The sequence below is a fragment of the Hemiscyllium ocellatum genome, chromosome 16 (genome assembly GCF_020745735.1).
Source record: "Hemiscyllium ocellatum isolate sHemOce1 chromosome 16, sHemOce1.pat.X.cur, whole genome shotgun sequence".
Classification (NCBI taxonomy): Eukaryota; Metazoa; Chordata; class Chondrichthyes; order Orectolobiformes; family Hemiscylliidae; genus Hemiscyllium; species Hemiscyllium ocellatum.
In genome coordinates this window covers 2,722,159-3,010,516 of record NC_083416.1, presented here as the reverse complement: position 1 = coordinate 3,010,516, position 288,358 = coordinate 2,722,159, and the positions used below count along the sequence as shown (strand labels likewise).

The 288,358-nt window shown below is 43.8% G+C and overlaps 3 protein-coding genes across 7 annotated transcripts; 2 read left to right on the top strand and 1 right to left on the bottom strand.

Moving 5' to 3' along the window:
- The first annotated feature begins 64,020 nt into the window (after positions 1-64,020).
- On the top strand, positions 64,021-196,031 carry LOC132823316 (lysine-specific demethylase 3B-like). The gene is made up of 27 exons (XM_060836998.1): positions 64,021-64,366; positions 104,612-104,779; positions 109,376-109,489; positions 115,391-115,493; positions 121,579-121,703; positions 122,550-122,681; positions 123,319-123,418; positions 128,782-129,539; positions 134,752-134,885; positions 136,493-137,844; positions 142,869-143,070; positions 145,011-145,225; positions 156,859-157,011; positions 158,841-158,948; positions 161,060-161,187; positions 162,544-162,871; positions 165,884-166,143; positions 172,687-172,956; positions 173,970-174,141; positions 177,803-177,893; positions 177,979-178,109; positions 179,227-179,346; positions 183,342-183,365; positions 186,464-186,603; positions 191,311-191,487; positions 191,945-192,079; positions 192,778-196,031. Exons 1-27 carry the CDS (start codon positions 64,184-64,186, stop codon positions 192,856-192,858), a joined length of 5,904 nt encoding a protein of 1,967 aa, XP_060692981.1. The 5' UTR covers positions 64,021-64,183; the 3' UTR covers positions 192,859-196,031.
- rmnd5b (required for meiotic nuclear division 5 homolog B) lies at positions 191,802-281,422 on the bottom strand. Of its 4 annotated transcripts, none has more exons than XR_009645529.1 (10): positions 280,716-281,422; positions 275,034-275,179; positions 269,668-269,805; positions 267,369-267,469; positions 260,166-260,332; positions 254,820-254,985; positions 247,435-247,537; positions 244,633-244,787; positions 243,393-243,524; positions 191,802-192,247 (listed from the first exon to the last, which is right to left on the bottom strand). XR_009645529.1 is itself a non-coding variant. In XM_060836999.1 (9 exons), the coding sequence occupies exons 1-9, from the start codon at positions 280,852-280,854 to the stop codon at positions 243,461-243,463; spliced, it is 1,179 nt and encodes a 392-aa protein (XP_060692982.1). In that variant the 5' UTR covers positions 280,855-281,422; the 3' UTR covers positions 240,265-243,460. The 4 variants fall into 4 exon arrangements, 2 of the variants coding, with proteins under 2 accessions (XP_060692982.1, XP_060692983.1); XR_009645528.1 differs by lacking the exon at positions 191,802-192,247 and adding an exon at positions 240,265-240,868; XM_060836999.1 differs by lacking the exon at positions 191,802-192,247 and having other exon boundaries at positions 240,265-243,524.
- LOC132823123 (E3 ubiquitin-protein ligase NEURL3-like) lies at positions 208,743-229,235 on the top strand. 2 transcript variants are annotated; one of them, XM_060836667.1, is made up of 5 exons: positions 208,764-208,860; positions 216,775-216,924; positions 221,682-222,227; positions 224,163-224,285; positions 227,656-229,235. In XM_060836667.1, exons 2-5 carry the CDS (start codon positions 216,840-216,842, stop codon positions 227,892-227,894), a joined length of 993 nt encoding a protein of 330 aa, XP_060692650.1. In that variant the 5' UTR covers positions 208,764-208,860; positions 216,775-216,839; the 3' UTR covers positions 227,895-229,235. The 2 variants fall into 2 exon arrangements, with proteins under 2 accessions (XP_060692651.1, XP_060692650.1); XM_060836668.1 differs by lacking the exon at positions 216,775-216,924 and having other exon boundaries at positions 208,743-208,860.
- Positions 281,423-288,358: the final 6,936 nt, after the last annotated feature.

The window sequence follows — 288,358 nt, the reverse complement described above, 5'->3', positions numbered from 1 at the left end:
TCAAGTCCTTGGACCTGGTGGACGTCTGGCGGAATCTCCATCCTGACTCCATCGCCTTCACCTTCGTGAGGCCTGGGGTCGGAGCGTCCAGAATCGACCGCCTGTACGTTTCGCGGGCGTACGCCTCCTGCTTTCCGAAGGCCTCCACGCGGCAGGTGTCGTGCACGGACCATCACCTGGTGTGGGCGGAACTCCTTCCGTTCGGCGCCAGGTTGGGCTCCGCGTACTGGCACTTTAACAACCTGCTGCTGGAGGACGAGCGGTTCCGGGACTCGTTTCGTCGTTTCTGGGCCGGCTGGAGAAGGAAGCGGGGAAGCTTCCCCTCCCTGAGGCTATGGTGGGACGTGGGCAAGGCTCACGTCCGCGTCTTCTGTCAGGAGTATGCGAGGGGGTCGACAAAGAGGCGGAAATCCAGGATCGGGGAGTTGGAGAGGGAGATGCTCGACCTGGAGTCACGCCTCGGTCAGCCCGACGCGGACCCGGCCCTGCAGCTCGTCGGGGCTCGGGGCGCGTACGTGAGGTCGCGGCTCCAGCTCCTCCAGGACCTGGACCGCGGCTCCCCCTTCTTCTACTCGCTGGAAAAAAGGCGCGGCACCCGTCAGCAGCTCCTTGTGCTGCTGGCCGACGACGGGTCCCTCGTCTCGGATCCGGAGGGTATCAGGGCCCACGTCCGATCCTATTACACGGCCCTGTTCTCTCCGGATCCGTCCAGCGAGGACGCTCGCAGAGTTCTGTGGGAGGACCTGCTGCAGCTCAGCCCGGAGGACGCCGGAAGGCTCGACGCTCCTGTCACCTTAGAGGAGCTGACCGGCGCCCTCGACCGGCTCTCGAGGGGCAAATCCCCGGGGCTGGACGGGCTGACTGTGGAGTTCTTCAGGGCGTTCTGGGACGTCCTGGGGAGCGACTACGCACAGGTCCTGGGGGAGTGTCTAAATGCCGGAGAGCTGCCCCTTTCTTGGTGCAGGGCGGTCATCGTCCTGCTGCCAAAGAAGGGGGACCTTCGTTCTTTGAAGAACTGGCGTCCGGTCTCCCTCCTCAGCACGGACTACAAAATCTTCGCCAGGGTGTTGTCTTCTCGCCTGGCTTCCGTGCTGGCCCACATGATTCACCCGGGCCAGTCCTACACGGTCCCGGGCCGGAGGATACAAGACAACGTCCATCTGGTCCGGGACCTGATCCATTTCTGTCGACGGGCTGGTCTGCCGAGCGCCTTCCTGTCTCTCGACCAGGAGAAGGCGTTCGACAGGGTCGATCACGAGTACCTGCTCGGGACTCTGCGGGCGTTCGGGTTCGGGACGCAGTTCGTCGCCCGGATCCGACTTTTGTACGCCGCCGCAGAGTGTCTGGTTAAAGTTAACGGGTCCCTGACGGCGCCCCTTCGCTTCGGGAGAGGAGTGCGTCAAGGCTGCCCCCTGTCCGGCCAGCTGTATTCCCTGTGCGTGGAGCCTTTCCTGCGCCTCTTGCGGAGGAGGTTGTCGGGGCTGGTTCTGCGCGGCGCGGGCGCGGGGGTGGTCCTCTCGGCCTACGCCGACGACGTGCTCCTCACTTTCACCGACCCGGCTGACCTGGGGAGGATGCGCGAGTGCCAGGCCGTGTACTCGGCGGCGTCTTCCGCCAGGATCAACTGGGCCAAATGTTCCGGGCTACTGGTGGGTCCGTGGCGGGTGGACTCCCTGCCGGAGGAGTTTCGGGGGTTCAGCTGGAGTACCACCCATCTCCTCTACCTGGGGGTCTACCTCAGCCCCACCGAGGAATCCTGGCCGGCCAACTGGCAGGAGCTGGAGGCCAAAGTCTCGGCTCGCCTAGGCCGCTGGACAGGGCTGCTCCGAGTGCTATCTTACAGGAGCCGAGTGCTGGTCATAAACCAGCTGGTGGCCGCCATGCTGTGGTACCGGCTGGTCACTTTGGTCCCTCCTCCTGGCTTTGTCGCTGACACCCAGAGAACGTTGGTCGACTTCTTCTGGGACAAAAAGATGCACTGGGTCGCTGCGCAGGTTCTGAGTCTCCCCATTGAGGAGGGCGGTCAGTCGCTGGTGTGCGTCCGCACCCAGGTCGCGACCTTCCGCCTTCAGACCTTGCAGCGATACCTTTACGTCGAGCCTCCTCCTAGGTGGTGCGCCCTGGCGACGTATTTTTTCCGCCAGGTGCGTAACCTCAACTACGACACGCAGCTCCTGTTCGTCGACCGTGACGGTTTGGAGGTCGCCCTCAAGGTGCTGCCTGTCTTTTACCAGGACCTGATCACTGTCTGGAACATGGTCGAATCGCGTCGCGCCTACCCTCCGGCAGGAGTAGCGGCTGTCGTCAGGGAGCCGTTGCTCAGGAATCCGCACCTCCGTGCTCGCGGGTTCGAGTGGCTGTCGGAGGGGAGGGCCGTGGCGGCGAGGGTGACCAGGGTCGGGGACGTGCTGGGTGCCGGGGGCCTGGGCTGGACGTTGCCGCAAGACATAGCGAGCAGGGCAGCGGTAGACGTCCGGTACGTGGCCACCGGCATCCGACGCCTTAAAGTGGCGGTGCTCGGACCCGACGTAGTGCACCAGTTGGAGGACGCTCAGGTGTGCGGTGGGATCCCGTCCGCGCTCACCCCTGCCCGGACGGAATTTCACATTGGCCCCAGGGTCCCGTACTTCCCGCGGGAGCCTGTGCCCCACAACCTGAGCCGCCTCCGAAATTTTAACTTTGTCCCGTTCAAGGACGTTAAAAGGTGTGTCCTATATCGACTGCTGCTGCACACCGTCCACCTCTTCTCCCTCATCCACCGCCCGGACACGCCCTGGCGTGCCCATTTGCCACCGGGCGGTGGGGATCCCCAGTGGAGGGCTCTCTACGCAGGAGTCCTCCCCCTTTTCTCTCGGGGATCTGGGGTGGAGGGTGCTGCACGCAGCAGTCCCCTGCAACCGCAGATTGCGGTGGTTCACGGACTCCCAGCCCAACTGCTTGTTCTGTGGCGCTGTGGAGTCCGTGGACCATGTGTATGTTGGGTGTGGGCGTTTGCACCCCCTTTTTGATTTTCTGAAAAACCTTCTCCTCTGTTTTCGGTTGCACTTCAGTCCCACGCTCCTGATCTTCGGGCACCCAGTGCGGAGGGGGGAGGGCAGGTCTGAAGACCTCCTCGTGGGTCTGCTCCTGGGCCTGGCCAAACTGGCCATAAACAGGTCCAGGCAGCGGGCCGTGGAGGGGGTCGTTAGGGCCGACTGCCTGCCCCTCTTCCGCGGTTACGTTAGGGCCCGGGTGTCCTTGGAGAAGGAGCACGCGGTGTCCACCAACACCCTGGAGTTGTTCAGGGAGAGGTGGGCGCCGCAGGGAGTGGAGTGCATCATTTCCCCCTCCAACTCTATTTTGATTTAGTCCCTGCCCTCCCCTTCACTGTTTGTTCACACAGCATTGCCCTTTGATGTGAAGGGCACTGCTTGTCACTGGACCACTCAGGTGTTTATCTATCACTTGGGCTGGACCAGTGGCAGTGTGTAGCTGTGCAAGAAGAGGAAGACAGAGAAAAGAAGAGAGAAGAAGGAGGTGGAAGGAGGCGAGAGCTTGGAGTCCTGGGCCTAGTTTTGGAGCTGCAGCCTGGGCCTTGCCCAGGTCAAGTCAGTGTTGCAGCTGACCTGGGGCCCACACCCACTGCTGGTCTCTGAGACCCCACACGGGCCTGCCTCCACCACCGCTGCCTGGGACTTGCCTGAGGCCCCTTCCCACAACCTCCACCACTGGTACGACCTGAGGCCCACCTCCACCGCTGCTGCCTGGGACTTGCCTGGGAATCCCTCCCCAACAGGTCTGCCTCCACTGCTGGGACCGAGGGCCAGCCTGGGACTTGCCAGAGCCTGCCTCAACTGCTGCTGTCGCCTGAGGCCTGCCTCCACCACCACTGCCTGAGGCCACTCCCCAACCAAGGGCCTGCCTGGGACTCGACAGAGGCCTGCCTCAACTGCTGTCGCCTGAGGCCTGCCTCCACCACTGCAGCCTGGGACTCGCCTGAGGCCACTCCCCACAACCTCCACCACTGCTGCGACCCGAGGCCCACCTCCACCGCTGCTGCCCAGGACTCAATTTTGGGGCTGCCTGGGACTTGTCTTGGGGCCCCCCCAACAGGCCTGCCCCCAACACTGCAATTGAGGGCCTGCCGAGGACTTGCCTGAGGCCTGCCTCCACCACCGCTGCCTAGGACTCGCCTCGGGTGACTGGCCTCGGGCACCTCCCCAAGGACTTCATCGCTAATACTGCCAGAGGCCCACCTCCACCGCTGCTGCCGGGGGCCGACGGAGTATGGCGAGCCCGAAGGTCGCAGGGCCCAGCCGGACCTACGCCGGGGTAGCCGCTGCCTTGGGCTCGGCTGGCCCAACCCCGGCCGCAACCACATCCCCCTTCAGGCACCTGACCAAACGCCTGGGGGTCAAGGCCTATCCCCATCCCAACATGACCATCGAGGCCTGCAGTAAGGCCATGGCTGGTGTGGTCGGCCCACTGGCCATCGTCGCTGCGGCCCACATGTACGGGAAGGCCGTCTTCTTCCTTAAGACCGAGCAGGCGGTCCACCTGGCTGTGGAGAGGGGGCTCACTGTGGGCGGGACATATTTGCCAGTCGACCCCTTGGAGGTCACGGCCCAGAGAGTCGTGATCTCCAACGTCCCGCCCTTCATTGCCAGCGAGCTCCTTCTTCCCCACCTCAACACCTTGGGGGAGATCCGGTCAGGTGTTCAACTGCTCCTGCTCGGTCTTAAGGACCCCACCCTCCGCCATGTATACTCCTTCCGACGCCAGGTGTTTATTTGCCTGGCCCGGGAGGAGGTCACGGAGGGATCCTTCACCGTCCTCCACGAGGGCGCGGCCTACCGCGCCTTCTGGACGGCGGACGGCGTGCGGTGCCACCTGTGGGGCGAGGTGGGGCATATTAGAAAAAACTGCCCCACCCAGAAGGCTGCCCAGCCCACACCAACGGCTGCGGGTGGTGCCGCCGCACCCACTCCCCCTCCCCCAAAGTCAACACCACAAGCCCCGGCACCGGGGGCTAAGCCAGAGGCTCCCAATGCCTCAGCCTCTGGCAGGGAGGGGGGTGAGCGTCCGACCGAACGGAAGGCGCTCAGGAAGACGCAACGCGTCAAGCCCGCCCACGGGGAGACCACCCTATCCCCGTCCCCTTCCCCTTCCCCTCCACGTAACCCACGACCTGCCCCGCCCCGGCACGACAATGCCCCTGCGGCCGTGCCAGCGTCGCCCCGGCGCGGGAACCCTGACCCCCGAACCCCCAAACCCGTACCTGATCCCGGTCCCACTGACCCCGACCCCAACACCGACCCCCACCTCGTTAAGGAAACTCCTGGGGCTTCAATCCCCCCTCCAGAAACTGAGCCCCTCCCCACCCAGCCACCCCCTGACACCAACCTGGGGGGAACCATCGCTGCTCCACTTCCTGCAGCGACCGTGTCTCTGGGCCCCGGAGAGGGAACTGGGCCCCTGCCCCGCCCGCCATCACCTGATATACCAGGGGCGGGGCAGGAAGTGACACGGCTGACCCTCCCCACCCTGGCCACGCCCCCTGCCTTCCCCCAGCCAATCGTATTCTGGGAAAGGTGGGGGGGAGGGACCTCGGGCCCCATGACCACCAAGGCGGGCGGGGAGGAGAAGGCTCATAAACTCCCCCCTGTCTCTCTGGGGAAGAGGCACTGGCCCTTGGAGGGGGGAGATATCCCATCAGCGCGCCGGCGGCGCTGCCCCTCTCCAGGGGATGAGCTGACGGTGTCTCCCCACTGTCCTGCACCATGGCCCGACCTGCCCAAACCCCCAGGGGCGACAGCCGGGCCTTCCACCGCCATAACTCCTCCAGCCCCTGGGGAGGATTTTAATAACAACACGGGCCATGGTGCAGGCGACAGATTTTTATTCACTGCTGGGTCGTCGAGCGGTGGAGGCGAGGAAGGTGTTATCCTCGCTCCTCCCTCCCAGACTGTTTTTCCGGGGGCCTTGGCCCTGGGGGAGGACCTTTTCCCCGAGGAGCCGGGCTTCCCGGTGTCGGGAGAGGAGCGGGGCCCCGAGCCTCTGCCGCCCGGCGACCCGAACACGGGGCGTTCCGGGAAGGGGTGCGCCGAGGAAGGGACTGAAGGTGACCCTGGGGGTGGGGTCACTGGAGGTTTGAGGCCAGTTGGCGGTGCCGGACCAGCCCCCATCCTCTCGGTGGGGGAGGGGTCGGTGACCGAAGGCGACCTCCCGGAGGAGGGTTCTGGATCGGTGGCGGACACCGGGGACGACGCGGAGTCCGTCTCCAGCGACATTTTCGAGTCCCAGGTGCCCCCCACCGATCTCCCCCTCATCCCCCTCGAGGAACTCCGGGAATTTGTCGAGGAAACTCGGAGTCGCCGGGATAGAGCCCAACTGGCGCTCGACCGCTGGAGCTCCTTCGAAAGAGTCTACTGGTCGGCCCACGCTGCGCGCCAGGCGCCCGGGCTTGACGTCAATGAGCGAAAGCGAGTCAGGAACTTCCTGGGAGCACTCCTGGTGAGGGCGAGGGACTTCTGTGCCCCTCTCTCGTCCTCCCAGTAAATATGTACATAGTTTAACTGTGTGTACTGGTGGTGGTTGCACTATACTTCCGACATGGAGACAACTATAGCCAGCCTCAACATCAACGGCAGCAGGGAGTCACAGCGCAGATTCCAGACCCTCTCGGCCCTTCGGGACGGGAGGTATGCGGTGTGCTTCCTGCAAGAAACCCACACTACCCCGGGAGACGAAGCCACCTGGCTCCTGGAGTGGCGAGGGGGGGTCTACATGAGTCACCTCACCCGCAGATCTGGCGGGGTGGCTATCTTGTTGGCCCCGCATTTTCAGCCGGAGATCTTGGGGGTCAGGGAGCCAGTGCCAGGCCGTTTGCTTCACCTGACGGTTCGGCTGGGGGGCGCGGTGCTTCACTTGGTGAACGTCTACACTCCCCTGGCCGGGCCGAGGCAAGCGAGCTTCTTTGAAGAAGTGTCCGCTCATTTGCTTCCATCGACAAGAACCAGTGCGTCGTCCTCGGGGGAGATTTTAACTGCGTCCTCGAGGACAGGGACCACGGCGGTGCCCGCACGAGTTCGACGTCGGGGAGGAGGTTTGGGGACTTGGTCAAGTCCTTGGACCTGGTGGACGTCTGGCGGAATCTCCATCCTGACTCCATCGCCTTCACCTTCGTGAGGCCTGGGGTCGGAGCGTCCAGAATCGACCGCCTGTACGTTTCGCGGGCGTACGCCTCCTGCTTTCCGAAGGCCTCCACGCGGCAGGTGTCGTGCACGGACCATCACCTGGTGTGGGCGGAACTCCTTCCGTTCGGCGCCAGGTTGGGCTCCGCGTACTGGCACTTTAACAACCTGCTGCTGGAGGACGAGCGGTTCCGGGACTCGTTTCGTCGTTTCTGGGCCGGCTGGAGAAGGAAGCGGGGAAGCTTCCCCTCCCTGAGGCTATGGTGGGACGTGGGCAAGGCTCACGTCCGCGTCTTCTGTCAGGAGTATGCGAGGGGGTCGACAAAGAGGCGGAAATCCAGGATCGGGGAGTTGGAGAGGGAGATGCTCGACCTGGAGTCACGCCTCGGTCAGCCCGACGCGGACCCGGCCCTGCAGCTCGTCGGGGCTCGGGGCGCGTACGTGAGGTCGCGGCTCCAGCTCCTCCAGGACCTGGACCGCGGCTCCCCCTTCTTCTACTCGCTGGAAAAAAGGCGCGGCACCCGTCAGCAGCTCCTTGTGCTGCTGGCCGACGACGGGTCCCTCGTCTCGGATCCGGAGGGTATCAGGGCCCACGTCCGATCCTATTACACGGCCCTGTTCTCTCCGGATCCGTCCAGCGAGGACGCTCGCAGAGTTCTGTGGGAGGACCTGCTGCAGCTCAGCCCGGAGGACGCCGGAAGGCTCGACGCTCCTGTCACCTTAGAGGAGCTGACCGGCGCCCTCGACCGGCTCTCGAGGGGCAAATCCCCGGGGCTGGACGGGCTGACTGTGGAGTTCTTCAGGGCGTTCTGGGACGTCCTGGGGAGCGACTACGCACAGGTCCTGGGGGAGTGTCTAAATGCCGGAGAGCTGCCCCTTTCTTGGTGCAGGGCGGTCATCGTCCTGCTGCCAAAGAAGGGGGACCTTCGTTCTTTGAAGAACTGGCGTCCGGTCTCCCTCCTCAGCACGGACTACAAAATCTTCGCCAGGGTGTTGTCTTCTCGCCTGGCTTCCGTGCTGGCCCACATGATTCACCCGGGCCAGTCCTACACGGTCCCGGGCCGGAGGATACAAGACAACGTCCATCTGGTCCGGGACCTGATCCATTTCTGTCGACGGGCTGGTCTGCCGAGCGCCTTCCTGTCTCTCGACCAGGAGAAGGCGTTCGACAGGGTCGATCACGAGTACCTGCTCGGGACTCTGCGGGCGTTCGGGTTCGGGACGCAGTTCGTCGCCCGGATCCGACTTTTGTACGCCGCCGCAGAGTGTCTGGTTAAAGTTAACGGGTCCCTGACGGCGCCCCTTCGCTTCGGGAGAGGAGTGCGTCAAGGCTGCCCCCTGTCCGGCCAGCTGTATTCCCTGTGCGTGGAGCCTTTCCTGCGCCTCTTGCGGAGGAGGTTGTCGGGGCTGGTTCTGCGCGGCGCGGGCGCGGGGGTGGTCCTCTCGGCCTACGCCGACGACGTGCTCCTCACTTTCACCGACCCGGCTGACCTGGGGAGGATGCGCGAGTGCCAGGCCGTGTACTCGGCGGCGTCTTCCGCCAGGATCAACTGGGCCAAATGTTCCGGGCTACTGGTGGGTCCGTGGCGGGTGGACTCCCTGCCGGAGGAGTTTCGGGGGTTCAGCTGGAGTACCACCCATCTCCTCTACCTGGGGGTCTACCTCAGCCCCACCGAGGAATCCTGGCCGGCCAACTGGCAGGAGCTGGAGGCCAAAGTCTCGGCTCGCCTAGGCCGCTGGACAGGGCTGCTCCGAGTGCTATCTTACAGGAGCCGAGTGCTGGTCATAAACCAGCTGGTGGCCGCCATGCTGTGGTACCGGCTGGTCACTTTGGTCCCTCCTCCTGGCTTTGTCGCTGACACCCAGAGAACGTTGGTCGACTTCTTCTGGGACAAAAAGATGCACTGGGTCGCTGCGCAGGTTCTGAGTCTCCCCATTGAGGAGGGCGGTCAGTCGCTGGTGTGCGTCCGCACCCAGGTCGCGACCTTCCGCCTTCAGACCTTGCAGCGATACCTTTACGTCGAGCCTCCTCCTAGGTGGTGCGCCCTGGCGACGTATTTTTTCCGCCAGGTGCGTAACCTCAACTACGACACGCAGCTCCTGTTCGTCGACCGTGACGGTTTGGAGGTCGCCCTCAAGGTGCTGCCTGTCTTTTACCAGGACCTGATCACTGTCTGGAACATGGTCGAATCGCGTCGCGCCTACCCTCCGGCAGGAGTAGCGGCTGTCGTCAGGGAGCCGTTGCTCAGGAATCCGCACCTCCGTGCTCGCGGGTTCGAGTGGCTGTCGGAGGGGAGGGCCGTGGCGGCGAGGGTGACCAGGGTCGGGGACGTGCTGGGTGCCGGGGGCCTGGGCTGGACGTTGCCGCAAGACATAGCGAGCAGGGCAGCGGTAGACGTCCGGTACGTGGCCACCGGCATCCGACGCCTTAAAGTGGCGGTGCTCGGACCCGACGTAGTGCACCAGTTGGAGGACGCTCAGGTGTGCGGTGGGATCCCGTCCGCGCTCACCCCTGCCCGGACGGAATTTCACATTGGCCCCAGGGTCCCGTACTTCCCGCGGGAGCCTGTGCCCCACAACCTGAGCCGCCTCCGAAATTTTAACTTTGTCCCGTTCAAGGACGTTAAAAGGTGTGTCCTATATCGACTGCTGCTGCACACCGTCCACCTCTTCTCCCTCATCCACCGCCCGGACACGCCCTGGCGTGCCCATTTGCCACCGGGCGGTGGGGATCCCCAGTGGAGGGCTCTCTACGCAGGAGTCCTCCCCCTTTTCTCTCGGGGATCTGGGGTGGAGGGTGCTGCACGCAGCAGTCCCCTGCAACCGCAGATTGCGGTGGTTCACGGACTCCCAGCCCAACTGCTTGTTCTGTGGCGCTGTGGAGTCCGTGGACCATGTGTATGTTGGGTGTGGGCGTTTGCACCCCCTTTTTGATTTTCTGAAAAACCTTCTCCTCTGTTTTCGGTTGCACTTCAGTCCCACGCTCCTGATCTTCGGGCACCCAGTGCGGAGGGGGGAGGGCAGGTCTGAAGACCTCCTCGTGGGTCTGCTCCTGGGCCTGGCCAAACTGGCCATAAACAGGTCCAGGCAGCGGGCCGTGGAGGGGGTCGTTAGGGCCGACTGCCTGCCCCTCTTCCGCGGTTACGTTAGGGCCCGGGTGTCCTTGGAGAAGGAGCACGCGGTGTCCACCAACACCCTGGAGTTGTTCAGGGAGAGGTGGGCGCCGCAGGGAGTGGAGTGCATCATTTCCCCCTCCAACTCTATTTTGATTTAGTCCCTGCCCTCCCCTTCACTGTTTGTTCACACAGCATTGCCCTTTGATGTGAAGGGCACTGCTTGTCACTGGACCACTCAGGTGTTTATCTATCACTTGGGCTGGACCAGTGGCAGTGTGTAGCTGTGCAAGAAGAGGAAGACAGAGAAAAGAAGAGAGAAGAAGGAGGTGGAAGGAGGCGAGAGCTTGGAGTCCTGGGCCTAGTTTTGGAGCTGCAGCCTGGGCCTTGCCCAGGTCAAGTCAGTGTTGCAGCTGACCTGGGGCCCACACCCACTGCTGGTCTCTGAGACCCCACACGGGCCTGCCTCCACCACCGCTGCCTGGGACTTGCCTGAGGCCCCTTCCCACAACCTCCACCACTGGTACGACCTGAGGCCCACCTCCACCGCTGCTGCCTGGGACTTGCCTGGGAATCCCTCCCCAACAGGTCTGCCTCCACTGCTGGGACCGAGGGCCAGCCTGGGACTTGCCAGAGCCTGCCTCAACTGCTGCTGTCGCCTGAGGCCTGCCTCCACCACCACTGCCTGAGGCCACTCCCCAACCAAGGGCCTGCCTGGGACTCGACAGAGGCCTGCCTCAACTGCTGTCGCCTGAGGCCTGCCTCCACCACTGCAGCCTGGGACTCGCCTGAGGCCACTCCCCACAACCTCCACCACTGCTGCGACCCGAGGCCCACCTCCACCGCTGCTGCCCAGGACTCAATTTTGGGGCTGCCTGGGACTTGTCTTGGGGCCCCCCCAACAGGCCTGCCCCCAACACTGCAATTGAGGGCCTGCCGAGGACTTGCCTGAGGCCTGCCTCCACCACCGCTGCCTAGGACTCGCCTCGGGTGACTGGCCTCGGGCACCTCCCCAAGGACTTCATCGCTAATACTGCCAGAGGCCCACCTCCACCGCTGCTGCCGGGGGCCGACGGAGTATGGCGAGCCCGAAGGTCGCAGGGCCCAGCCGGACCTACGCCGGGGTAGCCGCTGCCTTGGGCTCGGCTGGCCCAACCCCGGCCGCAACCACATCCCCCTTCAGGCACCTGACCAAACGCCTGGGGGTCAAGGCCTATCCCCATCCCAACATGACCATCGAGGCCTGCAGTAAGGCCATGGCTGGTGTGGTCGGCCCACTGGCCATCGTCGCTGCGGCCCACATGTACGGGAAGGCCGTCTTCTTCCTTAAGACCGAGCAGGCGGTCCACCTGGCTGTGGAGAGGGGGCTCACTGTGGGCGGGACATATTTGCCAGTCGACCCCTTGGAGGTCACGGCCCAGAGAGTCGTGATCTCCAACGTCCCGCCCTTCATTGCCAGCGAGCTCCTTCTTCCCCACCTCAACACCTTGGGGGAGATCCGGTCAGGTGTTCAACTGCTCCTGCTCGGTCTTAAGGACCCCACCCTCCGCCATGTATACTCCTTCCGACGCCAGGTGTTTATTTGCCTGGCCCGGGAGGAGGTCACGGAGGGATCCTTCACCGTCCTCCACGAGGGCGCGGCCTACCGCGCCTTCTGGACGGCGGACGGCGTGCGGTGCCACCTGTGGGGCGAGGTGGGGCATATTAGAAAAAACTGCCCCACCCAGAAGGCTGCCCAGCCCACACCAACGGCTGCGGGTGGTGCCGCCGCACCCACTCCCCCTCCCCCAAAGTCAACACCACAAGCCCCGGCACCGGGGGCTAAGCCAGAGGCTCCCAATGCCTCAGCCTCTGGCAGGGAGGGGGGTGAGCGTCCGACCGAACGGAAGGCGCTCAGGAAGACGCAACGCGTCAAGCCCGCCCACGGGGAGACCACCCTATCCCCGTCCCCTTCCCCTTCCCCTCCACGTAACCCACGACCTGCCCCGCCCCGGCACGACAATGCCCCTGCGGCCGTGCCAGCGTCGCCCCGGCGCGGGAACCCTGACCCCCGAACCCCCAAACCCGTACCTGATTCCGGTCCCACTGACCCCGACCCCAACACCGACCCCCACCTCGTTAAGGAAACTCCTGGGGCTTCAATCCCCCCTCCAGAAACTGAGCCCCGCCCCACCCAGCCACCCCCTGGCACTAACCTGGGGGGAACCATCGCTGCTCCACTTCCTGCAGCGACCGTGTCTCTGGGCCCCGGAGAGGGAACTGGGCCCCTGCCCCGCCCGCCATCACCTGATATACCAGGGGCGGGGCAGGAAGTGACACGGCTGACCCTCCCCACCCTGGCCACGCCCCCTGCCTTCCCCCAGCCAATCGTATTCTGGGAAAGGTGGGGGGGGAGGGACCTCGGGCCCCATGACCACCAAGGCGGGCGGGGAGGAGAAGGCTCATAAACTCCCCCCTGTCTCTCTGGGGAAGAGGCACTGGCCCTTGGAGGGGGGAGATATCCCATCAGCGCGCCGGCGGCGCTGCCCCTCTCCAGGGGATGAGCTGACGGTGTCTCCCCACTGTCCTGCACCATGGCCCGACCTGCCCAAACCCCCAGGGGCGACAGCCGGGCCTTCCACCGCCATAACTCCTCCAGCCCCTGGGGAGGATTTTAATAACAACACGGGCCATGGTGCAGGCGACAGATTTTTATTCACTGCTGGGTCGTCGAGCGGTGGAGGGGAGGAAGGTGTTATCCTCGCTCCTCCCTCCCAGACTGTTTTTCCGGGGGCCTTGGCCCTGGGGGAGGACCTTTTCCCCGAGGAGCCGGGCTTCCCGGTGTCGGGAGAGGAGCGGGGCCCCGAGCCTCTGCCGCCCGGCGACCCGAACACGGGGCGTTCCGGGAAGGGGTGCGCCGAGGAAGATACGGAAGGTGACCCTGGGGGTGGGGTCACTGGAGGTTTGAGGCCAGTTGGCGGTGCCGGACCAGCCCCCATCCTCTCGGTGGGGGAGGGGTCGGTGACCGAAGGCGACCTCCCGGAGGAGGGTTCTGGATCGGTGGCGGACACCGGGGACGACGCGGAGTCCGTCTCCAGCGACATTTTCGAGTCCCAGGTGCCCCCCACCGATCTCCCCCTCATCCCCCTCGAGGAACTCCGGGAATTTGTCGAGGAAACTCGGAGTCGCCGGGATAGAGCCCAACTGGCGCTCGACCGCTGGAGCTCCTTCGAAAGAGTCTACTGGTCGGCCCACGCTGCGCGCCAGGCGCCCGGGCTTGACGTCAATGAGCGAAAGCGAGTCAGGAACTTCCTGGGAGCACTCCTGGTGAGGGCGAGGGACTTCTGTGCCCCTCTCTCGTCCTCCCAGTAAATATGTACATAGTTTAACTGTGTGTACTGGTGGTGGTTGCACTATACTTCCGACATGGAGACAACTATAGCCAGCCTCAACATCAACGGCAGCAGGGAGTCACAGCGCAGATTCCAGACCCTCTCGGCCCTTCGGGACGGGAGGTATGCGGTGTGCTTCCTGCAAGAAACCCACACTACCCCGGGAGACGAAGCCACCTGGCTCCTGGAGTGGCGAGGGGGGGTCTACATGAGTCACCTCACCCGCAGATCTGGCGGGGTGGCTATCTTGTTGGCCCCGCATTTTCAGCCGGAGATCTTGGGGGTCAGGGAGCCAGTGCCAGGCCGTTTGCTTCACCTGACGGTTCGGCTGGGGGGCGCGGTGCTTCACTTGGTGAACGTCTACACTCCCCTGGCCGGGCCGAGGCAAGCGAGCTTCTTTGAAGAAGTGTCCGCTCATTTGCTTCCATCGACAAGAACCAGTGCGTCGTCCTCGGGGGAGATTTTAACTGCGTCCTCGAGGACAGGGACCACGGCGGTGCCCGCACGAGTTCGACGTCGGGGAGGAGGTTTGGGGACTTGGTCAAGTCCTTGGACCTGGTGGACGTCTGGCGGAATCTCCATCCTGACTCCATCGCCTTCACCTTCGTGAGGCCTGGGGTCGGAGCGTCCAGAATCGACCGCCTGTACGTTTCGCGGGCGTACGCCTCCTGCTTTCCGAAGGCCTCCACGCGGCAGGTGTCGTGCACGGACCATCACCTGGTGTGGGCGGAACTCCTTCCGTTCGGCGCCAGGTTGGGCTCCGCGTACTGGCACTTTAACAACCTGCTGCTGGAGGACGAGCGGTTCCGGGACTCGTTTCGTCGTTTCTGGGCCGGCTGGAGAAGGAAGCGGGAAGCTTCCCCTCCCTGAGGCTATGGTGGGACGTGGGCAAGGCTCACGTCCGCGTCTTCTGTCAGGAGTATGCGAGGGGGTCGACAAAGAGGCGGAAATCCAGGATCGGGGAGTTGGAGAGGGAGATGCTCGACCTGGAGTCACGCCTCGGTCAGCCCGACGCGGACCCGGCCCTGCAGCTCGTCGGGGCTCGGGGCGCGTACGTGAGGTCGCGGCTCCAGCTCCTCCAGGACCTGGACCGCGGCTCCCCCTTCTTCTACTCGCTGGAAAAAAGGCGCGGCACCCGTCAGCAGCTCCTTGTGCTGCTGGCCGACGACGGGTCCCTCGTCTCGGATCCGGAGGGTATCAGGGCCCACGTCCGATCCTATTACACGGCCCTGTTCTCTCCGGATCCGTCCAGCGAGGACGCTCGCAGAGTTCTGTGGGAGGACCTGCCGCAGCTCAGCCCGGAGGACGCCGGAAGGCTCGACGCTCCCGTCAACTTAGAGGAGCTGACCGGCGCCCTCGACCGGCTCTCGAGGGGCAAATCCCCGGGGCTGGACGGGCTGACTGTGGAGTTCTTCAGGGCGTTCTGGGACGTCCTGGGGAGCGACTACGCACAGGTCCTGGGGGAGTGTCTAAATGCCGGAGAGCTGCCCCTTTCTTGGCGCAGGGCGGTCATCGTCCTGCTGCCAAAGAAGGGGGACCTTCGTTCTTTGAAGAACTGGCGTCCGGTCTCCCTCCTCAGCACGGACTACAAAATCTTCGCCAGGGTGTTGTCTTCTCGCCTGGCTTCCGTGCTGGCCCACATGATTCACCCGGGCCAGTCCTACACGGTCCCGGGCCGGAGGATACAAGACAACGTCCATCTGGTCCGGGACCTGATCCATTTCTGTCGACGGCCTGGTCTGCCGAGCGCCTTCCTGTCTCTCGACCAGGAGAAGGCGTTCGACAGGGTCGATCACGAGTACCTGCTCGGGACTCTGCGGGCGTTCGGGTTCGGGACGCAGTTCGTCGCCCGGATCCGACTTTTGTACGCCGCCGCAGAGTGTCTGGTTAAAGTTAACGGGTCCCTGACGGCGCCCCTTCGCTTCGGGGAGAGGAGTGCGTCAAGGCTGCCCCCTGTCCGGCCAGCTGTATTCCCTGTGCGTGGAGCCTTTCCTGCGCCTCTTGCGGAGGAGGTTGTCGGGGCTGGTTCTGCGCGGCGCGGGCGCGGGGGTGGTCCTCTCGGCCTACGCCGACGACGTGCTCCTCACTTTCACCGACCCGGCTGACCGGGGGAGGATGCGCGAGTGCCAGGCCGTGTACTCGGCGGCGTCTTCCGCCAGGATCAACTGGGCCAAATGTTCCGGGCTACTGGTGGGTCCGTGGGGGGTGGACTCCCTGCCGGAGGAGTTCCGGGGGTTCAGCTGGAGTACCACCCATCTCCTCTACCTGGGGGTCTACCTCAGCCCCACCGAGGAATCCTGGCCGGCCAACTGGCAGGAGCTGGAGGCCAAAGTCTCGGCTCGCCTAGGCCGCTGGACAGGGCTGCTCCGAGTGCTATCTTACAGGAGCCGAGTGCTGGTCATAAACCAGCTGGTGGCCGCCATGCTGTGGTACCGGCTGGTCACTTTGGTCCCTCCTCCTGGCTTTGTCGCTGACACCCAGAGAACGTTGGTCGACTTCTTCTGGGACAAAAAGATGCACTGGGTCGCTGCGCAGGTTCTGAGTCTCCCCATTGAGGAGGGCGGTCAGTCGCTGGTGTGCGTCCGCACCCAGGTCGCGACCTTCCGCCTTCAGACCTTGCAGCGATACCTTTACGTCGAGCCTCCTCCTAGGTGGTGCGCCCTGGCGACGTATTTTTTCCGCCAGGTGCGTAACCTCAACTACGACACGCAGCTCCTGTTCGTCGACCGTGACGGTTTGGAGGTCGCCCTCAAGGTGCTGCCTGTCTTTTACCAGGACCTGATCACTGTCTGGAACATGGTCGAATCGCGTCGCGCCTACCCTCCGGCAGGAGTAGCGGCTGTCGTCAGGGAGCCGTTGCTCAGGAATCCGCACCTCCGTGCTCGCGGGTTCGAGTGGCTGTCGGAGGGGAGGGCCGTGGCGGCGAGGGTGACCAGGGTCGGGGACGTGCTGGGTGCCGGGGGGGCTGGGCTGGACGTTGCCGCAAGACATAGCGAGCAGGGCAGCGGTAGACGTCCGGTACGTGGCCACCGGCATCCGACGCCTTAAAGTGGCGGTGCTCGGACCCGACGTAGTGCACCAGTTGGAGGACGCTCAGGTGTGCGGTGGGATCCCGTCCGCGCTCACCCTGCCCGGACGGAATTTCACATGGCCCCAGGGTCCCGTACTTCCCGCGGGAGCCTGTGCCCCACAACCTGAGCCGCCTCCGTAATTTTAGTTTGTCCCGTTCAAGGACGTTAAAAGGTGGGTCCTGTACAGACTGCTGCTGCACACCGTCCACCTCTTCTCCCTCATCCACCGCCCGGACACGCCCTGGCATGCCCATTTGCCACCGGGCGGTGGGGATCCCCAGTGGAGGGCTCTCTACGCAGGAGTCCTCCCCCTTTCCTCTCGGGGATCTGGGGTGGAGGTGCTGCACGCAGCAGTCCCCTGCAACCGCAGATTGCGGTGGGTTCACGGACTCCCAGCCCAACTGCTTGTTCTGTGGCGCTGTGGAGTCCGTGGACCATGTGTATGTTGGGTGTGGGCGTTTGCACCCCTTTTTGATTTTCTGAAAAACCTTCTCCTCTGTTTTCGGTTGCACTTCAGTCCCACGCTCCTGATCTTCGGGCACCCAGTGCGGAGGGGGGAGGGCAGGTCTGAAGACCTCCTCGTGGGTCTGCTCTGGGCCTGGCCAAACTGGCCATAAACAGGTCCAGGCAGCGGGCCGTGGAGGGGGTCGTTAGGGCCGACTGCCTGCCCCTCTTCCGCGGTTACGTTAGGGCCCGGGTGTCCTTGGAGAAGGAGCACGCGGTGTCCACCAACACCCTGGAGTTGTTCAGGGAGAGGTGGGCGCCGCAGGGAGTGGAGTGCATCATTTCCCCCTCCAACTCTATTTTGATTTAGTCCCTGCCCTCCCCTTCACTGTTTTGTTCACACAGCATTGCCCTTTGACGTGAAGGGCACTGCTTGTCACTGGACCACTCAGGTGTTTATCTATCACTTGGGCTGGACCAGTGGCAGTGTGTAGCTGTGCAAGAAGAGGAAGACAGAGAAAAGAAGAGAGAAGAAGGAGGTGGAAGGAGGCGAGAGCTTGGAGTCCTGGGCCTAGTTTTGGAGCTGCAGCCTGGGCCTTGCCCAGGTCAAGTCAGTGTTGCAGCTGACCTGGGGCCCACACCCACTGCTGGTCTCTGAGACCCCACACGGGCCTGCCTCCACCACCGCTGCCTGGGACTTGCCTGAGGCCCCTTCCCACAACCTCCACCACTGGTACGACCTGAGGCCCACCTCCACCGCTGCTGCCTGGGACTTGCCTGGGAATCCCTCCCCAACAGGTCTGCCTCCACTGCTGGGACCGAGGGCCAGCCTGGGACTTGCCAGAGCCTGCCTCAACTGCTGCTGTCGCCTGAGGCCTGCCTCCTCCACCACTGCCTGAGGCCACTCCCCAACCAAGGGCCTGCCTGGGACTCGACAGAGGCCTGCCTCAACTGCTGTCGCCTGAGGCCTGCCTCCACCACTGCAGCCTGGGACTCGCCTGAGGCCACTCCCCACAACCTCCACCACTGCTGCGACCCGAGGCCCACCTCCACCGCTGCTGCCCAGGACTCAATTTTGGGGCTGCCTGGGACTTGTCTTGGGGCCCCCCCAACAGGCCTGCCCCCAACACTGCAATTGAGGGCCTGCCGAGGACTTGCCTGAGGCCTGCCTCCACCACCGCTGCCTAGGACTCGCCTCGGGTGACTGGCCTCGGGCACCTCCCCAAGGACTTCATCGCTAATACTGCCAGAGGCCCACCTCCACCGCTGCTGCCGGGGCCGACGGAGTATGGCGAGCCCGAAGGTCGCAGGGCCCAGCCGGACCTACGCCGGGGTAGCCGCGCCTTGGGCTCGGCTGGCCCAACCCCCGGCCGCAACCACATCCCCCTTCAGGCACCTGACCAAACGCCTGGGGGTCAAGGCCTATCCCCATCCCAACATGACCATCGAGGCCTGCAGTAAGGCCATGGCTGGTGTGGTCGGCCACTGGCCATCGTCGCTGCGGCCCACATGTACGGGAAGGCCGTCTTCTTCCTTAAGACCGAGCAGGCGGTCCACCTGGCTGTGGAGAGGGGGCTCACTGTGGGCGGGACATATTTGCCAGTCGACCCCTTGGAGGTCACGGCCCAGAGAGTCGTGATCTCCAACGTCCCGCCCTTCATTGCCAGCGAGCTCCTTCTTCCCCACCTCAACACCTTGGGGGAGATCCGGTCAGGTGTTCAACTGCTCCTGCTCGGTCTTAAGGACCCCACCCTCCGCCATGTATACTCCTTCCGACGCCAGGTGTTTATTTGCCTGGCCCGGGAGGAGGTCACGGAGGGATCCTTCACCATCCTCCACGAGGGCGCGGCCTACCGCGCCTTCTGGACGGCGGACGGCGTGCGGTGCCACCTGTGGGGCGAGGTGGGGCATATTAGAAAAAACTGCCCCACCCAGAAGGCTGCCCAGCCCACACCAACGGCTGCGGGTGGTGCCGCCGCACCCACTCCCCCTCCCCCAAAGTCAACACCACAAGCCCCGGCACCGGGGGGCTAAGCCGGAGGCTCCCAATACCTCAGCCTCTGGCAGGGAGGGGGGTGAGCGTCCGACCGAACGGAAGGCGCTCAGGAAGACGCAACGCGTCAAGCCCGCCCACGGGGAGACCACCCTATCCCCATCCCCTTCCCCTTCCCCTCCACGTAGCCCACGACCTGCCCCGCCCCGGCACGACAATGCCCCTGCGGCCGTGCCAGCGTCGCCCCCGGCGCGGGAACCCTGACCCCCGAACCCCCAAACCCGTACCTGACCCGGTCCCACTGACCCCGACCCCAACACCGACCCCCACCTCGTTAAGGAAACTCCTGGGGCTTCAATCCCCCCTCCAGAAACTGAGCCCCGCCCCCACCCAGCCACCCCCTGGCACTAACCTGGGGGAACCATCGCTGCTCCACTTCCTGCAGCGACCGTGTCTCTGGGCCCCGGAGGGGGAACTGGGCCCCTGCCCCGCCCGCCATCACCTGATATACCAGGGGCGGGGCAGGAAGTGACACGGCTGACCCTCCCCACCCTGGCCACGCCCCCTGCCTTCCCCCAGCCAATCGTATTCTGGGAAAGGTGGGGGGAGGGACCTCGGGCCCCATGACCACCAAGGCGGGCGGGGAGGAGAAGGCTCATAAACTCCCCCCTGTCTCTCTGGGGAAGAGGCACTGGCCCTTGGAGGGGGGAGATATCCCATCAGCGCGCCGGCGGCGCTGCCCCTCTCCAGGGGATGAGCTGACGGTGTCTCCCCACTGTCCTGCACCAAGGCCCGACCTGCCCAAACCCCCAGGGGCGACAGCCGGGCCTTCCACCGCCATAACTCCTCCAGCCCCGGGGGAGGATTTTAATAACAACACGGGCCATGGTGCAGGCGACAGACTTTTATTCACTGCTGGGTCGTCGAGCGGTGGAGGGGAGGAGGTGTTATCCTCGCTCCTCCCTCCCAGACAGTTTTTCCGGGGGCCTTGGCCCTGGGGGAGGACCTTTTCCCCCGAGGAGCCGGGCGTCCCGGTGTCGGGAGAGGAGCGGGGCCCCGAGCCTCTGCCGCCCGGCGACCCGAACACGGGGCGTTCCGGGAAGGGGGTGCGCCGAGGAAGATACGGAAGGTGACCCTGGGGGTGGGGTCACTGGAGGTTTGAGGCCAGTTGGCGGTGCCGGACCAGCCCCCATCCTCTCGGTGGGGAGGGGTCGGTGACCGAAGGCGACCTCCCGGAGGAGGGTTCTGGATCGGTGGCGGACACCGGGGACGACGCGGAGTCCGTCTCCAGCGACATTTCGAGTCCCAGGTGCCCCCCACCGATCTCCCCCTCATCCCCCTCGAGGAACTCCGGGAATTTGTCGAGGAAACTCGGAGTCGCCGGGATAGAGCCAAACTGGCGCTCGACCGCTGGAGCTCCTTCGAAAGAGTCTACTGGTCGGCCCACGCTGCGCGCCAGGCGCCCGGGCTTGACGTCAATGAGCGAAAGCGAGTCAGGAACTTCCTGGGAGCACTCCTGGTGAGGGCGAGGGACTTCTGTGCCCCTCTCTCATCCTCCCAGTAAATATGTACATAGTTTAACTGTGTGTACTGGTGGTGGTTGCACTATACTTCCGACATGGAGACAACTATAGCCAGCCTCAACATCAACGGCAGCAGGGGGTCACAGCGCAGATTCCAGACCCTCTCGGCCCTTCGGGACGGGAGGTATGCGGTGTGCTTCCTGCAAGAAACCCACACTACCCCGGGAGACGAAGCCACCTGGCCCCTATGGCGGGGGGTCTACCCCTTTCACCTCACCCGCAGATCTGGCCCCACTGGCAATCCTGTTGCCCCGCATTTTCACCGGAGATCCCTGGGGGTCAGCACCTGCCCCGTTTGCCGCACTGACGGGGCTGGGGACCCGGTGCTTACAGGAAACCCCTACACTCCACCTGGCCGGGCCGAGGCAAGCGAGCCTTGGAAGAACCACCGCTCCTTACCTCCTGACAGAACCAGTGTCTCCTAGGGGGAGATTTTAACTGCTCCTCCAGGACTGGGACAGGCGGTGCCACACGACCCTCGACGTCGGGGGAGAGTTTGGGACTTGGCAAGCCTTCGACCTGGGGACGTCTGGCGGAATGGGACCTTGGGCCCCATGACCACCAAGGTGGGCAGGGAGGGGAAGACCCATAAATTCCCCCCTGTCTCTCTGGGGGAAGAGGCACTGGCCCTTGGAGGGGAGAGATACTCTAGCAGCGTGTTGATGGTGCTGTCCCTCTTCAGGGGATGAGCTGATGGTGCCCCCTCACTGTCCTGCATCATGGCCTGACCTGCCCAAACCCCTAAGGGCAACAGCTGGGCCTTCCACCACCATAACTCCTCCAGCCCCTGGGGAGGATTTTAATAACTACATAGGCTGTGGTGCGGATGACAATGTTGCATTCTCTGTTGGGTCGTCAAGCGGTGGAGGCGAGGAAGGTGTTATCCTCGCTCCTCCCTCCCAGACTGTTTTTCTGGGGGCCTTGGCCCTGGGGGAGGACCTTTTCCCTGCGGAGCTGGGCGTCCCGGTGTCGGGAGAGGAGTGGGGCCCCGAGCCTCTGCCACCCGGCGACCCGAACTCGGGGTGTTCCGGGAAGGGGTGCGCTGAGGAAGGTACTGCCGGTGACCCTGGGGGTGGGGTCACTGGAGGTTTGAGGCCAGTTGGTGGTGCTGGACCAGCCCCCATCCTCTCGGTGGGGGGAGGGGTCGGTGACCGAAGGTGACCTCTGGGAGGAGGGTACTGGATCGGTGGCGGACACCGGGGACAATGCGGAGTCCGTCTCCAGCGACATTCGAGTCCCACTGTCTGGAATATGCTCGAATCGCGCCGTGCCTACCCTCCGGCAGGAGTAGCGGCTGTCAGCAGGGAGCCGTTGCTCAGGAATCAGCAACTCCGTGCTCGCGGGTTCGAGTGGCTGTCGGAGGGGAGGGCCGTGGCGGCGAGGGCGACCAGGGTCGGGGACATGCTGGGTGCCGGGGGCCTGGGCTGGATGTTGCCGCAAGACATAGCGAGCAGGGCAGCGGTAGACGTCCGGTACGTGGCCACCGCCATCCGACGCCTTAAAACGGCAGTGCTTGGAGTCGATGTACTGCTCCAGTTGGAGGACGCTCAGGTGTGCGGTGGGATCCCGTCCGCGCTCACCCCTGCCCGGACGGAATTTCACATTGGCCCCAAGGTCCCGTACTTCCCGCGGGAGCCTGTGCCCCACAACCTGAGCCGCCTCCGAAATTTTAATTTTGTTTCCTTTTTTTTTTAAGGATGTAAAAAGGCGGGTCCTGTACAGACTGCTGCTGCATACCGTCCACCTCTTCTCCCTCATCCACTGCCCGGACACGCCCTGGTGTGCCCATTTGCCACCGGGCGGTGGGGATCCCCAGTGGAGGGCCCTCTACGCAGGAGTCCTCTCCCTTTCTCTTGGGGATCTGGGGTGGAGGGTGCTGCATGCAGCAGTCCCCTGCAACCGCAGATTGCGGTGGTTCACGGACTCCCAGCCCAACTGCTTGTTCTGTGTCGCTGTGGAGTCCGTGGACCATGTGTATGTTGGGTGTGGGCGTTTGCACTCCCTTTTTGGTTTTCTCAAAAACCTCCTCCTTTGCTTTTGGTTGCACTTCAGTCCCACGCTCCTGATCTTCGGGCACCCGGTACGGAGGAGGGAGGGCAGGTCTGAAGAGCTCCTCGTGGGTCTGCTCCTGGGCCTGGCCAAACTGGCCATAAACAGGTCCAGGTAGCGGGCCGTGGAGGGGGTCGTTAGGGCTGACTGCCTGCCCGTCTTCTGCAGTTACGTTAAAGCCTGGGTGTCCTTGGAGAAGGGGCACGCGGTGTCCACCAACACCACCCTGGAGTTGTTCAGGGAGAGGTGGGTGCCGCAGGGAGTGGAGTGCATCATTTCCCCCTCCAACTCTATTTTGATTTAGTCCCTGTCCTCCCCTTCACTGTTTGATCACACAGCATTGCCCTTTGATGTGAAGGGCACTGCTTGTCACTGGCCACTCGGGTGTTTCCTATCTTCCTGGTGGTGGAAATTTTGAATAAAGATTCATGCACCTTGTGTCTCTCGCTGTGTCCCACACCTGTGTGCACACACACACACACACACCATGGTGGCTGGGGGGAATAAATAAATAGGGGAATGCTCCTCCCCCTTGTAAAATTGCTGTCTCTTGTATACAGCTGTAAATGGATCAGTGGTGCTGGAAGAGCACAGCAGTTCAGGCAGCATCCAAAGTGCAGCGAAATTGATGTTTTGGGCAAAAGCCCTTCATCAGGAATAAAGGCAGTGAGTCTGCAGCGTGGAGAGATAAGCTAGAGGAGGGTGGGGATGGGGAGAAAGTGGCCTCCCCACATGGTTATAGATGCCCTCCAACCGTAACAAGGACAGAACGCCCCTGGTGCCCACCTTCCACCCTACCAACCTTCGCATAAACCAAATCATCTGCCGACATTTCTGCCACCTCCAAAAAGACCCCACCCCCAGGGATATATTTCTCTCCCCACCCCTTTCCGCCTTCCGCAAAGACTGTTCCCTCCATGACTACCTGGTCAGGTCCACCCCCCCCCCAACAACCCACCCTCCCATCCTGGCACTTTCCCCTGCCACCGCAGGAATTGTAAAACCTGCGCCCACACCTCCTCCCTCACCTCTATCCAAGGCCCTAAAGGAGACTTCCACATCCATCAATGTTTTACCTGCACATCCACCAATATCATTTATTGTATCCGTTGCTCCCGATGCGGTCTCTTCTACATTGGGGAGACTGGGCGCCTCCTAGCAGAGCGCTTTAGGGAACATCTCCGGGACACCCGCACCAATCAACCACACTGCCTCGTGGTCCAATATTTCAACTCCCCCTCCCACTCTGCCGAGGACATGGAGGTCCTGGGCCTCCTTCACCGCCGCTCCCTCACCATCAGACGCCTGGAGGAAGAACACCTCATTCTCCGCCTCGGAACACTTCAACCCCATGACATCAATGTGGACTTCAACAGTTTCCTCATTTCCCCTTCCCCCACCTCACCCCAGTTCCAAACTTCCAGCTCAGCACTGTCCCCACAACTTGTCCGGACTTGCCCTACCTGCCTGTCTCCTTTTCCACCTATCCACTCCACCCTCTCCTCCCTGACCTATCACCTCCATCCCCTCCCCCACTTACCCACTGTACTCTATGCTACTTTCTCCCCACTCCCACCCTCCTCTAGCTTATCTCTCCACGCTTCAGGCTCACTGCCTTTATTCCTGATGAAGGGCTTTTGCCCGAAACGTCGATTTCGCTGCACTTTGGATGCTGCCTGAACTGCTGTGCTCTTCCAGCACCACTGATCCAGAATCTGGTTTCTAGCATCTGCACTCATTGTTTTTACCTACAGCTGTAAATGTTAACTGTTTTTTGTAAACTGTTTTGAAAACTGTTTTGTAACTGTTTAACAAAGTTTTAAAAAATAAACATGAGATTCAGAGTCTCCTCAGTTCAGGGGACTGAAAAAATGAAATAATAAACAAGTGATTCAGCGTCTCCTCACTCCAGGAGACTGACTCCGAGCTGGCTGGTCACTGCCAATGTACTGTGCACCTGGAAGTAAAGGGTGACTTGGTGATGGGATACTGGCCTCTGTGCAGTTATTACAGGTTCCCAATCTCTTGCTGTTTTGTTATGGTTTATGTCCCCACATCCAGAAGTTAGTGTTCAAGACAGACTGATCAAAGAGAAGGCAAGGACAAGAACTCTCACCAGGGTGGAGCTTCTGTCCAACAATATTTATTTCATGTTATCATGTGTGTCATTCAGAGACATACTGTTTACATTATAGAGACATTATACCATAAACTCTAGTCTAGAGGCTAAGTAATCTCCTCCACATCCCTCTCTGCACATTTACAACATTCACATGCCTAGATGTTGTGCTTCTGTCTAGCTCTCTCCCTATTTCTCATTTCTTCCTACACGGTGTTATTTATACCCAATGAGGAGCGAATCTGCAGCATCTTCACAAGGTTGTACCAGGATCCAGATTGCACCAGCACTTGCCTCACGGTTTCATCGGAATGTCCATTCCATGAAGGAAGAACATCAGCACTGAACTTAAACTTTTCTAGCTTGAAACTGTGTTCCTCTGAAATACCGTTATAATTTGTTTTAAAATAAATGTCCTGCATTTATCCTTTATATTACATGATATATCTCATTTTCCTCTGGATGACCACATCTGGAAAGTCTGACTTTTGCCAATGTTTCTTTATCACTCGGTCCTATGACACTGGCTTTGAATCTTATGGTTTTTCTCTGAACTGCCTTCAATGCTCACGTACCCCTTTGGTTTTTTCAGCGACCGGAACTGAACTCAGCACATAAACAGCAGTCTCACTAGACCACGACACACATTGGCTCTGCCTGACTTATATTCAACTCATTTGACTCTCTGGTTCAGTGAGTGTGAGCCTTCCTTCTTGTAAGTGGATCAATAGCTCACTCCCTTGGGTATGAAGCAATCTTGTCGAGTGAATTACTTCCCATCTGACTGGAAACCAAGTCAGTCAATCATTTCGAATTGCTGAACCAGCAGCCACTCTGTCTCATTATACAAAATGCTGTGCAATCAAAACACCACAAAATAGGAGGAACAGAATGTCTGGATTGCTGCACCTTATTGATACCCTCCTGCTCCTTACCACAACACTACCACCCCCTCCCACCATGCCCCATTCCCCCGCCCCCAACCTGGGCCCCAACCCACTCAACCCACTCCGTCAGCCAGTCAGATGAATTCAAATTCATCTCCTACAGGACTGTGCAGGTGACACGGTGGCTCAGTGGTTAGCACTGCTGCCTGACAGAGCCAGGGGACCAGGGTTTGATTCCAGCCTCAGGTGACTGTGTGGAGTTTGCACATTCTCCCCGTGTCTGCATGGGTTTCCTTTGGGTGCTCCAGTTTCGTTCCACACTCCAAGGACGTGTAGGTTAGGTGAATTGGCCAAGCTAAATTGCCCGTAGTACTCAGGGATGTGTAGGTTAGGTGGATTAGTCAGGGTAAATGGAGTGTAATAGGTTCGGGGAATGGGTCTGAGTGGGTTACTCCTCGGAGGGTCGGTGGAGACTTGTTGGGCCTGTTTCCACATTGTAGGGGTTCTATGAAACGTACCCCTCCCTCGTTTGCTATCCACATATATCTGTTCTCCAGTTTAGGTATATTTACGTATAGGAGTACAGTATAGCTACCACCGAAAGGGACAAAGCAGTAAACTAGTACTGGAACTAAGTTCAGATGGAATTTCTTAAAAAGCCGTTACAATCTTTCTTTCCAAATATTTACAATGGCAAAGATTGGACTTTGAGGTGGAATCTTTGAGTCCTGAAGGAGATAAGTAAAATGAAGGGCATGGGATTTAATTGGATAAGAGTCAGAAAATCGAATCCCGTCAGTGGGATGAACTTCACCAATTACATTCTCCAATCTGAAAAATTAGCTCAACCTTCCTGACTTCAGGTGTTCAGAAGCCTGTCTCTCCTTAAAAAGCACAACTCTCTAGAGTTAAGTGCTGGCTGCTAACTAAGTGACACATGCTGTAGATAAAGGAGAACCAGTGGGTGCATTATATTTAGATTTCCAAAAGGCATTTGATAAGGAGTCACATCAAATTGCAGAAAGTAAAAGATCCTTGGTGCAGTAGTTAACTACTGGCTTGGATCAAAGATTAGTTGGTGAGCAGGAAGCAGACAATTGGAATAAGTTAGTCTTTTTCAGGCCCAGGATAGAGTTCATAGAAACCTTACATGTGGAAGCAGGCCATTTGACCCATCAAGTCCACACTGGTTTGCTGAAGAGCATCCCACCCAGACCTAATCCTATCACTCTGCATTTCTCCATGGCTATTCTACCTAACCTGCACAAGTTTGTACTGTGGAAGGAAACTGAAGCACCCAGAGGAGACCTACACAGATACAGTAAGAATGTGCAAACTCCACACAGACAGTCACCCAAGGGTGGAATCGAACCCAGGTCCCTGGCGCTGTGAGGCAGCAGTGCTAACCACTGAGCCACTGTGATCACACGTTGTGTGCCACAGGGGTCAGTGCTAGGGATTCAATTCTTTACAGTTTATGGAAATAATTTAGATGAATGGCTCCAAGATTTGAGAGTTACAGTTGCTGGTGACATAATGATAGTTAGAAGGTGAGTTGTGAGAGGACATAAGAGCACGTAAAGGGATATAGATCAGTTAGGTGAGTGGGGAAAGATCTGGCATATGAAATACATTGTGGGAAAGTGGTAAATTTTCAACTTTGCTGGAAAAAAATTAACAAACACATTTTCTAAATGATGAGAGATTGCAATACTCTGATATGCAGAGAGATCTGGGTGTCCTAGTGCATGAACCACAGTGGGTTAGTATCTAGGTACAGCAAGTATTCTAGAAAGCTAAAATAATGTTATGCTTTATAGTGAGGGGAATTGAATGCAAAAGGTGGGGTGGTGATGCTTGAATTATGCAGGGCATTGGTGAGACCACATCTGGTGAACTGGTCACATACCTAAGGATGTTAATGTGTTGGAAGTGGTTCAGAGAAGGTTGACTAGACTAATACCTGGGATGAGCAGATGTCCTTAGGAAAGGCCAGACAGGCTGGGCCTGTGTCCTCTGGAGTTCAGAAAAGTCAGAGGTAATTGAATTGAAAAATATAAGATGCTGAGGGGATGTAACTGGATGGATGTTGGAAAGATATTTCCTCTTGTGGAAGAAACCCGAATTAGGGGTCATAGTTTAAAAATAAGAGATCACCCATTTAAAAGAGAGATGAGGAAACCTTTTTTCCCTTATAGAATTGTGAGTCTTTGGAATTCCTTTACAAAGGCAGGGCATTCAGATATTTAAATATTTTTAAGGCAAGGATTCGAGATTACCAAGGGGATTAAAGATTATCGGGGATATGCAGGAATGTATTAAAATGAGATCAGCCGTAATCTTATTGAATGTCAGAGCAGGCTCGAAGCGATTAGCCGTTTTGTCTTGCCCCTTTGTTTGATTTGTGTGTTTGTACACAATCAAGAAGTCTGTGCCTCCAGGTATCTAACGACACAAACGAGGATTGTACCTGGTGACTTTGACTTCTTCCATGACCTTGGAGTAAGTTCTTGCTGCTTTGTCCTTAGAGCTTGAGGTTTACATTGGGTCACATTGAGCTACAGTGTGGTGTCTTCAAGTGGAGTGAAATCAGCAAATGGAAGGAGGGTGGCTGTGCCTATGGAAGACAATTTGGGCAGAGCCACATCAATGGTTAAGATACAAAAACCGCTATCATGATGAAGGGGGAGTACATTAGTATGGACCAATGGTGTTTGGCTAATGGATGCACAGGTGGGCATAATTAATTACTTTTGGGTCCGCAAAATATGACAAGTGGTCTACAACAGGGACCGTATTGGCACCTCAGTTAATTACAATTTCTATCAAGAGCACAGATGAAGGAACCAAATTTACAGGAGATCAATTTGATGACAATACAAATAAAGGTAGGACAGTGAGATGTGAAGAGATTGTAAGGAGCCTGTGTTGGGATACAACTAGGGAGTGAGCAAAACTTTGGCAGATGGAGGATAATTCGGGAAAATGTAAACTTGTCCATTTTAGCAGGGAGATCACAAAAACAAAATACTAATTCAACGGAGTGGGACAACAGAACGCATGGACAGAGGGACCTGGGTGTCTCTGTAGCCGAATCACAAAAGGTTAGTCTGCAGGTAGCAACGCAAATGGAATATCTTTTTTTAGTGTAAAGAGAATGGAATGTAAAAATAGAATATAAAATATACTGAAAGATAAAAGTAAAAGTAACATTGGCAATGATACTTCTGGAGTACTGTGTACAGTGTTGGTCCCCTTATTTAAGAAAGGTGTAAGTGCATTTGATACACTTCAGAGAAGGTTGATATGACTGATTGCCTGGAATGGGGCAATGTGTTTTACGTTGAAAGGTTGGACAGACTAAATCTGTAATTTTTTATTCATTCAAGGAATATGGGAATCTCTGGCTAGACCAGCATTTATTGCCCATCCCTAAATGCCCAGAAGACAGTTAAGAGTCAACCACATTGCTATAGAACTGGAGTTACAAATAGCCAGACCATGTAAGGACACTAGATTTCCTTCCCAAAAAGACATTGCGAACCAGGTGGGTTTTTCGACAATTGACAATGGTTTCAGGGTCATCTTTAGAATCTTTATTCCAACTTCTTTATTGAATTCAAATTCCACAATCTGCTGGGGTGGGATTTGAACCCAGGTCCCCAGAACATTAGCTGATTCTCTGGATTATTATTCTAGAGGTGATACTTAGCAATAACACCACTAGCAATAACTCCATTTCCTTCAGGCTGGCGTTTAGAAGCACGAGTGGTGGTCTGATCAAAACACATAAGATCCTCAAGGAACTTGACCAAGTGGATGCTGAAAGGGCTGGAGAGACTAGGGTTGGGATTACTGTTTAACACATTGAATTTGGAGATGAGGAATTTTTTTTACTCAAATTGATTCTGAGCTTTTAAAACTCACTTCTCAAAGAGTGGTGGAGATGAGGTCAATGAATACTTTGAAAGCAGAGGTGGATCGATTCTTGACTAACAAGGGAGTCAATGGTTGTTGGGAATGTGTGAGAATTTAGATTTTTTTTAAAGATTATTTACAGTGTGGAAACAGGCCCTTCGGCCCAGCAAATCCACACCGACCCGCCGTAACGCAACTGACCCAGCCCCATTCCTCTACGTTTACCCCTGCCCCAACACTATGGGCAATTCACCTGACCTGCACATTTTTGGACTGTGGGAGGAAACCGAAGCACCCGGAGGAAACCCACGCAGACACGGGGAGAATGTGCAAACTCCACACAGTCAGTCGCCTGAGGCGGGAATTGAACGCGGGTCTCTGGCGCTGTGAGGCAGCAGTGCTAACCACTGTGCCCTTGTGTCGCCCATTAAACGTGGAATTGAAGCCACTATCTAATCAGCAATAGCATTATTGAGTGACAGAGCATTCTGTAAGGACTGGGTGACCTACAGCTGCCCCAATTCATACCTTCGCATGTTCACAACATTGACAGCATGGGCAGACTGTCACCTTTTCAGTGTACATCATCTGTGTGATGCTGAGGTGCCTATACAGTGTCACTGTTAGACTGAAAGATGCCCCTGGGAGTTTCCAGTTTGCAGTGAGAGTGCAGAGTACAGTGATCTTTCATGCTCGTCATGCAATGGATTGGAGTTCCTTTGTGAGGCGCATAGATGGTGACCTGTGCTGTGACCTTGGCTGAAACTCCTGATGGGAGGTTCCATCCCTAAAGAACAGAAACTTTCTTCTTTCTGGAATCATCTGGAACTAAACCTCTCGCGAGGCATTGCTGAAGGACAGAGCAGGTTCCAAGATATCTCCCGGGGATACCCGTGACCAACATTGACCCCAGTGATGCTGCAAGCTTGAAGTGGCTGAAGGGCTGTCTGGGAGGCTTGCAATATGGCACTCAGGCCCTTGGTCTGGCCAAGGTGAGAACTCCCTGTCCACCTCTAACCCATAAGCTTGACCAATCAACTCCTGCAATAGTTTGCATGCCTGCATAATAAGCTGAGAAGCAGTGTAAGCACACGAGGAAACCTGAGGAGCCCCTGAGCAGAAGGAAGGCCCAGCGACATGCCTGATGCTGGGTTTAGAATGCACAATGAAGGTCCTGCTTATCGTTCATCTAATCTCCTCAAGTTGCTGAATGATCACAGATGAATCTTTAAGAAATTTATTTTTGATTGAAAGTGCAATTGAGTCAAGATTGTAGCTGGTCAAAACTTCCAAATTATTGAATCTATAATGGTACATCGATAAAAGGGGCCATTTCACTCTACCAACTCTCCACCAGGATTAACCTCTTCAATCAGTTACACAGGAGTTAAGATATTACTTTACTTAGATAATCAAATACATCTTCAGATTTGTTTGTTTTAACTGGTTTACAAGTTGTTGGTGTTGCTAGCTTGGTCAACATGTGTAGCCCATCCCTAATTGCCCTGGAGAAGGTGATGGGGAGTTGTCATCTTGGACCATTGCAGTCCTTGGGATGTAGGTACCCCCGCAGTGCCTTGGCAAGGGAGCTCAAGGATTCTTGTTCAGCAATAGTGACAAAATGGTCATGCAGTTCCAGGACAGACAACTCAGTTGCATAGTGCAAAGACAATAATCTCTCCCTCAATGCCAGCAAAATGAAAGAGCTGGTCATTGACTTCAGGAGGTGGAGCAGAGGACACCCCCCTGTCTGTATCAATGGTGCTGAGATGGAGGTGGTTGACAGTTTCATGTTCCTGGGAGTAAATATCACCAACAATCCATCCTGTGGTCAAGAAAGCACCTCAATGCCTCTACTTCCTCAGGAGGCTCAGGAAATTTGGCATGCCCACAACGAGTCTTGCCAAATTTTTATGGATGCACCATAGAAAGCATCTTACCCAGATGTATCACAGGTTGGTATGGCAACTGCACTGTCCAAGATCACAAGAAATTACAGAGAGTTGCAAACGTAGCCCAGTCCATCGCACAAACCAGCTTTCCATCCATTGACTCCATCTACACTTGGGAAAGCAGCCAACATCATCAAAGAACACTTGGATTTGCAACAAGATGATCAGTTCAGCGTCAAGGATATCTGGAAGAAAGTGTGAATTTTTCCTTTGTCCACTGGTCTTAATTATCTCACACTGTGACCTAGGATTCCCTCAGGAAGTGCTTCGAAACGTGAACAATACAGTGACCTGTGATGATGTGAGCTGCCTACTTCAGGCATCAGAGTGAATGTGGTAAATGCAGGCTGTCAGCGACTGCTAACGCACAGCACTCATGCTGCGTAGAAACTGACCGGCAATCTTCCCAGCTTCACCTCTGTCTAATGATTGCCTGCTGTTGGGAAGCTCATTGGCAGAGAAGTTGAGACAGAGTCCCTGCTTTCCTGTTTGTGAGATAACTCCAGGCTGTGGCAGCATTGTTCTTTCTGTCTGAGACAGGTAGGTAATTGATGGCATACCTTTCTCAACTTTGTAGGTAATGAAATGTTCCTTTTAAATAAAACAACACCTCTTCTGAGATACTGGAAGCAACGTTGGCCAACTGAATGGCATGCTGGGAAAAGCAAGTAAATCAGGCACACATGAAAATGACATATACACCTTGCTTTCTCAGCTTAGAGCACTTTAGCTGGATTTTTCGGTACACATACATAAATCCACTGCCAGCCACAAATTTTGACAACACATCGTTTAACATTGCATGGCTTGACTTTTCAGTCAGAGAGTCAGAGAGTCATTGAGACTACAGCACGGAATCAGACCCTTCGGTCCAACTTGTCCATGCCGATCAGATATCCCAACCCAATCTAATCCCATCTACCAGCACTCAGTCTTCAGCCTCTCCCTATAGCTCAAATCCTCCAACCCTGGCAACATCCTTGTGAATCTTTTCTGAACCCTTTCAAGTTTCACAACATCTTTCCGATAGGAAGGAAACCAGAATTGCACACAATATTCCAACAGTGGCCTAACCGATGTCCTGTACAGCCACAACATGACCTCCCAACTCCTGTACTCAATACTCTGACCAATAAAGGAAAGCATACCAAACGCCTTCTTCACTATCCTATCTACCTGCGACTCCACTTTCAAGGAGCTGTGAACCTGCACTCCAAGGTCTCTTTGTTCAGCAACACTCCCTAGGACTTTGCCATTAAGTGTATAAATTCTGCTAAGATTTGCTTTCCCAAAATGCAGCACCTTGCATTCATCTAAATTAATCTCCATCTGCCAGTTCTCAGTCCATTGGCCCATCTGATCAAGATCCTGTTGTAATCTGAGGTAACCTTCGCTCTCCATTAAACCTCCAAGTTTGGTGTCATCTGCAAACTTACTGACGATACCTCTTAAGCTCGCATCCAAATCATTTATATAAATGATGAAAAGTAATGGATGCAGCACTGATCCTTGTGGCACTCCACTGGTCACAGGCCTCCAGTCTGTCAAAGACTGTGTTTTACTTTCAAAATGACTTGAGCACCACTGAATGCTATTTTGATGATGATCTTAGGCAGTGCAAGTGGACTGCCAGTATAGGGGTGGCAAGTCACCATTGTCTCAGAGGATCATGGGGCTTCTCTCTCATTAGAGGGCAATGATGGGGGGTGAGTTTAATCTGAGGGTCACCATGCTTCAGGCAATGGGAGAGGTTCAGGTTCATGCTAACCCCAGATGGTGCGGGACACTATGCAGAGTTGGTAGATCAGCCCCTAAAACAGTGACAGCTCTGATTGAGCAGGTCCATATTGAGGTTTGATATTTTTAGTGAATGTCGCTCCTCAAACACACTCAGCTGAATGTGTGTTCAACACCAGGAACACACTCCTCACCATCACCGCCCCCACCCCCCAATGGCAATTTAATGGTGTGAGCTACTATTGTCTGGTCTGTTGTTGTTTGATTTCTAACAGCTCCCTCAGCACTGCTGGTCATTTCCAGAGCTGCTGCAAGTTGCTGAGATCGACAGGGAGTGGACTGCACGGGCTGAAGGACTTTGGTCTGACTCTGGAGATTCTGTAAAGACCAGCTGCTCCCCCAGAGAAGCAAAACGCATCTCCCTCTCCCTTGATCGGGATCACAACCAGGAGAATGGCCAGAGGCAGCTCAGACTCAGGGAAACTGCTGGAAGAGGAAGGAAGGAGTCTCTCAGTAGGAGGCTATAATGCAGTAGGCGGAGATGGTGTCATATCGCTGGACCAGAAATCCCAACTAGCAGAACTAAAGCTCTGCGAATATAAGTTCAATGGTCAATGGATGAGAGTCAATTCATCAAATCTGGAGTTAGGAGCGAGTCTCAGTGATTGTTGCAAAGGTCCAGCAGGTTTGTGACTGCCCTTTTGGGAAGGAGACCCTGCTTTCATTGTGCTACTGCTGAGGATAATGACAAACAAGATAACAGATTGTCCTGAGGTAAGATGGTGTTCGGTGTGATGCATTAAAAAGGAGTTGATACTTGTCAACAATAAGAGCAAAAACAGTTCTCTCAGCTGGTTGGAGAAAGAAATCATAATCAGGAATTGGGAATAAAGTAATGGAGCTAATTAGTACAATTGGTATTAACTGAAAGTGCCTAATGGAAGTAGGATTTTGGAAATGGAGTTGTTTGTGTTACTGCCTTGTTCCAGTTATCATCAAACACATTATCGCAATAGTCACTCACAGCAGGTGACACAGCGGCTCAGTGGTTAGCATTGCTGCCTCACAGCACCAGGGACACAGGTTTGGTCCCAGCTTCGGGCAACTGTCTGTGTGGAGTTTGGGCAGCATCCAAGGAGCAGGAAAATTGATTTTTTTTCAGGCAAAAGCCCTTCATCAGGAATAGAGGCAGAGTGCCTGCAGGGTGGAGAGAGAAATGAGAGGAGGGTGGGGAGAAAGTAGCATAGAGTACAATAGGTGAATGGGGGTGGGGATGAAGGTGATAGGTCAGAGAGGAGGGTAGAGTGGATAGGTGGAAAGGAAGATAGGCAGGTAGGACAAGTCATGGGGACAGTGCTGAGCTGGAAGTTTAGAGCTGGGGTGAGGTGGGGGAAGGGGGAATGAGAAAACTGGTGAAGTCCACATTGATGCCCTCACCACTCAACACCTGAAGGAAGAACGCCTCATCTTCCGCCTCAGAACACTTCAACCCCAGGGCATCAATGTGAACTTCACCAGTTTCTCAATTCCCCTTCCCCCACCTCACCCCAGTTCCAAACTTCCAGCTCAGCACTGTCCCCATGACTTGTCCTACCTGCCTATCTTCCTTTCCACCTATCCACTCCACCCTCCTCTCTGATCTATCACCTTCATCCCACCCCCATCCACCCAGTGTACTCTTTGCTACTTTCCCCCACCCTCCTCCCTGACCTATCACCGACATCCCCTCCCCCACCCACCTATTGTACTCTATGCTACTTTCTCCCAACCCCCACCCTCCTCTCACTTATCTCTCCACCCTTCAGGCACTCTGCCTGTATTCCTGATGAAGGGCTTTTGCCTGAAACGTTGATTTTCCTGCTCCTTGGATGCTGCCTGACCTGCTGTGCTTTTCCAGCAACACTCTAATCTAGACTCTGTGTTTCCAGCATCTGCAGTCCTTGTGTTTACCTGTGTGGAGTTTGCACATTCTTTGTGTGTGTGTGTGTGTGTGTGTGTGTGTGTGTGTGTTTGTGTGTGTGGGCTTTCTCCCACACACGGTGTGTAGGTTAACTGGACTGGCCATGCTAAAACTATCCCATAGTGTCCAGGGTTCTATGGGCTAGCTATGGTAAATATGCAGTTACAGAGATGGGATAGTGGGGTGAGTAGAACCCTTTGGACTCTGCCTCTATTCCTGATGAAGGGCTTTTGCCCAAAAAATCAATTTTCCTGCTCCTTGGATGCTGCCCAAACTCCACACAGACAGTTCCCCGAAGCTGGGATCAAACCTGTGTCCCTGGTGCTGTGAGGCAGCAATGCTAACCACTGAGCCACTGTGTCACCTGCTGTGAGTGACTATTGCGATAATGTGTTTGATGATAACTGGACAATGGGCCAAATGGTCTCTTTTAGCACAATTCCATCATCTCCAGGACTAACAATTGCACTCAGCACTATGGTTTAAGTAGGTCTCCAAATCAAGTCTTTGCAAGTTAGAAATACCAACCAGTTGCCAATTCGGTAAGTAAATCCCCCTGAGACTGGGTCCAGGTATCGACAGACTCCCCAGAGTCAGTGTGTCAGGCAATCATGGGTTCTGCCTCACCCTGAGCGTAGTGCATTGTTAATGGAGATTTGGGTCTGCAGGCTGGTTGTTTCTATCTTATGTTGCCTTCCTCATGTGATGACCTCTTACAGCTCATTATAGCTGCTGGATTCTCCTTATTGCAATGGATGATGGAGCAGTTAGAGTGAGAGTTGAAGCACAGTAAGTAACAACCTCCTCAACAACCAGATCGAGTAACTTATCAGACACAATGCCTAGTTGTTAGGATAACGTTTGTTGCCGGTTGTCAAAATGATCGAACCCTGGGCTTGCAGCAGGAGCTGGTTTGCTCCTGTCCAGGGAGCGAGACTGTGACTGTGCAGCCAATTACACACCAGACAATGAGTCAGCAGCTTTCTACAAGGGAAATGCTATAATTCAATAAATGACCCAATTGATGTATTATTATAACAGATACCTTTGCTGGTTTACATTCATGCATCATATTATTAACAATAATTAATTGTTAGAATTACATAAAATATACATAATAGTCCATTTCTCTGCTGCAAATGCTCCAGAATACAGAATTGAAACAATTCATTTAGCCAGTGAGCTGATACTGCTACTTATAATTCACTCTTCAGTTAACCCTCTCAATCTATCATTTTTGTCCTTTCTCCTGCATGTGCTTACCAAGTTTTCTCTTAAGATTATCTCTGTTATTAGGTTGAAGTTTTCCTATGGTAGTGGGTGCTGTACTCTCACCACTTGCTGCTTAAGGAACTTACTCGTGAAATTGCTTTTGGATGTGTTTATGACTCTCTTAGATTGGTGAACTCCAGCTTCTCCAGAATTGCAGACATTTTCTACCCGAAAGCAAACTTATTTCACTCATGAAGGGGAAAAGGTTTGACCTGTTTTCTCTTTGTTTTGTGTTGAGAAGCCCAACAATGAATGGTTTGTATTTTACAGACAATGTTATTGCGTTGGAACTTGGAACTTCCAAAACCATTCTTTCCTGGGATATGGATATCACTGTGTCTCTGGCAGGACCAATATTTGTTGTGCATTCTGGATTACCTTTGAGGAGATGGTGATGAAAACACTTTCCTGAAATGTTCCAGCCCATGGACTGTAACTTCACCAATGGTGTTGGAGGCAAGGACTTCCAGGCTTTAACCTCATGACAGTGAGACAGCAACGACATACTGTAGTTCCAAGTCAGGGCGGCCTGTGGCTTGGAGAGGAACTTGAGTGTGGTTGTGTTCCCTTGTGTCTGCTTTACTTATATCTTCGGTGATAGAAACTGTGACGTGGAGGTGCCGGTGTTGGACTGGGGTGGGCAAAGTCAGAAGTCACACGACGCCAGGTTGCAGTCCAACAGGTTTATTTGAAATCACAAGCTTCCTGAGCACTGCCCCTTCATCAGATTCACCTGTTAGACCATAACCTGGTGTCATGTGACTTCTGACCTGATAGAAATCATAGTATCAGAATGTGCCATCGAAGGAGATTGACAAGATATTGCATCGAAAAGATGGTACGCATTTCCCCAGTGGGTTACCCTGATTTTTAACTGGGGCAGGGTGAGATGGTGGAGGTGGGGACAGGAATCTGACCCCTTATATAATCCAGTTCTGTGTTCACATCGTTACACAGGAACATTATTGGAGGGCTTAAAGTTTATGACTGAGTGATTTCTGAACCACGTAAACTGCATTCAACTGTATGTAGTCAACGAAAACATGACATTTTGCTGGGATGCATGGCAATTGATAATGGCTTTGGCCAAGTTATTCACGAAGGTTCGCTGATGATCAGGTTATCCTGATGAGATTGAAAGGTTACTATCAGTTCTTTACTTAGATATTGGATTGAATTCTTTGTGGAATCTCTCTCTCAGGAAAGAAAACAGTACATGGAGCAGTTGCTTTTGAAGTCCAAAGATTGTTGGATTAACTAAAGCAGCAATGACAGGAGGCAGAAAGAATTATCTGGCCCATAATCTCCTGACCTATTAAAAAAGATTGACATTCATACCGTCTTGTTGAAAGCATAGGATGTCCCCACACACTTTATGACTAATCAAATACATTTTTTCAGTGTACTTCTTCTTGTAATGCAGAAGACGCAGCAGTCAATTTGTACACAGCATGATCCCATACAGCATAATTTAATAGGAACAAACTGATCTGTTTCAACCTCTTCTGGGATGACACGTTGCTCAGTGATTAGCACTGCTGCCTCACAGCGCCACAGTTTTATTCCAGCCTCGGGTGACTGTCCGTGTGGAGTTTGCACATTCTCTCCGTGTCTGTGAGGGTTTTTTTTCACAGTCCAAAGATGCGTAGGTTAGGGTGGATTGGCCATGCTTAATTACCCATAGTGTGGAGATTAGGTGGGCTAGCTCAGGGAAGTAGATGAAAGTGGATACTGCAGATTCGAATCAAGATTAGAGTGGTACTGGAAAAGCACAACAGGTCTGGCAGTATCCAAGGAGCAGGAAAATTGATGTTTCAGGCAAAAGGCCTTCATCAGGAAGCAATGGGAAGTGCAGGGTGAGGCTCTGGGTGCGATGCTCTTCAGAGGGTTGGTGTGGACTCAATGGGCTGAATGGCCTGCTTCCACGCTGTCCGGGATCCTATGCAAGACTGTGACATAATGTCATAATCCCTCAGAAACAGTGTTGGAAATGCCAGCTGGAACCTTGCTTTGTCAATCTTATCCCACATTTATTACAAGCCAAACAGGAAGCTGTAAAAGTAGATTGTGCCAGAAAGCAGGAATGTTGTCCTGTTTGCAAAGCTCAAGGCACTGTCTTTAACATTACCAGCCCTCCTGATGCTGTTTGTAAAGAATGGGCTGTGATAGGGATGTGCTAAAACATCAAGTCATTTTTATGTCACACGATGATACCAATATTCACTGTTGTATACTTTCAGTCTCAGGTGGGATTCCAGTGGATTTATTAAGGCAATTGCTTAATCCCATAATTTTAAAAGATAAACACATAAAAAAGAAATTGAAAATGCAGTAAAGCCCTGCTTGTGGTAAACAGTGCTACCTATATATGGAAAATAAATCAAACAATTTCGAAGCGACATAAATCTTGCCTTCATTTTGAAGGAGTGTGCATTTTACATTTCCTTCATGAATATTCTGGTCAGTCACCTTGCTTCCATTATTGAATCTCATTTGACACAGTAGCTACAGATATCATTTTAAGCCCTGGATTTCTTGACGCACTTGAGACATCATAAAGCTCAGCTAGACTCCCTTGAGAGACTCAGAATGTAATTTAAAAGCAATAAATATAGTCTCGAGGTCTGAATCTGATTGGAAGTGCAATGACGATTTGTTTGAGAAAACCTAAATTTGTCTCTTACTTCATCCTGGTTTTACATGACCTTCAACTTACAAATTCATTCTCGAAATCACAAAGGGGAAAGCATAATCCTTTGAAGGAATACGAGTGCAGTTCCAGTAGTTACACGACAACGAGGATAAAGAGGTGAGGGAATGATGCAGAGAAGATTGACAAGGATGATACCAGAAATGCAAGGGTAGGTATTTAAAGGAAAGAAAAACAGAAATTGCTGGAAAAGCTCAGCAGGTCTGGCAGCATTTGTGGAGAGAAAACAGAGTTAACGCTTCGGGTCCGTTGACCCTTCCTCTAGCCCCGAAACGTTAACTCTGATTTCTCTTCACAGATACTTACAGACCTGCTGAGCTTTTCCAGCAATTTCTGTTCTTGTTTCTGATTTACAGCAACCCCAGTTCTTTCTGTTTTCAAATCCAGAATGGATTAACCAGCTCGAACGTTTCTCTTTTGAAAAGTGAAGGTTGAGATGGTGACCTCATGGAGGGTTTTTTAAAAATCTGAAATGTTTTGATTGTGTGGACACAGAGGGAATGTTTTCTCTTGCGGGGGAAGACTATATTTACAGGCCATCAGTATAAGATTCTCACCAAGAATTCCAAAAGGGAATTGAAAAGAAATTCCTTTACTCAAAGAGAGGTGCAAATGGTGGACTCGCTAACTCAAGGAGAGGTTGGAGAAATGTATTCAAGAGCAAGTTCTATGAGAGAGAAGAGATTCTCAATTTAAGTGAGGATGAATGGGAGATTGCTTGGGGAGTGGGATCAGGTATTGAGGGAGATGATATAGATGTAATGTCGCAGGAATAGAAACGCTGAGAACTAAGTTCATTCACAAGGGGCCCAGGTTTAAATTCCATCAGGCTTGTTGGTGCAATTAAAATTCAGTTATAAATCTGGAAGATAATGCTGAAAGATGTGGTCAGTATTATAACTATCGTCAATTGTTATTTAAAAAAACCCATTTGGTTCACAAATGCACTTTTGGGTCAGAAACCTGCTTTCCATACCCTGGTCTGGTGTATGTGTCATTCCAGCTCATCTGCTGTGTGATTTACCTCTAACTGTCCTCAGGTTAAGGTCAGTTAGAGATGGCTGCGCAGTAATGACCACATCCTGTGAAAGAATAAAGATGAGAAAGTGCACAGAGTTGTTTCTGTGCCATCATTCTACCCAACATGAGCCTTCTCCCTCACTTCAGTACCAGACTGCTTCAAGAGCTGCTGTCCTTATGTGTGCAGCAATGCTACTCGTTGACAAAGAGTTGGCTAATTGGATGAAAACCGATCAGTTAGTCACTGTTCCCGCACTGTGTGAGCTCCTGACCCCTTTCTGAGTCTGGCAGTAGCATCCTGAAGATTGCAGGGGAAGGTCCCGCCCTCAATGTTGACCTGTCACACATACAACCGCATTAAATGGAAACCTGACCTTACTCCAAAGTGGAAACAAAGCTTAATCTCCATTCAAGTTTTGGCTTGTGTTAAAAGTAATGTTGAAATTTTGGTATTTCGTTCTAGCCTTCTCTGTTCTGAGAATGATTGAAAAACACAAACTCATTTTGGGATCAGGAAGAATTCAATGTAACAGATGTGCTGTGCATCAGAGCTTTTCTACTGTTTCTGTCTTGATGTAGCAACAGCCCTGACTCACATAGATTTAGGGGATTTGGTGTTTCACTGTTTTGACCTTTGATCCCTCTCGGTTGATAAGCATGTGATTTCTCATTTCTAAACAAGTGAAGCAACAATAGCTGATCACAGCATTTCCAACAAGAGGTCTTGGTGTGGGGAGTATTGTTCACTTTTCTATCAGTGCCCAATGTAAACAGGCTTCAGGGCAAGTGGCATTTTGGAGTCAGCTTTCCAAGGAGCTCTTAACCTCCTTTTTGTTTCTCAGTCAAGAGTTCAAACGTATCAATTTAAATAGTGTCTCTCTCGTTAGGGAGACTGGGAGTCATGTACTGGCTGGGATTCCAGTTTAAGGATGCAGGATCATTTTCTGTGATCACATTCGCCATCACAGAGAATAGATTCTACACCTGAATAACTTAAAAGCAGTAATAGAGAACACTGCCTCCACTGGCTCCAAATGATTAATTTAAGTGCAAAGTAGACAGAGAATCTTACTGTACTTGGCTACATCTGAGTAGTGTTGGGTTTTCTCTGGTTTTTTTTGCCCTGTAGCTGAACAGATTCCCTTGCTATATTTTACCAAATTCACCTTCTGAGTGACCTACCTTGTCCCTCACATCTTATTCCAGCACCATCTGACCACACACCACCCCACCACTGACATCCCAGAATTGACTGCCATCACCATTTCTAAAAGCCTGTGGTGTGGCTTGATTGATTTGAACAGGTGCACCAATTACAGCATTCAATCTGAACGTATCACAGCTTGGTACAGCAACTGGTCTGCCCAGGACCATAAGAAACTGCAGAAGTTGTGAACATAGCCCAGTCCATCACACAAATCAACCTCCCATCCACTGACTCCATCTACACTTCCCACTATCTCGGGAAGGCAGCCAACATCATCAAAGACCCCTCCCACCCCGGTTATAATCTCTCCCACCCTCTTTCATCAGACAGAAAGATACAGAAGCTTAAACACACATAGCAACAGGTTCAAGAACAGCTTCTTCCCCGCTGTTATTAGACATCTGGATGGACCTCTCAAATTTCGAAACTCAGGTTGATTTTGTTTTCTGTACTCTTGTGCAGCCGTAAACTTGTTTGCCTCTCTCTGTTCTATCACCCCATGATCTGCATGTCCTTGTAAGTTAATCTGCCTGTACTGCATGCAAAACAAAGCTTTTCACTGTACTGAGGTACACATGACAACAATAAATCAAATCAAATCAATTATTGTCACATGTACCAAGGTAAAGTGAAAAGTATTGTTTTGCATGCTTACCAGTCAAATAATACCTTACTTAAGTACATCAGGGTAATAGAACAGAATTCCTGATGAAGGGCTTATGCCCAAAATGTCGAATTTCCTATTCCTTGGATGCTGCCTGACCTGCTGTGCTTTAACCAGCAACACATTTTCAGCTGTGATCTCCAGCATCTGCAGACCTCATTTTTTACCCTAATAGAATAGAATGCAGAATATAGTGTTACAGCTACAAAGAAGGTGTAGAAAAAGATCACCTCTTATATTTGAGAAATCCGTTCATAAATCTGAAAACAGTGGGGAAGAAGCTGTTCTTAAATCTGTCAGTACATGTTTTAAAACTTTTGTATCTTCTGTCTGATGGAAGAGAGCAGAAAAGTGTATAACTGGGGTGTGAGGGGTCTTTGATGATGTTGGCTGCTTTCTTGAGGCAGTGAGAAGTGTATTTGGAGTCAGTGGATGGAAGGTTAGGTTTGTGTGATGGACTGGACTGCGTTCACAACTCTCTGTAATTTTTTCTGATACTGGGCAGAGCAGTCACCATACTAAACTGTCATACATCCAGACAGGATGCTTTCTACGGTGCGCCTATAAAAATTTGGTAAGAGTCTTTGTGGACATGCTGAATTTCCTTAGCTTCCTGAGGAAGTAGAGGCGTTGGGGTGCTTGCTTCAAGGTAAGGTTGACTTGGACAGGCCAAAGCTCTCAACCATCTCCACCTCAGCCTCATTGATACAGATGGGGGAGGAGGGGATTGTCCTCCACTCTGCTTCCTGACGTCCATGACCAGCTCCTTCGTTTTCCTGTCATTGAGGGAGGGACTGTTGTCTTTACACCATATCACTAAGCTGTCTATCTCCTTCCTGTACCTTGTTTGAGATCTGACCCAATGCGGTGGTATCATCAGCAAATTTGTCAATGGAGTTGGAGCTGAATTTGGCCACACAGTTGTGACTGTATGAGGAGTGCAGTAAGGGGCTGTGTAGATCACCTTGCAGGGCACCGGTGTTGAAGATTACTGTCCTGGATAAGCACAGTCAGTCCAGAGCAGCCCTGAACAGTTCTTGAGATTGCCAAACCAAACGAGGGGACGATGGATGACCTGATTTTCAGGCGGGGTCCTGGACGTCCTGCTGGGCAATATGGGGTAGACATGGGACTTCCTCTTCCCTCAGACCATGACACTAGACCATGCCAGTCTGGCCTAATGTACTCCCTGGGTCAGTGCGGTCTCAGGTTTCTGAAGAAATGCCCGGTGCTGCAGGAAGAAGGTAAATGACCTGACGAAGGAGCAGTGTTCCAAAAGCTTGTACTTCCAAATAAACCTAAAACCAGGTGTGTGATTTTTAACTTTGTTTCATCAGTGTCGTAGAGCAAGGAAACAGTCCCTTCAGTCCAACTAGTCCATGCTGATCAATTTTCCCAAACTAAACTAGTGCCACCTGCCTGTGTTTGGCCTATGTCCTTCTAAACCTTTCCTTTTCATGCACTTATCCAAATGTCTTTTCAATGTTGTAACTGTACCTGCATCTATTACTTCCTCTGGCAGTTCATTCCACATATGAACCACCCTCATGCTAAATGGATATCCCATCTTCCCTCAGCAATGGAGGTAAAAGATCTGACAACCACAATTGAAAGAAGAACAATGGATTAGTGTATCACAGGGAGTTCGTACTGGGTGGCCTGGGTGATGCTAACTCTCAGTTGTCAGGACTCACTTAAAGTGCATTAATATTCAAGTCCAATAATTCCTGACATCAGCACAGAAGTTTTAAGATTTGATTAATATCCCAATTCACGTGATGGGTGCAGGTATCACTGGGTCAAAATTTGCATCTCCCTCTCTTACAGCAAATGAACTTCATCCTTTAAAGAGGACAACTCATCTTTGTGCAACTAGGTTTGGGCAATAAACACTGACCCAGTCAATGATGCCCACATCCTGTAAATACATTAAAAATGCCTCTCGTCTACTGTATTCCTATGGTTCTGAGGAAGGGGCACTGGACCCAAAATGGTAACTCGGATTTCTCTCCACAGATGCTGCCAGACCTGCTGAGCTTTTCCAGCAATTTCTGTTTTAATTTTTTTAAAATTCTGCCGATACAAATATCAATCAACTGTTAATTATTCATACAGAAACTAAAGGCACATGGCAGATTATTCCCTTGTGCAACCAGGCATTGACAAAAGAAGTAACAGAAACAAAGGTTCCTTATAATATTACAAATGTGTCAATAAGGCAGAGTCTTCTTCTCATTTAGGTCACAGAAGTAATCCTATTATGAGAGTCTGGTCTCTCAGCCTCGTCTCATTCATCCACATTGAGCTGCCTCAGGCAGCACTAATACATTATAATACGTACAACATATTGCTGTCTCCCCTGTAGGGAGTGCAGTCCCAGCATGGCTAAGAAAGACTGTGATGTTTGAACTTTTGCCTTTACTTTATTCTTCTACTTAATGCTAAGAAGGTCAGCAATGTTTAGTTTTAAATTTATATTTCTTATTTTTTACATTATAGTAAGAAAATGGCTATAACGTTTAACTTCTAACATTATTCTTTCTTACTACCTTGTCTTAAGAATTTATTCTTGTACCTAAGATAGAGCTGTATGTGGCGACGTTATACCACTTATCACTGCACTCCAGTATTTTTGTACTTAAGCACACGTGACAATGAAATCGAAAATCTAAATCTAAATAATAAGCCAGTGGGTCCCACCTTGATTATATTTCTTACCACCCTCCTGTCTGTAAGAGCTCCGTTTCATTCTTCCCATCTCTGATATATCTGTTCAGATGATGCACACTTCCTGAACAATGTTTATCCTCAGCTGGGGATCCTCCTTCGGTGTGACCGACAAGGTCCTGGATCAGGTGAAAGAGAGGATTGCAGGTGCTAGAGATCAGAGTCAAGATTAAAGTGGTGCTGGAAAAACACAGCAGGTCAGGCAGCATCCGAGGAGCAGGAAAATTGACACTTCAGGCTAAAGCCCTTCATTGAAAAATACCTTGACACCAGTTGTTACAGTTAATCTGAGAATGTAACTTTTAAAAAAAGTTTTGTGATTTACATATGAAAGAAGCGAAACTATCATGGCCATTCTAACAGATGAGAGACTCAACAATCAAGGTATGTTTCAATGTATAATTTCAGTTACATCACACTGTAAACGTTTGATATAAATTCTGTGTCTTACAATTGTGTCCTCCACAACCACCTGATGAAGGAGCAGCGCTCTGAAAGCTAATGCTTCCAATTAAACCTGTTGGACTATAACCTGGTGTTGGGTGATTTTTAAGTAAAAAATGAGGTCTGCAGATGCTGGAGATCACAGCTGCAAATGTGTTGCTGGTCAAAGCACAGCAGGCCAGGCAGCATCTCAGGAATAGAGAATTCGACGTTTCGAGCATAAGCCCTTCATCAGGAATAAGAGAGAGAGAGCCAAGCAGGCTAAGATAAAAGGTAGGGAGGAGGGACTAGGGGGAGGGGCGATGGAGGTGGGATAGGTGGAAGGAGGTCAAGGTGAGGGTGATAGGCTGGAGTGGGGTGGGGGCGGAGAGGTCAGGAAGAGGATTGCAGGTTAGGAGGGCGGTGCTGAGTTGAGGGACCCGACTGAGACAAGGTGGGGGGAGGGGAAATGAGGAAACTGGAGAAATCTGAATTCATACCTTGTGGTTGGAGGGTTCCCAGGCGGAAGATGAGGCGCTCCTCCTCCAGCCGTCGTGTAGTTGTGTTCTGCCGGTGGAGGAGTCCAAGGACCTGCATGTCCTCGGTGGAGTGGGAGGGAGAGTTAAAGTGTTGAGCCACGGGGTGATTGGGTTGGTTGGTTCGGGCGGCCCGGAGGTGTTCTCTGAAGCGTTCCGCAAGTAAGCGGCCTGTCTCACCAATATAGAGGAGGCCACATCGGGTGCAGCGGATGCAATAGATGATGTGTGTGGAGGTACAGGTGAACTTGTGGCGGATATGGAAGGATCCCTTGGGGCCTTGGAGGGAAGTGAGTGTGGAGGTGTGGGCGCAAGTTTTACATTTCCTGCGGTTGCAGGGGAAGGTGCCGGGGGTGGAGGTTGGGTTGGTGGGGGGTGTGGATCTGACGAGGGAGTCACGAAGGGAGTGGTCCTTGCGGAACGCTGATAGGGGAGGGGAGGGAAATATATCCTTGGTGGTGGGGTCCGTTTGGAGGTGGCGGAAATGGCGGCGGATGATACGTTGTATGCGGAGGTTGGTGGGGTGGTAGGTGAGAACCAGTGGGGTTCTGTCTTGGTGGTGGTTGGAGGAGCGGGGCTCAAGGGCGGAGGAGCGGGAAGTGGAGGAGATGCGGTGGAGGGCATCGTCGATCACGTCTGGGGGGAATCTGCGGTCCTTGAAGAAGGAGGCCATCTGGGCTGTGCGGTGTTGGAATTGGTCCTCCTGGGAGCAGATGCGGCGGAGACGAAGGAATTGGGAATATGGGATGGCGTTTTTACAGGGGTCAGGGTGGGAGGAGGTGTAGTCCAGGTAGCTGTGGGAGTCAGTCGGTTTATAATAGATGTTTGCAGCAGTTGGGTGATTTTTAACTTTATCCAAATGTTGTAACTGTACCTGCACCTATCACTTCCTCTGGCAGATCATTTCACACACCAACCATCTTCTGTGTGAAAACGTTGCACGCTCGGGTCACTTTTAAATCTTCCCCCTCTCACCTCAAATCTATTCCCTCTAGTTCTTGCATTTTGTGGAAATACACCTCCAATATCTGGCTCTTTCTGAGCCTTTTGTAAACTCCTGTCTGATTTAAGGGCTGCAGCGCATGTCTATGAAGAGAATTTTAAAACCATTCAATTCATTTTGAATGGAAAAACAACTGAATTACAAACTGTTATTGCAGCAGAACCATTAAAAAAACATTCCAAAATGGGGTAACTTATCTAAACATGAATCAGGGTGATTCAAATTCCTAATCTTATCCAGGAACTGGACCTCAGCACTGTTGATTTTGAGGTGTTTTTGAACTCCTGATTACTTTAGTAAAAAGATCATTTGCGAGATTATGTTAACGTGATTGAGTCAAAATAAGTTGGTTAAGTTCTCAGATAAGCTTTTGCAATAAGCTCAGGAATTTATAATCTTGCCTGGGATGGACAATTCCTGTATTATGTCTGCAATGAGAAAGCTCCATCACTTCTCCTTTTGAAATTTTTGGACTTTGGGAGCCTGTTCATTTAAAAACAATGGTGACAGTAAATGGTTACCACAAGCTGATGTACAGACTCAGTATAACTGCACAGTCCATACACTAGATAGCAATTTGGATTTGCTTTGACTGCACAGGCAACAGTGTGCAGAAGGACCCCTGCAGCTCTCAGGCTATTGTAATGAAATCCCCATAACCGATGACCAAGCACTGTGACCTTCAGAGCAGCTTTTGTCAAAAAGGCAAGCTGTCGTTTTCACTGAAGGTTTACCCCAGCAGCAAATCTTTGTTCAGGCCCAATAGCTAAAAATGATCCAAAACTTCAACCATCTCACTGGGAGGCTAAAGAACAGCTTCTGAAAATTTGCAATTTGCTGCTTTTATTGTGAGTCATTCTTTTTCCCAAAAGACGAACATTTGCAGCTGTTTTTTAAAAGATTGTGATGTCAGAAATTTAGGGGACTGGAGACATTGTAGTTGGCTAGCTAACACAATGTTGATTGTGATGTATTTATCACTGCATCTGAATACTTCTCCATTCCATAGTTTCTTATTTTCTTAAGACAAACATTAAGGTTCCATTCTCACCCAAACAGTTTCTTACACTCAACCTTTAAATCTCTGCTTCTGGTCACAAATGCACTCTTTTCGTTCTTCACCTTAATTTCCTGTTTTTCCACCAGCTTGAAATGTTTATGTAAACTATACACTGTCCCTATACAAAGAAAAGTTTTGAACAGTCACGTCAGAGACTAAACGATAGTAAATTGTAAAAATTAGATGTTAGTTTCTGAAAATAAAGTTAGACTTTAACAAACATAGTTTTCTGGTTGATGATAGCCTGCTAATCTTACACAGGCTGTAAATTTCAGAATGGTCCATTCACCGATACAGTGCTGACTTCACCAATACGATCTGAAAATGTGTTGCTGGTTAAAGCACAGCAGGTCAGGCAGCATCCAAGGAACAGGAAATTCGACGTTTCGGGCCAGAGCCCTTCATCAGGAATGAGGAGAGGGTGCCAGGCAGGCTAAGATAAAAGATAGGGAGGAGGGACTTGGGGGAGGGGTGATGGAGATGTGATAGGTGGAAGGAGGTCAAGGTGATGGTGATAGGCCGGAGTGGGGTGGGGGCGGAGAGGTCGGGAAGAGGATTGCAGGTTAGGAGGGCGGTGCTGAGTTCGAGGGAATCGACTGAGACAAGGTGGGGGGAGGGGAAATGAGGAAACTGGAGAAATCTGAGTTCATCCCTTGTGGTTGGAGGGTTCCCAGGCGGAAGATGAGGCGCTCTTCCTCCAACCATCGTGTTGTTATGTTCTGGCGATGGAGGAGTCCAAGGACCTGCATGTCTTCGGTGGAGTGGGAGGGAGAGTTAAAGTGTTGAGCCACGGGGTGGTTGGGTTGGTTGGTCCGGGCGTCCCAGAGGTGTTCCCTGAAGCGTTCCGCAAGTAGGCGGCCCGTCTCCCCAATATAGAGGAGGCCACATCGGGTGCAGCGGATGCAATAGATGATGTGTGTGGAGGTACAGGTGAATTTGTGGCGGATATGGAACGATCCCTTGGGGCCTTGGAGAGAAGTAAGGGAGGAGGTGTGGGCGCAAGTTTTGCATTTCCTGCGGTTGCAGGGGAAGGTGCCAGGAGTGGAGGTTGGGTTGGTGGGGGCGGTGAACCTGATGAGGGAGTCACGAAGGGAGTGGTCAGCATCTGCAGACCTCACTTTTTACTTCACCAATACGATAACTATTAAAGGTAAAAAAAAACAGTCATCGAGAACAGCCAGTCACCTACAAAATATCATCCATTACCATGTAGCATGGCCTCAGTGTGGACTTGAACTCTGGGCCTCAGTGTGGACCTGGACTCTCAGCCTCAGCATGGTCCCAGACTCCCAGTCGTGAAGTGAAGCTCAGTACAATCTGGGTTGAAAGGGGGCTGTGATCCTGAACTCTTACTTTTCTGGACTTTTTATTTCTTTACTTTTCTCATTTTTTCCCCTGAGAATTTGTACTTTAGATTCTGTAGGAGAAAGTGAGGACCGCAGATGCTGGAGGTCAGAGTCGAGAGTGTGGTGCTGGAAAAGCACAGCAGGTCAGGCAGCATCTGAGGAGCAGGAAAATCGACGTTTCGGGCAGGAGTATGTTTGTATCTAGGATGGCGCTGTGTGTGGTGACTTGTAAACTTTTCACTGTACTCATGTGAGTACGTGTGACAATGAAGCTAATTTTAAATTCACATTAACTGTATTAGTTAGTGTGTGAATTTGGATTCACTCTATCTGTACATTAGGGTAACTGCCTCCTTCATGGAATTCAAAAAGCTATGTGAACCACATTAAAATGCAATCACCTGAATTACTTTATTCTCTATCTCTATCTAAATGTTTGAAGCAATATGTTTGCGAAGAGCATTACAACTTAGACTGATAACTCTTCACCTGTTATGTAAGGGCTGAAGAGCTGCAGGGTGGTTAGCTTCTTTGCTGTGTCATGAACATATAAAAGGCTGACTGAGTAATGGGATCACTCATGTCAGGGTTCACCTTTTATTTATCAGCGAGGCAATCAGTCACGGGAGCAGAGGGAATCTGTTAAGGTGCTGGAGGAAATTAGCTGAGTGTTGAAGCTGCTCAATGTGATTTGCTTTCTTCAAGACAATGAGCAGCTAGGCTCAACATTGGAGCAGTTTGAGCTCTGCAATGGGGTTGAACATGGTTTCAGCTTAGTGTTGACCCTGTAGCGTTTTTCTCTCTATGCTGCTGTTATATTCCTTCTCCAGAGGGTGTCTATTGACAAAGAGATGGAAGGCTGTTCAGCCTTGTTCACCGAAGATCAAAGACCAGATGGTAAACCAAGTTCAAATCAGAGGGTTACTCTCCGCTGAGAGTGTCACACTGGTATTCCGTACTGAAAACCACATGAGGAAGTGGACCTGGACCTGAAATGTTATCCCTGACGTCTCTCCACAGATGTTTGATTGATTGGTGATTGATCTATTGTCACGCGTACTGAAGTACAGTGAAAAGCTTTATTTACAAGCAGTGCAGGCAGATCGTAGTAAGCAAGGATGGACAGATCCAGAAGACTTAGACAGAGGAATACAGGTTACATTGCTTATTGAGGTTGGGTGTTTCCATACCTGCTGGGCTTGTCCAGCAACTTCTGATTTTGTTTCTGAAGAACACCTTCATTGGAAAATGGACAGACTCTTTATGGTGTTGAAAGAGCTTTCCTTGACCACCAGCATGATGATGATGATGATGATGATGATGACTTTGCCTTAATGCCACTGACATTGTGACACAGGAGGCTGGAGATCCTCAAAGGTCAAGACTCTAGAATCACTAGCAAACGTGATAGCGCCTCCCCAGAGCATTGTACCTGATGCTGCGGTATTGAGATTACCTCCAGTAACACAGGACGCTGGGCCTGGATAACATGAGATTTAAGAGTGCAGCAGTTCAGGCAGCATCCAACGAGCAGCGAAATCGATGTTTCGGGCAAAAGCCCTTGAAGGGCTTTTGCCCGAAACGTCAATTTTGCTGCTTGTTGGATGCTGCCTGAACTGCTGTGCTCTTCCAGCACCACTGATCCAGAATCTGGTTTCCAGCATCTGCAGTCATTGTTTTTACCTTGGGATTTAAGAGTCCGACAAACACCTCTCACAACAAACAATTATGTACAGACAGAGCATTCCCCAGGCAGAGTGTCTGGGCTAGTATTAAGCAATGAAGTTCCACAGAGCAGCATGCTTCCAGGAGTGTGTGATCCTTCATGGGCCCAGTGTAAGATCAAGGATGAGATCTTTAAACCCTCAGATTATAACCTATCAGATGGTGGTGATACCATAAACCTGTCTCTCAAGGTAAAGTGGTGTGCAGCATAACACAACACTGTTCAATTGGTTGCTGAATGTTGGAGTGCACACGTAAAGTGCAAAAACGGAATCTGTTACATCCAAGAAGCTGTTACAGTGAGAAAGATTCAAACAACAGCAATCTGACAGAGAACACCAAACCATTGTTTGACTGTGGATAGGGTGAAGAAACAATTTCTTTTCCCTGGGTTGGGGGAGTCCAGAACTAGAGGACACAGGTTTAGGGTGAGAGGGGAAAGATTTAAATGGGACCTAAGGGGCAACTTTTTCACGCAGTGGGTGGTGTGTGTATGGAATGAGCTGCCAGAGGAAGTGGTGGAGGCTGGTACAATTACAAATTTAAAAGACATCAAGATGGGTACATGAATAGGAAAGGTTTAGAGGGATATGGGCCGAGTCCTGGCAAAAGGGACTAGATTAATTTAGGATATCTAGCTGTCATTGACGAGATAGACTGAAGGGTCTGGTTCTGTGCTGTATATCCCAATGTTTTGAGGTATTTTAGATGCTGGAGGTGATTTCCTCCGAATTCCAGGAGCAGCAATTACTGTTGTATATGCTGTTGCAATGTTTTGGAACTTTGGAGAAAAAAAAAGTCAAAACAACAGCAGTTTTAAAAGGGAGAAGAGCAGACAAAGGAAGCACATGGTGAGGACAGTGCAGGAGAGAGAGAGAGAACCTGCACAGTTACCGCCTTTGCTGTTTTAATTCGTGTATCGCTGACATCGGAGTGCGTCTGGGAAAATTAACAAACAGTGAAATTCACAACTAATCTTGGAGGAACTGTTGGGCAAAGTTCACAGCACAGAATCAGAGAAGTTAATTGTTGTTTTAAGTCTGTCCAAGAGAAAGGCTGCAGTAGTGAGTATAGTGGATTCTTTCTTGATTATATGTTTTTGGAGATAAGTCTCTTGATTAAAGAGACGGGCGGCACGGTGGCACAGTGGTTAGCACTGCTGCCTCACAGCACCTGTAGACCTGGGTTCAATTCCCGACTCAGGCGACTGACTGTGTGGAGTTTGCACGTTCTCCCCGTGTCTGCGTGGGTTTCCTCCGGGTGCTCCGGTTTCCTCCCACAGTCACAAAGATGTGCGGGTCAGGTGAATTGGCCATGCTAAATTGCCCGTAGTGTTAGGTAAGGGGTAAATGTAGGGGTATGGGTGGGTTGCGCTTCGGCGGGTCGGTGTGGACTTGTTGGGCTGAAGGGCCTGTTTCCACACTGTAAGTCTAATCTAATCTAATCTAAACTTAAAATATAAGCCACAGCTATTAACTTAACCCGGGGCAGTGTTTTGTAGAGGAATAAGACGGTGTTATTTTCTGGGTCTGTAGATTGTGAAGGAGCAAAAGTGGCCTTTGCAGTGAGATGTACTTCTTGTCAGATGTGGGAATTTAAAGAGAGTTTAAGGGTTACTGCGGATTATATCTGCCATAAATGCTGTTGGATGTGAATCTTATCAGATCGAGTTGATCGGTTGGAGAGACAGATAGAAGTGATGAGGAATTTGCAACAGCAACAGTATGTGATGGATGGCAGTTATAGGAACGGGGGAAAGTCTCAGATACAGTCACATAGATGGGTTAACTCCAGGAAGGGTAAGAGAGGTCGGCACCTAGTGCAGGAGTCTTTTGTGGATATACCCATTTCAAACAGGTATGCTGTTTTGGAAAATGTAGGTGGTGATGGATTCTCAGGGGAACGTAGCACAAACAGCCAAGATTCTGGTATTGGGACTGGCTCTATTGCAAAGAGGGGTATGTCGGCTTCCAAGAGATCAATTGTGTTAGGGGATTCTGTAGTCAGAGGTACAGATAGACGCTTCTGTGGCCAGCAGCGAAAAAGCAGAATGGTGTGCTGTTTCCCTGGTGCCAGGATCAAGGATGTCTCAGAGAGGGTGCAGAATGTTCTCACAGGGGAGAGGGCCCAGCAAGAGGTCAGTGTCCATACTGGAACCAACGACATAGGAAGGGAAGAGGTTGACACTCTGAAGGAAGATTATAGAGAGTTAGACAGGAATTTAAAAAGGAGATCTTCAAGGGTAGTAATATTGGGATTACTCCCAGTGCTATGAGCTAGTGAGGGCAGGAATAGGAGGATAGAGCAGATGAATGCATGGCTGAGGAGCTGGTGTATGGGAGAAGGATTCACATTTTTGGATCATTGGAATCACTTTTGGGGTAGAAGTGACCTGTACAAGAAGGACAGATTACACCTAAATTGGAAGGGGACTAATATACTGGCAGGGAAATTTGCTAGAACTGCTTGGGAGGATTTAAACTAGTAAGGTGGGGGAGGGGGAGGGGGGTGGGACCCAGGGAGATAGTGAGAAAGAGATCAATCTGAGACGGGTACAGTTGAGAACAGAAGTGAGTCAAACAGTCAGGGCAGGCAGGGACAAGGTAGGACTAATAAATTAAACTGCATTTATTTCAATGCAAGGGGCCTAACAGGGAAGGCAGATGAACTCAGGGCATGGTGAGGAAGCATGGGATATTATAGTAATTACAGAAACATGGCTCAGGGATGGGCAGGACTGGCAGCTTAATGTTCCAGGATACAAATGCTACAGGAAGGATAGAAAGGGAGGCAAGAGAGGAGGGGGAGTGGAATTTTTAATATAGGATAGCATTACAGCTGTGCTGAGGGAGGATATTCCCGGAAATGCATCCAGGGAAGTTATTTGGGTGGAACTGAGAAATAAGAAAGGGATGATCACCTAATTGGGATTGTATTATAGACCCCCTAATAGTCAGAGGGAAATTGAGAAACAAACTTGTAAGGAGATCTCAGCTATCTGTAAGAATAATGGGATAGTTATGGTAGGGGATTTTAACTTTCCAAACATAGACTGGGACGGTCATAGTGTTAAAGGTTTAGATGGAGAGGAATTTGTTAAGTGTGTACAAGACAATTTTCTGATTCAGTATGTGGATGTACCTACTAGAGAAGGTGAAAAACTTGACCTACTCTTGGATAATAAGGCAAGGCAGGTGACTGAGGTGTCAGTGGGGGAGCAGTTTGGGGCTAGTGACCATAATTCTACTAAATTTAAAATAGTGATGGAAAAGGATAGACTAGATCTAAAAGTTGAAGTTCTAAATTGGAGAAAGGCCAATTTTGATGATATTGGGCAAGAACTTTCGAAAGCTGATTGGAGGCAGATGTTCGCAGGTTAAAAAGACAGCTGGAAAATGGGAAGCCTTCAGAAATGAGATCACAAGAATCCAGAGAAAGTATATTCCTGATAGGGTGAAAGGGAAGGCTGGTAGGTATAGGGAATGTTGGATGACTAAAGAAATTGAGGGTTTGATTAAGAAAAATAAGGAAGCATATGTCAGGTATAGACAGGATAGATCGAGTGAATCCTTAGAAGAGTGGAAGGCATGGTGGCACAGTGGTTAGCACTGCTGTCTCACAGTGCCAGAGACCGGGTTCAATTCCTGCCTCAGGCGACTGACTGTGTGAGTTTACAGTCTCCCCGTGTCTGTGTGGGTTTCCTTCCATAGTCCAAAAAAAATGTGCAGGTTAGGTGAATTGTCCATAGTGTTAGGTGAACAGGTAAATGTAGGGGAATGGGTCTAGGTGGATTGCGCTTCGGCGGGTCGGTGTGGATTTGCTGGGCCGAAGGGCCTGTTTCCACACTGTAAGTAATCTAATCTAATATAAAGAAAGTAGGAGTATACTTAAGAGGGAAATCAGGAGGGCAAAACGGGGACATGAGATAGCTTTGGCAAATAGAATTGAGGAGAATCCAAAGGGTTTTTACAAATATATTAAAGACAAAAGGGTAACTAGGGAGAGAATAGGGCCCCTCAAAGATCAGCAAGGCAGCCTTTGTGTGGAGCCACAGAAAATGGGGGAGATACTAAATGAATATTTACTATGGAAAAGGATATGGGAGATATAGACTGTAGGGAAACAGATGGTGATATCTTGCAAAATGTGCAGATTACAGAGGAGGAAGTGCTGGATGTCTTGAAACGGTTAAAGGTGGAAAAATCCCCAGGACCTGATCAGGTGTACCCGAGAGCTCTGTGGGAAGCTAGAGAAGTGATTGCTGGGCCTCTTGCTGAGGTATTTGCATTATCGATAGTCACAGGTGAGGTGCCGGAAGACTGGAGGTTGGCTAACGTGGTGCCACTGTTTAAGAAGGGTGGTAAGGACAAGCCAGGGAACTATAGACCAGTGAGGCTGACCTCAATGGTGGGCAAGTTGTTGGAGGGAATCCTGAGGGACAGGATGTACATGTATTTGGAAAGGCAAGGACTGATTAGGGATAGTCAACATGGCTTTGTGCATGGGAAATCATGTCTCACAAACTTGATTGAGTTTTTTGAAGTAACAAAGAGGATTGATGAGGGCAGAACGGTAGATGTGATCTATATGGACTTCAGTAAGGTATTCGACAAGGTTCCCCATGGGAGACCGATTAGCAAGGCTAAATCTCATGGAATACAGGGAGAACTAGCCATTTGGATACAGAACTGGCTCAAAGGTAGAAGACAGAGGGTGGTGGTGGAGGGTTGTTTTTCAGACTGAAGGCCTGTGACCAGTGGAGTGCCACAAGGATTGGTGCTGGGCCCTCTACTTTTTGTCATTTACATAAATGATTAGGATGCAAGCATAAGAGGTACAGTTAGTAAGTTTGCAGATGACACCAAAATTGGAGGTGTAATGGACAGTGAAGAGAATGACCTCAGATTACAACAGGATCTGGACCAGATGGGCCAATGGGCTGAGAAGTGGCAGATGGAGTTTAATTCAGATAAATGCGAGGTGCTGCATTTTGGGAAAGCAAATCTTTGCAGGACTTATACACTTAATGGTAAGGTCCTAGGGTGTGTTACTGAACAAAGAGATTTTGGAGTGCAGGTTCATAGCTCCTTGAAAGTGGAGTCGCAGGTAGATAGGATAGTGAAGAAGGCGTTTGGTATGCTTTCCTTTATTGGTCAGAGTATTGAGTACAGGAGTTGGGAGGTCATGTTACAGCTGGACAGGACATTGGTTAGGCCACTGTTGGAATATTGCACGCAATTCTGGTCTCCTTCCCATCAGAAAGATGTTGTGAAACTTGAAAAGGTTCAGAAAAGATTTACGAGGATATTGCCAGGGTTGGAGGATCTGAGCTACAGGGAGAGGCTGAACAGGCTGGGGCAGTTTTCTCTGGAGCGTTGGAGGCTGAGGGGTGACCTTATCGAGGTTTGCAAAACTATGAGGGGCATGGATAGGATAAATAGACAAAGTCCTTTCCCCGGGATTGGGGAGTCCAGAACTAGAGGGCATATGTTTAGGGTAAGAGGGGAAAGATATAAAAGAGACCTAAGGGGCAACTTTTTCAAGCAGAGGGTGGTAAGTGTATGGAATGAGCTGCCAGAGGATGTGATGGAGGCTGGTACAATGGCGACATTTAAGAGGCATTTGGATGGGTATATGAATAGGAAGGGTTTGGCGGAATATGGGCTGGGTGCTGGAAGGTGGGACTAGATTGGGTTGGGATATCTGGTCGACATGGACGGGATGGACCGAAGGGTCTGTTTCCATGCTGTACATCTCTATGACTCTATGCATGGTTCACCCGTTCAGTTTACTGTCTTCACTGGCAATGTACTTGCTGCAGAAGTAACCACACCAACAGGGGGCAGGAGTGGTCCTCTGAGCTCACACCGAGCTAGCAACGATGAAGCAAACCATCACTGCAACAGACAAAAGACTGCCACAGAATGCACTGTAAAAGTTCAAATTTTATTGATTCACCATTTTAGGGGATTTGCAACTTTCAGTTGAGCAACGCAGATCTGGAGGGAAGCTGCAACACTACACAATTTTGGCCCCAGTGTTTCTATTGAGTCATAGAGATGTATAGCATGGAAACAGACCCTTCGGTCCAACCCGTCTATGCCGACCATACTTTCGGGGAGGAGGTTCAGCCTGGTCCATTCCAGTCCTCCACAGTAATCTCAGCGGGTGTGGGAACTGAACACACGTTGTTGGCATCACATGACAAACCAACTGTTCAGTTTGATTATTCAGATTGATTGAGTTTAATTTGTACAAAGAACCAATTATTAACAAAATAAGAATCTACTGACAATCTGTGACATGGCACATTTATACCAACAGAGACTGGATGATTTACCACCTCAATGAAGTGAGAGTGTTTTTTAATGTATTGAATAACTCTAATGTGAAAAACACTGCCAGAGTAGATAGTGCAATCATTGTCTGCAGACATTTTTCACTGAGTCCAGTGAAATGTTTTAATTTTTCATGATGTATTGGAGCAGCAACTGTCTTCGAATGACTAATGTCCATTTTCATGGTTATCTCTCCGCCCGGGAGGTTCCCTGTCTCCATTCCTGATGAAGGGCTTTTGCCCGAAACGCCGATTCTCCTGCTCCTCGGATGTGCCTGACCTGCTATGCTTTTCCAGCACCACTCTGATCTAGACTCTGATCTCCAGCATCTGCAGTCCTCACTTTTGCCATTTTGAACAGTAAACCTGCCTAACCTGGTGTTGCTTAGAATAACTGAAACAGCAAGAAATTAATGGAATGGTGGCCTCAGGTGTTAGAATCAAAGGCATCTCCTGTCATATGCAGGCAGCAGTTCTTCAGATCGTACTTGGCAAATTTCCTAAATACCATTTGCACAGTATTTTGAGACAGTGAAGGCCATACAAAGTTACTGATCCTGTAGATGCTAGAAAGTGAATATTTGTAGGTAGGGTACCACTTGTGGGCAGCACGGTGGCACAGTGGTTAGCACTGCTGCCTCACAGCGCCTCAGACCTGGGTTCAATTCCTGCCTCAGGTGACTGACTGTGTGGAGTTTGCACGTTCTCCCCGTGTCTGCGTGGGTTTTCTCCGGGTGCTCCGGTTTCCTCCCACAGTCTAAAGATGTGCGGGTCAGGTGAATTGGCCATGCTAAATTGCCTGTAGTCTTAGGTAATGTTTAGGTAATGGGGTAAACATAGGGGTATGGGTGGGTTGCGCTTTGGCGGGTCGGTGTGGACTTGTTGGGCCAAAGGGCCTGTTTCCACACTGTAATGTAATATGTAATCACTCATAGTAGAACCTGCAACCTACATTCCTTTATATCATCATCGTCTTCCTATGATTGAGGATATACCAATTGGTATTTCATTTGGTACAATACTTTGAAAATATGAAAGATACAGTGTGAAGATAACAACATTTTCTCTGAGTGCTTTATGAAATATTGCCATCGTTTTATGTCTCTGGTACACTACATATTAATATCTGCTTCACACACTTGCAATTAGGCATCTTAATATTATTTTGTAATCCAAAATCCATTCTTGACTAGACACCTTACAAAGTAATAGATTGAGAATTGGTGAAAGGACTGAGAATAGGAATAAACGATGACTTTCATGTTGGCAGGCTGGCCCTGGAGTGACAGTGGAAATCTGAGTGCTTGGACCTCAGATGCTATCAGTCTATGATTAGATTCCCTACAGCGTGGAAACAGGCCCTTCGGCCCAACCAGTCCACACTGACTCTCCAAAGAGCAACCCACCCAGATCCATTTCCCTCTTACTAATACCCCTAACAGTATGGGGCAATTTGGCATGGCCAATTCACCTAACTTGCACATCTTTGGACTGTGTGAGGAAACCGGAGCACCCGGAGGAAACTCACACAGACACGGGGAGAATGTGCAAACTCCACACAGACAGTCACCCAAGGCTGGGATTGAACCTGGGACCCTGGTACTGTGAGGCAGCAGTGCTAACCACTGAGCCACCGTGCCATCTATGATTCATCTGAGGGAGCCACAAGCTGTTGTGGCACCATGGTAGTCCCTAACTCTGAGCCAGGACTAATTTCAAGTCCCTTTCCTGATGAAGGGCTTTTGCCTGAAACATCAATTCTCCTGCTCCTCGGATGCTGCCTGACCTGCTGTGCTTTTCCAGCACCACTCTCTCAACTGGTTTCAAGTCCCACCTGCTCCAGAAATGTGTCATTTCTGAGAAGCCTGATTAGAGACGATGTATTATTCTTGTGTGCAGTGGTAGTGGCCTTACCTTTGAGCAAGACAGCTTGGGTTTAAGTCCCATGTGCTCCAGAGGTCTCTGAACAGGTTGTTTGGAAAGTACCAATGCTTTAACTGCTGCACTCGCTAATTTCCAAGGCTGGTGGTTGAACCAATAATTGGCTGATGAGGGGACTGAGTGTAACTAATAGTTCCAATGCAAGTTGGGCAGAGCAATAAGCCATGTGGGAGATATCAGCAAGGCAGATGGAATATCACATGGGAAGTTTTATGCTATTCACTCAGGTACAACAAATAGAAAAACAGATTTGGCAAAATCCACCCATTACCCAACGTGACATGCCATGGTCATGTCCACCAGAATTATCTGAAACATCTGAGATGGATTAACCACCAAGACTTGTTATTGGTATTGGTCTAACTGACACCACACAGGGACGGATGTTCAATGTTGATGGATAGTAAAGGTCTATTTCATAATATGTAGCTATTTCATTACGGTTCCAAACCAGGGCAGTCTAACTTGTATTAGGCTTTATTTTAAAAGTATAGAAAGTGGAATTGGTGGCAGCATTCTGCCTCAACCATTAACTGGTATTGGTTGGTTCCACCATCAGACAGTAACACTTCTCGTACATTCTGATCAGAACATGTTCTCTAGATTTGTTAGGATGATACAGATAATGTTCTGATCAAGTAAACTGTACATCCACTTGCCAAAAACAACTGCTTTATCATACTGCATGTCCAATTCAATTTATGCAATTTTTCCTGGAAGGTTCACTAAACATCAGAGGTATTTTATTTTGGATTCCATCAGTTGCTGGAAATGACTGCTCCCCATGGTGTTTATCCAAGACACTCTGTGGTGTACTAGTAGATACTAGGAGCTCCCTCTCCAAGGTTCTGAGCATGAACATAAACACAAAGGAAGGGCTGTTGGGACAAATTACCTTGTCTACTGAAAACCACCTGAGATTGCTTCTGGTCACCCGCATCATCTCTTTATCAATAGAAAATAATAAAGCAAATCAACTAAAGAAATTACTGCACTGAAAAAAGGTGTGCACTAGTAATTATCCAATTTATATACACTTTAACTTCATTTCACCACGGAGATTCTTTTGGAATGACATAGGAATATTTTGTTCAATTTCACCTTGTGAAATATACTTGTTATAAACAGTTCCTGTGGATTTCTTTTGTATTTAGAGTCATAGAGATGTACAGCATGGAAACAGACCCTTTGGTCCAACCCTTCCATGCTGACCAGATATCCCAACCCAATCTAGTCCCACCTGCCAGCACCCGGCCTATATCCCTCCAAACCCTTCCTATTCATATACCCATCCAGATGCCTCTTAAATGTTGCAATTGTACCAGCGTCCACCACATCCTCTGGCAGCTCATTCCATACACGTACCACCCTCTGCGTGTAAAAGCTGCCCCTTAGGTCTCTTTTATATTTTTCCCCTCTCACCCTAAACATATGCCCTCTAGTTCTGGACTCCCCAACCCCAGTGAAAAGACTTTGCCTATTTATCCTATCCATGCCCCTCATAATTTTGTAAACTTCTATAAGGTCACCCCTCAGCCTCCCACGCTCCAGGGAAAACTGCCCCAGCCTGTTCAGCCTCTCCCTGTAGCTCAGATCCTCCAACCCTGGCAACATTCTTGTAAATATTTTCAGAACCCTTTCAAGTTTCACAACATCTTTGCGATAGGAAGGAGACCAGAATTGCACGCAATATTCCAACAGTGGCCTGACCGATGTCCTGTATAGCCGCAACATGACCTCCCAACTCCTGTACTCAATATTCTGACCAATAAAGGAAAGCATACCAAACACCGCCTTCACTATCCTATCTACCTGCGACTCCACTTTCAAGGAGCTGTGAACCTGCACTCCAAGGTCTCTTTGTTCAGCAACACTCACTAGGACCTTACCATTAACTGTATAAGTCCTGCTAAGATTTGCTTTCCGAAAATGCAGCACCTCGCATTTATCTGAATTAAACTCCATCTGCCACTTCTCAGCCCATTGACCCATCTAGTCCAGATCCTGTTGTAATCTGAGGTAACCTTTTTCGCTGTCCACTACACCTCCAATTTTGGTGTCATCTGCAAACCTACTAACTGTACCTCTTATGCTCACATCCAAATCATTTATGTAAATGACAAAAGTTTGTTACTGTTGTTTATTTTTATTTTGCCCCTCAACAAGACCTTTTCACTTGTTGGAAGTTCTTTGTTTCCAATAATTGGCAAACACTTTAAGAGTGTGTACATCTGTCTGCTTACAGTTTCCTTCATCTATCTCTGGTGTTCTGCATTATTCTTCTATCAGCTGACATATCAGGACAGGCTTTTATATGCATTCTCATCATATATGTTATTTTATACGTGTTATAGTTCATTCTGTGCCTACCAAAATGTCAAGCATTTGACTCCATCTCAATATTGAGAAGACCGAAATGACCAAATCCATTCCATAGCAACTCTCTCTATCCCTCCTCCTGGCAGCTCTCTGAGGCTGTACCAGGCTGTTTGTAGCTTGGTTGTTTTAAACTTTTTGATTAAAAAATGAGGTCTGCAGATGCTGGAGATCACAGCTGCAAATGTGTTGCTGGTCAAAGCACAGCAGGCCAGGCAGCATCTCAGGAATAGAGAATTCGACGTTTCGAGCATAAGCCCCTTTTTGATGCCTAGCTAGACTTATGACCATATTTCTGGGCCATCACTAAGACCTCTTATACCCACTTCGTAACAACATCTGAATCTGTCTCTGCCTCAGCTCACCTGCTGCTGAAATCCTCAATCATGACTTTGTCACCTACAAACTTTAGGTCCAGCCCGTATCTGTCCAACTTTCCAGATCTGATTCTCCAACAAACTTGAAGTCATTCAAAGTAAACACAGCAAATCCCCATCTGAAACTCAACCGGTCTGGCATTATCTTTACAGACAGAAATAGAATTTACATTTCAATTCTTGTATAACTTCTTTGGAACTAAAACAGAGCAATCCTATCGCCCCCTTACTAATTTTACTGGAAATGTTGAGATATTTGTCATCAGTGTTAAATCATTTTTATTAAACATAACCAAGGTGACCTAAGCTTTATACTCTGTACTGTACTTCTTGTTCCAATAACAATCACTAATTATTTTGATATTCATGAAAGGGATTTGGCAGCTCGAGACTCTTCTGTTTACCTGGGGACACAGTCCTTTACCTGGAGGCTATCCTGTTTAGCCATAATGCCTATGCTTGCTGACCTGGACTGGCAGTATCTGAATTTTAAGATTTTCAGCCTTGTCATCAAAGTCCCTCATGGTCTCACACCACCCTACCTCAGTAACCCCTTCCACCCCTCAGAGACCTCCACTCCCCTCCAATTGTTGCTTGCACATTGCTGGTTCTTCCCGAATAGCTTGGTCTTGGATATTTTCTAATTGAGCTGCTCAGAGACGTTATTACACACCTGTGGAGCAGGTGGAACTCAAACCCAGGTCTCCTGGTGCCCAGGTGTGGACACTACCACAAGAATCCCCTGGTACTGTACCCAGTATTCCCAGCCATCTCCCATCCAAGACCTGAGTCTGGAGGGATGTTGGCAGTCCTTCACAGGTCAGGTTGCATCTGCAGAGAGAAAAAAGGGTATGAGGTCTTTGATCTTTCATCAGTATTTCATCTCATATTTCTGGCATTTGCAACATTTTGTTTCTGACTTATTTTGTGGCTTGTTCCCAAATTTTGGCTTGTTAATGGGACATGGTGGCTCAGTGGTGAACACTGCTGCCTCATAGCACCAGAGACCCAAGTTCAATTCCAGCCTCGAGCGACTGTCTGTGTGGATGTGCACATTCTCCCCATGTCTGCATGGGTTTCCTCCAGATGCTCTGGTTTCATCCCACAGCCCAAGGACGTGCAGGTTAGGTGAGTTGGCCGTGCTAAAGTGTCCATGGTGTTCAAGGACGTGCAGACTAGGTGCATCAGTCATGGGTAAGTGTAGGATAATAGGGGAATGGGTCTGAATGTGTTCCTCTTTGGAGGATCGGTGTGGACTTGTTGGGCCAAAGGGCCTGTTTCCACACTGTAGGGATTATATGATTTACTATTCTTATGAAACTCCTTGGAATATTTTAAGAAATTAAAGGTGCTATACAAATGCAAGCTGTTGAAATGCACCTTCCATCCACATCAAAGTGCATTGTTTCTATGCAGTCACACACCCCGACGGATGATGCTGCAAACTGGAATCTAACAGTGGTACTCCACTCGAAGCACAGTTGCTGCGGGTCCTCCGAACAGGCGGCGGCGCTGTCACTGCCTCTCGGGGACTGCAGTTTAGGTCCTCCGGACAGGCGGCGGCGCTCTCACTGCCTCTCGGGGACTGCAGTTTAGGTCCTCCGGACAGGCGGCGGCGCTCTCACTGCCTCGCGGGGATTGCAGTTTAGGTCCTCCGGACAGGCGGCGGCGCTGTCACTGCCCCTCGGGGATTGCAGTTTAGGTCCTCCGGACAGGCGGCGGCGCTGTCACTACCTGTAAATGGCGGCAGTGCTGGTCCTCCGAAAGGCGGCGGCGCTATCACTACCTATACGGGGTTGCAGTGCTGGTCCTCCGGACAGGCGGCGGCGCTGTCACTGCCTGTAAGTGGCGGCAGTACTGGTCCTCCGGACAGGCGGCGGCGCTGCAACTACCTTGCAGTGCTGGTCCTCCGGACAGGCGGCGGCGCTGCTCCGGTGGCGCTCAGTGGGTTCGGCTGCAGTGGCGGTGCAGAAAGTGTAATGGCGGAATCGTTGTGATTCTCTCTCGAAGACTGACCGTTGGCCCGTGAGGAAAGGAGCGAACGTCCGGCTTCCCTTTTTCTGAGCCTCTTTCTTCCTTGCCCCTTCTCCATGGCGGCGGCGGCGGCGGGGACGGGGACCGGGGCCGAGCTGATCGGGAAGCGGCTGCTGTGCCTGTTCGGGGACTCGGCGAGTGGGGCCGCTCGGCCCGGCCTGTCTGCGTCCGCCTCTCTCCGGGAGCGGGACTGGCACGCTGGCCTGATCCGGGCCGTCATCCTGGGGCCCTCACTGACGGTGAGTCCGCGGGAGGACACCGCCTTGGGCCTTGTGTGTGTTGGGGGGGGGGGGGGGTTGCCTCAATGCGAGCAAAAGGGAAGAGTTGAGGGAGGTGAAGGGGAGACGGCGAGGCGGCCGCCATTCACATTCAGTAACCTCCCCCTCCCCCTCTCCCTTCCCACCCCTCCCCCATAGCCCAGCCCCCCACTCCCTCTCCCCCATACCCCACCCCCCACTCCCTGCCCCCCCACTCCCACTCCCTGCCCCCCACTCCCAGCCCCCCCACTCCCTGCCCCCCACTCCCAGCCCCCCCACTCCCAGCCCCCCCACTCCCAGCCCCCCCACTCCCAGCCCCCCCACTCCCACTTGGTGCACACTCTACATTCAACACAGACATGTCCAGCAACTTGCGTCGACCCTGCTGCTTTCCCCTTAAAACATCTTTCCTTCAGCCTAGGGCCGTCTTTGGAACAGTTTTCCCTCACCTTGAGGTGGTTGTTTCTGTGTGTGTGTGTTGGGGGAAAGCTGGTAGAAGGACACATTTGCACACTTGGCATTGTCTCCCTCCCCCCGAGTGTAAACACACACACACACACACACACACACACACAGTCTCTCTGTCTCTTACACTCGGTTTAAAACAAACAACAAAGAAGCTGCTGCAAATCGCGCTCGCAGCCGTCCAGGCTGGGGGGAACATCAGCTTTCTGCAGTGTGTGTGTGTGTGTGTGTGTGTGCATGCCTGCTCTTTGAGGTTGCACCATTGGAAGATCTATTTGCAAATTACACCAGTAATTTGGGGGAGTTTACTCATAAGGCTGGAGATGAAGACTAGATTACTCAGTGTCGGGTTACAATGGCTGGTCGAAGGCCAGAGGGCTTTTCTGGTGTCCTGTGGTGAGGTTTCTCTTTGCATAACCTCAAGTGTATGACATCACACGAAACACACAAAAGTATGATTTCAGAGTAGTTTTATTGGGTGTTTCGTTGAAATTCTTGGAGTTTATATCAATTGGCATTGCATTATTTCATTTAAATTGCTGAGCAGTCCTTCAAACTTGCGTTCAGAAGGTGTTGTAGGCAAATCAAAACTTGTTCCATTTTAAGTGGTTTGTTGTGATTAGTTATAACTGAGAATGAGTAAGGGATGTGTGTTCAAGGAGATATTTGCAAACGATTCATCGCTATCAGCGCATGGTGTGTGTTTTAGGAACCTATAATCATTGTGTTATCAACCTACCTGTCTGGTCATGCTTGTTTGAGAGAAATCATTTGATCTAAAATGTTGATGGGCAGATAGTTAATTGGATAATTCAGGCCTTGAAGTCAATTTGAATACTTGGCGCGATTCTGTCTAATTTATTTGACAAGGTCCTGTCTAAGTTATATCTACACTCCATCCAATCATTGTCATCACAATAAGTTTGAAGAGCTCAGTATTGGTGGAGATCTGAAACAAACAAAGTCAATCAAGACTTGGTTCAGATGAGCTTGAGATCTGTCCCCATCACTATCTGATCTTATGACTTTGAGATGCCAGTGTTGGACTGGGGTGGATAAAGTTAAAAATGACAACACCAGGTTATAATCCAACAGGTTTATTTGGACGCACTAGCTTTTGGAGCGCTGTTTCTTCATCGGGTTGTTGTGGAGGTTAAGATTATGCTCACAAAATTTATAGCCAAAGGAGTCCAGTGTCATGGAGATGTGATACAGTCAACACCTTAGATTAAAACTTCGATCTTTTAGAATAGGATATATTGGTTTCTGTTCTTGGGTATGTGAATCCCAGAACTTTGAAATTATATTCTCGAGATAGCTCAGCTTTTTAAACAATAGGTGTGTGTCTGTGTCCCAATGCTATGTCAGACTGACAAACCCTCTGTATGGTTTGAGTTTCACAAGGATTCATGCAATTTTTGAGCAAAATAAAATGTAATTCTGAAAAAACAAGTTTATCCCATAAACCTAAATGTGTGTGCATGTAGGAGGAGCGACAGATTGAGTGTGCTTTTGAGTCAAACAATTTCAGGAATATAAAATGATCATATGTTGCATTTTGGGAAAGCAAATCTTAATTGGACCTAGACACTTAATGGTAAGGTCCTAGGAAGTGTTGCTGAGTAGAGACCCCTTGGAGTGCAGGTTCATAGCTCCTCGAAAGTAGAGTTGCAGGTAGATAAGACAATGAAGAAGAAATTTGATTTGTTTTCCTTTATTGGTCAAGAGTATTGAGTACAGGAGTTTGGACTGTACAGGAGTTTGGTTAGGGCCACTTTTAGAATATTGCGTGTAATTCTTGTCTTCTCCTTCTCGGAAGAATGTTGTGAAACTTCAAAGTGTTCTGAAAAGATTTACAAGGATGTTGCCAGGGTTGGAGTATTTGAGCTATAGGGAGAGGTTGTGTAGGCTGGGGCTGTTTTCCCTGGAGCATCAGAGGCTGAGGGGGAACCTTATAGGGGTTTATAAAATTATGAGGTGCATGGATAGGATAAACAAAGTCTCTTCCCTCAGCTGGGGGAGTCCAGAACTAGAGGTCATAGATTTAGGGTGAGGGAGGAAAGATATAAAAGAGACTTGAGGGGCAAAATTTTCACGGAGAGGGTGGTACGTGCATGGAATAAGCTGCCAGAGGAAGTGGTGGAGGCTACTACAATTACACCATTTAAGAGGCATCTGGATGGATATATGAATAGGAAGGGTTTGGAAGGATGTGGGCCGGGTGCTGGCAGGTGGGACTAGATTAGGTTGGGTTATCTGGTTGGCATGAACAAGTTGGACCGAGGGGTCTGTTTCCGTGCTGTACATCTCTATGACTCTGTGATTTTTGTTTCTTAGGAATCAAATCAAAGTATGTCATGAAATATAACTGATTTTTCTCACCAGACTTGTTTCCCGTCCTTCCATTTAGCGTTTTATCATAGTGATTAATGAAACTAGTAACACTAGAACATGCAGAAAAGAAGTACTACTTAATCAAACTTGCCAAGGTAATTCAATAGTGTTTAGTTTTAGAATTGAAAGGATATAGTGTTTTGTACATTTACCAATAAAGACACCATAGGTGAACATTTGCTGATAGGTGAACACGTGTTTTGCAAGAGTTATTTTCTTTGGACTTTGAAGCTTATATTGGCCTTAGGGAGGTGAATGGAATGCTGTCCTTTACTATAAGAGGAATTGAACATAAAAGTTCAGATGCTATGCTTCAGTTATGTAGGGCATTGGTGGCACCACATTCAAATGCTGTGTGCCGTTTAGTCTCCTTATTTAAGGAAGGATGTAAATATATCAGAGGTGATTCAGAGGAGGTTCGTTGAGACCTGGAATCAGTTTTCTGAGGAAAGGCTGGACAGACTGGGTTTTGTTTCCACTGGTGTTTAGAGAGTGATGAGTGATGTGACTGAATTATATAAGATTCTGAATGGATGTGGAAATGATGTTTTCTCTTTTGGGTGACTCCAGACAGGTTGAGGGTGCATTGGTTTAAAATTAGGGATTGCTTTTTCAAAGAAATAAAGGAAATTCTTTTTTTCCCTGAGCATCATGCAACTTTGTAATTCTTTGCCTTAGGAAACAGTCATTGAATATTCACAATCAAAATATTGGAAGGAGAATGCACTTTTATAGTTCACTTTGTATGCATAGTTGACAAGGTCCCCTCTCTGAAATGACAGAGTGATTTTACCTATTCTGACAAATTTTGATCATATCTTTACACATTTGGTGTGAACTGCCATTTTGACATACTGTCCTAATTATGTGGATTGCTGTGGGAATTCAGGCTATGCACCTGTGGGCGGCACAGTGGTTAGCACTGCTGCCTCACAGCGCCTGAGACCCGGCTTCAATTCCCGACTCAGGCGACTGACTGTGTGGAGTTTGCACGTTCTCCCCGTGTCTGCGAGGGTTTCCTCCGGGTGCTCCGGTTCCCTCCCACAGTCCAAAGATGTGCGGGTCAGGTAAATTGGCCATGCTAAATTGCCCGTAGTGTTAGGTAAGGGGTAAATATAGGGGTATGGATGGGTTGCGCTTCGGCAGGTCGGTGTGGACTTGTTGGGCCGAAGGGCCTGTTTCCACACGTAAATGATCTAATCTAATCTCCACAGAGACACCTTGTACATGATACGTGGAATTTGGAGCACAAACCGATCAGCCATGATTGAGGGGCTGAATGGCATACTTATGGAATTCATATGTTTGATAGTTATTCTTGCTGTTTGACAATAAGGATTGTGTTTAGTGACTTGGAGGTGTAATGGGCAGCAAAGAAGGTTACCTCAAAGGTACAGTGGGATCCTGATCAGATGGGCCAATGGACTGAGGAGTGGCAGATGGAGTTTAATTTTGATAAATACGAGGTGTTGCGTTTTGGAAAAGCAAATCACAGCAGGACTTATCCACTTACTGGTAAGGTCCTAGGGAGTGTTGCTGAACGAAGAGACCTTGGAATGCAGGTTCACAGCTCCTTGAAAGTAGAGTCGAAGATAGATAAGATAGTGAAGAAGGCATTTGGTATGCTTTCCTTTATTGGTCAGAATATTGAGTACAGGAATTGGGAGGTCATCATGCGGCTGTACACGACGTTTATTAGGCCACTGTTGAAATATTGCGTGCAATTCTGGTCTCCTTCCTATTGGACAGATGTTGTAAAACTTGGAAGTATTCAGAAAAGATTTACAAGGATTTTGCCAGGGTTGAAGAGTTGAGCGATAGGGAGAGACTGAATGGGCTGGGGTTGTTTTCCCTTGAGCGTCGGAGGCTGAGGGATGACCTTGTAGCGGTTTATAAAATCATGAGGGGCATGGATAGGATAAGTAGACAAAGTCTTTTCTCTGAGGTGGGAAAGTCCTGAATAACAGGGCACAGATTTAGGGTAAGAGGAGAAAGTTATAAAGGGGACCTAAAGGGCAACATTTTCATCTCATTTCATTGCAACATTTCAAAGGCATCAGGATGGGTATATGAATGGGAAGGGTTTGGAGGGATATGGGGGCCAAGTACTGGCAAATGCGACTAAATTAGATTACAATATTTGGTCGGCATGGGTGATGTGGACCGAAGGGTCTGTTTCTGTGCTGTGCACCTCTATGACTCTAAATAGATGTAATTTAGGAATTAAAAGAAATGGAAGAATGGAAGAAAATTACAATTGGAGGGGAAGTAGTACTGAATTAATTGTTGGAACTGAGAGTTGACAGTGCCCCAAGTCCTAATAGATTTCAACCAAGGGTGTTAAAAGAGGTTGCTAGTGAAGTAATTGATGTCATAGTTTTAATTGTCCAAAACTCATTCGATTTGGGGACGGTTGGAAAATGGCTGACATAACACCTTTATTCAAAAAGGGAGAGAGGTCAAAAATCAGAAACTACAGGCCACTTCGCTTAACATCTGTTATAAGGAGAATGGTACTTAAGTTCCCAGAAAGCATTTGATAAACTGCCGCATACAGGTTATTGGGCAAATAAAAACAAAAACTTTGTATGTCGAGGTTAACTTACTGGCTTGGATAGGCAATTGGCTGGCTGACAGGAAGCAGAGAGTTGGAATAAACTTTTTTTAAGCTGGCAGGATGTCATGAGTGGTTTGCCACAACTCTTTGATTCATTCATCCAAATCATATAAATAAATGGTAAAGGCATAGTAGCTAAATTTGCTGATGACATAGAGATAGGTCGGAAAGTGAGTTGTGTAGAGGACATGAGCATATAAAGGGATATAGATCAGTTGTGTGAGTGAGTAGAGATCTGGCAAATGGAGTACAGTGTGGGAAAGGGTGAAATTGTTCATTTTGGTAGAAAGAATAAAACAAAATGCATACGGTGAGAGATTGCAGAACTCTTGAGATGCAGAGAAGTCTCGGTATCCTAGTGCATGAATCACAGTGGGTTAATATGTAGGTACAGCAAGTAATCTAGAAAGCTAAAACAATGTTATGCTTTATAGTGAGGGGAATTGAATGCAAAAGTAAGGTGGGGTGGTGATGCATGAATTATACAGGGCATTGGTGAGACCACATCTGGTGAACTGGTCACATACCTAAGGATGTTAGTGTGTTGGAAGTGATTCAGAGAAGGTTGACTAGACTAATACCTGGGATGTGCAGATGTCCTTAGGCCCAACCTGTCTGGCCTTTCCTATGTCTTCTGGAGTTCAGAAAAGTCAGTGATAATTGAAAAATTTAAAATGCTGAGGGGATGTAACTGGATGGATGTTGGAAAGATATTTCCTATTGTGGAAGAAAGCTGAATTAGGGGTCATAGTTTAAAAATAAGAGATCACCCATTTAAGACAGATGAGGAAACTTCTCTTTCTCTGAGGGCTGAGTGTCTTTGAAATTGCCTTCCTCCAAAGGTAGAATCTTTAAATTTCTTTATGGCAGAGGGACATAGATTAGTGTTTACCAAGGTATGAAAGGTACCTTGTGTTTACCAAGGTATGGGGAAATGAAGGAATGTGGTGTTGAGGTCAAAATCAGATCAGCCATGATCTTATTGATTTGTGCTGTGTAGCCAACTCTTGTTCCTTGTTAATACGTTTGGATTTGAAGCGGTGGAGTTGAAGCTACTGTTGTAAACAACATTAACATGACCGGCCATCTGCTGTGTGTATCCATTCATAACTGTATAATTTTACAAATTACCAATTCTGTACTACAAATCTGTGTGCTGCTCCAGTTTTATGGCAGAGAGTCTTGATAGAAGCAGTCCAGTGGTTGTCTATGGTATTTGGGACATCGATTTTTGAGACAGGGATAATCTTTGAGTTTCTGTTGGCTTCAGAGATTTATATTATTGGAGTTCCTGTGGTAATTCCTGCTCCTGTATTGGAGTAATTGGCAATCATCTTTTGCAAAACCTCTCCAGCAAAGTCGAATGTAGTCATGCAAATAAACTCTAACTTGAGGATATCATACACTGAAATGAAAATTAGAGGAATGTTAAGCTTTTAATTTAGCAACATTTTTCTTAATATTCTTTTATTTGTAAAAAATCACTGTGTTGTGGGAACTGACTTTCTCAGCACAATCTACTTTGATATTTGTTTCAACGATGATATTATCACATATTGGTCAATTAATAAAACTGACCATTAGTTGCCATCCAAAGGTTGCGGAGTATTTTTTCCTTTTGTGGAATGACATTTTTTGGGGCTTCTAATTGCTGCAGGATAGATAGGAAATAAGTCAATTAAGTTCTTTTAATGCAAATATACAAACCTGACTAGTCTACTAAATGGTAAATGATTTTCCTAGAAATTACTAAAAAAAGACTGTCAGCTGGCTAAGTAATTTGAAACAACTCAGATTCATTATGGAAATTGGTATGGTTTTTACCTGTCTGATAAGGGCATTCAGAAGTGGAGCCAAGGGAGTGTGGCTTTTTGAAACAGGAAAGCTGGGAGTGCAGTTAAATCTTTCAAGCGGTAAGAAGGAAAGATATTAGATGTCCTGAGAAGTAGTTGGATGACCTCGTGTTTAAGATGACCCAATTATGTGGGAAAGTGTGAAGTTTCCTTTGTTCAGTATAATTTCACTAAGACCATGTGTATGATTTGCACTGTTATTGTGATCGTGACATACTCTGCTCAACTTCCTGCAAAATAAGGTACTCACTGTTTTGAATCAGGCCTTGCTTGCCTCACCAATTTTTTTTTTACTTAACCATTTGTTTTTTGAGAGCCTGAAGAAACAAGAGACATAAAGGGATGCTATTGTTTAGCGCCTGACTTACACTACTATGTGAGTCGTGAAGAGTGCATTGTGAAGAAACTGCTATGAAAATAAGATACTGTTTTCACTTTCAGGAATATGAAAACATAGCATGGGCGATAACCTTTGCTTACTGAATACAAATTAGTTCATTATGATTTTTGCAATGATAATGTACAAGCTCAGGAAGCATTTACAACATTGAAAGCAATTAACAGCTTGTGCACAGAATTTTCACTTGTCACTGTATATCAATTTCCTGGATCTTTTTTCATACGGGCTTGTTTTGCACTGTATATACTACAACTAACCCTGACTAGTAACCAGTGCATAGATTTCTAAGAATCTATAATCAAACGCACAAAAACACATTCCTCAAGTCTGCTATTTCATTGGCTGATCACTTTTCAGTGGCTGTTCTGCTGAATATTCTTTTGAAATTGTAATGGATATGCATAAGGAGGGTACTACAATTGTCATGGGAGATTTTAATCTGCCTATCAACAGGATAAATCTGGTTGGCAAGGTTAATGTAAAAGATACATTTTAGAGTGTAATGGGGATAGTTTCATGGAACAGTATTTTGGAGAACTTACCCATAAACAGGCTATTTTAGGCCCAGTAATTAGTGTGTAATGAGCAAGAATTAATTGGGGATCTTGGAGCTAAGGATCTTCTAAGGGGCGGCAATCACAACATGGTAGAATTTCAAATTCAGTTTGAGGGAGAGGAATTCATGTATCACTCCAGTGTCCTCAATTTAAATAAGGGCAGTCACAGTGTTGTGAAGAAAGGGTTGTCTAAGGCAGGCTGGAAAAATAGACCATGGCGAAAATCACTGTATGAGCAGTGATACCATTTCATAAAGTTCTTCAAAAACTTATTCTCGTCAAAAAGAAGGACTTGATGAGAAGGAATATGTTTGTGGGAAATTGGGAATTTTTGGCAGGTGATTTAAAAATAATGGAAGGAGAAATTTGATTATGAAAGTAAATTGGCAAGAAAAATAAAAACAAAAAGAATATATGTAAAAAAAGAAATGTTAAAGTCCTTCTGGAGCAACTGGAAAATTGCAAATAGGAAAAGGGAAATGGTAGTACACAGATAATTTAAACCTATGTTTTATCATGGTGGAGAACACTATAAACATTCTAAAGAAAACATGTGAGCATTGTTCAAATGGAAGGGAAGGATTTTATTACTGTCTCGATCACAAGGGACAAAGTATTTAGCAAATTATGAGACTGAAAGCAGACTCGTCATCTTTACTTGATGCTTGCATCCAAATGTTTTAAAGGACATGGCTGCAGAATTAATGAAGGCATTGTCCAATATTCCAGAACTCACGAGATTCTTCAGGGTTTTCAGCAGTTTGGAAAACCACTAATATGATGCATCTGTTTGAGCAGGATGAGTGATAGAAAACAGGAAATTGGCTAACATCTGTCATTGGGAAAATCCTTGAGCCCGTTATTGAGGATGAAAAGGACAATTTAAAAAACTTAACACAATTAAACTGAGTCGGCATGGTTTTATAAAAGGGAAATCATGTGACAAATATGCTCAAGTTTTTTTAAGGATGTAAAAGTCATTCAATGAAGGGAAGCCAGTAGATGTACATTTGGATTTCCAGAAGGCGTTTGATAAGGTATTACATAAAAGGTATTGCACCAGTTAGGAGCTTATGGCACTGGATTTAGTGTACTGTATTAATGTCAGTGTGGATTGGTTTACACGTAGCTGTCAGAGTATTTGGATTAATGGGTCGTCTTCAGGTTGGAAAGATGTAACTAGTGGACTATTATGAGGATCAGTTCAAGGACATCAAATATTTACTATCTACAGTAACGACTTGAGGGGTCAGAGTGTAAGATATCTAAATTTGCTGATGAAACAAAAATCAGTGGGAGAACTTTTTCTGATGAGTCTGTAAGGAATCTGCAAAGAGACTTTGGTCGTTTGAGTGAGAGAGCAAAATCATGGTAGATAGAACTCACTGTAGGAAAGTTTAAGGTTGTGCACTTTGGTAGGAAGATTCAAAAAGTAAACTATTATTAAAGTTGAGAGAGACTCCAAGATAGCGCAGCGCAGAGGGAGCTGTGGAAAGTCTTGTGCATAAAACACAAAAGGTGTAATCAGCAGACATGTCTTCAACTTTTTGGAAAAGCCTTGGAAACAATGTGCAGTTTTTGTCTATGAACCTTATTATCAACAAGAATTTTCAATTTTTCTGTCAGTGGTTATCCTTTTAAATTTCCATTTCAATATTTCCCATTTGAAGTTTTCTGCCAACATTTGTTGTCCCTAACCATATTTAGAGTTAGTAGCGTGAGTTTCTAAAGCATCTCTCAATTTCATCAATATCTTGCTTGTGGAAAAATCTGATTGATCTTTTGCCATGAAGCCATGCCTTAGATAAATTGCTAGCATAGTAAAGGTTCTTGCAAAAGACCTACACCTGCTATCTATAACATTGCTATCACAATATTTTGTTATATTTTGCATCTGAATTTGCATTGTAAATTACTTATTTTAATGCAAAGTGCTATTCACCCCAACTAGACGTGCTATTTGCCCCATCAAATCCATGTTAGATCGCTGTTGAGGAATCCAGTCAGTCTCATTTCACCACTCTTCTCCTGTAGCACTGCATGTTTACTTCACTTGCCCATTCAATTTCCTTTTGAAGCAGCCTTATTCAATTTTTCTATGTTGGCTATCACAATATGGCTGCAAGCTCAGACATGCAAGATCGTTTTGTGAAATGAGTTTCCATACGATGTCTGTAAGCTCCTCAGTTTCTTTGTGTGTATGTATATTTTTGTAAGTTTGTAGTTAAGTTGCTTGACTTATTCTGAGAATTTTCCGTTTGTCCTCAAGGTTTGATTTGTAAGTGGAATACTGAAATTTCAAAAGGAAATTCTACTGTGGTTTACATTTGGCATTTGACTATTCATAAGCCATTTCCCAGGTATGCACAGACAGCACTGGGGGCAGAAGGGCAGAAGGAAGAAAAGTTTTTTTTAAAAAGTCCATTGTTACCTTTATCTGTATACTTGTTTCAAAGCCTTGAAACAAATTGGATTAAACTGCCCTGATGTAAAGACAGATTACAGGTTCTTGGTGATTTAGAACACTGATTGTGAGAATGTGTATAGGATATGAGCAGGTAGGGAAAGAGTTAAGTTTTGAGTTTTGTGAAACAAAAGGTTCAACTAACATGACTCGGATCAGATAAGAACTTGCAGTGAACAATGAAGTGCTGGAGGCAAGGGTAGTGGGTTAACAAGATGAAGAAGCATTCATCATGTAAAGCCAGTTAACAAGGTAAGAATATTCATTGTGTAACAGCAGATAGCTTAATCTTTACTGTTTATGCTCGCTGATTGTAACAGTCATCCAATTAATATGTATGTGGCCTTATCTAGATGCTCCTCCCTATAAAATGACTATGTAATTCATTAAGAAATGCTGTGCAAGGGAGAAGATCATGAACTCATGTCTCTGTGCACATGGGCGATCGTTCTGACTCCCTCCATGGCCCAGAATAAAAATGGAGATAAAACTACTGTGTCTCCTAGCATTTTGCTTCAGCTGAGGCGGGAATGGGACAACAATCGAATGTATGCGATGCAGTAACATATAAGCTTGTAAAATTCCAAGAAACAATTCTGGTTTCCCTGCTAAAGGAAGAATGTTGTGAAACTTGAAAGAGTTCAGAAACAAGTGACAAGGGTGTTGCTAGGGTTGAAGGGATTGAGCTATAGGGAGGGGCTGAATGGAGTAGTTTTTTTTCCCCCTGGAGCTTTGGAGGCTGAGAGGTGACCTTTAATAGAGGTTTATAAAATCATGAGGGACATGGATAGGGTGAATGGACAAGTTATGTTACTTGAGGTGGGGAGTCCAAAACTAGAAGGCATTGCTTTAAGGTGAGATGGGCAAGATTTAGAAGGAATTGTTTCATGCAGAAGGTGGTGTGTTTTCAGAATGAGCTGCCAGAGGATGTGGTGGAGGCTGGTGAGCTTACAACATTTACAAGGCACCTAGATGGGTATATGAATAGGAAGGGTTTAGAGTGATATGCGTCAAGTGATGGTAAATGGGACGAGATTAATTTAGGATGTATTGTCGGCCTGGATGAGTTGGACAAATAGTCTGTTTCCATGCTGTACAGCTCTATGACTGAAAACAATATCAAATATATTGCAAGTTTTTGCAAAATTAAAATGTGTAATTTATTGGATTAGGAAAATTGCCATTCAACAATTTGAATGTAGCGAGTTGTAAAGTAAACAAAAGCTGTGCTGGAGGGATAGTTGTACAGATGTTGTATTGTATTGATTGTAATAGGTAATATGTTTGTGGTCAGAGTTGGATGTATATTTTCACCATTTATCTTTATTGACCATCAAATAAAAGGCATCTAAAGGGAATGGTGAAACACCTTGGGGGGGGTTACTCTGATTAGTGTCTGGATGCTTGGAAATTGTTGTTAATGTATGTATAGTTATAATAGAGGTGAGGGATAAGTTGTCAAGTGACCTACTTCTTTTCAAAAATGACTTAGAATGTTGAAAATACTCAAGTCAGTCAGCATCTGTGGAGTGACAATATTTCCAGTTAATGATCAGAATTGGAAGTATCAAGAGATGTAGCATGTCTTAGAATACCGATCTAAAATGTTACCTCTGTTTTGCTTTCCAAGATGGCTGTTTAATCTATATAGTGTATCCAGTATTTTCAGTTCTTAGATTTCTATTCTTTGCTTTTCAATCCTTCAAAGTTGCCTTTTATGAAATCTGTATCCAGTGTTAATGCTGGGATGGAAGCCTCTTCAAATTTTTATTGATGATGAGCATGTATAGATTTGTTGATTTAGCACTATCCAGAGTAAAAGATGGCAACAATTTACATGATAGCTCAATGACTTTTCAAAGGAAAGCTGTGTCGATGTTTCTGATCCTTCACCATCTCGAAAACTGAAGTATGAAATATGCAGTTAAAACTCAAAACGGCTTGCAGTATTACTGCTTCTCATTTTGAGTCAAATAGAACTTCATAATAGATGAAGTGAACTGGTTACTATAAGAATGCATGTCTCTGTAAGCTGAAATGCCTAAAAATGCAAACAATGTTTAAGAAAATCGATTATTTCTGTTAGTGTACTGTTTTGAGATATGCACCATGTTGCCAATGAAAGCAATGTGTTTTCATTGTCTTTATGCTGTAATGCAAAATCCCTAGCATCTTTATGGCCTTCATGTTGAGAATGTGTATTGGGTAGGAGCAGTAGGGAAAGTATTAAGTTCTGAGTTTTGTGAAACAAGAAGTTCAGCTGAGCATGACTCAGATCAGATAAGAACTTGCAGTTAACAATGAAGTGCTGGAGGTGGGGTAATGCATTAACAAGGTGGAAAAGCATTCGTTATGTAGAGCCATTTAACAATATTGGAAGCATTCAGTTTGTGAGATCAATTAACAAGGTGAAAAGTATTATGTGAAGCCAGTTAAAGTTAAGAACATCCATTTTGTCACAACAGATGGCTTAATCTTTACCGTTGATGCTCACTCATTGTCATGGTCATCCAATCAATATGCATGTTGCCTTATCTGGATGCTCCTCCCTGTAAAATGACTATATAATTCATTAAGAAACTGCTAATCCAGAGAAGACCGAGAACTCATGTCTCTGTGCACATGGGCGATCATTCTCTCTCCTTCCAGGGCCCAGAATAAAGATGGAGGAGGTAAAGACATACTGTGTCTGAATGTTTTGCTTCGACTGAGGGGATAACAGGACAACAATGTCATTGGTTGAAGAAGCAGGTGAGTGTGTGTGTGGATCTTTCTTGGACTCCTCAGGGTCTTCAGACTCCTTGATTGAAGAACATACTGCTGTATGGTGGCATTTTGTTGTTGTTGTGCAGTGTACAGCATTGTCCGCTCTACTTGCGTTTCCATGGTTGTCTTTGCAGGAATTTCTATGTGGGCATCCCATAATTGTGTGAAAAATGCCTGGTCATCAGCTTGTTTGGCCTTACCTGATGCCTCTTTATTTTTGTCATCGTGTGTGCAGTTGAAACCTGTTTTACTCCATTGTGGTAGAAGGAGTTGATAACATAACTTCTCCTCACTATCTTTCATTCCTTTCTTGTTGGCATCTCGTGAAATCAGTTGCTACATCCAACTTCTTATAAATGGTACTGGATGGATTAGCTGCTGTCAATACTGGGTTTTCAAATTGCTAATCAACCCTGATCCATTAGCTGGAACTTGGCTGTGGTGTTAGGAGATAAGAACAACTGATTCATGATCTTCAGGTCAGTGATGTTTGTGGGAAGTTGTATCTAATTATAGCAACTTGCCTTTTTCTGACTTGATAGATTTTGTCTACTTTCCTCCCACATGCTTTAAAAATGCTGGTGACCGTAGTGCAAAGTGAAAAAAAATCTGCCATCATGATCACCAGCATTTTTCAAGCATGTGAGAGGAAAATAGATAAAATCTATCAAGTTAAAAAAAGCAAAGTTTTAGCTAATGCATTAGGGTTGATTAGCAACTTGAAACCCACTACTGACAGAAGCTGATCGTTCTGTAGTATCTCCATACTCTCAAAGTACAGTGGGTTCTTGAATTTTGACGGAACAGGAAGCAGTAACCTTTGACTACCATTTGTGTCTCCAGCTTGCTGAATCACTGGCACCACTTCTAAGTTTCTCTTGGGTTTAGCCATGCTAACTGGTTTCACATATCCTTTCATTGTGAGATCTCAATCATAGCTGTGATTTTCAGGTTGTATGGTGTAACTCTATTCTAATTGGTCATTGACAAGTTCAGCTAACCCACAGTAACCAATACATATGTTTGGCTTCTCACTAATCTCATTCTCTGAGATTTACTATGGAAATAGTTGAAACCGTCAATATAACTGCAATCTCATGACATCTGAGCTTGAATCATTGCAATTTCATTGTAAGCAAGTCATTTTTATAGGATGGAAGTGGAAGGTGGGGCAAGAGGAAGTGATGGAAAAAAAGGAGAGAAGTTACTAAATTGATCTACCTGTCCACCATTTATTGGAGAGGCAGATTCCAGTTTACCAATGTGCATGATCAGCTGAATGAGACAAATAAAAGAAAAGGGAAAGTAAAGAAGTTTAAAGAAATGGAAGACTTGTTTGAATTGCAGTGTAGTCCCCAACTGTCTGGAAAAGAGAGAGAAAGCATGCAGATCCTTTCAAGGTTATTTTCTGACAGAAGATGCACAGCCAAATGTCTCCTCCATTCTTTTGTCCAGGATCCCTCCAGTCCCCATCACCACTGTCCCATATTTGAAGTTACTGAAGGTAATTTTTCAGACAGTGGATGGTAGAGTGCTAAAGAGAAAGACGTTTTGTTGAAGCTTATATTGAGCTTAGTTGGAGAAGTATTAGAAGTCTCAGAAGCCGTAGTTGGTGATGGAAGAATGTGTTCAAGTAGACAATGAAAAAGAAGTAAACAGGTCTCACTTACAGGTGGATATGCTACATGCAGTAAACCACCACCCTAAATTGTGTTTCATCTCTCCAGTTTGGAGAGGTTAACATTGCAACAAGTGAAAAGCAGGCAATGGAATTGGATGAAATGCAGGTAAAACTTGGGAGGAGTGTTCAGTTTCCTGGGCAGTGCCATAGAGCAAAATGAATTATTACTTACATTGCAATTGCATTGTCAACCTGTTATTTCTCTTTGGTCTGTCATTTGCAACCACCGTGGTTTTTGTTTGCAGATGTGGGTGTCACTGACTGGGCCAGCATTTATCGCCTATCCTGAGTTGCCCTTGAGAATATGGTGGTGAGCTGTCGCCTTACACCGCTGCAGCCCACCTGCTGTGGGTTGACCAATTATGTCATTAGGGGGGGAATTCCAGGACTTTGACCCAGCAACAGTGAAGGAATGGTGAAATATTTCCAAGTCAGGATAGTGGGTAGCTTTGAGGGGAACGTGCCTCCAGCACCCCTTTAACTGTAAGTTCTTATCTGATCGGAGTTCCTATGTCCCTGCTGCCCTTTTCCTTCTGGGTAGAAGTGGTCATGGATTTGGAATGTGTTGTGTGAGGATCTTGTAGATAGTACATACTATTGCTACTGAGTATTAGTGGTGGAGGGAGTTGATGCTTGTGAATGCAGTGCCAGTCTGGCAGATTGCTTTGTCCTGGATGGTGTCAAGCTTCTTGAGTGTTGTTGCAGCTGTACTCATCCACATAAGTGAGGAGTATTTCGTTACATTCTGACTTGTGGCTTGTAGATGGTGGACATGCTTTGGGGAGTGAGGCAGAGAGTTATTCACTGCAGTATTCCTAGCCTCTGATCTGTTCTATTGCCACTAGTTATGTGGTGAGTCCAGTTGAATTTCTGGTCAATGATAAACCTGAGGGTATTGACAGTGGAGGATTCAGTGATGGTAACACCATTGAATGTCATGGGATGGTGGTTAGATTGTCTCTTATTGCCTGGCATTTGTGACATTTGTCAAATGTTACTTGTCACTTGTCAGCCCAAGCCTAAATATTGGCCAGACCTTGTTGCATTTGAAAGTGGATTGCCTCAGTATCTGAAAAGTTGTGAATGGTGCTGAACATTGTGTAGTCGTCAGCGAACATGCCCACTTCTGACCTTATGATGGAGGGAAGGTTATTAATGAAACAGCTGAAGATGGTTGGATTTAGGACTCTAACCTGAGCAACTCCTGCAGAGATGTCCTGGAACTGACGTGACTGACCTCTAACATTAATGACTATTTTCCTATATGTCTGGTATGACTCCAGCTTCTGGAGAGTTTGCCCCCAATATCCATTGATTCCAGTTTTGCTAGGGCTCTTTGATGCCCCACTTGGTCAAATGCAGCCTTGTTGTAAAGGGTTGTCACTCTCATCTCCCCTCTGGAATTAGCTCTTTTGTCCATGTTTGAACCAAAGCTGTTTTGAGGTCAGGAGCTGAGTGGCTCTGGCAGAACCTAAACTGGGCGTCGCTGAGCAGGTGCTGCTTGCTTGTGGTTCCTGGGTTAAAAAGAGCCGGCCAAAAAGCAACATTTTTAAATAACACAATCAAAATGATGGTAACATGGAGAATTTCCTATTTGGCAATGATGTGCAATTGGTAATTTTACCATAAATGCCACTGTGAATGTAAAAAAAAGTGAAAAAATTGAATACACTAGCATAATGTGTAATGAGAAGCAAACAGTGTTGCAGTTCATCACTGGTGCACTGCAACAACTCTGCAAGGCTGACAAAAAGTTGGGGTAATGAGCGACGGTACTGACAAATATTCAGAGGACAACTCAACTAACTTGCTCCATGATTTACTTGGGGATCTTGAAATAGTGCGTTGGTATTGTTTTCAGAGGTTTTCTCTTCAAGTCTTCCCAAACTAGGAAAGGAAAAGAAAATTGATTCAAAATTAGAAAACAATATTTTATCTCATGTAGGTTTATGCTGTTATCTGAGCTTGTATCTTCATTTCAGTCCTAAATGTTATGCTGTGGACACATTTTGTGGATGTTGGGAGACGTTAGCAGACCGGTCAAGTTGAACAATACCATGATTCAGTATCTTCTGGTTTTACAGTAGTTGTTGTAAGGGTAGAGTCCCAAGTATTAAACTGCACAATAAAATCACATCGTCATTACACTGGAAATCCATTCACAAACGTGTGTTGAGTAGAGGTGAGAGTAGTTGAGACTCCATTATAATCTAATTTGCTGACAACTACTATATCAAAGAAAAATCCAAAATGGAAATATACAGAAGCAGGGAATGTGCAAAAAAGCTTCATTTTTCAATTAGTTCAATTGGCCTGATCTTGTACAGTAAAAGCAATTGAAAAATGTTAGGAATTAGCTCTGAAAAAATTCAGTCATCTTCTACTTAGTGTGCTGTCTTCGGATGAGTACAGTACAGACCTCCATATGAACAGTGCAGTCAGACACGTTTTCTGTGCGTACTGCACTGCATGATCCTAGAATATCTGCACTGCTTTCGTGGCTTCAACTTGAAAACAGATGGGTGAGCAGGTGGACATTTCAGGTTCATTGTCCTCCTCAGGTTATTGCATTTGCGATTGCATCATCTGTCGGTTCTGTTGTGCCATGTATAGTGTCTGCCTCCATGGCATACGTTTCCATTGTTCTAACTGTGGGCATTTTCATGCCAGACTCCGATGGACATATAAAACCAAGCTTGTTGAATTGATTGGTCTCACCTTGCTTCTCATTGTTCTCAGGTTCTTGCATAACCGTAATCTGTTTGAACCCAAAGTCATGGTGACAATTGGCAATTATATCATCATTTTGCATGATTTCTTTGCCTCGACTATAGTGGTTGGGTTGTACTCCATTCGATAGCTTCAGTAACATAAGAAACCAATTACGATCAGTAATATTCAGAACCTGAAAGACTAATTCTTTGATCTATTGGCTGTGATGTTTGGAGCCTCTTGAGGCTAGTAACATCGAGGTGCACCTGATAGTTGTCTGTAATGATAACCTTCCTTTTTCTTCCATTGATGTATTTTGTCCATTTTTCTGATGCTGTAAAAATGCTGGGAGTTATCCAAATTTGTAAGTTGCATGCAGCAATGGTAGCATTATTTGGGATGCGATCAAGACCATTTTGCAGTCTATCATCTGTCACTGCTGAAACTGCCAAATCCTCTCATGAGCATGCAGAAACCACGACTGTACTTTGTCCTTGAAATGGTCTAATTGCCTGTCGCTGTGAGCTCCTTGTGACCCAGCGTCTTTGTCCTTTACCAGAAGATTGGACCAGAGATGTCAGCTCCAATTGTTTTGAACCATATTAGCAGAACTTCTTCAATACTGGGATAGACATCTTGCCAGAGGAAATGCTTATGTCGAATTGTTTCAGGATGGGTACCTTGCATTCCAGAGCAATGTCAAATTTGATATTAGAATCTTCCATGCTTTGTGACGTCTGCTTTTCACTTTGCATCATGGTTTTCTATTTGCTGTGCCAACTTCACTTTCCCTCCGATCAACAACCCCTTTAACTTTCTCAGCCATACTTTAAGAGCTTGAACATCCTTGCACAGGAGATGTCAATGTCAAATAAGGGTTGAAATCCAACATTTAGTATTCTAACATGGCTTAACTTCACTCCAGTCACTAGGCTTGGTTATATGACATGCTTGTATGAGTGTGCTTAATTTGGAGTTACCAGTCCAGAACTTTGGCTCACTATGGGTATCATTATTGGATTTGCTATTCTGCCAATGCCTTTGTTATAACTGGGCGCTAATGTTGTTGAACAAGAACCGGTTCCATCTGGAATACTGGGCTGATCGTGCGGCTTCTCACCACTTGTACCAATTATCCTTTCTTTTAACTAATTGTCAGTCTGTGCGAAAATAGGTGAGCAGTTTTAAAGCATGGAGGCATGCAGTTGTCCGAATCGGAAGAGATTTTCAGCCAGGATTCAACTTTCATCTTGAGGTTGAATGAATAGTGTGCCAAGTCATACTGATATTTCATCTTTGGTTGCCACTTGTTTCTATTTCTAGACCATGAGATTGCGATAGAATATTTAGAACTGTAGGCCTCAACAGTCAGTCATCTCTTCACTGTAACTTTTGTTGAGAAGATAGTTTTACGCTTAATGAATTGTTGAATGGAGACTTTAAGATACAGGCATTTGTTGCGGATGTATAACTATTATTCTTCATTTGTGCCGCTGAACTTCAGAAAAGCCTCTTTGACCTACTGTTATGAGGAAAGAAATGATCTCTGCTTAGCAGGGAAATCTGAACTAAGTGTTTGACCTTAAATGAAATCTGACTGGTTACTAAATGTCTGAGCAATTATAGATGGTCATGCAAAATATCCCAGTGCAGGCAAGGCTAGCTCAGTTAATATGTTGTGAAATGAAAAACTGACTAAAAGTTTAATTGCTGTTTTTGAGAAGTCTTATTTCTAATCAAAGCCAAGAGTTATTTTGGCGATATTGACTTTGCATATTTAATCTTCCTCATTAATACATATGGAGAAGGCATACAAATGGAGATACATTAAGTTATAACTTTGCAACAAAAGCAAGGTTGTGAAAGCTCATGTTGACTATAAAGAAATGCAGTTTTAGAAAATAGACAAAAATAGTCTATTGAATCCCAAAAAAAATCCCATGCAAGGACTGCACAAAACACTGCATAGGACAAACAGGAAGACAGCTAACGATCCGCATCCATGAACACTAACTAGCCACAAAACGACACGACCAGCTATCCTTAGTAGCCACACACGCTGATGACAAGCAACATGAATTCAACTGGGACAACACTACTATTATAGGGCAAGCCAAACAGAGAACAGCCAGGGAATTCCTAGAGGCATGGCACTCATCCACAGATTCTATCAACAAACACATCGACCTGGACCCGATATACGGGTCACTGCAGCGGACAGCAAGAACTGACAACCGGAAGCGGCAGAGACAAGCCACTGTAAATGCTGGAGGAAATGTCACAGAAGCGCTTTACAGGAGGCTCCCAAGCACTGAGGATGTCACCTAGAAAGGGGACGAAATGTTTGCAACACAAACTCCTAGCTCGGCGAACACAACCACAACATCCAGAACAAATGTATGTGTTGGAAAACTTCAATGGTATTAGATCAGTAGTGTTAAATTTATAATTGGGGATATTATGAAGTACAATTTTATTTTCCAAACACACATTATATTTGAAATGTTAATGGAACAAAGCCTGCTGTGGTTATTGATGTTTCCCAATAAAAGCTTTGGATTGATTATGATAGCTCTTGTTATTGATATGACAATGTTGTTGGTTTTATTTTGTAAATCATTCCTTGCTATATGTTGTATTGTTTATGTAGCAAAAGATTGAATTATCAAAATTTTGAAGAACACTTTAACCATATAACTTCTCGTGTTAACATCAAGTATCAGACTATATATTTAGTGTTCCTTGTATTTATATTTCCAAATGTATTCAGTCATTTCTTGTGCATGCTTAGAATTGAGCAGAGATGAATGAATGTTCAATTTTACAGTCTGGTGAAACCTGATGGATATGAAAAATGTATATCAGTGTATGACATTGTTCATTCTGTGCAATGTTTTTTCTCTCTATCCATATAATAGCTTTAGGTGAATAGGGGCCAATGTGGCCCAAAATGAATAAGTAACTGGGGGAAAGATGTTCTGAACAAATTACAGTATGGGAGGTAGAGTAATTGAAGGAAGGTAACAAAAGCATGTATGAGCACTTAAGTGACTGATGGGTTGACGTAGAGGCATGCTTTGAGCCAACTAATGTTACTGTAGTGGAAGTGAGTAGTTTTTATTGGGAGGAGAATACTTGAGTATTGCTGTAAAAACACACACATCCAAGTTTTTTTTTGTTTTGTACTTATTCATGCACTTTTCAAGAATACCAATTCAAAGGGATTGTATTGCATAAGAGGCAAATGCTCATTGGTTTGTGAGTGAACTGGCAGAGGTTTTGCCAAAAAAAAGTATAAATAAATGACAATTGATGACAGTTAGCTGCCTGCCAGGCTTTAAGTCCTCAACCAAATGGGTTGACTGTGTTGTTCAAGCCATTGCTCTTAAGAAGTGAACTGGAGAATTGCTGTTATCTCTTTTGTTGTGAAGCTGAGTTGAATTATGTGCAATATATGGACATATTCTTTATGTCTACACAGAACAGAGTCCTGAGTGTTAATGTAGATAGCTTTCAGTACACCAGTATGCACTACCATGCAACCCCAAGTGACAGGGAGAAAGTGAGGACTGCAGATGCTGGAGATCACAGTCAAAATGTGTGGCACTGGAAAAGCACAGCAGGTCAGACCGGATCTGAGGAGCAGAAGATGCAACGTTTTGGGCATAACTCTTCATCAGGAATGTTCATCCTGCTCCTCAGATGCTGCCTGACCTGTTGTGCATTTCCAGTACTACGCCTTTTAATCCCAGCTGACAGCCCTATATGCGTTGACACTGTAATTTGCTCACACTCAGGATTATCCAGCAGTTATTGTCTGTGATTCTGCAATTATCCAGTGTTGGACAATAGATTGAGAGTTTGGCAAGGGGATGCTTCTTGGGTACACTCCGTACTTTTATGGTTGAGGGAAGCTGTGAAATGGAATGAATAGATGAGATCATGCAACACCTGATGAACCTACATGGCAATGGTTGTAAATAACGAACCTTTCTAAGTTTTATGGTGGCTATTCAGATGTATATTGAGTGAAAGCTCAGCAGAAACGAGCATTTTTGCAATGGTTTGGCTGTGAAAGTTTTTACAAACAACAAATCTTTATGCAAAACCCTCCATGCCAGATTGTTCGAATTATTGTATCACTCAGTTCTAGTTTGGTCATTCAATGGAAATACTGGTCAGTGCAACACAACTAACTAATCATGGCCAAATATGGTTTACCGAAGATTTTCCTGAATTGTCTGCAGAGTTCTATTGAAACTTCTGCTTTTGCTGGTAGAAACTACATAGACATACTTAACAAAAATATCCATTGCATGTATATTAGGGAGGAATATTGACCATACTGCATGGTTTGTAAGTGATTTTGAAATAGATACTAGGAATGGGATAACTAAGTATCAACTGATGAAATGCTGCAATGAGAAAGTACAATTTTTCTTAACTGTTTAATTGCTAAGTTGCAGAATATCTATTCATTGTAAATTTCAGGCTTCTGTGTTGTATATTTCAAGCAATGCCATCATTTTCACATTGTGATAGTATCAAGGAATAGTTAGAGGTGAGATTCATGGTCAATTGAGACACTCCAATAACATTGCATGTTATGTGTAAGACTCTCTATTTTTGGAATACTTAATTGTGGACTGAAATGAAAACGGTTTTAAAATCAGGATTGCAAGTACTGTTGCATAATTTGAAAGCAAATCATTTGAGACTAGTTGTGAACATTGCTCAGCTGTGGATTGCAGCAGAGGTTGTGGATGAACTGGAGCCAAATGATTGTGTACAAATGGAGTTTTGGTTGGCAGCAAGTAATGGATTAGTTTGTGGACTGGTGACTAGTTATCGATGACAAAAGTCTTCTGTCTGCCCACAAACACATGATTGGTTCTTATGTAGCTGAAGAGGTCAGGACTGTGAATAAAATACAAAGAAGTCTTCAAACCACCTTTACCTTAGGAATTTGCTTTGTTCTCTGCAGTAAGCCACATTAATCTGAAACTAGTAAGCTGTTGAGAAAGTATATAAGGTAGGGAAAGATTTAAGTTTAGGGTTGCTTGACAAAAGGCTCCGCTGGCATGACTTGGATCAGATAAGAACTTGCAGTAAACAAGGAGGTGCTGGAGGCAAGGGTAATGGTTTAACAAGGTGAAAAAGTTTTCCTTATGTAAAGCCATTTAACAAGACGAAGAATCATTCATTTTGCAAAGTCAGTTAAACAAGGTGAAAAGCATTCCTTATGTCAAGCCAGTTAAGGTTAAGAACATTCATTGTGTAACACCAGATGGCTTAATCTCCTCTATTAACACTGGCTGATGGTAATGGTCACCCAATCAATATGAACGTTGCCTTATCAGGATGCTGTTCCCTACAAATGACTATATAATTCATTCAAGGGCTGCTGTTTAAGAGAAGACTGAGAACTCATGTCCCTGTGCACATGGGTGATCTTTCTCTCTCCCTCCAGGGCCCAGAATAAAAATGGAAGTAAAACTATACTGTATCTGAGAGTTTTGTTTCAACTGAGGTGGGAATAGGATGACACTGTGACATTTAATTGATATGGCAGAGACATTTTGCAAGTGAATGAGCCACCCTGTGTCTCTTGCAAACCAGTAGAAAGGTTCCAGAGAAGGACATTGAAAATCAGCATCTGACTGGTCCAAGAATTCTGTCAGCAACCCCTGTGAACAGGAGCCAGTGAAATGTTCTCCCCAGTTTTTTCGGTCAATCCATAATCTATATCTTTTGTGTCTGTGTCTGAGAGAGTTGATAAGGGGATTAGAGTTTTAATTAGTTGAGTTAGATGCACTGGTATTTATCTGTAGCTAGAATAATTTACTTTAACAAGAGCAATTTTAAAGTACAGAAACATGGTCCATGCTTTCTGTTGACTTAGGTCCAGAAAACAGGTCAACTAGGGAAAGTAGCAGGGCTTTAATTCCAACATGCTACTGCAATGTATCATTACAAAGTTTGGGAATTCATGTGGGATTTGATTTGACAGATAGACAATATGGTATTAGCACATTGGTATTAGCAAATAAAACAGGCGAAGGAAAACACAAGTCCTATATGACATTTAAGATCTGCCATTAGAAATAGCTAAAGGTTTCCTGAAGGTTTCCGAACAGTACCTGGTAGTCTTCAGAGAAAGTTCAAAGCCCACATTGAGAGAGTTGTCAGGTAAACTGGACATAACAATGCTTGACAAAGCAAGGAGAGCAGAGATAGTTAAGGCACGAGCAAGCATTTGGGGTTAGAGAAAATGCAAAAGAAGTCTGGTGCTCCAGGGAGCAAAATATCATACTCGGGTGATATTCCATTATAGCTAAAGCTGCTTGAGGATTGAGAATGAAGAAACTAAAATTGCAAATCAGAAAAATAGTATTAGAAGTATATGAACGAGATAAAGCGAGGGGACATGAGTGTAAGTTGAAACAGCAGGCATCAGGGCCTGATGAAGAAAGCCGAAGTGATAATTTGAGGTCCAATGAAAAAAATCTTTCCGTTTATACAGTCACTACCAAAATATGAGTAATTAGATGTTGAGTCATAGAATCATCTTCATGTCAGTTAATAAAATGCCATAACAAATGAGTTCAGCACCAAAGGAGTGAATATTGCTGATGCAGAATAAGTTGTTGGGTAAAGCACAGGAAATTTATGCTTTAATGTCAGAAGTGCTTTTTCAGGATTACAACACTGTAAAGGAAACTGTAAGCTGCATACAGTTTAGCATTTGAGGCATATAGACAAAAGTTCTGGAATTTAAGGAAATAGCCCAGGTAAACCTATTGAATTTGACAGAGTTAAACATTCTAATTTTGATAGGTGGATATGAATGTTAGAAGTGAAACTGTATACAAAGCTCTTAGAGGTTTTTTTTCCTAGAGAAATTTTTAAATTCACTGCTTCCATAATGAGGGTAATATTGAAAGGGTTGCAGCTGCTAGACAGGCCGCAATAATGGCCGATGATTGAGTTACTCCATAAAGCGAATCCATTTTTCCGTCACCCTCAAATTCCAAAAGGTTAGAAAATAAGTGTGTGAAAGAAAGGCAAATAGTGAAGGTAAGAAATGGATAGCTGAGAATGTCCCCAAGATTGTTATCTCAAATTAGCAAGTAAAAAGTGAGGTCTGCAGATGCTGGAGATCAGAGCTGAAAATGTGTTGCTGGTTAAAGCACAGCAGGTCAGGCAGCATCCAAGGAACAGGGAATTCGACGTTTTGGGCCCTTCCTGAAGAAGGGCTTTTGCCCGAAACGTCGAATTCCCTGTTCCTTAGGTGCTGCCTGACCTGCTGTGCTTTAACCAGCAACACATTTTCATCTCAAATTAGCAAGCCAAGTATTGGGGATGAAGGTGATAATTGGAGTGCAAAGTAGTGTTCTGACCATTGCAAGAATCATAAGAATCATTATCAGCAACTCTTGTGAACAGAAACCACTGAAATGCCTTCCCAGTTTTTCCATCGATAACCCATATTTTCTTTCCTGTCTTGTATGTGTGTTTATGTTGTGAGAGACTTTGAATTTTAATTAGGAGAGCTAAAGACTGAGCTTTTATAAGCGTTTACCTGCAGCTAAAATCAATTTACTTTAAGCAATTTTTTGTTAAACTTCATCAACCTGAATCGAGAAGACAAGAAAATTGGGGACTGTTACATACTCCTTAAAGACCTTTACCTTTTGTGACAACTCTGGGGCATGATTTTCAGCTCGCAATCAGAGTGCGTCATGACATATGTGAAAATGAAACAGGTACCAGGTGTTCTGTATTTCATTGACTCAGAATTACCTCATCCTAGTCTTGATCCATAGCGGTATTGTTCTTATAGATATCATAAGAACAGGCTGATATAAGATAGATGTACTAAGAGGTTTTTGTATGTGTGGAATGTTGAGACAACCTAAAATGTAATTTCGAGTCACTTAAACTTAAGGCAGGGTATCTGAGTAAGGCATTGCATGATTGTTTACAGTTGCTGTGATAAACTTCTGTATTTTTGGTATTTTTTGTTCTGAATTCATGAATTTGTTGCAAATATTGGTTTCGGAATGAAGTGTGGCGCTGCTATGTACAAGATGTCAAAAAAAAATTGTTTAAGATACCAGAGAACCTGGCCTATACATGTGGTTGTTTTGAAGGTTTGATGTTGTAGCCAGTCCTGTAAAGCTGTTACTTGTGTGCATCATAGTCTACACCAAACTCCAGCTGTGTTTTTCTTCGGGTATGAGTGACAGTAATGATAAATTGCTGCTTATGGCCATTTCGAGTTCACTTATTTAATCCACAGCTTTTTCAACCCACTGTTAGGCTTAGAATTTTAACCGATGTGATTTGTGCAGGTATTCTCCTGCCAGTGCCAAAAGTGCAAAATTTTCACTTTGTGCTAGCTTTGCATGAGAAAATACTTCAAAGTCAAAGTTTTGGTATAATCAGGGCAAAGTCAACAGTAAATGATATACGATATATCTGAGTTTAAAAAAACTTTTATTTATTGTACTCTTTAAATTAGAACTGATGATAATTAAAAAGGAATTGACAGGGTTGGATAGCTATCATATACTTTGTTACCTCTGCAGATGAGGTTGGAGATAATATCAAATTCCCTCACTCTTTGTACTTGCCAGAAGTATTTTGTGCAGTGCAGTTCTTCTGCATTGTATCCAATTAGAGAAGCCTTGAAAGCTTGCTGTTTTCAGTGATGTGCGTGTCATTTGTAAGAATGTGCAGACTGTTACTAGCAGTGTCAGTAGCGAGCTGAAGGTCCCGTGAGAATTTTCAGCCTCCATTTTGATCAGTATTTCTGCTTTTTCCTGTAAGTGGACTGCTATTGAGACTGGATCTTTTCAGGGCTTGGTCAGCCATATTGATCTAATTTTATAAAGACAAAGCAGTTCTCTGCTTTAATAGTAATTGAGAAAATAAATCAGTTCATCAATCAGTGTGTAATGTTGAAAAGTTGCTATTTTAATAAAGGAAGCTAAACATTCAAACCACCATTCAAATACTATATTTTTCAGGCAAATAATGAAAATTGTCATGTCTTATCATTTTACTGTTGTGGTTACCTCTGAAGTGGTTTATTTACAACCTCGTCAGTATCATTGCCATTTGTGATGGCCTATCTAGGTTTTAATTATGCATTAGTGTGGTTTCAGAATGGATTTAATAATTGTTAAGCTCGGTGCAGACTCTTAAACTACCCATTCTGTATGAATCAGGGCAGGGATAAGTGAATTTTAAAGCACATCTTACTGAACTGTTTTCACAGGCCACACCTGCTTAAAAGAAGCGATTGAAACAGAGGTGAAGGTGGAGTTGTAGAATTGAGGCTTGATGTATGAGATTAATTAATAAAAATTTCATTTTAAAAATGGGAACTTCTGAAATTGGCACAGCAATTGATTATTTGCCTTAATTTATAATAGTTTAGTTTAATCTGCATCACAGTAGTTTTTCAATGTAAAAAAATTGAACTAGACAGCATGAAAGAATTTAAAATAGAAATTCATGTATCAACATAGTTCAATGTATGAATTATAATGCAGTTGCTTTGCTATATTAGGTTTGTAGTTAGGTTTGTTTGACTACTTCAGAAAAGCAATTCAGTTTTTGTAATGATTTTATTTGTTTCCATTTCCAGAGAGTGGTGCACATACTTAGTCTTCTGCTCGCAAATCTTTTAAAGTTCATAAAGGCAAATGTGTTAGTTTTAGGGATAGGACTGTCTCAGGAAAAAGGCTGTTTAATTCAGTCTCGCTATTCTGCTCCATGTTTGTCTTACACTCTACTTTTGATCCCAATTATTCTAATTTTTTGTACTTAATGACTGCTCCCTGTCAATGGATGCTTCCAGCTTTGTTTCTCTGTTACTTTAGAAAATACCCAAATTAAAAACAACTGCAGAAGGTGGAACAGCTCATGTTGCCCATATGTGATTCAGTCTTTTAACTCTGTTAATGTCTGCCTATCTATTATAGTTTGAAACATCTGATCTAGTTAGTACAGCTGAATAAATTTCTGCCAAAATCGGCAGAAATGTGACCTGGGTAAACTTGTAAAATCCAGTTCGATAGAACACACTTAGAAATAACTTGATAGAAGAGGAAACCAAATGGAAGATGGATATCTGCACTTAGTATTCTCAGTATTGTTGCCAGTAGCATCATTCAATCCATATATGATGAGAATGCAACAAAACAAATCAAATCATTGTAACTTGTGATTCATGTTTGCTGATGGCCAGGAAGGCCAATCTGTAAGAATTACCTTCTTCAAGAGTTCCAATGGTGTGATTTTCAGGTGTCATTGTGGATTGTTTTTGATATAGGCACTTGGCGCCTATCATAACCACTGATGGTCATGCTCCTGCAGGTGATAGCCCTTCATTACTCTTGTCAGCTACTGTCCCAGCCATGAAAAATGATGGTTTAGCCTGGAAGCAGCCTTGAAGCTGAGCATTAGATGTCCTAATGGCCATCAGCCTCCAGTACCTCACCACACAGAAAATCTTCCATGCGGCTATATGGATGTTTCAGGTCATATCCGAAACAATGACTTCTCCACCTCCTGATGCTGCCTGGCTTACTCTGTTCCTCCAGCTTCCTGTTTGTCTATGATGTTATTAACAGGACAGGATTCTTCAAGACTTGGGTGAAAGTTGACAGCTCTCAAAAGCTCCTCAGTCTCAGGAACTTGCACGCAGCAATAATCTGTGATGACAAGATTTTTTTATCTTTAAAAATCTTGTGAAATTCAAAGTTGCTGACTTGAGATTTGTGAATAATTATACAACGCTTTCTTTAAAACTGGAAATCACTGAAGAGGATTTCAGTGTTGGGAATTCAGTAATTTATGGGGACTATGAAATAATATTTTGGATATGAAGATGACATATTCCCTCTCTGCTTCAACATTTAATTTTCTTGTATATATTGGTTTGAGGCTACATTAACTTTGGATTTGAAATTGAGATATTACATCGAACGCCAACATTTACCTAATGTTGAATGAAATCTTTAAAAGTAGGGAAAGGAAATTTCTGATGTTGGATTGTGATTTTAATGCTTATGAAGGATGGAGTGGGGGAATCAGCATCTAATTTTTGTCTTGTTCAGTTTGCTAGCTTGAAATCTAAGTTCAGTTTCCAAAGGCCATAACTACAGGTGTGGTCATAAAATGGGGAGTTAACCACTTCAGATTGCTGAGAAATTCTAATCTCTGGATCTTGAGGATTATCTGCTTCTGAGGACTATGGATTCCAGGTTATTGAGTATTTTAAAGGCTGTAAGAGATTCAAGGAGCATGAGAATCCAGCAGAAAATTGAAAATGAGGTTGCAGATTAGCTGTTATCATATTTAATGATGGAGCAGCCCTGAAGGTCCTTACAGTGAGGCTGTGGCTTGATTGCTTCCTCCTTGGTGGGGAATAGTTCTAGACTTTTTGTATGTGGAGTTTGTACTCTCTGGAATTATCTTGGAAAGTGCCTCGGTCCATCTAACAAAGGTTCTCAAAATCTTTTGCATCTGAGGTCCAAAGGCTGCAAAGCTGAGTGCTAAGCCAGAAAACTGAGGGGAAAATCTTATAAACCAGCAAGGGATGTTTAAAGAAACAATAAGTGAGAGAAATTAGAGTATGTGAGGATACTAGTAAGAGATATAAAAACAGATATTTAAAAACCTCTAAGTATAATAAGGAAAAGAATAGCAAAAGTGAGTGTTGATCCTGGAAAGGGTGAGACTGGGTTGTTAGCCCCTCAAATCCAGAATGCTTGGAACTGGGCATATCTGAACCTTGGGATATTGGAAGACTGAATCATAAATGTGTATCAGATTTAGATACATAGCCAAGAGATAGAACAATGACAGAGCATCTTAGATTATGGAACTGTAATTGAAAGTTTTATTTATCCAAAACAATTATAAAAGTATAGTAACTTAGCAAGCAGTTGATCGAGTTTGTGGGGGTGGAGGGGAGGAGTGCAGGAGTGGGGTGGTTGGATGGCATTTATTGATAAATGTGTGGGAATGCACAAAACATAATTACAGAATCAGCTATCTTATTTGGCTCCTTCATCCATCTTTCGACCTGTTGCTCTCAAACAGAAGTTCCCAAATTGTTATATCCCTTCCCTACTGGACTTAGTCATAGAGATGTACAGCATGGAAACCGAACCTTCGGTCAAACCCGTCCATGCCGACCAGATATCCAACCCAATCTAGTTCCACCTGCCAGCATCTGGCCCATATCCCTCCAAACTCCTCTTATTCATATATCCATCCAAATGTTGCAATTGTACCAGCCTCCACCACTTCCTCTGGCAGCTCATGCCTTACACGTACCACCCTCTGTGTGAAAAAGTTGCCCTGTAGGTCTCTTTTATATCTTTCCCCTCTCAACCTAAACCTATACCCTCTAGTTCTGGACTCCCTGACCCCAGGGAAAAGACTTTGCCTATTTACCCTATCCATGCCCCTCATAATTTCGTAAACCTCGATAAGGTCACCCCTCAGCCTCTGACGCTCCAGGGAAAACAGCCCCAGTCTATTTACCCTCTCCCTTTAGCTCAAACCCTCCAATCCTGGCAGCATCCTTGTAAATCTTTTCTGAACCCTTTGAAGTTTCACAACATCTTTCCGATAGAAAGAAGACCAGTATTCCAACAGTGACCTAACCAATGTCCTGTACAGCCGCAACATGACCTCCCAACTCCTGTACTCAGTACTCTGACCAATGAAAGAACACATAGCAAACACCTTCTTCACTATCCTATCTACCTGCAACTCCACTTTCAAGGAGCTGTGAACCTGCACTCCTAGGTCTCTTTGTTCAGCAACACTCACTCGGACCTTACCATTAAGTGTATAAGTCCTGCTAAGATTTGCTTTCCCAAAATGCAGCACCTTGCGTTTATCTGAATTAAACTCCATCTGCCACTTTAGATTAGATTAGATTACTTACAGTGTGGAAACAGGCCCTTCGGCCCAACAAGTCCACACCGACCCGCCGAAGCACAACCCACCCATACCCCTACATTTACCCCTTACCTAACACTAGGGGCAATTTAGCATGGCCAATTCACCTGACCTGCACATCTTGTGGGAGGAAACCGGAGCTCCCGGAGGAAACCCACGCAGACACGGGGAGAACGTGCAAACTCCACACAGTCAGTCGCCTGAGGCGGGAATTGAACCCGGGTCTCTGGCGCTGTGAGGCAGCAGTGCTAACCACTGTGCCACTGTGCCGCCCACTTCTCAGCCCATTGGCCATCTGGTCCAGATCTTGTTGTAATCTGAGATAACCCTCTTTGCTGTCCACTACACCTCCAATTTTGGTGTCATCTGTAAGCTTACGAACTGTACCTCTTATGCTCGCATTCAAATCATTTATGTAAATGACAAAACGTGGAGGACCCAGCACTGATTCTTGTGGCACTCCACTGGTAACAGGCCTCCAGTCTGAAAAACAACCCTCCACCACCACCCTCTGTCTTCTACCTTTGAGCCAGTTCTGTATCCAAATGGCTAGTTCTCCCTGTATTCCATGAGATTTAACCTTGCTAATCGGTCTCCCATGGGGAACCTTGTCGAATACCTTACTGAAGTCCATATAGATCACATCTACTGTTCTGCCCTCATCAATCCTCTTTGTTACTTCAAAAAACTCAATCAAGTTTGTGAGACATGATTTCCCATGCACAAAGTCATGTTGACTATCCCTAATCAGTCCTTGCCTTTCCAAATACATGTACATCCTGTCCCTCAGGATTCCCTCCAACAACTTGCCCACCATTGAGGTCAGGCTCACTGCTCTATAGTTCCCTGGCTTGTCTTACCACCCTTCTTAAACAGTGGCACCACGTTAGCCAACCTCCAGTCTTCCGGCACCTCACCTGTGACTATCGATGATGCAAATACCTCAGCAAGAGGCCCAGCAATCACTTCTTCAGCTTCCAATAGAGTTCTCGGGTACACCTGATCAGATCCTGGGGATTGATCCACCTTTACCCATTCCGAGATATCCAGAACGTCCTCTTCTGTAATCTGGACATGTTGCAAGATGTCACCATCTATTTCCCTACAGTCTATATTTTCCTTGTCCTTTTCCATTGTGAATACTGATGCAAAATACTCATTTAGTATCTCGCCCATTTTCTGAGGCTCCACACAAAGACCGCCTTGCTGATCTTTGAGGGTCCCTTGTCTCTCCCTAGTTATCCTTTTATCCTTAATGTATTTGTAAAAACCCTTTGGATTCTCCTTAATTCTATTTGCCAACGCTATCTCATGACCCCTTTTTGCCCTCCTGATTTCCCTCTTAAGTATACTCCTACTTCCTTTATACTCTTCTAAGGATTCACTCGATCTATCCTGTCTATACCTTACCTATGCTTCCTTCTTTTTCTTAACCAAGCCCTCAATTTCTTTAGTCATCCAATATTCCCTATACCTACCAGCCTTTCCTTTCACCCTGGAAAAAGTGAGGACTGCAGATGCTGGAGATCAGAGCTTAAAAATGTGTTGCTGGAAAAGCGCAGCAGGTCAGGCAGCATCAAAGGAGCAGGAGAATTGACGTTTCGGGCATAAGCCCTTCTTCAGGAATGAGATAAAAGGTAGGGAGGAGGTTACTTGGGGGAGGGGCGTTGGGAATACGATAGGTGGAAGGAGGTTAAGGGGAGGGTGATAGGCCGGACAGGGGTGGGGCGGGGAGGTCGGGAAGAAGATTGCAGGTCAAGAAGGCGGTGCTGAGTTTGAGGGTTGGGACTGAGAAAAGGTAGGGGGAGGGGAAATGAGAAAACTGGAGAAATCTGAATTCATCCCTTGTGGTTGGAGGGTTCCTAGGCGGAAGATGAGGCGCTCTTCCTCCAGGCGTCGTGTTGCTATGGTCTGGCGATGGAGGATGCCAAGAACCTGCATGTCCTTGGCGGAGTGGGAGGGGGAGTTAGTGTTCAGCCACAGGGTGGTTGGGTTAGTTGATGTGGGTGTCCCAGATGTGTTCTCTGAAACGTTCCGCAAGTAGGCAACCTGTCTCCCCAATGTATAGGAGGCCACATCGGGTGCAGCGGGTGCAGTAAATGATGTGTGGGGAGGTGCAGGTGAATTTGTGACAGATCTGGAAGGATCCATTGGGGCCTTGGGGGGAGGTGTGGGCGCAAGTTTTGCATTTCTTGCGGTTGCAGGTGAAGGTGCCGTGAGTGGAGGTTGGTTGGTGGGGGGGTGTGGATCTGACGAGGGAGTCAGGGAGGGAGTGGTCTTTCTGGGCGTTCTTTTTATCTTAGCCTGCTTGGCACACCCTCATTGCTGAAGAAGGGCTTATGCCCGAAACGTTGATTCTCCTGCTCCTTTGATGCTGCCTGGCCTGTTGCGCTTTTCCAGCAACACATTTTTAAGCTCAGTTTCCTTTCACCCTGGCAGGAATAAACTTTTTCTGGATTCTCATTATCTCATTTCTGAAGGCTTCCCATTTTCCAGCCGTCCCTTTGGACGCAGATGTTCGCAGGTAATCAGCTTTCGAAAGTTCTTGCCTAATACCATCAAAATAGGCCTTTCTCCAATTTAGAACTTCAACCTTTAGATCCGGTCTATACTTTACCATCACTATTTTAAATTTAATAGTATTATGGTCACTGGCCCCAAAGTGACCCCCCACTGACACCTCGGTCACCTACCCTGCCTTATTTCCCAAGAGTAGGTCACCTTCTCTAGTAGGTACGTCCACATACTGAATCAGAAAATTTTCTTGTACGCATTTAACAAATTCCTCTCCATCTAAACCATGGCAGCCTCAGTTTATGTTTGGAAAGTTAAAATCCTCTACCATAACCACCCTATTATTCTTCCAGATAGCTGAGATCTCCTTACAAATTTGTTTCTCAATTTCCCTCTGACTATTAAGAGGTCTATAATATAATCCCAAAAAGGTGATCATTCCATTCTTATTTCTCTGTTCTATCTATATAGCTTCCCTGGTTGTATTTCCGGGAATATCCTCCCTCAGCACAGATGTAATGCTATCCCTTATCAAAAATGCCACTCCCCCTCCTCTCTTGCCTCCCTTTCTATCCTTCCTGTAGCATTTATATCCTGGAACATTAAACTGCCAATCCTGCCCATCCCTGAGCCATGTTTCCGTAATTACTATGATATCCCAGTCCATGTTCCTAACCATGCCCTGAGTTCATCTGCCTTCCCTGTTAGATCACTTGCATTAAAATAAATGCAGTTTAATTTATTAGTCCTACCTGCCCTGACTGTTTGACTCACTTCTGTTCTCAACTGTACCAGTCTCAGATTGATGTCGTTCCTCACTATCTCCCTGGGTCCAACCCCCCCACCTTACCAGTTTAAATCCTCCCGAGTAGCTCTCGTAAATTTCCCTGCCAGTATATTAGCCCCCTTCCAATTTAGGTGCAATCTGTCCTCCTTGTACAGGTCACATCTAACCCAAAAGAGATTCCAGTGATCCAAAAAGGTGAATCCTTCTCCCATACACCAGCTCTTCAGCCATGCATTCATCTGCTCTAACCTCCTATTCCTGTCCTCACTAGCTCGTGGCACTGGGAATAATCCCGATATTACTACTCTTGAGGACCTCGTTTTTAAATTTCTGTCTAACTCTCTGTAATCTCCCTTCACAGTCTCAACCCTTTCCCTTCCTATGTCATTGGTTCCAATGTGGATAGTGACCTCTTGCTGGCCCCCCTCCCCCGTGAGAACATTCTGCACCCTCTCTGAGACATCCTTGATCCTGGCACCAGGGAAGTAACACACTATTCTGCTTTTTTTGCTGCTTGCCACAGAATCCCCTGTTTGTACTTTGGACTACAGAATCCCCTAACATAATTGATCTCTTGGAAGCCGACGTACCCCTCGTTGCATTAGAGCCAGTCTCAATATCAGAAGCTTGGCTGTTCGTGCTGTGTTCCCCTGAGAATCCATCACCTCCTACATTTTCTAAAATGGCATACCTGTTTGAAATGCTTACCTCCATAAAAGACTCCTGCACTAGGTGCATACTTCTCTTATCTTTCCTGGAGTTAACCCGTCTATGTGACTGTATCTGAGACTTTCACCCGTTCCTATAACTGCCATCCATCACATACTGTTGCTGTTGCAAATTCCTCATTGCTTCTAACTGTCTCTCCAATAGATCCATTCGATCTGATAAGATTTGCATCCAATAGCATTTATGGCAGATATAATCCGCAGTCGCCCTTAAACTCTCTTTCAACTCCCATATCTGACAAGAAGTACATATCACTGTACTGAAGGCCATTTTTGCTCCTTCACAATCTACAGACCCAGAAAATCACACCGTCTTATTCCTCTACAAAACACTGCCCCAGGTTAAATTAATAGTTATGGCTTATATTTTAAGTTTAATCGAGACATCTCCAAAAACATATGATCAAGAAAGAACCCACTCTGCTCACTACAGCAGCATTTCTATTGGACATCTTAAAATAATGATTAACTTATCTGATTCTGTATTGCGAACTTCACCCAAACAGGTTCCTCCAAGATTAGTTGTGATTTTCACTGTTTGTTAATATTCCCAGACACACTCTGATGTCCAGCGATACATGAATTCAAAACAGCAAAGGCAGTAACTGTGCAGGTTCTCTCTCTCTCTCTCTCTTCTCTCCCCCCCCCCCCCCCCCCCCCCCCACTGTCCTCACCTTGTGCTTCCTTTGTCAGTCCTTCTCCCTTTTAAAACTGCTGTTTCGACTTTTTTTTTCCCCAAAGTTCTAAAACAATGCAACAGCATATGAAACAGTAATTGCTGCCCTTGGAATTAGAGGAAATCACCTACAGCACCTAAAATACCTCAAAAAAAGGAGCAGCTGTTACAGCCAGAAACATTTCCCGTCCTCCATCTTGGATTACCTTTGTTTTTGATATAGGCACTGGGTGCCAATCATAATCACTTGCCTTGCCTTGCTGAGATTGCTTTTGGGTTTACGGACTTCTGTTAATGTAATTTCTAGGTTCTAGAAAAGTCCGAGTAATTTGAACAACTAAAAGTATAGCACCTCTATTCAATGAAGGAGGGAAGAAACTGGAAGCTATAGGTTAATTAGTCTAGCATAATGAAACAAGCAGTCGAAGGATATTTAAACCATTAAAAAAAAAGTTATCAAGTAACAATCAAGATGCATACAGACCATACAATATGGATTTTCAAAAGTCACATTCAATAAAGTGCCTCAGTGGTTAGGACTGTTGCCTCACAGTGCCAGGGACCTAGGTTCAATTCCACCCTCAGGTGATTGTCTGTGTGGAGTCTGCATATTCTCCCCTTGTCTGTATTGAGTTTCCTCCCATAGTCCAAAGGTGTGCAGGCTAGGTGGAATTACCATGCTAAGCTGTCCATGGTGTCCAGGGATGTGCAGACTAGGTGGATTAGACATGGGAAATGTAGGGTTATTGGGATTGGGTAGGGGAGTGGGTCTGGGTGAGATGCTCTTGATTTGATTTGATTACTTACAGCGTGGAAACAGGCCCTTCGGTCCAACAAGTCCACACTTACCCTCCGAAGAGCAACCCACCCAGACCCATTCCCCTACATTTACCCCTTCACCTAACACTATGGGCAATTTAGCATGGCCAATTCACCTAACCTGCACATCTTTGGACTGTGGAGGAAACCGGAGCACCCGGAGGAAACCCACACAGACACTTGGAGAATGTGCAAACTCCACACACAGTTGCCTGAGGTGGAAATTGAACCCGGGTCTTTGGTGCTGTGAGGCAGCAGTGCTAACCACTGTGCCACCGTGCTGCCCAACACTCTCTTCCGGGGGTTGATGTGGACTCGCTGGGCTAAATGACCTGCTTCCACGCTGTAGGTATTCGGTGGTAAAAGGTTACTATGCAAAACAATGTGTTGGGTGTGATGTATTAACATGGTTAAAGGTTTGGCTAACCAGCAACAAAGCAGCTGGGATCAATGAATCATTTTCAGGTTGATTAACAATTGCATTGCCACAGGGACCTCTACAGGGCCTTCACTACAGTAAGTCCTCACTCAAAACGAAAATTGCGTTTGTGAAAGTTGTGACATCAAGTAAAATAACTTGAAATGAATCATGGATTCCCTTAAGAATCAACGTTTAAGTCAGAGTTAGGTTCCTTGGGATCACTTCTCACTTGGGAAAAAGTAATTACCAGGTTGAAGTGCTGTGGCATAAATGTGCAGCACCCCTGTGTGTTCCCGCGGGCGAAGTAACTTCCAGCTTTGACGAACCTCTACCACAAGATGGAGCTGAGGTTGAGTTGTCAAGGGGAAAAAGAATATACGTAGAGATACAAATAGGATTAGTGAGTGGGGAAGGTATGTCAGCTATGTGGGAAAAATGTGAGGTTGTCTACTACGACAAAAATAATAGAAAAGCAGAATATTATTCATGATTGAGATTGCAGAATGCTGCTGTACAGATGTCTGGGTTTTCCTTGTGCACAAATCTCAAATGTTAGTGCATAAATAATGCTGTACTTTATTGTAAGGGGTAGGGGTATTGAAATCTTGCTACAACTGTACAGATCATTGGTGATAATACACTGTTGATCTTCAGTTTTGATCTCCCTACTAATGCAGACATATAGAGTCGTAGAGATGTACAGCATGGAAACAGACCCTTTGGTCTCTATTGTCCATGTCTTCCAGATAGCCCAAGTTAATCTAGTCACATTTGCCAGCATTTGGCCCATATCCTGCTAAACTCTTCCTATTCATATACCCATCCAGACATCTTTTAAATATTATATTTCTACCAGCCTCCACCATTTCCTCTGGCAGTTCATTTCATATAGGCACCACTCTGTGTGGAAAAATTGCCCTTTGAGTCCCTTTTAAATATTTCCCTTCTTACCTGAGACCTATACCATCTAGTTTTGGACTCCCTTCTCTGACTTGCACTGGAGACAATTCAGTGAGGGTTTACTAGACTCTTTCCTGGAATGAAGTGTTAGGTTCTTTTTCTTAAGATTCTTCTACACCTGATGCAACTGTAAAATGCCATCTTCTGTGAACAGCCAAAATTTTATTAACCAAGTACAAGCTTTAGAGGATTACCTAACACTCCTTGCAATGCTTGCGAAGTGTGTCAAAAGAAGCTCTCTGAACAAGGGTGCAGTTCTTCCTTCATACAAAATTTCTACATCACAGTCGGTAATGCCCACAAGACAACCCTCAACCACTCCCCCATGGTCATATGCCACTCAAGACACAATGCAGTGACTTGACCATTTCAAGAAACAAGGTAATTTAGATCATTTCTTAATAGAAAGATCTGGTGTAAATCATTTTTTTTTAACTGTAGGGTGTAGTCAGAATTTTAATTTCAATGTTCTTATTGATTCTGAATAGGAGATGATAATGTAAATCTACTTTGAATAGTAGGAGATAACAATGTAATTTCTTTTACATTGTACCTGCAAGATAGAGAAACATACCACTCTACCCCCAGGACATCCAATTACTTGCAGGTCAGCAGAAGAGGTTATCCCCTTAACATCTCATGGCCATCCAATTTCTTACAGATCAACAGAGTAAATTAACCCTTTCACATCTCGGAAGGGGTTGTAAAAGTGTGAGCAGGTTAGGGTAAGCTATAAGTTTGGGCTTATAAGCATTGGAGTTTAGAAGGAGCATTAAAAAAAATGAAACCTTGAAGATTCTGAGGGGGCTTGACAAGATTGATGTTGACAGAACTCCACCTCATGGGGAAGTGTCAGTCTCCGACTGTTGGGGGGGCGGTGGTGATGCACGGTTGGAATAATGAGGATTCCCATTTAAGATGGAGAGGAGAGTAAATGTTCTGAAGGTTGAGAGCATTTTCGTTGCTCTTCCCCAAGAACATTGGAGACAGAGTCATTGAAGATATTCAAACCTGAGTGACAGATTTTTGATCAACTGTGGGAGTAGTTGGAAAGCAGAAGGCCACAGTCTGATCAACCATGGCCATACTGAAAAGCTGACTCAGTAGGTGGTATTGACAACTGCTGCTCTTTCTTTTGATCTCTTGAGCTTCCTAGTATTGTCTAAATTGAAATATAATGTTAATTATGACGCAGACTGCAAGTGGTGCAAAGGCATGCATTATGAAGCTTGACTTCAATCTGACAGTGATTCCTCTTTCCATTGCTGTTAATTTCCAGGAACTGTATTAAACTGAATAAGTACATTGAGCATTTTCCACATAAATGAATGCAAACCCATTGTTACCTCTTGTTGCATGTTTCAGACTCTGACAGTTATGTGCCAGTCTGTTAACTAAATTTCTGAATTGAGGTCAGCACTTTGCCACCAAATGTGTGTCTGAATTGCCATATGGATTGGGATGGCCAGGACATGTTTCTGGTCCATCTTGGGCAGGTTGAAAGACCTCAACCACTCTGAGACTCTCGGCCTGTTGGGACTGCAAGTAACCCAGACTTGGATCAGCGCAAGCTGCCATCTAAGTTGATTTTTAGTGGGTTGTGGTCTACCTCTTATTGCTGTAAAGAAAAGACACACAGAACATTGCTTCTCATCAGCATTTGGGTGATTTTAGGTGGTGGGCCATGACAACTACAATCTTATTTTTGGTGGAACGTTTGGAACCTTATTGTCATTCTCCCTTTGTGAGTTCCAGTTTAACATTCTAACTACAATGTTGTTCTAGTTATTCACTCATCTAGGATGTAAGAGCAAAGCAAGTTATGTGGAGTATTATGTCTTGATACCTTTGTGTGGCATCTTGGCATTTTTTCCAAATGAAAAGAGCTGAAAATTAATTTCAGTTCATATTAGTGTTAGTAGATCAGATCTTTCAAGCCTTTGTCGGGAAAACTGCAGTTGAGGAAATTGGAAAGATTCCCATTTTTTTATCAGTCTTACTTAAAGGACTTATCTATGTTTTACAAAAGAAAAATTCTGTAGTTATGCATATATGAAATAAAAGGCTGAGATATTCAGGTCAGGCAGCATCTGTGAGACTTAAAATGTAATGGTTCAGGTCCATGACCTAATACCATAACTTTTATTCTGTTCATTCTGATAAAGCATTGTACCAAAATGTTAACTTGTCCTTGTTGACTAATGTTTATTTTTGCTATTTTTGTCTCTCTTCAGTTTTAAATACTTAGTTAACTTCATGTCCCTGTCTTTTTAACCATAGTTGACTGTTTGGCATGCATCCTTTGAAAGGGAATTTATTTTTCCATTCAGTATTTACTTGCTGCTTCTCACATAACAAATGTAGATATAATTTGGTTGAAATTACATTTGAATTGTGCCATCTTTCTGAATTTCTTTATGCTGCAGGTGTATATTGAATTTGATGATTCACGCTGGAAAAAGCAAGCTTGGGTGAAGGTTTACGCTGAAGATGTCCTTGTTTTCCTTGTGGAACATACTCTCGTGTGGTGCCCTAGGAAAGATGCAATACTCTTACCGGGAGGAAGGATTAATGCTAGCCAATGGCCTGCATTGGTAAGAAAAATCTCGTCTCTTCTGCAATTCAGAGTAAACTGGCTGTATTAGGTATTCACTACTCTTTTTAACCAGTCTGATCTGTTCTAATGAGTGTACAGTCTTTATTCAAATCACTGAAACATAAGGGGGATAATGCCGTCCCTTGGGCAGGGTTGAATTGTGTTAGTTCACTCAAAGCAAGACTTGATTTGTTTGCATAAAATGAGATTTTATTTCTTTTTTGTCAACCTGTTTGTATGTGTTACAATACACCTCCAGTGGCCATCATCTCATGAGGTGGGACTTCATGTCAGCAATTTGCAAATTTTTGCATTAAACTTATAATTCTCTTTCAGTTGGCTTCAGAAATGTGCATGTCTGTTGTGCAGTTTTAACATGTATGAAAAGGATAAAAATGGGTAATTGCCTGCTGTGGTTCACATGGATTATAAATAATACACTATAAAACAACGAGATGTGGGAGCAAAAGTAGATCATTCACCTGCAAGTCTGCTCTGTCATTCAGTTATGTTATGGCTGATCTGATAGCCTTCAATTCCACTTTCTTACCTTTTTCCACTAATCCTTGGTTCCCTTACTGATTGAAAAACTGTCTAACTCTGCCTTGAGTCTACTTAATGACCCAACCATGAGAGTTCTCTTTAGTAAAGCCTTCTACAGATTCACTACTTTCAAGAAATGCCTCCTCATCTTTGTTTTAAGAATGCAATGCCTTATTCTGAGATTGTGACCTCTGCTCCCAGAATATCCCACAACCTCTCTGCATCTAACCTGTCAAGCCTCTTTAGAATCCTATATGTTTCAATAGGTAGCCTCTCATTCTTCTAAATCCTAATGAGTACAGGGCCAACATACTCAACCGCTCCTCATAAGACAGTGCCTCTGTAACCATTTAGCCTAGTGAAACTTGTCTGGACTGTGTCCAACGTAGGTATATCTTTTCTCAAATAACAAGCCCAAAACTATTTAGTGTTCCAGTTATGATCTGACTAATGCCTTGTATAGTTTTAGCTACACCTCCCAGCTTTTATATTCCGGTCCCTTTGAGATATAGGCCAACATTCCATTTGCCTTCCTTGTTACCTGCTGAACTTGAATGCTAGCTTTTTGTGATTCATGCACATGGGCTCCCACATGCCTCTGTTCTGTAGCTTTCTGGAATAATTCTCCATTCAAATAATATTCAGCTCCTCTATTCTCACCAAAGTGCCCAACCTCACATTTCCCCATGTTACATACCATCTGCCAAGTTTTTACCCACTCGCTTCTCCATATCCTTCTGCAGATCCTTTGTGTCATCCTAACCATTTGTTTTCCCACCTATTTTTGTGTCACCTGCAATCTTGGTTGTTCCTCATCCCAGTCATTAATATACATTGTAAATCATTGTGGTCCCAGCACTCATCTCTTCGCCCACCACTAGTTATAGGTTGTCAGCCTGAAATTGCCCTCTTATCACAACTCTGTCTTTGATTAGTCAGTCCTTTATCTATGTTTCTACATTAAAACCAAGTGCTTGTATCTTAAGTAGCCTAATGCATATACGACCTTATCAAACGCCTTCTCAAAATTCAAATATATCATGTCTACTGCTTCCGCTTTATCTATCTTGCTTGTTGACCACTAAAAAAAATCTAGTAAATTTGTCAAGCTTGATTTCCTCTTCATGATGCCGTGTTGATTCTGCCTGATGACATTAATTATGCATTTCTAAATGCTCTACTGTTATATCTCTTATAAATGACTTTGACATTTTCCCAATAGTAAGGCATTAAGCTAACTGACCTATAGTTGTCTATTTTTTGTCTCTTTCCCTTTTTAAGTAAAGGTGTTACATTGACCATTTTCTAATCCTCTAAAACTTTTTCAGAATCTAAGAATTGTTTGAAGATTACTATCGATACATCCACTGTCACGCTGCTACTTCCTTTTTATATCCTAGGTTGCATCATCTTAGGTCCAGGGAACTTATCAGTCTTTAGCCCCATTACTTTCTCTAGCACTTTTTCTCTTGTTATATTGGATCTAAACTCCTTTTTCCCCTTGATTATGTCATATTTTAGAATGCAGTTAGTGTCTTTTCATGTGTAGACTGGTGCAAAGTATTTGTTCATCTCCTCTGCCAGTTTCTGGTTGCCCATGATTATTTCCACAACCCCTTCTGTAAGGGGCCTACGTTCACTTTGGATTTGCTTTTATTTTTCTGCGTATTTAAAGAAGCTCTTGCTGTTCGCCTTGATATTATAGCAAGTTTACCTCAAAGTTTATCTTCTCATTCATTTTCTTGGTTGTCTTTTGGCTTTTATAACTTTAAGAAAGTGAATTCTGCAGATGCTGGTGATCAGAGTCGAGTGTGTCTTGCTAGAAAAGCACAGCAGGTCAGGCAGCATCCAAGGAGCAGAAACACCTGATGACAGACTTATGCCCGAGACGTCGATTCTCCTGCTCCTCAGATGCCTGACCTGCTGTGCTTTTCCAGCACCATACTCTCAGTTTTTATAACTTTCCCAACCTTCTGGCATATGATTAATCTTTGCCTAATTGTAAGTTTTTTCTTTTCAGTTTTATGGTATTCTCAACTCTCCTGATTATTTATTATTGGATTACCCCCTCCTAGAATCCTCCTCCATCATTGGGAATATCTTTGTTGTGAGCCGTGAACTACTTTATTAAGCATCTGTTACTGTTCTTAACTGTTTTTGTTGCTAAACTCCTTTCCCAGTCCATTCCAACGAGCTCTGCTCTCTCTCCTTTGAAATTGCCATTATTTAAGCTGAATTTCATTGTTTCCTCCCCCTCAAACTGAGTGCTAAATGTTCCCATTCATGTTTGTTGTTTCCTCAGATTATGGAGACATAGAGATGTGCAGCATGGAAACAGAGCCTTCGGTCCAACTCGTGCCATGCTGTCCAATTTGCCAGCACATGGACCATGTCCCTGTAATCCCTTCCTATTCACATACCCATCCAGATGCATTTTCAATGTTGCAATTATACCAGCCTCCACCACTTCCTCTGGCAGCTCTTTCCATAACACACACCACCCTCTGTGTGGAAAAAATTGCCCATTAGGTCCTTTTTATATCTTTCTCCCCAGACACGAAACCTATGCCCTCTAATTCTGGACTCCTCCACCCCGGGAAAAGACTTTGCCTATTTATCCTATCCATGTCCCTCATGATTTTATAAACCTCTGATGCTCCAGGGAAAATAGCCCCAGCCTTTTCGGCCTCTCCCTCTAGCTCAAACCCTCCAACACTGGCAACATACTTGTAAGTCTTTTCTGAACCCTTTTAAGTTTCACAACATCCTTCTGATAGGAAGGAGACCAGCATTGCACGCAATACTCTAAAAGTGGCTTAATCAACATCCAGTGCAGCTGCAACATGACCTCCCAACTCCTATATTCAGTACTCCGATCAGTATAGGAAACTATACCAAATACTGCCTTCCACTCCATCGTCTATTAAAGCTGCCTCATTGCACATCACCAAATCGGTATAGCCTGATGCCTGGTTGGATCCACAATATCAAAAATTGCTGGAGCAGCTCAGCAGGCCTGGCAGCATCTGTCGGGTTAATGTTCAGTGACCCTTCTTCAGAACTGTTCTTCACTGCTGCCAGACTTGCTGAGTTGTTCCAGCAATTTGTCTTTTTCTGATTTCTAGCATCCGTAATTCTTTGGGTTTTTTTGGATCTGCAACATATTCTTCTTGGAAACTGTCCCAAGTACAGCCTATGAATTATTCCTCCTGGCTAATTCTGCCAATCTGGCCATCTCAATCTATATGAAGCATAAGGTCCCCTATGATTCAAGTACTCCCTTTCTAACATGTCCTCATGTATCTAACCTCAGAAGAACGAAAGCATAGCATTATTGTGGTCCTCTAACTGAGTTGTACCACCTTCACTGCTTTTGCTTTTATACACTGATCATTCTGTTCAACAAAATTTCTGTTTATTGATGGAAAGAAAGAGATGTGGCCAAAGGTTTTCATCTTGCATTCATTAGGACAAACTCAAGATTGCCAGTTTTCAAAGGATCTATTTATGATGCAGGAGAAAGGGTGCTGATTGGTTGGCAAGCCAACTTTGCCCAGAATGTTGCCATAAGGGGAGCTGTCTGGGTAATGTTTAAAAAAGCACAAGGCTTGAAGTATTTTTGTTTGCTGAGAATGAATCCCAGCTTATGAATATTTGTATATTTAGCATGATTTTTATTGCCACCTTAGTTCCGAGGATGTGAAACAGAGAGTAACTGTGGATGTTAACTTTATGAATGTGGATGATAGCCAACAAGCCAAGAAGCTTGATAAACAAATATCACCTGTATCTGGGATATATATTTTCTCATTAGTTTGCCCTGATTTTATTGCAATGGCCAATGGTATTACCGTGATTACTGTTTAAAAGGGTGACGAGTCAGTTTGTTCTCCTGAGTAGCTAACATGTATATTTATTTCTACACTGCTGTTGCTGGCATCAAATGAAGAGCATACTTATTATATAACTTTTCATCTGTTAGCTCTCTGTATACTGTGTTTTTGTGCCCTATTTTTGATGAGATAGTAATTGATTTTTATTTTGTTTTCAGACCTATAAAGCACTGGTAGATAAAATTGGCTTGGGTTCCATCGTTCCAGTTGAGTTCTTCGGTGACAGGGTAACGAACTTTACGGTTGATGGTGCTGCACTCCGACTATTTAAAGTAATTTTCTTCTATTTATTTTAGTATTTTTACTACGTGTATATAATTTTAGCATGGAGTAGTCGGGTTCATTTTAGATTCTGTCCAGTACTCTAGTGTCAATGTAATGTTAAATTAGTGCTTAGTCTCTAATTTGCAAATGTTTAAGAATTTAAATTCCAGTAATTTTTGTAAGAACTCCCATAGCTCTTGCCAAATTAATACTCTCTGAGCTATCCAGTGCCTTAAATTGTGGTGTTTGAATTTAAGCTTACTTCATATATTTGCAGAAAATGAATTGAGTAGGAATTGGCTGATCAGCCAGTATCGATTTTGTTGGTTCCTTTTTACCTACGCTTATGACAATCGTGTACAAATTTAAATGTGGGTGTCAGTTTTGTTCTTCTGCTTGCTTGTGTAATCAGCTTGGGAAATACAAGAGTTTAGAATTTTTGAAAAGGTACGTAGCTCGGATTTTGGATGAGATCGTAAATTCGTACATCAAGCTGGTGTGGTTTTCTGCGGATGTTTTGTCGCCCTGCGAAGTGACATCGTCAGTGTGTCTTTAATATGGTATTGGTGGTCTGTCCCACCTGGTATTTATGTGTCTTTGTTTTTTGTACTTCTAGTTCTGGTATCTTTGTGGTTTGTGTATGAGGTCTAGTTCAATATGTTGTGCTCCAGCTGGAGTGCCAGACTTCAAGGAATGCTCTCGTGTGTTTCTGTTTAGGCTGTGCTAAGATGGTTGCATTGTCCCAGTTGAGTTTGTGTCATTCATTGTCTATATGGTTGGAAATGAGGGGGTACTGGTTGTGTTTGGCAGTGGGGAGCTGATGTTCGTGCACTGATATGGCCAGTTTTCTTCCTAATTGTCCTACGTAGTGTTTTTCATAGTCCTGGTGAATAAAGATCATCCTATGGATGTCCAGTCATTTACCTTCGTGAGGAGCTGGTGAAAGGCATTTACTGGTTTGTGGGCCACTAAGACTGCTCAGGGTCTAAGCAGTTAGGTAGTCATTTCTGGTATGTCCTTGATGTATGGTCTGGTCACTCTTGTGTCTGATTGTGTAGTTTTTTTTAGGTTGGTTGCATAAGTATTGGAGGATCATGCTCGTTTAAATCCCTTGATTAGGTGTTCCTGTTCTGCCTGCTGGAGTTCTGGGTTGCTGCGTGTGTCCTTGCTTGCTCAAATAGTGTTCTCGTGCAGCTTTGTTTGTGCGTGCTGGGGTGGTTCCTGTTATAGTTCAGTATCTGGCCTGTATCCAGTGAAATGTGGTACCCAGTGGTATCCAGACATATTAGTGGAATGCACACCTACTGGCGAACTCCAGACCAGCATGCGCAGGAAGAATGCTCATACAGACCAGATACTGAACTATAAAAGCAACCACCCCAGTACCCACAAACAAAGCTGCATGAGAACACTACTTAAACGAGCAACGACACACTGCAGCAACTCAGAACTCGAGAGGGCAGAACAGGAACACCTATTCACAGGATTTAAACGGAACAGATACCCTCAGAGTACTATCCTCCAATATAACAAATCTAAAAGAAAACACTACATGACAGTGAACATATCATACATCAAGGATATATCGGAAATGACTACCCATCTGCTCAGACCCTCAGGAATCTTAGTAGCCCACAAACCAGTAAACACCTTTTACCAGCTCCTCACAAAGATTAAAGACCTGACACTTGCATCTAACAGGACAAACCTTTTTCACCACCTACCCTGCAAGGTCATTACATAGGACAAACAGAATACGAGTGCATGAACATGAACGTGCCACTGCCAGGCATGACCAGTACTACTACATTTCCAACCATACAGGCAACAAAGGACACAAATTCAACTGGGACAATGTAATCATCCGAGTACAGGCTAAATAAACTCGCAAGATAATTCCTTGAGGCCTTGCTCTCCAACCAGAACTCACTCAATAAACACATTGAACTGAATTCCATAGGCAAACTACTCCCATACAGAGCCAGAAGTACCAAAGAACAGACATACAAATACCAGGTGGGACAGAGCACTAATACCTTATCAAAGTATTAGGTGCACTGACAATGTCACCTAGCGAGGCAGCAGATTGTCTGTAGACAACCACACCAGCTCTGTGAACGAATGCACAACCTCATCCAAGAGTTTGTATGTTAAAATACTAATCTGAAAATGTACTTCATTATGATTGATAAAGGTATAACATTTCTTATTTTAAGAGATTTCAATGGTTAATTAAAATTGCACCATCATATGACCAGCTTTTACCTTTCCATGTTCAATACAATGCAGTGTGGGGAGAATTTTTTTATTGAGATTTAGCTTATCTGCAGTAAATGGAGGAAGGAAGAGGTGCTTGACTTTTCGCATTTGTGTGTTCCATGTTATTATAATGCTGTTGCTATTCAGGTAGAAGTGTCTGACTACTTGAGTTTGGAGGAGTGTAAGGCTCTCCCATTGTTTGAACCATCAGTGAAGGTCGTGTCGAATGTTTTTCCTTACATTTGCTGCAAATTCACTAGGACTGCAAAAATTGGTATCAATGTAACTAAATATTTTATATATGGTTCCACTTCTTTTAGATGTAGTAGTGCATTTGTGCTCACTTTTCTGTTCAACGTTAAGCACAGATCTTAGCTTTGAAAACAATATCATGTGGTTAACATGTGTCAAACCTTTCTTCTACAAAAGCCATTCCAGTTCCTCATGAAGGACGAAATAATTGAAACACAGCAAGTCCGGTTTTTGGAGAGTAAAATGGCATTCATTGTTTTATGTTTGCCCTTTAGAACGGAAAATGAAAACTAAAGGCTTTTTCATGCTATTGGAGTGAGGGAGGGGAAGGAGAGAGCAGATTATATTGGGGCCAGTGTGAATTTATTAGTCATGAAGTGGTGTAGCAGGTTATCTGTCAGGGAAGGAAAAGAGTATCAAAGAAATGGAAATCTTAAAAAGATCGAAGTATATTTGAAAAGTATTATAGAATCACTAGTGCAGAAAGAGGTTGCTCAGACCATTGAGTCTGCACCGACCCTTCAAAGGACATATCACCCAAAACCATGCCCTCACCCTATCCCTGTGACCCTGCACGTCCTTGGACACGACAGGGTAATTTACCATGGGCAATCCACCTAACCAGCACATCTTTGGACTGTGGGAGGAAATTGGAGCACCCAGAGGAAACCAGACACTGGGAGAATGCCTGTGTGGAATGTGCACAGTCACCCAACGGTGGAAGTGAGCCCAGGTCCCTGGCAATATGAGGGAACAGTACTAACCACTGTTTCACCATGCCTCCAAAAGCTAAAGACGTGAGAGCCACGCTTACAAGGTAAAAGTAAATAAGGAGACAAATTTTAAACGCAACTTGCAAACTAGGCATAATAGCAGAACAAAAACGGTTAGAAGCGCAGAATTTAACCATCATTCCAAACAGACAACAATTGTACAGATAACTCCACGACTATTCTGACGTTATAAGTATTCACTCATGACCTCCCCTCTTCTCATTGCTGTCAGAAACAGCATCAGCTGTTTTGAAGAAAATGGTAAAGCTCAAGTCTGAAGTCAGTGGTTTAGGCCATAAGATTTCAAAATGCTGAGGAGAAATTATTCCCTCCGTTTCCATTGAGATTAGAATGCAAGCAACTAATGGTCAAGAAGTGGTCAGAGTGGAATAGGATTAGTGAAATCTCTGAAAAAGATCCTATTAGTAATGGTTTTAGTAATTAGTCATGAGGATAGGAAGAGATTACTTAGTTTGGAAGCAGGCCCTTCGGCCCAACAAGTCCACACACACCCTCGAAAGAGCAACCCACCCAAGACCCATTCCCCTACATTTACCTCTTCACCTAACACTATGGGCAATTTATCATGGCCAATTCACCTAACCAGCACATTTTTGGACTGTGGGAGAAATCCGGAGCACTGGAGGAAACCCGTGCAGACACGGGGAGAATGTGCAAACTCCACACAGACAGTTGCCTGAGGCTGGAATCGAACCCAGGTCTCTGACACTGTGAGGCAGCAGTGCTAACCACTGTGCCACCGTGGTTTTGACTAGATGGAGACCTGCTGCAGATGTTAAGCAGATTTAATGATGTAGAGTTTATAATTGATAAAGAGTTGTGTTTGAATCTCACTTATTTACTCTTCTCTTCCATTGGTGTTTTGGCAATACAAGCTAAAGGGTATGATTTTCAAGGAGGTGGAGACACAGACTTGGAAACATACCCAACTCTTTGAATACAGCCGGACAAGTTGAGAAGGATTTTTAAAAGGTATATGGGTATTTGACTTTTAGTTAAGGTATAGAATTCAAAAGGAAGGATGGTCTGCTGACTCTTTATAAAACCATGGTTAGACCCATCTGTGGCCAGTTCTGAACACCAACTGTTAAAGATTTCAAGGCCTTGGAGAGGGTGCAGAAGAATTTTTTTTGAATGGAATCAAAGATTGAGAAGCAGGAAATGCTCTTCTACAGCAAAGGAGATTTGGGTTAAGATGTTCAAAATTATGAAGGGATCTCATTGAGAAATTAGTTTCTAATGGCAGAATTCTGAATAATTGGGGAATACAGAGTAAAGGTAATTGCAAACGAGCCATACATGATCTGTGTAGGAATATTTTATGAGTGAATTGTTATCTAGCGTGTCACTGTCTAGAATGATAGTGGAAGCATATTCACCAATAACTTTCAAATGACAATGTTTGAAAGCAAAGGAATTCATAGAACCACAGGAAAAGACCCCAAGACTAATTGGACAGCTATTTCCAAGAGCTTGCACAGACATAATGGGCTGAATGATCTCCTGTACTTATTATGTCATCATAGCTATTTGCATAATTCTTTTTGTCACTTTAAATTTTTTACTGCAGTCTCAGGAGTTTGTTTTTAGGTTTTACTGCCTGAGCTTCTTTGCCTGGCTTTGGCCAATTAAGTCTGTGCTACTGACCTGTCTGTCTGCAGCCTTTTCTGGTCTAATCAGAGGTTTGGTAGCTTAGCAGTACAATTGGGAGTGGTGACCACAGCTATGCTGCAGTTTGACAATAGGCAAACATTAATTAACTTGTGCCTGGAAAGCTAAGTAAGTGGAATCTCGGGGTACAGGGACTGATCAGGAAAGCAGGAATGAATGGTTTTGTGGAGGGCAGAAAGCATTGATGCAACCAGGTTTTCCTTTCTGGGCTCAAAACAGTGCCTAAAGAACCACCCAAAATTTCAGAAGAATACACTGGGAGACCGGTAAGGTTTAACTGCCAGCTTTCCACCCAGAGAAAGGTCAGTTGCCAGAGCAGAGTGCCATTCGAGGTGAGAAGAGACCCTCAATTAGCCACTAAAGTGGTTCACCCTGCCTCCAAGTGAACTGATCATCTGCTATCTTTTCCATGGCTGTCAAAGTAGTATGGTGGCAGGAAAATGTTGGGAAGACACCTTCCCATAGCATTTTGTCAAACTTTCATTCTGCCCAAAGACTCCAAAATATTCAGTCCAATCACGCACATCACATGTCACCGCTGATTAGAGAAATGTACAAGAAAAATCGGTAAGTGTTAAAAGTTATGCACAAAATATTGTTTTAGTCACTGTCGTATTCTACATGAATAAATGAACAGAAACACTGCTCTGAATTGTACCAAAAACAAATTGCTGGAAAATCTGGGCAGGTCTGGCAGCATCTATGGGGCAGAGCAAAGTTAACATTTCGGGTTCTGTGTCTCTCCTTTTGAACTGTCTGGTGTCTTTAAAAACACATTTACTGTCTAATCCTGTACATATTACATTGTGAACCAAAACAAGGTAGGTGGAATACTGAAATTTTTGTTGTTAATTATTCAAAAGGGATATTTAGTCTTTAATTCCATTTTGTCATTCATTTTTCCTTACTTGTCATCTTTTTATGTCTCTCAAGGAGGATTCTGACAGCCAGAATCCCATTGTCCAGGATAATCAAAAACTTCAAGAATCTTTGAAATCTTGGATCAGAGAAAAGAAAATTCAAGAGATACTCAGAGGTATTGTAGATAAAAACAAGATTGTTGGATATTAAATTCAAGAATCAGGGAATCGTTATAGTACAGAAAGAGACTATTCACTTGGTCATTCTGGCTCTACAAAGGAGCAGTTTTATTCCGTGTCACTTACCCATGACAACCTGTAACGCTGCAAATACTTCCTTTTCCGATAATAATCCAATTCTGTCTTGCGTGCCTTGATAGATCCTACCTCCATCCCTCTTTTAAGCCGTGCATTCATGATTCCAGTCATTCACAAGGAAATGTTTCTACTTATGTCAGCATTGCTACTTTGGTCAGTTGCCTTAAATCTGTGTCCTGTCTTTTTCCAGCCCCCCACCTTTTGCCTTTGAATTCCCCTGTTAAATTTCATCTTAACCCCCTCTTTTCACAGGAACACAGTCCCACTTTCTCCAATCTGTTTATGTAATTGACATTCCTCAATACTAGAACCATTCTTGTGAACTTTTTCTGCACCCTCTCTAATATCCTTTACATCATTCGTAAGGTGTGGTGCCCAGAACAGAATGTAATACTCCAGTTGAGACTGAATGAATTAAATGTTCTTTATAAAGTTGAAATGTAGATCAGTAAATTTGTGGTTAATTCATTGCAACTAAGTATTGACCACTGTTTTATAAATCATTGCTGATTGTGGAGTCACCTGAATTTCTTTCGATTTCCATAACTTGCCAATTATAATTCAAATGAAATTTTGTCCTGTTTTAAATTGAGGAAGAGGAGAATTAACATCAAATGTCTTATAATAAGACAGTCATCGAATAAACACAGTTTCTCCCACACTCAGATTAATAAAAGGTAACTGTGTTGCTCAAACATTTAGGCTCCATATTCTTCCATTTCATCTATGTGCAAAGGATTTTTTTGATTGCTTTAAATCAACAAAGCAAAGCTTCTCCAATGTGAGTAATATATATGATGTGTATGTTTATATCAGAGTTCAGATTTCTCATTGATTTCCAACTGAGAAATTCCTGTTGTGTAGAGGAACAGGGAATCACTGACAGCAAATCTGGATTTCCATGTTTAATTCAGATTTGCAAATGCCAGATGTTGCTGTTAATTTCTCAGACTGACAGTTTCAATATTATTACTATGCAATCGGTTCTGCTATAATGCATGTTTCTTCAGTGAGAATTGACAAAAATGCGATTGAAGAATTTAGACCATTATTTGAAGAATGTGGACTTGCTTTACTTGTATTGGCTGTAACACGATTCCCATCCCATTAGTTTAACTGGTGCTGCTATTATGCAATTTTCTTATAACACGGGATCACACAAGACTGGAGCTATCATGTTGTATCAGAACAGATTGTACAAAAGTCTGTATATCTTCAAATATTTAAAAAGAAAGCAGGAAGCTGAGGTGAACACAGATCCCTCGGAGAATGAAGCTGGGAAATAATATTGAGGAACCAGGAAACGGCAGAGCAGTTGAGCCCTTTATGTCAGTATTTGCAGCAGATGAAACTAATGCTATCTGAAAATACTAGATATTCAAAGGGCAAAAGGACAGGAAATAAATGTAATAACTATTAAGAGAAAAATCCCAGGGAAACTAATGGGGTGAAATACTGATAAGTCCTCTGGATCTGATGGGGCATATCCTAAGATCACGTAAGTTTGCTCGCTGAGCTAGTAGGTTTGTTCTCGGACATTTCTTCACCATGCTAGGTAACATCATCAGTGAGCCTCTGGTGAAGTACTGGTGTTATGTCCCGCTTTCTATTTACATGTCTTGGTCTGTTAAGGTGGGTGTTATCATTTCTGGTTCTTTTTCTGTGATTGCTAAATGGGGTCCAAATCAATGTGTTTATTGATGGAGTGCTGGTTTGAATGCCAAACCTCTAGGAATTCCTGTGCATGTCTCTGTTTAGCCTCTCTCAGGATGGATGTATTGTTCCAGTTGAACTGGTATCCCTCTTCATCTGTGTATGAATACTAGTGATAGCTGGTCAGTCTTTTGGTGGCTAGTTGGTGCCCATGTATCCTGGTGACTAGTTTTCTGCTTGTCTGTCCAAAGTAGTGTTTGTTGCAGTCCTTGCAGGATATTTTGTATATGACATTCAATTTGCTGGTTGTTGGTACAGGGTCCTTTAAATTCATCAGTAGCTGTTTCAGTATGTTGGTACGTTTGTGGGCGACCATGATGTCAAGGGGTTGGATTAGTCTGGTAGTCGCCTCTGAGATGCCTTTGTATGGTAGTATGGCGAGTGTCCCTGGGCGTGTTATGTTGTCTTGTTTGGGTTTGTTGTTTAAGAGTTGCAGACTGTGTTTAACAAACCACAAGAAGACACAACACCCCCAGAGACTCTAGCCACACTGTCATACAAAGACATCTCTGAGACGACTGCCAGATTATTCTGATCTTTTGGCATTATAGTGGCCCACAAACCTACTAAGACACTGAAACAGCTACTGATGAACCTAAAGGACCCTGTACCAACAACCAGCAAATCGATTGTGATATACAAAACATCCTGCAAGGACTGCAACAAATGCTACATTGGACAGACAAGCATAAAACTAGCCAGCAGGATAAACCGGCACCAGCTAGCCTCCAAAAGACTGACCAGCTATCACGAGTGTCCTTACACACAGACGAAGGAGGACACGGCTTTGACTGGGACAGCACATCCACCCTAGGACAAGCTAAACAGAGACACTTATGGGAATTCCTAGAGGCTGGCATTCAAACTGGAATTCTATCAATAAACACATAGATTTGGACCCATTTACCAACCTCTGAGAAAAAGAACCGAAGTGATATCACCCACCTAACCAGACCAAGACACGTAAGTAGAAGGTGGGACAGAACATAAATGCTTCAATGGAGGCTACCTAACATGGTGGCGAAATGTCTGATACCAAACCTACCAACTCATTGAGCAAACTTATAACCTGAATCTCAATCTGAGCTATAAATCTTCTAAAAAAAAAATCACATATCCTAAGCTATTAAGCAAACAAGCTACAGAGATGGTGGGTGTGCTGATAATTATCTTGCACAAATTCCTAGATTCTGGAAAAGTCCCAGAGGATTGGAAGGCTGCTAACATAACACCTTTTATTGGAAGGGGAATGAGACAAAAAAAATAAATAACTGTAAACCAGTTAATTTAATGCCTGTTACTGGGAAAATGTTAGAGTCTGTTATGAAGGACGAAATTTAGAAATGTCTAATTAATATCATCAAGACAGAGTCAAAATCATGCCTGAAAAATTTATTAGAATGCTTTTAGTAGTGAACATGCAAGGTAGTTAAAGGGGAAGCAGTAGATGTAATCATAGAATCTGTGTGGAATCCTGCTGTGTGGAAAGAGGCCACTCGGCCTATTGAGTCTGCACCGACCTTCGAAAGAGTAGCCCCCATTCTATCCCCATAACCCCATGTTTATCATAATGAACTCACCTAGCCTGTACATTCCTGAGACCACAATTATTTACAATGTATGTTAATGATTTGGATGAGGAAAGCAAATGTACAAAAACCAAGGTTGTCGATGACACAAAAATATGTGGGAAACACAAAGACCCTGCACAGATATGGGCAGGTAAAGCAAATGGGCAAAAACTTGGCTGATGGAATATCATGTGGGGAGATGTGAGGTTATGCACTTGGCACGAAGATTAGAGGAGCTGAATGTTATTGAAATGGAGAAGGACAATAGGAAGCTATAACTAACAGGAGGGGTTTTGAATTCCTTGTGCATGAATCACAGCAATTCAGGGGTTACAGGGAAGGTAAATGGAATGTTGGCCATTAGTTTAAAGGGAATGGAATGCAGAGAAAGGGAGGTTTTGCTAAAAAAATTCGTTGTCAGTATCAGTGAAGGAGAAATCACATAAATTATATACAGTAACTTTAAAGAGTACAGTTATCTCAAATGACTCAACCCCACAGAAAATATTAAAACTCTATACTTGATTTAAGTTTGGTTATTAAAAGCTTCCTCACTAATTCCCTTGACTCAGGATTTTTCTAGTAAATGTTTTCAGGTCCTTAGAACAGATTGCCAGTCTCTGCCCTTCCAGAGGTAATGCCAGCTTGCTGTTTTGGGAGATCTTGCTAAAACTCTGTAGGGCATTAATCAGACCACAGCTGGAATACTGTGACTAATTTTGGGCTCCTTACTGAAGGAAAGATATGCATGTATTGGAGACATCCAGAGAAAGTTCACTTGGTTGATACCATTTGGAGAGGAACTATTTTATGAGGAGAAATTGAGTAAATTGGGCCTGTGCTTGTTGAAATTTAGAAGATTGGGAGGCCAACTTATTGAAAGTTATAAACTACTTAACAGTCTTGACAAGGTCGATTCAGAAAGGTAGTTTTCATTTGTGGGAGAATCTAGGACCAGAGGGCATAATCTCAGAATATTTAGAACAGAGCTAAGGAGGAATTTCTTCCCTTCTCTAGTTGGAAATCTGTGAAATTCTTTGCCACAAGGTTGTTGCGGCTGGGTCAATCAGTATATTCAAGGCTGAGGTAAGCAGATTTTAATTAGTAAGGGAATCCAGGCTTTTGAGGAGTAGGCAGAAAAGTAGAGCTGAAGATTATCAGATCAGCACTGATCTCATTGAATGGCTGTGCAGGCTCATTAGACTGAAAGGAGCAGAAGTGCGCCAATGTCTTCGGGTCTTATGTTTAATTAGCTGCTGTGAAGTCAGGGACCTTCAAAAGCTATTTTTGTACACATTTTCGACCTATCAAAATTTCTTGTCTCTATATTGCATTGTCATTTGGTATATATTCCACTGCATTAAATTCATAAAATTAAAACCTGGGAAAATGATGATTGGTGTTGCCTACTGAATCTTGATTTGACATTGTTGACAAATTTCCTTCAAGTCAATCATTGCTGTTTTGATTTCCTAATAGTCTGTGTATCTTCATTTCTCCAAACCAAGAACGTGGCTTTCTTACAATTATTGCTTCCAGCTACAACCAAATTCTTTATCTTGATTATAAATAACTACAATTGAAGTTGGCAACAGTTTTCCTAAAGCTAGAGTTAATTGGAAGTTTTAAAGTAAAAGAAGATTGATCTTGCAATTACTTGTGTTCTTTGCATTGGTTGCTTGTGTTGACATTCTTTTTGTGCATGAGTAGAATAGGTCAAGTAACAGTGAAGGGAATCATCAGAGCATGGGGGAGCTTGCAATCATATGCTCGCACCAGATATAGGCCTATTGAGGTTAAGAAAACAAATTAACTCCAGTATTAAGGTATAAAAATAAATTTTCGGAGGGAAACTTAACTGGGTAAAATACATTAGTTCGAAACCAGATGGATTATAAAAATAAACCACAGATGGTACTTGCCAGTTACTCCTGAAGCAGTGAGCACTACGTACGTCATCTGAGCTCTTTTCCCCCTCTGGAAACAATTGGTTTTTACCTTGCATTAGTTATGCACAGTCGAATGCTAAATGCAAAGCTTCCAAACTCTCCCAAGCCCTCTATTTTTAATGAATGTCTTGTTTATCAGAAAAGTCTGTTGCACACAATAGCACTTGGAGCGTGGAAAGCAGTTTAAGTTACTTTGAATAGAAGGGGGAAAAATATCAATGAAAGGATTTTTATTTAAAGTCACTTATGTCATTGCTGAGACATGGAGTTTGAGTTAGAAGAGTTCATCCAAGACCTCTCAAGTTCTACAGTATCTTACAACTTGATTGTGTAGGAAAGGAGAATGGATATGTGCTCCCCAGTCACCAGAGGTACCACTTCTGCTTTAGTGTGAGTACAAACAAATTCTCATCAGTTGATGGTAGAGTCCATTTCTTTGAAAGAATCCCACTGTCCAAGTGGGATTTGCCAAACTGTTTGAATTAGATCCGAGTTGTTGTGTTTTTAAATATTCCTGATAAGCTTCACAAGTGTGGCCATATAAAATGCTAAAGGAATTTCTTACTGAAAACATTTACCATGTGCAGCAGCAGAATTTTAAAGGGAACATTGATTGCTTTTCAGTGGGCTATGAGTTGAAATGCTGGTGAAGTGATTGTATTTTCTCAAAATTGATCACTTTCATTTTGCTGTTGCATTTGGTCTTTTAGGCCCATACAGTTTACAGGGGCACAGAGTGAAGGTCTACCAACCAGACGCTCCTGAAGAATGGATTCTTGCCATTGTTGCACATCATGACCCTGCTTCACACACCATGGTAGTTACCACAGAACAGGTACAAAATGGCACTGACTTGAAATACATGTTGTAATTTTCCTTCCTCTTTTCACTTCCACTCAAAAGGTACAAATTTGCATTTTAAGGTTGTCTCAGGCTTGATTAATTTTCCTTTGGCTGGATAAATTCAGCCTTTGTCCTTGGTTGGATCTTGTGGATATTTCAAGTTTGCACTGTCAGGGTGAGTAACATTCTTCACGTTGACACTAGGGAAGTCAGTCACTGTCCATTCACCTTACCTAACATTTCATGCTGAGGTTGGATTTTGAAAGCAGTAAAATAGTAAGAAAAAGCCTGCTGCAAAATATGAATCACTGGTAAAATTGAACCTCTGAGCATACTCTTAGAAATAAGAGAATCTTGCTGCAACAATACTGGTATATGTAAAGCACCATAATTGTTCTGCTGGTCATGAGGCTTTTGAGGAGGCAAGTTAAATCCAGAAGGAAGCAGCTGGACAGCCACCAGCTGCTAGTCTGAATTATATGACAGGGCTGAGGGTGTTTATGCTCATCCATTCAGAAAGGCACGTGATCTTATCATTCCAAGTGTTGCAGAAACAACTGCCCAGTAGCTGATGAGATAATTGACATTCTAATTCTTGGTTTTTGTGTAGATCCTTATTTGTATTTGGCATTAACCAAGAAGAATTGAAAGGTACAGAGAAGCACAAAAGGAAATAGACATTTTGTCCCAGATCCAGAAACCAGGATTCACATGTTATGTGGTGCACCTGGTTTGGAGGTCTGACTTCAAGTCTTTGTTAGTCCTAGTGCACGAAATAACAGAGTATATTAAAGAACATGTCTTACGTTTCTGTTGATGACTGTTTCTTTCCCACTAGGACCACCAGACAAAGACTGTTGACCCTGTGCGGATTTATATCACCCTTCTCGATGAAGCACTTCACCTACTGAAAGGAGAAGTTGGAATTTTGCCTCAGAGCTTAGAAGCAAATGAGAGTAATATAGCAATGGTGAGTGTTATAAATTCTTATTGCAATTTTTGAATTGCAAAATCCAATCACTCTTTTGTACTATTTTCTTCATCATAGGTCAGGCAGTGGCCTTTGCAATACCTTTGCTGCTGCTTTGATCTGTAATGATGTAATATTGAAGCTTCCTTCCCCTTGTGTTGGGCCTTTGTATCTTTTGCTCAAAGGAAAGTTTTAGGCTTTGCTTGAGTACTACCTTCTTGCAGATATGTTGTTGTCCTGTGATGGTGTTTACTTTTAAACTATTAAGTGCCCTTCTCTAAAGTAATAACTGATTCTCTAACGTTTATCAATCTCATAAACTGGAAGTAAGTTTGTCATAGTCAATTATTCAAAATAGAAGGTCATTTCCAGTAAAAGCATTGGGTTTTGCTTTGCTCATTAAAAGCCAGATTCTCCATCGTTTGGGTGTGTTCAATATGTTCTCTGCTGGGCTGCAAGATCATTTATGTACCGTTGGAATGCTTCATTTGCTTTGTATTGGGAGGCAATGGGGAAGGTTACAGGAAGGCAACCTATTTTGTGAAATTCACCTTTTTGGTTAATTGTATGGAGCATCATGGGTGATTGGGTGAAAGATAATGACGTAATCTAATGGTTAGCCTTTTCAATTCTACAGGTTAGTCAAAAACAAGTATCTCAAAACGCCAGAAGTAGACGTAAGAAGGGAACTGAGACCAGTCCACCTTACAGTCCAACTAAAGAAACTGACGACAAGGGTAAGATAAACTTGTATTGAAAATAATGAGTACAGTTAGTTGTAAGCCAGTGAAACTATTTATGGAGTTAAACTGGGGAAATTTGTTTCAGGGTTGTATTGCCAACTCATGAATAATCCTTGGGCTATGATTGTCAAAATTAGTTGTATAGGGGTCCTTGAAGTATTGGCCAGTTCTCATTTTAAATTTGAGAAGATACTGGCCAGCTTTCTAAAGGCAAACTAATTTTATTACCATGTAACAGCATAAATGTTCCAAGAAGTCAACAATAAAAAATTGACCCTGTTGTAGGCACCTTAAGTTTCTCTTTAGGATTCAGTAATCGTGGTTTGAAAGCCTACAAACTCAACATTCCAATTGGAATCTAAACGTTGCTCCTACACGTTATGATCATTGTATGCTGGGATTGCAGTAATCAGAAGAAATTGGTTCTGAGCCCCCTCAAGGTTCACCTGGGACCTCCCTCCCACATTCCAGGGGAGATTTATAGAAGACCAAAAACAGCATTTCAGGAGCTACAGACTGGGGAGAGAATGGATGTTGCGATTTGGAATATTTCTATGACTAGTCAGCATTAATTGAGATCTAGGCTTGTTAATTGAGTAATGATTTATAGTTCAGTTTAAAGTGATGGAGAAATTGGAGCCATTGAATGTGCCCTGTCAGTGTGTACACTTGTATTCAAGATGTCCATTCAACAAATTTCCCAGTAACTCAGTCTTTAACTGTGGTTCACAGCAACATCCTGCCTTTCCATCCTTCCAATAGAATTTTCATACAGTATTTTGATGTGAAGCTCCCTTCCACTCAAGTGTCTAGTGGAGCAAACCTGTTGAATCCTTTTATTGCTATTAGTTGGAGGTTGTTTTTTCTCAGAACCAGTCAAAAACTTGACATTATTCACAACATTTGCATGCTTTGATTTGTCATTTTCTTCAGTTTGGGAGCTTGTCTGGAATGGTAGCACAACCATAGTGGATTTCCATTGATAATGCTCTGTACTTTCAATAAGGTGGCGAGTCTATCCTAAAATGGCATCCATCTGAACTCTCATGATGAGCTATCCCTGTCGTTTGCTGTTCCTGTGCCCGTATCTCTGGGGCTAGCTCCTGTTTCATCTCGACCTGTCTCACACCCATCAGCCTGGCACCACTTGGAACATTTCAAGCCATTACTATCTTCAAGGTTTACTGCAGAAAGTTACCAAAGATCCTCAAACAACATCTTCCAAATCTAGCACTTCCTTCTAGAGAGAGAAGAGCAGTAGACACATGGGAACACCACTTCCTGCAAGCTCCCTCCAACCCACTCACCATCCTGACTTGCAAATGTTTGCTTCACTGTTGCTGGATCAAAATCTTGGAATTCCCCAACTGAGGCCACTTTTGGAATATTGCTTATAAATTCTGGTCTCTTTCCTATCAGAAGGATGTTGTAAAACTTGAAAGGGTTCAGAAAAGATTTACAAGTATGTTGCCAGGGTTGGAGGAATTGAGCTATATGGAGAAGCTGAACAGGATGGGGCTGTTTTCCCCTGGAGCATTGGAGTCTGAGTGGTGACCATGTAGAGATTTATAAAATCATGAGGGACATGGATAGGATAAGTGGACAAAGTCTTTTCTCTGGGATGGGGGAGTCCAGAACGAGAGAACGTAGGTTTAGGGTCAGAGGGGGAAGATATTAAAGGGACCTAAGGGGCAATATTTTCATGCAGAGGGTGGTGTATGTGTGGAATGAGCTGCCAGAGGACGTGATGGAGGCTGGTAAATTGTAACATTTTGAAGGCACCTGGATGAGTATATGAATAGGAAGGGTTTGGAGGGATATAGGCCAGGTGCTGGCAGATGGGACTAGATTGGGTTGGGGTATCTGGTTGGTATATACTCACCATCACCTTCTCAAAGCAACTAGGGTATGGGCAATAAATGTTGACCAGCCAGCAACATCCACATCCCATGGGTGAATAAAAACTGTTAAAAACTACCAATAGATGTGGTTTCTTTCTCAGCCTTCTCAACTAGTGATAACTTAAATCTGGAATGTGCACTTGTTCCAATCCATTACTGTTTATCCTCAAAAGTTTAGGTGACCAAAGAAGATTCTTTTGCTGCACTGCTCAAATCATTACAGTCTTTGTCTGTGAATCAAGCTTTGAAGTCAGTCTGCGATGCATCCCTTAAATCTTCACGTCCACTCTAGCTTAGAGCCCCGGTTTAGAGCACTCTGTGACTTCTGAGAATTTCATCTCGCCCCATGTATTTTAAAGTGTAAAGATAACGTAAGATGAGGAAATAGGATCAGAGAATGGCAAGATGGGACAGAGGGTAAGACATTTTGGTAGTACACCAACAATCAATGCTTTGAAAAATAACAGAAGGAAAAAAAACTAAAGATTCTGTGTCTGAATACATGTCCCATTAATTAATTGCATGTTGAAGTAAATAAATATGACTTAATTGTCATTACGGACACATGACTGCAGGATGACCAGAATTAGGTCCTGAATATTGTGGGGCATATAATATATATGAAAAATAAGAAGTTAAATAAAGGTAAGGGGTAGCATGAGGTTAATCAAGTTTGGTATTTGTGCAATAGATGTGATCGAGATGTAGAATTGGTTTGGATGGAGATGAGGAATAGTAGAAGAATGAAGTCACTACTGGGTGTGGTCTTCAGCTGCCCTGAAAGTAACACAGTGTGGGACAAAGTATACAAGGAGAAGTATTGGATGCTTGTGGTAAAGGAATGACAATAATGATGTGTGACTGTGATCTCCATGTAAGATGGCAATATCAATTTGGCAGGAGTTGCATGGATAAGGAGCTCCTGGAATGCTTTCAAGATGGTTTCTGAGTGCAGCGTATTTTGGAACTGACCATACAGCAGTTTATAATCAGACTTGGTATTCTGGAATGTGACGGGTATAATCAATAGCCTTCCCCCCACCCCCACCACCCCGGCAGTTCCAAACAAAATATGATTAAATCTGAAAATCCAGTTTGAAAGGGAGAAGTTTGGGTCAAAGGCTGCATATTTTACAACTAAATAAGGGCAGTTATGTGGGCACGAAAGATATAGTGGCAGACTTTTACGGAAATATTTTAGAATACTCAGAATAATCGTGTTCCCACATAAAGATAAATCCTAAATGGAGGATCTACCATCTAATTAACTAATAAAGTTTGGTAAAGCATCAAACTTACAGAAAAAAACAACTGTGCAAAGCTGAGTGACAGATCAGATAATTTGTCAGTATATAAAAATCACAGATTGATTAAAATGTGAATCAAAAGGAAAAAAATGGCATAGGAGAGGAAGCGAGCTGTAAAAGTAGATAATAAGCATCTCTACAGGTACTTTAAAAGGAACGGCAAGGAGGAAGTAAAGTGAGTGTTGGTCCTTCAGATAATGAGAATGTGGAGTCAACAGTTGATAATATGGTGAATGAAATAAACAAATATTTTGCTTCTGTCTTCATTACAGAGGATATATAAAACATTCCAGTAATAGCTATAAATAAGGTGGAGGGAGCAAGAGAGGAACTTGGCAAAATTGCAATTACAAAGAAAATACTATTGGGTCCAGGTGGACTTTATTCTTTGTTCTTAAAAGAAGTTACTGATGAGGTGGAAGTTGCACTGATGTTAATTTTTCAAAATTCCTTATTCAGTAAATCAGGCTGGAGGGGAGCAAATATAAACTCTTTTCAAGGAGGTGAGTAGGCAGGGAAATGTAGGCTATTTAGCTTGATGTTGTTTATTTTGCTTGAGGAACATGTTATTATCAATCATTGAAAGTGTACTTAGAAAAGCTCTCGATAGTTGGGAAGAGTCAGCATGGTTTTGTTAAAAGGCAACACTGTTTAACCAATTAATTCATGTTTGTTGAAAGTGCAGTTTGCCCTATGGATACAGGGCAAAGTGTACTCTGATTTCCAAAAGTCATTTAACAAAATGCGGCATCATAGCTTATAACAGAAAATGTTGTAAGAGGTAACATGTTAGTATGGATAAAAGATTAGCTAGCTGACTGGGAACAGGCATCTTCATTAATGGGTCTTCGTTTTGTTGGCAGGATTTGACAGGTAGAGTACCGCAGGGGTCTGTGCTGGGGCTTCAACCTTTTACAATGTACATCAGTGGCTCAGTTGAGGGAAACAAAGGTATAGTCGCCAACTGCACAACTGGCACGTAGATCGGTCGAAAAATGACCTGTGAAGAAGACATAAGTTGCAGCTGCATATAAATAGTTTAAGTGGGTAAAATTCTGGCAGATAGAGTATCATGTGAAGTTGTTCACTTGGGCAGAAAGAATGAAAAGGCAAATGATTACTTAAATGGAGAACGACTGCAGATTTCAAGATGGAGAGATTTAGATGTTCTTGTGCATTTCTCACAAGATGTTAGCATGCAGATGCAATACGTAATCAAGAAGAGAAATAGGATGCCATTCCTTCATACAAGAGGAATTGAATCTAAAAAGAATATCGTGCTTCAGATACACAGGGCATTGGTGGGATTACATCTCGAACACAGTGTGCATTTTTGGTCGTCTCCTTTAAGAAAGGATGTAAATGTATGGTGGTGGCTGAGAGGAGGTTTACTACATTGATACCCAGATTAAGTAGGTTGTGTTATGAGGATAGGTTGAGCAGGATGGGCTTATTTGCATTGAAACTTAGAAGAGCATGGGGTGACTTGATTGAAGTATATAAGATCCTGAATGTTCCTGATATGGTTGAAGTGGAAAGAATGTTTTCTCTTGTGGCTAAGTCCTGGAGGGAGGCATTGTTTGAAAATTACTTTTTCTGGTTAGAAATGGGAATCTCTTTCTCTGAGGGTTATGGTTTTTGAAGTTCTCTGCATCAGAATGCATTGCACATAGAGTGACTGAATGTTTTTAGATCAGAGATGAATAGGTTCTTATTAGGGAGAGGAAATCAAGGGTTATTGGAACCAGCTGGGAATCAGGGATTCGAAACACAAACTGATCAGCTGTGATATTACTGTAAGACTAATTAACGATGAGCTGATTGTTCCACTTCTGCTCCAGTTTTGTGTGTTTGCAAATTTCCTTTTTCGTGCACTTAGAGAAATTTGCGGTATGTTGTAGAAATTTAAATCCGATATCACATTTTAATTGTAGATTAAATACGCTGCATATTTAGGAAACACTTTTATGTTAACTATTAAATCTTTTAAGTAACTATTAAATCATTCTCGTTAGCGAGAGATTGCAAATAATGATTAAATTTAGTTTGTAATGAACATATTAGGAATGTATGCATTTGTGAGTTGATTGAAGTTGGTACATTATTTCATTGTATGCACATATGGACTAAATTTATTTGTTCTTTGTAGAAAAAAGTAAGGATAGCCGTAGAAGGAAAAACACCTCTGATGGAGACAATGAACCTGTTCAAAAAAAAGTGAAAGAGGCAGAGGAAATGGATCCTGACAGCAGCAATGCATGCTTGCTGGCTGCTGGAGGCAACGGTCACAGTCTGCCAAAGGGTGAGAATCTTGAGTTGGAGCAAGGAAGCTACGATTCCAAGAGAATTGCAGATTTAGCCTGGGGGAGTGCTGACAGCGCTTCAGATCGATCCCGCTTTGTACCTCAACCCCAAGCAGGTTTACGCTATGCCACCTATACCAAAGAGAATGGTAGGACCTTAGTTGTCCAGGATGAACCAATACATGGGAAGCCTTTTGTGCCAATTGGTGCTGCTACTCCCCGCCCAAGTGGATTGTCGTTTTCCAGTACAGAATCTCTGAATTCTCAGAGCAAGAAGAGTTTACCAACTTCTGATTCAAGCAGAACCTCTGAAATACCTGTCTTGGAGCCTTCAAATCTTGTCCAAGATTCTGGAAGTCTAAACGTTCAAGCTTACTTAGAAACTGCATTGCCAGATCAGGGGATAAAAGAAAACATTGCAGTTAATTCAGGAACGAACCAGAAGATACAGAGTACATCATGTGAGTCCCAAGTTGAAAGTATGCAATCTGCTTTGGCGATTCCAAATGCCTTTCAAGCCCCACAGGATCACAAGCATGCCACTTTGCGAGTTTTCGACTCTCATCAGTCTTTCCCAAACTGCAGTGAGGCGCACATCTTTGATGTAAGTATTAATTTTATTCTCGTATTTTTAGCACTAGTTCATTGATTTTTTTTAACAAAATTAACAGATGAAGAGCATTCTTTTTCCAAATTTTGAATGAAACTCTGGGTTACTTACATATATTCTTGCAGACAAGTTCCTTTGTTTTGTCCATATCAGTTACAGAATGTCAAAATAGCAACTGGAATAGACCAGACAGTCCGTCACAGTTTTAGTTTTTAGACAATTTTTACAGCAGAAGAAAAGGCCATTCAGCCCTTTAAACTGTTGTTGTCTCTGAGTATTTCAGCTTGTCCCACGATACCTTTGTTTCTCTGTAGCCCTGAATTTTTGAAAAATATTGAAGTATTTTTTTCATTCACATTTGAAAGCTGCAATTTAATCTGACTCAGCAACACTCCCAGGCAATGTATTCAAGATTCAGCCACTCAATGCCTACAAAAAAGTGTTACCATATATGCTCATGGAAAGGCTGACCCCATGTATAAGTTGACCCCTTATTTTGACAAAAAGTCTTATTTTGCATATACCTCATGTATAAGTTGACCCTAGTTTTTCATAGTTACAGATCAACATTTATGAGTCAGTGTGCCTGCCCGTTGCGCTCCACTCCAGCTTTACAGTTAGCTGGCCGTACTCCATTCTGGGTCTTCCAGTCCGCCAGCCGTCACAATCCACTCAGGTTTTTAGAACTACTGTAATCCATGGAGTCAGTTTCTGTGGTTTCAGTTACCCGCAGTTTACCAGTGCGAATATAATACAGGGAACGTTCAGGCACCGGGGGCTACCTGGAAGGTAAGCTTCCCGTTTTAAATTACCATATGGATATTGATTTGGTTGTGATTGTCTTTCTCTCGCTAGTACTTAAAAACATATTACTACTCCAAGATGAAATGCAAATGACAATCAAGACTTGAGTACCAACTTTTTCCTTTGCCATGTGTCCTCTACTCGACCACAGTAGATATTACCGATATAATATGAAAGTATTTGCACTTTGTAGAAGCTGGGTCCATTTTTCTTTGTTTAACTTTGCTAATATTCAATTTATTACTGTTTATTGTTTTGTCTAGAGATCTGACTCTTGTTTGTCCATTTTTGTGACTTATGCCAAGCATGAATTTCATCCCCTCAAACAATACCTCGTGTGTAAGTCAACCCCTAATTTCAGCTCAAAAAAATGGCCTTCAAAACTTGACCTATACACTATTTTATACAGTAATGTAATAGAACATAGTTACAATGCAGTACAGGCCCTTCGCCCTCGATGATTTCACAGGTTGGTGCAACAATCTGAAGTCTGTCTGACCTACACTATTCCAGTTTCATCCATGTTTATCCAATGACCATTTAAATGCCCTTAAAGTTGATGAGTCTACCAATGTTGCAGGTAGGATGTTTCATGCCCCTACTACTCTGAGTAAAGAACTTACCTCTGACATCTGTCCTATATATATCACTCATCAATTTAAAGTTATGTCCCCTCTTGCTAGTCTCACCATCCAAGGAAAAAGGCTCTAACCGTCCATCCTATCTAATTCTCTGATCATCTTGTATGTCTCTATTAAGTCACCTCTCAACATTCTTCTCTCTAATGAAAACAGCCTAAGTCCCTCAGCCTTTCCTCATAAAACCTTCCTTCTATACCAGGTAACATCCTGGTAAATCTCCTCTGCACTCTTTCCAATCTTTCTATTTTTGTTGTAAAAGTCACGTTTAAACGTCTCTAAAAGGAGACGAGAAGTAGAAGTTGAAGCCTTTTGCACATTTATGGACAACTTGGGTGGCAACTTTCAGGGGTTTATGCACATAGATACCGAGATCTTTCTGCCCATCCACACTACCAAGAATCTTACCATTAAGCCCAGTACTCTCTATTTCTGTTGCTCCTTCCAGAGTGAATCACTCTCACTTTTCTGCATTAAACTCCGTTTGCCACTCCTGAGCCCAGCTCTGCAGCTTATCTATGTCCCTCTGTAACCTGCAACATGCTTCCGCACTGCCCACAACTCCACTGACCTTCGTGTCATCTGCAAATTTACTAACCCATTCTTCTTTGCCCTCATCCAGGTCATTTATAAAAATGAAAAACAGCAGTGGCTCCAAAACAGATCCTTGCAGTACACCATTCTGAACTCCAGGATGAACATTTCCCACCAACCACCACCCTCTGTCCTTTTTTAGCTAGCCAATATCTGATCCAAAAATCACCTTTGACTTTTTTGCTATTCAACTGGTTCTTGGCCTATTGTCAAAGGAAGAACTTTCTCACTAATCTACTCCATCTGGACTATTCAAGATTTTGACCACTTCACTATCCAACCTCTAGTCTCTTTTCACCTTTCTCTAAAGAACACACAGCACCAGCTCCTCCAATCTGTGCCTATAGCTGAAGTCCCAAATCCCTGGAACCGTTCTCATTTCGATTGTGAAAGTTTTAGAAACTTGCAAAGGTTGGTCAAACCTAGTTAGAAATGGATAATGAAACAAGATTAAACTAACCAGGAATATAAAACAGATCATAAAAACTTTTGCACCTCTGTACAAAGAAATGTAATTAAAGTAGATGTTTGTCCCTTGGAGACACATATCAGAGATTAGCATGTAGAATGAGGATGTGTCAGAGATGGTGAACCAATTCTTCTATTTTTGTTGTAAAAGTCACATTTAAACATCTCTAAAAGGAGACTAGAAGTAGAAGTTGAAGCCTTTTGTCCATTTATACATTTTATACAGCAGGAGAGAGAGTATTGATTGATTGATTGGGCCATCATTGGCATGGAAATGCAACAAGAACAGTTAACCATCAACCTTAGTTCTCAGGCCAGACAGGTAACTCCTGGTCTGTCAGAGTTGTGTCTTGGAGGTATAGCCAGAATTTGGCTGCCTTCATTACCCCTTTTTTGAAGATGCAGTATATTCCTTCAGGCTAAGTGTGACAAAGTCTTGTGTATTGTTATGCTTCACAGGGGCAGCTTGCCGGATATCAAGCCCTACCATTCCTAGAATTGTCACAAAAGTTAAAGATATTTAAAAAATACATCAAATTCCCCAGTTTACCTGAATTCAGAACCAGGTTAACAGACAGCTTAGATCAGATTTCTATACTTAGCAGGAATTATTATTTATTACAAGTAAATTGACTCCAGCTGCAAGTAAACAAATACAAACCGACGATATATTATTCTATGATTTAAAGCTCTTAATCCAATTGAGAATACACACACATGCATGGGAAAGAAAATGTGGTGGTTAAGGATGGGGGGGGGGAAACTGGAAAGGAGTTCCAAGTCATAGAATCCCTACAGTGTGGAAACAGGTCCGTTGGCCCAACAAGTCCACACTGACTGTCAAGAGTAACCCACCCAGACCTACTCCCCTTCCTTATTACTCTTTTTTTTACTCTGACTAATGCACCTAGCCTACTCATCCCTGAACGTTATGGGCGATGGCCAGTTCACCCATCCTGCACACCTTTGGACTGTGGGAGGAAACCGGAGCACACCGGAGGAAACCCACGCAGCCACAGGGAGAATGTGCAAACTCCACACAGACAGTCGCCTGAGGCTGGATTCGAACCTGAGTCCCTGGTACTGAGGCAGCAGTGCTAACCACTGAGTCACCATGTTGTCCCTCTTTTCACAGAAGCTGCTGAGATGGTTCTTAAACTGATCAGAATGCAGCTGCTTTTCTTGATGTTTTCACTGATTTGCAGGAGGCCAAGGTGGCTGGATCACCATTATAAAAGGTCCCTGATTTAAAAATGACAAGTCACAGCTTATAGCAAATGCTGAAGGAAAGATAAATTGGTTTTCCTCAGGCTTTATGTGGCTTTACTGCAGAAAACAGACAGAGCTCCTGAGCTGGTGCAAGTCTGGTATTTTTTCATTATCTTGTAAATGGCCCAAAGCTACCTGAGCACCAGTCACCTAGTTGCTGGCAGGCAGAGAACCTTGGTCATCTGTAACTGCTCACTGATTTACAGACCAATCAGCGATATTTTGCCATCTGAATCTTATACATCTGAGTCATATACACCCACTGGCTGCAGTTCATCTGCAAACTGCACTTCAACTAATAGTTGAAAAACCAGCTGTGTAAATGGTGCTTAGAGTGTGTGTAAACCTGTGGCAATCATTGGTTTCTAAAGCTATTCCCATTTCATTCCATTATTAAAAAATAAAAAGGCATAACTTTTACAGTATTCATATATGTAACTTCTGTCGTGTGCAAATGCATTGCACTGTAAACTCGGCCAATGATTTTGAATTTGTTTCCAGTATAACTCTTAATGCATAATTTACAATACCAGAGTCGCATCTTAATGGTAGATATTTTTCTGAGAATTGAAAGGGCAGGCGAATTGAGCGTAAATGGTATGCTGCTGGTTGTGAATGGTCAATAGCATCACAGAAGTATTCTAGTGTACAGCAGGCCCATTGTGCTTTGTCCAAACAACAGGATATGGTGTTGTGTACAGTCTACCCCTCATGAAATGTAGACGTTCACACGTCTCATCACAGCAGCATTAACACTCATACATCATATTACTTATTTGTGTGATAAGCAAAATGTCTTTTTGTTAGATGACCGACAGCAGCCTGCTAGTACAGAAAACCATTTGTGAATTTACTGTGTGATAGCAGGGTAAGGCAGGTGGCTTCACCTGTTTGAAATTTTGACACACTTTCTCTTTTCAGTGAAACCTGAAGTAGACTGGATCCCACTTAGAGCCAAGGGTGGTGACCTTATGCCTTTTCACGAGTATTTGCGATGTACAACAACCATGGCACTTGTAATCACACCAGCTAATGTTGATTTGCCTTATCTCAGCATTTTGCTTTTCACAAGGTTGCCAATAGATTGAACTTGTAGACATGGGACTGTACGAATCCCACCATGTGTATTGACTGGTGAATGTAGGTCTTTGGTAGATTGTGCTTAAGAATCCATTTTCAAACTCTTCAACTGCATTATTGAGGAAAGGGACCTTGTGGGTGCTCTTTGTTCCACATGGGGAAAATGGTCACCTTCACCTTAATGCTTATAAAAAATTTTTTTCTTTAGTTTAAGTCCTCATATGTCTAAAAAAAATTGAAAATGTTCTTGAATTTCATTCAAAGTGTTGGTGAGATTGGAAGTTATTAACATTTCTTTCTTAAAAGGTCTTTTACTCGCTTTATTTTCCAAAGTATTATTTCCTCTATTTCAGGGAAGTAAAAATCTGCAGACATCCGGCTCATCTGCTCCTGGATCAGAAAAGGCTTTGGGAAATTCTTTTCCATTGGACCCCTCAAAGGACTTGTCCTTAGCATCAGTACAGCAGATATGTGGTTCTGCTAAAGGGTAAGGGGAACTTGGTATTCTGTCATAGAATCAGCTTTTACTTAAACAAATTAATACCAAGAAATCCTGGTCATAGTGACAAACATTTTAGAGCCTTTTTAATTAACCTTTCTGGGGTGTGATGTTTACTGTGGGTTGAGCAAGAATCTCAAAATGTTTTAAAACAGATTGATCTAACCCTAACCCTATCGATCACAGTCTGCTGGTGATGACCTATTTTTATGCTCTTAGTAGTTAGAGCCAAAGTATTTGTGTCCTATATATGTCTAGCAAAATTTAGATCAAGGAGGTTAAAAGTAGATATGGGATCAATAAGCTGATACAGTGATACTGTCAGTTCTTCGGTGCACCTTTGCTATTTAAAAATTATACAAATATGAGTTAGGAGCAGAATAGACCATAAACCTGCTCCACTATTCAACAAGACCATAGCTGACCTTTTCGTTTCAACTTGAACATTTCTATTTATCTTTGATAGCTGTAGATTTTTGGTAGGAAATTAACCTGCCTCCATCTTAAGCATATTAAATTATCCCTCCACAGGTGTTTGAGATAGAGTTCCAAAGTGTCTGTCATCAGAGAAGAACCATTCTCTTCCTTTCTGTCGTAAAAGAGGATTCCCTAATTGTATAGCAATACTCCCTTAGTTCTTGACTGATCAATAAGAAGAAAAACATCCACCTTGTCAAACCTAATCAGGATTTATACGCTTCAATTAACTTAGCCTTCATTCTTCTCCGCTTCAGTGAAACCAAGCCCTGTTAGTCTAACTTATACCCACGGTTTCTAGAGGCCCCTTTCCTGCTCCTTACCCACAAACTCAAATGTTTTCTAACAATGTTTCAATCGTTCTTAGCTTACTATTTAAATTGACAAGTAACAGTTCTTTATGAACTATCACCAGTCACGTGAATCAAAAATTACAGCTTGTAGACAAACTGGAAAGCTTCCTGGGTGTTCCAGTCTGGCATATTGCCATGCAGTTGTTAAAACTTCTTATGCTTTCAAGGAAGAACTTGTGCTTTAGCATACTTTGATCACTACTGCGCCAAAATATGCTTTCGTTTTATACTTTTGTCAAGTGTAGAAGTATTAAGCTGCTGATGCTTGTGGTTTTCAGGTTGAAAATAAGCCTACCACTCTAACTGCGCATGAACATCAGTCTGAAGAGTGGAATGTAATGACCCTTTAAGGAAACAGTCTAGTTTTTAATCTATACTAAAGAAGCAAGACACAGCTTTAGATTTGTACTTCAGTGTTTCAAAAAACATATAAAAACAAAAAATGCTGGAGGTGTTCGGCAGATCAGGCAACATCTATGGAGAGAAACAGTGGTTCATGTTTGGGTCAGGATGACTTTTCAGTACTGCCTGACCCGTTGAGTAATTCTAGCATTTTCTGTTTCTATTTTAAATTTCCAGCTTGAGTCTGAATTCCACATACCTTATAGGAGTAAATTTTAGTGCACTAGCAGTTTTAAAACATTGAAACGTTTTTGATTAACTGTCATCATTTTCTTCGATGCTGCTGTGTCACAATGCTGAGGTAAATGTATAGTTTACTAATTCCACTTCCTAAATTAATGAGTACTTTTGTTGCAATTTTAGGGAACCACTAAAAAAGTGGTGTGCAGATCCTTGCCAAACACTAAATGAGGGAGCTTTAACTGAAGACAGTGCACTTCAAATATCAGTTAAGAATCAAGCCCTTCTGGAAGAGCCAAAGAGGAATGGTAATGAGGGAACAAATGGATCATTTGACCAAGAAAGCAAGTCCTTTGGATTTGGGTTTAGTAGGAATGTGACTGATGAATCTGAGAATAAAGCTGGCACCAAGATCTCCACGGACTCGGGCAGCCTGTCGACTAACTTGTTTTTCCAGTGTATGCCTCAGAATGTTCCACAGAGCAACTACTTTACTGAAATATCTGAAAGCTTATCCAATGACCCTCTTAGCTTCAATCCTTTTAAAATGGCTTCTGGTGCCACAGGCCAGAAAAGTGGGCAGGCAGTTGGAATTTCTGTTGGGTTGCGTGCAGGAAGTAAACATGGTCAAGATACTGAGAAAAAGAACCCACCTGAGGTCATGCCCACACTAACTCCAGCTTTTCCAAGGAGTGCTTCTAGTCTCCAGTTTCTTCAGTCTGTTCAACCACCAGATCTTCTAAAGGAGGAAACACCTACAGTTCCAGGAGGCAATCCATTCCTTGGGTTTACAGATCTAAAGGGAAATATGGATAATTTACCCACAAGCAGATCACAATCAAGCCTGTTCAGAAGTGATTTAATACGGCCGGCAGCTTCTACTCCCGCATCTGTTATTGTGAAACCCCCGATGTTGATCAACTGGAAGAAGCCTGAGAAAATGACATCAGATGCAGGTGGCAACAAAACTGAGCTTCCAAAGACCTTTTCACCTCCATTTTCCTCTCCGTTACAAAAGACAGCTATTTTAGGTACTACCAGACCAGAGTCCCCTGAAACTCCATTTGCTCCAACCAATATTGAAATGCCAACCTTATCCACTAGTCCAACTGGGGATCATAGTGCAGGAAATCTTGCAATCCCAATTTCTGGTTCTGTCATTCCAGACAATCCACATTTGCAAACTTTCTCAGACACTCCCCATTCTGGCAAGCAGCAGCCCCTGTTTGCCATCAGTCTATCTGATAATGGCCTTGATGGTTCTCCTAATCAGCAATCCCAGTTTGATCAGAGAAGGTTTGCTTTAGATGAAAGAAGCCTGGGGATGAAGCAGGATTCGGATTCAGCTACCGACAGTGATTTATCAGACCTGAGTGATTCTGAGGTGCATATGCGTTTGCAATCGAAGACTAATTTAAAAGGATATCTGTCTTTCTTGCATGAAACAAGGCAGCCGAATGGTGAAGGGAACAAGGAACATATAGGAAAGGGGCGAGGGCGTGGGAGAGGACGGCCTCGAGGAAGACCTCCAAAAAGTGAGTTCACCATGTTATACATAAAGGTGGCTGAATTTACAATAACTGTGGTGAAGAGGGCAAGCTTAGTTTTCCATTATCTTTACTACATAATTGCTTAATGAAATGTACCTATTCAAATGGTGAACTACTGTGTAATTCATTCTGGCACCAGCAATTGACATTCCCTGTTGGATGTTGGTTTACTTGCCCATATAGCAAATGATCATTCAGTTCTCTGTTAGACTGGAGAACGAAGCAGCGTTTTTTGTTTATTGGAACCATAGAACACTATTTTAATGGTAAAGTGTTCATTGCCATTGGTATCTAAAACTGACCATTAGTTTGCAAAACATTGACCACATTAGCTGGAGAGCAGAGTGTTGTTGCACTAAATTCTCTATTTTCAATTGAAGCATTGTGCACAAGTACAAACTCATTAGAGAACCAAATCAGAAAAGGTTGTGTTTTCTGGTTGGTTACTCCTGTGACTCCAGAAGAATCAAATATCCAACGGCATTGAAGTTGCAGGATTCTCCACCTTTATAATGTTACACAGGGATTCCTGCTTTGTGAACTTTTGACGTACGAGCGCCCATACTTGGGAATGCAGTCATGTGCATCGGTGTAATTTTCATGATCTGACAAAGAAGTATTTTCTGTACTTGGGAATGGCTGCTTGATATTGATCTTCATTGTGTTTCAATTTGCGTATAAATCAATTTGCAAACGGACTCAAGACCAAAGCCCTTTTGCAACTCAGACACTGCTTGAACAGTGCTATGTGCCTGGTACTGACAGCTCCTAAACAGAACAAAGACCCATTAATTGATAGTCAAGTGTATTACCCTGATTTCTGCTCTTAGAACAGAAAATCTACGCTAAGAAGTCCATAACAGAATAGATGATCGTTCTGTTGATGAATCCTAGCACTGTTATTGCCATGATGAGTTCTTTCTTGGAGGCAAGGGATGAAGATATGTTTGATTTCCTGGTTTTCAGAGATTTTATTAAACACTAAAGGTGCTAACTCTCATTTGAGGATACTGGCTGGAATGAGTTCATGAGCATCATTGCAACGGAGTTGATTAATGTGGCGAGATGTTTGGAAATGGTTACAAATCTGCATTCAGCAATTTATGTTAATTCAATATTCTTGGGTGGTCAGACTTAATCGTTTGCATCTAGCTTCTTATCATTCTACTTCATACAAGGAGGCTCTGTATCTCAAATTTAATCTCTTTCCCTCTGGGCATGACTTTGTTTCTGGGTCATGAATGTTGACTATAAATATTATTCAGGACTGTGCAACACTATAGAATTTTGTGACAGTTCAAGGCCAATTTTTGAGGCAGGCCAGTGTAGATTCTGCAGCAGGTCTGCCTGCTATTCATGACACCGTGTTTCAAATGCTAATTTGAAGTAGATTAATGCTGCTCCTGTTCTGAGGAGAGCTGCAGTTTCAATTCCAGCCGGCAAAGACCTGATGATATAGCTTATGCCTAGCTGGAACTGGAGCTGCTCTATTTCAGAGAGAGCTGTACTGCAGATCTGTATTTGTACATATTCCTCAACAACTAGGACTTTAATTTTTTTATTTTTGAGTTGAGGACCCTGTCTTAAAACATTGCAGTTATTTCATTTTCTAAAACTGGGTGTGTGGTGGCAGTTGCAAATGCTGCAAAATAGGTATATCGAATCCTACTCTAACTGCATCATTTTGAAAGTGATAGGTATATACTAATTAGAAATTACCTTCACTTTTATTTTATCCAAGCTGATCCATTCACTATCGCCTTGTCAACAGCTCTTATTGAAATCGGTTTCTAATTAACAAGAAGGATATTTTCAGTTTCCATGGGAGAATGCTTGAAACATGGCTGAAGTTTGGTTGAGATTTGGATGACATGATCAGTCTACAAAAGGAAATAGACTGCATAAGTGAGTGTGTAAAACCTGGGCAAGTGAAATACAATGTGGGAAAATGTAATGTTATGCGCTGTGGTAGGAAGAATAGAGGAGCTGAGCATTATATAAAAGAAGAAAGACTACATAAAATTGCAAAGATGAGGGATTTGGTGTCCTCTTGCAGAATCACAAAAGGCTCGCCCGAACTTCAGTGGGTAATAGGAAAGGCAAGTGGACTTCTGACCTTTATTTGGAGTATAAAAATAGGCAATTCTTACTAAAACTATCCAAGGCACTAGTCAGATCACACCTGCAATACTGTCATAAGTTTTGATTTCTTTAGTGTATACTGACAATGGAGGCAGTCTAGAAAAGGTTCATCAGGTTCAAACAAAAATAATTTGCTAGAGAAAATCAGGTCTGCCCAGCATCTGGAGGGAAAAAAAAGAATGAATGTTTTGCGTCCAGTGACCTTTATTCTGAATTGATTCTAACTATGGAGAGATTTTCTTAGGTGGAAAGGTTGAATAGGTATGCTGGTACTCGAGTTTAGGAGAATGAGATGAGACCTTATTGAAACATGTATGATTACATGGGGATTGACCAGATAAATACAGAAAGGTTGTTACCCTATCTGGGAAAGTCAATGGTAAGAGCATAGAGTCTCAGAGTAAGAAGTCTCCCATTTAAGACAGGTGAGGTTTTTTTCCTCTCAGATGAAAGTGAATCTGTAATCTTACTGCAGAGGGCTGTTAAGGAAGGATCAATAAGTTTCATCAACACTGGAGACAGAATTTTAATCAGTAAAGGAATCACTAGTTATTGGAAAAAGGCAGGAAGGTGGACTTGAGAATTATCAGATGACCTATAATCTCATTGAACAATGGCGCAGACTTGATGGGACAAGTGGCTTACATCTTGTGATATTATGGAGATATAAAGAGGATGTTAGGATAAATTTGGAAGGTGAGTTTTCAAACAGTGTTTCCTTGAAAATTGTTACTGCAAGCAACATTTGAGAAAGACACTTTAGTTCAAGCAGCTTCTAACTGTACTTGGCAAAAGCCATTTTGCTGTACAGTATGTATGATTTCCATGGTCAACTACAGTCCATATTAAATAACACTCCTGAATCACTGGCATGGAAACTGTTCTGTATGGGTCTGAGAGAGTTAATATTGATTGAGTGCCGTAAATATCATCAACTGATATTATAGGGGCTTGAAGAGAATAAGAAAATAACATACAGGAGACAGACCTGGGACTAGGGCACTCCTAACTGTTTGTTTTAATTTATGTAATCTGTAAATAATTCCAGTTAAAATATAATAAACTTCATGTTGTTTACACAACATCTCGTCCAGTTGTTCAGAGAGGTGAGTATCCTTATCCGCACTAAACCACTTTTGACTTAAAGAAGTCCACACACAACGGGAGCTTACTGCCATTTTTAGATGAGAGTAAACATGGTGAAGTCAATGTCTTGAAATACCGTTGATACGTAATTTGAGACTTGGTAAGTACTATCCCTCGGAGGGGCAGATGACTTATGGTCTAAAATCACCTGTTTCTCCTGAGCATGCTACATTTACCAGGCCTCGAGTTGCACACAGATAATATTTCATGACTTTGAATTAATTTTCAAAGCTTTTCACCGCTGATGGTTTTCCTCACCTTGCATCTGGACGTGTGGACTAACTGGTAGGGATGATTGCTCGAATTTCTCAACATCAACGCTATTATATCATGTGATCCACACAAGGAAGATCGAAATTTAATTAAGTAGACTTTAATCATTTTTTTTAGTCACTTGTGGGACATGGAGTAAAACAAATTAAAGTCTACCTAGTTCACTACTTAGCCTTGCAATACTTTGATTCCCATTAATGCACCTTTTCATCACTTTGCAGAACCCAGCATGAGAGCTGACCAATTGGAAATTTAAAGGGGCAGAGGAATATGCTGATGGCATTCTTTGCTGACAGAAGGGCTATGGTGAGAGTCAACTTTGAGGCTCATCACTGACCAGCTTTAATTGAACTGAAAAGAGGGAGCACTGGAGAAACTCGACAAGACTAGCAGCTTCTGTATAGAGGGAAATGGAGTTAATGTTTGAGCCTTCAAATCTTCAGACAAAGTCATTGAATTTGAAGTGTTAACATTCTCTCTCTCTCTCTCTCTCGCCCCCCCCCTCCCTCCCCCACCCCCCAATACATACATACACACAGTTAAAAATCACACAATACCAGGTTATAGTCCAACAGGTTTAATTGGAAGCGCATTCACCTGATGAAGGAGCGTCGCTCTGAAAGCTAGTGTGCTTCCAATTAAACCTGTTGGACTATAACCCTGGTGTCGTGTGATTTTAACTGTGTACACCTCAGTCCAACACCGGCATCTCCAAATCATGACCACGCACACACACGCACTGCTAGATGTGATGAGTTTCTACTGCACTCTGTTTTTATTTCAGATCTCTAGGATTCAGTATTTTGCTTTTATTTAGTTTAACTGGATCTAGTCCATAAATATTGTGGTTACAAGAGCAGATCAACAGCTGTGAATTCTGTGGTAAATGATTCACCAACTAACCCTGCAAAGTCTGTCCACAGTCTACAAGGCACAAGTCAGGAGTGTGAAGGAATACTCTCATCTGTCTGGATGAGTGAAGCTCCAACAACACACAAGCCCAATCAAAATCTTAACCCCACCCCTTCCTGAGAAGATTGTGGCTGTACTTACATTAATGAACTACATAGGTTTTAGAAAGTGACTCACTACTGCCATCTCTAGGTCATTAAATGAAGCAAGTACAGAGGAATCTCAATTCTCCAAAGTATGCGGGAGTTCAATTCACTTCATTGAATTCCAGATAATCAAATGCTGGATAATATAGTTCAGCCAAGCATCGGGACCTTGACATCTTACTGGATAACCTGATATTCAGATAATTGAATGCTGGATAATGGAGGTTTCTCTATAATTAATGGCCCATAACCCATGATTTTTTTTTAACAAGCTAGCCAATATAAGAAACTGGCTATAAGTACAGACTTGTTTGGTATGCTTATGATGAACGCTGCTTTTCCTTATGTATACTTAATGAGTTCTTTATTTAGTTTTTTTCTGTCCATCAGTTTCTGTTGATCAGTCGGTTTTGAAGGATATGTGCAAGGTGAGAAAGCTGAAGCAGTCTGGAGAATCCTTCTTGCAAGATGGCTCATGTATCAATGTCGCACCGCACCTACACAAGTGCAGAGAATGTCGTTTAGTGCGTTACCGAAAGTTTAAAGATCATGATGAATCGACGGTTTCCTGTCGTTTCTTCCACTTCAGAAAGTAAGTAAACAGATCTATCGCACAGTAGATGTCGAAATGCACCTGGTAGACCTCAGGTGAAGGGGCCAGTAAGAAGGGTGGAGGGGATGAATGGGGCAGAAAGGGTGGGGGCAAGAAGTTGGCTACACAAAAGGTGTAGAGGGAAAGAAGGAGGCTCCAAAGTATATTGGGGGTGAAAGAGTAAAAGGAGCTGTAAAGGAAAGAATGCACTTTTAATTAACCATGTCATACAGGAATACTCGATAAGCCAAGAAAACTTGAATTCATTGAGGGAAAGAATTCCTCACTAATGAATGTGGAATCTCTAGCTTACGGCTGCAGACTGTCTGGAACTGCTTAATGCAGTGGAGGCTATGTTAAGCACTAAATCTAAATTGGAGATTGGGATCTGAGATGCAATAAAAAGGGTACTAACTTTTGCGTTAAAATTACCCAGCCTCTGCAGTGAAATAATGTGAGGTAAGACCACACTATTCTGAGGAAAATGAAAGTGAAAAAAGTTTGTGTAAAAGTGTATTATTTTGAAAAAAAAATTGTTTGCCATCGTATATCTGAACCATTCATGCTTGAGATGAAAATGCAAATAAGACCAAATTTAGAATTGGAAGTGGAAAGAGAGAAAATAAATCTCATTTAAAAGTTTAAACTCCAAATGTACGACTGTTTAGGTGGAGTCTGTTGATTCAACTGTACGGTATAAAATGTTCACATTTGCTGGTAAAGATAATGAGATTACAGATGGCTTGTCATGAATACAAAATGCTGAACTAATTTAAGGATTTAAATAATGGCAAAAGTTTCCATATGACGTAAATAAACCGGGGTGCGGGGGGGGGAGTGAAGTTCTTGAAATTTGTTTGTGTGTCACATATCTTTTGATGAGACATGTTTGAAATGGCACTTCATTATTCATAAGGGTGGATGCATGTAAAGTCCACATTTTAAAAAAATGTGGTCGGTCGGTCGGTATGTTTAAAGTGGAAATTTAAGAAGGGGTAGTGTTTTAAGTTACAAATTTGTAATAGCAATTTGTCACATCCTTTTGACCGTTGGTTAGACAGTTTATTTGTAATTTATTTTCTTGCAAAGAACAGAAACCTGGTGAGTGTTTTCTTTTAAGCTGCTTGTCAATCAAGTAAACTGGGGACTACAGATAATTTGACTCGTCTTTTCACATTTCATGTGACTGTGACAGTAACAGGGCTTGCTTTCCAGTGCACTGTCGTAATGAGTTGTGACGTTGCTGACTTGTAGATTTAAAGTTGAGCCAAATCCTGTCTACGTTTACAAATGGCTATAAAGGATTTGGGTGTTTGAAAAGGGTTCTTCTGGTATCCTGATTACCACCTTGGATTGTTCAGTCAGCATCAAGAAAGTAGTTAAACTTGTTGATGTTTGTGGAGCTTCATATATAAATTTTCACTTTCCTATGAGCGATTGCAGTTGAGAAATAATTCATTGGTCATAAAGTATTTGAACTCCCAGAGGGTGTGAAGCAATAACAATGTGGCTTTTCCTTCTCCATCTTAATTTTTTTAGAATAAATTAATAAAAGAAATTCACCAACTTCGAGTAGTGAATGCGCAAATCATTTTCTAATTATGGCCTTGATCTGATTGTGCGTTTGTGATATCTGTGTAGCTGTCTGGATTGGTTTCAATTTGTTTTCTTTGACATCAAAAATGCAAAGGAACTTGATTGTTTTCCAACCAATGCATAATAGTGTGCATAATCAGCTTGTTTGGACCTTGACCAATGAGGGAATTCTTGTATTTTCAGCACATTAGCAATGGCCAAAATTGATGCTGGTTCATAAACTGAGTGTTTATACTTTGATGGTCCATATTTTTATAAATGTTATTCTTCGAATTAATCTTTCGTGCAAATGTTCAAATGAGATGTTGGCAATGTAAATGCATCATATTGTAATCTTTTTCCAGACTAGCTTTTACTAGGACTGGTGTCCTACGTGTTGGGGGTTTTCTAAATCCCAGACAGTGTGATGCTGAAGCCCTGAGTCTTTGGATCCCATCGCGTACACCTGCAGAAGGCCTGGATTTGGAAACATCCAAGTACATTTTGGCAAATGTTGGTGACCAGTTTTGTCAACTTGTGATGTCTGAGAAGGAGGCTATGCTTCTGGTAGAACCCCACCGTAAGTTAAATTTTCTTGTAAGCAATATGCTAGCTAAAATGCCAGGCAAAACCTAATAGATTGTGGAGTATGTTAATTCTAACTGGCAAAACGGTCTCTAAAATGTTCCACAGATGTTTACCTCTATGCGAATATTCACAGTGGATATTTGGGCACAATAGCTGTGATTTTCAAAGGAGAATTTTGTCACCTGGCAGAATTTTGATTGTAAGTAAGCCGAATACGTTTACAGTTGGACTATAGACAAGTCAACAGTGGAATTTCCTCTTCATGTTCCTGTTTTCTACTGCTCAATATCAACCAGCTCATTGAGTTCCTGTACACGTCTATGGTTAATATTGCAAACTCAAATCCCGCTGTGTCATTTCGTGTAAGGTAATTCCTTTAATTTGATCATTTGAAAGCAAAACGTAATTGCAGTGACATATTCTCTCAGACAAGATTTAACTTTCATAAAAACAATTACATTGCAGAATTTCTGTATTTCATTCACGAGTCCCTGCAGTGTGCAAGTAATTTGTCTCCATCTTCAGTCCTTTTACATTTTCTACCTACTTCACAGGATCTCTACTGCTGGTAGCTGTAGCTAATTGCAGAATTTGACATAAAAGTAGCACTCTTGGGCCCTTTGTTTTGAAAAGAAAATTATTTGAATTTTGCTCGTCTCAAGGAAATGTTGGTGCCAAGATTTGATTCATGCTTGCATCAATGATTTCTTTTGCCCTTTTGAACTAAATATAATGTTTGCTGTATGAAGGAAGTGTGTGACTTTGCTTTTGCAAGAGGAAATATGTTTCATAGACAAACATTATCCAAATGAGCTTTAGAAAGTGATACAACTGGAATTATGTTTGGCATTTATAGAAAGTATGTGGCTTACAGAGTTACAAGTGGTGGAGGTCTGAGAGAGAATAGAGACTTCTGACAATGGAGCGGCTGGTCCACTCTCAACTCATCCATGCCACATCATAGGTTTTTTTGCTCATTGCACCTTTTCTCAACTGGGGAGAAGTGATTGCACCCATCTCCCTTTCCCAAGCTATTTGTCTACCCCAAAGCAATGTGGTGCCCTCTCCATCTCCCTCTTTCTAAGTGAGCTGTATTTCCCTTAGTGCTCCAATCGCAGCTTTTTCCCTTTGTCTCTCCTTTTGCCTCCCCCACCACAACTGATGAGAATATTCATCATTCAGCTGTGTTTCTCAGACTGCAATTCCAAAAATTGAGGAAAATTGTATACCCATCTCGACTGGACCTCATCCTGCTATCCAAATCTTACAGAGCAGTTGGTTGCATTTCTCATTCTCACTGTCAGCTATTTTGTTTTCCCAACAAACCTAAGGTGACCAAGTTCCCCACTGCTTCTACTATACTGAATTTCCCCTGTTGCAGCAGCATGCAGCAATCCCTTACCACCTTCATTCCATGCACTTCACATTACTGCAATTACATAGAACATTACAGCGCAGTACAGGCCCTTCGGCCCTCGATGTTGCGCCAACCTGTCATACCAATCTGAAGCCCATCTACCCCATACTATTCCATGTACGTCCATGTGCTTGTCCAATGACGACTTAAATGTACTTAAAGTTGGCGAATCTACTACTGTTGCAGGCAAAGCATTCCCTACCCTTACTACTCTCTGAGTAAAGAAACTATCTCTGACATCTGTCCTATAATCTACCACCCCTCAAAGCTCTGCCCCTTCGTGCTCGCTGTCACCATACTTAGAAAAAGGCTCTCCCTGTCCACCCTATCTAACCCCGTGATTATCTTATATGTCTCTATTAAGTCACCTCTCAACCACCTTCTCTCTAACGAAAGCAGCCTCAAGTCCTCAGCCTTTCCTCATAAGACCTTCCCTCCATGTCAGGCAACATCCTAGTAAATTTCCTCTGCACCCTTTCCAAAGCTTCCACATCCTCCTTATAATGCTGTGACCCAGAATTATACACAATACTCCAAGTGCAGCTGCACCAGAGGTTTGTACAGCTGTAGCATAACCTCATGGTTCCAGAACTCGATCCCTCTATTAATAAAAGCTAAAACACTGTATACCTTCTTAACAACCCTGTCAACCTGGGTGGCAACTTTAAAGGATCTGTGTATCTGGACACCGAGATCTCTCTGATTACCTGCACTACCAAGAATCTTACCATTAGCCCAGTACTTTGCATTCCTTTTATTCCTTCCAAAGTGAATCACCTCACACTTGTCCGCATTAAACTCCATTTGCCAACTCTCAGCCTAGCTCTGCAGCTTATCTATGTCTCTCTAACCTACAACATCCTTCGTCACTATCCACAACTCCACCGACCTTAGTGTCGTCTGCAAATTTACTAACCCACCCTTCTGCGCCCTCATCCAGGTCTTTTATAAAAATGACTGACAGCAGTGGACCCAACACCGACCCTTGCGGTACGCCATTAGTAACTGAACTCCAGGATGAACATTTCCCATCAACCACCACCCTCTGTCGTCTTTCAGCAAACCAATTACTGATCCAAACTGCTATATCTCCCACAATCCCATTCTTCCGCATTTTGTACAATCGCCTCCTGTGGGGAACCTTATCGAATGCCACATACACCACATCAACCGGTTTACTCTCATCTACCTGTTTGGTCACCTTATCAAAGAACTCAATAAGGTTTGTGAGGCACAACCTACCCTTCACAAAACCGTGCTGACTATACCTAATCAAGTTATTCTCTTCCAGATGATTATAAATCCTATCTCTTATAACCTTTTCCAGTACTTTACCAACAACTGAAATAAGGCTCACTGGTCTATAATTACCAGGATTGTCTCTACTCCCCTTCTTGAACAGGGGAACCACATTTGCTATCCTCCAGTCTTCTGGCACTATTCCTGTAGATAATGACGATTTAAAGATCAATGCCAAAGGCTCGGCAATCTCCTCCCTGGCTTCCCAGAGGATCCTAGGATAAATCCCATCTAGCCCAGGGGACTTGTCTATTTTCACACTCTGCAGGATTTCTAATACCTCCTCCTTGTGAACCTCAATCACACCGAGTCTAATAGCCTGTATCTCAGTATTCTCCTCGACAACATTGTCGTTTTCTGGAGTGAATATTGTCAAAATATTCATTAAGTGCTTCCCCTATCTCCTCTGACTCCACACACAACTTCCCACTATTATCCTTGATTGGCCCTAATCTTACTCTCATCATTCTTTTATTCCTTAAATACCTATAGAAAGCCTTAGGGTTTACCCTGATCCTACCCGCCAACAACTTCTCACGTCTTCTTCTGGCTCTCTCTTTAGGTCTTTCCTGGCTACCTTGTAACCCTCAATTGCCCTAACTGAGCCTTCACATCTCATCCTAACATAAGCATCCTTCTTCCGCTTGACCAGAGATTCCACTTCCTTTGTAAACCACTGCTCCCGTGCTCTACTGCTTCCTCCCTGCCTGGCAGGTACATACTTATCTAGGACACACAGGAGCCTTTCCTTGAATAAGCTCCACATTTCTAATGTGTCCATCCCCTGCAGTTTCCTTCCCCATCCTATGCTTCCTAAATCTAGCCTAATTGCATCGGAATTGCCTTTCCCCCAGCTGCAACTCTTGCCCAGTGGTATACACCTAACCCTTTCTATCACTGAAGTAAACATAACAGAATTGTGATAGCTATCACCAAAGTGCTCACCACACCTGGCCGGGCTCATTACCCAGTACCAAATCTAATGTGGCTTCGCCCCTTGTTGGCCTGTCTACATACTGTGTCAGGAAGCCCTCCTGCACACACTGGACAAAACTGACCCATCTATAGTACTCATACTGTAGTGTTCCCAGTCAATATTTGGAAAGTTGAATTCCCCATGACAGCTACCCTGTCTCTCTCACTCCTGTCGAGAATCATCTTTGCTATCCTTTCCTCTACAACACTGGAGCTATTCGGAGGCCTGTAGAAAACTCCCAACAGGGTGACCTCTCCTTTCCTGTTTCTAGCCTCAGCCCATACTACCTCAGTTGACAAGTCGCCAAATATCCTTTCTGCAACTGTAATACTATCCTTGACCAACAATGCCACACACACCCCCTTTTACCATCTTCTCTGATCTTACTGAAACATCTAAATCCTGGAACCTGCAACAACCATTCCTGTCCCTGCTCTGTTCATGTCTGCAAAATGGCCATAACATCGAAGTACCAACCCATGCTGCAAGTTCACCCACCTTATTCCGGATGCTCCTGGCGTTGAAGTAGACACATTTCAAACTAAGTTCTTGCTTGCCGGTGCCATCTTGTGTCCCTGACACTTGATTTCGGACCTCCCTACTCTCAACCTTTTCTATACTGGAACTACAATTTTGGTTCCCATCCCCCTGCTGGATTAGTTTAAACCCACTCCAATAGCCTTAGCGAACTTCCCCTCCAGGATATTGGTACCCCTCTGGTTCAGATGAAGACCATCCTGCTTGTAGAGGTCCCACCTACCCCAGAAAGAGCCCCAATTATCCAAGAATCCAAAACCCTCCCTCCTGCACCATCCCTGTAGCCACGTGTTCAACTCCTCTCTCTCCCTATTCCTTGCCTTACTAGCCCATGACACGGGTAACAAACCAGAGACAACAACTCTGTTGGTCCTAGCTCTAAGCTTCCATCCTAGCTCCCCGAATTTCTGTCTTAAATCCCCATTTCTCTTCCTACCAATGTCGTTGGTGCCAATGTGGACCATGACTTGGGTTGCTCCCCCTGCCCCCTTAAGGCTCCCAAAAACACGATCATTTACTGATTGCAGTCTTCACTCTCTGTATTGCTTCTCCCTGATATCAGAGGTCCTAGGGAGTGTTGCTGAACAAGGAGACCTTGGAGTGCAGGTTCATAGCTCCTTGAAAGTGGAGTCGCAGGTAGATAGGATAGTGAAGAAGGCGTTTAGTATGCTTTCCTTCATTGGTTAGAGTATTGAGTACAGGGGTTGGGAGGTCATGCTGTGGCTGTACAGGACATTTGTTAGGCCACTTTTGGAATATTGTGTTTAGTTCTGGTCTCCCTCCTATCGGAAAGATGTTGTGAAACTTGAATGGGTTCTGAAAAGATTTACAAGGATGTTGCCAGGGTTGACGGATTTGAGCTATAGGAAGAGATTGAATAGGCTAGGTCTGTTTTCCCTGGAGTGTCAGAAATTGAGGGGTGACCTTATAAAGGTTTATAAAATCATGAGTGGCATGGATAGGATAAATAGGTGAAGTCTTTTCCCTGGGGTGAGGGAGTCCAGAATTAGAGGGCATAGGTTTAGGGTGAGAGGAGAAAGATATAAAACAGACCTAAGGGGCAACTTTTTCACACAGAGGATAGTACATGTATGGAATGAGCTGCCCGAGGAAGTGGTGGAGGCTAGTACAATTACAACATTTAAAAGGCATCTGGATGGATACATGAATAGAAAGGTTTTGGAGGGATATGGGCCAGGTGCTGGCAGGTGGGACTAGATTGGGTTGGGATATCTGGTCAACATCGATGAGATGGACCGAAGGGTCTATTTCCATGCTGTGCATCTATATGATTCTATGACTGCTAGTTCCGTGTTTCAACCCTTGATTTCTGAATTGAGCTTCCTTTTATTCCCTATCTTCCAGGCAATCCAGTAAATCCTCACTTAAAGCTGTGGCTACATTCCTGAAAATTCCAACTTCAAGCAAATTACACATTCCCATTAAAACCAATGTAAAGCTGCAGTTAGGTCCTGGTAGACATTCCGTATTGGGGAAAAAACCCTGCATGTTTCTGATTTCCTTTTTGTGTAATTAAAAAGTAAATTTAAAAGTGTATAGTGAAATACACTTCCTACTTGTTTCTTGTTTGCTGCTTGCTAGCCTTCCTGATCACCCCTCATATCCTGCTCCTTTCGCATCCAGATTGCCACAGATCTTTTCTCAGAGCCTTCAGTTTGAACCTCTGCCAGTCCCATATTCACCCTCTTAATCCTCTTTCACTCTGGACCTCCTGCTGTCTGACTCTGCTGTTCACGGCTTCCCTCTCTGAATCCTTATTGAGACGAAGATCACAAGTTGGTTGGTGGGCAGCAAGATGATCTAGGGAGTGTGAGAGGCTGCTCTAGACTGTCACTAATTGGTTCATACAGCCTGAACCCATACCATGCAAAACAAATTAAAAATGCATCTTTCAACTCTAAATGAGAATGCACAGCCCCTTGACTGAACATTGTTAGAATGCAAATAGAAAATGGAGCAATAGTCAATAGGAATTTACTGCATCTGTGATCTTCCCCTCAGTTTTTTTCATTATTCGCCTGCCTTCTAATCCTATTTTAGCCTGAATATTTGAATTGAAATTGAACATGTTTTAAATGAGATTAGTAGTAGAGATTTCAATTATTTTTATTGCAGTTGGGTAAAATAGACATTTTCAATACATAACAGCCATATTAAAACATTTCATGTACCATGTGATAAAATAGTGGTGCTGTGGTGACGTGTAGAAATACAAAATATTAACGAAATAGCTTGCAACAGTGTAACCGCAACAATGTGCTTTGTAAACTCACAATATCCAACTCTTCAAAGTGAGGACAAAGATTGTAAGGCAGTTTGGGGCTTCCACTGAATCAAGGCAGTTGGGTCAAAGCAGGATAGCAGCACCATTTAATTTGGAAAGACTAACAGATCAATGCAACAATGGAGGTTCACCCTTCTGAAAGTAATGTTATTAGACATCGGCAAGTGTTTATTGGATCTGACTGTGATTTTTAAAAAGGAAATACAGCAGCAAAGAACATATGACTTACAAAGTATATCTGATCATAAAAATTAAATGCTTAAGCATGGTGTGCACCACTTATACTGGGTGCAGATGTGTTGACAACTGTATGCAGTGGCTGGTACAACTGCTGAAGTGAACCCAGAGTTGATCCTAGAGTTACCTCCTGATATCAGAATTTAATATAACCCCACTGGCCGAGGGGGAGAAACTAGCAGAAGGAGAGATGTATTCACATAATATCTTTCTGTAGGTTGGTCATTTTGCAAGCAATCCTTGTTTTGTTTTCTGTTTTTTATTTTAAAACTGAAATCACATTAGGGACATTTAAACGAATAGGCACATGGATGATAATAAAACATAGAGTTTGGTCTTAGATTAGGATAAAAGGTCGGCACAGCATCAAGGGCTGAAGGGCCTGGGCTGTGCTGTATTATTTTATATTAAAAAGACCACTCAAATCTATAAGGTGGTGTTCTGGAATAAAAACAATGCTGGAGAAACTCTGACAGCATCTATGGAGAGCATAAGGCGGCTAACGTTTCAATGTGACTTATCTTCAGAACTGAAGAAGGCTGGAAAAACAGTGTTTCTTTGTTCAGAAAAAAATGAAAGGAGGACAAACAAGTGAAATAAATATGGTTGGCACCCAGAACAAAAGACAAATGTTTATAATGGTAGGGGAGAGGTAAGTAGAAGTAAATCACTGTTTACCTGGAAGATATGTTTAGGGCATTGGACACTGTGGAGAAAGAAGATAAAAGGACATGTGATACACTTGCAAGTGTACGGATGGTGCCGGGATCTGGGGTGAAGGTGGTGTTTAGAATGACAGAGCAGTAGCTGAGAGAATGATCCCTCTAATTCTGATAGCAAAAGGGAGGCAGGCTGTGTTTTGTGTTGGCACCCTGATTGAGATGATGGAAATGACATCGGATTTTCTTTCAATCTAGTCTACCAAATTTGCTGTTCACAATATGGTTGTGTCCTCATTGGTGCGACCAAATACAGGCAGTGACTGCCTTTCTAGAGCACCTCCACAAGAATGATGCCAAACCTCCCATTCCTTACCGTTAATGCACCATCTTGCCTTCAAGCCCATATTTCTGCCTTAGTGTTCTGCTATAGTATTCCAATGAAGTTTAATGCTAGCTGGAAGATTAGCACATCATTTTCCACATAAACACTTAGCCTCCTTCAGGACTCCACGTTCAATTCAGCCACTTCACACCATGAATACTATCCTCCATTTTGATCTCAAAGTCAGATCTTTTATTCCTTGTTGGACTGGAAACATTTTTATCATAAAAGTTATCCTGTATGTATCAGGAATGCCTCCTGTAGTCTTAGCACTACGTTTTTCTCCAAACATGTTAAAAGGAATTCAAGATAACTTTCATTTTACATACCTTTTGAAATGTGCCAAGGCTTTTTAATAATTTTGCTATTTGTCACATTTTGGTGTTCACTGTAAGAATGAATTGCAAATGAATAAAACAGATACTTCTCAAAGCAAGCCAAATAGATTCAATCATAGAATCATCTCAAACCAACCCAGATGTTTCTCTACCCTTAAAGATGTACACTGCGGGGTCTCCCAGAAGTCCAATGCACTGACTATGCAGTAATAGTCTTAGGTGTGTCAACTGCTAAGAGAAGTAGGTGGTGCCTGACACTGATCAAAAGAAGGTCGCCAGCATTTGAATCAGGAAAAGATAGAAAGCTTGCTTACTATAAAACTGGTGTTGACCCACCCACCACCACCATGAATCCCATGTGATCTAACTTTGTTAACTAATCTGTCATGTGAAATCTTGTCAAAGGTCATACTGAAGGCCATGTAGACATTTACCACTCTGCCCTCATCAGTACTTTTGGTTCCGTCCTCAAAAAAATTCAATCAAGTTTGAGAGGCACAATTTCCCACACACCATACCGTGCACACTATCCCTAATCAGTCATTGCTTGTCCAATTCATGAATTCTATCTCTCAGAATCTCCTCCAACAACTTAACCAACACTGATATCAAATTCACAGGTCTGTAGTTTCCCAGGCTTCTCCTTACAGCCTTTCTTAAATAAAGGCACATTAGCCACCCTCCAGTCATCTGGCACCTCACCTGTGGCTGTAGATGATACAAATATCACTGCTAGATACCCCATAATTTCTTCCCTAACTTTCTGCAATGACCTTAATCAGGTCCCGGAGATTTTTGCATCTTTGCTTTTTAAGACCTCCAATACCTCGTTTTCCCACCCACTTAACTGTCACTCTGCCCCACCCCCCCCCCCCACCCATTTTCCTCCCATCCACTTGCCATCCTGCCCTCTCTATCAGCCTGCTAGCTTACTCATTTCTCTTAGTAGCTGTCAGAGTAGCCTTGAAATCATCAAACATTTTATTTATTGGAATGCAGTAGTTATTGCCATAAAAGAGGGTGGGAACGGTGCAGTACTGGCCTCCAGTGTCCTTATTGCTGAGTACATTTGAGATGCTTTCCTAGAATGGAAGCATCTGGACAAGACAAATGACTGACAGGTAAGTCGACAATCCTATCTTTAATAATGTTACCATTGGCCAAATCTATTGCGGTGGTCATTGGAAGATGGTCGGCTATCCTTTCTACATAGAACTGTAGCAGCAACCTGAATTAATACTGGAACGGTCTGTCCTTTTTTCCCTTCTCTATCTTTCTAGCACATTTGGTAGTTAGGAATATTATGAACTCTTTCCAGCCTGAGTGTGGCCATATCATAATTGCATATCAGAATGCACCTTGACTCACCAGTTATACAATGGACATTGACATAATACTGTTTGGTACTTACTTCGCTACCTCTGTGATTTCCTTAATCAGGTACCTGCAGTTTTTGGATGTTCTTATTTTATCACTATTTATATCTCTGTCCTCTAATGTCATTTCTGGTTTCAACTATTTTATGGTTCCCATCCCTGCCAAATTAATTTGAATCTTCTCCAAAAGTATTTGTTAGCTGGCCTCAGTGATGTTTTGCAGATGTAATTGTGAAGTGACAATTTCTGTTGTTTTGATTGCACATGTCCTTCGGTATTAATGTTGCCATGTGGTGTTCCCTCAAAAGCCTTAACTATTGTATGGATACTTTCAATTATTAATTCATGAGATGTGGGTATTGCTGACTGGACCAGCATAATTGCCCATCCTGAGTTACCCTTGTGAAGATGCTGCTGAGCATCTTGAATCTCTGCAGTTCATGTGCTGTAGGTAGATAATGCCATTAAGGAGAGAACTCCAGGAGTTTTGACCCAGTGGCCTTGAAGGAATGGCAATATGTTTCATGCCAGGACAATGTGTGGCTTAGAGAGAAACTTACAGTTTGTGGTGTTCCCATGTATCTGCTGCCCTTGTTCTTCCAGATTACAGTGGTCGTGAATATTTGTAGATACAGTGCCAATCAAGCAGGTTGCTTTGGCCTGGGTTGGTTTCAAGCTTCTTGAGTGTTATTGGAGCTATGTGCATCCAGGCATATAGAAACTATTCCATCAGACTCCTGACTTACGCATTTTAGGTGGTGGACAGGCTTTGGGGGGTTACTCACTGAAGCATTCCTAGTCACTGACCTGATCTTCGAGCCATTCTATTTATATGGCAAGTCCAGTTGAGCTCCTGATCAGTAGACACCCCCTGGATGTTGATTGTGGGGAAGTTCAGTACAAGTTATGCATTGATTGTCAAGGGGTGATCATTATCCATGATGGTCATTGTGTGGCACAAGTGTTATTGCCACTTGTCAGCCCAAAATTGGATATTGTCCAGGTCTTGCCACGTTTGGACATGGACTACTTCACTGTCAGAGGAGTCGTGAATGGTGCTGAACATTGTTTAATTATCAGTGACTGTCCCCATTTCTGACCTTATAATGGAGGTAAGGTGATTGATGAAGCAGCTGAAGATGGTTGACTCTAGATGAGGATCTCCTACAGCAATGTCCTGGAAATGAAATGACTGTCTCCAACTGCCATAATCATCATCCGATATGCCAGGTATGAATCCAGCCAGCAGAGAGGTTTGACCGGATTCTCATTGACTCCAGTTTTGCAAGAGTTTCTTGAAGCCACACCATCGAAAGGAATCTGGAATTTTAAGAAGGCACATACAGCATGATATGAACGTTCAAGAGATGAACAACAGGAAAAGATCGGCCTGTCCATTCATCTTATCTCATACAGTCATAATGTTCTGGTGTCCTGATTTACGACCAGGGTCATATGCCAGTAGTTATTGTCAATCTCCTGGCAGGCAATAAAAATAAAAATCTCCAAGGTTATTCACAAGTGATAAAAATCTGGATGTAACCTTTTGGCTGCTGTTGCTAGTGCGAAAACAAAAAAGGATGTTGACTACATTTGGGTTATCTTTTTGCCCAGTTTTATAAGTTATGACCATGACCAGTGCCTCAACCAACAACAAATATGTTTCACTTTCACAGATTCGCATCAAATTTGCAAAGACTGCAAAAATATGTCTACCTTGCTATGGGATATCTAACCTGATTTTACCATTATGCAAACTTAACATCCAGCCTCAGTCTTTCCTGGCCAATTTAAAATATTCTGTCTTTACAACCACAATGCCGAATGGTTGTGGTATGTTTGTACATAACTATGAATCTCTTCTAAAATTGAAGATATCCTGTATCTATTTGATGCAATGCACTGAGTTTTGCTTTGTTTTAGACATCTGTTCATCTGTATTTGTGAATGATTGCAATGTCTGAAATACAAATTTTGGCAATATTTCAATGTTAATTCTCCTTGTTTAAATTGATAAACATTTTTGTGAGTCTCGTAAATGCCTTATTTAATATCCTGTTGTATGATTGGTTATATTTTATTTTTGTTGCTTGTAGAACAACTGGCATGGAAGCGAGCTGTACGGGGTATTCGTGAGATGTGTGATGCATGTGAAACAACTCTCTTTAACATCCACTGGGTGTGTCGGAAGTGCGGTTTTGGTGTGTGTCTCGATTGCTACAGGATGAGGAAGGGGCGACCACCACAAGGTATGGAAAGGATGTGAATTCAAAAACTTGTTAAATTGGAAGGATTAGTGTGATAAAACAGTACCTGTTTTTAGACACAGTTATATTTTTTGTAGAAATGTGTGATTGACTTAATAACTACCATGCACATGTACAGAAAAGAAGGGCAAAGCATTATTACTAACTGCGAAATGGCGAATATCTTAGCCATTGTGTATCTTGCCCTTGGTAAAAAGCTTGTTTTCAGAATTAACTAAAATGTAAATTGAGTATAATAAAGTTGTTAGTAAGGGGCTTTTGACCTGCAAAAGGATAGTTGAGAGTGACACTGAAGCGATGGGTTGTTTTTTACGAAGTTAATCCAGATTGCCTGAACAGAAATTGGATATTGACAGAGTGACTAAACAGGCACATTAGAAATTGTTCTAGTTAAGCCAGTTTAGAACCACCTTGAACTGAGGGTATGGTAATCAAGAACTAATGATGTGCATGGGCTGTCTTGGAGATACCACCAGTTACTGAAGAGGGATCTATATCCCTGGCGTGTTCCAGCCCTAAACGCTGGAACTACCTCCCAAAACCTCTTTAATTGCTCAGTGTATCCTTTAAGCTGCTCCTCGAACCTACATCATGCATGAAGCGGTCCTAATATTGCTTTTTGTAGCGCTGTATTAGATTTTGTTTGGCACTCCTTGCGACAGTACTTGCTTTCTGATTGATACGACATTGCTAAAAAGATCCAGAGAGAAGGGGAAGCTGTTAAAAACTGGTGTCTTTGAGACATAGTAGTTTGAGTGCAAGTACAAATGTATGTTTGTGAAGAGTTAACAATGACAAAATTAGCAACATGGTCATTTCTGAGATGATCACTGGGCTGTAGAACTTGATTGAAAGCAAATGAAAGTCTCCAGCCCAAAACGTCGATTTTCCTGCTCGGATGCTGCCTGACCCACTGTGCTTTTCCAGCACCACGCTTTTGACTCTTAATCTCCAGCATCTGCAGTCCTCACTTTTGCCTTGAATGAAAGTAAAGCCTATAGATGGTTTTATCTGTTCATATGCCAGCAAAACGTTTGACATTTGAAATATGTGAGATGGACCAAAAATTGCACACAGGCCGGTGGTAATTTTGAATGAGATTTGTAAGCTTTGCAGGTGTCACAAGGTATGGTGCTGAGGCCATTGTTGTTCACAATGGGCAAAACTGATTTACAAATGAAATTTTTTGTAGTATGTGCCAAACAAGGTGTGTTTTCAAAGTAATTTGAAATGGGTAAACCAAATATAAAGATTTAGAATAGATTGAGGAGGTAAAATATGTGACATTGTTATGGACAAATGCAAGATCACGAGATCAGTGAAGTGAAATTAACTAACCCATTTTTCAAGGATGCATTTCAGGGCATAATCTCCAGGTTATTGTTGATCATTACTGAAACCAAATGCTCTATTTGGCAAGTCTATGGCAAATTTAACCAAAAAAGGTGCAGCAGAAATCCTAGACTTTAGTATGAGCAAACAACTAAAGTCACCTGGAGGAGTATGGATGTAATTCTACCATATGACAGTGAGAATAGCTCAGAACTGCAGACAGTACAAAAACTGATAAAATGTGTTATCCTTGTATGCATGGATGATTAGACATTGAAGAGTAATATTTTGGCTGTGATACATTTGTTTCGAGATTAACCACCCAGCCATGGTGGGAATGCCAGAGAAGTTGAGAAATGCGAATGCAGCATCTTGATTATAAATGCAATCTGTAGTAATAAATAACCAATTACATTATTCTATGCTCCTGTGTCTTTTTGGTGCGTGATGTCCAATTTATTTTGTATTTTTCCTTTCAGTGGATGATGACACTCTCGAAGATGAGGTTTTCTCTTGGTTGAAGTGTGCTAAGGGACAGACCCATGAGCCAGAGAATCTAATGCCAACGCAAATTATTCCTAGCACTGGTTAGTATATGATCCGTCAATTCATAAAACTACCTTTCCTTCAGGCATTAAAAAGAGACTTATTCAGAAGCTGATGAGCTCACATTTTTCAGTAAATATATTTTTATGATGCTATTAACATTTTGCATCACATAATAAGTCAGTTCTAAGTCCCTTTCATTGCTGCATAACCTGGCTACAAGCAATCTCTCCATTTCACTTTCGTTTGGTAAGATAGATGTCAACTTGAGATTAGAAATTTGCCATGTGTGGCACCACAGACACAAGTCTGTATTGCTAAAATTGGCCAACTGGAACACTTGCACACCAGCGTCTTTGATTTTGGTTTTGTTTAAACATTTTGTAAATTATTAATGAATAACTGCCTGTGGGTTCCTAGTCAGCTCTGTCATATTTCTAAACCTACTTCTGCTAATAATTAGAAATTGTACAGTTGCATTTGTGCATTCTTTTGACCACTGTCTTAAGTTGGGAACAGTGGGCAGAAAATAAATACTTGAAGACTTTTTTTCTGCCTACCAAAGCAACTATTTTCTGAGGGTTTCTATGACTGTACATTCAAAATTTGAGATGGTAAAGAGTGTGCACATAATATCTGGATGAGTACTTACTAATATGATATAAATAATTTCTTTAGTGGATGCAGTAACATTTGCAAATTTAAATACAAAACTATCTGCAGATGCTATTTGGTAGCAAATTATTCGATTGCAGAGATTCCTTGTCCTGAAATACAAATCACTGCTAGGGAGAGTTAGGTTAAATAGTTATGGCATAAGTAAAGTGCTGCTATTTATATTATTTAATCAGTCTCCCTCTCAAGAATGTAACAAACAGCATTGATTTCCTGCTGCTGAGTAACATGCCACCTTAACTCGATTGTTATGTAGAAGCTTTGTGCATTATTTTAGCCAAATTACGTCTGTCTTGCATAATGGCTACCAAAATTAAATATGTTTGTTATTCTGAAGGAGGAAATCATTTCCTGGAATGTGGCTAAGTATTAGCATCGGTAATATGGGGGTGGCTGGTTACTGCAAGTTAATAGCCCAGATTATTTTTAATTCATTCACGGATATTGGCATTGCTCGCATGGTCAGTATTTATGTCCCATTTTAATTACCCAAGGACAGTTCAGAGTTAAGCACATTGCTATGGATCTGGAGTTGTTTTAGTCCAGACCAGATAAGAGCAGCGGTTTTCTTTCCTAAAGGACATGAATGAACCAAATGGTTATTTCCCACAACAATCAACAATGGGTTTGCAGTTATTAGCCTCTTCATTCCACAATTCTGTTCATTCAAATTCCACCATCTGCCTGGAAGGATTTGAACCTGGTTGTCCGAAACATTTCCTGAGTTTCTGTCTAGCTATAGTGGACAATCCCACGAGGTCATTACCGCCTCTAATTCCATTGAACATAGGCTTCCTATGCGCTACAAATTCTTCCTCGTTCTTTCAACTACCATATATTTATAGGCACCAGCGTTATCTCACTGTGGCAGAAATGCCCTACTATTGCAGACCTTTGAAAGAATTAAGGCAGGTCATCTTGCCCCACTTAGTCTTGTAGTTGCATCATTACTCCTTTGTTACTGTTGGCTGAAGAACAAGTTTACAGTTTATTTTGTGTATCTAATTTTTGAAGAGACATTTTAGGAAAATTAACAATTTTTGAATTTATTCTCCCTTAGCAAATGTATTATGTGAGCATATTCCTTCGATGTAACGTTGAAATATATCAGAATGCACTCATCTGCATTTTCTGATCATATGTGCATTGCAGTTATCTTTGTTTATGGAAAAGGACCCTACATCTGTAATCTTGTCTGCACTGAACTATTGCAAAGCGGCTTTTTGCCCTGTTGTAACACTAGGCATCGAATGCTAAATCTAATCTTAAAACCCTTCCTGTTTTTGTTCCTAGTGCCATGAAATTGTTCAGCTTTGTATATAATTTCTGGGTATTACAATTTCTGCATTCTGTCTTTATTGTCTTTGCATGTTGCTCATAACAGAGCTAAAAGGATGCTATTAGTTGAGGTATATTGAACAATCAAAGCCTTCAAAAGAAATGGCCTTTCTGAAAATATTCATCTCTCAATCTACAGCTCTGTATGATATTGGAGATATGGTCCATGCAACAAGGGGAAAGTGGGGTATCAAAGCCAATTGCCCTTGTATTACCAAACAGCTCAAACCTCTGCCTAAGCCAGCAGCACCAAATGGAGTGTCACAGGTACGTTTTATTATCGGCCTTTGGAACGTAGCATTCAAGAGTAGTTTACTTAAAATCTGCTACCTTTTCTGAAGCATCCTAAAGAGTGCAGACAAAATAAACATCGATATGCTTAAAACCAAGAAGTGGCAAAGTTTGAAAATGGGAGATGAAAATATTTCAACAATAACTGTAGAGGGGTATTGTTGAAATAAGAAATGGATTTCAATGTAGGAAACAGTGTCTGTTTCTGTCAGAAAATTAGAGACAGCTGAGTAAATATCTGGAGAAAACCTGTGTAATGGATCTTGTATGATAGGCACTTTCATCACTAAGCTAATCCTGTGAAATTAGCTTTTCATAATAGGAAGCCTTGTGCATACGTTCTAAAATGTGAGGAACAGATATCCCAAAAGCTGAGGAATATACTAATTCTGAATGAGAGTTAAATTAACCCAAAATATTAACTATTCCTCTCATCACAGATTCTACTAGACCTGCTTAGTTTCTCAAGCTTTTTTTTATTATTTTAGTTGCACTGCTGTTTGCACAAGGGAAGTTCTAGTAAAGTGCATGATGGGGAAAGAGGGTAAGAAATTAATTATGGCATAAAAAGGATGTTAAAATATCCCAGTGGTCCAGAAGCAGAGTAATAAGAAATGATGCTTGTGATAGTTATATTTCATGGTCAGATAAACAGTCCATTTGTTGCATTTTGGTTGAAGAAAACAACAATAATTTTACCCTGAAAACAAACAGCGATTGGAAAGAAAGGGGACATGTGGGAATGCTGGGACAGAACCTTGAAAGAGTGTAAAAGCCAAGAGGTAATGATGAACTGAGGAAATGTAAAAACGATCTTAGGGTAGCATTTTGGCTGAGGGAAGATTTTAGCGATATTAACTGCTACAGAGAAACGCAAATATGAAGAAAAATTTCAGCTTTTAAAGTAGAAACAATACAGAAAACTGGTCAGTAAAACAGAAATGTTTAAATTTCTGAAATTACGGTTTATTGAAGCATACCGTTTCCAGTTGTTGAGGGCTCAAGGATGACATGATTTAAAGCAAAAAATGTGAGGAATTTCTTCAAAGAATTTGGAGGTTATGGAATTCATCTACAGGGTTGTTTGTTGAGGCAAAAACTATGTCACTGTTGAGGATCAAATAGGTGGATGGAGGGATATGGAAATAATAGAGATTAAGTATATTAAGAAACTGATAACTGTTTGCATAGGGAATGGATAAACAATACAAGCTTCTTAGGTTGAACAGCTGGATTTGGTATGCAAACCTCTATGCATTTCACCCAATCTTGGCATTTTTAAATTAATTCTAAATTCTTTTAATTAATTTTAAATTCTGGACTTTTTTTCAGCTTTCAACTATTCTTCCAAATCCTACCAGTGCGCTTGCTATGAATGAGGTGTCAGCAGGCAGTGGAGGCTCCATTATTTTACCTCAACCTGATGGCGGTCTAGTGGAAGTGAAACCAGACCCAGCCAACAGCAGCAGTGGGGCGAGTGAAAACAGTACCATGAGCCAGGGTGGGAACAGTTGCAATAATTTGAGCTTTGTAAGTGACAACGAAGGGGTATCCACCACAGCTGGCTTGAAGGATGGCACACTGAGTTCAGCAGACACTACGTCAGCATTACACTGGTTGGCTGACTTAGCTACACAGAAAGCAAAGGAGGAAAAGAAAGGTAAATTTCCTTTTGAGTGTTAATTTCCAGGCTATTTCATGATTATGCCACTCTTTTCTTTTGTGATTAGCATGTTAGACTTTGTTTAATGGAATGGGATGCTGGGGCTGTTACCTGTTGAGTGGGGAGAGGGTTTTGCAAATGTTTTTAACTGCAGAAATAATCCTTTGTTTCTGTATTTAGTGACAGTTGTGAGGCAGCCATTTTGACATTTGCAATGAAATGCCATTTAGTAATTATGGTAATGCATTGAGGGTTGTGTTAAAGGTACAAATTTGTCACATTTGATTCAAATTGAACAAATCCAGATCATGGTTAAAATGATTATTGACTCTAAAAGTTGCACGGGTGTAGTAGCCATTACTTGTCACCAGATGGCAAACGCTGAACAACATCAGCAGCAAGTTCGTAAAACTGAGGAAAGTTTGGAGAGAACAGGAGAGGGGGAGTTTTTTTTAAGTTAAGTGAATTAAGGAAATTATTTGAGTGGAAAAAATACCAATAAGGCATAGAGGAAATCAACATAAGAATTAATACATACCAACATGGGTATATTTTCAGGAACCAACATCTTCACTTCAAGATCATAATAATCACATTTTTAATCCCGTTATCTTTCAATTTCACAGTACAAATTTAAGATCTGTTTTCAAAACCAAGGATGTTAAAGGATCATTGCCATTTTAGAAAATAAATAATCTGATATTCAATCAAAATACTGTATACATAGCTGCTTGGTCAAGCCATATTGGAAGCCACGTTTGTAGACCAGTTGAAGCCAAGGGCTATTTATGAATGGAACATTAACTGGCAGCAAGTAGTTGATTGGCCTGTGAACTAGTGACTAGCACTTGTTGAAACGGGTTTTCTGCCCTCCGACAACCATGTGACTAACTCTCAGGGTAGCTGAACAGCTGGTAAATGAATGTTTGGCAGAAACCATCAGCCCCCTGGAGGAGAAGGAGCTGTTTTTGTTCAGCAATGAAAGATGTCTCAAGCCTGAAGATATCTAGTTTATTTCCCTTTTCCAATTGCTGTAAACTGTCGCTTAATTGATAAGTCAAAGGCCTTTGTAAGTGTGAGCCAGTTACCCTTTGCCTTCTGTAAATGAATGACGATCTCTAGAGAAGAGAGATCAAAAAGCAGCATCTAATCAGAAAAGGAATCATCTCAACAATCCTTGGGCTCAGGAACTAGTTCTTCCATCTACCCATAATATCAAGGTGTGTGTGTGTGTGTGTGTGTGTGTGTGTGTAATAAGTAGTAATTCTTGCTAAGTACAGAAACATGGCCCATACTTCCTGTCAACCCAAATCTGAAAATCAGGTAAATTGGAGAATTCTGTGTACTTTTTAAAACTTTTAACTACTGTGAAGACTCTGGGAATCCCAGGGTTTGATTTCCAGCATACCAACCCAGTCAGGAGCAATAACGTGCAGCAGGTAATTTGTACTTAACAAAGCCCACAAATATTAATGACACAGTTTGGTTGTGCTGGTTGCCTTATTAGGTTTATCAATTTCTCATTCTGTTCAAAGTAGTTTCTTAGTGTTTACTATGCCAAATTCTTTTGTCATTTTAAAACACTTCGATTAGATAACTTCTAAACTCTTCACCTAAAATCTTCCATACTCTTAGGTGAGGATTCAAGCTGAGTTTATGCAATCACTGTTCTCTCTCCTTTTAAAAATGGTGCCATGTTGATCATTTCTAACTTGGTTCAGCCCTCTAATTTATAAACATTTTTCATCAACCTGCTCAGACAAGTCATGACCCATTTCTGGACCAGGTGGGATTTGAAGCTGGGCCTCCTCGTCCAGAGGTAGGGGCAATATTAGAGCAACACGAGCCCTCTCAGTGTCGCTTATGGTTAATCCCCTTCACACAAAGTAACTAATAGTAACATCTGTACCTAAATGCAGGCACTGCAGTGACATTGTTATGAAGTCAATGCCTCCTCCTTTTCTATTAGTAAACTATTAGTTTTTTTGAATAATCAACAATGACACTCTATATGCTTGATATAATCTGTAGATCATCTTCACCATGTGTTGTAACAGTTGGTGAACCTGATGGTTTGCATTATGTTACCGTAGAATTTATATGCTGTTGTTGACAAATTTGAGCTTTAAAAATGCTATAGAGCAAGGATCCTGCAGTACTAAGTATTTGTTATTCCTTCAGGAAAAAGAACTAATGCATCCTCATAAAGGCAGCACGGTGGCTCAGTGGTTAGTACTGCTGCCTCACAGTACTGGACCTGGGTTCAATTCCAGCCTCGGGTGACTGTCTGTATGGAGTTTGTACATTCTCCCTGTATCTGTGTGGGTTTCCTCTGTGTGCTCTGGTTTCCCCCCAAAGTTGTGCAAGTTAGGTGAATTGGCCATGCTAAATTGCCCATAATGGTCAGATATGTGTAGGTTAGGTGCATTAATCAGGGGTAATTACAAGGTAGGGAGAATGGGTCTGGATGGGTCCGTGTGAACTTGTTAGGCCACAGGGCCTGTTTCCACACTGTAGGGATTCTATTTTTAAGAAACAACTTGGTCAGACTACCATGAATTTATCAATATTGAAAATAGTGTCAAGGGAGCATGTCATTAGATCTCCCAGGGCAGGCTGACATCCACAAATGAACATTCCATTTTGTGCATTGCTGAACAGTATGGAGAAACATGGCATCCAGAGATTTAATTGGGAGATTGCTTGGGATAACAATATATATTGTCTCGCAACATCTTGTTATAGCAGTGGTGATACTTCTCTTTCTGATGTGAGGTATCGTGGGCCAAATTTGTGGTGATGCATATCTGAAATGCAGAAGCAGATATCCAAAATTTTAAACCTCTGCTAATAGCTTTGATTCAGATCACTGCAAAGGTTTTTAAAGAAGCTTCCTTTTGTATTAATAGCAATCCTGGTTAACATGAATAAGAAGCAAAAAGTATACTTGTTGCCACCTTGAATTCATTTAATATATATTTAGTTCAAGGTTTCGTTTTCCCTTCCCAGAAAGCGCCAATTCTTTGCGATCTGTGTTGAATCAAAGCCAAGATTCCAGGCCACCCTTAGCACTGGACTCATTCAACGCTTTATCTAAGCCTCCCTCCATATTAGAGCCGTTCAGCAGCCTTTTGTCTGGAGGTCCCTCAACCACAAAGACAGAAGGATCGAGCCTTAGGGATCTACTAAATTCTGCCCCAGGAAAATTACAGAGGGGAACTGCTGAGGCAAGCCTTCCATTTCCATCGGTTTTCACGTCTGTTTCAACGGTAAGCTTGTCTAATGTTTCAAACTCTGGATATTGAAAAGAGGTAAAAACTTTTCAAGCTAATCAAAACATTCTGAGAGTTCATTCTGCCTTCTCACTAAGGAAATCATTAAGTATTTTAATCATCATTGTATAATTGAGAAGGATAGTCATTCTAAAGTATAAGATTACAGGTCATTCTGCTATAATGGGCATTTCATTAACACAATTTTGCTAGAATGTGATTGACGAGTAGTGGCCATTGTTTCTAAAGCACAAGTTTTAAAATGTTTGTTGGCTGTAATCCAATTACATCGCCAACACTTTCAGCTCTTTTTCCAAAGTGCGGTTTTTTTTAAGACGCGGGGTTGCGCAAGAGCGCATCCATCGGGTTATAGAAGAACTCCCTGTATAGGAACAAGAATAAGCCATCATACCTGCTCTGCCTTTCAATGATCTGATAATATTCAACTCTACTTTCCAAAGTCTACAGCCTTCTACAATAAAAAAAATTCCACCATTTCATTACCCACTGAGAAATAAAATGCTTTCTCATCGAAGTGGGCCTTATTCTTACTCTTGAGATTATGCCCTCTGGTCCTAGACAGTCTCATGAGGGACACAACATCTGATGAAGAGTCATCTAGACTTGAAATGTTAGCCTGCTTTCTTTCCATGGATGCTGCCTGACCGACTGATCTCTAGAATTGCTTTGGCTTCTCAGCATCTACCCTTACAAGCCCCCTAAGAATCTTGTATGTTTCAGTAATGTTGGCTCTTACTGTTTTTAACTTCAATGAGTACAGACTCAACCTCTGGTCAAAAGAAACTCACTATCTTAGTTAGGATCAACCCAACTAAGATAACCTTCTTTGGACAGTGTCACTAGATCTTCCCTAAGACAAATGAATCAAATTGTTCAGTGTTTCAGGTGTTCCCTGTTACCAGCTGAAGAGCATGTGTTAGCTTTTTGTGATTTATGCTTGAGGATTCTGAAAGCCCTTTGTGCTGCAGCTTTCTGCAGTCTTCCTCCTTCTAAAGAATATTCCATTTCTCTAATCCTACTTAAGTGCACATCTTCACGTTTTCCTAGATGTCAGCCAAGTTTCTGTCCATTCACTTAACTTATCAAGGTCTCTCTACAGATTGTTTGCTGTCATATTCACCACTCGCCTTCCCATCTATTTTTGTGTCGTCTGCAAACTTTGCAATAATTCATTGTTTATCTCATCCAGGTTATTGATTTATGAATAATTGTGGCACTAGCACTGATCCCTGTGGCACTCCACTAACTACAGGCTGCCATCCTGAAAATGCCCACACTGTTTCCTATTGGTAGACCTATCCTTTATTCATACTAATGTGCTGGCACCAATACCATGGGCTCTTATCTTAGGTAGCCTAGCATTTGGTAACTTAGCCATTCAAATATCCATATGTATTCTACTATTTTTCATCTATCTTGTTAAAAGAAATTGAATGAATTTGTCATACAAAATTTCTCATCCATGAAACCAACTGATTTTGCTAGATTATATTTTGTATTATTACGACTCCCCCATAACTGAAACAGTCCATGTTCAAATGCAACAAGACATGGACAATATCCAGCTTGAACTGACAAGTGGCAATAACATTCATAACGCACAAATGCCAGGCAGTGACCATCTCCAATAAGAGACAATCTGACCACTACCCCTCGATCGTTGAATCCCCCACAATCAACATCCTGGAAGTTACTACTGACCAGAAACTCAACTGGATTTAACACATAAATGGGGTGGCTACAAGAGCAGGTCAGTGGCTAGAAATACTGAGGCAAGTAACTCACCACCTGACTATCCCAAGCCTGACCGCTGTCTGTGAGGCACAAGGAGTGTGTTGGAATACTACCCACTTACCTGGGTGAGTGCAGTTCCAACAATATTAAAAAAGCTTGATGCTCCAGGACACAGCAACTGACTTGATTAGCACTGGATCCACAAGCATCCACTCCCCTCAAAACTAACACCTAAAAGTATCAGCGAACACAATTTGAAGATGCACTGCAGAAATTCACCAAAGATCCTTCACACTTTCCATACTGCAGAATGCTTCCATCTTGAAAGACAAGGGCAGCGGATACATTGGAATACCACCTAGAAGTTCATGTCCGAGCCACTAGCCGTCCTGACTTGAAAATCTGTTTCTGTTCCTTCACTGTCACTGGATCAAAATCCTGAAATTCTATCCCTAAGGGCATTGTGCAGCGATCTGAAAAAGCAGCTTAATACCACCTTCTCAAGGGCAAATAGGGGCAGGTAATAAATGCAGGCCAGTCAGCAACGCCCACGTCCCGTGAGTGTCTTCAAACAATTTAATTGTTTACTATTGAATCCTTAATAATAAAGTCAAATATTTTGCCAATGATAGCTATTAAGCTCCCTTGTCAACTATTAACTGGTTCTACCTCCCTTCCCCTTTGAATAGGGTGTTACATTGGCAGCTTGCAAAACCTGTAGAATTTTTCTCAAATCTATGGCTTCATGGAAGATTGCTACCCATGCAGCCACCATCTCTGTAGTTACTTCATTGAATATTCAAGGATGCATCTTATCATGACTTTGCTGAGTTTAGTCTTGTTAATATATCTAGTGCTATCTTGTGATTATTATTTGTTTCCTTTTGGTCCTTGATCATTTAGTATTTTTTGGAATGCTATTGTGTTTTCTATTGTGAAGATTGATAGAAATTATTTATTTAACACTTCTGCCGCTGCCTAGTTTCTGGCTATTATTTTCCCAACCTCATTGTCTAACGGCCAATATTCACTTAGGCTTCTCTACTATTTTATGTATTTAAAGGAGCCTTTGCCCTTTTTGATATTGCTAATGAGTTTGCCCTCAAAGTTTATTTTCTCCCTTTTTTTTATTTTTTCCTGGTTTTTAAAACATTTTTAATCTTCTGACTTACCAGTAATCTTCACCACGTATTTTCTATCGATCAGTTTGATACTGTCCTGAACTTAGGGTTATGTCTTTGTTGTGAGCCATGAATTATTTTGATAAATGTCTGCAATTATTCCTCAATCGTCTTGGCTGCTTAAGTCCCTTTTCCAGTCCACTGTCCAGCCAATGCTGCCATCATCATTCTTATTTAAGTTTACATTCATTGTTTATGCCCCAAGTTTCTCACCCTCTAAAAGATCACTGAATTCTGCAACTGTCTCTGTCTTCTGGGTGTCTTTTACTCTGAGATAATTTATTACACCTGACTTGTTACATATTGCTAGGTACAAAATAAACTGAACCCTGGTTGGATGTACTACAAACCGTTTCAGGAAACTATTTGAAATAAAGCTACAGATTTTTCATTGCGGCTACCTCCGCCAGTTTTACTTTCCCAATCTACATGAATACTCAAGTCATCCATGATTAATGTACTGTCTATCTTGCATGCCCTCGTCATTTCCTGATTTATTCCCTGTCCCATCATATAGTTACTGATGGGGTCCGTCAGACCATTCATACCAGTGTCATCTTCCCTTGTTGTTTCTTATCTTGACCTGTATGGATTCTACACCTCCTGATCCAATCTCATTTCTTGCTATTGTACTTATTCCATCTCATACTAACAAAGTTACTGTGTCACCTTTTCCCTTCCTACCTGCATGTCCTTTCAAAATGTCACATACTTCTGGATATTTCATTCCCAACTCGGAACTCCTTGTAACTGTGTCTCCATAATGGCTATATGATCACGTTTCATTTGTTCCAAACGTTACATGCATTCAAATAAAGATTCATTAATTTTGCCTTTACACCATTTTTGCTCCCACTCTGAATCCTGTTTGCTGCTCTATTTTGTATGCATGTTGTCCATTCCTGTCCCACTCTGGGTATTGCTACCCATATAGCTGCTCTGCAATGCCCTTGCGATTATAACCAATCCTAGAGCAAAACCTGTATTCTGCTCCTATCAATGTCAGTATTTCCAGTGTATGGATGGCCATGTGTGGATCCCTCAACCCCCTCCCTCCAAACTCCTCTCCAGTTCCATGGGGTGTCCTTAACCCTGGCATGTGGCACAATGCCTGTGGCAGTGTTGTATCAGAACTTTTGCCAAGTATGTCAGGAAAGATGTGAACACAAAAGTGATTTACTATCCCACAAAGTGATAGCAATCGGGTCAAAGCCTTGCCTTGTGTATGTACAACGTCGCCATTTTCTGTTAGCACCTGCTATGCTAAGAAATTCATCTCCTGTCTCTCCAGCGTTTGTCCACTATCTACAAGGCACAAGCTAGGGATGCAACAGAACCCCTTCCACACACCTGGATGAATGCAGCTTTGACAATACCCAAAGGGTTCAACACTATCCAGACAAAGCAGTCCACTTGATTGCGCCCCGTCCACCACCTTTAATATGGATTCCCTCATTCATGGGAGCAATGTGCACCATCCAAAATCCAAATCCCCAGCCAACACCTCATAAACCCACAACTGCCAATGCATGTATAAGGGCGAGTGCACCAAATGTATGTATGGTAACACACATGCAACAAGCTAAAGACCATCCTGACCGTTGGAACTACAATACCATTTCTGTTCTCCTCCTCCTCCTTCCTGACCGCCCTCCCACCCACCCCAATCCAACCTCTAGCAGTCAAGAGTGGACAACAGATGTTGGTCCAACCACAAGTTTGAAATAAGATTGTTTGCACAGAAGTTGATCCATGCACCTCAAATCTGTAGTGATTTTAATACAATGCATAAAAGGAGATGTTATCATGCCCAATTCATGCTCCATGCTTCTAAAAAAGAAATTCAGGGAATGGTGAAGGTTCAGAGAAAGTCAACATGGATGCTGCTGAGTTTTAATCCAGTAAATCAGATTTATTTGGGAGTAAATACTAAAACCATATGATCTAGCCATTACATGGGACAGCAATCACTGGTGTGAATAGTGGAGAAATGTTTTCTGCTGAACCAGGGACTATAATTACAAGCTAAGAAATGAATACTAGTTAAATTACTTAAAAATCATTTACCATTTTGAAGAATGGATGCATTTCATATTACAAATTATATAGATATTTGGATTTGATCTTAATTCAAGGGAAGTGAAAGCGATCTCTGTGCAAGGTTTGTAGCTCAGGTTGAGGTTTAGGGTGTAGGTTTTCTCGCTGAGCTGTAGGTTTGATATCCAGATATTTCATTACCTGGCTCGGTAACATCATCAGTGGCAACCTCCAAGTGAAGCGAAGCTGTTGTCTCCTGCTTTCTATTTATATCTTTCTTCTGGATGGGGTTCCTGGGGTTTGTGGTGATGTCATTTCTTGTTCGTTTTCTGAGGGATTGATAGATGGCATCTAGATCTATGTGTTTGTTTATGGCGTTGTGGTTGGAGTGCCAGGCCTCTGGGAATTCTCTGGCATGTCTTTGCTTAGCCTGTCCCAGGATAGATGAGTTGTTCCAGTCGAAATGGTGGGGTTTTTTTTTCATCCGTGTGTAGGGCTACGAGGGAGAGAGAGTTGTCTTTTTGTGGCTGACCAAATACTTAACTACACCAGCAACCATCACAACACACACAAACAAAGCTGTATCAGAACACTATTCCAATGATCCACCACACACTGCAGCACAGACGGACTTCAGAAAACAGAGGAGAACCATCTACAAAGGATTCAAGAACAACAGATACTCAAAAAATATCGTCCGCAGATTCCTCAAGAACAAACCACGACAAGCAGACCAAACACAGCCAGAAACCCTAACCACCTTACCATACATCAAAGAAGTTTCAGAAATGACAGCCAGACTACTAAGACCCCTCGGAATCATAGTAGTACACAAACTCACCAACACACTCAAACAAAAACTAACAAACTTAAAAGACCCAGTACAACCCATCGACAAAACCAACGTCATCTACAAAATTCCATGCAAGGACTGCCACAAACATTACGCAGGACAAACAAGAAGAAAGTTAGCCACCAGGATACATGAACACCAGCTAGCCACAAAAAGACACGACCCTCTCTCCCTCGTAGCCCTACACACAGATGGAAGAAAACACCATTTTGACCGAGGCAGCTCATCTATCCTGGGACAGGCTAAGCAAAGACATACCAGAGAATTCCTGGAGGCCTAGCACTCCAACCACAATGTCATAAACATACACATAGATCTAGATACCATCTATCAACCCCTCAGCAAACGAACAGGAAATGACATCGCCACAAACCCAAGGAACCCCATCCAGGACAAACATATAAATAGAAAGCAGGAGACAACAGCTTCGCTTCACTTGGAGGTCGCCACTGATGATGTTACCGAGCCAGGTAATGAAACGTCTGGATATCAAACCTACAGCTCAGTGAGCGAACCTACACCCTAAGCGATCTCTGTGTTCGAGGCATTTCAACAGCCTTGCCATTCCTATGTTATAGAAGCTATGTTAATAGTTCAAAATATTACATTCTAGATGCCTCCCACAAAGGAGAACATTGAAATTATTTTATTTCAAGTGACTGATTAATAGCTATTAGTTATTAACGCAGTTGTTTTTGTGTTTTTTAAACACAGGCTGATAAGGGGAAGGGGGGCCTACCAAACTTTCTGGATCACATAATTGCGTCAGTGGTAGAGAACAAAATGTCTACAGACACGTCAAAGCGAAGTGGGAATCCTACAGAAGCATTGAAGGAGAGTAAAAAGCAAGGTGTAATGGAAATGAGTGTTCTGGACCCAAACACACAACACTGCTGGCTCTGTGATGGTCGTCTGCTCTGTCTCCAAGACCCCAGCAACAAAAATAACTGGAAAATATTTAGGGAATGCTGGAAGCAGGGACAGGTAACCATTCTAGCCACAAAGAACGATCCTACATAATTGAATGCACGCATGCAAGTCTTTGAATCGCTTTCTGGTTGGCTTGCTAATGGTACAAGTGTGAAGACAAAACCACTTTTAGTGGGGTGTGGGTACAAAGCTGTGCATGATCTCTTTGGGAATACTCTGTAAAATGAATTATTTACAAGCATTCAATGAGTTTTTCCAGTCATACTCAACCTGGAAATGCAATGACCATCCTTTTTAAAAAAAAACATGACATTGTTAGTCACTTTGTCCTCCTTTTATGTTATATTTTGGTCTGGGGCATCATCTTCCATTAACACATTATCAGAGATGATAGCTTTTTAAGTTTGGTATGTCACCAAACTTCTCACTTATTGATGCTACTCATTACTATCCAGCAATTTAAAAATTCTTCAGTTCGGCACATCAAGCCTTTTAAGGAGATCTGACGATCATTTACGCATTTTATTGAAAATTGTCTTCATGTGATAGTTCAGAGTGACAACAGTTCAAACTGGCCTTGAGTTTTAGTCCATTGTCACATTTTGCAATAAGTTCATTCTGTTTTTATATACAGATCAATTGCAGAGGTAAAAGAAAATTGGGTACCTATCCATCTTAGACTTGTATTTCAAGAATGTGGTTCCACATTTGTATGCAAACATTTTGCCTGTGCTTTACCTTTTAAAAACTTAGCACACCTGATTAGTTCACACCAATAATCTGTGAATGTAGCACCAGAAAATTGTAATTGTTTAAAATAAATACTATATTGGTTCACACAAACAGTAAAGGAATTTGGATTCTATTGTTGTGACATTGTGACTTTATCTGTAGACTCAGCTCCATTGAGTAGCCTGATATTAGTTTTACTGCTAACCATATTGATCAGTAATTATTTCACTCTAACACAGCATGGTCATTCATTTAAAAACAAAACCACAAATCAATTCAAGAGTGCTTTGAATCTTCAGACCTTTATCTTATGACTGATCTGTTTCTCCTGCCAGCCGGTGTTGGTGTCTGGTGTCCATAAGAAATTGAATTCAGCCCTCTGGAAACCGGAAGCTTTCAGCCGAGAGTTTGGAGACCAAGAAGTTGATCTGGTCAACTGTAGGAACTGTGCCATCATCTCTGATGTGAAAGTCCGGGATTTTTGGGATGGCTTTGAGATCATTTCAAGTAAGTAGAAAGATTATTTTTAAGTGTTTTAAGTCTTGTATTTTCAAGTTCTAAACCCGTCAATGGAATATTCTAGTGTACAGGTCTCACAATCAAGCCCAACTGATTTCTGTTTTCATGGGAAATGAATAGGATCAATACATTTCACCTTCGACATGTCAGCTATCAACTGGTTTGATTTACGAGCAAAGCCAGTGACTTTGCTGATAATTATACTGAAGCATTGAGGCAAGGAGTCAGTCAGCCCTCCAATCCCATTAATGATTTATATATATTCTGTTCTTACATCTTTTATGATGGGCTCTAGTATTTTCCTCATTATTGATGTTAGGTTGACTTTAATTTTCTGTGGCTTTGTCTCACTCTCTTTTTAAATCGTGGCAAGTTAGATTTGTCACTCTCCAATCTGTAGGAACTGTTTGAAACTCAGAGAACTTTGGAAGATGACCACCAATGCTTTCAGTAGTTTCAGGGCCACTTCCTTTAGTACTGTGGGTTGTAGATTTTCAGGCCCTGGTGATTTGTCAGCCTTTAACTCCATTCATTTCCCCATCACCATTTTCCTACTGATTCTCCACCTTTCACCAAACCCCTCCTTCCTTAACGTTTCTGGGAGGTTATTTGTATTCCTATTTGTGAAGGCAGCACCAAAGTATGTGTTCAATTCTTCAGCCATTTCTTTACTCCCCCATTATAATTTCTCTGGCTTCTGGCCCTAAGGGACATGCTCTTTAGATTTAATGAAAAATCACTGTTAGCTGCTCTATCAATTGTAATTTGGAATCCATCATGAAACTATTTTGGAATGTCTTCATACAACACATTTCAGGGTAAATTGTACATTGAGCAGTGATGACGCAGCTAGCTGTCCATAGTATGAGCTCAAGCCCTGAAAAGTTAAACTATCATTTACCGTTGGTGTTAGAATGCACCTAACTCTGAAGCAGATTGGTTTTCTGCTCTTCAGCTGTAAGTAGATGTTTGGCTTTCCATTGAGGAAAGTCTTTTGCTGATTTTTGGACACATCTTCAGATAGTAGGATACTTCCAATCATGAATGACCCTGAACATAATGGTCCAAAATAGCCTTGTCTCAGGCACCACACTATAATTAGTGTCTCTCAGAAATCCTTCACCTCCATATTGTTCACCAATGACTTCTGAACCACTAACAGAGAGCCATGATGATGAGTGAAGCAACTTCAACAGTAGACACGGAAAATAAATTTGAACCCTAGTCCCTGACCATAATTGACCACAGTTTCATGGTCATCATTAGACTCTAATTTCCAGATTATTACTCAATTGAAATTCCATTCTTTGCCAAGGCTAGATTCAAACCCTGGACATTATCTGGGTCTCTAGTAGGCAAGGGATAATGCTACTAGACCGTCATGTAATAATTATTCATTTTCATTATTTGTTATGGAAACCAAGCTGTCATTTGGAAACCTCAAGTCAGTTTTTAGTTGATGCTTTAATTTTGCAGGGCTGTAATCAACAGGATTGAAATAAACCAATTCAGTCACCATGGTGTACCAAGGGGGAGATTTTGTACTGCTTCTAACTCTGGGTCATGAAAGATATTTGGGGTTGACTCGATTATCAATGTCTGTGAATTAACTCATTCAACTATTATAAAGTTGCTGGCTCCTAGTCAGAATGGCCTACTCCTGCACCTATTATCTATTGTCTATTCTCATGAATTTGACTACTTAAAGTCTGGTTGAAGATTTGTAGCTCGGGTGTCCGTTGTTGTGGTTCTGTTCGCCGAGCTGGAAGTTTTTTCTGCAAACGTTTTGTTCCCTGGCTAGGGAACATCAGTGCTATTGGAGCCTCCTGTGAAGCGCTGCTTTGATGTTTCTTCCAGTATTTATAGTGGTTTGTTCTTGCCGTTTCCGGGTGTCAGTTTCAGCTGTAGTGGTTTGTATATGGGGTCCAGGTCTATGTGTCTGTTAATGGAGTTTGTGGATGAATGCCATGCCTCTAGGAATTCCCTGGCTGTTCTCTGTCTGGCTTGTCCTATGATGGTAGTGTTTTCCCAGTCAAATTCATGTTCCTGGTTGTCTGAGTGTATGGCTACTAGGGATAGCTGGTCGTGTGGTTTGTGGCTAGCTGATGATCATGGATGCGGATTGTTAGCTGTCTTCCTGTTTGTCCTATATAGTGTTTTGTGCAGTCCTTGCATGGTATTTTGTAAACTACGTTGGTTTGGCTCGTGCTGGCTATTGGGTCCTTTGTTCTAGTGAGTTGTTGTCTGAGTGTGGAAGTTGGCTTGTGTGCTGTTATGAGTCCTAAGGGTCGCAGTAGTCTGGCTGTCAGTTCTGAGACGCTCCTGACGTATGGTAGTGTGGCTAGTCCTTTTGGTTGTGGCATGTCCTCGTTCCGTGGTCTATCTCTTAGGCATCTGGTGATAAAGTTGCGTGGGTATCCGTTTTTGGCGAATACCTTGTATAGGTGTTCCTCTTCCTCTTTTCGCAGTTCTGGTGTACTGCAGTGTGTTGTGGCTCTTTTGAATAGTGTCCTGATGCAGCTTCGTTTGTGTGTGTTGGGGTGGTTACTTTCATAGTTTAGGACTTGGTCTGTGTGTGTTGGTTTCCTGTGTACCCTTGTGGTGAATTCTCCGTTGGGTGTTCTCTCTACTAACACGTCTAGGAATGGGAGTTGGCTATCCTTTTCCTCTTCTCTCGTGAATCGTATTCCTGTGAGTGTGGCGTTGATGATTCGGTGTGTTTTTTCTATTTCTGTGTTTTTGATGATTACAAAGGTGTCATCGACGTATCTGATCCAGAGTTTGGATTGGATTTGTGGTAGGGCTGTATGTTCTAACCTTTGCATAACTGCCTCATAGCAGCTAGCCACAAAACGACACGACCAGCTATCCCTAGTAGCCATACACTCAGACAACCAGGAACATGAATTTGACTGGGAAAACACTACCATCATAGGACAAGCCAGACAGAGAACAGCCAGGGAATTCCTAGAGGCATGGCATTCATCCACAAACTCCCATTAACAGACACATAGACCTGGACCCCATATACAAACCACTACAGCTGAAACTGACACCCGGAAACGGCAAGAACATCCATCAACAGACACATCAACCTGGACCCCACATACAAACTACTACAGCTGAAACTGACACCCGGAAGCGGCAAGAACAAACCACTATAAATACCGGAAGAAACATCAAAGCAGCGCTTCACAGGAGGCTCCAATAGCACTGATGATGTTCCCTAGCCAGGGAACGAAACGTTTGCAGAAAAAACTTCCAGCTCGGCGAACAGAACCACAACAATTTGACTACTCTTAATATTGAAATTAGAAGTTTGCATTAATATTAAAGTCAAGCATCTCTTTTTTTTTCCTGTTTTGTTCAGAAAATACAATTTTCAATTTCATTGGTCGTCTCATCTTAGAATATATAAATATTGTCCATGAATATAGTGTCAATTCCCTAATGGGATCATGCCCCAATAGCTGCTTTATAATCAGCAATGATATAACACTTTTTTTAAAAAACTGAGCCATCCTCATGAGTGAGGAAGGTCGTACTGACAGCAGTTTATTCAAACTGTTTCATACACATAAGGTTTGGAGCCATGACCACCTATTCAGAATTCCTGGAGTCCAATTTGAATTATGCTTTTGTGCCACAGAGCGTTTGAAATCTGAAGGAGGACAGCCAATGGTATTGAAGCTCAAAGACTGGCCTCCAGGTGAAGACTTTAGGGACATGATGCCAACCAGGTAATATAATTTGCACTCATGCTGATATCTTCAGGCTCTTAGATTGCAGATGCAAAAAGTCAGCCTCTTATCTCTTGTCATGCAGATTTGAAGATTTGATGAACAACCTCCCACTACCTGAATACACAAAAAGAGATGGAAGGTTAAATCTGGCTTCACGGCTCCCAAATTATTTTGTACGCCCTGACCTCGGACCAAAGATGTACAATGCATATGGTCAGTAATGCACATTGTATTAAAAGGTTCCCTCTGATTTACACAAGTATGTCAACATATTAGTTCCTGGCCTTCCACAAACTTAGTTTAATTTGTTGTGTGTGCTTCATTATGCAAGAGTATGAATTCTGATCCAAGCCTGGAATTTCAGTGTAGCAGTAGAACTCTTCTATTCTATTCTATTCTATTCTATTCTTGTGGTGTAAAGTTGCTGATCCCAAGCAAACCTGATTGCAAAAATTGACATTGTATCTATACCATTAATATATAGAATTCAATTCCCAGGGGTTGTATTATGTAGTACTTTGTACATATTTTAATTCATTTTCAAACCTTGGAAGACCAGTAACTTTGTTTCCTGGCAATACTGACAAGCAGTAATTTATTCACACATAAATATTAGCTAGGCAATATGTACATGTAAACTAATAATAACATTTGTTGTACAAGAACTTGTATTCCTTTTGTCTCTGATAAGGTAAGCCACAACTTAAGATGTCTCTCATGTGAAACTTAATGGAAGATTTCAAGCGTGACTGGAAATTTAGCTTTGGTTGATACAAACAAAATCATAATCGCCAAACAAGAGGCACTCCTGACATCCTTATCAATGAAATGAAGTTGCTCAATTGAGTTTTATACTTTGCTTGATGAACATTGTATCTTTTCTATTTAAGTTATGTGCAGAACTACAAAGACACGTTAGCAAAACAAGGTGGTTTGGAAATGTTATCCTAAATCCACTGCTTAAAAGACCATAAGCACAGATCCTGTTTTATAGTTCTGATCTGGTTCATCTTTTATGACCATTTTGTCTTCTGTGTTCTAATTGAAGTACTTTGTTAGTCTGGCAGATGGTAATCAGACCTGGTTTCAGTCATTTTTCTGCATGTTTAAAATGTTTGTCGTTTTTTTCTTCTCTCTCAGCTTCCACATGTCTAGTACATTAATTTGGCAAGTAATTAACTTGGTTATAAAATCATATTGATCTTTTGGAGCACTTCTAACTGCTTTGGAAGAATATTTATTGTCCACCTGGTCTTTAGGTTAATAATTAATTATATGCATCACTGTAATTGAATTAAAATGAATGAAGTGCATTGCCTTTTCTCATTAGGGTTAATAACAACAGAAGATCGGAAAGTTGGAACAACAAACCTCCATTTGGATGTATCAGATGCGGTTAATGTGATGGTTTATGTTGGTATACCATTAGGAGAGAACAATCATGAAGAAGGTAAGTGCAGTCAGTAGTTTAGTTTTCAGTGATAGGTAACTTATTCTGGTAATGTAGTGGTGACAAATTGCACAATCAAAGTAGTTCCTTGCATTGTTCAGAATTTTCTCAAGTGACATAACTTCATGTTACTGCTGCTGTTCTGCAGGATTAATCATAAATTGTGGCTTCAGTGGTGAACTTGACTTCCTTTATTTATGTGGAAGCTGTAAAAATAAATGTGCAAACTGTGTGTTTTTGTGTGTGTAACTCCATGTCACATTTCCTGTGTCTGAAAGCGGTAGGATTATATTCAGGACCATTTTAACATGGATCCGAAGTTGTCATAATTACGCGTGATTTTCCCTCCAATGTTGACTTTTTTAAAAGTTGGCACGTAAATAGATATGATTTGATTTTTAAAAAAAGACTGGTAAGATCATTCAGTGTGCCTCTCAAACACATTATAATCAAATGCTGTTAACCAGTAACCTTTGCACACCTTTAAGTAACATTTCTGAATTGGAATTCGTAAGGGGATAGATGGTAGTGTTGACAGTATAGCTATCAGTGTAGAATAAGTTAGATTGACTGTGTCCTCAAGAGGAGATTGAGATTAGTCACCCACTCATTATTTCTGGCTAAAGATGATTGCAAATGTTGCAGCCTTGTCTTATACACTGATGTACTGGCTATGCTGTCTTTGAGGATATTTGTGGTACTTTCTTTTTCTTTAAGCTATTCATGGTTGTTGCATAGCTTTGGTTTGATTAGTAGTTGTGGGGTCAATTAGTTCTGTTGTTAGTATGCTGCTGATGTGGTTAGTATCATTTGATAAGCAACATAACTTTGTTATGTTACATGATTAAATTATAATCTATGCCAGTACTAATTTTTTAAAATAATATCTCAGTCTATTTTAGCATCTACCTTCATTCTTTGTATGTGTCCCAATCTTTAATTTGCTATGTTTGGAAAAAAAAATTAAGTGATTTTGTTTTGGTGCTTTTAGTTTCCTTTTTGGGAAGTCTATGAAAATCCATGAATATATGTAGATTTTTTTGACAGTGTTGGCATAGTTCCAGTGCTGAGAATGTTTGGTAAAGAACAGTGTGGTCAATTGGATTATGGTGGGAAAACTGAAATTCTCACCACAGGCCCAGTGAGACTTATTACCCAATCAGTGGCAAGTCATAATATCACTTCAGTGTTGACTGTAGAATCCAGCCCCCTGTGTATTCAAATATTATTGAGTGTGTGTCTGCATTTTGAGAGACCCAAGCCAATTCTGTGCCTGATCATTGACTACACCCCTCTCCGTGACAACTGGCTTGAGGTTGAACCGGACTGATTGAACCATTGGTGTTATGCTTGACGCCGAGACAAGCTCAGACACAAACCCTTGTCAAGTCCTCTTCATCCATCTTACCAGTATTTGCTGGTGGTCATTGGTAATCAGCTTATTTAAGTCTTCATTTGAATATCTTCAATCTTCAGATCCCATCCTTGTCGCATCACTTCTTAACTCCATATTCTGTAAAACCCCCGGTTCTCAGCGCTTCTCCTATTCTGACCTTCTGCTCATCCTGATTTTTATTAACCATTGTTCAAATTTCCTAGGTCCAATATATGAGAATTCCCTCTCTAAATCCCCCAGTCTTCTTCTCTCCCTCCCCCTCTCTCCCTCCCTCTCTTTCTTTCATTCCTTCCTGTCTATCACACAAACCTACTTTTTTAACCATTTAGTCCTCATATCACCTTAGATAGTTTGATATCAATTTTGCTCCTCTCAAGTGATTTATGCTGTCATATAAAGTTAGCTCATACAGCATGTGTATGCGCTGTCTCTTAGTCATTCAGTCTCACATTTGAGTGCGTATTGAGTGTGGAGATAGAAATACATGCAAATTACTGCAAAGGCTGGAATCTGTGCTGAAAATAACAAATGCTGGAGATCACAGCGGGTCAGACAGCATCCATGGAGAGAGAGCAAACTAACATTTTGTACTGAAGCTCTGTTGAAGACTCATCTAGGCTCAAAACGTTAGTTTGCTCTCTCTCCATGGATGCTGTCTGACCTGCTGTGATCACCAGCATTTGTTGTTTTGAATGGACCGTCGTTGGATCAGTAATCATTAGTACATATGTTTAAACATTCGGGTTACTTTAATTCTTAAGATAATGACATAACATGATTTTTAAATGCTATAAGAAGTGGAATAGTATTAAAGAGCTTAACTGATGAGTGTTAATCTATTCATTAAAGCATCTTAAATCCAGAAGAGAGAGAGATTATCATTCGTTTTTTTAGCCATGAAATTGAATTAATTAATTTGAAGTAAACAAACTGTTGGGAATGCCAAACCTGTGATCACAAAGTCTATGATCAAATTTCCTAATATGGCAATGCTTCTGTGCCAGAAACTATTCCAGAATACAAATATTAGGCACCATTGTGTTGGTGTCACTCATCAGGACTGAGCATTTGAGATATTTCCTTTTTAAGATCCTGGTATAAAAACTGAGATACTGCTGGCAACAGTGTCCTTTTCCATCTCAGGTCGAAGGTTGTAAAATATATTTCACGTTTTTGGAATTGCAGAGACCAAGTTGTGCCACCGCCCCTCATCAGAAGCATGTTCTCCAGTGCCACCTCACTGCAACCTCAGAATTATGTCTGCAGTAAAAATTGCACCTTATAACTACACTAATCCAGAACTGAATACTTCTGTTGAATTTTTTTTTGTTAGTCATGTCAGTTGGAGGATATTGTACCAATTTTGTTGTGCAGTGATGTGGTACTTTTGAAGAAGCCCTGTATTCTCATCATTTTCATTGTCATGTTCAAGACCACTGACTTGCTCTTTTTTCAGAAAAAGTGATTAAATATTCACATTCAGTCCTCAAATCAAAGAAATTCTACATGTCCAATTAGTAAAACAGAATTTAAATTGTACTGTAAATCAGTGGCCCTGATGTGCATGGTTATAGAATTTTGTGTTTTAATCTTTCATTATTGAGCTGCCCACTGAGTCAAGAGAGGGATAAACTTTGTAAGGATTCTTAGGTTTAGATTCCAATTATATTTCAACTAGGGGTCGGGGGGGGCGAGATTATTTAAGTTGCAGGTTTAATATTGAGAAATTGTTAATTTTTTGATAAATCTTAAGCTTAGTCAAGACAGGGTAAATATTCTTGACTGTTTATGTAGCTAACGAGCACCCTCCCTCAAGGCAAATGCAAGAATAGTGACCTCTTCCCAGCAAACCAGTTTGTGACTGTGGAACTAAACCATTGTGCTCCATAACACCATCAAATGTAGAAGAAGAAATAGGCATTCAACCCAGTTGGTGAGATAATAGATCATCTGACAGTTATTATTCTACTTTTACCTGCCTTTTCTGCATAATCCTTGATTGCCTTTCTGATTAAAAATCTTTCTCAACCTAGAACACTATGAATCAGCGTCTCTAACCCTCTGCAGTGAAGCATTCCACGGATTCACAACGTTGAGCGCAAACATTTCTTTCCATCCCTGTTTTAAATGGGCAACCCTTGATTTTGTGATTATACCCTGAGATATTAGATTCTCCAACAAGAGGCAACAACTTTTCTACATCTACCCTGTCAAGTTCCCCAAGAAGTTTGTATGCTCCAATAAGGTCACCCCTCATTCTTCTAAATGAGAACAGGCTCAACCTGGTCTCTATACCTCTGATCAGCCTATTTAGCCTGCTCTGGAATGTCTCCAATGACAATATATCTCAGATAAGTGTTCATGGTATTCCTTGTATAGTCTTAGCAAGAAGGCAGCACCTCTAGAAGGGGAGGGAATGGCAGTCTTTTCTAAGGACCCTAAAAAACTTTATAGATTGATCTTGAGTCAAAGGAGTTAGTTGGGAAGCTCTTAATAATCACATTTAAATTAAATATAGAGCTTTAATTTTTTTGTGGAGCTGGGTCACTCTAGATAATTGTATTTTTTTAAGTTACATGATTAATTTTCTCCTTCACAGGTACAGACAACAATGGAGTGACAGGTCTGTGTATTTTCATTCTGTTTTTGAGGCATGTGGTACATTGCAGTCGTTTCTCATTTTTTTTCCATTATTCATAAGATCAGGTGGTGGTGGCACATTTCTGAAGTAGGCTGCAAATACCTTAAGAACTGTGGGTGGCACTGAAAATAACACAACAATCTCTACATCCACTAAGCAAATAGCTTTATGCATTTGTTGAAATATTCTTGTGCTCAGGACGTGCAGCAGGTCATTTTCTGTGTGTGCTGGAGTTCATAGTTCCCTTTGCAATTCTCTGATTGGCCTCGGTTGTCAAGACATTCCAAAAGGCCTAAATATTTTAATGCATCTTTAACTTCGAACAACTTAAGCTTTTTATGCACTTAATATTTCTCTGTTAATTATGGCTAATCTCATTGACTGACATTTCTCAAAATTTAACACCTACGTTTTTCCATTTATTCAACTTTACTTCTGAAAACTGTAACTGACTGAATCATGAATTTGAGGCTTGGTTTGTACTTACCTTGTTAGAGACCTGGCAATGTGGCAAACGGCAGTGTTCTTTACATTTTGTTTTCTGGGCCTCTAAAATTATTTGAAATTCTCCATTAGTTTTATAATGTGTGTCAGGTAACCAACTACTGCAGTAAAGGTTTTTCGTAGCTGTGTGTAATCAATAACTTTGTGACACACTTTGTTTTATTTTACGTAAGTTACCAGTTGTGTGGAGCTTTACACTGTAATGACTACTCAACTGTAGAGAACAACAATGATGATTCCAAACTAGTTAAAATAAATACACAGAATCAGACAATAAACCAGTCGTTATACCTTGGAGTTTGCATCTCATAAGGTGGTAAGAAATAGGAACTGGAGTAGGCTATTTAGCTCCTCAAGACTGTTGCACCATTTAAGAAAGTAATAGCTGATCCAAAATTTCTCATATCCACTTTCTTGCTTTTTTCCTGCAAAACTTGACTCCGTGACTGATCCAGAATCTATCTATCTCAGCCTTAAATATACACAAGGACTCAGCCCCCACAGCTTTCTGAGGTCAGGAGTTCCAAAGACACCCAACTCTGAGAGAGAAGAAATTCCTCCTCAGCTTAGTCTTAACTTGGTGTCCCTTTACTCTGAGACTGTACCCTCTGGTCCTAGACTCTCCAATGAGGGGAAACATCTTTTCAGCATTGACCCTGTCAAGCCCCTTAACCATCTGATATGTTTCAATGAGATCACCTCACAGTCTTCTCAACTCCAGTGAGTAGAGTTCCAGCCTGTTTAGCCTTTGCTCGTAAGACAATCCCTCCATACCAGGATCATCCCAGTGAAGCTTCTCTGAACTGCCTCCAATGAAATGATATCTCCCCTTAAAAAAGGGACAAAACTGCTCTTAGTTCTTTAGGTGTGGTCTCCCGGCACTTTATCCAGTTGCAGTAAGATCTCCCTACTCTTATACTCCAACCCCCTTTAAATAAGAGCCCATATTCCATGACCCTTCCTGAATACCTGCTGCACATGTGCACTAGCTTCCTGTGCAGGGATTCATGAGAACAGTGAAAAGTGTGCAAAGTCACCATTTTTGGCACTGTCTTTGGATGCAAAAATGCCGACGACAAAATCTTAGGTATCAGAAAAAATTCTTAAAAGTTAGGAGTTCAGCATTACAGTCCTTCAAAGCAGAAAGAGAAAAAAATATAAAAGTTGATGGAGTAGATAAGTTCTCAATGGGCTTCCACGATCTAGTTACAATTTTTGTCCAACGTAGCTAAGTGGCAAAAGTTATAGGTTTATCATGTCAAGATAGCAAGGTATGGTACAAATGATCAGTCTGCTTGTTTGCTAGCTATCCCGCAAGCTTCCAGGTTAAAATTATTCATTGTTGAACTGGTCTGTCCAGAATGTTCACTTTTAAACAAGGTCCTTGCTCATCCATAATCTATGTATGATTACGTTAGCATCTTCACTTTGACTAAAGGTTTGCTCATAGATGGTGGTCTTGCATTACCCTTATTTAAATCTTGTTCCTAACGATTTTGTATCTTTCAAGTGCTGCGGTGATAGGCTGTTAAAACAAAATTTAGTTTTAAATCTCTTCTCTGCCATAAAAATATTTCTTCCCTCCTTTCCACCATCTGTGTATGCACTAGCTGATTCCATATCCTCTATGACTTTAATGTCCATCTCAGTTCTCCTTGCCTTCTCTACTCTGAAATCATTTCCTTCAAGTTCTCTGGAAACCTGCCTCCACAGAAATGTTTGTACTGCTACTGGAGGCCATCTCTTATAACCTCTTTAATTTCCCCAAGTTTTGTAAACAAGGATCGTTTGCCCCATTTTACTTTGTCACTCCCAAATCCATTCCAACGCCACTTCTTTCTGCAACAGTGCATGGAAATAAAGTTCTTCCATTAAGTCACTTAAATCTGGATTCTCAAACTTCTAGCTACCTCATCTTTGACTCTTTGTTTGCTATATATCTTCAACTATTGGTTAAACTAGTGTCACGTCTGCTCATCAATTCCCTTGACCACATATTACCCAACCACCCACCCTACCCTGTGGTTTTGCCAAATGTGAAATATTAAAATTGGTCACAGCAGAAAAAGCTTTGGGTTGCATTGCTGTAACTGTGCAGTTGGCCAGCAACCGAAGTCTTTCTGTGCAGGCCGGATAGCATCCATATAATTGGTCAAAGGAATAAAAGGGACATCATCCATTGCACCTGATCTTGTTGCCATATTGGCTCCCTGCTCCTTAAGGCTTCCAGTTAAAATTCTTGCCGTTGCATTTAAATCACTTCATGACATTACCACCCCCATCTCTGCCATCTCTTCTAGTCATACAACCTATTTCCCACTGTTGGTGGCTGTGTCAACTGTGCTGGTTCAACATTCTACATTGTGGGACCAACACATTTTGCTTCTTTCTCCTTCATGACTCCCATTAACACCCACCTTTTTCAATCTCTCTAACATCTCATTCATGTGCTCAACGTTTATTTTACTTCGAATTATCTCTATGATGTACCTTGCAATGTTATTCCCTGTTAAAAGCACTGTAGAAGTCAATATAGTTTACTGTATATCATGCATTATTGTGTTGTATATGATCAGAGGTAATGAAAACCATTGAGGAGGGTGATGTGGATGAGGTGACGAAGAAAAGAATCCACAAAAGCAAAGAGAAGGCTGGTGCACTCTGGCACATCTATGCAGCTAAAGATGCTGAGAAGATCAGAGAGCTGCTCAGAAAGGTGAGCTTCACAGTGGACTTAAGTGTGAATGTCTTTTACCAAAGGTATCATGTTAAGATGTTCTAATGATTTATCCATTGGATGTGGATGTCATTGGCAAGGACAGGATATAGAGCTCTTGTGAAGATACTGGTGAACTGTCAGCTTGAACTGCTACCATTTCTGGGCTGTGGAATTTCCAAAGGAATACGTATTGAATTGCTGCATTGCATCTTACCAGTGGTGCACAGCGATACTTTGAGCTGGTGGTGGAGAGTAAATATCTAAGGTGCTGGGTGAGATACCAAACAACATTGTTTTGTCTTGGACAACACTCTGAAGCACTGTAGATATTCCTGTTCAAAACTAAAGCTTTGAATCACCCACTGTTTCCAAAATACATTTTAAACATTTACTTAAGTGCAATGTATTACAATTCTGGTAGTTTACACAATTACTATTTTCTGATTATGATGAAAATGCACTTGCCAACCTGAATTTGTTGACTTCCTCAAGTTTCGTGGCTTTAGTCATTACTATGTAAATTTCTTTCCTAATATCATTCAACATGCTAAAATGCTTGCCTTCTGGCCCAGGAAAGCTGTTGTTTTCACTTCCTTTTGATTAATTTCTTTCTGCCACACTTAAATTGTTCAGTATATTCAGTTTACTACAGTAACGGATCCTAACTTAATATTAATCTATTCAGTGAATATTTCTCAGACATACTGTGTTCAGATTATTTTTGTTCCTCAACTTTCCAGCACATCTATTTCTTAGGATTCTAACTTGTGTAACAGCAAATGAATCCTGAACACACGTTTTACAGGGCTTGTCTTTTGCTATATTGACCTTTCCTGCAGATGAAAAAGTCTTGCCTATTCTCATAAATACTCAGTATAGTTTTATTCGAACATTTCCATACTCATATGGAATAATATTGCTTATGTGTATACTTATTCCTATTAGATATATACACATCTTCCATTTGTAGCATTATAGTTTAGAAGTGCCTCATTTTCCCCAACAGGTTTTCCACCAGTAAGTTAGTGTGATTTACTCTTCATTTCTTTGTTTGGCTGTTTAAAATGACATTTCTGCCTTGGTCCTTCACAATATTCTTGCCCTTTATAACGTATGGACTCTGTTCTCCAGTATTTACCCAAGCTATAAATTATGAATGGCATGCTCATTGCTTGTAAGAACCAGATGTAGGTTATAAGTATTGGGCCTTCAGCAAGTTTGGTCAATTAGACTTGCTCTATATTAAAGTGGAATTCTCCATAAACCTGAGCACCACAGGCAGCTGCTCTCTTTCGAGTAGATGATTGATGGTGAGTTTAACCCAAGGGTCAACATACCACAGTCAAGAAATTAGGGTGATAAGGCAGTGGTTTCACAAGAAATCTGCCACTTGGTGCATTATAAACCAGCTATCCAGCCAACTGAGCTAACTGGCACTTATTAACAAGTTAAATTTACATTTCCCTTTCCAGTGGGCAGTTTCCAGTTCATTTTGTATTGCTTGTCTCACCCCTTTAAAGCATTGCATTCTTATCCCTGTCTATTTTTTATTCTGAAGCTCCGAACCGGAAGATGTGTGTTCTAATAATTTTTAATATCATGATGCCAATCCAAATATATAACCATCAACAGTCAAGTAATAGAATATATATTTCAAAACTCTTTAAAGAGAAAAGATCACGTGCGCTTTTCATAATGATGTGACTTTCTCTATCACTTTGAGCATCTGCCAGCTACACATTTGTGTGCCCTGGTAGTTTTATGCTCCTCATAGTTGAAGTAGCGATGATGGGACAATCATATACAGATGCAGAAGACTGCTGTATATTTTGAGCTTAATTAGATTGGGTCCCTTCTCTGTATACTTGGAGTAGTCAGTGATTGTCTTTCTATTTTCCATCAATCTGCATCACAGATGATTCTGGTCAGTCAGTTAGATTAATTTACTTCGTTTTAGTCCTTAAGGTAGCAATGTTTTTTCTAAAGTTTGTTTATTAAGAAACTATTCTTCCAGTTCCAGCCCATTTCCTAATTCGTGTTTTCAACGCAGTTCTTCCTATTCCTGTGTGGTGATTTGTCCAAATGCAAAGAGATTAAGTTTTTTTAAATAGGTATAAACACCAATCTAAAATTAAATAAATAAGAAAAAAGAAAAGAAGTAAATAATAACCAGAACAAAAAAATAGAAAAACCCAACTAACTACTGATCTATCCTACAAACAACCAAAACATAAAATAGGATATCATACATTACTAGCAATAAATAACAGAATAACTAAATAACTGAGTGCATGCTCAAAGTAGATTTACATCAAGTCATAATAAAACCCGTATTTATACAGGATTCCTCCTCCAGGGGGGTCCCTGCACTAGCCAGAACCATTACCATAGCCAGACAAAAGCACTGGACAATATGGCCGAAATATCTGTGTCGATAAAGTTCAGAAAGGGCTGCCATATTTTATATAAAAGTTCAGTTTTTTGGTGCACCATATTTGTGAGGAAGTCAAGGGGGGGATATATTCCATGATTAACCTGTGCCAGTTCGAAAGTCCTGGAGGGCCTTCAATTTACTGAAATATTTTTCCTTGCACAAAAGGAGAGAATGGAAAATAGTTTCCTCCTGTGCATGTCCAGGGAGGGAAAATCTGAAAAGTTCAAGAGTAGAGACACTGGATCCAATCTAATCTCCGAACCCAAGATCTCTGTCAAAGCATTCGCTACCCTATCCCAATACCTGCGGATCTTATGGCATATCCATAGACAATGTGTGAGAGTGCCAACTTCTGTTTTGCATTTAGGACACATTGGGGATGCTCCTACCTTGAATTTTGAGTCATTCAGGTGCTATATGAGCCCTGTGGGTTATCTTTAATTGAATAGCTTGAGTTCTATTACAAATAGAGATCTTTCTGGCTTTTTCCCAGATGTCCTCCCACATTTCTGAAGAGATTTCTAACCCCAGTTCTTGATTCCATGTTTTAAATAATCGTTCCATGTCCTTCGATACCTCATTATATAATGAGTGAGAAAGAGTACTGACCCAGGGTGGCCTCATCGGCCGTAGCACTCTTCTCTCCCTATCCAGTTTGTAGGGATTGCCTATCAGTGTGGTGGTCTTCTGTATATAATATCGTATTTGGAAATATCAAGAAAGGTCCCTGTTAGGCAGTCCAAACTTCTGGTTCCACATGCTCAAAAGACTTCATAACCCCCCCATCGAACAGGTCCCCAAGCAAGAGATACCTCTGGACTTCCAAGTTTTAAGTGTAGCGTCTGTCAGCCCTGGCTAAATCCCAATGTTCTCACTTTCGGAGTATAAGGGGAAGTTTTTTGTAGGTTACCCTCATCTTGTCGCATTATCCTCCAGACTTTAATTGTATTTAATACAAAAGGCTTTTGCAATAGTCCATAATAGCTCTCATCTTATTCATAAATAGAAGATTGATGAGGAGACACTTTGCTTGGGAGGTCTCGATATCTAAACAAATTGATTGGGTCTCTTGTGACCCACAATCAACTACATAGGATAATAAAGAGCTCAACTGATACCTCTTAAAGTCAGGAAAGTCTAGTCCTCCCCTTGCATGTGGAAGCTGCAGCTTTTCTAATTTGATAAGGGGCCGTCTATGATTCCAGATAAAGGAACCAAGCCAGCCGTGGAGCTAACACAACGCCAATCTCAGCAACATCAGAGGGAGCATTCTCATAGGATATAGAAGATGAGGTAGAATATTCATTTTAACTCTGGCTACTCTGCCTAACCAGGATTTTGGGAGATCTCCCCACGTTGAGGGTCCTGCCTTATTTTCTCTAATAGGTGCACAAAATTGGCTTTATACAGCTGACCAAATACTGGGGTGATAAAAATACCTAAGTATAGAAAACCTTCCAGTGACCACCGAAAGGGAAAGCAAGATCCGTCCGGTAAGTTGGATGTACTGGTGAGGCCACCCAACGGGCATGGCCTCTGATTTCATAAAAATTGGTCTTATAGCCTGAGAACATGCTAAATAGATTGAGCACTTGAATTAGGCAGGGCACAGATATCAAAGGATCACTTAAGAAAAGGAAGACATCATCTGCATAGAGAGTCACTTTATGTTTACCCGAACCAACCCTCAGGGCCATTATGCTAGGGTTAGTTCGTATAGCTTCCGCTAGTGGTTCGAATACTAGCATGAATAATAATGGTGAGAGAGGACATCCCTGACGACAGCCCCTACCAACACTGAAGCTATCCGAACCTAAACCATTGGTGATCACAGCTGCCTTGGGATCATTGTATAATACTGAGGCCCATTTGGAAAATACTTAGAAATTAAGTTTTAAAAGACATCTTTATTCTTTGTTTTGGTTTATCATTCTTACTTTCAGGTTACTATTTCAAGATTATATGTTGAGATATATGTGGATTAATTGAACACTGTTGTGACCACAAGACATAGGAGCTGAAGTAGACTGTTCAGCCTATTCATTCTACTCCATCATTAGCAAGATCATGGCTGATCTGAAATCCTCAACATCACTTCCCTGTCTTTTCCCTATCATTCTTGATTCCCCTACTGATTAAAAATCTGTCTGTCTTGACCTTAAATATATTTAATCACATGGCCTCTGCAGCCACATACGGTAAGGAATTCCAGTGAATTCACTCCCCTCTGAGAGATGAAACCCCTCCTCATCTCTTTACTTCTCACTCAGGTGTCTGAAGAGCAAGGTCAAGATAACCCACCAGATCATGATCCGATTCATGACCAGAGCTGGTACCTAGACCAGATGCTGCGGAAGCGACTATATGAGGAGTATGGTGTGCAGGGCTGGGCCATTGTACAATTCCTGGGGGATGCTGTCTTCATCCCAGCAGGAGCACCTCACCAGGTAAAGATTTCTGGTTCCCAAATTTTAAGTTTTAAAAAAAACTCCATTGTTTGCTCAATGTCAACTACACTGAAGATTAATTTAGATAATGAATTTGCATTTATTTAATGCAATTCGCAACTGGGTGGCGAAAAGAAGTTTTAATTAATTAAAGAAAAATAAACCTAACATGAAACATCAAATGTTTATTTATTATCTCAGTCATGATTTTATCTGGAATATCTTCCTGGAAAATATTCTAGGTACAAGTGTTTTCACTGTTAGAATTATTTTTCTGTTTCTCTATCAGGATGAGTTGATATATAATGGTGGTCTCTGTAGAGTTGCACTTAAAGTGCATTTTTGATCAATTCTAAGATCAGCATATTATTTATTCTGATTCCTCCTGTTCTTGTCAATGATGTATGAAATAAGATAGGTTGAAATCTGTTGTAATGACTGGACTTCTTCGCTTCAGGTTCACAATCTGTACAGCTGTATCAAAGTAGCTGAAGACTTTGTCTCTCCAGAACATGTCAAACACTGCTTCCGTCTTACTCAGGAATTCAGGCATCTCTCAAACACTCACACCAACCATGAAGATAAATTGCAGGTACAGCATTAAGAGGAACTTCCAGTTACTAAAACACATTATTTGATCTGAAGACTATTCCCACTTGCGAAATAGTATATCATTTATTGTCACATGTAGTCAAGTACAGGAGAATGGTGAAAAGTTTTCTTTTGGCGCCATCTTAGGTGCAGGTACCTCGGTGCAAATCTTAAATGCAAAAGAGGAAAACAGAGAAAAATTGTTGCATTACTTTTACATTCCAGTGTTTAAAGAATAAATTAAAAGCAAGACATAGTTAAAGGATTGACATTCCAGTAAGTTCCTGCAATAAGGAAATAACTGACTCTAAACAATTGCAGTCTTAGCCATGGTGAGGGGCAGAGCAACGTGATCAACTGAAGTTGAATCGTAAGCTCCAGTTTCTGTAGGCTTTTCTAGGATGTCACAAAGTACATTATTTGGTGATATCTACAGTCATTCTGCAGTATTAGTTTGAACAGCAACTAAGACCAGATGTGATCGGGTGATGAATGGCAACAGGGACCATCACTGACAAAACTGCATACATAGGATAAATCCATGGGGAAGAAAATGTAAAAATATGTTGCAATTTGACCATATAAATAAAAAGAGTTGCATTTGCTCGTTTTCTCTTCCACAGTTATTCTAACACATTTGTTTATTTTGACTTCCTCATTGTGTGAATTGTGGGTTAACCTGATGTTACATGTCCTTAGGTGAAGAACATTATCTACCACGCTGTCAAAGATGCAGTTGGAACACTGAAAGCTGAAGAACCTAGACTGGCCAAGTCATAGAAGCACCTGTAATGGAAATCTAGACTCAAAGAAATGGTTCTGTAACATACGCTCATTAAGAAGTACATGCAATTAAAAATGGAGAGGCTGTTTTGGTTGGAGATAAGATGTTCAATAAAAGTCCAGTATCACAATGGAATATAGTATCAGTTTTGCTGTCTTCTGCAGGAAACTGTAGGAACAGCAGATTTGGGAGAGTTTCACATTGTAGTTAGTTTCGCACTGAGTTAGTGATTATATTTAAAATAAAATTCAAGTCCCTTTCCCCTTAATTTTTCCATATTCATACACCGTGTTGGGGTAATGAAAAAGGATCTTGTAGATGTAGCAAAGCCCACAGTTTTATACTCATGTTCCCAGAAAGAGGAACAGTTTGGAAGGACAACAAAGTCTTTTTGTTGGCTCGCATTCACTATGATCCACTGATCCCTATTTTACAGAAGTATATTTTTTTCCTAAAGGTCTTTACAACATTCCAGACACTGAGGTTCTAAACTGTTTCTGTATGGTGCCTGGGTCCCTATAGAGTGGCAACCAGACCTCACTGGAATCATAAACCAGCTGCTGAATCAGGTCAAAAGTATGGGTTAACATGTTACAGTTTATTGTTTAAAATGATCATTGGATCATTCTTCTTCCATCCCCTCCAGTCCACAATCACAATTCACAGTGGCAGAGGGAATTGGATTTCTGGTTAGGTCTGTGGATATTAAGGTTTCAGAAATATGGAACTGTTTAAAAATAATCTTGTTTCTGTTTTACTTTCCAAGTTGGGCTTTTGGGTCCCGATTTCATATATTTAAAAAAGATCAGAAGTTATTTTACCAAACAACAGAGTAATCCCTTCCAAACAAAATCTCTGCCTACTGCAGTTTGCTGCCTTCAACTGGAAATTATAAATGAGCTTCTTCTGATGAAGGCAAAATGGAAGTATCAAAATTTTCTCTCAATTTTCTCCCCTATTGCTTCTGGCTGCAGGATTGAGAAGCAGCCAGAGAATCCAACCCTGTTACAGAGAAATTATGTCATGTGCATTCTTGGCTTGGGGATTGACATTTAACTATGGGTATACCAGAGAAATACCAGTTTAACAGTTGGAGACCATGCATTGTAAATCAGGCAGTAAAAATGGATTGGTTTTATTTGTGCTAAGTCTTGCCTTACTGAGTCTTTCAGTGCAAAAAGCAAAATATCAATGCGCAGCTGTAGTCAGCAAAACAATATGTGTTTTCTATGAACTGAATTTAAACTCTTGTGGGCAAGTATTGAGCACATTCTAACTGGCTGAATACATTTTGCAATCCATGTGCCCTCCCCCCACCTCAATATTTCATTGCAGTCCTTGAGTCTTTCATTGTTTGATATCAAAACCATGAAGTAAATCAAGTCACAGGGGTGTCTTGATGCATTTGAATCTTACAGTGCGAACCTTAGCATTAAATGTTTAACTTTACCTCTGAGCTTGACAACAATCTAATGCTGAACCATGAGGACTTAAGGGCTTAATGTAAAAATATTGGGTGACGTATATTAATAATAATGGCTAATCTAATCAGGACTCTTCTTTATCCATGCCTTTCAGAGAAACTATGAAAGGTTGATTATGGATGTGAAATGCTTCCAAGCCGCATGCTGATCTGATGATTCCTGTAAAACCAGTAGTCATCAAATGTTCAGTATTGCTATAAGTAGTCTTAAAATATTCTCCAAATAGTTTTTTTTCAAGGAGATGTTTAAGAGCACGAGGCATGCATTGGCATTTTCCAAAACTCTTTTGATGGAATTCATCTGTGTGGAGTTAGACTGCTGAAAATTCTTTTACTAGGCATAAAGATCTTTTTTTTGTGAATGACAGTTGGATCACAGGATTATAAGTTATTAAATGACTGTGATGCTTGCTGTGATTCAAGAGTGTGTCTAAATGTTTCATACCAGCGAGTTAATAGTTTTGTTTTAATGTTGATAGTTTCCATGTTGCATTATCAATGAAGAATCTGACCCAGGAGCATTCTTTTGGATAGAATGATGGAAGCAACTTTGGCCTGGTTGGAGTAATGTAGTAGAGCCAGGGTACAGAAGGGTGGTTGACCCTGATGAAGAAGGTGGGTGCTGTTGAGTATTTAAACCAAATCACCTGAACAGCCCAACAGATTAGGATTATTCACCGATGTTAGTAATTTTGCCATGTAACGTTTAAACTGTTTACAGGTATGTATCATTCCTGTTAGGAGAATTGCCTTCTGTTTTCTCAGATTTGTGGATCTAGGGGGTCCGCCTAATTATTTTCAGTCCTGTCTTGTGACCGTATGGTTTTGCCCTCCTGCCCTCTTTGTCAGTTGTTGATTTATTGTATTGTTGTGTGTGATGGGGCGCCGATCAGAGCTGTATCCACATGATGATTATTCTACACATCCGTGTGGGGGTCTTGAATTTAATTGTAGGGCAAGTTGTTAGGAGCAGAACTTTCAATTTTTGTTCAACCACCTGCAAATTCTTTCAGAAAAATTAGTTTCCTTAAACTGTTGAAAGTGGTGCCTTTGCCCTTGTGCTCTACAATGTTAATAGATCAGTAATCCCATGGCTAGGGAGGCTCAGTAGTGTCGCAAGGTTTGCATAATTTACAAGACTGCTTGAGAAGGAAGTATGGATTTGTAAATCTTTGTTCAAAATAATATACACACTGGTGTAGGTTTTACTAACCTGTTGCATCTTCCAGTGTATTTCATTCAAATTGTTTTAGACATTTATATATACTTTGAATAATGATTTGTGTAGAGGCATTCTTTGCCGTAACACTGCAGTTCTTCAAAAAAAAACTTTGGATTTTAAAACCAATACAGACAAAATGCAGACATTATCCTTGATAACAGCTTTAAGCATATGACAGACTTCCAGCATATGGCATTCAGGCAGATTTGGCAGTAACCCCCCAGGTTTTTTTTTCAAACAGACTGCTTCCAAGATTCAGCATTTAAAACCAAAACTGTCTCGAGGAGTGTGTTTTTTTGGTTTTTATTTTGTTTGGGCAGGTACCAAGGTACCATTCGTAAATCCAATGTTTTTGTTGATATGTATGCTGTTGTGACTTTTTAATAAAAGGATAAAATTAAGAAAAAAAGTACTGTCACATAATGTAGAATACTTTGTCTTCATTTACTGCAAGCATTTTGTGAAGGGCTGATTTAGGTTTCAATATTCTTATTAAAATTTAAAGAAATAACTTTGTGTATAGAGTCAATTTATTTAAACTCTCCGATTGAGGAATGTGTCCAGCAGTGTATTTAGGCTCCCTAGCAATTAATCCAGATCAATTCTCATGAGAGTCGAGAGTGTAGTGCTGGAAAAGCACAGTGGGACAGGCAACATCGAGGAGCAGAAGAATCATCGTTTCTGGCTTATGCCCGAAATTTGATTCTCCTGCTTCTCAGATGCTGCCTGTCCCGCTGTGCTTTTCCAGCACTACACTCTTGCCTCTGAACTACAGCATCTGCTGTCATCACTTTCTCCCCATTCTAATGTGAACCCAAGACCAGAAAGTGTATATATCACATCCTTTTAATATCTCCACATTTCCACAAATGCAATATGGCAACCACAGAGTGCAACTTGTAGGCAAATGTTCACGGTCAAACAATCATATGCATATGTAGCACAGAGGCAGTACAGCCCATTTTTCTAGTGATGATTTAATTTATCTGTTCAGTTCCATCTTCCTATCTGTTAAATTTTTTTTCTGTTTCCTTGTAGAACATTGGAGTTCTGCTTTCCTCAGTGTTTCTTCATTGTATCTCTTTTCCTAACGAGCCCTTCTATGATATAAAAGAATCCCCTGACGAGTGCTTCCATTACTTTCTTTGTGATCTTATCTAGGGGACAGGAATTTACTTGCACAGAAATAGATTTTCTCAATTTGTCTTTGCAGCCTTCTGCTTCACAATGCTTCCCAAACAAACTTTTTGAGATACATGACAGATCTCAGCCACCTTCTGTTGAAATGAACTATAATTCATCCCTGATTTCCTTTGGGTCTGCCTATTCTGTGCAATGCAAAGTCTTGAAGTCCTTCCTAAAGAAGGCTTCTGAAAACTGGACACAATATTTGAAACGTTGTGTAAAGAGTATGCTACACATCTCTATTGCTAACTTTCTCACGCTCGTGCCTTTTCTAAAGTATTCGCAATATTCTTTGCATCTGAATTCCACCCTGTTTATAAGTTTAGTTTTTAAACTATTTTTGGAGTATTCATAGTCACAATCCCAGAAAAAGTGCATCAGGTGATATATGAAAACAAATGGGTTAACTTGCTGGTGACACAAAGTTAGGCAGCATTGTAGACAGTGTAGGTGATCGTATAAAATTACAAAGGGATATTGAAAGGTGAATGGGCTGAACTTTGGCTTATATTGAATTCCATCTGTCAATGTGAGGTTATCCATTTTGGACTGAGAAAGGACGGTATGAAGGTAAACATAGTGGATGCCCAAAGAGACTTGGGGGTTTGTCTGGGACAATACATCCATCCTAGGACAGGCTAAACAGAGACATGCATGGGATTCCTGGAGGTCAGGCATTCAAACCAGAACTCCACCAATAAACACATCGATTTGGACCCTATTTACCAACCTTTGGGAAGAAGAACGAGAAATGAGATCACCCACCTTAACAGACCAAGACACAAATAGGAAGTGGGACAGAACATCAGCGCTTCAATGGAGGTCACTGATGATGTTACCCAGCATGGTGACAAAACATCTGAGAACAAACCTACCAGCTCAGTGAGCAAACTTACAACCTAGATTTACAAGTCTGAAATGTAGCCATTATCATAAGCAAATAATTAGTGATAGTATTGAGATATTAAAGCAATGGTTGTATAAAAAGTATGTACATGGGAGGTCTGAGAAATTGGAGGGAGAGAAGAATTAAATTGAAAATGATGTGTTTGTCAGTGTGGGATTCCGGGGGGAAAGGAGAATGTTTGAAGCTTGAGTTGTGTTTTGTTAAAATGACGTTCCATGACTAAGAACAGTAAAATAGGAATGAAAGGCTGAACATAAAGTTGCAGGTTTGTTGAGGTTCTGCTTGTTGATGAGAAGAGGAAATGCTTACACACATATAAGTTTCACAGGACATGTTTTACATAGCCAGTGAATGTATAAAAACATTTTACTGTCCTTGTTGAAATGTATTCGCCATCGTGTTAGAGGAAGCATGGGAGTGGATTTGTTAAGGGGACGCTCCAACACGCACATTGTGATAAATGATCTGATAATTTGTGATTGAAATAAGTATTGCCTGGACATTCTTCTGCTTTTCAAAATGGTCCCTTGGAATCTTTTGCATCCTTCTGAGAGAGTAAACAGAACCTGCGTTTAAAGTCTTATCCAGAAGGTGGCTCCTCTGATGGTACAGTGCTCCATACTGATAGGTACCATCCAACTCAAGTGGCCTTGGTTTTCGTACTTAGATCCTGGAATATTGCCCTTGAACCTGGAACCCTGTGGGTTAAGAATAAAAGTGATGCCAACAGCATGGCTGAAATCCTAAAGTGTTCAGCAAAATAGTTGCCTAATCTGTGTTTGCTTTCCCCTACTTAAATGATCTAAATAATAGTTATACTATAGGTTAGAGACATACCACAATTCAGAAGTCGTACTTGAAACTTAGGATGTGATGTGATGTGACTTCTTCAACTGGAGTGAAAGGAGCACATTGATATCAACGGGAGTCATTGAAACATATCAGGCAGAAAGTGAGAAATGGATTGGGAGAACGAAGCAGGACATGGAAGGCATTGTGCCTGCAATAAATGTCATTGGAGAGCCTAATGCCAGTCATGTTGAGAAAGGAATGGAGAGGTCAGGTGGACTTGTGAAAACTGGGTGTATTAATAGTTCATAATGATCCCGAAACAGCTGTCAAAGCCATCAGAATAGTGAGAGGGTCTGAGCAGTACTGATATGAAGGTGAGCCAGGCTTGGTGAGGAGCATTACATACCCATCAAAAAGAGGGGTTTAAATAGGACCCAGAGACTTCTGATAATGATAAATGACAAGAATTGTTCAAAGTGAAACAATTTCAGGCAGAGGAACCTGTTAGTCAATGACAACTGGTTGGGCCTAGTGTTCCAGGAAAAGTCTTGGTGAGTATCGGAGGAGTATTGGGACTACACCCAAAGTGGAAATGTGTTTATTGGACAATGTAGCAGCAATCAGAGGTGTGGTTGAAGTGGATAAAGAGGGTGAAAGAGCAATAAAAAAAGGATTTTGTTTTCTCAGTTTGCTCTTCTCCCATTGAACCACTAGTCTATCAAATGAGTCCTGTTTTTTTGCTGGGCAGCGATGAAAAGGGCTGTGTGCAGTTGGAGGCAGTGAGCAGAAAAACCCAAACTACTGTTCTGTTTTACATGGTGGATAACATACTATCCATTCTTCCTTCTTAACAACATGTGCCTTTATTTTATCAACAAGCTATCTTGACAGTATCTTACTGTTTGAAAAATCCTTGTTTGGCACTCCATATTGGTGGGACATAGCTTATGTGAAACATAAACACCAGCATGGGCCAGTTGTGCTGAAAAACCTCTTGTATTTACATGACAAAGGAGCAGTGCTCCAAAAGCTTGTGATTTCAAATAAATCTTTTATGGAGTCATACAGCATGGGAATAGACCCTTTGGTCCCAACTAGTCCATGCCAAGCAAAATCCCAAAATAAACTAGTCCCACCTGCCTGCTATCGGTCCATATCCTCAAACCTTTCCTTCTCATGTACTTATCCACATGTCTTTTAAACATTGTAATTGTACCTGCATCCACCACTTTCTCAGGAAGTTCATTCCACATGTAAATCGCCTTCTATTTAAAAAAGAAAATTGCCCTCATCTTTTTTTTTAATTTCTCCTCTCATCTTAAAATGTGTCCCCAAGTTTTGAAATCTCCCAACCTAGACAAAAGACAACTACCATTAACTTTATCTATATCTATCATTATTTTATCAGCTTCTAGCATTATCACCTCTCAACCCTCTACGCTCCCACCCTATCCAGCCTTTCTTTTTAACACAAATCTTCTATACCTAGCGACATCCTGGCAGATCTCTTCTGAACCCCTCCAGCTTAATAAGATCCTTGCTATAAGTGAGCGATCAGAATTGGACACAGATGGCTTCTGTGCCAACCATTTTAACCACGATCTATATGTGACACAAACTTCAAAGAATTATTTACCTGCACCCCAGGTCCCTCTGTTCTACAATACTACCCAAGGCCCGACCATTAATTGTGTTAGCCCTATTCTTGTTTGTTGTACCAAAATGCAGTACCTTGCATTTGTCCAGATTGAACACCATTTGCCATTGGGCTATAACCTGGTGTTGTGTGACTTCTGATTTTGGAAAAGCACAGCAAGTCAGGCAGCATCTGAGGGGCATGAAAAATCGACGTTTCAGGCAAAAGCCCTTCATCAGGAATGACCTGCTGTGCTTTTTCAGCTGTACTCTAATCTCCAGCATCTGTAGTACCCACTGCTGCCTAGCTGACATCTGATTTTTGTCCACCTCAGTCCAACATCAGCACTTCCACATCATGACTACGTTGGTCAAATATAACTTGCCATTTATAAGCCTGTCTTGGTGGATGGGTGTTGTTGCCCTTAAACAGGCTGTGAAAGTCGATCATTACTATCGAAAAGACAAACCAGTCCTGTTACATCCATGAAAGGAGTGCTCAGACCATTGGCCAGTCTGTGACTGCTCATATATTTCAGACCACAGTATTAACCAAATGAATATGAAAAGCCAACAAACCATATTAGTTAGACATTCCCTTCACAGCACTAATTATTCTTGAAGAGGGCATTGGGCATAGTCCTTTTCAGCAACTTCCAACGGTCTTGTAAATGTTATTTTCTGCCTCAGTATCACAGGAATCTGATCATATTCAATTGTTTACAAGCATCAGACAGCTTGAAACTCAAGATGTTAACGGTATTTATACAACTTTGTAATGTAGTCACATTCTTCTTGAAAGATTTCATCTCTGATTTCTCCTTCAAAGGCTGTTCATCTCTTCTAGATAGTCTCCCTGTATGTGGACAATTATTGAATCTTAAAGCTAAGCAGGTACTCATTCATCAGCTGGCTCAGCTCGTTGGAAGGGCCATCCAATTTGTTGTTTTCCTCTTTCTCAATTGCCCTGTTTTTGTTTGTCTATTCATCTACTTTGGGTTTGAAAGTTACTTTTGACTGTGCTTCTTAACATTTTTTTTCAGAGGCTACATTCTAGATATCAAGACTGGACAAAAATTTTTTCTCATGTCTCACCCTTATTCTTGTGCCAATCTCAAATCTCTGGTTTATGGTCCATTTGCAAGTGGAAGCAATTTTGCTTTACTCTCTCACTGTTCATGATTTTGAACATTATTAAATTTCCTCTTAACCTATAAGTAGAGTAATTCCAGCTTCTCCAGTCTCTTCATACAAACAATTGATGTTCTGTCTTTGTTCCATTCTAGTAAATCTGCATCTCACTCAGTTGATCCTTGTATGTTTTGTAAATTGTCTTTATAAATTGAGACCCTAATCCAGTTGAGGCTTAACCAGTATTGCAAAGGTTTAGCATAATATCTTTGTATTTGCACTGTGACCCCTTGTCAATAAAAGGTTTGCATGCATACACATGCAGTCCCCTTTTAAGATAGTGTCTCTGCATTAAATTTAATGAACTGTTTGACCTTGAGGTTTGTGACCATTCTCCTCATTGTTCCCATTTCTGAATTCTGCAGTCTTTAAAATTATGCCCTGAGGCAATTTTTGGAAATTTGGCATTGTTCCCAGTTTCTATATCATTATTTCAGATATGGAAGTGAAATTGACCAAAGTCAATTATTGCAACTCATTTGCTAACATTGGTAGGATCCTCATGATTTGTTTTCAGAAATTTGGTAAATTTAAAGGAACCAAAGACTTCCTCATTTTAGATGAATGAATCTTGATTTAAAACAATACTTTTACATCTCCTGGACCATAATATTTAATTCATAAGCAAATTTACTTTTCCATTAAGTAGTTAATTCAGTTAATTAGATAGTTAATTCAGTAACAATGCAGGTGTGTTCTTAAATAATTTGACAAATTTACCCTATATTCTGTGAAGTTGAATTTGAGTGAAATGAACTTTCTATTGGACTGTACGTTTTATGCTTATTCTTTTGCGATAATCAGTTTAGAAATGATAGAATGTGCTCTCAAAGTGAAGATTGGTAGCAGTCCAAATTCAGATGAATAATCGAAACAAGAAGTGGGATTTCCATGTGGACTGATGACTCATTGTAGCAAGAAATGGAATTTCCCTGTCGACTAAGTTTTGTTTACTTTTCATCGGAGATTCTTTTATATTACTCTAGGAAGTACACTATAGGATCAAATAAACAAGGATGTGAACATCCTCATGCTCTAATCACGAGATTGTTTCATACTGTTATTTGATTCCAAATGTGGAGCAAACTGGTAGCCTTATGCAAGCAGTAGATCTGAAGGTGTCATCATGGATTGAGAAGTCAAGCCACCAAGAACATGGAGAGACATAATTCAGTAGATCTCCCCAACTGTAAATGGAACGTGCACCAGTAAAAACATGGACATTGCGTCAGTTTAGCCTTTGGGAAAATGGAACTGACAGAGCAAGAGCTGATTGCTTTTAAAGTCATTTCAGGTATTCACACTCACAAGGTTCTGATGGTTCCAGGACTCCTCGAAATCGGGATATTTTTCTTTACAACTTACTCCAGAGGTCCATACCAAGTGCCCGATCTCTGTGAAGAATTTTCTAATGTCAGAGCTGTATTTGTCTTTCATGTAAAATATGAGATCGTTCATCCTGCTCTGCCGTTCACAGCTGATCTGCTTGTGTTTCAAATTCCACCTTTCCACCAACCCTCAATAACCTGTAATTCTTGTCAGGCAAGGGAAATAATATTTACTGACTTCCCCTCCACGTGGCAAGGCCAAATGTTCTAAAGTCACATGGCCCTTTGAGAGAAAAAGTGCACACTCCTCATCTCTGTCTGAAAAGGGCAATCTCTGATTTTAAAACTATGGTGCCTACTTCTGGACTGACCAACAAGTAAAGTTACTTTTTCAAGATTCATTTCGTTCATTCATTCATTCATTCGTAATAAAATGAAGCAACTTCTGGTATTGTCAAACGTTTATTGTGGGATTGTACAACCAATATTCCTTGAGGTTGAAGAGGTCCATCTCCTGATTCTGATATTTTGTCTTTGTGGTGACCATATTTTGCATTATGTTCTGAATGCATAATACATGATGTGGAGGTGCTGGTGTTGGATTGGGGTGGACAAAGTTTAAAAATCGCACAACAGGTTATAGTCCAACAGGTTTATTTGGGAGTGCTGCTCCAATCCATGGCTTATGATCCTGCCCCACTCGCTAACTGATGAAGGAGCAGTGCTCTGAAAGCTTGTACTCACAAATAAACCTGTTGGACTATAACCTGATGTTGTGTGACTTTTATAACTGGGAGAAAGTGAGGACTGCAGATGCTGGAGGTCAGAGCCGAAAATGTGTTGCTGGAAAAGCGCAGCAGGTCAGGCAACATCCAAGGAGCAGGAGAATCGACGTTTCGGGCATGATTCCTGAAGGAGGTCTCGTGCCTGAAACGACGATTCTCCTGCTCCTTGGATGCTGTCTGACTTGCTGTGATTTTGATAACTGACAATTTTTTCTTCCTATCTCAGTAAGTTCTACAGAGAAGAACAATTCAGAATGATGTCTGAAGTTGAAGCAACTGAGATAAATGATGTAAGTGAATGTCACAATGCTTATAGAAAAGACTTTGGGTGGAGTAGCTGTCTCAGATATCATATTTTGTGTACAAGTTGTCTGAGCAAGTGGGACTGAAACGGAAAAAGTGAGATCCACATAAAGCAGTAACCTCAGACCTATTATTATGTAAGTAAGGATCGGCTAAGATTGGAAACAAAACAGCAATTGCTGGAAAAGCTCAGCAATTTCTGTTTTTGTTTCTGGTTTACAGCATCTGTAGTTCTTTCAGTTTGTATTCAGCCAAGAGTGGGGTGGTTAATCCAGAAAAAAGCAGTAAGCCTGACGATTGGGAATATTTTAGAATCCCACAAAAGAGAAGTTTAATGAATAGGAGAAAGTGAGGACTGCAGATGCTGGAGATCAGAGCGGAAAATGTGTTGCTGGAAAAGTGCAGCAGGTCAGGCAGCATCCAAGGAGTAGAAGGACTTTCCTGAAGAAGGGCTCATGCCTGAAATGTCGATTCTCCTGCTCCTTGGATGCTGCCTGACCTGCTGCGCTTTTCCAGCAACACATTTTCAGCAAGTTTAATGAATAGGCAGAGAAATGAGTCTGAAAGTCCGAGAACATACTGAAAGCTTGTATAAATACATAAAAGAAAAAGATTAATAAAGACAAATATAAGTTCCTGACTGTCAGAAGCTGGGAAAGTTAAAATGGGGAACAAAGAAATGGCAGAAGAATTGAAAATCTACTGTGAGTGTATCTCCACAAAGAGGGCACAAGTAACCACTCAGAAATGTTTAAGAAGCAAAGATCCACTGAGTGGGTAGATTTGAAGGAAATGATGCTGGGAAATGAATGGTGTTAAATGGTGATCACCTGCATCCCAGAGTACTAAAGGAATTAGCCCTGGAAATATTGGGTGCATTAGTGGTCATCTTCCAAAATTCTATTTCCAAAATCTCTGGAGTACTTCCTACAGCTTGGATGGTGGCAAATGTAACTCTAGTGTATATCTACAGCTCAGTTAGCCTAACCAATCATTGTGGGGAAAATTCTAGAGTCTATTAAAAACACATCACAACGGAACATTTGGAAAGCATTAACAGGATTGGACAACGCCAGCATGGGTTTGTGAAAGGCAAATCATGCTCAACAAGGAAGAACTGGTGGATGTGTTTGGATTTTCAGAGGTTTCCTGATAATTTCTCTCATGAGAGGTTAGTGAGCAATGTTAAAGCACATGGATGGGGGTTCGGAAGAGGAATTAGGATTAGAATCAGAATCCCTGCAGAGTGGAAACAGGCCCTTCTGCCCAACAAGTCCACGCTGGCCCTTTGATGAGTGACCCACCCTGACCCATTTCCCTACATTTACCCCTGCCTAATAACCTACACTATGGGCAATTTAGCATGGCCAATTCACCTGACCTGGGCATCTTTTGGATTGTGAGAGGAAACCGGAGCACCTGGAGACACAGAGAATGTGCAAACTCCACACAGATAGTCGCCCGAGGCTGGAATCGAACTCAGGTCCCTAATGCTGAGAGGCTGCAGCGCTAACTGCTGAGCCACTGTGCCACCCACTCAAAACTTTAACTCTGTCTTTCTCCCCGCAGATGCTGCCAGACCTGCTGAGTTTCTCCAGCATTCTCTTTTTTTTGTTTCAGATTTCCAGCGTCTGCAGTATTTTGCCAGAAATTCCAACAGGGCTAAGCAGATGCAAGGAGGAGGTTTTCCCTGAGTCAGAGCCAGGGGATGTACGGGGTAGACCATTCAGGACTGAAATTAGGAAATATTTCTTCACTCAGGGAAGTGAACCTATGGAGTTTTTTTTTAACCACAGAAGGCTGTAAAGGCCAAGTCACAATATATTCAAGAAAGAGACAGATACATTTCTTGAATTTTGAAGGCATTGAGGATAAGGGAAGAAAACAGCAAGATGGCATTGAGACAGATGGTCAATCATGATCCTATTGAATGGCAGAACCAGGTTTGAAGGGCTGAATGTAAAAAGTGAGGTCTGCAGATGCTGGAGATCAGAGCTGAAAATGTGTTGCTGGTTAAAGCACAGCAGGTCAGGCAGCATCCAAGGAACAGGAATTTCGACGTTTCAGGCCAGAGCCCTTCATCAGGAATGAGGAGAATGTGCCAGGCAGGCTAAGATAAAAGGTAGGGAGGAGGGACTTGGGGGAGGGGCGATGGAGATGTGATAGGTGGAAGGAGGTCAAGGTGAGGGTGATAGGTTGGAGTGGGGTGGGGGCGGAGAGGTCAGGAAGAAGATTGCAGGTTAGGAGGGCGGTGCTGAGTTGAGGGAACCGACTGAGACGAGGTGGGGGGAGAGGAAATGAGGAAACTGAAGGGCTGAATGGCCTACTCATATTTCTAGTATTTATTCGAATCACAGATATTCAAGTAATTAATGTACAAACTAACATCATGATGTTGTTCCTGGAGGAGTAATGTCAACAACTTGCATTTATACAGCAAACACCTCAAGGAGGGTAATCAAGAATAAGATATCAGTCAAGGAGGAGAACATGATACAAAGGTATTTTTGAAGACATGTAAAGGAAGATAGATGACCAGCCGGAGAAGAGGAGAGATGGGAAGAATTCTAAACTTTTGGGCCAAGGTAGATCCTTTAATGGCAGGACAGAGAGAGGTTGGAGTGCTTAAAAAGTCAAAATTGGATAAATGCAGGGATCTCTGATGCTTGGTGAAGGTTAAAGAGACAGGGAAGGGCAAAGCCAATGAGGTTTCTGAATCAAAGGATGAGTTTTCAATTTGTGTGATGGCCTTCTCAGAAGGCAACGTGAGTGAATGAATGGTGGGAGAAGATGACAATGTAGCAGTGTATGGAATGTGAAGACGAGGAGACTGGCTGAGAGAGTATTGGAATTGTCTAGCCAGCAGATAACTTAGTTATCATTGAATGTCTCCCTCATGCATGAGCTAAGACAGGGTCCCAGGTAGGCATTGTTCCAGTGGAGAGCTTTGGGGTGAGAAGCTGAATTCTTGAAAGCTGCAGGCTATCTGAATCAGCAGAGAGGGAACAGAGTGAGTAAACAGGGCCATTGACAATGACTTCAGTCTTTCTGGTGCAAATTAGAAGTTAATATTGCCTTTGGAGAATCATAGAGTTGTACAGCATGGATACGGATCCTTGAGTCCAACTCATCCAGGCCGACCGGACACCTAAACTGATCTAGCCCCATTTGCCAGCATTTGGCCCACATCCCTCTAAACCCTTCCTATTCATATACCCACCAAGATCCCTTTTTAATGTTGTAGGAGATAGTGAGGACTGCAGATGCTGGAGAGTCAGAGTTAATATAGTGTGGCGCTGGAAAAGACACGGCAGGTCAGATGGCATCTGAGGAGCAAGAGAGTCAACATTTCAGACATGACCCTTCATTAGCACTGTTGTAATATAATTGTACCAACCTCCACCACTTCTTCGGGCAGCTCATTCCATACACACACCATCCTCAATGTGTAAAAGTTGCTTCTTAGGTCCCTTTTATATCTTTCCCCTCTCACCCTAAACCTATGGTCTTATGAAGAAAGGTTGAAAAAGCTCGGACATTTCTCTCTGAAGAGGGGGAAGAGAGGTGACCTGATTGAGATATACAAGGTAATGAGAGGAATACATAGAGATTAGATTACTTACAATGTGGAAACAGGCCTTTCGGCCCAACAAGTCCACACCGACCCGCCGAAGCGCAACCCACCCATACCCCTACATTTACCCCTACCTAACACTATGGGCAATTTAGCATGGCCAATTCACCTAACCCACACATCTTTGGACTGTGGGAGGAAACCGGAGCACCCGGAGGAAACCCACGCAGACACGGGGAGAACGTGCAAACTCCACACAGTCAGTCGCCTGAGTCGGGAATTGAACCCGGGTCTCTGGCGCTGTGAGGCAACAGTGCTAACCACTGTGCCACCGTGCCACCCATATTTTCCCCAGGGCAGGATTGACTGGTATGAGAGGTCATAGTTTTAAGATATTAGGAGGAAGGTACATAGAGGGGACATCAGAGATAGGTTCTTTACACAGAGTTGTGAATATATGGAATGTGTTGTCAGTGGTGGTGGTGGAAGCAGAGTCATTGGGGACATTTAAGTGACTGCTGGACATGCACATGGAGAGCCGTGAGTTGAGGGGTGTGTAGGTTAAGTTATTATTTTTTACATTAAGATTAAATCTCGGCACAACATCGTGGGCCAAAGGGCCTGTTCTGTGCTGTATTTTTCTATGTTCTAGTTTTAGACTTGCTCCTGAAGAAGGGCTCATGCCCGAAACGTCGATTCTCCGGCTCCTTGGATGCTGCCTGACCTGCTGCGCTTTTCCAGCAACACATTTTCAGCTCTGATCTCCAGCATCTGCAGACCTCACTTTTTCCTCGAAGATTTTAACCTACTGCGAATCCTCTTGCAAGGAAGCCTTCCTCCGTATTCCTGATGAAGGGCTCTGACCCGAAACGTCGAATTTCCTGTTCCTTGGATGCTGCCTGACCTGCTGTGCTTTAACCAACAACACATTTTCAGCTCAGCATCAATGGAGAGACAGCAAGCTAACATTTTCAGTTTAGATGACTCTTCATCAGTCCTGTTGTACTCTGAGATAACCTACTTCACTGTCCACTACAGGGGTTCCCACATTCTCCCTGTGTCTGTTTGGATTTCCTGAGGGTGCTCAGGTTTCCCCCCACGGTCCAGGGATATGCAGGTTAGGGTGGATTGGCCATGGGAAATTTAGGGTTCCAGAGATAATGTGGGATGCTCTTCAGAGGGTCGATGCACACTCGATGGGCCGAATGATCTCTTCGTTCATTGTGGGGTTTGTGTTGTTCCCTGAAAGCAAATGATGCACGGCCCAGTGCAGATCTCCCGGAGCTAATGCCCCCTGTCTAACCCAGATACCCCTCTACAGGGACCTGCTGCAGAACCAGGGCGGGTGCCACCTCATGACGCTCCATCTCAGATTGACAAGTGTTGGAGGAATGAACCGGTGAATGGCTTTGGGGCTGGAGCAGTTTCACCACAACAGCTCCTCCTCTTTTGTGCAGCGCGTCAGGGAGCGCCGCGTTATAATTCAGCTCCGAGACAGCAGCTCAGATAGGGAGCGAGGGAGAGACTGGCCAAAGGGAAGCATCTCAATGCCGCTCAGTATGGGGATCAGCTGCATCAAACACAATCCCAGAGGTAAGAAACACCGCCAGCTGATCTCTCCTTTCAATGGCAAGAGAATGTGCACTAAATGTGGCGAATGGAGAAAAGAGAAAAATCTTTGTTCCTTGCTGGGATTTGCTTGTCTTTTCTATTGGCATTGAAAAGGGGATGTTTAATTTCGATGTGAAATCACATTTTTGGCTTGTCGTTTGCAAATGACTCAATTTTCAGCTCAATTGCCAGACTCCTTTTTTTAAAAAAAGGACTTCAATAGATTAATCATGAGGAATTAAACAAATGTAACGTCGGATATGTTGGAGAGGGCTGATGGCTGCTAAAATTGCTCAAAGCTTTTTAAATCAGTGGGTTTTTTTTAGTTTATCCATAGTAATCCCGAGATTTGATCGGTTTCGCCGCTCCTCTGGATTCTGCAGAATTCCCAAACAAGCCAATACTCAGGTTCAAGCAGGAGTGGGCAGGTGGAATGATCTTACAGCGACATCCCAAACAGGGATAATGATAATGGAAACTGCTTTGTTCTGGAAAGTGCTAACATTATTGAATATTGTTGCAGCTGTAGCCACCTCGGCCAATGGAGAATATTCCAAAGGCTTAGAGGATTCAAGACCTGAGACACCAGATAATACCTAGCTCCTGACCTACTGTGGTTGCCACAGCATCATTAGCTGTCCCTTCAGATCAGTGCCTTAGACAGAACACAGGCTGAAAGGCTGTTACCATTAACTGACATGGGAATAAAAACTCCTCTGACAAATAACATTTGTGACAGTGCAGCACCCTCAGGACAGTTTAAACAAAAATGTATGTTGAAGTCATTGACTTGAACTGATAAACCATCTAGCTGCAGATCAGATAGACTTGACATCTTTATGTTGTGCAACTACGAGCAAACGCATTTGGAGTCCAGTAGCAAGATGGTGTGGAGTATTATCAGTAAAAGCAAAATCCTAACCATGGGTCTACAGTCTGACCAATGCAATAAGTCCAAATATTTCAGACCCCACAATATTCACATTTCAAACCCAGTTTTAGTTTGAAGAAACATGCAAAGTCTGAACAGACTTAGACACGGATTACGATGACCCTATCCCATGTGTCTGGTTTAACTTTGTTTGAGACTCGGAGCAATGTCCTCGTGCATTATTCAGGCACCATTTGCTTGGTTGCCAAAGTCTTAGTGCAAACAGAAACCACTTCACAACAATGCTACATTGTGTGAATGTTTCTGTGGTAATTTGTACAAAGTTGTTTGCTCCGATGTTATCAGTACTTGCTGTTAAAACAGAACAAACCAAACACAGAAGGAATACACAGAAATACACGAATCGACATTAGGATTCTCCATGAACACCTCATATTCGAGAAAGCAATGATGGCCATCTCTGTTCACAAGGAACCAAATGGAAGATTTCCTCTTTCAAGTGAGATTCTATGTTTAAAACCAAGGTCATAATTTGGGCCATTTTAAAGATCATATTTTGGTTTATTAACAAAAGCTTCAACAATTATATTCTCAATTTTTTGGAGTGGTGACATTGTCCTTTTGCAACAAGATCCTTTGCAACCTGCAACAAACCACAGGTTGGGAGAAACATCTTTAACATGAATTCCTGACGGTGGCACTCCCTTTCCCAATGGAGTTCCTATTTCATCTACAATATTCAACAGGCTTTCTCTAAACAAGTGAAAAATCACATAACACCAGGTTATAGTCCAGCAGGTTTATTTGGAAGCACGAGCTTTCATCTGGTGTTGTATGATTTTTAACTTTTTACGCTCCAGTCCAACACCGGCGCCTCCAAGTCATTCTTTCAACAAGCAGGTGTTATTATAAGATATTTCTAATACGTTTTGGGAACCCTAACTGCCAGAGCTCATTTTACCGCAACTGAATGAGATCATATTGATAAAGATGAGGCAGAGGTAAAACCTCCACAATCTGATGTCCCTCAGTTTTTGCAACAAATGAAAACTCAAATGAAACAAATACATTTTATTTAGAATCTGTTATTCTCAGAAAGTTCCTGTTGCTAATATTTCTCATAATCCTGGCCCATAGTAAGTCATCCTCTTTAAAAACCAGAATACATAATAAGATTATTTTCTTTTAAAAATGGCTCTGATGGTCAAACTCACTAAATCCTAAAGGAGGGAGTTGGAAGGTAGTGATGAAGATACAGATATGGAGACAGAAGTAGAGATTGGGTTGCCCAATGGATAAACCAATGGTATTAAAGATTATGAACTCATTTATTTTCTTAAAGTCAGTTGTTGAAATTGTTCATTTTAACCTGTTCAACAGTGAGGTTGAATTGCATAAAAATGGATATTATGATATTATTGACTTAATGATTGACTTTGGCAGAAACACAGAATAGGTAAGAAAGAATGGATAGTCTGTTTCACACACCAACCAATCTTCTGTACTGAAGTCTGTATAATTGTTGTGATTGGAATGAAGCACGTCATATACAAGAGAAACAAATAGATAATTAGAGATGCAAATGTAGGTATTTGATGTGTGGGGGTTCTGGATCTGGTGAACCTCTGCTCAAGTGCCTAGAACATTGGAGTCTTAAAGTGTTAACGTATAGATTGATTTTAAAATTCAGCAAACACCTATTTGTGCAAGTTTGGCAAATGCTATCTCGGTCTGCAATGATAGACTGTTACCGTTTATTTATCTATTGCATATCCTGTTGTTCGATAGCAAGTTTTAAAACACAGGGACATTGTAAATCACTATCTCTTGTGCACTTTTATTATTGCCTATCAGTAAATACTTTATTTCCAGGAAATTGAAAAGCCTTGATAACTGCAGCCATGGTAGCTGTGTCTGGTTGGGTAGCAACAAACTGAAACTTGAGCTGCTTCAGTGACCACTTGCCACCTGCCAGCATTAAACATTAACAGCCAGTCACTCAGTACTGCACCTGTATTTATCTCTTGTTTATTTCTACAGTATAGGGCCAGCTACACTGACACCCCACTCCCTTTACTTTCTGCTACCAGTAAGACAAGTAAAACATTCTTTTTCAAACAACACCAAGGCATAAAGAGCTTAAATATCTTCTGAATTTTTTTTTTGATTTTTTTTTATTTTGTGTGGGTTTTGTGCTCATCATAGGGCACATGTTATTGCTAGGGAATTAATCGTGTCTTAGGAAGGATGTATCAAGGTTAGACAGGGGTCCCTCAGTCCTATTCCCACAATGTAGCTTCACTCCTATCTGAGACTCAAACTCTGGGCTGCATCAGGATGATTATTTATCCCATTTCCCATGCCAACCATCCAGTGACCTCTGAGTGAAATTGTCTTGAAATGGGGAGAGTTTGTGATACAGGGCTATAATAAAAAGACTGAGGGAGCATAACTCAATCCACAGATGACCCTTCCAGTCAGTGAGCAGAAAACCCTTTTATCCCATGATAGCTTAAAGAACATTTCACCCACTGTACTGTAGTTAATGCTGATTTTGGAGGGGTGGACAAAGTTTAACAATCACGCAACACCAGGTTCCAGTCCAACAGGTTTATTTGGAGGCTCTAGGTTTCGAAGCGCTGCTTCTTCATCAGGTTTAGTTTTCATGAATGTTTTTTCAGGAGAGTATAAACTGATTTAAGATAGTCTTTTCATTGCTTTCAGATATGTTCCTGAAAATGTTACATATACTGTCATAAAATGTAGGCTTACAATACAATGCTAAATGCAACATTATTTTAAAAATATTAAATGGAATGAATCATGGGATGTTCAGTGTTGACCTCAAAAAGCCACACTGGCAATGTTTAGCGATTTCTTTTCTGCTATTGATGTGTTTCCACTGTCTGTCTGAGGGCTGTTGTGGCACGGTGGTATCTCTACCTCTGTGCCAGAAGATCTGGGTTTAAACCCCACCAGCTCCAGAGGAGTGTCACTAAATCTCTCTGAATGCATTGATTCGGAAATATCCAGTATCAGTCAGTCATGGGCTTGTTCTATGTAGAGTGTTTTTTTTTGATTCAGGACATTTGATAATAAATATTTCGGAAAAACATGCCAGAGCATGTCACAGTCCGTGAAGTAGTTTCAAAATGCAATCACTATTGTGGTTAGGAAACAGAGGAGCATATTTGTACACAGCAAGGACCCACATGCAGAGGTTATACCAATGACCAAGTTGTAGCTGTTGCTTTTGTGTTAAGTGTTGGTCTAGACATCAGGAGCCTTCCCAGCTGTTTTTCGACAGTGTGCAGGATTCTTTACATCCACTGAGACAGAAGTCAAGGCCTAAGTTTATTGGGTGAAAATGAGGACTGCAGATGCTGGAGATTAGAATCGAGAGTGTGGTGCTGGAAAAGCACAGCAGGTCAGGCAGAATCTGAGAAGCAGGAGAATCAACATTTTGGACAAAAGCCCTTCATCCAAGAACTCCTGTGGGAAGCTAGAGGAGTGATTGCTGGGCCTCTTGCTGAGATATTTGTATCATTGATAGCCACAGGTGAGGTGCTTGAAGACTGGAGGTTGGCAAACATGGTGCCACTGTTTAAGAAGGGCGGTGAAGACAAGCCAGGGAACTATAGACTAGTGAGCTTGACATTGCTGGTGGGCACATTGTTGGAGGGAATCCTGAGGGACAGGATGTACATGTATTTGGAAAGGCAAGGACTGATTAGGGATAGTCAACATGGTTTTGTGCATGGGAAATCATGTCTCACAAACTTGATTGAGGTTTTTGAAGAAGTAACAAAGAAGATTGATGAGGGCAGAATGGTAGATGTGACCTCTATGGACTTCAGTAAGGGGTTCGACAAGTTTCCCCATGGGAGACTGATTAGTAAGGTTAGATCTCAGGGAATACAGGGAGAACTAGTCATTTGGATACAGAACTGGCTCAAAGGTAGAAGACAGAGGGTGGTGGTGGAGGGTTGTTTTTCAGACTGGAGGCCTGTGACCAGTGGAGTTCTACAAGGATCAGTGCTGGGTCCTCTACTTTTTGTTATTTACATAAATGATTTGGATGCGAGAATAAGAGGTACAGTTAGTAAGTTTGCAGATGACACCAAAATTGGAGGTGTAGTGGACAGCGAAGACGGTTACCTCAGATCACAACAGGATCTGGACCAGATGAGCCAATGGGCTGAGAAGTGGCAGATGGAGTTTAATTCAGATAAATGCAAGGTGCTGCATTTTGGGAAAGCAAATCTTACCAGGACTTATACACTTAATGGTAAGGACCGAGGGAGTGTTGCTGAACAAAGAGACCTTGGAGTGCAGGTTCACAGCTCCTTGAAAGTGGAGTCGTAGGTAGATAGGCTAGTGAAGAAGGCTTTTGGTATGCTTTCCTTTATTGGTCAGAGTATTGAGTACAGGAGTTGGGGGGGTCATGTTGCAGAATATTGGTTAGGCCACTGTTGGAAAATTACGTGCAATTCTGGTCTCCTTCCTATTGGAAAGATGTTGTGAAACTTGAAAGGGTTCAGAAAAGATTTACAAGGATGTTACCAGGGTTGGAGGATCTGAGCTATAGGGAGAGGCTGAACAGGCTGGGGCTGTTTTCCCTGGAGCGTTGGAGACTGAGGGGTAACCTTATTGAGGTTTACAAAATTATGAGGGGCATGGATAGGATAAATAGACAAAGTCTTTTCTCTGGGGTCAGGGAGTCGAGAACTAGAGGGGATAGGTTTAGGGTGAGAGGGGAAAGATATAAAAGAGACCTATGGGGCAACCTTTTCACGCAGAGGGTGGTACGTGTATGGAATGAGCTGCCAGAGGATGTGGTGGAGGCGAGTACAATTGCAATATTTAAGAGGCATTTGGATGGGTATATAAATAGGAAGGGTTTGGAGGGATATGGGCTGGGTGCTGGCAGGTGGGACTAGATTGGGTTGGGATATCTGGTCGGCATGGACGGATTGGACTGAAGGGTCTGTACATCTCTATGACTATGACTCTATCAGGAATTGGTCTACCTGAACAACATGAGAGCTCGACAATATTGCATTGGAGACTTTCCTAGGTTTCATGGCCAAATGAGGCTTGAATCCACAACCTTCTAAGCGAGTTCCCGAGAGGGCAGACATAACATTCTCACTGGACAGCCGGGAGGATCACTTTTTATAAAATTCCCACAATATCCTACACTTTAGGCATATCAGAGATTCCAAACACAGTATCAATTGTATAATCAACTCTAACATCACCAGGTGAAACTGAGAGAACAGAGAAATATTTATTTGTGTACATTTTCGATATATTATAGCTCCTGTGGAAGTGGGTATGTCTAAAGGATATTTTGTTGAAAGGTGTTTGTGTTGATTTGAGCCAGGCAAGGACATGAGAATCAGTGCTCAATCTAGTTTGAAAATGTAATTACTAATAGTGTCACTACAGTGAGTATTCCCAGCATCAATGGGAGGGTAGGGCGAGAGGGGACATTGAGTTTTAGTTTTGTTTTCAGTTTAGTTAATGATTTCCTTCATTTCATGCTTTTATCTGAATGACATATTTACTCTATGGAATTCCCCTGGCATGGATTTTGATAGTTGCAGTCACACAGGAACACACAGAAATGTTAAAGATGTGACTGTTGCCACTGCATTGGAATGTAACTGTTGAGCAGGTGGAAATTTAATGGAACAAAGTGTCTGTCTGCAAAGTCCTGTTTCAGAACTAACCAATGGCATTTACAGTGTGGGAGAGCCAGTGCAACTTACCCAGTGAGGTGCTCACATCAGCTACCTCTGCTTTCAGAAATCGTGCTGCCACATGACCCACTGTTTGTTTTCTCTCTCACCAAGGAATGGCAGAAAGAGTCTTTGAACACAATTTACAGCATCTAAGCTGTAATAAATCTTCCTGACAAAGTCCTACGTGAACACAGTATTTCACTGTAACTAGACAGCTGTCGGGTGCTGCCCCTACCTGTTTTCACTTCTCTCCGTTCGCAATACATCATGAGTACGTGGCTGAGCTTCATGATGTCAGAACGTCATCCCTCAGAATCAATTGTGGGACCCTGAGTCAACTCCTGTTTGTGAATCTGGCTAGTCAGGTACACGTGGTCGGTGTGTGTCAAAGGGTGAGACCTAGCACCTCAAGCCTAGACCCCAATATAGCAGCAAAAGAATATACCAAAACCGATAAAAAGAAGGGCCTGTACATTTCATGGCTGATACATTTCCCATATGTAAGTAAAGACAGCATAATCAGAAGCTGTTATGGTAGTAAAAAGTTTTGTTTTGGACATGGTGTTATATTTAACTTGTGTGAAAATGTGACTGGGGTAATGTGATGATCTGGACCAGCACTAGAACAGGAGTACTGTCCTTGAGAGCAATATGAGGTTGTGCTCCAGGCAATAGTTTCCAAGGCACCGGATCATTTTTATATAACGAAGCTTGGATTTGTTTTGACCTAAAATGAGGGGGCACTGGATAGACAGTATATCCTGAGACTTCTGAACAATGTCTTGGTATCCTGGCCTGTTGACAGGATGAATTAGGAGTTATTTTCACATTTGTTCTGTAAAAGAGCATGGTTATTTGAAGTGGACTTGATATTGGTGAGCATGTAGTAACCTGTGTTGGAGTCGGTGTTTTTGAGAGTGTTCCTAGCAACCTTCTGAGCACGTCAAGAATGAGGTGCACCAACTGGAGTTTCGATTTGCCTCACTCACTAAATGAAAGAGCAAAAACCGGCTGATCCAGTTTCCTGCTAGGTGGGAACAGTCAGCGAATGTTTGATATTTTTCAGTTGTGTTTCTATTAATAGCTGTAACTACCAGAGGATTTAATGTGGTTATAAAATAACGTCAGAAGGTATACCTTCAGAACATTCTAAACTCCTACATACTGATCCCAACCCTGATTTATAACTTCAGGGCTGGGTGGCAGATGCTTTGGATAACCTGAACTATCATTCTGCCTTGTGCAATTTTATTTCAGTTTTGAAGCCAGTGGCCATCCAGCCAAGGGACTTGAGCTGATTTGGAGTTTCCTGGGACCGTAGGATGCTGAGCGGGGACCTTATAGACATTTATAAAGCCATGAGGGCTGTGGATAAGGTGAATAGCCAAGGTCTTTTCCCTGGGAGAGGTGAGTCCAAAACTAGAGGACACATGTTTAAGGTGACAGACAATAGACAATAGACAATAGGTGCAGGAGTAGGCCATTCAGCCCTTCGAGCCTGCACCACCATTCAATACGATCATGGCTAATCAGTATCTGCTCCCTGCCTTATCTCCATAACCCTTGATTCCACTATCTTTGAGAGCTCTATCCAACTCTTTCTTAAATGAATCCAGAGACTGGGCCTCCACTGCCCTCTGGGGCAGAGCATTCCACACAGCCACCACTCTCTGGGTGAAGAAGTTTCTCCTCATCTCTGTCCGAAATGGTCTACCCCGTATTTTTAAACTGTGTCCTCTGGTTCGGCACTCACCCATCAGCGGAAACATGTTTCCTGCTGCCAGAGTGTCCAATCCTTTCAAAATCTTATATGTCTCAATCAGATCCCCTCTCACTCTTCTAAACTCGAGGATATACAAGCCCAGTCGCTTCAGTCTTTCAGGGGGAGGATTTAAAAGAGACCTGAGGGGCAACTTTTTTTTCACGCGTAAGGTGGGTTGTACGTGGAGTAAACTGCCAGAGGAAGTTGTAGATGCAGGTGAAGTTACAACATTTAAAGCATTTGGACAGATACATCAAGAGGAAAGGTTTAGAGGGACATGGGCCAAATGCAGGCAAATGGGACTAGTTTAGTTTGGGAAATCTGGTCAGCATGGGCGAGTTGGGCTGAAGGGTCTGTTTCCATGCTGTATGACCCTGGAAGCCTGGGGAGTGATATGTACTGAATTAAGCAGACAAAATTCCTGATCCAATCTCAGGCTGAAAAACAAATTCAGGACAAGTCCCAACAGTTACAGTGACACATTCCGCCAGGAGCAAACAAACCACACAGTAACTATTAAAAGAGCCCAAGGAATGTACACCTTACACCAGTGAACAAGTCTGAGGAGTATTTCATCATTATGCCAGTTCACCATTTAATCCCAACTATGATGACATGCTGTGCCTGATCACCAAGCATCCAGGATTGACCTGGAATCTTCAGGAATTTATGATTCATCTCCTCGACTCTGCTGTTGCCTAGAGAGAGGCTGTTTGACAGCTGGGCAGATTGGGAGCATGTTTTTTTAAAAATTAATTCTCAGGACATGGGTGTCCCTAGCTAGGCCAGCATTTGTTGCCCATCCATCAGTCCCCTTGAAAAGATGGTCCTTAAAGCCTCCAGCACAACATTCACCCAGAATAAACAACCCAAATGCTCCTTTTAAACTAACTTGATGATCAACTTTATGAAATAGTTTATCATCCTGACCAAATGGAGTTGAATCTTTGCAATTGAGTGGTTGAATCTGGGATGTCCTTAGAGTGTAGGGCTTGGTATGACACAGTATGAGGGTTTCTTTAGTGGGATAGACATGGCCAGTAGGATTGATGTATTATCAAAAGTCTTGGAAATTGCAATAGACAAACACCTTGGTGTATAATAACCTAAGAAATCTTCAAAGCCCTAGCACCAGCTTTCTTTGCAGTCAGCGTATTGACACGGAAGAAGCAATGATTGTCAACCAGCTGACAGGAAGATCTGGAATATTCTACTTGTCCAACAGGACTGTGCATGATCAGGCTTTATCTGAAATATTTTGCCATTGCTGGTAGTTAATGATAGCACGGCACAGTAGAGAATGGTCATGGTGTAGAATGAATACGGATTTCTCCCTGTTGTATCCCAGTGTCATACTGTGGAGCCCAGTTTTGGCACCATCTCTGGGACAGCTGCTGAGAGAGGTTATTGTCCCAGTGTGAGCAAAGAAAGAACCAGTGAGCCCTGATATGAACTAGGCCAGACCACTCAAAATATTCTGAAGCAGGCAGCCCAGAACATAACTTTGTAATTTGTTTCGATAAGTGTACAGTGAAAGTTACCCGGAGTAAATTAGCGAGGTTGACTACCAGGTTTTAAAACAGACAAAAATGTATTCAAAATTACAGAATGAAACACAGCGAACAGAATGAAGAACACCCACAGAACTCAGACTGTCCCAAGCAAAACTTAGATATGCTGTTCCAAACATACAAAACAGTCCAAATAAACAAACCCCCTTAAACACAGGAAAAATGAAGCAGAGTCCTACAGGTTGAAGTTAGAAGGGCAGAAGGAGAGAGAGTCTAACAGCCTGTTTCCACACAGCCCACTGTTGCACTGACTCAACCAAGACTTCATTTCTCCCTTTTATGATACACGTTACTTGTAAAACATAAGCTTTGGCCTAAAGTCTCATTTGCTTACGTGTAATCAAAAAGGCCTTTCATCCTTGTACCAAACCAGTCACTTCGGAGCCTGAGTGGTTTCTGATTCCTCTGAAAAAAATCCGAGGACTCAGTATCTTTTGAGGAAAGGAAGAACTTTTAGAAAACAGATGTGCTTTGTGACAGCCCTCAGTGACCTCCAGCTGCCGAGCGAAGAGTGTGTAACTCTTTCAAATTTGCCTTCTGTATCCATGGAATAATGAGTGGTTTTAGAAGGGCAAAACCTTAAAATATTGGGGTGGATATGCAAAGAAGGAAATGTGCCATAGCTAAAGAACCTCTGGACTGGATGCGTTTGGACTGCATCCAATTGGACTTCACTCTGTGGGGCTACCTGAACTAAAGCTGATACCCATCTGTCTACCTGTAGAATCTAAACACACTCCATAATGTTTTCTGAGGTTGACAAAATCTGTTAGTATTTGCAATAATCCCCTAAACTGGGAAGATATGCAGAAGGAGCAAGGGAATTGACTAATTTGATAGTTGTATCAAAGATCCAGTATGATGGGCCAAGTGGCCTTCTCCTGTCCCGTATGATTTGATGAGTCATTAATACTGACTTTGACTAACTTGTTTTGGTAGAATTCTTCCCATTGTTATTTGAACAATCTGTTGCAAATAGTCAGGGATGATGTTTTTCCTTCCTGGGTTCTGAGCCAACTACAAGAAACTGAACAAGTCCTGACCATGTCAGTACCACTGTGAGGCAAGGCCATTTATAACTAGTTGCCTGATCTTCCCAAAAAATGGTGACTCATGCTGCAATGTATGACTATCTGACTGACCAATAGCGCATTTATTCTTTAAATAACCTGGTTATTCAACGTGCAAGCAGATACAATACAAACACAAGCGATAAGACACAATACTCCACCTGGTTCTCAAATAAGTTCCACAAAGATATCATTGTTGGTGAATTCACATGGGTCCAGAAAGCTTAAGTAATTCTCTGCATGACCAAGTATTCCACCAGCCTTTACTCCCTCAGGTAGCTGAACAAAATACAGCATTAACATTTGAAAGATTTGAATGTGAAAGATTTTTGCAGCTGAGCAATTGCACTGTTATAAACCTAATCAGTAATAATGTTGTTCATGCCTATACAGTGGCTCAGTGGTTAGCACTGCTGCCTCACAGCAGCAGAGACCTGGGTTCGATTCCAGCCTTGGATGACTGTCTGTGTGGAGTTTGCACATTCTATCAGTGTCTGCGTGGGTTTTCTCCCACAATCCAAAGATGTGCAGGTTAGGGTGGGTTGGCCGTGAAAAATGCAGACCCACTCTATGGGTCTGGAAAATTGGAGAGATGGGTTGGGCTGAAATGGCCTCTATCTGCACTGTAAGGATTAAGTGATTTCTGCCATCAATATCTTTGCCACTTGATGAGAATCGCTGGCTACAGTTTCTGAACTTTAAAAAATAAAGTTTCTCTGATACATACTGGTGAAACGTAGTGGTGTCCAGGCCATGAAGCTGTTACTGATTGTTCTAAGACCCTCATGTGGAAGCAAGCCTGCTCTCCTTATCCTTAGCCAGTCTGATTTGTATGTGACTCCAGGCCCACATCAATGTGGGTGATTCTTAAATAGCCAAACATTCCGTTAAGGTCAAGAACATTAGGGACAGCCAAGAAATGTTGGCCTTGCCAGTGATATCCACATCCCCTGAAAACTGAAGAAACAATGAGGGCATGTTATATCAACTAGGCGTACATTCCTCTGCAGCAGCTGACCTCTGACCATTCTGACCATTCCTCTGACCATGGAGACTCTGGGATTAAGTCACCAAGGTACTGAAGACTATAAATAGATTGGACAGGGTCAAAATCCATTGGAGCTGGGCCACCTGTCACAAAGTTCAGGAAAAGCATCTTTACACAATGACTTTCTCTTCTTCTGAACAATTTGATTTTTTTATATGTGAGACTAAAACTTGGTAGATTTTGTAAGGAATGTTGAAATGTGGAATGAAGTGTGAATTGGAGTCAATTGGCACTTCCACTCAGTCAGCCATTTTCTAACTGTGTGATGGAACAGGCTTGATGGGTTGAATGGCCCACCATTGTGAAAATGTTTGATTCACTTCTTCCAGCCCTGTTCCCCCCCATCGTTTCTCTTTACGTGTTAGTGGTTCAACAGAAATTGAATGTGTAAACATAACAGGTTCAACAAAATGCTTCAAATGCAAATATTTAGTCCAAACAAGGAAGCAATAATGTCAGGTCTGTGGCTATGGAACCTACTCCATGGTAATTGTTCTCGGAGGTGGTTCACTCTGCCTCTCAGTTAGAGTTGTGTTAAATGTTACATGGATGATGCAAAGTGTAAGTAATTATCTGGTGTTGGATAATTTCTTAAACATACAGTGGGCAGTAAAACAGAGTAATGCTCAGCTGTTTTGTACCAAACTCTTTGTAAACCTGTCCTGCACACACCAGTGTAACACTAAACCCCTTTCTGTGTTATGTATTTGCAGAATATGAACAAAGAAATAACCCACGGTCTGCTTGTGGAAAAAAGCCAAATCATCTTCAAACCCAAGCTCCCTCACTCAGTCCCCTTTTCTTCCATCCGTACACCAAAGGGTCACAAATAAAGATGGACTCGTCCCATCACTGTGCATGGAGGAAGTCAGGCTTCTGTAATGGGATCACCTTTACCAACCGTCCAGTTCTCATCCAGGAGAAAGTGAGGTTGAAGATCACAAAGACAGAGGAGTCGTGGCAAGGAGGAATGCGACTAGGCTGCACAATCTTCGACCCCTCCCTGATGCACCCCGATGCCCTTCCCAAGTTTGTGTGCCCAGACCTGGAGGAAGCGCATGGCTTCTGGGTCAGCGCGTTACCCCAGCAGTGCATTCATGAGGGAAGTGTCATCTCATTCTGGGTGAACAGCCAAGGACACTTCCTGTACTCTGTAAACGAAGGAAGGGAATATCTCCTCATGAAAGGATTGCTGGTGTCTTGGCCATTGTGGGTCATCATCGATGTGTATGGAACAACACAAGAAGTCCAGCTTCTAGGTGAGGATACTTTTGTAAGATGTGATAGAACATTTCATTACATCATACTCTGTCATTTCCTGTGCAGTCTGGCTTAGATTAGGCCATTCCTGTACTGATGGCCCTGTGGGTAAACACACCATGGGATATGCTATTGAGTCACAAAGGATGGAGAGGCCAAGAATGGTCACTGCTCTGTGACACGTTAGCTCATTCCAGACAGTACAGCTTGAAGCACTGCCGTTGAGCTCAGTGCTCCAAATGAGGAAGAGAAAATTAGATGGGATTCTGGTGAGTCAGTGATTTGCTCCCCGCGTGTGTGTAGATGTGTCAGGGCAGATTTAGTTTCAGTTGTGAAGCCTGATGCAGGTGAATAGCCCCCACAGCTCTGGATCCATGATTCCCACAGCCTCTGGATCCATGATTCCCATTCAACTTGAATGAGCTCCTTGGGAGCCCCAGGATTGCAGCCCAGTGAGAATCAGAAGCATTGAGAGCGTGGGTGAAATTGGCAAAATTGAAAATCCGTCATTTCAAAGCGATGTTAAAAGTTAAACACTAAAACGGAGAGGATTCCATTTGCACTAAGTTCCACCCAAAGTGGCAGCTAGAGGGACACCCACGTCTACCCTCCCAACCACATTTATTCAATTATTAAATGTGGTGGTTTTAATTTGGACTCATCCAAATTTAAGTCACATGTTTCAATAACTAAAGACTGCAGCTCACTATAATATCAACATGAGGATTGATTACACTCAAAGCTTGAAGCACTTGAGTGGCAATTGCCTGGATGATGTGGTGGTAATGATGATCAAGCTGTCAGTATTTGCTTGGGATTTCACCATTGGAACTGACAGCAATATTTGAGATTCCACAACTGGAAAGTGTTACACAGAAATCTCAAAGTTGCTGTCGGTGATTATACAATGCTCCAGAGGATATACTCTCAAGGTCACCCAGAGAGAAGTTGCGAAGCAGTCAATGAATTGACAAAAACTCTCACTTTGAAACTGCTCACTTTACTGCAAAAAAGAATTCTTTAAAAAGCTACACCTTTTGGAATGGGGTGTAATTATGTTTTTGCCAGCGAACAAGTTTATAATTATTGATAAACAGCTTCAAGTTTCCTGATTTAAGCTGTCCTTTGATTTGTGGAATGTCAAATTTCCCCATTGTGAAAAGAATCCCAAACATTATTATATTAATGTTGGTCAAATTTCATTTACGTTTCAGTTCCAGTCTTAATCCAGTCATAACCATTTATTTAACCATCCGTAAACTTCAACTAATAGGTTGAGATGCTTTTAACTTCAGCTTTATGTCTGTGAGATTAATTCAATGTGATTGACTCCTTGTCCTGGTCACTGATATCACTCCTGGATCTGTCACGGATTTATCCTGCTGTTGGGAAAGGGGAAGTCTCTCCCATCGGGATCATTAGGTCTTTGTGGACAGCAGCAAGCAAAGTTGTTTCACATCTGTTATGCCTTTAGAGGGTTATTATTTCATAGATTGAGTTAATATAATCCAATCTAGGACGAGTGATAATGATGCGACACTCGTTCAAATCTCAGAGCCTGGGTTCTCTCGGGAAAGCTCCTGCAAGCTGACAGTTGCCTCCTTCAGTTTACAGCTTAAATAGTTGGTTGGATAGATCATGTGACACATCCAGCTCCTTTAATTTCGCCCTCAGTGTCACATCCAGTGCATTCAGCTCTTAAAGCTGGTAAATCAGGATCTCCAGGTTGTACACTTGAAGATATACTTCATGTGTGTAATAGGACATTGTACATATAGTTAATGAACCTAGGCATGGACAGATTGTTACTAATGAATTAGATGAAACTACGAATTACAGAATGTGATTGTTTCAGATTAACGGTGCTTCATTTCCTAGTCTGTATTGCTATGCTCAATCTGCTAAATGAAATACTTGTGTTTTTACCTCTTTAGATCCCTCCATGACTTGCGTCTCCCAGAACAAATCAGCACCTCAGCCGTCCCTCCCTGTGAGAGTGAACAAACCCCAAACATCCAGTTCTTGTTCGTCAGCTTCTTATACAACACCAGCCAAAGGTGAGAGCAATTAGCAACACCCAGGCGCCCTGGTGTTAGTTCCTGAGAACAATTACATTTCAGAAAGGTTGAGAAGCATTGAGGAGGGAAAGTGATTTGATCTCAGCTCAGCCTTTTGGTCTTTTCTCAACCAGGTGATCCAAAATTAAATAGTTTAAGGAATCTTCTACCCAGATTTTTTAAAAAAGTTAATCACTGTCTGAATCTGGCACAGCTTTTAGATGCTGGTGTCTGGGAAGAGGCCGGTATCTTTGTGAAATGAACTCCCTTGATTGATCTCAGTGAGAGCACTGGGTGGAGACCGTCCTATCACAATGTACCTCAGCGTTGCCAGTTGAACCCTTGTGGTTCTTACCATCCATTATTGATAATTGTTCTGAACACTTTCTCTGTAACACTATTTCTGCAACATTATCAAACCTGTAAGTGTTAATTGCAAAATCAAGTCCATAACTTAACTGATGCTACAAATATGTTCTCACCTATTACAGAACCAAGTTATAAAGAGCAAAGCTGCTGGCTGGATTGGTACCTGTTCTCAGTGCAGTGATCTGTAGCCAGCGTGGAGAATAAATAGCTTTAACCCTTTATTTTTAGTTGCTCTGAAACGAAGATGCTCACTCTGAAGGATAGTGTCTGATCTATACTGCACCCTTTAAGCCAATCAGGAAAAGAACCTTTTGCAAATCCTGTTGAGTGGACTAATACGTAATTCACCATATCATAAGATTGGGCAGCATGCTGGCTCAATGGTTAGCACTCCTGCCTCACAGTGCAAGGGACGTGGATTTGATTCCAGCCTCAGGTGACTGTGCTAACCCCACACAGGCTTTGTCCCTATGTTTGCATGGGTTCCCTCCCACAGTCCAGCGATGAGCAGGTTAGGTGGATTGACAGTGGGCAATGCAGGTGTACAGGCCCAGAGTAGGGCAGGGGTATGCCTGGGTGGCATACGCTTTAGAGGGTAAAATGGCCTGATTCCACATTTTAAGGGTTCTATGATAAAATGCAAGAGCACTACTGCCAAAAGATGACCTTGCCTAAGGACCATCTGCTTTCTGTTATCAAATCAGTTCAGCTGCATAATTCAGGAGCCTCCAATTTCCCTCAAAGCCTTTTAAAACTCAAAAGCTTAATTATAGAGTCATAGAGATGTACAACATGGAAACAAACCCTTTGGTCCAACCCGTCCATGCCGACCAGATATCCCAACCCAATCTAGTCCCACCTGCCAGCACCCAGCCCATATCCCTCCAAACCCTTCCTATTCATATACCCATCCAAATGCCTCTTAAATGTTGCAATTGTACCAGCCTCCACCACATCCTCATTACATACACGTACCACCCTCTGCGTGAAAAAGTTGCCTTTAGGTCTCTTTTATATCTTTCCCTTCTCACCCTAAACCTCTGACCTCTAGTTCTGGATGCCCCCACCCCAGGGAAAAGACTTTGTCTATTTATCCTATCCATGCCCCTCATAATTTTGTAAACCTCTATAAGGTCACCCCTCAGTCTCCAACGCTCCAGGGAAAACAGCCCCAGCCTGTTCAGCCTCTCCCTGTAGCTCAGATCCTCCAACCCTGGCAACATCCTTGTAAATCTTTTCTGAACCCTTTCAAGTTTCACAACATTCTTCCAATAGGAAGGAGACCAGAAATTGCACGTAATATTCCAACAGTGGCCTAACCAATGTCCTGTACAGCCGCAACATGACTTCCCAACTCCTGAAATCAATACTCTGACCAATAAAGGAAAGCATACCAAATGCCTTCTTCACTATCCTATCTACCTACGACTCCACTTTCAAGGAGCTATGAACCTGCACTCCAAGGTCTCTTTGTTCAGCAACACTCCCTAGGACCTTACCATTAAGTGTATAAGTCCTGCTAAGATTTGCTTTCCCAAAATGCAGCACCTCGCATTTATCTGAATTAAACTCCATCTGCTACTTCTCAGCCCATTGGTCCATCTGGTCCAGATCCTGTTGTGATCTGAGGTAACCCTCTTTGCTGTCCACTACACCTCCAATTTTGGTGTCATCTGCAAACTTACTGACTGTACCTCTTATGCTCACATCCAAATCATTTATGTAAATGACAAAACGTAGAGGGCCCAGCACCGATCCTTGTGGCACTCCACTGGTCACAGGCCTCCAGTCTGAAAAACAACCCTCCAACACCACCCTCTGTCATCTACCTTTGAGCCAGTTCTGTATCCAAATGGCCAGTTCTCCCTGTATTCCATGAGATCTAACCTTGCTAATCAGTCTCCCATGGGGAACCTTGTCGAACGCCTTACTGAAGTCCATATAGATCACATCTACTGTTCTGCCCTCATCAATCTTCTTTGTTACTTCTTCAAAAACCTCAATCAAGTTTGTGAGGCATGATTTCCCATGCACAAAGCCATGTTGACTATCCCTAATCAGTCCTTGTCTTTCCAAATACATGTACATCCTGTCCCTCAGGATTCCCTCCAACAACTTGCCCACCACCGAGGTCAGGCTCACCGGTCTATAGTTCCCTGGCTTGTCTTTACTGCCCTTCTTAAACAGTGGCACCATGTTTGCCAACCTCGTCTTCCAGCACCTCACCTGTGACTATCAATGATACAAATATCTCAGCAAGAGACCCATCAATCACTTCTCTAGCTTCCCACAGAGTTCTCGGGTACACCTGATCAGGTCCTGGGGATTTATCCACCTTTACCCATTCCAAGACATCCAGCACTTCCTCCTCTGTAATATGGACATTTTGCAAGATGTCACCATCTATTTCCCTACAGTCTATATCTTCCATATCCTTTTCCACAGTAAATACTGATGCAAAATACTTGTTTACTATCTCCCCCATTTTCTGCAGCTCCACACAAAGGCCGCCTTGCTGATCTTAAGGGGGCCCTATTCTATCCCTAGTTACCCTTTTTGTCCTTTATGTATTTGTAAAAACCCTTTGGATTCTCCTTAATTCTATTTGCCAAAGCTATCTCATGTCCCCGTTTTGCTCTCCTGATTTCCCTCTTAAGTATACTCCTACTGCCTTTATACTCTTCTCAGGATTCAGTTACCACCTCGTGAAATTTCAGTGTATTACAAAGAAATTAGCCTATCCTTTCCCAAAATGACTCGTATTCTGAATGTTTTAAAATCAAACTTCTAATATTTGTGTTATTTTCTAATGTCTTTAAAGCATTTCTCTTGCAGCAACAATAAATAATTGAAAATTGGAATATTTCATGTGTTGACTAGTCCAGCAATACAGATCAAATAAGAATATTAACCAACCCTTGATAATTTAGTGTAGATTTGTCTTTGTCAAAGAAAAACATCTTTAGCTAATATGCTAACCATCTAAACCTTTTATTTTCAGACACTTCTGGTTCCAGTTCTTCTGTTCCTAAAGTATCATCAACTCCTTCACCCCAGGGTTCGGCGTCTGTGGATGAAGAGTGTATTGTTTGCTGTTCTTGCCAGGTTGACTCAGTGTTATACAGATGTGGACACATGTGTGTGTGCTACAGCTGTGGCCAGAAGCTCCTCAGCAAGAATTCTAAATGCCCAATCTGCAGACAACCCATCAAAGAGATCATCAAAACTTACCGCAGTTAATACCTCCAGATTAACATATGAACTGACTTGGTCTGAGCTTTTGAATGACATTTCTTTTAGTGTCAGCAGCTTGGCTCATTATCTTATGAATCATCTGTTCTGCAGCACTTGACATGGTCCCGTGGAAGATAATACATGTGTGACAACGAGGTAGTTAATCCAATGGGAAACGCAGAGGGAGTATTGAAATGCCAGACAGGCAGGAGAAGGCTGACATGGGGTTGACAAGAGTATGAAGAAATGGACGTGCAGTTTGTGTTGGAGAACAAGATGCTATTAAAGGCACTAATGAAAGAAAGTCAAGTTATGATGGGTAGCAGCAGAAAAAGTTTCACAATGTGACTTTAGTTAGAGAAGTAAGGATTGAACTAGAAAGAGGAAGTAGCCCCAGTTGTTGAAGGCATAAGAGAAATCAGGCAAACAGCTAAAAATGAGAATGAGGTTCCAAACAAAGGGAATTGGAGGGTTTTTTTTAAGTGAGTCAACTGGGAGAGGTGAAGCATAATTGAAGGACACACACTATAACAATCTACAAACCTCTTGGGTCAATATTATCTAGGCTTTTGGATATTACCTATTTATTGTCCATAGATCCCCAATACTTCAGAAACTGCATGTCAGCCTCTATCCAATGATTAAGCAGTTGACGTGGGATAAGTTTAACATTAAAAAAACTACCACCTCAACCTTTTTTGGATTTGCAAAACAATTTTCTTATTTCTTTACCTTGGAAACGTCAGGGTGTATGGGGTAGATTTCTGGGATTCACACTGTCACCCTGTGAGAGGTAAACCTGAATGAGAGACAGACATCACTCTGACACTCACTTTAACATGTTGGTTCTGTGCTGCAGATTTTATATTGTGCTCTTGCCATTGATTCAGTGAAATGAAATGTTAATGTTTGATCAGAGCCTAAGAATCAGAAGGAAGGTCTTGTGCTTCTGTAGATCTTACCATTTCCAGCTGTGTCAGCTTCTGGGACCTCTGAGCTTCCTCCGACATTTCTCATTTTCCTGATTTTAATTGCTGCACAATTAATGAATGTTGCTTGTTACCTAGGCTCTAACTTTTCTAAGTCCCCTCCTTAAACCTGTCCCTTCTAAGGCCCTCCTTAACTCAATCCCCTTGGCCAATCTTTCTTTCCTCTGTTCCGTTAGCTCCTTAAGTATCTCAATGTCCCAACAATGATCCTATGAAATGCTTTGCCCAATTTTCCTGTGTTATAAGAGCTGTTTATACGTGCAAGTTTCTGTGTTAGGATTTTTCAACTTTACATTTTTTGTAATGATTGAACTCATGGTTTTATAATGTACATAAATGATTTATATTTTTTATAAAATGATGATGTCTTGTTTTTATTAAATATTAGTTTCTAGAATTGCAAGGAAGCACCTACTGTGTGTTGTTAGAGATAATATTGTTAGACATTGTCCACCCTCTCATCCAGTATTTCTTCACCAAGTTGAGAGAAAGACCATATGGAGTGATCAGCTTCCATGACTGTTTGTGACTCATTTTCACTGTAGAAGCTGAAGCCAAACTTCCCGCTTGTCCAATGGCTCAAGACAGATGGAACCATAGTCATCAGAAGGTTGTAACTTTGAATAATGAACTCAAGTCAGGCCATTAGCAAACTCAATGCTCTGGGCTACAGAGATTTAACGTGTCTGTCAAGGACCCCAGGCCTTGCTATGATTTAGTTATATCTACTGGAAAATACCGACATAGGAACATTTGGTGGGAAGACCATTGCGTTCACATCTGGCAAAGTTACCTAAACACAGCAGCCAATTGGATAAAATCTGATCTGAGACCCCACACTCAAAACAAAGGATCAGTATTGGAAGAAATTGTAAAAAATACAAAAATGTCATTCTTCTAGTTCTGTCATTTGTCCAACCAGTAGCTTAAGAATGCAGTTTGGAAAGATTCTAGTGTTAGTATTTGATTAATTCAGTGTTACATACTCTTTATTCTAAGCAGTAGTGAGAGGTATTGTTCTTGACATTGGGACCAACTTTAAAATAGCGAACCTTGCAGCATGTCCAGTCTCAGTGTGGAGTTCAGCAGCTGTAGCTACACTCAATGCTCACTCCACTGATCCCACTCCTGAAGGCCATCTCAGAATTATCCAACCAGCTGCCATTATGTATGATGAGTTGCTCTCTGTTATTGAACTTACTGTAGGATAGATGTTGACACTATTGCAACATTTGCTGACTGGTTGTTAACTCTAGAAGCAGAAAAAATCCTCAGATGATGCAAGATGCTATTTCTGTTTAATGTCTTCCTTATTTTTGTTTCAATTCCTGTTCTGTCATTGCACTACCTTCCTCCCCTGACATCAGTGAGTGAGAAATCTGGCTGTTTATGTTTAAGAATGGGAGTTAATGATAGAGAATTTGAACACCACACAATCGTACCCTTTAAACAGGAGTTGAAACAGGGGAACAATGTTGACAAAGAGCTTGCAGAACTGGGTGAGCTATTAGAAAAAGACCAATCGGTAACTTGGAGATGTGTGGCATTCAGAATCTTCCAATCAACTAGAAACTCCAGAAAGGTGACCCATATTTGACTGAATATGTACTTGGTCTTTTCTTGCCTTTTTGTGCTTGTTCATATTAACACCAAATCTGAGACAAATGGACATAGATGCAAACATAAGACGGACCTTTAACGTGGAACAATCTACCAGAGACCATAGAAACAGAGGTGGTTGCACTATTTAAGGGTGTGTTGGGTAGGTTTTGACAGGATATTAATTGGGTTCATTGACCGAATCGGGAGGAATTGTTTGTTCTGTTGCCTCAGCTTTTTATGTTAATTTCTTTTGATACTAGTTACCCAGGGCTGCATATTTAAAGGCACAGTAACATTTAAAATGAAAGCGCTTCATTTTCAGTTTAATCAGACACACCAAATGAACTCAAAATTTGATTTTGGGGGCAGCACGATGGGTTTCAGTTGGACGGGTGCCCTTTGGTTTTTAGATGGTTTGGTGTGACCCCACTCCAGGGTCACTGGCTGTTAGCAATGCCATAGAAGAGATGGACTGTCTCGATGAGATATTGTCTTGGCTTGTGAATGGCTCTCGAGCCAGGAATAGAAGCAATCTTTTCCAGCTGATCCTTATCATTTCACAGTGACCATAGGCTCTACCCTCTGGGGATTTAATAATCTAATCTCCTGTTAATAAACGATAATACAGAGGCTGCTGACAATCCCTGTTTATCACTTTAGAGAATTTAACCCTGCAGTTGTGATTTAAGTGTTTCCTGTTGGTCACTTGGCAAACTTTCATGCAAAGGCAATCTGACAAGGAACCTTCTGTTTTTAAGACACTGAGACAATAGGAAGGATATGATTAAGCTGGAGAGGGTTCAGAAGAGAGTTACTGGGATGTCGCTGGGTATGGAAGGTTTGTGTTATAAGGGGAGGCTGGATAGGCTGGGACTATGTTTCACTGGAGGGGAGGAGGCTGAGAGGCGATCTGATAGAAGTTTATAAAATAATGAGGGGTATAGATAGGGTTACTGGTTGTCTCTTCCATAGGATGGGGGATTTCAAGACTAGGGGGCATATTTTTAAGGTGAGGGGAAAGATTTCTAAAAAAGACATGGGCAATGTTTTTACACAGAGGGTGGTTTGTGTGTGGAATGAACTTCCTGAGGAAGTGGTGGATGTGGGTACACAGTGACAATGTTGTGTCAACTGGCAACATCAAGGCAACATGCAGTGAGCAGACTGATTTGACTTGGTGGATAAACTGGGGGTGGAATTCAGAATATGGAAAGTTGCAAGAGAGACCCATGGGACTTGTAAGTCTGAAAAGGAAACACAGAAGGAGAAATTGGCTCCTATCAGATTGTAGCCTTAACTAAAATTAAGAGATCAGTGCTATGGGTGCAGAGGGTAGACAAGAGACAGGGAGGTTTCTCTGTCAAAAGGGATAATGCCCCTTTTCTCCCCAGAGGAAGCATCTGAGCCACTAACTATACTGAGGTGCGGAGCCACTTAAACTCTGTTGTTGGAGAAGGATTTAGATCCAGAAATTTCATTGACAGGTAAAGCGTTAGTAAATGGGAGAGATGGAGGATATATTCCTGTTATTTTCCACAAGGTCCAACTGGAGTGTGAATTGTTCTTGACATTAACAGTACACAAGGTAGTTAGAAACTAGATGGAGGTGATTTATTCCTGGGTAATAATTTGGCAGGAGTGAAGGTCAATGATGTGATGATATGTATATGGTGCTAAAGAGATGGAACAGTTGCAGCAACAGGTTCTGGGTAAGTTTCTAGAGCAATGGCTAACCAAAATCCCTCCCCAGAGCTCACAGTGCTCCAGCGAGCAGCTGTTAGGGCAGATCAAACTCGGTTTAAGAAGGAGGATATTTCAAAGGATGTGTTTGGCATATTTTTGTTAATTGAGGCTCAGGAACAAAATCCTGTGTAAAGTAAGTCAGCGCAGAGAGCTCACACTGAAACTGGAGGAGTTCCAGAGCGTGTAATTATACTTAATCCGGGGATGGGACGAGGAAGTGGTGACATCCTCATAGAACCTGCAGGTGAAGAATGGATTCATCAAAATGGCACCCCCGGAGGTCAGAAGTAGATATTGCAAGTAGCCCAGGAAAGTTCTCTGGTAGGGCATTTCAGAACAGACATTGATTGAACAGGTAACTCACATGGACAGGTCTTCATAAAGATGTCATAGACAGTATGAAAACCTCAATATGTAATTAAACCAGCATCTTTGATAGACAGAGCAATTTGTGGTTAGAGTTTCTTTAGATTAGGTTGGATTTAGTTTGTTTAGCACCATTACTTAACATAGTGTCACAAGGGTCTTTCACATCCAGTTTGGTTTAACACTCACCTGACAGAAGACCAATGTCACTGCACTCAAGCATCTATCTGGTTTGTGCTCACAAGTTTCTGGAATGGGTATTTAACCCATACCCCTGGAGGGGCAACTGAGCCAAGGCTGGGAACAAGAAAGGATCTTGGAAGTTATATGTTGTTAAACTTGAAAAGGCTTAGAAAAGATTTACAAGGAGGTTATCAGTGTTGGAGGGTTTGAGCTATTGGGAGAAGGTGAATATGCTGGGGCTGTTTTCCCTGGAGTGTCGGAGGCTGAGGGGTGATCTTATAGAGATTTATAAAATCATGAGGGGCATGGATAGCGTAAATAGTCAAGGTCTTTTCCCCAGAGTAAAGGAGTCCTAAACTAGAGAGCATAGGTTTAAGGTGAAAGGGGAAAGATTTAAAAGGGACCAAAGGGGCAACATTTTCACCCAGAGGGTGGTACATGTGTGGAGTGAGCTGCCAGAAGATTTGGTGGAGGCTGGTACAATTAATTTAAATATTTAAAAGGTATCTGGATGGGCATATCAATAGGATGGGTTTAGAGGGATATGGGCGAAATGGGACTGGATTAATATACAACATCTGGTCAGGATGAAGGGGTGGACCAAAGGACGTTGTTTCATGCTGAACATGCTGAGGCCCCCCAGTAGCAGCAGGGAGATGGAAGAAAGCATAGGTCGGCAGACTTTGGAAAAGTGTGGATGTAGTAGGGCTGTTGTAATGGGTGACTATAACTTTCCCAATATTGATTGGAATCTCCTTCGAGCAGAAGATTTGAATGGAGCTGTTTTTGGAAGGTGTGTTCAGGAGGGTTTCCTAACTCAGTACGTTGACAGGCCGAGAGGGGAGAGGCCATTCTAGACTTGGTGCTCGGAAATGAGTCGGGGCAGGTCTCAGATCTTGTGGTGGGAGAGCATTTTGGTGATAGTGACCACAACTGCCTCACATTCTACATAGCTATGGAGAAGGAGAGGATTAGGCAAAATGGGAGGATATTTAATTGGGGAAGAGGAAACTATGATGCGATTAGACATGAGTTAGGAAGCATGGATTGGGAGCAATTGCTCCATGGTAAAGGCACTATAGACATGTGGAGATTGTTTAAGGAACAGTTGTTGCAAGTGATGAATAAGTATGTCCCTCTGAGATAGGCAAGAAGTGGAAAGATAAAGGAACCTTGGATGACGAGAGCGGTGGAGCTTCTTGTCAAAAGGAAGAAGGTAGCTTCAATAAGGTGGAGGAAGCTAGGGTCAAGCTCAGCTCTACAGGATTACAGGCGGGCGAGGAAGGAGCTCAAAAATAGGTGAGGAGAGCCAGGAGGGGGCACGAGAAAGGCTTGGCAGAACGGATTAGGTAGAACATAAAGGCATTTTACACTTATGTAAGGAATAAGAGAATGGTCAAAGAAAGAGTAGGGCCGATCAGGGATAGCATAGGGAATTTGTGTGTGGGGAGTCTGAGGAGGTAGGGGAAGCCCTAAATGAGCTTTTTGCTTCTGTCTTTACGAAATAAACGAACTTTGTAGTGAATGAAACCTTTGAAGATCAGGTGTGCATGCTGGAATGGATAGAGATAGAGGAAGCTGATGTGCTGAAAATTTTGTCAAACATTAAGATTGACAAGTCGCCAGGCCTGGACCAGATTTGTCCTCGGCTGCTTTGGGAAACGAGAAATGCAATTGCTTCACCACTTGTGAAGATCTTTTCATCCTCGCTCTCCACTGGAGTCGTACCTGAGGACTGGAGAGAGGCAAATGTAATTCCTCTCTTCAAGAAAGGAAATAGGGAAATCCCCGGCAATTACAGACCAGTCAGTCTCATGTCTGTCATCTGCAAGGTGTTAGAAAGGATTCTGAGGGATAGGATTTATGACCATCTGGAAGAGCATAGCTGGGTTAAATGCGTCAACACGGCTTTGTGAGGGGCAGGTCATGCCTCACAAACCATATCGAGTTCTTTGCGGACGTGACTAGAAAAGTTGATGAGGGTCGAACTGTGGATGTGGTGTATATGAACTTCAGCAAGGCATTTGATAAGGTTCCCCATGGTAGGCTCATTCAGGTCAGGAGGAATGGGATACAGGGGAACATAGCTGTCTGGATACAGAATTGGCTGGCCAACAGAAGACAGCGAGTGGTAGTAGAAGGAAAATAATATTCTGCCTGGAAGTCTGTGGTGAGTGGTGTTCCACAGGGCTCTGTCCTTGGGCTTCTACTGTTTGTAATTTTTATTAATGACTTGGATGAGGGGATTGAAGGATGGGTCAGCAAGTTTGCAGATGACACAAAGGTTGGAGGTGTCGTTGACAGTATAGAGGCTGTTGTAGGCTGCAGCGGGACATTGACAGGATGCAGAGATGGGCTGAGAGGTGGCAGATGGAGTTCAACCTGGATAAATGCGAGATGATGCATTTTGGAAGGTCGAATTTGAAAACTGAGTACAGGGTTAAGGATAGGATTCTTGGCAGTGTGGAGGAACAGAGGGATCTTGGTGTGCAGGTATATAGATCCCTTAAAATGGCCACCCAAGTGGACAGGGTTGTTAAGAAAGCATATGGTGTTTTGGTTTTCATTAACAGGGGGATTGAGTTTAAGAGTCGTGAGATCTTGTTGCAGCTCTATAAAACTTTGGTTACACCGCACTTGGAATACTGCGTCCAGTTCTGGTCACTCTATTATTGGAAAGATGTGGATGCTTTGGAGAGGGTTCAGAGGAGGTTTACCAGGATGCTGCCTGGACTGGAGGGCTTATCTTATGAAGAGAGGTTGACTGAGCTCGGACTTTTTTCATTGCAGAAAAGGGAGGAGGAGAGGGGACCTAATTGAGGTATACAAGATAATGAGAGGCATAGATAGAGTCGATAGCCAGAGACTATTTCCCAGGGCAGAATTGACTAACACGAGGGATCATAGTTTTAAGCTGGTTGGGGGAAAGTATAGAGGGGATGTCAGAGGAAGGTTCTTTACACAGAGAGTTGTGAGAGCATGGAATGGGTTGCCAGCAGCAGTTGTGGAAGCAAGGTCATTGGGGACATTTAAGAGACTGCTGGACATGCATATGACCACAGAAATTTGAGGGTGCATTCATGAGGATCAGTGGTCGGCACAACATCGCGGGCTGAAGGGCCTGTTCTGTGCTGTACTGTTCTATGTTCTATGTTCTATCTCTATGACTCTAAGTGGGCTCTATAAATAATCTTGACAAAGCTTGTTGGATTTCTGTCAAAAGAAGTAATGACCAAATAAAACAAGGGGGTATCCATGTGGGATTGCCAGATCGATTTAAAGGCAAGGTTTGGTGGGGGTTCTAAACTGTATCATTCTAAATCTCACATTTGCTTTATCAGTTTAAAAGCCTTTAATGCTTGAATAATTATTAACTTTTGTCAAACAGAATAATTATCAATTGTTCTGATATTTCAATGAGATTCCCCTCGCTATGATCATTGTGCTTGTGTATTGACAATTCCCAGGGCTTCAATCACAAATCTTCACTTAGAAAAGCTCTGTGTACCACAAACAATAAATCTCCTTTCCCAGGGCTGGTTTTATAAACAGCATAAGAATGTTAGAAGGAGAAGATTAGATTCTCCAGGAAAATATTCTATTGCTGCCAAATGAAAATGAGTTCCAGGAAACTAATATTAAAGTGTGGGGAAACCACGGAACACATCCCTGTCGTCCTCCTCTTCGTTCAACATTCAACTCGGATACCTCGGTGCTCTCCTCTTCCTTTCCTTTTTCCATGAGGTGGACCTTGTCCCTCCTGCCTCCTCACCATCCAAGACCCCACAACATTCCCGGAGTGATCCAAACAGCAATATGTTTAACAGCGATAGTTCACCTCTTCATTAGAAAAAAAAGATTGAACGTCCACTTTCTGTTCTGTCTCCATTCATGACCCTGGGTTTCCAATCATGTCGTTTTGAATTTTCCCCCTTCCCCCAACTCTGCCTCATCTTCCTGCAGTGTTCCACTGGGACAATGCAAATCCAGGAGGAACAGCAGTATTTCATTTCTCAGTCAGGCACTTGATAGGGTTTAGTAATTTCGGGCAGTTTTGCTTCTGTTTTCTTTGTTGGTTTTCTTTTACTTCCACTTTTTCTGTGCTCTACTTTTCTGCCATTCACACTTCCTCTAGCCACATCGGTCTACTCTCTTTCCCCTGACAACAGACTTAGTGTTTACAGCAGAATTCAGTGTTTAATCACCTGCCTTTTACCTTATCGCTGACCTTTCCTTTCTGCCCTGCCCTTTCACATCACCAACTCCATCGTACATTTCTAACATCCCCAGTGTAGCTGAAAACACTAAGTTGAAATGTTAATTCTACTTGGGGTGACTCAGTGGTTAGCACTGTCGCCACACACCAAGGACCCCGGTTCAATCCCGCCCTTAGGCAACTGCCTGTGTACAGTTTGTACATTCTCTCCATGTCTGTGGGGGTTTCCTCAACAGTGCAAAGATGTGCAGGTTAGGTGGATTAGCCATGGAGGATGCAAGGTTACAGGGACAGAGTAGGGGGCAAGAGTCTGGGTGGGATGCTCTTCGGACAGTCAGTGTGGACTCAATGCGCCAAATGCCCTGCCTCCACACTACAGGGATGTTACGTTTCTCTCAGCAACGTGCTGCCTGACCTGCTGAATATTTTCACCGTGCTCCCACAAGGAGGTTGAACAGTTCATCCACTTTACCAACACCTTCCACCCTGACCTCAAATTTACCTGGATCGTTGTCTAGGTGATTCTCCTCTGTTTTTCTAAGTTTGTCTGTGCTGCAGTGTGTGGTGGCTCGTTGGAATAGTGTTCTGATACAGCTTTGTTTGTGTGTGTTGGGATGGTTGCTGGTGTAGTTAAGTATTTGGTCAGTGTTTGTCGGTTTTCTGTATACGCAGGTTTGTAGTTCTCCGTTGTCCTTTCTTTCGACTGTGATGTCCTGGCACTCCAACCAGAACGCCATAAACAAACGCATAGATCTAAATGCCATCTATCAACCCCTCAGAAAACGAACAGGAAATGACATCACCACAAACCCCAGGAACCCCATCCAGGAGAAAGATATAAATAGAAAGCAGGAGACAACAGCTTCGCTTCACTTGGAGGTCCCCACTGGGGACCAGTGTAATGAAACGTCTGGATATCAAACCTACAGCTCAGCGAGCAACACCTACACCCTAAACAACAAACGATATTGGCGGATGTGCAGGTGAAACTTTGATGGATGCAGAAGTGAGGGAGGTGGTGTGGGCACAGGTGCGGGGTCCCCGGACTACGAGGTTGGAAGCTGTGGAAGGGAGATCTGAGGAGATGAGGTTCTGTATGGTCTGGGAGATGGTGGTTTGGTGATGGTGGGGGGGGGGGGGGGGGGGGGGGGGGGGGGGTCATGGTCGATTCTGTACGGTCTGGGAGATGACCCCATGACTCCACCATGACTGGGAACCCCGCACTACCTGATTCTACCTCCTTCCCAGATCAACAAGCCTGACCACCCTGGCCGGCCCATTGTCTCAGTATGTTCCTGCCCCACTGAACTCATCTCTACCTACCTCGACACTGTCCTATCCCCCCTAGTCCAGGAACTCCACACATACGTTCGAGACACCACCCATGCCCTACACTTCCGTTTCCCCGGCCCCCAACACCTCATCTTCGCCATGGATATCCAATCCCTCTACACCTCCATCCGCCATCTGTTTCTTCCTCACCCGACGTCCCCAACAGTACCCTTCCACCAACACTCTCATTCGTTTGGCTGAACTGGTCCTCACCCTTAACAATTTCTACTTCGAATCCTCCCACTTCCTCCAGACCAAAGGGGTAGCCATGGGCCCACATATGGGCCCCAGCTATGCCTGTCTCTTTGTTGGCTACGTAGAACAGTCCATCTTTCGTAGTCACACCGGCACCACTCCCCACCTCTTCCTCCGCTACATTGATGACTGCATCGGCGCCACCTCGTGCTCCTGCGAGGAGGTTGAACAATTCATCAACTTCACCAACACATTCCACCCTGACCTTAAATTTACCTGGACCATCTCTGACACCTCCCTCCCCTCCCTGGACCTCTCCCTCTCCATTAATGACGACCGACTTGACACTGACATTTTTTTACAAACCCACCGCCTCCCACAGGAGGATTACACCTCTTCCCATCCTACCTCTTGCAAAAATGCCACCCCGTATTCCAAATTCCTCCGCCTCCACCGTATCTGCTCCCAGGAGGACCAGTTCCACCACAGAACACACCAGATGGCCTCCTTCTTTAGAGATTGCAATTTCCCTTCTCAGGTGGTTAAAGATGCCCTCCAACACATCTCGCCCACATCCCGCCCCTCCGCCCTCAAACCCCACCCCTCCAACCGTAACAAGGACAGAACCCACCCCCCGGTGCTCACCTTCCACCCTACCAACCTTCGCATAAACCAAATCATCCGCCGAAATTTCCACCACCTCCAAACGGACCCCACCACCAGGGATATATTTCCCTCCCCACCCCTTTCCGCCTTCCACAAAGACTGTTCCCTCTGTGACTACCTACAACCCACCCTCCCATCCTGGCACCTTCCCCTGCCACCGCAGGAACTGTAAAACCTGCGCCCACACCTCCTTCCTCACCTCCATCCAAGGCCCTAAAGGAGCCTTCCACATCCAAAGTTTTACCTGCACATCCACTAAATATCATTTTTGTATCCGTTGCTCCCGATGCGGTCTCCTCTACATTGGGGAGACTGGACACCTCCTAGCAGAGCGCTTTAGGGAACATCTCCGAGACACCCGCACCAATCAACCACACCGCCCTGTGGCCCAACATTTCAACTCCCCCTCCCACTCTGCCGAGGACATGGAGGTCCAGGGCTTCCTTCACCGCCGCTCCCTCACCACCAGATGCCTGGAGGAAGACTTTCACCACTTTCCTCATTTCCCTTCCCCCACCTCACCCCAGCTCCAGCCTTCCAGCTCAGCACTGCCCCCATGACCTGTCCTACCTGCCTATCTTCCTTCCCACCTATCCACACCACCTTCCTCTCTGACCTATCACCTTCTTCCCACCCACATCCACCCAGTGTACTCTTTGCTACCTTCCCCCACCCTGCTCCCTGACCTATCACCTCCATCCCCACCCCCACTCACCTATTGTACTCTATGCTACTTTCTCCCCACCCCCACCCTCCTCATTTATCTCTCCACCCTGCAGGCACTCTGCCTGTGTTCCTGACGAAGGGCTTTTGCCTGAAACATCGATTTTCCTGCTCCTCAGATGCTGCCTGACCTGCTGTGCTTTTCCAGCACCACTCGACTCCACAATCAGATTATAGTTCTTCACCTTTCACTTCAGTTTTTATTCTAGCTTCCACACCTTAGAAAACGTAACCTAATGAACAGTTTCCTGAAGTTCAGGATGGGTAATCCTTTACAGTAAACCTCAACATTCAGAGACACAAATTGTCACGGAGACATCAACACAATCTCTATCCACAATACAGCCACAAAGCACAAGTGTGAATTCGTTGTGCATTTCCTTTTTAATATCGTAGGTGCAAAACAGAAAACAATCTCATTCACAAAAGCATTTCAACATATTTATTAAACATCTTTACTCTAAAATAACATAATAGTTATTTGTAATATAATTTAAAAGTCATGTAACAGTCTAAAATTAAATCAGTGTTGAACCCTCCAAACTGCTGATTGCCAGGTGTTCCAGGACCTTCGCAATGTCCTAACCTTGAAAGAGGATAGTTGACAAGCAAGCTCAGAATTTTAACAACAGCTTCTGGAACAGAGCAAAGCTCCTAAACTCTCACACACTGTCCAAACTAAAACCAGAGCAAGAAAGGATTGGGAAACCATCATCTTTGTGACCGTAACAATTCAGAAACATTTGCACTCTCCTTCCTAGGGGAGAGAGAATCTGAGGCCAGTTTCAAAGCGATCACACCCACCTTTAGCACAGTGTGTCATCAGAAACAGCTACTGTTTGTGGTTGGTGTAAAGCAGCATCTTTATCTAATGTTCATGCTTTGTTTCCAGAACGTCTACATTCAACCCACTGCAGGTAAATTTGGGCTCGACATTCTGCATCTGTCATTATTGGCTCGAACACCTAAAATTACAATATTTTAATAAACTTTCAGTGCCTCCTAATTACTTCTTGCAATGGTCGAAGAATACATTATGTAGGTGAAACCTCCTATTGCAATATCCGCTACTTGGTTTGACCAAAACACAAATTTCTACCACCGCAGTTTCACCGTGAAACAACAAATGTGAACCGGTTTTGTTTTTGCAAATGGAAGGACATTACTTTGGATGAAGTCTATTGACCAAGCCATTGTTTTCTTCATTGTCCTGGTGACTTTGGCATGTGTGCAGCGCTGGGAGAAGGTGGGAGGGAAGGAACAAGAAATCCAAATGTAACCCCCTGCACCTTCCAAGAGGCACCAAGTGGGCCACAAGAGAGCACATGGCTGACAGTGTGGGAAGCACAGACTGACAGACACAGAGTACATTCTGTTCCACCCTCAGTACTTAGAAGCTGGGAGAGGCTTTAATCTGGTCTGAATTGGAGCTGAACCAATGCCTCAGCTTGATGGAATTTGCCAGATTGAAGCAGATTACTTTTCCACATTCTATAGAACCATGAAGTGACCTATTGCCCAGTTGTCTGGGACTTAACACCTGCTTCATGAACATAGCTTAAGGCAGCTACTTTTAGCTATAAGCAGTTTATAATTAAGCAATGACAGGCTCTTTAGAAAGAACAAAAAAGGTCACCACTGGGCCACCAGTTTTGTTTTAATTGACAGAATTCAGTTCTGTGTCCACCTCCAACCCCACAACCTGCAGCTTGTGGGAAGTCATGGCTGACTTGTTACTGTCACCAAATTGGTGCTAGTGCAAGAGGCAATTACAGTGATGTGTCACAGAAAACAAACACCATCTGAAAAGGCACAATTACAGGGTTATATTAAATACAACATAATATGTTCAAAAACAATAAAGTACAACTTGCAATTATAAATAAAAAAGGTCAATGTTTAAAATGTTGAGTTCTGATGAATATTGACTAGTCATCACAACATGATTAACTCTACCCCCTCCCATTGGCTCTGGGCTCAACATCAACACAATCAACCCCTCTTTCAAAACACTGTTTTAAACCTAGCCAATCCCAGACAAAAATCCAAATAATCAACAGTACATGTCCTTGCTTCAATGTCTGTTGAGTGAATGATAGATTGGGCTGCTACAGAAACATCAAATTGATTTTCTCATTTGATTTGCAAAGTTTGAATCAAGAACATGGGTGACTGAAGCAAAACATCGCGCCCTTTCTTAACATCTTCTGACAGCACGGACACTTAAGCAAGGGACTGTCTCACAGATATTGACTGCTCTCTGATACCATGCTCAGAGGGAGGCCAGGTAAACGAGATTTACAAGACTATCAACTATAGAAGGTACCCTCATCGCTGTGCTGTTCAACACATGCATAACATTTTAATCGAGATCAGTAGATAAAGAGCAAATTGACTAAATGATTTCCTCCTTTTCCCCAGCTCAAGTACACAATAGTACTCCATCTCGTGTTCTGGCTAAGACCAGGGAACTTAGCAGCAACAACACCTATATTCTGGGGTTTACTGTACAATTCAATAGCACTCCATCCATCCTGACATGTTGACTGCCATTATTACAATTAAATCAATCTTTTTTAAAAAATGTTTAATTCTCTGACTTTAGACTCGAAGACTAAATCAGGATTTGTTGAGGGAGAAGCTTAATTTCGCAGTCCATAAAGAACTAAGGTACTGATGTATATGATCGGAGACCATCTGTAAAGAATCTCACTGATATGCCTATCAAATACATACTGTTTTATTCAGTTGCTCTCTCCCCTCCTGTTGGTGCCCCATTTCAGGGAAATGCGAGGTTTGGACCAACCACACTGTCCCATTCCCCACTTGGAGCTCAATCCCTACCTTCAGGCTAACACTGTCAAAGAGCCTTTGAATCTACAAACCACATTGAAATGCCAATGAGTGACACTGCATTATATCGCTCCCAGACTGGGGAAAAGTAGAACAGAAATCGGTCAGCCATTCTCAAATGGCAACAATTAAATCTTACTCATTAAAAATACACACCATTCAACTCTGCAATGGTAAACAGTGTCAGTGTAGGCACAGACAACTTGTGAAGATACTGGAGTTTCTCTGGTATACTGTGGAATGACTTTTCAACACAGGGATCATAACATCAACTGACAGCAAACCTGTTCTGCAATTGTCAGTAAACCACTGGTTACAGGCTTTACTTTGCGTGCGCACGTGTGGGGACAGGGAGGAGGGAAGGGGGAATGAGGTTGGGGGGGGGGGGGGGGGGGGTGTTGTTAGATAGGAGTTCATGACTAACCATATTAGTGCAAACAAAGTGCAGGTCTTACAAGGGATCGTTGGGGGCCGGGGGGGGGGGGGGGGGGGGGGGGGGGGAGGTTGTGTGGACGTGGGAGGGATGGAGGGGAACTATCCAAAAAGCACCCGCCAAGCCCACATCAGCGCAGTCCAGGGCGAATCACACTCACAGCATTTACTTGCCGAGACTGGTCACAATAAGACAGTACTAACCCAGACACACCCTAATACAGCCCATCGCCAACAAGAGGCATAATATCCACTGGGCACAAAGCCAGTCTTCAAAAATAGATCCGTTTGGCATCTGCAGGAGCTTGTTCCATTGGACAATAGGGGCACTTTAACCTGCACAAAGGAGAAACATGGATAAGAAATCATACATCAACAGATCACACATGGCTGAAAGTCTTGTGTTTACTAGAATAACTTTCCTGACTGGTAGGTTGGCAAGTTAGCTGTTCCCTAACCAATACCATTCTGCTAATCCATTGACAGGAGAGGAGCTAACTCCCTTTGTTAACGGAGTGATCCTCTGCTGCCTGAGGTTGGGAGTGTTGTGCGGTGATGACGTTTCTGCCTATCGCTCAGGGACAGCACCCATCGGGCTGTCAGTGAATTAGAGCAGAGGAATCAGAGTCTTCATTAGTTTGAACTACACGGGGGGGGGGGGGGGGGGGGGGGGGGGGGGGGGGGTCCATTCAGGGGAAACACCCATCGGCATTTTCCAAAACGCACAGGATCTGAGACACAAACCCTCAGGCTTTAAATGCTGGATGCTGACAGTGGATGGAGGCAAGAAAACAAACTCAGAGACTAAAACGCTATATGGCGTGGCACGGTGGCTCAGTGGATAGCATTGCTGCCTCACAGCACCAAGGACCTGGGTTCGATTCCACCTTCGGGCAACTTGTCTGCGAGGACTTCACATGTTCTCCCTGTGACTGTGGGGTCCCTCTGGGTTCCTCCTACAGTCAAAAGACCTGCAGGTCAGGGTGGATTGACCTTGGTGTCGAGGGATTCGCATGCTGGGTGGGTTAGCCATGGGGAAATGCAGGGTTACAGGGACAGAGCAGAGGGGTGGGTTGGTTTGGGATGCGCTTTGGATACTTGGTGTGGGCTCCATGGGCCAAATGGCCTACTTCTACGCTGCAAAAATGCTGATTCTATGAAGACATTATCAAGGTATCATATTGGAAAGTTTAGAGTCAGAATATTAAACCTCTCTCAGTTCAATGTAAATAAATGTAAATGGAGGAAGATACTTCTGTTTAGACTGGTTAGGGATGGCTAATATCTTTTCTACTGTGTAATTTCCCCCTTTCCTTAATCCCCAGTTAGATCTACAATCATTCCCAAAGATATCCAACAGCAGGGAACACAGTGTACCCCCGCTCAATCAGCCACAAGCACATCACCTGGTAACCGCTGGGCAGCGTGGCCACATGCTACTCACTTTCCCCCATTGATCAGTTTGTTTAGTGCGTCTCTGGAGATGACATGTCCACAGATCAGCTTCATGGGAGGATTGGATTCGGTCGCTTGCTGTCGAAGGATGGGGCAGGCAAAGACTGAGTGGTACCAGCATTTCTTCCCCAGCTCGATCTCAATCTGAAAGAGAAGGAACGGTCAGCTTCACTCTGTAACTGGCTGTTGTTCTGGGGAGGCAGGGCACGGCGTGATAACACGGACTCATGTTCAACTCCTGCGTGGGCAACATGCGGCAAGAACAAAACATGGCGAGTAGGCACACAGCATTGCTGCTCCTGACCAATACCAGTGACTCCTGAGGAGATGGATACGAGACACAGACACAGAGCGTGACAGCGAGCGCGCGGGCGCGACACAGACAGAGAAAGAGGGCAAGAGGGTGCCGGTGACAGAGCGGGCGAGAAGGAGCGGGCGCAACGGAGCGGGCGCGACAGACAGGGCGCAAAGGGGCGCGTGCGACAGAGAGAGAGCCAAAAGGGCGCGCGCGACAGAACGACAGAGAAAGACAGAGAGAGAGACAGAGACAGAGAGGAGAGCGTGTGCAAGTTTATATATCCACTTTCAACTCTAATTCCCTTTATAATTAAAACCATAGGAACACTCAATGTCTATGGTCACGCGTGCTCCTTTAAACTTTCTAAATGGACAGTTATTGTTTCTATTTCTATAAAAGATAATGAAGAGCTGCAATCATTCGGAAAAAATAAAGGAAGTTAGGACAAAGGGCAAAAAGAAGAGTAGGTTTTTCCCGAATAAACTTGGTGCATCCTGTCTGCTACTGTTCATTGCTGCAGGTTTTGTTATGTTTCAATTTGTTGTGGAACTTCCCCAACTAATTGATGGTCCAAAGCTATTTCTAGGATGTAGTAGTGGTCAAAGACATCGTAAAACATCAATTCATTTAATATTTTCTTTTAAAAAACCCAAGGTGTTTTTTTTAAAAAGGGAAAATATAGAGAATGGGCAGAGACCAAACTGCAAGACTGAGTAGAGAAAGATTGATGAAGGAGACGAGTTGATAAATCAATCTGAAAGTAAAAGCTAGCATCAATAATGCTGAGCATGAATTATCTTAAAACCCATCTAGTGTCCTTTCAGGAAGGAAATCTCTATCCTGGATGTGCCCAATGGGTGACTCCAGAAGCTTGGCAACGTGGTCTCCGTCAGAAACGGCTTCGTGAGCGACTGCATTGAGGACCCAGTTATGGAAGAGCGATAAATGGTGGCATCACCAGAAATGCCCAGATCTCATGAAGAAATTTTTTAAAAAGCTGAAATATCTCCATCATCCCAGTGAGGCCACGTGGAAACATGCTGCAATTAAAACTAACCTTTAGGGCAACAAGGAGATATCAGGCACTAAACATAACCAAATCAAAAAGAGAAGAGAAACCATATTGGTCACATGACGGAGGATAATCTTGTCGTGCAGGAAGGCAGGCTAGAGAAGGGCCGAATGGCTGCATGACTTTAGAAAACGTAATATTGATACATTTTAGGGTCAAGCGCATTGAACAATGATTCAATCAAGGGTTTTTTAAAAAGTCAAAACACTGCACTATGGCAGCATATAAACATTTGCAAATGTGCAAGACTGAACCTTAGTCTTGCTTAAGTAGGAGAGATGTCTACTGAGGTAGGGTCATAGAGTCAGAGATGCACAGCATGGAAACAGACCCTTCGGTCCAACCTGTCCATTCGGACCAGATATCCCAACCCAATCCTGCCAGCACCTGGCCCACATCCCTGTAAAGGAGGAGAAAGTGAGGACTGCAGATGCTGGAGATTGCAATCAAGTGCATGGTGCGGGAAAAACACAGCAGGTCAGGCAGCATCCGAGGAGCAGGAGAATCAACGTTTTGGGCATAAGCCCTCGATCAGGAATGTCGATTCCCCTGCTCCTCAGATGCTGCCTGACCAGTGTGCTTTTCCAGCACCACACTCTCAACCTCCAAACCCTTCCTATTCAAATTCCCATCCAGATGCCTTTTATATACTGTAATCATACCAGCCTCCACCACTTCCTCTGGCAGCTCATTCCACATACGCACCACCCTCTGCGTCAACAAGTTGCCTCTTGCGTCCTTTTTCAATCTTTCCCCTCTCACCTTAAACCTATGTCCTCTAGTTCCAAACTCCCCCTGCCCTGGGGAAAAGACCTTGCCTATTTACCCAATCCACACCCCTCATGATTTTTCAACCTCTAAGGTCACCCCTCAGCCTCCAACAACTTGAAACCTTAACTCTTGATTTCTCTCCAGAGATGCTGCCAGACCTGCTGAGTTTTTCCAGCAACTTCCGTTTATGTCCCTGATTTACAGCATCCGCAGTTCCTTCAGTTTTTATTTAAGAGACATCTTTGGTTTGTTTGGACGGAGTCTAACTCCAATGTTTGTTCGTTTCCTTGACATGTTACTGAACAGAATCAAACTGCGCAAAGATTTTTTTTTAAACGAATAAAGGATATTTTGAAATTGTGAAAAAAATCCTGGATCCATCCGGTCACAACAGATTTAAAAGGTACTGACCAGAACACTTCACCTGATGAAGGGGCGGTGCTCCGAAAGCTTGTGATTTCAAATAAACCTGTTGGACTATAACCTAGCATCACGTGACTTCTGACCCAGTCCAACACTGGCGCCTCCACATTACGGATTTCAGGAGGTGGTTGGTGTGGGACATAAGAGGTCACCACAATCAAATTGAGTCACATGAGTTTGCAAATGACAATTTATTAGGAATAATACCGAAAGGCAGCAATACTTACTGGAAGCTCATCCTTTTGGCTCCATATCTCTGTACACTGCTGCTGCTCAATCACTGCTTTAATATTCAGCAGAACAGGCAACGCCAAGCAACCAGCAGAAAAACTGGGTGTGGAAAAAAAAAAGCAAGAGTCAGTTCAATAGACACATACCAGCACTTGCTTCATGAAATCACTGTACAGGGACCCGGAGAAATGCAAGGGAATGATGCGTGGCAGGAATGTCTATCACGAGAGGGCATCATTTTAAAGGTGATTGGAGGATGGTTTAGGGGAGATGTCAGAGGTAGGTTCTTCACACAGAGAGCGGTGGGTGTGTGGGATGCACTGCCAGCGGTGGTAGTAGAGTCAGATACATTTGGGACATTTAAGTGACTCTTGGATAGGCACCTGGAAGTTAGTACAATGAAGGGTATGTAGGTTAGTCTGATCTTAGAGTAGGATAAATGGTTGTTACAACATCGAGGGCCAGAGGGCCTGTACTACTGTACAGTAGGTTTTACGATTAGCAAAACCGATCTGGAAATGTTCATTCAGCTGCTTCTCCACCCACAGATGTTGCAGGACTGACTGAGTAATCTCATTTTGACAGACAGTTGAATGATTTTTTTTCTTAAAAATAGCAAGAATACACGTATTACCAACATCCAACAGTGAAAACAAGAACAGAAAGTTTAATAGTGTTTCCCATCAACAAGTGAAGCAGAGCAGCTAGAAATATTGCTGAAAATGTGTTGCTGGTTAAAGCACAGCAGGTCAGGCAGCATCCAAGGAACAGGAAATTCGACGTTTCGGGCCAGAGCCCTTCTGGCCCGAAACGTCGAATTTCCTGTTCCTTGGATGCTGCCTGACCTGCTGTGCTTTAACCAGCAACACATTTTCAGCTCTGATCTCCAGCATCTGCAGACCTCACTTTTTACAGCTAGAAATATTGACTTTTTTTTTATTAACTGAGAAGCATTCACAGGAAGAACAAGCTTAAAAATAAATCTCGCGAGTTTTATTTCCAGGTGCATGCCGTGGTTAGAGTCTGAAATCCTAAGCCTGGTTGATCCTTGGTTTCACCTCTCCCATGATGCCTTACAGTTATCGGCTTCCCTTCCAGTGGCTCACTATCACCCTCTATGGACTGACCATCTCTCTAGTTTATCAACATCGAATCCCTACAGTGTGGAAGCAGGCCATTTTACCCATCAAATCCACACCAACCCACCGAGTAGCATCCCACCCAGACCCAGCCTCCCCCTCCACCCCTGAAACCTTGCATTTCCCATGGCTAACCCATCCAGCCTGTACCTCCCTGGACACTATGGGCACCTTAGCATGGCCAATCCACCCGAAGCTGCACACCTTTGGGGTGTGGAAGGAAACCCACGCAGACACGGGGAGAGTGTGCAAAGTCCACACAGACAGTTACCCGAGGCTGGAATCGAACCTTGGTCCCTGGTGCTGTGAGGCAGCAGTGCTAACCACTGAACCACTATATATTCTAAAGAATTTCTCCTCCAACAGTGCAGTGTCATCAATCAGCTCTTGAGCTCAGTAACAGCACGAGCGAGGGTCCAATATTCTCCTTGCATGTTCAATCTTACAGCATGAAGAGGACATCAGCCTTTTACATACATGTGTGCTCTTTCAAAGAGTTATCCGGTTAAACACTCTGCAGATCCCTGACAAAAAACCGTACTCCTTTCCCGAGTTATTTATTTACGTAGCTAGCTCCTTTTGGAAAGGGAGTACTGAATCTGCTCCCACAGCCCTTTCAAACATGTTTCAGATCACTGGAAGAACGCTTCTCCTCATTCTCTCTGGTTTTTTTTTAGATTAGATTACTTACAGTGAGGAAACAGGCCCTTCGGCCCAACAAGTCCACATCAACCCACCGAAGCGCAACCCACCCATACCCCTACATTTACCCCTTACCTAAATTGCCCGTAGTGTTAGCATGGCCGATTCACCTGACCCGCACATCTTTAGACTGTGGGAGGAAACTGGAGCATCCCGGAGGAAACCCTCGCAGACACAGGGAGAATGTGCAAACTCCACACAGTCAGTCGCCTGAGGCGAGAATTGAACCCGGGTCTCTGGCGCTGTGAGGGAGCAGCGCTCAACCACTGTGCCACTGTGGTTCTTTGGTCAATCATCTTGAATCTCCATTCATGTTGGAGGCCATTCAGCCCATTCGGTCTATGTTGGCTGTTAAAGAGCCATCTTTAATAGCAGAGATGGAAGAAGCATGTGGCATCTTCCCTCAAGTCTCAAAGCTCCAACATAAACCTGTGCACTTTACCAAGTTAACAGTACAGCAAATTAAATATTTCATCATAGCCAGAGCTTGTACTGAAGAATCTGTACTGAGGTACCTTAGTACTCAAGGTAGTGCTGAGAGTGGCAACTTGTAAACTTTTCACCGTACTCATGTGACAGTAAAGCTGATTGTCATTCCTTTTCCCAATAAAACAAGCCCCTGTTCATTCAATCTTTTCCCATTATTGAAACTATCCTTTCCAGGCAATGTCTCCCGTGTACCTGTCCCAGCATGGCTACATCTTTTTAGTAAGGTCAAAAATCTCAACACCAGGTTATAGTTGGTTAAAAATCTCACAACACCAGGTTATATTCCAATAGGTTTATTTAGAAAGCACCAGCTGTCAGAGTGCTGCTCCTTCACCAGGTAGTTGTGGAGTATAACATCACAAGGCACACAATTTATAGCAAAAGCTTACAGTGTGATGTGACTGGAATTATATATTGAAAAAGACTTGGATTGTTTGTTGAGGCTCTCATCTTTTAAAATGACCTTGTTGGCTTCGGTACATCCCAGTCCAACACCAGCACCTCCTAATCAGGTTATAGTTGGTTTTTGAAAAACACTGGCTTTTGGAGCGCTGCTCCTTCATCAGGTGCTAGTGAGAGAAAGTGCTCTGAAAGTTAGTGTTTTCAATTAAACCCTTGGACTATAACCTGGTGTCATGTGATTTCTGACCTTGTCCAAACCAGTCCAACACCAGCACCTCCACATCCTTCTTGTAATGCAGTGATCAAAACCATGTGCAATTTCCAGTTATGTCCTAACTAGCATTTTACACAACTCTAGCAAGACCTTCCTGTGGCTAAATTGCAGCTTTCGGCCAGTATTTTGAAAAAGGATGCTGTGTATCCTCATAACCACATCATCTACCAATCTCGCCAGCTTCTAGGGAGATGCAGCATGCTTTCTAAGGTGCTCTATTCGTCTAATTTTTAAACTGATTGTCTTGTTTTCCCTTCTGCCAATGAGATCACATCCATCAAATTTCCTCCTGATCTTCCTCTGCTCAGAAGCAAATAATACCAAATATATTGATTGTTAAAAGGTGATTCACAACCCCAAATCATCTCAGACTTACACAGGTTTCTCCTTTCCTGTCAAAATGAAGGGACTTTTAAAAAAAAATAGACCCAAGAACTCAACTACACTTTACAGTCAAACTTCAATACACCCCAAACTCTGGATACTTACTGAACCAGCCTTAAGTTATAAAATCTCACCAAATGTGGATTTTGATCAAAACAATCAAATTTAACAAAATTATAATTTTATGCTTGGAAAGTGAAGGTAGTATACATACTACATGCAACTCTAATTACAAATAAGTGATGCTTTTAAACTATTATTAAATTTCAAAAAAATCCAAGGATGTTAAGTGGATTGCTCATACTCAATTGCTCAGTGTTCAGTGATGTGTAGGTGAGGTGCATTAGTCAGGGGTAAATGTAGAGTAACAGGGTGGGGGTGGGGATGGGTCTGGGCGGGTTATCCTTTGGAGGGTCGGTGTGGACTCGTTGGGCCAAAGGGCCTATTTCCACACTGTAGGGATTCTATGACTCTGTGTTAAAATTGTGTGGTCCCTTCATGAGTAGCTTTCAAACAAGTCACTGTTGCAGAAAGAGGTTTTTAACCTGATGTTAATAATTGGCACCCCGCTCCCCTCAGCCCAGATAACATCCTACCTTCATTTACAAATGCACACGTTTCGAGGGGGAACGGTGACGGAGCTGCAGCTGATGTTGCTGTCCATCCCAAACTGAATTTACACAATTCAGGTCCAATTCAAACAGACCAGCAGAAAACACCATTTGACATAAAAACATAGGACCAGATCTGGATGGCTCATTGTACCACTGACTAGTTTATTCAGCAATTCAGTCATCAAGGGGCTGAGGATTGATTACCCAAACATTAGCTCAGATTGGATTGTAGGGTAGACAGAAATATTGGGTCAAAATATGGAACATAACAATTCTACTACCTCAGTACATCAGTCTGCAACCCACAGGTTTGGAGAGAGTTTATAAAAACTAAGTATTACTGTGCAAAGGTTGGCCATGGAACAGTTAGAGAGATTATCAAAGTCCTGGTGATGAAGGGACACAGCATGGCTCCTGTGGTAAGAAGCACAACTATACTGTACAGTGCCTAAGGATCTGGATGTAGGTTTGCCCGCTGAGCTGAAAGGTTCATTTCCAGACATTGTCACCCTCCTGGGTAACATCTTCAGTGGGCCTCAGGTGAAGCACTGCTGACAATTACTGCCTTCTATGTGTGTCGTTGGATTTCTTTGGATTGGTGATGTCATTTCCTGTGGTGAAGTCACTTCCTGTTCTTTTTCTCAGGGGGTGGTAAATGGGGTCTAACTCGATGTGTTTGTTGATGGCATTCCAACTGGAACTCTATGCTTCTAGGAATTCTCGTGCATGTCTCTGTTTGACTTGTCCGGGGATGGATGTATTGTCCCAGTCGAAGTGGTGTCCTTCCTCATCTGTATGTAAGGATACTAGTGAGAGAGAGTCATGTCGTTTTGTGGCTAGTTGGTGTTCATGTATCCTGGTGGCTAGTTTTCTGCCCGTTTGTCCAATGTAGTATTTGTTACAGTCCTTGCACAGTATTTTGTAAATGAAGTTAGTTTTGCTTGTTGTCTGTATAGGGTCTTTCAAGTTCTTTAGCTGCTGTTTTAGTGTGTTGGTGGGTTTGTGGGCTACCATGATGCCAAGGGGTCTCAGTATTCTGGAAGTCATTTCAGAGATGTGTTTGATGTAGGGGGAGAGTGGCTAGGGTTTCTGGACGTGTTTTGTCTGCTTGTTTGGATTTGTTGCTGAGAAATCAGCGAACTGTGTTCATTGGGTACCCATTCTTTTTGAATACACAGTATAGGTGATTTTCCTCTGCTCTGCATAGTTCCTGTGCTGCAGTATGTGGTGGCTCATTGAAATAATGTTCTGATGCAGCTTAGTTTGTGGGTGTTGGGGCGATTACTTCTCACAAACCCACCAACACACTAAAACAGCAGCTAAAGAACTTGAAAGACCCTATACAGACAACAAGCAAAACTAACTTCATTTACAAAATACCATGCAAGAACTGTAACAAATACTACATTGGACAAACAGGCAGAAAACTAGCCACCAGGATACATGAACATCAACTAGCCACAAAACGACATGACCCTCTCTCACTAGTATCCTTACACAGCGATAAGGAAGGACACCACTTTGACTAGGACAACACATCCATCCTAGGAAGAGCCAAACAGAGACATGCACGAGATTTCCTAGAAGCATGGCATTCCAACCGGAACTCTATCAACAAACACAGAGTTAGACCTCATCTACCATCCCCTCAGAAACAGAACAGGAAAGGACATCACCACAGGAAGTGACATCACCAACCCAAAGAAACCCAAACATATAAATAGAAGGCAGAAATCATGTACACTGCTTCACCTGAGGCCCACTGAAGATGTTACCTAGTATGGTGACGAAACGTCTGGACACGAACCTTCCAGCTCAGCGAGCAAACCTACATCCAGAACCTCAACCTGAGCTCCAAATCTTCTCAAAACCTATTACTCTTCTCAATTAAATCTCTGCAGTGACATAAAAATGAAGTCATTCTCTTTCTCATACAACAGAGACAGGCACACACTCGCTCTCACTTTCATCGACAAGTAAATTTAACACTATCGAAAATAATAAATACTGGAGATCATGGTAGGTCAGACAGCATCCATGGAGAGACAGTTCTGAGTCTGGGTGAGTCATTCGGACTCGAAATGTTAGCTTGCTCTCTCTCCTTGGATGCTGCCTGACGTGCTGTGACCCTCCAGTATGTGTTGTTTTCAGTCCAGATTCCAGCCTCCACAGTAATGCGCTCCTACATTTAACACTAATCACTACAATGTAGAAAAGGAGCTTGTAATCACACCAAATTAGCCAAAAGCCAGGAAAAATATCGGCAATTATTCAACACTGAGTGGGAAATAAAGAGTCTTAATATCAACAAATTAGGTCAAACTACTTTATTCTTAAAAAAAAAACCCACAATCATTTAAACACTAAACGCTGATCAGCTCATTGGGACAATGGCATGTGGAAGAGACCAGGGCAACAGTAAGAGGTAACTATATTAAACTTGATAAGAGTTAATACCAATCCTGTCAGTTACCCTGGGATTCTAAGTTCACTGCACTGACCCAGTTACTTATTTTGTTTTTAAAGCTCTCTCTGAAAATGCAACAATGCGAGTCTTATTCCTGCAGCAACACTGTCCAAGTATTGTTCAGTCACGTTAACATTGTTTCTGGGCCAATACCACACAGTCAAAAGTACTGGGTTTCCTGTAGTCCCCATTACTAGAACTGGGGCGACCTCGATGAGATTTACCCATCAGCTCAGTGGGAGCTCTCACCTCTGGATGACTTTAAAGCCAATTGTATGTCGGGATTTTAACGTAGAGCTGGCTGCATCTCCCAGGTAACAGAGTCAATCCCATGATCCTATTTGACTGACATCACCACTCTGTTTACTTAACAGAGAAATGGTTTCATTCCCAACTGAAACAAAAGCACGGTGACTCAGTGGTTAGCATTGCAACCTCACAGCACCAGGATCCCAGGTTCGATTCCAGCCTTGGGTGACTGTGTGGAGTTTGCAGGTTCTCCCTGTGTCTGCGTGGGTTTCCTCCCACAGTCCAAAAATGTGCAGGTTAGGTGAATTGGCCACGCTAAATTGCCCATAGTGTTAGGTGCATTAGTCAGAGGGAAACGGGACTGGGTGGGTTACTCTTCGGAGGGTCGGTGTGGACTGGTTGGGCCGAAGGGCCTGTTTCCACACTGTCGGGAATCTAAGCCAATTTTTTTAAAAAGCCCTCAGGGTTGATGAAGTGGCAGCTTGTAGGAGTGCAAGCTTTCTCTATAGCACAGGGATGAGAAAGTCCCACTGTCTAAACAATAAAAAGTAGAAGCAAGCAAAACAAGTTATTCAACAATTGACTGACTTAGAAAGACGGCAGAAAAACAGACAGAGTGCACAATGGAAAACTCTCCTAATCTCTTTCATGCGGAGCATACCTGACACTGAGAGGTGATTCGACTGACAGACCAAGGAGGGTACAGGCATCCCGGGTGAATATGTCACAGATGTCAGCCCATTGGTTGGAGTCCAGCAGGTGGAGGTACGGAGAGTTTGCAACGCCATGTCGCAGGTAAACCAGGCTCCCCATCAACACCTGGATGTCTGCAACAAGAATGTCATCTCCTCAGCAATTTACATTAGAAGAAAATCTAAACGCTAAAGTTTCAAGCTCAAAAACTGGTCCCTACCCCAAGGCAAGCCACTGAGAAACCAGGGGAATAAGAGTGGCTAGGTCCCCTCTGAAACTCAGAAAGAAAACAAAGTGCAACTCTAACAGAAGACTCAGAAGTCACAGGACACCAGGTTATAGTCCAACTGGAGTCCAGAGCGCTGCCCATTCCTCAGCTGCTTCCCTCCACCACTTCTGGAAAGAGCAGTGCTCAGAAAGCTTATGATTTTAAATAAATCTGTCGGACTATAACCTGGTATCGTGTGACTTCTGACTTTGTCCACCCCAGCTCAACACCAGCACCTCCACGTGATAGAAGGCTCTGCCCCAGAAGGCTGTGGAAGTCAAGTCTCTGGATACTTTCAAGAAAGAGTTGGATAGAGCTTTTAAGGATAATGGAATCAAGGGTTATGGGGATAAGACAGGAACAGGATACCGATTGAGGATGATCAGCCATGATCATAATGAATGGTGGTGCTGGCTCGAACGGCAGAATGGCCTACTCCTGCACCTATTGTCGATTGACAGTGCGGGTAATGGAATACACAGAATAAAAATAAATAGCACTAGCCAGAAGCATTTACAAGTAAAGCTAGTGAGAAACCAGTTTGTTCCAGAAAACACCTTAGAATCAAGATGAAACAAGTGTAGCTTTGTTACTGCATTCCAAACTGAACCTGACCCATAACTAAAACAGACAAAAGATGCTGCATCAGTAAAGGGCTGCAGCAATAAGTGAATTGTTGTATTGTCAACAGGAACCAGACGAGCAAGTGGGAATGGAATTCTTAACATCAATCTGGTTTTTTTAATAGATCACGTGCTCAGTATGTTGAGTTTCAATAGCGAGGAAATAAAAGTATGAAATTAATTTTGCAATTTTTTCTTCATTTTGAAGTGAATATTTGGACGACTCACCTGTAGTTTACATGTTAAATAAAAAAATCTGTATTCCATACTAAAAAATATCAGACTGGGAACAACAACCTAAAACTCACTTGTGATTATTGTTCTGGTATATTTAACATGGCTCTTATTGTTCTGGTATATTTAACATGGCTCTTATTGTTCTGGTATATTTAACATGGCTCTTATTGTTATTCTACTGATCCCCCAGCCTCTTATAAAGGAACCTCAAACCTGCCCATGGAATAAGATGAAAGCCCTTACCAAGCAAGCCTGGGAACTTGGACAATGTGCCCAATCCCCAGTATGCCATACTCAGGAGTCAGTGGTAGAGTGGGAGCTGGGAGGTGGTAATGCAGTGCATCTGCTTCACAGGCACAGGAGAATGGGCAAGCTGTCTCACATGGGATAGAAACACACACTGAGGGTGTCTGAATGTGCAAAGGAGATCAGCAGCTCCTACCTCGATTCCCAAGGCTGGTGAGGGTAACCAAGCCTTATTCAAGACAAATATTATTTTACAAACAATATTCATCAGGCACTCCACATGCTTAAACCCAAATGAAATAAAATACAAGTTTTCCCAGCTCACCATATTCCTAACTGACCAGGAGCTGGGTGAATCAGTGACTGTACTTAAAGAGAGATCCTTCAACCAAAGGAAAAAACATTGAGAATTACCATCTCCGAGCTGTGATAAAAGGCTTGATATTGACATTTAATAAATCAAGTCTCACTGACTGCTCAGGGTATGCACATAATGGGATAGGAGGTGGAGTCCAATGGTTTAGTGAGTGTAACCAGTCATTAACTAAGCCATAAAAATCAAGCAGTTCTGGCCACCCTGCTAGAGGAAGGGTATTATTAAATTGGTGAGGGCTCAGAAAAGATTGACCAGGATGTTGCCAGGAATGGAAGGCTAATCGATTGATTGATTGATTGATTTCCTGTCACGTGTACCTAAGTACAGTGAAAAGTTTTGTTTGTGAGCAATACAGGCAGATCAAAGCAAGCAAGGACATACAGATCATAAAGTGAAAAACACTTGCATAGAGCAAGGTATTCAGGTTACACCACACACAGCATGCACTTGGCAAGATCAGCATTAACACGATCAGCATTATTTGAAGTTAGAGAGGCCATTCATCAGTCTAATGACGACAGAAACAAAGCTGATCTTGAACTGTGTGTTTAGGCTTCTGTATCTTCTGCCTGATGGAAGAGTTTGTAAGAGAGCATTACGGGGGGGTGGGGGGAGGGATCTTTGTTGATGATGGCAGCCTTTCCGCGGCAGTGTGCTGTGTAACTGGACTCCATGGATGGAAGGTTGGGTTTCATGATGGTCTGGGCTGTGCACACCATCTTCTGTAGTTTCTTACATTCCTGTGCAGAGAAGATACTGTACCAGGTTGTTATGCCCCCAGACAGCATGCTTTCAATGGTGCATCTGTAGAAGTTGGTGAGGGTCCTTATGGATATGCCCAATTTCCTGAACTGCCTGAGGGAGTGGAGGCGATGTTGTGCCTTCCTGACCATTGCATCTACATGGGAAGTCCAGGGCAGGTTGTCGATTATTATCACTCTGAGGAACTTGGTGCTTTCAACCCCTCTCAACCTCCGCTCCATTGATATATATGTTCTCCTCCTTTCTTTCTGAAGTCAATGATCAGTTCTTTAGTTTTGTCAGCATTGAGAGAGGGATTGTTACCATTGCACCATGTTCCCAAGCCCTCTACTTCCTTCCTGTATTCAGACTCATCGTTGTTGATATCCATCCTACCAAAGTGGTGTTGCCTGCAAACCTGTAGGTGGCATTTGTTCAGAATCCCTGAGTGTACAGGGAGTACAGTCGGGGGCTGAGAATGCATCTTTGGGGGAATCCAGTGTTAAGTGTTATCATGGAGGAGGTGCTGTTGTCTATCTTCACCGATTGCAATCTGTGGGTAAGGAAGCTGAGGATCCAACTGCAGAGGGTGGAGCGGATACCTAGTCTTGGAGTTCTGAGATCAGTCTGAAGGAGATAATGGTGTTGAAGGCGGAGATGTAGTCGATGAGCAGGAGTCTAATGTTGGTGTCCTTGTTGTCCAGATGTTCCAGGGATGAGAGCAGGGCAAGGGAAATGGTGTCCATTGCTGACCTGTTTTGTTGGTAGGCAAGCTGCAGGGGATCGAGGCAGGCTGGGAGACTGGAGCTGATGTGGGCCCTGACTAGCCCCTCAAAGCACTTCACAATTATGGAGGTCAGAGCCACTGGGCAGTAATCATTAAGGTATGATGCATGTGCTTTGTTAAGTACTGAGATGATGATGGTCTTCTTGAAGCAGGTGTGGACTTTGGGTTGTAGGAGGGAGAGATTGAAGATGTCAGTGTTTACCTCCAACTGGCCCCCACAGGATCTGAGAGCACATCAGGGGACTCCATCCAGGCCCCTCACTTCCCTTGGGTTATAAAGATAGGCTGGAGTGGTTTCCCCTGGAGCGCTGGAGGTTGGGTGGTGACCTTATAAAGTGAATTGTAAAGTCTTTTCCCTGGGGTTGGGGACTTCAAAACTAGAGGGCATAGGTTTAAGGTGAGAGGAGAAAGATTTAAAAAAGGACCTGAAGGGCAATGTTTTCACACAGAAGGTGGTTCATATATGGAATGAACAGCCAGAGGAAGTGGTAGATGTAGGTATAGTTACAACATTTGAAAGACATTTGGACAGGCACATGAATAAGAAAGGTTTAGAGGGATATTGGCCAAACACAGGTAGGTGGGACTATTTTAGATTGGGAACATGGTCAGCATGGCTGGATCAAAGGGTTTTAGATTAAATTAGATTCCCTACAGTGTGGAAACAGGCCCTTCGGCCCAACCAGTCCACACCGACCCGCCGAAGAGTAACCCACCCAGACCAATTCACCTAACACTACGGGCAATTTAGCATCATTAATCCACCTGACCTGCACATCTTTGGATTGTGGGAGGAAACCAGAGCACCCGAAGGAAACCCACGCAGACACAGGGAGAAGGTGCAAAGTCCACACAGACAGACAGTCATCAGAGGGTGGAATCGAACCCAGGTCCCTGGTGCTATGAAACTGCAGTGTTAACCACTGAGCCACCATGCTGCATGACTCTATAACTCTAGCCTGGTCCTTAACCTGTCTGTGTTATTAGCCAATCACAGCCAAGTGACACGGACAGATAAACAAAAATATTGGGTCACTCAGGCAGCTGAGGAAATTTGGCATGACGGCGAATACCCTTGCCAACGTCTATAGGTGCACCATGGAGAGCACTCTCTCTGGATGTATCACTACCTGGCGACTGTACCATTCAATTTCGGAGACGGTTACAGAGAGCGGGGAACTCAGCCCAGACAATCACAAAGGCCAACCTCCCATCTACAGAATCCATCTACCAGGCCCACTGTCAAGGAAAGGCCGCCAGCATCCTCAAAGATCCATCCCACCCTGGCAATGTTTTTCTACAACCTCTACCATCGGGGAGAAGGTACAGAAGCCTGAACACATGCACCAGCCGGTTTTGTAACAGTTTCTACCTTATTGTTGTGAGAATACTGAATGGACTCAAACTCTTAACATTCACCTGTACCTGTGTTTTTGTTTTTGTGGCTGTTTACCTATTATTTACTATCTACGCGACTTAACTCTGTGATCTGCCCATATTGCTCGCAAGACAAAGCTTTTCAACATGCCTCAGCATATGTAACAATAATTTCAATTCAATTCAAACGAGACTGCCTTTAGTGCTTCACATGGGGAGGGAAGAAAGCACAGAATTTCCAAGCCTGTAACGTGTGCCTGTGTAGACAGCAGGGAGTGAGAGGGGCACCTGCAGGGAAGTTAGCCGAGAGGGTTCATATCTTCGCTACAAAGATACTGGGGCTTCCCTCGCGTTTAGGAGTCAACAGCTAACAACAATGCTTTGCATTTATACAGCACCTTTAATGCGAGCCAAGACATTTTATGTTATTGGATTCAAGCAATGTCAACGCTTTGGGGACAGGAGAAGGGAAATAGGAGTAAGAAGAATGAACAAAACTGATGATGTTACAAAGGAGGGCTATCTGACTGAATAGTGCGCTAAACCAGACTGCCATTCTACAGCTCCCGTTATAATCCCACAGTCCGACTCCATTCTAAACTGTACAGGCTAAAATTCAAACCCTGCTTTGAACAATGGTCTGAGAGAGGAAGGCTGACCTCCTTGATGTTGCTGGGCGAACGGTTGGAAGTTCTTGGCGTACTCCAGGGCTTCAATCTGGTTGATGATCCCCCCGGTCAGGAGGCTAATGAAATACAACCGGTGCAACTTGAACTCCAGCGTGCTGTTCAAAGCCAACAGCTTCTCCCGTTTGGCCATGGCCCACCTGAAAGGGAGACGCACAGCCGTAAGGATAGATTCAAAACAGGAAACACACTGGGGATCAATGTTCACTCCAACTCAGAGCTGAAGGCAATACATCACATAGACACTCAACACAGGAAGAAGCTGCAGTCCACATGATCGACATCTCCCTCCAGGGGAGAGAGGGGGGGTGTAGGGAAAGAGAGACAGACAGAGAGCTATTGTCACACATGGTGCCACCTTCAGTACAAAGCACCAAGGTATAAATCTTAGATTCAAAACAGGAAAAAAGAAAAAATATACTATAATAACTGTAAGAAAAAAAAAAGTGAGGACTGCAGATGCTGGAGATCAGAGCTGAAAATGTGTTGCTGGAAAAGTGCAGCAGGTCAGACAGCATCCAAGGAATTCCTGATGAAGGGCTTATGCCCAAAACGTCGAATTTCCTGTTCCTTGGATGCTGCCTGACCTGCTGCGCTTTTCCAGCAACACATTTTCAGCTATAAATATCTGTAAGGCAATATATTAGTTAGAAAAAGAAAAAATAAAGTGGAGTTAAACTTTTCAGTCTTTCAGTAAAGAGCCTGCAGTGGTTAAATCAGGTGGGGCTCCCACACGTGGGTCAGACTGAGCACGCAAGGCACTGACCACCCACTCCGGACCCAAGTCTGACAAACATCCCCGCTCCAACCCCGACCCAATGGAGGTTACATTTGGCTCGAGGGTAATCACTCCAGAAGTATGGACCAAGATGAAGAGACATAGAAAACTAGAAGATAGGAGGCGGCCATTCGGCCTTTCGAGCCTGCCCCACCATTCATCACCTGATCCTCCAACCCAACAGCCTAATCCTACTTCCTCCCCATAACCTTTGACCCCATTCACCCCAAGTGCTATGTCTAGCTGCTTCTTGAATACATTCAATGTTTTGGCATCAACTCCTTCCTGTGGTAACGAACTCCACAGGCTCACCACTCTTTGGGTGAAGAAATGTCTCCTCACCTCCATCCTAAAATGGTCCACCCAGAATCCTCAGACCGGTGACCCCTGGTCCTGGGCACACCCACCATCAGGAACATCCTCCCTGCATTGCCCAGTCTTGTCCCGTGAGAATTTTATACTTCTGAGATTCTTCCCCCTCCCCTACCATCACTCATCTGAACTCCAGCAAAAACAATCCTAACCTAGTCCACAGTTCCTCATGCGTCAGTCCCACCATCCCCAGAATTAGCCTGGTACTTCTACACATTTCACAGTTGCTTTCGGGTTTGAATCCACACAATATAGAGTTTTCTGCTAAATAAAGACAAACTATTTCGCTCACTATTTAGCAGAACCAACCACAACCCCCACGCACACTAGTACAACCAGATTTAATACCAGGGCAACTGGCGTGAATCAAGACAGAAGCAGTGTATAAACAGGTGAATATCTTAATACTTAAACTACTGGACCAGACTACTGCGACCCTTAGGACTCATAACAGCACACAAGCCAACATCCACGCTCAGACAACAACTCACTAGAACAAAGGACCCAATACCCAGCATGAGCCAAATTAACGTAGTTTACAAAATACCATGCAAGGACTGCACAAAACACTATATAGGACAAACAGGAAGACAGCTAACAATCCGCATCCATGAACATCAGCTAGCCACAAAACGACACGACCAGCTATCTCTAGTAGCCATACACTCAGACAACCAGCAACATGAATTTGACTGGGAAAACACCACTATCATAGGACAAGCCAGACAGAGAACAGCCAGAGAATTCCTAGAAGCATGGCATTCATCCCCAAACTCCATCAACAGACACATCGACCTGGACCCCACATACAAATCACTGCAGGAAACTGACACCCGGAAGCGGCAAGAACAAACCAATATAAATACCGGAAGAAACATCAAAGCAGCGCTTCACACGAGGCTCCAACAGCACTGATGATGTTCCCTAGCCAGGGAATGAAACGTTTGCAGCAAAAACTTCCAGCTCGGCGAGCAGAACCACAACAACGGATACCCGAGCTACAAATCTTCAATCAGACTTTAGGTGAATATCTGCTTTGCGATGGGTTGACACTAACAACTCAGGTTCACATAGCGTCTTTATCCCAGAAAAACAGCCCGAGTTGCTGCAGAGAAGGCTAATCAATTAAAAAATGGAATCTCAGCCAAAAGAGGAACTATTAGGACATAAAATTTATTGATCACAGGAGATGAGATTTGTGGGGGAAATCGTCAAGTAAGTTTTTTTTAAACATTGAGGAGAAAGATATATAGAGGGCATTTCAGTGAGATGGGCTTTAGTTATAGAGGAGCCTGTGACGGGGGAAGAAGAGATAAAAGGCTAGAATCAGGTCCAGGGACAGACAGGGGTAAAGACAAGAAGAGGTTTTACAAGAGAAGAAAAAAAGGAAGGAGTTGTATGAACTGGAGACTGCATTCAAGGACAGGATGCTAAGGATGAGAACCATTTGGTTAAACACAAACTCTGACAAGGGGGTGAATTAAATTGCATTGAAGGCAATGGGTTTGTCCCTTCAATGTTGAACTGGGGACAAAAAAAAATGCAGCTCATCCAGGGTAGGGTGCCATCGAAACAGGATGAGTGGAGTTAGAGGTTCTGGATGTAAACTTGCTCGCTGAGCTGGAAGGTTTGTTTCTGACGTTTCATCATCATGTCATTAGTGAGCCTCTGGTGAAGCACTGCTGTTAGTGACCCCGCTTTCTATTTATAGGTTTAGAGGTTATAGGTCATCAGGGTACACGTGGAGGCTAGGCCAGGATCCTGGATAACAGGGTCGCAACACACGGATGTGGTAGCAGAGACTAATGCTCTGGGCACATGGGCTCGAATCCCATAACGGCAGCTAATGGAACTTAAACTCAATTAATAAAAGCTGGTCTCTCATCAATCATGACCAGGAAACCATTGTCGATCTGGTTCACTAATGCCATTTAGGGAAGGAAGCTGCCATCCTTACCTGGTCTGGGCCTATATGTGACTCCAGACCCATAGCAATGTGGGTGATTCTTCACAGTCCCCTGGGCAATTAGGGATGGGCAAAAAATACTGCCTGACCATGCCCCATGGAAAATAAAGAAAAAAAACAGGACATGGGTAAAATAAATGAGGGGTATAGATAGAGTTAATGGTAGGGCTCTTTTCCCTAGGATGGGGGATTTTAAGACTAAGAGGCATATTTTTAAGGCGAGAGGAGAGGGACATTTTTTTAAAAAAAAGGAGAAAGTGAGGACTGCAGATGCTGGAGATCAGAGTAGAGAGTGTGTTGCTGGAAAAGCGCAGCAGGTCAGGCAGCATCCGAGGAGCAGGAGAGTTGACGTTTCGAGCATAAGATTTTCATTTTTTTCCCCACAGGAGGGCGGATCACATGTGAGATGAACTTCCTCAGGAAGTGGCGAACGTGGGTACAATTTCAATGTTAAAAAGACATTTAGAGAAGGACGTGAATAGAACACAATAGCCTTTACTGTCACATGCACTCGAGCAAGGGCAGTGAAAAGTGTGTAATCGCCTCTCAGCGCCATCTTAGGTACAGGGCACCTAGCAACAGATACCTTAAGTGTTGTCACAGAATTGAAATAGTAGGAAAAAAAGACTAACGTGAGAATACAGAGTTTAAAAGCCCAGAATGAGAATAAAAAGCATCTTTAAAAGTACTTGCGTTATAGCCCTTTCTCACTGAGCTCATGCCCGTCAAGTCATAGAACATGAGGCCTCCCATTTGTTCTGGAATCGCCTCCAGGACTCTCTCCCTTGGCCAGCCCATGCTCTCTCTGCTCCCACTCCGGGCTCTGACCGGGACTCTGCTCCCAGCTCAGCCTGTTTGGAGGGCTACAGCCCAGGAGCAGGCATGTGGGACTAGTTTGGTTGGGATTATGATCAGCATGGTCTGGTTGGGCCGAAGGGTCTGTTTCCATATATATGAAGGAGGAAGCGAAGGAAGCCTAGAATAGAAGCTTGGGAACTCGAGTGGACAGGTAGGAAGGGGATGGAGACACTCTGCCTGTGATTGCAGGTCTGAGTGGAAGCTACAACAGACAATCCCATGGAGTTAGACACAGGAGGAGAAGCAAATTAGTGAGGTGTAATCGATTGTGTCAAAGACAACATGTAGAGAGCTCAGGGAGGACCAAGACAGATAGTTTGTCTGTACGTGCAGATCCTATTCAATTTCCCGTTGTTACAAAACACTGTCAAGCTGTTTATATCAACAGTTAGCATTGAACACCGCCTACATAAACACTTAGAATGGAAATTCTTCAAACACTTGCTTCCAATATACAGTTACAGGTGCTGGCCAGGGGGTGGTGATGTTGAGCAGGTTTATGAAGTCTCACTGAATCTATTACTATATTTGATAATTCGCTGAAACATTCATCAGCTCAGGGTGGGCAAAATACCAGAACTAAAACTAAAATCAAAATCTGTTCATTCCACTTACTCCAACAGCAGGCGAAAAAGTCAGAACGTGTGCAAATTCACACAATGCATTTAAAGAGAAACGACTGAAACTACAGAACAACATCAAAGCAGGTATAGACAACACAAAGATTATTTAATGTCGGAATATTAAACAAGATTACTTTGTGGCGTTCTCAAGTCTTGTTTCTGAATGTAACAGCTCTTAGGTGATGATGTGGGGTTGCTAGTGCTGATGCAGAAAGCTTGTGATTTCAAACAAACCTGTTGGACTATAACCTGGGAGGAAATGGGTTGACAGAGTGATGCTGGAAAAGCATAACAGACCAGGCAGCATCTGAGGAGCAGGAGAATCGACATTTCGGGCACAAGCCCTTCATCAGGGCGGCACGGTGGCACAGTGGTTAGCACTGCTGCCTCACAGCGCCTGAGACCTGGGTTCAATTAGTCAGGCAACTAACTGTGTGGAGTTTGCACGTTCTCCCCGTGTCTGCGTGGGTTTCCTCCGGGTGCTCCGGTTTCCTCTCACAGTCACAAAGATGTGCGGGTCAGGTGAATTGGCCATGCTAAATTGCCCGTAGTGTTAGGTAAGGGGTAAATGTAGGGGTATGGGTGGGTTGCGCTTCGGCGGGTCGGTGTGGACTTGTTGGGCCGAAGGGCCTGTTTCCACACTAAGTAATCTAATCTAATCAGGATGAGGCTTGTGGGGAGCTGGGAGATACATGGGAGGATGTGATAGGTAGATGAGGGTGAGGGAGAAGGTGATTGGTCGGACAGGAGGCTGGAGCGGATTGGTAGGAAAGGTGATAGACAGGTCAGGAGGGTGGTGCAGAGTTAGAGGCTTGGGACTGGGATAAATGTGGGGGGGGGGGGGCGCGGTGAATGAGGAAGCTGTTGAAATTCACATTGATCCCATGTGGTTGCAGGTTCCCAAGGCGGAAGAAGAGGGGTTCCTCCTCCAGGCGTCGGGTGGTCAGGGTTTGGCGGTGGAGGAGGCCCAGGACCTGCATGCCCTTGGTGGAGCGGGAGGGGGAGTTGGAGTGTTCAGCCGCAGGGCGGTGGAGTTGGTTGGTGCAGGTGTCCCAGAGATGTTCTCTGAAACAATCCATAAGGTCTCCCCCAATGTAGAGGAGACCACATCGGGTGCAATGGATACAGTAGGTGACATTGATGGAGGTACAGGTAAATTTCTGTCGGATGTGGAAGGATCGTTTGGGGCCTTGGATGGAGGTGAGGGGGGAGGTGTGGGCATAGGTTTTGCACTTCCTGTAGTGGCAGGGGAGGGTGCCAGGAGTGGGGTGTGTCAAGTGACTTCTGACTTTGTCCACCCCAATCCAACCCCAGCACCCCCCCCATCATGTTTAAATGCAGCCAACCTGTCCGAGTGGTAGGCTAATAATGGCAGGATTCTGAAACTGCAGTAACAGAGAGGGATCCCTGGAGCATTATTGCTGCACAGGTCCCTCTGGGTGCAGCTCTGTCAGAATCAAAACCCAAACCATGCCAATTTTAAAAGCTGACAGATGTATGGGACCATCACAAATCCCTGAATGAAGGGGAAATTGAGGGGAAGCAGAACTAATGTAAAGAAAACGGGTGCTTCAGCTGCGTCAATACCGGTTTCACAGCACACTTCAGGCAATTCAGCAACCTTCCGGGTCAGAGCCCACCTCACACTCACACAGCTAGCTGAGAAAAGTGACAGAGTCACACACAGATGTACAGCAAGGAAGCAGACCCTTCAGTCCAACTCATCCATGCTGACCAGATATCCTAAATTAATCTGGTCCCATTTGCCAGCACCCGGCCCATATCTCTCTAAACCCTTCCTACTCATATACCCATCCAGATACCTCTTAAATGTTACAATTGTACCAGCCTCCACCACTTCCTATGGCAGCTCATTTCATACACGCACCACCCTCTGTGTGAAGAGGTTGCCCCTTATGTCCTTTTTAAATCTTTCCCCTCTCATCTTAGACCTATGCTTTCTAGTTCTGAACTGCCCCACCCTGGGGATAGACCTCAGTTTTCATCCTACCCATGCCCCTCATGATTTTATAAACCGCCATAATGTCACCCCTCAGCCTCCGACGTTCCAGGGAAAACAGCTCCAGCCTGTTCAGCCTCTCCCTGTAGCTCAAATCCTCCAACTTTGGCAAAATCGTTGTAAATCTTTCCTGAACCCTTTCAAGCTTCACAACATTCTTTCTTCAGCGGGGAGATCAGAACTGCACACAATATTCTAAAAGTGGCCTAACCAATGTCCTGTACAGCCGCAACATGACCTCCCAACTCCTGTACTCAATACTCTGACCAATGAAGGCAAATGTGCTAAATGTCTTCTTTACTGTCCTGCCTATCGGTGACGCTACTCTTTTTAAAGCCAGCGTCAATGAATGAAGTTTATATCAAAATCCACACATGATTGGGAGTAAGTGGGATATCGCCAATAAATTGAAATGCTCAGAGAATCAGTGAGAAGGGTTGGAGTAATACAACACTCTGGGTAGTATCAGGGTCTCAGTAGACCTGGTCACCTTACCAAAGTGGGGTCAGGCAGAGGAAGGGATAAAAAGGAGGAAATTGGAATCAAGGAAGTGACTCACTCCAATGCTGGCCTTAAGTCTCGCATTCGTAGTGCCTCTAGAATCCTGTTCAATTCCAGAAAAGGCTCCTTCTGACTGAGATCAATACATATTCCAGATTCCTAGAGGAAAAAATAGGATGTATCACAACGTGTTCAGTATAACTAACATTCTACCAGAATTTACAGTAACCGTTGTAATCCAGGTAGTGACAGGTCCTGTTCCAAGGTGGACAATGTGGCTTTAATCTCCCATTCCAGAGACCTATACCCAGGCTGATACTCTATGCAATACTGAGGGGGTGCTGCACTGGTGGAGGGCCAGCTGTCCCCTCAGGGACGATGCAAAGAGATCACCTGACACTCTTGAAGGCGATTCCCTGGTGTCCCAGCCAACCTGACAATGTGCTCATCAACTCATTGCTATCCAATGATAGGCAATAGAGGTGAAGCTGGAGGAGCACAGCAGGTCAGGCAGCATCCGAGAGGCAGGAAAGTGAATGTTCTGTGCCAAAACCCTTCGTCAAGAATAGCGAGAATAGTGACAATATTTACCCTGATGAAGGGTTTTGGATCTGAAATGCTGGCTTTCCTGCCCCTCGGATGCTGTCTGACCTGCTGGGCTTTTTCAGCTGCACACCTATTGGCTCTGACTTCCACCTCCTACAGTCCTTACTGTCTCCAAGCTCCACGCAAATTAATTCCTGCCTTTCTTACTTTGTAGCAGTAACTACACTTCAGAACTACCTAACTGAATGGATTGGAATGATTTGGAGATGCTGGTGTTGGGATGGGGTGGACAAGGTTAAAAATCACCCAACAGCAGGTTATAGTCTAACAGGTTTAATTGGAAGCACTAGCTTTCGGAGCGCTGTTCCTTCATCAGGTGGTCTAGACAAGTCTGCACACACACTTTGTAATTCAAAACCACACCTCTCCCATTCACCACAGGAGATGACCTCAATTACAGAAGGAGTTGGCCGTCATGTCGTGCTGCCCCTTGAAGGGGAGTTTTTGAATTAGTCCCACACCTCACACCCCTTCCCCACAACTTTCTCTTTCATCTAGTCTGATGTCCATAGAGTCATAAAGATGTACAGCATGGAAACAGACCCTTCAGTCCAACCTGTCCATGCCGACCAGATATCCCAACCCAATCTAGTCCCACCTGCCAGAACCCAGCCCATATCCCTCCAAACCCTTCCTATTCATATACCCATCCAAATACTTAAGTGTTGCAATTGTACCACACTCCACCACATCCTCTGGCAGCTCATTCCATACACATACCACCCTCTGCGTGAAAAAGTTGCCCCATAGGTCTCTTTTATATCTTTCCCCTCTCACCCTAAACCAAATACCCTCTAGTTCTGGACTCCCCGACCCCAGGGAAAAGACTTTGTCTATTTATCCTATCCTATGATGGGCTAAATGGCCTCACTCTCTGATGTAACTGCCCTTTATGATTCCAGAAGGACTGACCAATTCCCTTGTGAAAGTTACAATTAGATTTTCCACCATCCTTCCAGCAGCATTTCAGATTGTGGAGCAAATCCGAGCTCCACGTTCTCTTAATCTGCCGTCTTCGATCGGAGTCCCATCCCCTGGTAACGGAGCCAGCAGCTGCTGGGAACAGGGATACAGCCCCATAGCACGGTTTCTTCTAGTCATCTCATTCATGTAGTGTCTGTAGAAATCAGGCCTGTCACTTGGATTGTTACCACAGAAGCAAACCCATCATCAGAAGATCCAGACTGTCCCTATCATTCCTGATGGAGACATCCGGAGCCCCAGATCTACTTTTGTACAGTTCAAAGATTAAAAAAAAAGAGTTGCTTGTGTCACAACAGCACATTTCCTCATCCCAGCACCCAGCATCTGCATGCCTTTCAGATTCTGATTGTATAACTGTCCCAATGACGATATTTGTCCACAACAGAGGGAAGGGTGAGGCACCATATGCAGATAGCTTCTTTTTAAAAAGAAATCATTCCTGGAATGTGGGTGTCACTAATGACATTCCCAATAGGAAAGGTGAGACACCCTCTTAAACTGCTACAGTATAGAAACACACACAGTGTTGTTTCTGAGGGAGTTTTGGGAGTCAGGAACAACAGTATAGTTCCAAGCTCGGAAGATGCAGACTTGGTCGATAACTTGTAGCGAGTGGGGTCCTTGTCCTTCCTTATGGAAGGACATTGGGATTGGATTGTTGGTGTGGGTAGTACACATGGGAGGAAGTGAACGTTTAACCACCATGGACAGGCCCTAGTCTCAGCCACTGCGCGTGGGACAGCCATTCTGTACAGACACACACTTACCTGGCACAGTTCTTCAGCAACATTTAACAACCCCTGTCGGTACAAATGTTCGACTACAGCCTCACTCAAGGACTGCTGCTTCTCACTGGAATCCCAGACACCGTCTACGCCCACAGCACTCACATCAGTGTCGAAGTTCTACATAACACAACAAAAGAGTCAGCAGACAGAATCTCCATTTAGGTGCAAATTCACTGAGAAACCCTCGTGCTTTTTTTTAAACAAAGATTAGATTCCCTACAGTGTGGAAACAGGCCCTTCAGCCCAACAAGTCCACACCTACTCTCCGAAAAGTAACCCACCCAGATGAATTTCCCTCCGACTAATGCACCTAACACTATGGGTAATTAAGTATGGCCAATTCACCCTGACCTGCACATCTTTGGGCTGTGGGAGGAAACCCACCCAAACACGGGGAGAATGTGCACATTCAGAATGGCAGAATCCGTACTGACAGTCACCCAACACGGGAATCGAACCTGGGTCCCTGGCGCTGCGAGGCAGCAGTACTAACCACTGAAAAAAAAACTCACTAATCCTGTTGGTACAACATGGGACTCTGACACAGACAATGTTCTCTAGGAGCAGAGATTACAGAATAGACCAGACAGTAGTTACATTCTGCAAGGTCAGGCTTGAGGGTTTAAACCGTCTCTGTCTCTTCCATCAACAATCAATTCATTCCTATTTATCATGTACTTACTCTTCATTGGATTGCAATTGCAATGTTCCGATTTTTCTCCTTTCCAGAAAAATAAAGCATAAGATTCCTACAGCGTGGAAACAGGCCATTCAGCCCACACAAACCCTCCGAAGAGCATCCTACCCAGACCCAGCCCCTTTACCTTACCCCTGTAATCCACCTAACCAATACATCCCTGAACACTGTGGGGCAATTTAGCGTGGCCGAACCACCTAACCTACATATCTTTGGAAGGAAACCAGAGCACTCAGAGGAAACCCACGTAGACGCAGGGAAAACATGCGAATTCCACACAGACAAGCACCCGAGGCTGGAATCGAACCTGGGTCCCTGGCGCTGTGAGGCAGCAGTGCTAACCACTAAGCCACCATGTCACTCTTGCCTTTTTATTCCCTTCTTCATTGTTTCAAGTCTCTTGTGCACACCCTTGGGTGACCTGTCTCTAGTGCAGCATCAGTTAAAGAACAACAACACCTGAGCAGTTACTGGATGGTAGAGAAGAGCTGTTTGCTGAAGATTTACCATCTGATCCTCTTTCCATTCACAAACAGAGATCATGGTCTCTGCTCAGATTGATTTGGAGGAGCCGGTGTTGGACTGGGGTGGACAAAGTTAAAAACCACACAACACCAGGTTATAGTCCAACACTTTTATTTGGATGCACTAGCTTTCAGAGCACTGGCCCACAACCACCTGGTGAAGGAGCTAGTGCTTCCAATTAAACCTGTTGGACTATAATCTGGTGTTGTGTGATTGTTTTCTGAAACAATAGAATTACTGGCCTGACTGGAGAGAAAACATAACCAAGTGTCCCTTTAAATCAGTGTTTATATGCTTTACTGCTTCAAATTTCTGGCCCATGACACCACAGGATCTTTTGTTATTCAATCTGTATCAGATACTCCCATAAAGCAAAGGTAATAATGCAAGGAAGGCCAACAGAATGGTGTAATCAGGAATCCCAATGTTAGTATGACCAGGTACCTTATTAGTAAGCTGACACAGCAGTGCAGAGGTAACTGAAATAACTCCGCAGAGGCCGGTATCTGTCACCAGGTCAGCTTTTAGTTACAGGTGCACAGTACTGAGCTGGCTCAGGAGAAAGGACAGTGCCTCTGACACTCCTCTTTATATCTGGAGAAAGTGAAGACTGCAGATGCTGGAGAATGTATAATTCCTTCTTGATGAAGGGCTTATGCCCGAAATGTCAATTCTCCTGCTCCACGGATGCTGCCTGACCCTGCTGTGCTTTTCCAGCACCACAATCTCGATTACGGTTTAAAATTTTTTTTGAAAAATAACTTCCCTGGAAAGGAGGGGGGGGGGGGTGGGGAAAAGGGAAGAGAAAAGGAAACTCTCCTCCTCCTCCTCCTCCTCCAAATCACAGAGCAGCAGCAAGAACACACCGACTGTGGCCCAGCCAGCAGAGTCAGTCCCCTAAACTGAGGAGATTCTAAATCTCCTGATTATTTCTTTTTAGTTTTCCCCCACACGATCAACTAACTGGTAGCGCTTATCTTTTTAGACTCCTGCTTATTTTTATGCCTCAGAACGCTCACCTCCTTCTTCCTCTCTTCTCCTTCCTCCTCCTCCTCCCTCACTGGCTGGGGGCCGGCCAGTCCCAGAATCAGTTACCCCTTCCTCTGAAGCAATCAAGAAGAGAGTCCTTGAATACTGGTCCAGCTCCCTCAGGGCCAAGTCTTAGAGTGAGCAAGATAGCTGACACTCCTGTCTTTATTTTTTTTTAAAACTTTTTTCTCTTTTTTCTTACCCCCACACTCCTGCCTAACTGCGGTAGTGCTTATTTTTTTCCCAGCACCCCTGGTGTGTGCGCGCAGGTGAGACACAGTAAGTCCTGCTTGTCTTTTTTTTCCAGGGATAGTCCCCTTTCCCCCTTGAAGGTGTCAGAGGGGAGAGTCCTTGCATGCCCACACACACACTGATCCAGTTCTCTCAATGAGCAGAACCTCTGACACTCCTGTTTATATTTTTATTTATTTATTTTTAAAAACCCCCACATTACCGCCTAACTGCAGTCGTGCTTATTTTTTCGCCAGCACCCCTGGTGTGCGTGCACAGGTGTGAGACACAGTGAGTCCTGCTTATTTTTTTTAAAGAAATCTCCTGGTTATATATTTTTTTCTTTTTTTTTCCTTCCCTTCACAAAGGGAATCTCCTGCTCATTTGTTTTCCCTTCTTTATCCCTGCACTACCGCCTAACTGCGGTAGTGCTTATTTTTTCCCCCAGCTCCCCAGGTGTGTGCGCGCAGGTGTGAGACACAGTGAGTCCTGCTTATATCTGCCAACCAGGGCTCCCTGATTGGACCGGATTAACAGCCCCAAACAGGGAACTCAGATTCTATGAGGTCCACCTGGCTGACCTCATTACAATCACTACAATAATGTCACTGAACCAATAGTCCAAATCCCAGAATAATGCTGACATGGAAATGGGTTCAAATCCCACCAGAGCAGATGGCAGCTTCAAAATTCAATTCATAAAAAAAAGGAGAAAAACAATGTTGATATGATGAGCTTGTCTCAACAACGTCAACTACAAACTATTATTGATTATCGGAAGAACTATTCATTAACATTCTTTTAGAAATCTGCTATTCTTACCTGGTCTTGCCAAGTCAGTCATTCAGTGTCAGAGCAATGGACATGCGAGACTGACCTTGCCAGTCATGCCTAACTTTATGACAGGATAAAGCAAAATAAAGCCTGAAATCATTCACCAACAGATTCTGTTTTGAGGAAGCCATTGTCCCAAAAGGAGTTTGAAAACAAAAAACAAAGGCATAACGTATCTAAAATTTCAAAAGCATTTGAGAGCTCTCAGAGAATGGTTTGAGCATTATGAACTCCCAGTGGGTATTTAGGAGTAACACACAGGTACCTGCTCGGGGATTTCGGTCAGCTCAAGGACCAGAAACAGATACAGCATCAGTTCCTTTTTAATTCATTCATGGAATGAATGAGTGCGCCATTCCTAATGCCCTTGAGATAGTGGGGGTGAGCTGCCATATTGAAATATGGATGTGCGTGTGGTGTAGGCAGACCCATAATGCTGTTAGGGAGGACGTTCCAGCTCCAGTGACACTGAGGAAGTGGCAATGCACTTCCAGGTCAGAACTACTAGCAGCTTGGAGGGGATTTTGCAGGTGATGATATTCCCGAGTAACTGCTGTCCTGGCCCTTCCTGAAGGAAGTGCTCACAAGTTTGGAAGCTGCTGTCTAAGGATCATTGTTGAGTTGTTGTATTAAATCTTATAGATGTCAGTGGTGGTGGGGGGCGGGGGGGGGGGGGGGGGGGGGGGTGTGGGGAAGGTGGATGCGCTGCCAATCAATTGGGCTGATTTCCATCACTTTATTGATGATCGAGAGGTGACCAATTGGGCGATAACTGGACGGGGTGCGTTTGTCCTGCGTTTTCTGTACAGGGCATTTCTGGGCAATTTTCCACATTGACAGATCAATGTCGGCGCAGTAACTGTACTGGAACAGCTTAGCTAGAGGAGCGGCAATAGTCTTCAGTACTATTGATGGAATGTTGTCAGGGCCCAAAGACTTTGCAGTATCCCAGTGCCTCTAACTGTTTTTGGACAATACATGAAGTGAATCAAATTGGCTGAAGACTGGTCTATGTGATGTTGTGAACCACTCAACACTTGTGGCTGATGATTGTAACAAACACATCAGCCTTACCTTTGGCACTTAGGTGCTGTGCTCCCACATTATTGCGGATGGGAATATTTGGGGAGCCAACTCCTCCAGCAGGTTGTTTAATCATCACCAGCAGGTCTCCTTTCCCACGTGTGACCTGATGCCATGAGACTTCCTGGGGAGTTAACACTGAGGACAACCCCAGGATAACTCCTTCCAGACTGTAAGCCACTGCACTGTCACTATGCTGGAGTTGTCCCACAGGACAGTCTCGGTGGTATATGGGACATCATCCGTGAGGTTTGATTCTCTCAGTGTGACAATGTCGGGCTGTTGCTCATCTCGGCTGTGAGGCAGCTTTCCCTATTTTGGCACTGGCCCCCAGATTTAATGATGAGGATTTTGCAGAGTTGACACCACTGTGTTTGCCAATACCTAGGTCAATGCCAGATGATCTGTCTGGTCTCAATCCTTTCCTTTTCTGTTTAAAGCTATTGACAACGGAGTGGCTTGCTAGGCCATTCCCCAGGTCTCTGAGTTACCAAAGTCATTAAGTAATAACACACTACACCATCACCTCCCCCAATATGGATAGCAATATTTTATAAATTCAAAAGCAGATATATAGTTTCATATTGCCAAGACAACAATATCATATTTATAAAGTAACTTTAATGTAATAATGCTCCTAAGAATGTCTTGTGTTAATTTATGAAACAATTTGACAAAAGTTGGGAGGAGATATTAGGACAGGGTGAAAGGTTGTTTTTAAAAAGAATGTCTCAAAGAGGATTTTGGGAAGCTATTCCAAAGTTTGAGCTTAGCAGATGAACATAAGGCTGCCAAAAATGGAGCAAGACCTGGAGAGGCAGAGAGATCTCGCAGGGATCTCTCATAGGACAACAGAAAGTTGATGATTAATATGGTCACAGCCAACAGTAAAGTTGGGAGAGAGACAGAGAGAGAAATTGGAAAGGTCTTACAATATGGCACATACCCTGTCGATAGCCTTTCCCACTTTGGAGACACTGCCATGAATATCTTTGTGATCGGAGGCCAGTTTCTGGACTGTGTCCTTTATCTTCTTACAGCACTGGGACATGACCAGCAACAGTGTTGCTGACAACTGGGCATCGAGGCGACCTGCAAGACAAAAACACACAACAGAAACTGATCACTCCGGAGCCACCAAAACTCACCTGCTGAGCACAATACCTTTCTATTCAATACTCACTTGCAGTAACCTGTTTGCGAACAACAAGCACTGCTAACGTACAGTGGCTCTTAGGGAGCAATGGACATGAATTTAGCTGGTGAAGACATTAGTTGACTCAACTTTTACATTTAAGGTCACTGTTCAACTGTCTTATGCCTAAATAGGACAATTTAGGCAATTATAAATAGTTTTAAATTCGAGAGGTTAATTAAAGGGCTTTGCTAGTAAATGTTTTATTGCAGATCAGGGAACAGCTCGACTTGGTTTTGGTCTTAAAAAAAGATTGCTATCCAACTATAAATATGTCATTTTGCAGTACAACAGTGTGCTGTAGGTAGTTTGAGTGAGGAGTTTATTAGAACGATAGGGGAAAACACAGGGTCTATTACTTTACAGCTAGGATGGATCCACATCCCTTTAAGGCCACACTACCCACTTCTTGCTGTGCACAGACTCGGGAGCTCATTTCTCACTCTGGACACGCAAAAATTCGGGAGATTTGTGAACGCCCTGCCCTGGGCTGGAATAATGGATGCAAGTTTCCTTTCCATGTCTTTGTCCATTTGACTTTTTGAGATGTGGTGTTGTTTGAAAGTGAAAGGAGCACGGTGGCACAGTGGTTAGCACCGTTGCCTCACAGCGCCAGAGTCCTGGGTTCAATTCCCGCCTCAGGCAACTGTGTGTGTGGAGTTTGCACATTCTCCCCGTGTCTGCGTGGGTTTCCTCCGGGTGCTCCGGTTTCCTCCCACAATCCAAAAAAACGTGCAGGTTAGGTGAATTGGCCACGCTTAATTGCCCATAGTGTTAGGTGAAGGGGTAATGTAGGGGATTGGGACTGGGTGGGTTGCTCTTCAGAAGGTAGGTGTGGGCTTGTTGGCCTGAAAGGCCGGTTTCCACACTGATAAGTAAAGTATTCTAAATCTAGTTCGACACTCGTGAGAGATGGCACATTTGGACAGATAATCTCTTTCCCCATCACAACCAGAACTCTTCAGTGTTTTCCATCATTTGTATCGTGAAATATTATAGATGACAATCCCCATTTTGGGAGCAACCACAGAACATTCAACATCCTAATGATACAGGGGCTTAGAAAAGAGTAGATTCTGGGGATCCCACTGCTGGATTTCCCTACCCAGAGGGGCCAGGTGGAATTGTGACAGAGGAGGGACTTCTGGATAAAGGGACCACAATGACAGGTTCCCCCCTCCACCATTGCATATTGTCACCTTCCCTCGGTGCACATCTCTCTCTCGCTCCCCGCTCCAACTCACCCATGCTGAGCAGATATCCTAACCCAATCTAGTCCCACCTGCCAGCACCCAGACCATATCCCTCATGTATGCATCCAGATGACTTCTAAATGCTGTAATTGTACCAGCCTCCACCACTTTCTCTGGCAGTTCATTCCATACACACACCACTCTCTGCCTGAAAACGTTGTCCCTTAGGTCCCTTTTAAACTTTTCCCCTGTCACCTTAAACCTATACCCTCTAGAGTTCTGGACTCCCCCACCCCAGAATAGAGACATCAGCTTTTCAACCTATCCATGCCACTCATGATTTTATAAACCTCTGCAAAGGTTATCCCTTAGCCTCCAACACTCTGGGAAACAGCCCCAGCCTATTGAGTCTCTCCCTATAGCTCAAACTTTCCAAATCCAGGAACATCCTTGTTCAGTCTTTGTTCAAGAACACTCCCCAGGCCCCAACCATTAACTGTACAAGTCCTATCTTGGTTTGCCTTACCAAAATGCTACACCTCACAGTTATCTGAAATAAACTCCATTTGCCAATCCTCAGCCCATTGGCCCATCCAATCAAGGCCGCATTGTTCTGAGGTAACCCTCTTTGCTGACCACTTACACCTCCTATTTTGGTGTCATCTGCAAACTTACTAACCACACTTCCTACATTCACATCCAAACCATTTATATAAAATGATGAAAAGCAGAGCACCCAGCACTGATCCTTGTGGCATTCCACTGGTCACAGGCCTCCAGTCTGAAAAACAACCCTCCACCACCACCCTCTGTCTTCTACCTTTGAGCCAGTTCTGTATCCAAATGGCTAGTTCTCCCTGTATTCCGTGAAATCTAACCTTGCTGATCAGTTTCCCATGGGGAACCTTGTTGATCACCTGACTAAAGCCCATCTAGACAGTGTCAACATGTTAAAGACAGAGCAGTAGACAAAGTCAAACATCACACAGCACCAGGTTATAGTCCAAATAAACCTGCTGGACTATAACCTGGTGTTGTGAGATTTTTAAACTTTGTCCACTCCAGTCTAACACTGGCTCCTCCACATCATGTTGATCGAGACCATGTAGCCAGCCCTTGGCCAAGCTGTGAGAGCTGGTCCTTTGGGGCTGGCTGGAGATGCTCACCTTCCTCGCAGTGGGATCGGATTGATCAGCCCCTCTGCCCTACAGGGCTGGGGAGCAGGTTGTATGGCTCGAAGGGCCAAACGGCCTCCTCCCATCTTCTATTATAGTTACCCCTGGTCTGTTAGCTTCACAGAGTACCCACTTTGGTGACCCAGGCAAGTTTCTGACAGCTCAGGGAGTAGCTACACTTTGAATCCAGGGTTAGATAAACTCTCAATTGTTTTATCAATTAAAATTACAGCAAACAGTTTTATTACTGCAGCATCTAAGGGAAACAGCAGTGTGCAGGTTGATCAAGAATTCTGGATAATCAAGAGGTACGAATAACCATAGCAAACCCTGACCTAGCAACATTTTAGGATATGCCTATAAAAATATATGTAAAAACAGTGACATACTTCCTAAACACCAACATAAAAGGACACACTAATTAATAGAAGTGTAGTGCAGAGGGTTATACCTACACCATAAACACGGGGACATTACAGTGTTTGAGTTCGACAGTTGTTGCAGATTTATCCAGCGTGCTGGTTAAAACAGAAGCTTGCTCTAAGTGGTTTCCTGCCAGATCCAATGGATTCACTGCAGGCTTCAGAACCCGCCCTGGGGAAATGGGAGAGGGTAGGATGAGCCTGGGGCTCAACCCAACATCAGTTACAAGGGGTTTGGAACCTCGAGGCAGGCTACCCCACCTCCCATTGGCCAAGAACATGTTATTACTACAAAATTACTTTTCCTTCCTCCCTGACGTTGACACAGAGCTTTGAGATTTAAGTTGGATTCAGTCAATCAGCAACAGAGTCAAAAACTGCAGAAGTCAGTGGAGAATGGTTTTCTGATGTTTTCGAACCATTCAAACGGTCCTCACCGCACCCCCAAAAAAAAACATAGATGGGGCCATCCTAGTAAAAGTCTATATAATACTCATGCAACACGCCAGAGGGGACTGGGCCAAGCAATCATGGGAAAAGTTGTGGTATTTCTGAAACTGGACTTTTAACTCACTGATCATACAATACAGGAATTCAAACTTCCCAACAGTGAGGACTGCAGATGCTGGAGATCAGAGTCTAGATCAGTGTGGTGCTGGAAAAGCACAGCAGGTCAGGCAGCATCCGAGGAGCAGATTGATTCACCATGCAGCATCCTAAGGCACTCCACAATACTCTCCCCTCAGGTGGTAACATGCCCACCTCTGGGTCAGGGGTTCTGACTTCACGTCCCATCTGCTCCAGAGGTTTGTCATAACACGTTCGGACAGGTTGATTAAAAATGTCGACACTCTCCTATCTTGGAAGTGTGATAAACAGTGACCTCTCTCCTGATACCATTCACCTCTGTGGTTCAGCTGAACAAACAGTGGACAGTCATTCACCTAAAATCTAAAACTTCACAACCTGGTTCAAAAGCCAGCTGGGAACTTTGTATGTTTCAATGATTAAACAATTTGGTTTAATTTCAGCAGAACACCATGTGTCCCTGTGATGTGACACATGGGATATAACATACATGATTAGGTAATTTCATTACCAAAAGGATTGCAATGTTTCTAAGTATTTCTCTCACCACATGTACCACCCAGAGTCACAAATCCCCAAAACACCGTTCTTCCCCTAATGTAAAGTGCAGCCACCAAACAAGTAGAAACAATGTCCTTAATGTGCATTTTAAAAAAAATTATGAGCACCGACTCATTGCATTAATTAAACTCAGTGCTTCAGTGTAATGCTGTTGTGGATTCACAGTACCCAGAAACAAGAGGAGATTAAAGTCTCAGGGTGGATGAGCCCATCTGTAGTGCCTGCAGATCGGATTGTTAATTATTTTGGGAACAGTTCCCAAAACAATCTATTTTTCCTTTTTGTTTGGTAAGAGGGTTTGAAGTAAGTTTAAAAATTTAAAATCACAGAACTGGAGACTGGAGACAAAGAATATAAACAGATGATTGTTTGTTTATATTCATCTGTTGGAATCAGGAACGTGGAGAGCACACAGGAACCTGTCTGACTGCAGCGTGTAGGTCTGGAAACATCATTTCCAACAACAGCTAATATGTGGGAGCAAGCTACTGCAGATGCTGGAATCTGTACTGAAAACAAAAAATACTGGAGATCACAGTGGGTCAGGCAACATTCATGGAAAGGGAGCAAGCTAACCTTTCAAGTCTAGATGACCCTTCATCAGAGCCAATATACATCCACAATTCCTCCATTAGGAATATCCTCAATTTTGCTCAATTCTCCCTGATTTTCCAAATTTAAATTAGTATTTTTAAATACCAAGGATCTCAATCAGGACAGAGGCCTATTATTAAAAAAACAAGTAAAAGAAATATCTCTACTCCCAAACAGGAGTGCAACAGCTGTATGAGGAGGTGACCTTGCTGGACTTTGATGGCCTCATTAGTTGAATAGCTGAAAGACGATCAATGTTAGGCTCAACCTGGAGGCTGTTCCATTACAGCAAGGATGTGGGATGGCACTGAGTGGTAGCCCTGCACAATAGTACTGCAGATATTCAACATTTCAGGGTCGGGAGAAGAGAATTGCATGGTATCTTGTTTAGCATAACATTCAATGAACAGATTTTCACTAGAACTGTGTTCCAAAACAAGAACAGATTTTTTTTTTAAAAAAGGGAAGGATCAAAATACAACGTTTGACATTATAAAGTAACAACACAGCAACATTAAATATCCCACCTATTTAAAACTCCAATCAAAACAACTAGTGGGATATTCTCAACACCACACAAATTCCTCATCTCTTTCTTTCTTCCCCACAGGTTGCTGATTCTTACAGTGTATACAGGGAGGAGGCTAAAAGAACACAGCAAGGCAGGCAGGAGGTGGAGAAATCAACGTTTCAGGTATAACCCTTCTTCAGAGCTCTTCTTGCAGATGGTCTGGTGGTCACTCCATATGAAAACCAAAATAGTGGCCGGTTTGCAGATTGGTAACTGTGTCACAATTTTAAAGCAGAATTTCTTGATTCCACAGTTAACACCCTTCACAATTACCTATCTACACAAGTAACCAGCAACACATTTTTCAGCTATCTACACAAGTACCATACCTGCACTGGATAACTCCTGTCGGAGGCTGCTGACATATTGTACCAGTTCCTCCAAGCTGCGGTCGCAGTGCTGGCCATACATTAGGAACTTGTGCAGCACTTTCTCCAGCTCCCGTTCCACGCAGACACACTGGTCCATGAGGCAGAGACACAGAGGGACAGACACACACAGACAGGGCTGGGGTAATTTAGAGTCAGCCAGCAGGACCTACACAGGTAAACCCACTCTAGGTACAGAACACACACTAAACACAAGTACCTGGGAGGGGGCCCAAGGGACCCTTGTAGCTAAACCAACTGCATCAGGGACTGGCTGAGACAAAGCATTAAATCCACAACATCAGGCACAGGATGGTAGAATGAGAGAGCAGAACTTAAGACAAAAGGACAGACCCTGATGTGGGCATAGTCAGAGCCAGGCTAGAGCTTGGCTGGGAAACTCAGTGCTGAAAGTTTAGCATCAGTCATAGACCCTGGCACTCTAGAGACACAGGGGCTGGTCTGGAGGACGCCTTCCAGAAAGTGAGCCCCTGAGTTTACACACAGACAGTCAGAAACACAGCAACACACACCAGAAACATCGTGGCAGTGCCCGGGACAAACCCCACTCAGAGCGCCAGCAGCAGGCTGCAATCCTCACACAATGACAGCAGAAAGAGCACACATGAGTATGAGTGTAGCTGTAACAGCAGCAGCTCCTGACAGTCCTCTCCCAACAACAACTGTCACTGCTGCAACAAAAAAACTGCTACATAGACTGCGGCTCCTGCCACTCCTCCCACAGGGGGGGTCACGGTGGCCCTGCTACCTCCAGCCTCCCAATTCCCTCAGCACTTCAGCCCAGCCTTGCAGCATGCTATTAAAACACATTCTAATTACAACCTGCGTGCCCTGCAGTCACCTCTATGCCTCATTCCTGACGCTTGTGACAACACACCAAGTCAGCTCCAACCCTCCCCCTCCTGTAAAGTTAATGGGACAGTCCATCAGGAAGTAACAGGAGACAGGAGCGAATGGGATGTACCATTTACTGGGAGGGATGAAGGATGATAAAGAGCTCCTCCTGAAGTCCTTTTGTTTTGATTGTAAATGTGGTTTGTATTAAATACAGGTGATAAATTAATTTAATTTATGCCTTCCGGTTAATGTCGTCTTTATTTCTTTAAAATATACTAATTGTGTGTAATTATAGATGACTGTCCTCCCTGTGTGTCAACAGTGGAACAGACTGTTAGAAGGCTCCATCAGAACCTGCTGGGGTTTCAGGGTCAAAAGTCAGAGATCACCAGGTTAACTTTTGTGCATTGTGAACTCACTGAGATGTGGGTGACCTAACCCCTCCTTGTGAGAGTTGTTTGACAAGGGAGGCCTGTCCTCAGTGAGTGTCACAATCAGGTTTTGTGAGTGTGGCTCACAGATGCTGGAACTTGTAAACAAGTAATCAACTTCCAGGGAATGTTCTGGGAATGGACTCTGGATTTCTCACAGGCTAGGTCTCCTGTTTAGCTCAGTGCAGGCTTGGCCCTTCCATGTTTCACTAGCCTCTTCAAGCTTGCGACTTGTGTCGTGTGCTGTGGAGTTAAGTGACAGTTTGTAATGAGAGAGTGCGAAGAATGTCAAGTTATTTGGTTTTTACAAAGTAGACAAACAGGAGGCTGGAAGAACACAGCAAGCCAGGCAGCTGGACGTGACACATCTGAGCCACACTCAAGCCACAACCAAGGAGTAGTTGTAGGCCATTCAGCCTCTACATCCTGCTCTACCATTCATACTATGGTCAGAGGTCACACGACACCAGGTTTATTTGAAATCACAAGCTTTCGGAGCACTGCCCCTTCATCAGGTGGTGGGATTCATTAATACCATAATTGATCTGGTTGTGACCTCAAATCCACATTCCTGCCCACCCATGATAACTTTTCACCCTTTTGCTGAACAGGAATTGGTCCACCTCTGCTTTTAAAACATGCAAAAACGTTTTTTTCACTGGCATGTAGGTTGTTTGAGGGTTGACCTTAAAGACATTGATAAAATCATGAGTATAGATAAAGTGAAGGGCAGGTGTCTTTTCCCTTGGGTGGGGTATTTCAAATCTAGGGAGCATATTATTGAGGTGAGAGAAGAAAAGGTTTTAAAAAGACATGAGGGACAAGCTTTTTACACCGAGTAGTTTGTGTACAGAATAAACTTCCAGAGGAAATAGCGGGTGTCGGTACAGTTACAACGTTTAAAAGACATTTGGATAAGTTCATGAATAGAAAAGGTTGAGAAGGATATGAGCCAAATGCAGGCAAATAGGACTAGTTTAGTATGGGATTATAGGCAGCATGGACTGATTGACCTGTTTCTGTGCTGTGTGACTCTGCTTCCATCTTTTCAGGAAAACAGTTCCAAAGAACTATGACCCCTTTGAGAAAAAAATAAATTGTCTAAATTCTAACAGTGACACTTAGATTCTTCCATAAAAGAAAATACACTCTTTACATCTACCCTGTTAAGACCCCTCTCTTTTATTCTTATAAACTCCATTGGATATAACTTGAGCCTTGTCCTAACATTTATTCACCATCCACAATCAGTCATTGAAGAATAACCAAAGTGGCTGATACTCCTTTCACTATCCCAGGGATACTAAGTGTTATGATCCTCTTGCCCATTATAGCTGAGGTGAGCCAACTCTGTACAGACTGCTATCCAACTGGGACTGTCTGACTAAACAATGGATTGTGCACTTATTATCTTGGTCATCAAGGGAGCACCTCAGGGCAGTATTACTCTTTTCAATTACTGTTTTTATGATGAGGCAACATAACAAAAGATTAGAACGTTAATGAAAAGTTACAAAACAACTACAAAACATATCAAAGTTAAAATGCCATCTCTGGGTGTAATGGTGGGCATCACGTGATGAAAGGCCTGTACTGTGCCAGTGGATTCTGCACGTTCCCTCTCCATGGATGTTCGAGATTGGATGCAAAGGTCAGTCTCTAAGCTGTCTGAGAGGAAAGCTGGTTATGTTCAATTGGCAAGACTGACTTAAAGGTATGATGCCAAATAAACAATGTAAAACCTTTTGAAGAAACAATGCAAAATGTTGAACAAAAATAAATTCTGCTCAAACACAAAAACTGAGCAAGGAATATCCATACAGATAGAAAAGAAAACTGAAGAAACTAAAGGGACTAAAGCCTAATAATGCCCAAGGACTCTAGACTATCTCTATGACTCTATGACTTGATGAATGCCATGTGTTCCAAAAGAGGTAGCTACACTGACAATTAGTTTCCTAAATTCCCTAGATTCTGGAATAGTCCTTAGCTATTGTAACACTGATATTCAGGAAAGGAGGGAGAGCGAAAACAGGGGCCAGTTAGTTTGAAAGCAGTCATCTGTAATTTTCTGGGAATCTATTATTAAGGGAGACTTAATAATACACATGGAAAGCCATAATATAATTGGAACAATTCAATATGATTTTATGAGAATGTCAAGTTCCTGAGAGTGACAATAATCGACAACCTGTCATAATTGTCTCATGTAGATGCGACAGTCAAGAAGCACAATGACCCTTCTTCTCCCTCAGGCAGCTCAGGAAATTCGGCATATCCATTAGGACGCCTCACCAACTTCTACAGATGCACCATTGAAAGCATACTGACTGGCGGCATAATGACCTGGTACGGCATCTGCCCTGCACAAGAATGTAAGAAACTACAGAAGGTGGTGTGCACAGCCCTGACCATCAGGGAGGACAACCATGCATCCATGGAGCCCATTTACATTTCTCGATGACGTTGAAAGGTTGCCAACATCATCAAAGACCCCTCACACTCCAGTAATGCTCTCCTACAACCTCTTCCATCAGACCGAAGATACAGAAGCTTGAACACACGCACCAATAGGTTCAGGAACAGATTCTTCCCTGCTGTTTTTACACCGATGAATGGACTATCTAACCTTCAAATAATGTTGATCTTGCTTTGTGCACCTTCTGTCCGGTGTAACCTGTATGTCTCACTCTGTCTAAGCACCCCATGATCTGCCTGTACTGCTTGCAAAACAAAGCTTTTCACTGTACTTAGATACAATAAATCAAATGAAAGAAAAACACTGATAAATTTATCTGAATTTTTTCAGGATGTAATTAGAAAGATAAAGGTGAATCAACAAATGTCATATATTCGGATTTTCTAAAGGCACACAAAAAGGCTAATAAACAAGATAAGGGTTCATGGAGTTGATGGTGATATATTAGCAGAATCGAGGGCTGGTTAACGACAGGAAGCAGAGAGTAGGAATAGACACAGCATTTTTAGGCTGATAGTCCTAGTGTGTCACAAAGATCAGTGTCGGGGCTTCAGCTATTTACAATCTGTATTAATGACTGAGATGAAAATACAGAGAACAACACAAACAGGCTGCAACAAGATATTGATGGACAACAATCTAGCAGGTGCAGGATATTATGGGGAAGTGTGAGGTCATTCACTTTGGATGTAAAAATAGAAAAGCAGATTATTTTCTGAAAGGTGTCAAGCTTGTAAATGTTGATGTGCTGAAAGAATTGGGTGTTCTTGTCCAAGAAACACAAAAAGTTAGCAAGCAGGTACAGCAAACAATTAGGAAAGCAATTGGCATGTTGTGATTTATTACAAAGGGATTGGAGTACAAGAATAAAGATGTGTTGCTACAATTATATAGGGCTTTGGTGAGACCACACCTAGAATATTGTGTGCAATTCTGGTTTCCATAGTTGCAAAAAGATATACTTTCCTTGGTCCCTATGCAATGGTTATCCTACAATAAGACGCTGCAAAATTTAGATCTTCATTTCTCCAGAGTTTGGAAAAGTGAGAGATGATCTCAGTGAAACATTCAACAGTGTGAAGCAGCTTGCCAGAGTATAGTCACAGATGTTGCTTCCCCTGTCTGGGGCATTTACAAAACTGAAGCACAGTGTCAGGATAAGGGGCTGATTGTTCAGGAATGAGATGAGGAGAAATTTCTTCAATCAAAAGTTTTGAATGTTTGGAATTCTCTACACCAGAGAAATGTGATGTGCCATCAATGAAGATATTTAAGACTGAAATAGATACATTTTCAGTCTCCGGGAGTGTCCATTGGGATGTCTAATTACACTAAAGGTGCTAGTTAGTGGCAGCTAGTTACATTTGTTGATCACTGACACACGTTGAATCTTATTGTTCTGATGAGTCAGAAGGTTTTCAATAAAAGGGAGGAGCGAGAAAATTAACACGACAATACTAAATGATGTCATTTATAAATGTGTTTTAGTTTCGAGGTTGGTTCCACACTAATGTTATAGGTCACATAGGCTCTAATTGAATTTTGTTTTGTGATTAGGATGAGGCCTCCACTATACAGGGCGGCACGGTGGCACAGTGGTTAGCACTGCTGCCTCACAGCGCCAGGGACCTGGGTTCAATTCCCGCCTCAGGCGACTGACTGTGTGGAGTTTGCACGTTCTCCCCGTGTCTGCGTGGGTTTCCTCCGGGTGCTCCGGTTTCCTCCCACAGTCCAAAGATGTGCGGGTCAGGTGAATTGGCCATGCTAAATTGCCCGTAGTGTTAGGTAAGGGGTATATGTAGGGGTATGGTTGGGTTGTCGCTTCGCCGGGTCGGTGTGAACTTGTTGGGCCGAAGGGCCTGTTTCCACACCGTAAGTAATCTAAATATGTACCAAAGGTTCGCACAAAATGAATAATTATTTGTTAGGGTTCGAGAAGAAACATTAGAATTGTGGTAAATGGATAGATTATACACAAAGAGATTTACTCACTAAATGGGTAATCTGTAACCTCGTGGGTTATATCAGGATGATAATAGGTTATGCCCTTACCAAGTTGTGCCATGGTTAGTGAAACTCAACAGCAATGACTTGGTCAAATGGAAGGGGGCACTGCTGACAGCATTATTGAGGAATCAGTCCTTACCTTCGTTTCTGGCAGGTAATGGCTGAAGTCTTTCTATCTTCACCATACATCAGTGTACAATCCAAAGATGTGGGTCAGGACAGTGTGGGATTCCTGGTGAGTGGACTTCCATGTACAGTTTGAACAGTACAAGCTGCCAGAGGATGTGCCAGAGAAGGCTGGAACAATTACAACATTGAAAAGGTATCTAGATGGGTATATGAATAGGAAGGTTATAGAGGGATACGGACAATATGCTGGCAAAATGGGACTAGGTCAGTTTGGGATGTCTGGTCAGAACGGATGATTTGGGCTGAAGGGTCTGTTTCTGTGCTTGGTGACTCTATTATTCCAGGAGAAAGTGAGGACTGCAGATGCTGGAGATCAGAGCTGAAAATGTATTGCTGGAAAACACAGCAGTCAGTCAGCATCCGAGAAGCAGGAGAATCAATGTTTTGGGCATATGCCCTTCCCCCTGATAAAGGGCTCATGCTTGAGCTCGATTCTCCTGCTCCTTGGATGCTGCCTGACCTACTATACTTTTCCAGTACCACACTCTTGACTCCAGCATCTGCAACCCTCATTTTCTCCTCCTCTATTATTCTATTAGACAGGCAATTGCCCTGCTCCACAATAGTCTTACCTCTGAATGAGAGATGGATACTTAGTTTTCTGGTGCATAGTTACCTGCAGGATGTCGGTGTAGCTCAGTTAGCTGATTTGCAATGCAGAGAGATCTATAGGATCCATCTACCAGGCCCGCTGTCAAGGAAAGGCCGCCAGCATTCTTAAAGATCCATCCCACCCTGGCAATGTTTTTCTACAACCTCCACCATCGGGGAGAAGGTACAGAAGCCTGAATACACGCACCAGCCGGTTTCGTAACAGTTTCTACTCTACTGTTGTTAACATGCTAAATGAACTCACAAACTCTTAACATTCGCCTGTACCTGTGTTTTTGTTTTTGCCACTGTTTACCTAGTATTTGCTATCTATGCTATTTAACTGTGATCTGCCTGTATTGCTTGCAAAACAAAGCTTTTCACTGTGCCTCGGTACACATGACAATAAATTCAATTAAATTCAATTCAGAGAGATACCAACAATGTGGGTTCAATTCCTGCATCAGCTAAGGTTACTATAAGGTCCCACCTTCTCAACCTTGACCCTGACCTGTGGCGTGGTGACCCTCAGGTTAAACCACCATCAGTTATCTCTCTATAATGAGAGAGCAGTCCTATGGTCCTCTGGGACTGAAGCAACTTTACCTTACATAGTTATCCAGGACACGTTAGACGGTTTAAAGCCTAGTTTAATTCCAGAACTGACCCCCTGAATCACTCAGAAAAGCCAACTACTGAGGATGCTGGAAATCAGAAATAAAAACAGAAAGTGCTGGAGAGAGTCACAGGTCTGGCAGCATTTTGAGTCCACAAACACTGCCAGACCTGCTGAGTTTCCCCAGTACACGCTGATTTTAATTATCTCCCATCATTCTGATTGACTTCCTCTGCCTGTCCCTTAGACTGATGCCCCAATATGCCAACTATGCCCTGAACATCCCACCCAACCACATGCAGCTCTGAACTGCTCCTTTCCCGATGGCCCATCTGACCCAACTGCCCAACTCAATTACTACGGCCTCCACCTCACCCACTTCCCATTCCACCACATCCACCTCATCCATTCACACAATAGTCACCTCATTCAT

Excerpts from the sequence above, each read along its gene's own strand:
- LOC132823316 (XM_060836998.1), top strand. The coding sequence starts at position 64,184 with ATGGCGGCGGCGGCGGCGGGGACGGGGACCGGGGCCGAGCTGATCGGG. Across the intron at positions 161,188-162,543 it reads CACCAAATGGAGTGTCACAG|CTTTCAACTATTCTTCCAAA; the intron begins GTACGTTTTATT and ends ACTTTTTTTCAG. Across the intron at positions 166,144-172,686 it reads TTTTCACGTCTGTTTCAACG|GCTGATAAGGGGAAGGGGGG; the intron begins GTAAGCTTGTCT and ends TTTTAAACACAG.
- LOC132823123 (XM_060836667.1), top strand. The coding sequence starts at position 216,840 with ATGCTGAGCGGGGACCTTATAGACATTTATAAAGCCATGAGGGCTGTG. Across the intron at positions 216,925-221,681 it reads AGGTCTTTTCCCTGGGAGAG|AATATGAACAAAGAAATAAC; the intron begins GTGAGTCCAAAA and ends ATGTATTTGCAG. Across the intron at positions 222,228-224,162 it reads ACAAGAAGTCCAGCTTCTAG|ATCCCTCCATGACTTGCGTC; the intron begins GTGAGGATACTT and ends TTACCTCTTTAG.
- rmnd5b (XM_060836999.1), bottom strand. The coding sequence starts at position 280,854 with ATGGACCAGTGTGTCTGCGTGGAACGGGAGCTGGAGAAAGTGCTGCAC. Across the intron at positions 275,180-280,715 it reads ACAGGAGTTATCCAGTGCAG|GTCGCCTCGATGCCCAGTTG; the intron begins GTATGGTACTTG and ends TTTGTCTTGCAG. Across the intron at positions 269,806-275,033 it reads TGGGAAAGGCTATCGACAGG|AACTTCGACACTGATGTGAG; the intron begins GTATGTGCCATA and ends TGTGTTATGTAG.